Source organism: Pleurodeles waltl, chromosome 7 (genome assembly GCF_031143425.1).
Source record: "Pleurodeles waltl isolate 20211129_DDA chromosome 7, aPleWal1.hap1.20221129, whole genome shotgun sequence".
In the NCBI taxonomy this organism is placed as follows: Eukaryota; Metazoa; Chordata; class Amphibia; order Caudata; family Salamandridae; genus Pleurodeles; species Pleurodeles waltl.
The window spans coordinates 558,072,819-558,316,611 of record NC_090446.1 but is presented as its reverse complement, the minus strand read 5'-3'; the positions used below and the strand labels follow the sequence as shown (position 1 = coordinate 558,316,611).

At 45.0% G+C, this 243,793-nt stretch overlaps 1 protein-coding gene across 1 annotated transcript; it reads right to left on the bottom strand.

The window, feature by feature from the left end:
- Positions 1-351: 351 nt before the first annotated feature.
- On the bottom strand, positions 352-129,155 carry PHGDH (phosphoglycerate dehydrogenase). Its single transcript, XM_069244303.1, has 12 exons — positions 128,801-129,155; positions 90,988-91,139; positions 86,858-86,923; positions 50,090-50,144; positions 49,236-49,334; positions 48,566-48,698; positions 36,865-37,013; positions 29,818-29,970; positions 20,356-20,488; positions 8,444-8,571; positions 5,902-6,124; positions 352-1,754 (listed from the first exon to the last, which is right to left on the bottom strand). The coding sequence occupies exons 1-12, from the start codon at positions 128,939-128,941 to the stop codon at positions 1,600-1,602; spliced, it is 1,587 nt and encodes a 528-aa protein (XP_069100404.1). The 5' UTR covers positions 128,942-129,155; the 3' UTR covers positions 352-1,599.
- Between the last annotated feature and the right edge of the window lie 114,638 nt (positions 129,156-243,793).

The window sequence follows — 243,793 nt, the reverse complement described above, 5'->3', positions numbered from 1 at the left end:
AACTGAAGCTATGTAGATCGCACTAGGAGTAGAGAACCGAAGCACCCAGATTTCTGAATCACTTCTGGAAGAATCGAAAATACATACAATCAATTTTCCTGTATGTACCATTCCGCTTATATGAAGAGTTTGAGAGGCTGCTGGCTCTTTTCTCGTACATGCTACAGCAAAGGAGACACCTGATCCATGTTATTTTGCCATTGTTGCAGCAGGTACAGGCTCACACATCTGCCAGCTCAAGAGCTTAAGTGATACATCACTTTGTGGGTGCCGGTGAATGAAAAGAGGTAGTTTGCAAAGCATGTGTATCATAAAAGACTGAAATGAGCGAAGAACATGCTACACTGAACGAATATTTCTATCTTTTATTAATGTCTGAAGAAAACATTTGGACTGTAAGATGGGGCGCACAAACCCCTGCTCGGACAGCTGGAGATCATGCAAATTGACATGGTCGGACAGAACGCAACCTCAGGGTTGGTCCTCAGCAATACACATCCTGCTCGAATCCCAGTGGCATCTACACAATGAGAGAATCAGTAGAAAAGCTGTGGCCACTATTTTCAAGGTCATACTTCAACTATTTATCCAATTGGAAGGAGAAGATCCACATGTAATAACTAGCTGGCCTCTCCATTCAGCTCACCCAAGAGAAGTAATCATGTCAGGTCCAAGACAGGTGTACCCACAGGCGGACCCACTACTGTGGCCTTCAGCTATGGTACTTTTGCATGGTTTCTTACGTCCCACCTCCTACTCCTCTCAGTTCTCCATTGGAAATGATCCCCATTAAAATCAAAGAGCTGCATGGATCCGACGAGGAGTGTCTGTCTCTCTAACGTAGTGAATGCACCTCATTGCTTCATTTTCTCCTGTAAAGAGCATAAAGACTTCTTCGTACATCTCTTCTCATCATGTTATGTCATTTCGATCTTTTCTTTATGTGTCTGGGCGACTACTGTGCCCCACCTCCCTTCTGCGTTCATTCAGTTTATCCACCTGTTGCTAAAACTAATATTTTGGATATATTTTGATTTACCTGCATTCTCTTTCAAATACTGTACTTCCCACACGGTACCCTCATGTTTGTGCGTTTTGATTTTTCCCTTTTTTGTTTTTATTTCCTCTTTCTTTGTTCCCAGTGGTCCCCTCTAACCTCTTATTTTGTTCATTGTCTCTTTTCACTTGACACGTTTTCCTCTTTCTGCTACTTGCGATTATTCACAACAGCAATGCACGAAGGAGAGGAAACACCCCTGTAGCATGATTAATTTTTGTGGACCCCCTCGAAAGCAATTGTCTCAGCCAATTAACTTTCTACAAATAAAGACACATGCATATTTTAGTTAAATCGCTTTAGTTTATCTTTTTGGCACTGCATAGTTATTAAGGGGGAGGCACAATATGCGTTCACAATGTCCACAATGGTCTAAAGCCCATGTTTGTAAGAGATGTTTTTGTAGCACTGCTGTAGTTATGCATGCTCTTGTCTACGCTCCTCCACCTCATGGATGGTGCATGACTGTCCCTTCAAGCACCACTGCACATGGTGCGTGGAGGACACATGTGCAAGCCGGAAGGACACAGTGATGGGGTGCGTCAGATGGACATCTGGAAGGCAGACACTGTGTGCGGAGAGAGCACCTCCAGGCTCTTCAGCGGGGAAGAGACCCCCAGCATGCTCCACTCCTTGTCGCCGATGGAGGACGAGGTGTTGTAGGACTCCAACTGCACCCCAGCTTTTTCCAAGGCCCCTGGGAGAGAAAATAAAGTAGAAGTAGTGGTGGTATTATTTTTGCATGAGTATGTTGTGGACTCTAGGGTTAGGAGGGTCACGGTGGAGAGGAAAGAATGGACATCATGCCAATGACGACAAATAAAATTCAGTAGGACTGGCAAAGAGGGAGGGACTGGAAAACAGATGATGGGCTGAATGACCGAGAAGAGAAGACGGCGATGGAGCGAAAAACGTAATGAGAGGATAATGAGGGCGTGTTAGCCAAAGAATGAGATGGCCAAGAAGGAAGGAAATGGCAAGAGTAAGTACTCAGAAGTTAGGAGGCCATAAACCGAAGGGACACGGTAGAAGAAAATGACAGCAATCGCTAGAGGATTGAGAACACTGCAGCAGAGAGCAGAGACAGGTAGAGGTGAACAGGATGTACAAAGAACCACAGAGGTATGGAGGGACAGATACAAAGAATGACAGGGGAAATGGGAGAGAAATGAAGGGGTAAAACAATGAGAAAAAGACAACCGCACAGGATAATTTGACAACAAAGGCAGGGCAGAAAAAAACATAAATTAAAGAAGGCCACAAGACACAACAAAGTTGTGAAATAACGTGATCACTGTCCTGCTCAATCATGCATCACCACAGTGCAGAGTCCGTACTGCACTCACACCCCAAACCCACTGTCCCAATTCTTATGATTAATACATTTTTGTATGGCACAAGAGCAGTTCACGGGCAAGGCATAACAACGATTTTAGTGTCCTCAGGATCAGTGCTCCTTGTGCATTCCTTGGATCTGTGCATCTGTTTGTTTGGGGAAGCTTGTGAAGCGTTTGAGAATGCCGTGCAGTGTGCTTGCACTCCGGCAGAACAGTATGTCACCGCTGTAAATGTACTTCCGGACCAGAATTCATCAAATACGTTTCTGGACATGCACATCCACTGGAGGGCCACAGTGCAGGCCTTCCATTCGCCTTCGAACGACAACATGGCCACCACCTGGATTTGGGGTTTCATTTATCTTTCAAAAGGAGGCATGCACGTGCACCCCATACTGCTGTTACAGCAGCAGACTGTCGTGGGGTCAAACTTTCCTTTTCCAGTTTTTAAAAGTGTGCCTCATTCATGCTTAAACTGCGTCTTCCATACTGGAGAATGTATTGAAAAAACACGAGTATCAATGTTTCTATAATAACGGAGAAACAAAAACTGTCTGAATTGCAATATTTTAATACCACAATAAAGAATGGAAAATGAAAAATGTCATGAGCGTACCTTACCGGAGGTTATGTAGTCCACTCCTAGACACAAAAAACCTAGCACGTCCTCCCAGAACGATTCCTCCCTTCTCCCTGGAGAAGGTAATGCCTTCTCAGGCTGCTGTGGCCGGTGTGGGGCACTAATTAATACCACAGGCTGCACATCAAAGGCTTCCAAGAGTCCTTGTTGCAGACTAACAGATGTTCAAAATAGCCACAATCTGAATGTACCCAGGAGCACACGCCCCTCTCCAGCAGAAGAGTCAAACTAAAACTCCTATGGAAGTCCTGTTTGCTGCCCCCTACGTATGACTCGGAGCACAGGTTTGCTGATATTTGAGGCAATGTGGCAATCAAAGTTGCTGTGCGACACGGCATCAGAGTGAAAGAAAATAAGCACCATATCTGGAAAAATAGCATGTTAGTTTCACCCCTGGTGCACTTCGGCCTGCCATGTGCCAACACAAACACCCTAGCGCCACAAGGAGAGGGGGTGCACGTTCTCTAGAAGGGGGGCATTTCACTCTCACTAGGGAGCTCTCAGCAAGTACTGCCAAGTCTCGAGTCAGCCTTTCCTCACCCAGATCCTCGCAAGCTGCATAAACAAAGCAGTTTGTCAATGACAACAATCCTCCCGATGGCCTTCAGTCTGGTTTCTCAGCAGGCCGTAGCGCCGCAAACAGCGCCTTGCACATCGCTGATAACGATCTACCTGTTTTGGACAACTGCAAACCTCAAATGCTGGGACAGATGCATCTGCAGCGGTTTCCGCACTGTCACCCGTGATATTCTCGTCCTAACTTTAAATTGCTGCACGAGTTTTGAAGACAAAGTACTGAATCTGTTTGAATCCTATCCAGCTAATCACATGCAAAATAAACAGTTTTCTTCCTAACCCCGTTCCGTTGTCAAAAAGAGTTCCTTCTTATTTTGCCCTAGTCTTCCCTTCCTTCTTCCCATTATCTGACTAAGAAGCTAAAGCTTGCAGGAGGTTCTCGTCAACTTCGTGGCAAAAAAAAAAAAGGAAAAAAAAGGGTCTTGAACCTATCCGTCATTGGCTGAGCGCTGAACGCCTGTAATTCCATTCTACCTGCTCTTTGCACTACTGCATCTCTACATGAATTCAGAAAAGAGCTAAAACTCCTTCTCAACTACAACTCCTTCCTCTCGTTCCTTGCAGCGCTCACCGACAGATCACTGGATTCTCTTCTGGAATTTGCATCTTTTCCTCCATTTTTGCTTCCTGAACTGTAAACGTCTTATGCGGGTCTGAAGCTCTCCGTTTTGCTCGACCCTACTTTGTGTACATACTTTTGCTTTATTAATGAAGAGTTCTGTTATTGTATTTGGTCTTTGGACTTCTTTACCATTCTTTTTATGTCCTGTTTTTATGCTCTGGGAAGTGTCTGTATGTAAACATTCAATAAATACATAAATAAAAAGAGAATAAATGGGTTCAAAACTTCTCCCTGCCTCTAAACTACACAAAGCCAATTAATAAAATAAAAGCGCCCTTCAAGCTTCCTAATGAATCCACGAATATCTACTCTGGTCTCAAGCTACCACAGCCAAGTTTGCATAGCTAATTTGGAGTACAACATTCCAAAATATGGCATTCGGGGTGAAGCACTGACAGAAATCAGTTTCCAAGGCACACAAGTGGAGTTATAAACAAAAATATAAAGCAGAAACTGGATTGAGTTGGCTTGGTTCCCGTTTAAGTGGGGCGTGGCATGTCACCCAGGGGGCTCTTTTGCAATGGCGAAGGAGTGTCGCCCCCTTTGCTAAGCCAGGAGCTGAAAGATAAAGGGACATTTAATTATCGTTTTATCTTTCAGCTGCTGGCTAAGCCAGCAGCATGTTCAGGGAGGGTAGGTCTGCGCCACAAAAGGCACGAGGAGAGAGTGTACCTAAGTGTGCAAGTGTGTTTGGCTGGCCGTCTCAGTCCGGCCAAACACACATGCACGCTTAGGTTTCTCCAACCCAGCTGTGTTGAACAGCCAGGCTGGAGAAACTGCACAGACCCCAGGGTTGTGTCTGAGCAGCAGTCCAATCAGCTCAGACCAATCCTGATGCAGCTTTCATGCTAAGTTTAGCATGAAAGCAGCGCCAGGATTGCTGAGGAGCCTGTGCTGGTGGCCCAGTGAATGCTGGGACACCAGTCAAAGAGGAGAGGAGAGAGGCATCTGCGTCGGAACGGCTAAGTTTTTATTTTGTTTCATTATTTTTTTAATCCCCGTCCCTAACCCTGCCCGCCCCTCCCCTTGAGATTTGCGGCGGCTGCCGCTGATGGCACCTCGACCTGGACTGTGCCTTTTGGAGCAGAACCAACCCCGATTTGCTCTCTTTTTAGAGTGGCACCGTGAAAAAAACTAAAAAAAAAAAAAACTTGATGCTCTGGGCTGATTACCACAGGCTGAGATTAATTCCAGCACTCTTGTTTTTTAGTATTGCTCAAAAATAGAGCTGATACTTTCAGAAGAGAGGGAAGAAAAGCGCAAGCACACACTACTGAAAGAGCAAACTGGGGGTTAACAACATATTCACACATATAACGTAGCTTCATGTTTAGAAATCAGTTGTTTATACATTTGACACCTGTTGCATGGTCCCATGCAGGGTAGGAGCACACGTCAGGAAACGGCAGTAAACAAAGGGCGCACGTACTGTGCAGGGCAAGTGTGTGTTTACACGGGGTTTCAGTCCTCATGGAACATTGTAAGCAACTGCAGTGATGGGGATTCTGCTGTCACACCGGAGGGTGAGGTGCCATCCTGGATATTGGGAGGGCCCTGCTAAGAATCACAGCCTCACTCTCTCGACCCCTCTTTCTTCCCCTTCACCACATGCAATCCGCGTGGATCACCTATTCTCAAATGGGCTACAGTAACATGGCACACTCCTTACCGAAAATTCCAGGCAGGTCTCTTGCTCCCTCTGTCTTGAAGCCCAAGAGGTGAGCAGCCAGTGGTACTGGCTGCCTGAAGGTGGCACCATGGAGTTCCAACAGGACTGGTGTGCGTCCGTGCACAGTACCAACAGCACTGTGTGAGGTGCCAGCGACTGACAGATGGATGCGGCACTCTACAGGGCACAGCCCTGGTGCTTCATCCTTATGATGAGCAGTGACCTGAGGGGGAAAAAAAGATTAGGAAAGCCTCAGACTTTGGAAGTGCAGATGCATGACAGCAACACGCGTCAAACACTACCGACTTGTAGAATGGTGCACCACACATATCCCCACTAATGCAACAAACTCCTTGGACCACTGCAGCAAATGGTCTCACTAACGCAAACACAATTTCCCAGATGTGCTCAGTTTCACAGATGAGCATAGCTCTTCTGTTGCAGGTAATGCGCACAGAGCTCTACCAATGCCCACAGGGTGCATGCATACACACATCTTCTCCACACACAGTCCATGCATCTCAGAAAGCTTCAAGATTCACACACAACTCAACTGATAGCATGATCCAATAACACTCACCCAGCTCCACTGCTCTCACACACATACACATACTTTGTTCACGTGTCCACTACACCGCCAATTAACATTCACTGATCATCCAGTGCTTTATGCACTGACCCCTGCGTCGTGAACGGCATTCCACTCCATCACCCTTAGACAGCTCCACAGGCTGCAAGTGAGTCCAATCATTACACGGATCCAGGGATGTACTTAACATCAGAAAGGGATTGTCATGAGCTGACCAAGATTGGCAATCAATCCAGATCCCTTCGACCACTGCCTTCAGCTGTTTCCTCCCTTGGGTCCTTCATGTGCTCTTGAAGGCTTGTGCACTGCACATCGTTATCGTCTTAAGATCAATATTTAGTCTGCAGATACAGTGAAAACTGCATGGGTCTCATCCCCAGTCACTGATGCTCAGAGGAGGCAGAACGAAGCGAAGACTTTCTCTAGCTTACTGAAAGCCCAGGACCACCGGCCACTAACACCCCAGAGTGAGGACACAAGCCTACTGAGCTGAACTACTGATTTTAGGTAGCAATCTAATATTGAGATGTAGCACATCTTATGTTTCCAAGATACCGGAGCTCATGAACCTAGTCACAGGGGTGAATATACAGCGCAAAAGATGGATCACCCTGGTGGTGTGCTAACAATATGATTTTCAATTCTGCAGATATTTTTGATGCACTTGAGATCCAGAGATGGTGCATTGGTCCGAATGGTATACAAAACGGAAATTACAACTGTCTGAATTCGTCAACTTTGGGATACACAGAAAAGGCCCTTAATGAGAAAAACAGGAGGTAGGGAACTATAGGTTGGTCTCTTGGCTAGATGCACTGGTCAAAACCTCCTGGAATGCTCTCCTTAACAGAATTCACTCCTAACAATGTTCGTCTAATATTTAAAGCTGGCATCCTTTCAGTCAAATAAGATTCAGCCAGCACATTTTTCATTGAAATGTAGATCTACGAACTACCTGTGATGCAGTGGACCTTCACATCTCAGATCTAAATTCAGTAATAATCCATATTTTCTGCTTTGAGTAACAATGGATTCTGCACTTGTGCTACTTTGTAGGATTGTGGGAAAAGGAAACAAATCTTCATAAAAAATGAGGAAGGCAGGGTTGTAGCACTAGCCTTTCTAATCAATCTATTTAGCAACGAGAAACAGGTGTACTCTTCCATCCCAAGATTAACAACTTTTGAGGCAGGAGCTTTATTTGTGGATGATGACATACTTTGGTAGGCACCAAGAAGAGCCTTTTAAAGTTGCTCAAATATTTCCAGTCAAAATGCTCGGGCAGGAAACTATTCATAAATGTCACTAAAATACGATAATGCATGCAGCTCCCTGCTAAATAATACAGTGTAACATTTTGTATCAAGACACAACAAATCTTAGATAATAGTCAAGATGGCTCCTTTTTAGTGTATGCCAAGACCATGATTCAAAAAACTGTTACTGCTACCAAAAATCATGAATGCCTTCAGTTTTAGATTTCAATAGAGAAAACAGTGAAAACATTATTTTTACATATTTTCCCACATTTAAAGGCAAACAAATAGCACCTACTTTTTGTTGGTACTAAAAGGTACAGATGTTTTCCACAGAGAGGTGGAACTGCTGCATTTCTTGATGTGGTGACAATACTTTTCTCGAAATAAAAAAAAATGTGCCAAATGCGCAGTAATCCATGTTCCACACATTTAGCACATTTGTTTACTATCCCCACACATTCTCGATGCGCATTTAAGAAGGTTAGTTTATATGTCACTAGTTTGTCATTGGACACCCTTCCAAGGAATTCCAGGCCACATATCAAAAGAACAACATTCACATCCCATAAAGAGTTTCCTGAAATAAAGCAGAAATCATAGCGAACAAAGACGTAATTTCTCAACAAAATTAAGAACGTCTCTTTCGTCCTCAGTCACCACCATACCTCTCAGGTGTACAGCCATCAGTGCGTACCTTTAACCCAGCTTCCTTTGCATACAGCCCAGCATTGACCAAGTTTATATCTTGCTGCGCCACCCCACTCAGAAGACCGACCGTCACTGCAGCGGAGAGGTAATTCCCAGCCTGCCTCAGGCCTTCCCCTAGAATGCAAACACACAAGAATAATCACGCCGCACGTATTACCAAACACTTCATTAAAATCAAGTTCGATTTAAAAAGTGGTTTAGGTACACCTCCACTATTACGGACAGTAATTAATGCACTCATTTACAAATTCTAACATATAGAAAAAATAATGAAGACAACTGATTAGCAGGTACAATTTATAGTCACGATGCAGTGGGATCAACTAGTAAAAAACGTTACTACTAAAACATTTTTCCTGGAAATGCATTTTTTTTTCCAGATTCTGAAGGGATTGGTCAAAAAGAGGGCCCTCGAAGACCACGCTGTCGCATCAACAGGGGTCTATTACGTTTTACAGGCTACTGAATCTAAGCACGGAAATAAATGATGAAACTGAATGTAGTTCATTGTAGTTGCCAGTGGCTGAGATTGATAGACGCAATACCTAGTTATTTTTTCTTTGTGTTAAATAATGAGAGGTATCAAAATCTTGCACGACTAAGGAAACAAGTCTTGCCCTCTCCATACACCAGGCACATTAGAGGGCATGTGCTCTGGTGACTGAGGACCAAGTGGAGTGCCAAGGGAAGGCGACAGCAAGTGGTCAATGTCAACTGTTGGAAGCAGATGTATGTATTTATCTCAATGGGGTTGCTGTAATTGCAAAAAGACGGCCTCTGAAACAATTTTCTCTCTTTAGAATTAGAAACGTCCTGTCCTTGCCATAGTCTTCAGCACCTATCTGATGATCTCTGTGTGAGGGACTTTGTACTGAGAGTTGTCTTTCAGTTCATATGGCAAACGGCAGGTCATGGTATTTATGTTGCGCCGCTGCTGCGAGCATGGGCCGCTGCGGCGCAACTCCTGGAGACCGCGGCGGCCCGCGGGGGAAGCCGCGGCTCGGTTCAAGGGTCGCGGCACCCGCCGCAGCCCTTTTCTCCGGTTGCGGATTCCCGGGCAAACGCGGCAGGACCGGAGACCCCGAATCGGGTCACGGTCCTTGCCGCGCTCAGCGTGTAAGGCATAAAAGCGCACTCTGGATTCCCGGGACCCCCTCCTTTCCACCACTTACCTGTCACGCAGTCAAAAGCCTTATGCCTGCACATGATTAGTTTTTATGTATGCTTTTCCCTTTCCCAGCATGCTGTTCACTTCCTCTCTTCCCTGCATGCACTGTTTCTCTTTATCAGGCGCATGTTTTCTATTTTAAGTTATGACCTTTTCCCCAATCCAAGATGGTGGTATTACTACTTCCTGTTTTCCACTTCCTGTCTAGGGGTATATAAGGGGAATCTATCTTCTTTCTCATTGCGTTGCAACACTCCTGCGGTGGTAGTCACGCTCCGGCTGGTTTCCTCTTGTGGCGCCAGTTGTTCTTGATCTGTCTTCCGTCTCCAGAATTCCTGAATTCCAGAATCTTAAGTCCTAACGTCCTTGTGTCCTCCTTCTGTTTCAGGCAGTTCCTGATGGAGGTTTTTTACCCTTTTGGGGTTTTTCCTTTGGGACTCCTTCTGGAGGGCACGGACTGTAGTGGCTTGCTATTGTCAAACAGCACTGTGGCTACCGGAAGGGGTCGCCCCTACCTCGGCCAGAGCAGGACTTGCAGGAACCGGGGACGCTCACCACCTCTCTCCAACCTCGACGGTAAGCCCAGGGTGAATCGTGACAATTTAGACCACTGAACCACCTGGGCAATTCTAACTTCTCTAGTCTTGCCTTTGGGGCATGTCCAAGCAATCATCCACTTTGTAGTTCACAGGTTAATGGACATGTTCGAAGTGTCACTAGGATCAGTTTAGACCTTAGACCCTCCTATTTGGGGATCTTCTAGTACGGTGGATAGACGGTTCGACCAGTGGCCGTACATTCTCTATAAAACCTGAAATGCATAGGACTGCCTTCAAAATCTATTCTTCTCTCTGATAAGCCTTTACAGTTACTGTAGAGCCCTGCTTCAGCTCTAAAGAAAGAAAAGTTGTTTTGCTTTTTTCAGACTCCTGACCCCTCTGAGACATCCACAACCTCATGATTGAATAGCAGTATTCCCTAATCAACTGAGACAAGTATAAACTCTAGTTTGAATGGCATAAGGCCAAGGGGCCTACAGACAAAAATCTAATGCATAGGTGATCAGAGGTATAAACCCCATCCTTTCTTGCCAGACGGATCACAGGTTTGTTCCACATGTGCCACGGAATGAAGGCCAGAATTAGAGCTCAGACCGAAGTTCTACTCCAGATTCTATGCAGTGGGCAAGCACACACGAAGGTAGCACAAAGCAGAGGTACTAGATGGCAAACAATTACATCCATGCGTGCGCAAGGGTAATTAACGAATAGTCCTGATGAAACCCTGTGTTTTATTCAGACAGACACCCGTTGACACTTCCTCAAAACAGAGGTCATGCTAACCAGTTTAAAACCAGGATCTAGATATTAGACAGTCCTCACTATAAGTCGATTCTTGAAAAATATCAGTTTCCCTTTTAAGTAATGTTTTACTCCCTACTCATACTTCCCAAGCACAAATGAATTTCACAAAATTATACAGCGAGTGATCTTCAACTAAGATAATGGACAAAGAAATATAGCAACACAACACTTGTTCTAAGATAATATGCAAAGAAATATAGCAACATAACACTTGTTCTAGTAAACGTATAAAAAGCAATCAGCACCAAGTTATTATTGTGTTTGCCTCTACTAGGCTCACAATCAAAATATGTTTGACCTTGTAATCTAGATCTTCTACATCAAATTATTCTTGAAGCGGGTGTTCACGTTTAGTCATATAAATCATTTCTAAACTCAGAAAATATCAGGAATTAGGCAAAATAATGTTTTTAAATAAACTGTTCACACTTATTGCATAGGGTTCTATGCTGCATGTTTAATCAGTTCTTGAGTATTTGGAATTAACTTATTTGTTGATGCAGTTTCCGGCATGCGCTGAAAGACTGATCAACCTCAGGCTTGCTATTATTCCAAAATGTGTTATTGTTTCCCTACAACAAAGTTTTAGACATTCCCACATCTTTAGGAACCTAATCTTGATGTCAAGGACTTCACTACTTTTCTTCCAATTAGGCATTGTCTCCGAGTTGGTGAACGATGGGGCTCCTTAGTTTTTGAGGGCAAGTTTTTTGCGTTAATTGTGCAGATTTACTAATTGCAAAGAATGTGGAACGAGTGATAGTCTGTTAAAAGAATATTGGCAATTAGGTACCGTAGATGATTCTTGGGTTTGCGTTTTTTCCTCTTTCCTCTTTAGATGGAGGGGCTATGAGATTTGAAAGTTATGTGAAGGATGCCCTGAGATATTCTTACCATAGAGACTATCTTGGTAAGTGAAGCAGAAAGTTTCTGTGCTTATTGATAGAAGAACGTGTCTCCACATCTTCTTGTTTACTTAGGGTTTGTTTGTTGAAAACTTGGTTAGATAATTCTGGATATTTGGTTGTGTATCTGCATAAGGAGTCGTTTGTAAATGGACGTTGAAATCAGAGAATTGAGTCCCTCTTTCATCGGGATTTTGGAAATTCATCCACACCTGCGTATGGTATTTATTAATTTTTAGCATAGTGAATGTTGGTATTGTTTTGTTTTTTTACATTCACTGGTGGTTTACATGTATGCATGTATTTGTTTAGGTCACTTTCATGTTTTTTTTTGTTTTACCTTTTTTATAATTTTTCGACAGGCATTTTTTTAAAATTATTTTTAGCACACCATGTACTATTTTCACTTTGTTTTTTATTTTCATCTTTATTTTGGGTTTTGGACTTGTATTGGTGATGGTCACTGGTGGTTCACTGTATCTCAAGAATTTGGATCGAATTAATTCATTTTTTCTGTATTTTGCTTGTATTAGGATGTATATCAACGGTAAGGACAATAGGATTGATGAAGTCTGTGGCACTATATATATCAAATATTGAAAAGGAATTGCCCTGATGAAGGCGGCCTCATAAATTAGAAGGTCACCGCCGAAACGCACGTAGGCTTGGTTCCTACTGTTGTTTAGATGGATTATAAATTTATGGTGCCAAAATGTTCTCTTCCATTGGATTTAGTAAGATGGAGACACATTCAGGATTTGGATATTAGAATGATATAATTGTGACCATTAACAAGGCTTCAAAAAAAGATAATTTGTACATATTTAGTTTGTACTTAGATATACTTATGAAATTTAGAGTTATATTTTTGTTAATAGTTATGGTTTTATTATTCTCACTGTCTTGTCTCGTGTGGCACTCTGTTTTTGTCAATACATTTTTTGTATATGTGTATGTATTTATAGAGTTTTTGGATTAGTATTTGTTCGTTTTCCCGCGTAAATATTTGTATATTTGTATAATTTAGATATTTGTGCCTGCTTTTGGATGTACATACATATGTAATAAATTGAAAATGTCACTTACCCAGTGTACATCTGTTCGTGGCATTAGTCGCTGCAGATTCACATGTTTCGCACAGTCCGCTGCCTGGTGTTGGGCTCGGAGTATTACAAGTTGTTTTTCTTTGAAGAAGTCTTTTTTGGTCACGGGACCGAAGGACTCCTCCCTCTTCGGCTCCATTGCGCATGGGCGTCAACTCCATCTTAGATTGTTTTCCCCGCAGAGGGTGAGGATGGAGTTGTTTGCTATAAATAGTGCCCATGCAATGGAGTGAATACGTATGTACATAAAAAGTTTATAATAATTATTTACAAATGTACAAATGTTTAAGATTTAAGATCTACTTCTAAACGGCTACAGGCTTCCCGGGGAGGCAGGAGGGCACATGTGAATCTGCAGCGACTAATGCCACGAACAGATGTACACTGGGTAAGTGACATTTTCAGTTCGATGGCATATGTTGCTGCAGATACACATGTTTCGCATAGACTATAAAGCAGTTACCTCCCCTAAAAGCGGTGGTTTAGCCTGTAGGAGTTGAAGTAGTTTGGAATAATGTTCTTAGTACAGCTTGGCCCACTGTAGCTTGTTGTGCATTTAGTACGTCTACACAGTAGTGTTTAGTAAATGTATGAGGCGTAGACCAGGTTGCAGCCTTACATATTTCGCTCATAGGAATGTTTCCTAGAAAGGCCATTGTAGCACCTTTCTTTCTGGTTGAGTGTGCCTTTGGTGTAATAGGCAATTCTCTTTTGGCTTTAAGATAGCATGTTTGAATACATCTGACTATCCATCTAGCAATGCCTTGTTTAGAGATTGGATTTCCTATGTGTGGTTTTTGAAAAGCTATGAACAGTTGTTTTGTTTTCCTGATTAGCTTTGTTCTGTCAATGTAGTACATTAGTGCTCTTTTGATGTCTAATGTATGTAGTGCCCTTTCAGCCACGGAATCTGGTTGTGGGAAGAACACTGGCAATTCTACTGTTTGATTTAAATGGAATGGTGAGATTACTTTTGGTAGAAATTTTGGATTTGTTCTTAGAACTATTTTATTTTTGTGTATTTGAATAAATGGTTCTTGTATGGTAAATTCCTGTATTTCACTTACTCTTCTGAGGGATGTGATTGCAATGAGAAATGCGACTTTCCAGGTTAGATATTGCATTTCACAGGAATGCATGGGTTCGAAAGGTGGACCCATGAGTCTTGTTAAGACGATGTTAAGGTTCCATGAAGGAACTGGTGGTGTTCTTGGTGGTATCATTCTTTTTAGCCCTTCCATGAATGCTTTAATAACTGGTATTCTAAATAGAGACGATGAATGAGTAGTTTGTAGGTAAGCAGATATTGCTGCGAGGTGTATTTTTATAGATGAAAAAGCGAGATTCGCTTTTTGCAAATGTAGTAAGTATCCCACTATGTCCTTTGTAGAGGCATGCAATGGTTGGATTTGATTGGTATGGCAGTAGCAAACAAATCTTTTCCACTTAGATGCATAGCAGTGTCTAGTGGAAGCTTTTCTAGCTTGTTTTATGACCTCCATACATTCTTGTGTGAGGTCTAAGTGTCCGAATTCTAGGATTTCAGGAGCCAAATTGCCAGATTCAATGATGCTGGGTTTGGATGCCTGATCTGTTGTTTGTGTTGTGTTAACAGATCTGGTCTGTTGGGTAGTTTGACATGCGGTACTAGTGAAAGGTCTAGTAGAGTTGTATACCAAGGTTGTCTTGCCCATGTGGGTGCTATCAGTATGAGTTTGAGTTGGTTTTGACTCAACTTGCTTACTAGATATGGAAGGAGAGGGAGAGGGGGAAAAGCGTATGCAAATATCCCTGACCAACTCATCCATAGAGCATTGCCTTGTGATTCGCGGTGTGGGTACCTGGATGCGAAGTTTTGGCATTTTGCGTTTTCTTTTGTTGCGAACAAATCTATCTGGGGTGTTCCCCAAATTTGAAAGTACTTGTTCAGAACTTGGGGGTGAATTTCCCATTCGTGGACTTGTTGGTGGTCTCGCGAAAGGTTGTCTGCTAGTTGGTTTTGGATCCCTGGAATAAATTGTGCTATTAGGCGAATGTTGTTGTGAATCGCCCACTGCCATATTTTTTGTGTTAGGAGACACAATTGTGTTGAGTGTGTTCCTCCTTGTTTGTTTAAATAATACATTGTTGTCATGTTGTCTGTTTTGACAAGAATGTATTTGTGTGTTATTATGGGTTGAAAGGCTTTTAACGCTAGAAATACTGCTAACAGTTCTAGGTAATTGATATGAAATTTTGTTTGGTGTACATCCCATTGTCCTTGAATGCTGTGGTGATTGAGGTGTGCTCCCCACCCTGTCATGGAAGCATCTGTTGTTATAACGTATTGAGGCACTGGGTCCTGAAATGTCCGCCCTTTGTTTAAATTGTTGCTGTTCCACCATAGAAGCGAGAGGTATGTTTGGCGGTCTACCAACACCAGATCTTGAAGTTGACCCTGTGCCTGTGACCATTGTGATGCTAGGCACTGTTGTAAAGGTCGCATGTGTAGATCTTGAAGTTGACCCTGTGCCTGTGACCATTGTGATGCTAGGCACTGTTGTAAAGGTCGCATGTGTAGTCTTGCGTTTGGGACAATGGCTATGCATGATGACATCATGCCTAGAAGTTTTAGCACAAATTTTGCTTGTATCTTTTGGTTTGGAAACATAGCACTTATTACCTTGTGGAATGCTTGCACTCTTTGTGGACTTGGAGTGGCAATTCCTTTTGATGTGTTGATGGTTGCCCCTAGATATTGTTGTGTCTGACACGGTTCGAGGTGTGATTTTGTATAGTTGATGGAGAAACCCAGTTTGTGAAGGGTTTGTATGACATATGTGGTGTTGTTTGTGCACTTTTTTACTGTGTTGGTCTTGATTAGCCAATCGTCTAGGTAAGGAAACACATGTATCTGTTGTCTCCTGATATGTGCTGCTACTACTGCTAGACATTTTGTGAATACTCTTGGTGCAGTTGTTATTCCGAATGGCAACACTTTGAATTGGTAATGTATTCCTTTGAATACGAACCTTAGGTACTTTCTGTGAGAAGGGTGTATCGGTATATGAAAGTACGCATCTTTTAGGTCTAATGTGGTCATGTAATCTTGCTGTTTGAGCAGTGGAATGATGTCTTGTAGTGTGACCATGTGAAAGTGGTCCGATATGATGTAGGTATTTAGTGTCCTGAGATCTAATATTGGTCTTAATGTTTTGTCTTTTTTTGGAATTAGAAAGTACAGGGAGTAAACTCCTGTGTTTTTTTGTTGTACTGGTACTAACTCTATTGCATCCTTTTGCAGTAGTGCTTGAACTTCTAGTCCTAAAAGTTCTAAATGTTGTGGTGACATTTTGCGTGTTTTTGGAGGGATGTTTGGTGGGAATTTGTGGAATTCTATGCAATAGCCATGTTGGATTATTGCTAATACCCAATTGTCTGTTGTAATCTGCTGCCAAGATTGGTAGAATTGGCTTAGTCTTCCCCCCACTGGTGTTGAGTGAAGGGGTTGTGTGACTTGAAAGTCACTGTTTAGGTGGAGGTGTTTTTGGAGTCTGGAATCTTCCCCTACTCCTTGGGAATTGACCCCCTCTATATCCCCTGAAACCTCCCCTTTGGAATGAACCCTGATATGGTGTGGTTCTTGTTTGTTGGCTGGTGGTGTCTGTGGGTTGGCCACGAAACCCCCCTCTAAATGGAGTTTTTCTAAAAGAGCCTCTGCTCTGCGGGGAGTAGAGTGCGCCCATGGCTTTGGCCGTGTCTGTGTCCTTTTTAAGTTTTTCAATGGCTGTGTCCACTTCAGGGCCAAAAAGTTGTTTCTCGTTGAAGGGCATATTAAGGACAGCCTGCTGGATTTCAGGTTTGAAGCCTGAAGTGCGGAGCCAAGCGTGTCTCCTTATGGTGACAGCAGTGTTGACTGTTCTCGCTGCAGTATCGGCTGCGTCCATTGAAGAGCGGATTTGATTGTTTGAGATCGTTTGTCCCTCTTCAACTATTTGCTGCGCCCTTTTTTGGTATTCCTGGGGAAGATGGTCTATGAGAAGTTGCATCTCATCCCAGTGTGCGCGGTCATATCGGGCCAGCAGCGCTTGAGAATTTGCGATGCGCCACTGGTTGGCTGCCTGTGATGCTACTCTTTTTCCTGCTGCATCAAATTTTCTGCTTTCTTTGTCCGGAGGTGGGGCGTCGCCAGATGTATGGGAATTTGCTCTTTTGCGAGCTGCCCCTACTACTACGGAGTCAGGTGGTAACTGCGAAGTAATAAACACTGGGTCTGTGGGTGGTGGTTTGTATTTCTTATCCACCCTTGGGGTGATGGCTCTTGATTTTACGGGCTCTTCAAAAATTTGTTTTGCGTGCCGTAACATCCCTGGTAGCATTGGGAGACACTGATATTGGCTATGTGTAGCCGAGAGGGTGTTAAATAAAAAATCATCCTCTATAGGATCGGAATGCAGTTGGACATTGTGGAATTCTGCTGCCCTAGCCACCAGTTGCGAGTATGAGGTACTGTCCTCTGGCGGTGACGGCTTTGTGGGGTATGAATCGGGATCATTGTCCGGCACTGGGGTGTCATATAGGTCCCAAGCGTCTTGATCCTGATTATCTTGACTTATGGTAGTTTGCGCTGGTGAGTGCATTTGTGGCGGTGTTTGTGCCGGCGATGCCTGTTGTGGTGGAGAGGGCGGAGGCGTGACTTTTTTAACCACTTTGGCTTGTGGTTGTGCGTCATCCTTGAGAAGTCCGATCCTTCTTTTTCTCATTATTGGGGGAAGGGTTGATATCTTCCCTGTGTCTTGCTGGATGTACAGTCTCTTTTGTGTGTAGTCTGATTCTACACTTTGGAGCTCTTGTCCAAATCTGTGCATCTGGCCACTTATTCCTTGTTCCTCTGTGTAGGATGGAGGTGTGGAACTTTTCGGCGCCGAGAGAGAATCTTTTTTCGGCTTCGGCACCAACAGAATTTTTGTGGCTTTCGGCAGTGTGTCTCGGTGCCGATGTTTTTCGGTGCCGGCATCTTGTTTTTGCCTCTCGGAGCCGCTATCTCGGCTCCGAGGTTGCTCCATGGCGGTCCCTCGACCGGAGTCGGGTGTCTTCGCTATGGGCGTGCCCTTTTTCGGCGCCTTCGACGGGTCGCCGGTTTTATGGGTCGAGCCATGGCCTGTTGGCAGTGGCGTCCCCTGGGCTTTTGTCTTCTCGATGGTTTTAATTTTCGACGTCTTACTCACTGTTTGTTGCTGTTGTTCGACGTCGGAGTCTCCGGATTCTGATTCCGGAACCGAGAATGTTTCCTCTTCGTCGTCGAAACGTTGTTTTGTCGGCGTGGACGCCATTTGTAGACGCCTGGCTCTTCGGTCCCGGAGTGTTTTTCTGGACCGGAAGGCTCGACAGGCCTCACAGGTATCCTCCTTGTGCTCGGGGGACAAGCACAAGTTACAGACCAAGTGCTGATCTGTATAAGGATACTTACTGTGACATTTTGGGCAGAAACGAAACGGGGTCCGTTCCATCGGCTTCGATGTCACACGCGGTCGGGCCGACCAGGCCCCAAAGCTACCCCAAAGTCTTCCGATGATCGGTGTCGATGTACCTAACTATCCCGATACCGAACGGAACAATACCGACGCTTTCTTCCGAGATTCTGACTAACTTTCCGAACCGAAACACGGAGCGAAAAGGAATACGTCCGAACCCGACAGCGGAAAAAAACAATCTAAGATGGAGTCGACGCCCATGCGCAATGGAGCCGAAGAGGGAGGAGTCCTTCGGTCCCGTGACCAAAAAAGACTTCTTCGAAGAAAAACAACTTGTAATACTCCGAGCCCAACACCAGGCAGCGGACTGTGCGAAACATGTGTATCTGCAGCAACATATGCCATCGAACATCATTTTTTGAATTTATGTTATCGTTTTTTTGTTTTGTTTATTGTTTTGGATAGTATTTAACATTGGTTGAAGCTCATTTTTCCTTCTCCTTGTACTCAAGTATTTCTCCCTGGATGGGCTACTTATCATACCAGGGACCCTCGATAGTTCATTTCCTATTGTCTCTTTATAGGTCTGATTGTAGAAAGGGATGTAGGTATCCACCTGCACACCCTTGGTGATCGCCACAGTTTGTGACAATGTAACCAATCAGATCTTGTGCCCTAGTGCAACATAGTGATGGCTAACCTTCAAGGTGGAGGGGTGCCTGTCTGCTTTGTGCTGCTTGCACTTCTGTGGGGTTTGGTGTTCCACAGGGCTTGCTTTTCCATTCGGTCTGCTTGTGTGAGCTAGGAGTAGACAAATCTCTTTGGCCACGACTCCATGTACACCTGCCCAGTGAGATGTAGGGTGGCACAGGGATCCAATATACTGGCTAGAATTTTCAATCCTTACACAGAACAGCAGCAAGATCTCAAGTCTAGCTGAATCATCTCCATCTATGAGTATGTGGACGATGAGCACAGGAAAACAGATTTGTTCAAAGAGAAGCACATCTGCAGTTTAAAGGACTGATTGGGAAATTATCCATCACATAAGAGACAATCTCAAATTCTATCTAGCAAATTTAGAATACCTTCTTTAGGCCCAAAACAACTGTTCCATACATGGGCAATCATGGCAATTTATTTTGGATAAAAATTAGGATCTGTTCATACAATACAATAATTAACCAAATTCTTAGGTTTGTACAAGACCTGTAACTTTCAGTAAATGCGTATTTAGGAAGCAGCATCAAACACCCTAATTTCAGCTTCACTTGCTGGGAATAAATTAAGCGTTCCCTTGCACCTTATATATTAGAATGGGTTAGTGCCCAGTTGCCTCTCTTTTGGATGGAGCTGTGCCCTCTTTGTCTATCTCCGGTATTATGCTTTTACCAATACTACTGCTTGTGGGAATGAAGGCATTTAATCGAATCCTCTAACCTTAGGTACCCTTTTTTGCTGGGAGTGTATGAAATGCAGAAGAGTGCTTCCAATTTGAAATGTTTTTTTCTTGTTTCTATCTGTCCCAGCCCTACCTTTCCGCAGTAAGTAGGCATATGCTCAAGTTTTTGACAGAGTAAATCTAGAAGAGTGTTCAGAGTGACAGAATTTTTGTGTGGTGAAGTCCTATAAAACAGCTAATGTGTTAGTGTTCATCAGATTTTACAGGTAAATCCACCCAGAGAGCATATTTATTCACACAGATGTTTTACAATATTTTAAGAGGGAGAAAAAGGCAAAATCCAGTTCCTAGGATTCTGGGTCAGGAATGGGAGTTTGCCCTTGCAAATGATTATTTGCTCACATAAATGGCACATGTCCAAAAAGCCCAATTTAATCCTTTCTAGTTCGTTTCATGATGCACATAAAATATGGATTTTGAGAGTAGGCATTTTCAGTGCTCACCTAAGGTTATTACTGCAATCTCTGGAGTCTTCAGTGGGGCACTGGTCCTGATCAGGGTGCCCAGAATTTCACCCAGCTTTATCCAAGGTTTGGTCTCTGGGGCGAATGCACTTGTCAGAGCTGGGGCATTGACCTGAGGAAAAGGACAAGATAATTATTTAAAGCAGAGGATGAGGGGGGGGACACATTGGACATAAAAATAGGATATTTTGAGCACAGGAAGGAGCTGTAAGAGAAAAGAAAAAACAATTTATCTGAGGAACTTGGGTTCAGTTTGAATTTCACATAATATATTTAAGTGGTGGTTTAAAGAGGCATGTGGTAGAGTCAAGAATACGTCGCATTGGTATTTGGCATCCTGACTTTTGATAGCACCAGCTGTGGGGATCTGAGCAGAACATTGGGCCCGGGCACATATTCGCTTAGAAATTAATCAATTGAAGTGTGCCACTACCTTTCTGCCTGCCTTATCTTTAATCTCTTATCCCTAAATGCAGGAGAGAGCCATGACCAGTTTCATCAAAGGCACTGACTAAAATACAGGATAGAGGGTTCTTGTCTTGGGTGTCAGGCAGATTAGACCATGCCTCGGTAAATGCTTTTACAGCTTCATTTTCCCTCAACAATGCAAGGGGACTGGATTTAGAACCATCGAAATTCTTTTAAATTTAGCAGATAGCAGAAAGTTAAATCTTATGAGAAAACGATTCCACCCCTTCACAGTAGAGCAGAATGCAAAATTAATTCAATTAGAAGTATTGACAATAAGACTGATGCAATGGTCCCCTTCATCAGTAGATTAGTTTATAAATTGTGTGAGAGCCAATTGAGACATTAAATTAAGAAAATTCTAAAGTTTGATTGGCCTGAGGATGGCTTAACCATAGATCAAAGTCCCAACATAATATCTTGCCTGTTGGTAATTACAAGACTTCAGACAATGTCAGGCAGTTAAAAAATATACATAATACTGGGGGAATAAGGAGGAGAGTAAAATATAAAAAGCTACAAAGAGCTGCTGGTAGATACTTTTTGTCTGCATCCCATTACTTTGTCAACATGTTCCATCAATTCTAAACTATTGCCAAAGTGACGTTTAGCTAGTCTCTGTAAATCAGTGCCACCCTCCCACTTGAAGTTTCCTCTCTTTACGCAGTACATTACAACTACTTGGAATGGTGTGCATAATATCAGGTCCTGAAATCCAGGTTTCAGTCAGCACATAAAGATCTCTGTTAAAGCCACTATTAACAAATGGAGTTTATTTTTGTGGCTAGCTAACAACGTACTATTTAAAAGATTACTTATATGGCCAGGAGGCATGCTTTCATTATTATTAGTCACCCTACCTTTTAAAACAGGTAAATATGTTCCCTCAGTAATTCCAAGTTTGCACAACTTTTTCCATACTTTTGACTGGAGTGATAGATGCCTCCTTTTTAAAAATTATAGCTTAGACCATAGACTCGTCTTTAAGAGGCAGACGAATACATGAATGTGTAAATAGCACTGATGAGGTCTGTGGTAGAGATATAAGGAAATAAACCAAGGGGCAGATATGCTCAAGTGATATATCAAGTCAGTCGCATTAAAGAAAAACAAGGTTTGTGAGAAAGTGGCAGGCTGGGACCAGAAGTGGGGAAAAGTGGAGATGAGAATGGCTACCCAAGAGGACCATAAGGGGGTTGGTAGACTTTTCCATGCAACATCTCAACAAGTAGAAGAATTGAGCAAATATAAGCACAATAACAACAGAAATGTGAGACATTGGTCAACGTCTGGAGGGGGTGTGGGAATCAACAGAATTCAGCGGATCCCCTCTTCAGTGACAGAGATTTACGGGCTGTGTTGGGAAATGTCATAAGTGATGCTGACTGGTTGCCTAACAGCAGTGAGGAGTACAAGGGGTTGGTGATCCTCCACCTCTCAGCAAAAAAAAGAGACTTGGAGGCTGTATATCAAAATGAGATAGAGAGAAGTACAAGACCACATATTTTCAGGCTCAAACCTAGTAGAAGGATGCGAGGCTCTAGGAGAAGAGGATCCTCCTGTTCCTCGACCTAAACCCTGAAAGATTAGCGTGGAAAAAAAGCTTTAAATGGCATAAAAAGAGATATTGGAAAAAATCCATGTGAGAAACTGGACGTTGTTGCAGTACCCTCTACCCCACCACACTTTTTGCCGGGCTTCTGGATGCTACGTGGACTGGAGTGCACTGGGATCCTGCCAACCAGGTTCCCAGTGCCAGTGTTCTATTCCTTAAACATTGTAAAGGTAATTGGAAACACCTTTAGCTACCACTATAGGAACCTAGTAAAAGGTACTAAGGTACCCAGGGCATGGGGGTACTAAATGTAGGCCTGAGATGGCAGCAGCACTGATTGTGCCACCCTCAAGGGCCATGCATCCAGATGCACCCAGCACTGCCAATGCAGGCTGAGTGCCCTGGTGCAAACCTAAAACACAAACTCGACATGGCCCACTGCCTGTGTGCCCTGCCCACCATACACTGCATACACCATGGATAAGATACCGCTCTGGCAGGCCTTCCAGCCCTAAGGCAGGGTGCACCATGTTATATGCAAGGGCATAGCTGCATGAGCAATGCGCCCCCACAGTGTCCTTGCCAAACCTGGGACATAGTGAGTGAACAGAGCAGCCATTTTAATATATGTGCTGGACATTGCTCAACATGAGTTTCCCAGCTACATGATGGCTACTCTGAACCCTAGGTTGTTTGGTATCAAACAACTCAGAATGATAGATCCAAACTGGTATCAGTACTGGATTTATTATAAAATGTACCCAGGGTTCACCATAGAGGTGCCCTCTGCTAAAGCGAACTACCCTGGCATGGTTGTTGACTAGTTCTATTCAGCCTGTCCCCTCCAGACACCCCAATCTACAAATGTTCGGGGAGAGATCTGTCTCTCCGGTTTGTAGAACAATGCCCTTCCATGGCAGAAGAGCGAACACCCCCTCCCTGAGGAATGTGCACTGCCTGGGCAGTGAGCTTCAAAGGGGTTACCACCTTTGAAACCGGACTCCAAATTTGGTGGCACTTCGTCCTCCAGTGGCCGAACCATTTCATGCCCTGGGTACTGGTCAGCTGACATTGAACACCAGGAAAACCAACCCACCTGGGGCTGCAAAAGAACCAGGAGGAAACCCCAGTCGAGGGACTTCAGGAACACCCTGGACCTCCCACCAGAGTGCCCCCATTGTCCTGCAAATGACCCTTGAAGTGACTTACCTCCAGATCCAAAGGGCATCTTTGCGCACAGCTCCTGGCTCACCGATTCCCTCTGCACCTGGCCCCCTAGCCATGTGTTGTGGAGTGCATGTATGTGGTGTGACTGGAATAATGTGGGTTGGACTGGAATTGTTTGTTGTGGAATTGTGTGGCATGGAATTAGAATTGTATGGTTTTCAGTGGAGTTATGTATATTGAAATTATGTGGCATGTGTGCAGTGGAATTATGTGGATAGAAATTATGTGGTATTGAGATTACTGAAAGTATGTGATGTGGGAAAGTGTGTCTTGGAGTGTAATTATGTGGAGTGGTATTGTGTGTCGTGGAGTGGCATGTAGTGGAATAGAATTATGTGGTGTTGAATTTTTGTGCATGATGTGGAATTCTGTGTGGTGAATTGGATATTTGTGGTGTGTGGTGGCATTGTGTTGTGGAGCTGAATTATGTGGTTTGGTGTGGAGTTGAACTGAATTGTGTGGCATGGAACTGTGTAGTGTGCAATTGTGTGGCGTGTTGAATTAAGTGGGGTTGAATGCTTGTTGTCTATCTACTGCAGTGCGGAGGGAGCATCCTTCATGGGAGGTGAAACAATGTTGTTTTTCTTTTCATTCCTCCCTCCCAAACCTGGCTGAAGCAGTGTGAATGGCACCCAGTAGCTGTTTCTGCATTCAGGTCATAGCTCAAAAATGACTCTGCTCATTGCAGGCATATATTACGTTCTGCATTTTCTTTTTGTAGTGTGGTACTTGCAGTTTTGCTTCCACTGCTAAGTACAGGATACTAAGTTGCTGGATGGAAATTTAAATACGTATCTACTAAGCTAACGGAAGCTAGGGAAATATTTTAATCAAAAGGTAGAGGAGGCGCCAAAGTTGGTTCTGCCCGGGCCACCCCTGCTTCCAAAATTTAGTTAAGTTGTTAGTAATACTCATACTGCACATGATGCATTTTTTTCATATAGATGTCCCTTAAAGGCAACCACTTAATGGCTCAGCTGGTAACTCCATTCCATTCCTTGCAAAATCCACAAAAAAAAAAGAAGATTATGGCTTCTTAAAACCTTTTTACAGCACATACCTGTTAACAGCCTAAGCTCGCCGCCGCATGCTTTTGCAGTTGGGGACCTGCAGTTTTACCAATGTGACCTTTTGTTGCAGTAACTCGGAAAGCCGGTCACTGTTTTTAGAATTAAAATGCAAACCACAGATGCAAACTAAGTTGGATGCCCCTACAGTACATTGCAACAGTTATTTTATAGAGTTGCTGTGCGAGGAGCTTTGCCTCTAATGAGGGAAGTGGCTGTGATTTACAGAAACTATGCTCTTTGTCACATTTAACCAGTGTATCACTGCATAGAATCTCTATGCTGGCGGGGGCTTACTGCATGATGGAGACACTGGAGTCCTTGTTACACTCGCCATGCCTGGCAGGCCTCGATGTGTCGGTATAACGATAAAAGGAGAACTCTCTGGACGACCTTGGGCTATCTGTCTCCTCTGCACCAGCAACATTCTGTGGCTCGGTAGCTGATGCAAACCAGCGCCTGCAGATGGTGCGCTGTTACTCCTTCGTGAAGGGAGGTGGCTGCTGTTCTGCCCAGAGCAAAGCATTACATCCAAAGGTAAAGCTATTTTTCTGAACACAACATGTTCCTTTAACCATATATGCCAACGTACACATACACCCATTGCAGTATAAGCTCATTGTTTGGTATACACTCAGCAGTCGGGTTCCTGGAAGAAGCGCTAACCTACTTCTGGCTTCAGACGAAATAGTAATGTCGCCAGATGTTAATCTTCTAATCACTTTTCATTTAAGTGCTTCCAATGCTATCGTCCACATATACACCTAAAAAGCATGCTTACATCACAAGATCTGAACCACCCGACTTGAACCAACCTGAAAACGAGCAGGCACCTACATGAAAGTGATGAGAAGATTAATATCTGTTGACACGGCCGTTTCCTCTGCATTCGATAAAAAGCTGATTTGTTCATCCTCAGTTCCCACGGGCTGCTATTTGCATTTCAAATTCCTCAGGTTATGCCAGTTCTTTTACTCTGGAGTACAAGCGCAGGGCAGAATACGTCACCCACGGGGCGTACGCATAAGCAGGATGAATATATTTACCAAAGGAGGGGGAGGAGTTCAGCAAGTGGCTCTTTCCACTAAAAGAGGGGTAGTAGCTGCAGCGCGACAGCCTGCATTTTTCCGTTTCCGGTGCTTAAAGAGCAAGTAAAAACATGAGTGCTATTTACAGAGCTTGGAACAAGGAAGAGCACACCAACATCAACATCAAACAGGTTTTTGTGTCTCCTCTGTAGTAGCTGCAGCACAAAAGCCTCAATTTTTCTGCTCCGATTGCTTAAAAAAGCAAGTGAAAACATGAGCGCTGAGGACACCTACGTCAAACAGATTTTTTGTCTATCCTCGGTAGTAGATGCAGTGTGAAAGTCTCTATTGCGCTCCCGGTTTTTTAAAGAGCTAGTGAAAACACACACGCACTTTACAACAGTGGTGGAGCAAGTAAAAACACAGCACTCCTGAGAAGGGTTCGTAACCCCAGAAAAAAAAGAAGTCCCTAAAATGTGATAAAAGGATAGCAGGGGAGGATTAGCGTACTTAGTCCCTGCTCTCGGGGAAGTGTAACCACAGGAATAGGCATGACAAATGCACGCCATGGGCAAATGGATAGAAGGAATAGCAGAGCAACGATGGAGTCAGCAAATGGGAAGCCGATGCACAGGATGAAGCCTGTAAAGTAGATCCAGCATGTCTCGGATCGAGACAGCGCATGAGCGCCGTCTAGAGCGGAGACCTAAAAATATAAACAGGCTATGGTCCTGTCCAAGCCTAAGGTGGGTACATACTCTTTTGTCAGGGTTGTTCCAACCCAGTTGCTTGTGCAGCACCACAAAAAGGGACCACTTCTTATTACCACCTGGATGACAGCAGCTGAACTGAAACTAGTCCCGAGATTTCCGAGTGTGTGCAGCAGCTATCTGTTAGTTTTCCACAACTTCCATCTGGCGAGGCTCCAAAGTAATCTGCCAGAGTGTGCACAATATGTAGTTCAAAGATTCTGTTTTGTAAACTTACAATTTCATAAAAAGGTAAAACATATTTGACACTGCACCGTCTTTAGCTCTCTGACAACGTCTTCATTGATATTTGCTGCAATTAGGTGGTGTTTTGCTTGTGGACATGACAATGCATGATAGGAAAGGGGCACGCCATGACCCATGTTACAGATGACAGGCCATTCTGTCAGTCTGTTCTTGTTTTTCACACAAGATCACTTTGTTTTCTGGTCCGTTTTAAGGCAATTTCTAAATCATTTTAATGTGCAAAGCAAGAGTTTCCCAATACTTATTTCATGGTTATAACATTGTCATTCAATTCACAACAGTGTCACTAAAAGTGTCACACGTATGACCTTAAAAAGTCACACTCAGGCAAACCTAATAACGGAGAATGTCACACATAAGCAAACTGAAAAACTTAGCCGCTATGAGGGTGATGCTATGGGTCGAGCATGACCTCACTCCATCCAGCCAATTTCGGCACCCAGGGTATCCACAGATCCACAGAGGTCGCAGCAGCAGGTGCAGCCCATTTGCAGCATCAAAAAATCCACCTCTGGCCATTTCTAGATGTCTAGTTAATAAAAGCATGTCCCCTGGAACAGTTGTGGAAGCACTCTGACTTTATAAGCACCATGTTGCTAGAGTTGGGATTATCTATGAAACAACAGAAATCCAAAATACTCCCCAATATTTTTTTTTTAGATATTTGCATTGGCACAGTCTTGAAAGCATTTCAGACATCAGATTTCAAAGCATTTGCATATGATGATGAACTTCCTTGAGGGTTCAACTAAAATAGACTCCGTGGTTTTGCGTGTGCACCTGCAATGGATGTGTGACAACAGGGAAAACACATTTCAGACAACTTAAACGAGTCGAATCACCTTTTTCTTTTGTGTTTTGCTTTAAATCTGCCTCGGATTCCCCTTATAATGCACATTTGCTCATGTTGTTTCTTTTTAGTCAAGGTTGCGTATGTAGCTACAAGAGTAATCCTGCTGTTTGTATTTTCTAAAATAAAGTAGAGAGATATAGAAATCGTGTTTGCAGCTCTCCTACATAGAGGGGCACTTTGGATATTCAAGGGAACACATCTTGACATCAGCAGTGCTCAACATTCTGCTTTGGAATCATGTGAAATCTTCAACTGCGGGAAAAGCGACAACATAAAGACAGTTTATAGTCTGCGCCACAAGAACCGGTTGTGCACTGGAAAATAATGTTGAGGTACGATTGTGTAGCTCGAAAATACTGAATGGCACTCTTTGATTAAGCTTATTATTTGCATCAATCAATAGACTTGTAGAGCGCTACTTGTCACCTGTGAGGGTATCGAGGTGCTGGTAGGGTCCCAGTTGTAGAGCCAGGTATTCAGCGTCCTGCGGAGCTCCTGTAGGGTAGGGCATTCCTGAGGTGCAGGGCTAGGCCATTCCAGGCTTTGGCTGCAAGGTAAGAGAGGCAGCGTCGTCCTTCTCTGCTGCATTGTGTGTGGATGATATGGACCAACACAAGGGAGATGGAGCAGAGGAGTCTGGAGGGTTTGTGGAATCTCAGGCAGTGGCTGAGGTAGGCGGATCCGGAGTAGTGCAGGGCCTTGAATGTGTTGGGGAGGAGCTTGAACTGGCATCCTTCCTGAACTGGGAGCAAGTGGAGTTTTTTTGCGGATGGGTTGAATTGGGTGCGACTAGGGAAATCCAGGATGAGTCTTGAGGCTGTTGTAATGGTGCATCTCGCGTTCTGAGGAAGCCAACTGAAAATGTTACATAACATGCACAGGATGAAGAAGCAGGAGGATGACAGTGTTAACTTGGGACCTCATGGTGATTTTCCTGTCCAGCATGATACCGAGATTCCTGGCGTGCTCAGCTAGGGTTGGAGTGGGCCCCAGTTCTGTGGGCCACCAGGAGGCATGCCAGGGGGAGTTGTTGTTGCCGAAGACCAAGACTTCTGCCTTTTCTGTGCTGAACTAGAGGGATTTATTCCTCATTCAAGTGGCGACACTGGTCATGCATTCATGGAAGTTGCTTCTGGCAGCAGTAGAGTTTTTGGAGAAGGAGAGTATGAGTTGCAGTGATGGAAAGGATGAGTCAAATGTAGTTAGCACAACATACAAGAGATTCATTGCCACTATAAAATTTATTATGCTGCCTGGTTATATAATTTTCAGTGGTTGTGTTTTTATAGTCACTTACTCCTTGCTTCATATGTGCAATTATGTTAATACATAAATTCTGCACTAAAATTGGTCTTCAATAAAGCCATTAAGAATAAGAATGTGTATTTCTTATGTGTGAATGTCGATTTCGTATGTGTACACACATGGGGAGAAAGTGTGCCCACAGCCCTCAGAAATAAATCAGAGGACTGACACGTCTGGCAGGTTTGCTTCATGCTCTGTATGAATGACCACCAGGTAAGCATGAGACAACTTGTTTGGTCCTCCAGTTCAAGCTGGCCAACCTTCCATCAGCATGTGGCGGCAGCAACAGAGCAGAACATAGCCTGATCCAACCTTCTTGCTATTTTATGGGAAAATTCTGGGCCACTTTACCAGACATCACACAGATACCCATGCAGGGGCAATTATTGGGGGAATTTTCTCACAAGAGGCTCGATTCATCACCTTGGCTCAGGAGCGAAATTTAAACAGTGTGGTAAGCGACCATACTTTGCACATGTTGGAATGAAACTTAACAATACAGTTAAGAGAGATATTCATAACATTCAACAAGACTGGACGGTTTTCATTTGGACCCTTTTTGAACGGTGGAGCATCCATTTATTTCAAACAAAGGCAGCTTAACGGTTGCTATCTGAAACAATTTCTGTAACATTCCTGTTGGAATGAGCCCTTGAGTTGGGTCCACATGGATATCAACCCATTCTTACCAACACAAACTAATCACTTAATGTCAAGTAGTACAATACATGCGCACGTCCATGGGTTTTCTATAAAAAGAGGGCCTTTTGGAGGTAATGCAAGGTGGGGAAGGGGAGCAGGTAATTCCTGGGACATGTGATTTAATCAGCAAAGGGTGTCGCCTTGATAGTAGAAAGGGAAGCATGGCAGAGGTGTGAATAAGCTGTGTGGGGGAGTAAGAGGTAAGGGAAGAGATACTCACAGCACCAACAAGCGCCTTGCCTTTTACCAGGTCTACAATCTGCTGTGCAATGTCTTCCCCACAGCGGTTCTGGGCCTCGCGCGTGCTGGCGCCCAGGTGGGGGCAGCTGATTACATTAGGGTGGTTCACCAGGGCCCGGTCTTGAGGAGGCTCCTGCAGAAAATGATTGCCATAGTTGATTAATATAAGGCTACCAAAGACACACATCAACCTTTTTCTTGGCGATACAAGATTATTAGTGGGTGTTTGAGTTACATTAAAGGACAAATCGCCTGATGAGATAACATTATTAGTAGAATAGCAAACTGTACAGAGTGTTCAAAACCAGGGGCCAACACAAAGGTAAGGCAGTACCGGTAAAGCTAATAGGTCTGGGTTTAATGTGCTAATGCAAAGCAGTGGTAGCACATCAGAGCAAGACGTGTGTAAGGGAGCTGGCACGAATGGAAAGAGGATTATATTTTTAAACGTGTCTTTCATGCAGTTCAATGCAAGAAATCAAGTGGAGGTGAAAGAATACACTGAAACAGCCAATATTATTAAGTGAGAGATGAATACTCTGGTGGGCTGATCCAAGACTTGAACTACAAAGTCTGAAGCCGTAAGATTAAAGTTGCTGGTGTAGGAAAACCGTTTGTTGAAAGGTTCAGATAAGTACTTACCCGGACTGGCAATTGCAGGTCAGACCCACTATAGGAAAGTACCATCTTGCCTGGCATGTTATCCCCATATTTCACTGTATATATGTTGTTTTAGTGTATGTGTCACTGGGACCCTGCCAGCCAGGGCCCCAGTGCTCATAAGTGTGCCCTGTATGTGTTCCCTGTGTGATGACTAACTGTCTCACTGAGGCTCTGCTAACCAGAACCTCAGTGGTTATGCTCTCTCTGCTTTCCAAATTGTCACTAACAGGCTAGTGACCAATTCGCACTGGCATACTGGAACACCCTTATAATTCCCTAGTATATGGTACAGAGTTACCCAGGGTATTGGGGTTCCAGGAGATCCCTATGGGCTGCAGCATTTCTTTTGCCACCCATAGGGAGATCTGACAATTCTTACACAGGCCTGCCAGTGCAGCCTGTGTGAAATAACGTCCACGTTATTTCACAGCCATTTACCACTGCACTTAAGTAACTTATAAGTCACCTATATGTCTAACCTACACCTGGTGAAAGTTGGGTGCAAAGTTACTTAGTGTGAGGGCACTCTGGCACTAGCCAAGGTGCCCCCACATCGTTCCGGGCAAATTCCCCGGACTTTGTGAGTGCGGGGACACCATTACACGCGTGCACTGTACATAGGTCTCTACCTATGTACAGAGTCACAATGGTAACTCCGAACATGGCCATGTAATATGTCTAGGATCATGGAATTGTCACCCCAATGCCATTCTGGCATTGGGGTGACAATTCCTTGATCCCCCGGGTCTCTAGCACAGAACCCGGGTACTGCCAAACTGCCTTTCCCGGGGTTTCACTGCAGCTGCTGCTGCTGCCAACCCCTCAGACAGGTTTCTGCCCTCCTGGGGTCCAGCCAGGCCTGGCTGAGGAAGGCAGAACAAAAGACGTCCTCAGAGAGAGGGTGTTACACCCTCTCCCTTTGGAAATAGGTGTCAGGGCTGGGGAGGAGTAGCCTCCCCCAGCCTCTGGAAATGCTTTGATGGGCACAGATGGTGCCCATCTCTGCATAAGCCAGTCTACACCGGTTTAGGGATCCCCCAGCCCTGCTCTGGCACAAAACTGGATAAAGGAAAGGGGAGTGAGCACTCCCCTGACCTGCACCTCCCAGGGGAGGTGCCCAGAGCTCCTACAGCGTGCCCCAGACCTCTGTCATCTTGGATTCAGAGGTGTGCTGGCACACTGGACTGCTCTGAGTGGCCAGGGCCAGCAGTTGACGTCAGAGACTCCTTCTGATAGGCTCTTACCTTTCTTAATAGCCTATCCTCCTTCCTAGGTAGCCAAACCTCCTTTTCTGGCTATTTAGGGTCTCTGCTTTGGGGAATTCTTCAGATACCGAATGCAAGAGCTCACCAGAGTTCCTCTGCATCTCCCTCTTCACCTTCTGCCAAAGGATCGACCGCTGACTGCTCAGGACGCCTGCAAAACCGCAACAAAGTAGCAAAGACGACTACTGCAACCTTGTATCGCTTCATCCTGCCGGCTTTCTCGCCTGTTTCCTTGTGGTGCATGCTCTGGGGGTAGCCTGCCTCCTTCTTGCACCAGGAGCTCTGAAGAAATCTCCTGTGGGTCGACGGAATCTTCCCCCTGCAACCGCAGGCAACAGAAGACTGCATCACCGGTCCTCTAGGTCCCCTCTCAGCAAGACGAGCGTGGTCCCTGGAACTCAGCAACTCTGTCCAAGTGACTCCCACAGTCCAGTGACTCTTCAGTCCAAGTTTGGTGGAGGTAAGTCCTTGCTTCCCCACGCTAGACTGCATTGCTGGGTACCGCGTGATTTGCAGCTGCTCCGGCTCCTGTGCACTCTTCCAGGATTTCCTTCGTGCACAGCAAAGCCTGGGTCCCCGACACTCTAACTTGCAGTGCACAACCTTCGGAGTTGTCCTCCGGCGTCGTGGGACTCCCTTTTCTAACTTCGGGTGGACTCCGGTTCACTCCTCTTCTAAGTGCCTGTTCCGGTACTTCTGCGCGTGCTGCCTGCTTCTGTGAGGGCTCCCTGACTTGCTGGGTGCCCCCTCTGTCTCCTCATCCAAGTGGCGACATCCTGGTCCCTCCTGGGCCACAGCAGCATCCAAAACCCTAACTGCGACCCTTGCAGCTAGCAAGGCTTGTTTGCGGTCTTTCTGCGTGGGAACACCTCTGCAAGCTTTTTCACAACGCGGGACATCCATCCTCCAAAGGGGAAGTTCCTAGTCCTCTTAGTTCTTGCAGAACACAAAGCTTCTTCCATCCGGTGGCAGCTTCCTTGCACCCTCAGCTGGCATTTCCTGGGCATCTGCCCACTCTCGACACTGTCGCGACTCTTGGACTTGGTCCCCTTGTCTTACAGGTACTCAGGTCCAGAAATCCACTGTTGTTGCTTTGCTGGTGTTGGTCTTCCTTGCAGAATCCCCCTATCACGACTTCTGTGCTCTCTGGGGGTTGTAGGTGCACTTTACACCTACTTTACAGGGTCTTGGGGTGGGCTATTTTTCTAACCCTCACTGTTTTCTTACAGTCCCAGCGACCCTCTACAAGCTCACATAGGTTTGGCGTCCATTCGTGGTTCGCATTCCACTTTTGGAGTATATGGTTTGTGTTGCCCCTATACCTATGTGCTCCTATTGCAATCTACTGTAACTTTACATTGCTTGCATTACTTCCTTTTGCTATTACTGCATATTTTTGGTATTGTGTACATATATCTTGTGTATATTTGGCATCCTCATACTGAGGGTACTCACTGAGAAACTTTTGGCATATTGTCATAAAAATAAAGTACCTTTATTTTTAGTATATCTGTGTATTGTGTTTTCTTATGATATTGTGCATATGACACCAGTGGTATGGTAGGAGCTTTGCATGTCTCCTAGTTCAGCCTAAGCTGCTCTGCTATAGCTACCTTCTATCAGCCTAGCTGCTAGAAACACCTCTTCTACACTAATAAGGGATAACTGGTCCTGGTACAGAGTGTAAGTACCCCTTGGTACCCACTACAAGCCAGGCCAGCCTCCTACACCCACCAGCACTCATCTTTAAGGACTGGCACGTATTTGTCCCTCAGACTTTGATCCGGAACAAGAAAGAGAAAAAACTGAAAGGGGGAGAGAAGGAGGAAGAGAAAGATAGGAAAAAAGAACCAGAAAGAGTGAAATAAAGAGGCAGGGAGTGTCTGGGGGAGCCATGAGGAGGAATCAAGACTATGCAGACTTGTACTGAAAAATCCCCGATATCGGATAGTGCCAGCCACAGGCTTCCAATTACAACTTTGGGCCCGGACACTCGTTCATTAGCGGACCAAGCACTGAAGCGGACCCAATGCCTACTCTATGTATATTGTTAACAATAAGTCTGTTGCACAGTAGTGCTGACAAATGGCAAACCTAAAAATAAACCAGCTAAGGGGAGGGGAGTGCCTTGAGAAATAAGGTCATTAGTACATGTGCACTATACAACAGTGAAAGGTTATGATATTTGCTGTCTCTTTCTAACATAGTGACATGCTGAACTGAGGTTCACCAGTGTTTTTGTATACTCCAGAAGTGACAGGGATGTCTAATTTTCATTCCAACTATGGTGTCTAGCGGCCAAAATATGGTTCACAAATTCTCAAACGGCAAATATAAAACAGACATAAGACTAAACGTGTTGTGTTCTATAGAGTGCTGAATGCCAGATGGTGGTTGCTTTGTGGGTGCTATGCTGATGGGAAATTGGGTTAGTAAAAAAATACATTCTCCCAAAGATGAAGTAACATTCCCAGTCAAAAGAAATCGAAAGGGATGTCATATGCACTCATATAAACTTCACACTCATAACACCACTTTATTATTATTATTCTGCCATTTTGATGCCTTTTAACAAAACATCTGTTCTACTCCAGACACTCTTGACTTCTGATGATCACCAGTGATCACTACTGTTGCCTTTCGCTGCTTCTTCTGTGGTCCTTCCTTATTCCCCTCATAACCTCTTCTCATCTGCCCGTACTGACTAATGTGCATTCATCCAGTCTTACTGTAAAGCAATCCCATATTGTTTAGTTTTGTACAATTTATAAATAGGTGAACATGTACGTTTCTGGTTGTAACATCTAGCACATGAAATAAAATAGGCAGTGAGGACCTAAATAATGTGAAACATACCATTAATGCAGCATACTGAGTCATTATCAGTAAATTACAGGCACAGTCAGTACCACATACATTAATTTAATTATTCTTTACAGTTTTCTTTTTACAGAATGCACTAGGTCCACAAGGGCGTCAGAACCACAATCAGAAAATAAACCAAGGGACGTACAACGCATTACGATAGGGAATGCAATCAAAAACAGGGCCGGACTAGGAACCCAAAGCAGCCCCTCCAAATTTTGTCAGACCAGCACCCATAGGGCACATAGAGAGCGAGCCTGATCACTAAAATGGGGCTGGGGCCCCCCAAGAAAATTTGGAAAAAAAATTCAATAACAGTGCATCCAACACAACATTTTTCATTAGATATTCAACTGTATTTGTTGTTAAAGCATGGTAAATGATGACCTTGCAGTGCACCAGCATACGGAAATCATTACTGGGGCCCTTCAATGAGTCCATCACCATCACCCTTTAACAGTGCCTCTCATCCTTCCATAGCCCCTCTCACACGTATTTCTTTTGTTTTATAGCGGCTCTCTCACTGGCATGGGTGTTCGGGCGCTTTACATCACACACACATACAGAGACAATGAATCATACGTGTGCAAATCAGTTTAGAGAAAATGTTATATAAGACAAATGGGACTAAGAGGTATGGGATTCACATCCATACTGGTAGGCATTTTTTAAAGAATGCTTGTTCTGGGGGCGCATAAACGCAGTATTCAGAAAGTAACACAGTGATTAGAGTTGACTTTACCAATAATTTTTTTCTACCCAAACAAACCCTTTTTAGCAAAATTAGGATAATCAAAGACTGGGGAACAAACAAAACTTTTTGACCTGTACCATGCAGTTTGCATGCAGTTCTTCGATGGCAGTTCACAGCTCACTGTGCCAAATTAAGGTTGTAAATTATGAACTGCACAGTAACAAAAGGAGCTCTGACAAAAAGCAGTATCCCGCTGAGCTATGCACATAAAATACTGTTCTGTAATCTGCATAGAATGTGTTCTTTGCAGCAGGCATGTTAACCCTCTGCGCTACTTCAGATGAGTCAAAACTGCCACGAGACAAAACTCCGATCTCCGTCCAACAGGTACATTAATCACCAGAGTTATATCAACACTTTTATTATTGCTTGAGAACTGTGGGATATACTAGGAACTCTGCAGTGCTATTAAAACGGCTACAAAACCGTCCCCCTACCCTTCCAGCCTCCAAGGGAAATGCCCAATGCCCGGTACGACCAGTCCGGCATTGATCAAAAGTAAAAAACATGCAGCCATAAGCTATATCGAGCCATTTTAGTTGGGACCTAATATTTATCTGCTGCATCCTTTTATGCCTGGAGGAACTGCAGGGAATTTTTCCAGTCTTGAACCCGACATCCTCTGGCATATTTACGGATTACAGTATACTACTGCTCGTTCCCAATTCATCACGATGCCCCTACAGTACTGTTCATCACTCACAACTCTGAGAATTGATGAGAAGAGATAATTGGGAAATCACTGTGGTAACAGTAGGTGCTGCCGCTTTGCAAAACATTGAAAAATCAGATGTTAGGCACATTATTCAATCTAGCTAGATCCTTTGTCTGATCTTCTTCAAACATTCCTGTACACTCTACATATGAGTATTTAGTCCAATATCTAGAACTATTTCCTTTAGGAACCAACTCTGGTTCTAGTTACATCTAAAAAAACATTCCCTTCTAAATGTAAAACACCTGGGATTGTGCAGTTGTATACTCAACTCCTTAGCTATGTTACACATTTCTGATTTCTGTAAGAATGTGCGATTTGCAGGATCACATAATATGATTTTACCTGTGTTTGTCGAACCTCCACACTCTCCCACCAACTAAAATGTACATGTGTTAGGTATAGTCCTGCTGTCAGAAGGGTAACTGGGTACCTCAGAGGTCCGGCAGGTGTCTGACCTGAGGCACGAGCTGGTGCAGGTTTCATGCGTTACAATGTTGACAGTGGTGGTGCAGTAGGATTCTAGTGACTCCACTCAGCCGAGAGACCATTTTAGGAGGGGAGAGAATTATGTGGCACTACACTCATCCTCAAGATCAGAATCGAAGAGGAACACTGATCCAGCTGATATTACTAAAATAATCCAAGAAAACAAGCACAGATTTTAACTTTCCATCTAGTTTGGATGGAAGGTCAGTTGGACATCTGAACCTTTGCAATCAAGGTATGACAGCCAATCGGCCTCAAGCAAAGCACACCGCTCACCTCTGTGAAGACATCAAGGCCGGCACCACCACACTGCCCAGACTCCAGTGCCCGCAGCAGGGCACCCTCGTCAATGATCCCGCCACGAGCACAGTTGATAACCTGCACACCCCTTCTGCACTTAGCAAAGGACTCGTCATTCAGCAAACCTGGTAAGAAAAAGATGGGTAAAATGTAGATGGGTGTAAGCTGTATCAGGTCATTAGGATAGATAATTCATGGGAGTCCACAATCTACTTTGCAAGAATGGAGAGCCTAACTTAAGGCACAGGTATCATGGTTATGACGGTCTCAACTTTCAAACATGGGAGTGGATCAAGTGCGCCCTATCACCAGTGATCATACATTCCTGGGACTCCGAGGCAGATAAAAGCCTCTAGGCACCATGAGTATGTACTATTCACAACTAGGCTTAGAGTTCATATCTTATATGAGCTACCGTATGTAATCTCAAGTCTTCCACATATACCTCACTCATCACTAACTGAATCTCCCCAAAACGTAGCTTTTTACTAAACACTGGCCTTGGTCATTCTATTCTCAAAGAGAAGGCAATGCCAATCTGTAAGGAAATTCCTCCTTGGCATGGTTACCCCCTGACTTTTTGCCTTTGCTGATGCCAAGTTATGATTTGAAAGTGTGCTGTGGCCTACTAACCAGGCCCCAGCACCAGTGTTCTTTCCCTAAACTGTATCTTTGTCTCCACAATTGGCTTGTAACTGATACCCCTGGTACCAAGGGCCCTGATGCCAGGGAAGGTCTCTAAGGGCTGCAGCATGTCTTATGCCACCCTGTGGACCCCTCACTCAGCACAGACACACTACTGGCCAGCTTGTGTGTGCTGGTGGAGAGAAAATGACTAAGTCGACATGGCACTCAACCTCACACTGCATATGGCATAGATAAGTCACCCCTCTAGCAGGCCTTACATCCCTAAGGCAGAGTGCACTGTACCACAGGTGAGGGCATAGGTGCATGAGCACTATGCCCCTACAGTGTCTAAGCAAAACCTTAGACATTGTAAGTGCAGGGTAGCCATAAGAGTATATGGTCTGGGAGTCTGTCAAACACGAACTCCACAGCACCATAATGGCTACACTGAAAACTGTGAAGTTTGGTATCAAACTTCTCAGCACAATAAATGCACACTGATTCCAGTGTACATTTTATTGTGAAATACACCCAGAGGGCATCTTAGAGATGCCCCCTGAAAACATACCCGACTTCCAGTGTGGGCTGACTAGTTTTACCAGCCTGCCACACACCAGACATGTTGCTGGCCACATGAGGAGAGTGCCTCTGTCACTCTGTGGCCAGGAACAAAGGCAGTACTGGGTGGAGGTGCTTCTCACCTCCCCCTGCAGGAACTGTAACACCTGGCGGTGAGCCTCAAAGGCTCACCCCCCCTTGTTACAGCACCACAGGGCATCCCAGCTAGTGGAGATGCCCGCCCCTTCGGCCACTGCCCCCACTTTTGGCGGCAAGGCCGGAGGAGATAATGAGAAAAACAAGGAGGAGTAACTGGCCAGTCAGGATAACCCCTAAGGTGTCCTGAGCTGAGGTGACTCTGGCTTTTAGAAATCCTCCATCTGGGATTCCCCCAATAGGATTAGGGATGTGACCCCCACCGGGAGGAGGCACAAAGAGGGTGTAGCCACCCTCAGGGCTAGTAGCCATTGGCTACTATCCTCCCTGACCTAAACACACCCCTAAATTGAGTATTTAGGGGCTCCCAGAACCGAGGAAGATAGATTCCTGCAACCTGAAGACGAAGAAGGACTGCTGACCTGAAGCCCTGCAGAGAAGACGGAGACACCAACTGCTTTGGCCCCAGCCCTACCGGCCTGTCTCCCCACTTCGAGAAAAACTGCAACAGCGACGTGTCCCCCAGGGTCCAGCGACCTCTGAAGCCTCAGAGGACTACCCTGCATCTAAAAGGACCAAGAAGCTCCTGAGGACAGCGGCCCTGTTCACCAAGACTGCAACTTTGCAACAAAGAAGCAACTTTTAAAGACCACACGTTTCCCGCAGGAAGCGCAAGACTTTCCACTCTGCACCCGACGCCCCTGGTTCGACCTGCGGAAAACCAACTCTACAGGGAGGACTCCCCGGCGACTGCGAGCAGCCAGAGTTGACCCCCCCTGAGCCCCCACAGCGACACCTGCAGAGGGAATCCAGAGGCTCCCCCTGACCACGACTGCCTGCTTCAAAGAACCCGACGCCTGGGAAACACACTGCACCCGCAGCCCCCAGGACCTGAAGGATCCGAACTCCAGTGCAGGAGCGACCCCCAGGCGGCCCTCTCCCTAGCCCAGGTGGTGGCTACCCCGAGGAGCCCCCCCCTTACCTGCAACGCTGAAGAGACCCCCGGGTCTCCCCATTGAATCCTATTACAAACCCGATGGCTGTTTGCACTCTGCACCCGGCCGCCCCAGTGCCGCTGAGGGTGTACTTTTTGTGCCTGCTTGTGTCCCCCCCCAGTGCCCTAAAAAAAAACCCTGGTCTGCCCTCCTAAGTCGCGGGTACTTACCTGCTGGCAGACTGGAACCGGGGCACCCCTATTTCCATTGAAGCCTATGCATTTTGGGTGCCACTTTGACCTCTGCACCTGACCGGCCCTGAGCTGCTGGTGTGGTAACTTTGGGGTTGCCTTGAACCCCCAACGGTGGGCTACCTTGGACCCAACTTTGAACCCTGTAAGTGTTGTACTTACCTGTGAAACTAACAAATACTTACCTCCCCCAGGAACTGTTGATTTGTGCACTAAGTTTCAATTTTTTAAAATAGCTTATTGCCATTTTTGCCAAAACTGTACATGCTATTGTGATGATTCAAAGTTCCTAAGATACCCGAGTGGAATACCTTTCATGTAAAGTATTGTTTGTAAATCTTGAACCTGAATCTTGAAAATATATTTTTCTATATAAAAACCTATTGGCCTGGAATTGTCCGAGTGTGTGTTCCTCATTTATTGCCTGTGTGTGTACAACAAATGCTTAACACTACCCTCTGATAAGCCTTCTGCTCGGCCACACTACCACAAAATAGAGCATCAAAATAGAGCATTAGAATTATCTCTTTTTGCCACTATCTTACCTCTAAGGGGAACCCTTGGACTCTGTGCATGTTATTTCTTACTTTAAAATAGTACATACAGAGCCAACTTCCTACACCATCCTGCTGATATCTGCTTCAATCCTACCCTCTTCTACTTCGGGAAAATGGCAAAAAAACATTTATGGTCAAGTGTAACTTCACAGACTGGTGCTGCCTTTGGCAACTATCTCATCTGCTTCCTACACCCATGATTCTTTTTCACCTTTGCAGTTATTTATCTCTTTTTCGACTTTGCATTTTCTTTTCACATGTTACACATGTGAAGTGTCTTCTTGCCCTTCCTGCATTTGGTGGTGCTATAGCAAGATTGTCAAACACTGGTTCAGGAGAACTGAGCCAAGCCAAACTTTCAGGTAAGGAAAAAATATGTAAATGATCCTTTTAGGAAACTGGTCATGTTATGAGTGAGAAGTGACTTTTTTGATCCGAGCTGTAACTGTGCCCCTTCTCTGGTCAGCAGGGGAATCATCAGAGAAAGGAATATGTTACTTACCCTGTACGCATCTGTTTGTGGCATATAGTCCTGTAAATGCACATACTTTGCATACTCCTGCCATCTAGTGTTGGATCCAGATGTGTGCAAGTTGTTTTTCTTCAAAGAAGTCTTTTGAGTCACAAGGTAAAGTGACTCCTCCTTCTTGTTGATAAAGTGCATTGTCAACAACTCCATTGTTAAGATTGTTTTCCTGCAGGTGGGTGATGATGGAGTGTGAGGAAGCATCAGTAAAAAGATGTCCATGCAAATGAAATTGTCAGAAAGACCTACAACGGCCACAGGTGCCCTGGGAGGAGGGTGGGCACATGTGAATCCACTGAGATTTCATGTAGGTGGATCTCTGGGTGGAATTAATCTTTTAAGGCCTTCCATAAATGCCTTAATAACTGGTACCTTGAACAAAGGTAAGTGTTGTCTGTTCTGTAGATAGGCAGCCATTGCATCTAAATATAAGTGTATGGAAGTAAATTGAAGTATAGGCAAGTCCAGAGACTTGTAAATGGAGACGGTTGCAACAATGTTTTGCATGGTTGCATCAAAGAGGTCAGTATGCTCAATTCGACAGTAAAAGATACATTGTTTCCATTTAGCTGCGCAACTTGCTCTAGTTGTAGGTCTACGATCTATTTGAGAATAGTCATACATTCAGGTGTGAGATTTATGACTTCGGGAGCCAAATCCCAAGGTTGAGTTCCTTTGGATTTGGATGCCTGATTTCTTCTTGGTTCTGAGTGAGAAGGTCCAGGTTGAGGCAAAGGTTCTCGTGGGGAAGTACTGAGAGCTGGGGTAGCGTGGTGAATCATGACTGACGAGCCCAAGTTGGAGCTACTAAAATGAGGGTGAGAAAAGTTTGCCTGAGCTTCTGAACCACAAATGGAAGAAGAGGGGAAGGTGGAAAAGCGTAGGCTAATATCCCTGACCAGTTCATCCAAAAAGCATTGCCCTTGGATAGTGAGTGTATGAACCCGGAGGTAAAGTCTGGGTATTCTGCATTGTCTGATGTTGCGAATAGGTCTAGCTCTGGAAACACCCATGTGAGAGGAGGCCTCTTTTTGCATGGTTAGCCCCCACTTTTTGCCTGATGTTGATGTATTCTAGAAGTTGGTAGTGCCCAGGGGCCCTGCTAACCAGGTTTCCTGTGCCAGAGCTCTTTCCCTAAATCGGTTGTGATGCCTGGCACAATTGGATAAACTCTTAAATATCACTGTAAGTCCCTAGAAAAGGGGTACACCGGTACCCAGGGTGTGATATTAGGGGTAGGCCCCTGAGGGCAGCAGCACCGATTGTGCCACCCTCTGGGGCAAACTTAAAAAGGTAAACTCAACATGGCACACTCCCTGTGTGCCCTGTCCACCCTACACTGCATATGCTATGGACAAGTCACCCCTCTAGTAGGCCTTACAGCCCTAAGGCAGGTTGCACCATACTATATGTGAGGGCAGGGCCCTTTTGCGCACAGCATCCAAGACCTCCACATCGGCTGTCCTGAGCCTTGCATCGCGGGGGTCTGCTGTGTGCTCCGGGTCCTCCAACCCCTTGTGATCTAATCAGCCCAAGGGGACCCGCAGGCACCATATTTAAATTTGCAAACCAGCTCCTTTTCAAAGTGGTCTCTCCAGGTGGCCCTGTGCCTGTGCCAAGAGGTTTTCCAATGCTGCTCCTGCCGGAATCGGGAGCCACCAGAGGCTCTCCAGCTGGCATACCGTGCCCACCGACTACCTCACCCACACTGCAAAAGAAGAGACTGGTAAACTAACTGTATGAGTTTTAGTACATTTTTAAAAAGTGATTGCCTATTGAAACTTAAGGTACGTAGTTACGCACAGAAAGACTAACTTTATTAAAACTTCAAAAAGTCATAACAAGAAAAGTATTTAACGTATTCTAAAGATTTTGGTCTTAACATTTATATAAAATGTTAAGTATTTTTATAAAATCTGGTCTAGAGTTATTCATTGAGTGTGTGTGGTGCAGGATTGGATTTGTGAGTACAGAAAATACTTAGCACATCTCCTGGATTAGCCTAACTGCTCGACCAGCTACCTCAAAACTTGGAGCATTAGGTGGTCTAATTTTAACCTCTGGTAACCAACGTGTGGTTGTCCGGAACCTTTGCATAGTGTGCTCAGTTTTGTACATTACATAGCAGGCCAGCCTCCTACAAACCACTTATGGAAATATGGGAGGAGGACTTGAGGGGTGGAGTTTCCACTCATGGACTGTTGCCGCATCCTGCTGAGGAGGTTGGCAAAGTCGTTGTCTGTCCCTGGGAGGTGATCCACTAATAGGTGGATGTTTTGACATACTGCACAATACCAAATTGTTTGAGATAGGTTTGATAACTGTATAGAGTAATTCCCCCCCGTTTTTGTAGATAATACATGGCTGTCATATTGCCAGTCCGGACTAAAACATCCTTGTCTATCAGGTGAATTTGGAACACTTTCAATGCTAGGTGGACATCTTGAAGCTCAATGCAGCTGAAGTGGAGAACCAGATGTTTGCTGTCCCAGAGACCATGAACTGCGAGATCCTGTAGGCGAGCACTCCATCCCCTGAGGGATGCGTCCATTGTGAGAATGATCAATTGAACAGGGTCGAGGAACGGTCATCCCTTAGCAGATTTAGTGTGTTCCACCACTGCAGAAAGTGATGAGAGTGGCTGTCTACCAACACTAGATCCTGTAACTGACCCTGTGACTGGGACCACTGACGTGCTAGACATTCCTGCAGCGGACGCCTGTATAATTGTGCATGTGGCACTATGGCGATGCATGATGCCATTATACCTAGCAGGCACCTCACTGTTCCGATTGTGATGTGTTCACTGGGTTGAAATTGTGGTAGCAGTGTCTGGAAGTTTTGGATCCTGGCTGCATTGGGATAGGCTAATCCCTTTTGTGTGTTGAGGATACCCCCCAGAACAGTTGAACCTGTAAAGGTTGCTGGTGAGATTTTTGTATATTGGTAGTAAACCCTAGTTGGTGGAGCAGATCTAAAGTGATCCGAGTGTGTTGGTGGCACAGAGGAAGAGTGCTGGCTTTGTTAAGCCAGTCGTTATGGTATGCAAAAACATGAATGTTTTGTCTGTGTAGTTGTGCTGCTACCACTGCTAATCACTTGAACACGCAGAGTGCAGTAGTGACTCCGAATAGGAGTACTTTGAACTGATAGTGTTTGCCAGCTATGACGAACTTGAGGTATCTGCAGTGTGCTGGGTGGATTGGGATGTGGATGCAGGCATCCTTTAAATCTAGTGCAGACATAAAGTTGCCTTGTTGGAGAAGTGGGATCACATCTTGAAGGGTGACTATACAAAAGTGCGCTGACAGGATGTAGCGATTTAGGGGCCTCAGATCTAGAATGGGCTGAAGTGATCCATCATTTCTGGGGATTAGAAAGTATAGGGCGTATACTCCTGAGCCTTGATATTGCAGTGGGACAGTCTCTATAGCTCCCTTGAGTAAGAGCTTGTACTTCTTGTTTCAGCAGGTTTTGATGTTCCACAGAGAATTTGTGTCTGTGAGGTGGAATGTTATGTTTGGAGGTGTGGTGTTGAGCTCCAGGTGTTTGATGGTTGGGGGGAAAGGGAGGGGAATCACAGCTTCAAGGTGGATGGTGCACCATATGTGGAAGCACCCTTGCTGCGCCCCTTAGAGTTCTTACCCATGTACAAGCCCCTGCAATAAACCTGTGAAGGGGAGTTTTGAGATTGCTGTTTGTATGAAGAGGTAGAGTCGTCAGCAGATGTTGTTTTGGCATCTGGCTTATATGAGGAGCAACAAAAGGAGCCACATGCAGTGGGGGGTTGGGGGAGGATTCAGTGCCCACATGGATTTGGCAACCTTTGTGTCCTTCTTCATTTTCTCTGGTGCTTGGTCCACTTGTGGACCAAACAGATGTTCCTTGCCAAAACAGATATTAAGAAGTGTTTCCAAAACCTCTGGCTTCAAGCCAGAGATCTGTAGCCAAGCATGTCCGTGCAGCAATACACTTCTATAAATACGTCTAGCAGCTCTATCTCCTGAGCTTAAGGCACATATAATGGAGTTATTGGAAATAGCTTGCCCTCATGAACTATTTCCTGTCCCCTTTTTTATGCTCCTCCGGGAGATACTGGAGGAGTACCTCCATCTTGCCCCTGTAGGTGCGATCGTACCTGGCCAACCGACCTTCTGTATTGGCAATCGCCAGTGATTAGCAGCTAGTGCCGCTACTTCCTCCCCCCCAAAGGGTCGATTAATATAGAATCTTTGTCAAGAGGTGGAGCATTAGCTGCTTGTGAATTTCCATATTTCCAGGCATTAGACACAACCAAAGAATCAGTGGGGTAGTTGTCCTCTAACGTAAACCTGGCCCGAAGGTGTGGCCTTGCATTTCTTGTCTACCCTGGGGCTGATGATGCATGCATGCGCAGGGTCTTTAAAGATGTTGTCTGTGTGACGCAGCATGTCTTTTAGCTTAGGAAGGTATTGGGAAGCCCTATGTGTGCTAGATGGTGTCTCAAAGAGGAAATCATCCCTAATAGGGTCTTTGTGTAGAAGGACCTGGTGGTATGCTGCAGCCCTACTGATGAGTTCCTGATAGGAAGTTGTATCATCAGGGGCTGATGGTTTGGCGGGATACAGGTCTGGGTTGCTATCTCGCGGGTGAGCAACATCATAAATGGCCCAGGGATCTGTGGGCTGTAGTGCTCTGTAAGAATCATCCACCCCCACAAACTGTCCTGTGAAAGAATGTGGGGATCTCTGTGGTGTAAGTTCAAAGGGATCATCTTGACAATGAGGTGGTGACAGGGTTGGTGGTGGAAAGGAGGGTGGAGTAGGTGGAGGTGGAAAAGCAGGAAGAGAATGCAAGGGACTAGTTGCCTTGTCCTTTTTTTTGGGAGGCACCAGCAAGTCTATTGCTTCAGCAAAGGATAGTTGGCACTTTGTTGGAAGAGGCGCAGACACCAGTCTTTTACTAAAATATGGCCTATTTCAGTGCCAGTGTGGAAGTTTTTTGTGCCAAAAGGGTTTTCGATTTTGGTGCTGAAGTTGTCAGAGCCGAGGCAGTTGGTGCCAGAGTACTCGGAGCTGAGGAAGCAGATGGTCAGCTTGGTGCAGGAGTCAATGCCTTTGCTTTTGGTGCTGAGCTTGAGGGTGGGGATGTTTAAAGCAGATGGTCAGTGCCCAGCATGACCTGTTGGAAGTGGTGGCCCAGAAGCTGTTTTTTCATCAGAACTCAGATTTTTAGGTGGTAGAATGGGGATATCTGTACTGACAGTGCACTAACCCAGTAGTAAGTCCTTCATCTGGAGGCCTCATGAACCTCTTCCTCTTCTACATCCTGCTGCTCAAAGATATTGTGTGTTTCCTCGATTTCCCTGTGCTGCATCTCCTTACGACGTGCTCTGTGGTCCTGTAAGGTGTACTTCAACCAAAACAAATGGCAGGCCTAGAGATTTTCCTCCCTGTGATCAGGAGACAAGCATAGGTTGCAAACCTGATGGAGATTAGTCCTTGGGTAGTTCGTGTGGCACCTGGGATAGAAAACGGAATGGAGTACGTCCCATTAGCATCGCATTGCAAGTGGAAGGTGACAAGATGGAAGATAGGCCCCAACAGGCAAGGCCGGAAGGCTGCTGTGTTAAGCCAACGGTTTTCTATCTGTCAACATGGAAAGGTGGAAATGCGATCAAGAACAATATCAATGAGGATAAGGGTGGATTACGAAGTGAATGGTGTTCAAAATGGTCTTGAAAGGGAGCACAGTGATACAGGTATGAAACCGACAGCTGAATGAAAACAATCTAACAATGGAGTTGATGCCCATGCGCATTTTCACCACTTTACCTCGTGACTCGAAATACTTATTTGAAGAAAAAGATCTTGCACACATCTGGACTTAACACTAGATGGCAAGAGTATACAAAGCAGGTGTATCTACAGCAACACATGCCTCGAACATCAAATTTCTTCCAGGACATCTTAGCTTACCTCTGGTAGCAGAGCCAGCACATCAAGGCAATCTCCGAAGAGGTTGAGTAGTGTATGTGTGCGCACAATAAGTCAGCATAAAGATGTTTAGCAATATAGCAAAATTACCTACTATGTCCACACTAAGCTAAATTCAAAGATCCAAGTTTAAAAAAACAAAAATGACAATTGAAAAAAACTTGGTACAGCATTCAAAGGCTGGCACCAACAGAGAACGTTTGTGGTATTAGTACACTGTCTCCCTGTGCAAATGTGCACAGAATGTTTTTCATTGATTGTTTTAAGTAATTTTCTTCACAACTGGCTTTGACAACTCAGTTCATGTTCATTAGCACAACCTTTCCAATGTGGCTTTCTCCTGGGAACCAACAAAGAAGTGGTAGGCACTTTTCAGCTTCTAGACACATTAGAAGCAAGTTACCCTTCAGGGTACTGGACACACTGGCAATCAAGGCCCCACTACAAACAAATGGCACCAGCATGGTATTCTTGGTAAATCCACCTCCACAAGGTGTAATCACTTCTCATGTGCTAGTTCCTATGACTATCCTGGAGGTGAAGTTCTCTGTATTAGAAGACCACAATTGTCCTTCAGGGTTGTAGGCTCTAAATATGCCCACCAGCAAGCCTGAGATTTTGCATAACCAGTTCTTCACAGGTTTTTAGAGCTCTGATTGACCTAGAGGAATGAGAGTTTCTCCCCTGCACTTCAATGGTACAACCTCCTTCTGTCCTTCCAAAACTAAAGCACTCTTCCGAGTGTTGTGGTTGAAGAATTATTGATGAAGGCAGACTTTTCTTCGATCGGTCTTCTTATAACTCCATACACTACTCTGTACTCTGCACAGGGTGTCTCCACAAAGACCACAGCTGAATAAAAAGGATCCCTCTAAGTCAGCTCAGACTGCCCATTCGCCCACTCTTAAGACTTGAGTTTGAATCGATTCCTTCTGGAAGTCCTGAGCCAGTCAAAGTCATGGTGACTCAATGAGAAATTACGCAAGCCCCCCTTCTCTACACAGAAAAAACGGGTTCATATCATCATCTCTAATAACAGTAATTACTGCTGCAGCCAACTATGAAAGAATAACAATAATAACAGTCAATCAGAGTAAAAATTCAGTTGCCTCAAACTGCTACACTTGGTTGTTCACGGTCACCGAAGCCTAGTTCCGGATTTTGGCTTGCCTTTCCTGTTTCTCTTGAGACTGAGATGCCCAACACATTCTTCTACACTGCTTAGCACACGCTTTTCTCAAACCACACGAGTCCAAATGGAAAAAGGCAGTTGAGTGTGAACCAGTTAAGTTACCTATATTGGACAATCAATCAATGCTATATATCTCTCCATTTCAGCCTGATGCCCTTAACTAAGGGTTTGTCTGGCTGGAAGACCTCAGGCATCACCCAAGGTGACAGTGAATAACCTAGGTTGACACCAGCACAGATGGAATGTCTTACATCAATGAAGGTATTGTATGTACTTGTAGCTTTCTTATAAATATGGTGCAGCTCTGGTCCAAGTGGACCAATATGGGCCAAAACTACATAAATTCTTTGAATAAATGCAAATAAATGCAACTCATCTTTTCTCCCCCAATGCTCCATCCAACCTGTGTCACTGACATCTGTTCCTACAAACTAAAGGGCAAAAAGAGATGCATTGTTGTGAGTGAAATAAACTGGAGGTCACAATTGCAACCTAATCAGAGCTGCACAATTTAGTTCCTATGTCTTCACTTCCCGCATTTGCTAAATGGAAGCATGCAGATGAAGAGGGTCCATGGGTTCACTGTGCATCCACCTAACACATGCATATGGATGAACTCAGCAGGTGTGTGATTGACAATGTGAGAAGTAGGAAGCAGGCACCAGGATCTGGCAGCAAAAGAAGGAGATCCCTAAATCAGGCTTATCACTAACAGTTATAACAAGAAGGCCTTTCCTCTAGGTACGCATTATTATTTTGCTGTGGTGCATATGAAAAGAATATGCTCCTTGATGTCTTCAGGCAGAATTGAACTACTTTCTTTTGATATATGACTGTAGTACCCACCTTTAGTGCATCATCTGCAGAGTGTACATGTTTCCCCAAATATGCAGCACTCACCTGTGGTGGATGGCAGGAGTGGCGTGTGCACAGTGATGTAATCACACATCGGCCATATCTCTTCCAGGGAGTACTGCTGGACTCCGAAGGTGGCTGTGACTTCTGGAGGAATGATAGGATCATAACCTATGGTCTAACGACATTACAGAGTGAGAATCAGATGTTAAAGCCCACTGCAATCCTAGTCTGCCATGGTCATCCAGCCTTATCCCACAAAATGCATCGTAAAGACTACATATCTAAGTTCAACCTGAACGACTACCCTTGGCTAGATCCACTATCTGATCAAGTTGTGAAAATGTCAAGATGCACATCCTCAATGTATCATCGCTTCTACAGATCCTTGACTTCAGCAAGTTCTGGAGTTGATCAGATCCAGCATGTCACCGTGAGTAAATCTCTTAATCTACCTGTACCTCACTTCACTTACTGCAAGCATTCAAAGTGCATAGGAATGAGATCAACAATCGTTTTAAGCACTATATACAGAAATTGTGATATTAGGCTATTATGATTAGTAGTTCTCCATGTGCTGATGGGTTATGGTCTGTATCTGTCATGTTCCGCAAAGTGACAGCTTATTGTCTGTGTTTTGGATTGTAGTAAATCCTAACAGTAATGAATTTGTACTGTACAATACCTTTGCTCACAAGGAGCACCTGCAACGTACCTTCATGTTGAAGGACTGCATCCGGGTGGCTACTTCCTTCCCAATTCTTCCAAGTCCCAGAATTCCCAGTGTCTTCCCATAAAGCTCTGCTCCCATGAACTATGGAAGATAAATCAAAAAAGCATATGCAATGAAATCAGTGGGGGGCACGCACAGCAACCCCCAACTCTAAACGTATCATGGCCGTGAGCAACATTAACTTTGAATGGTGAATGTACTACGCACACGGTTCATGCCAAGAGGAATTGGGTCCCTGAGGATTACATTCCTTCTGTTAAAAACAAGGCAACATAGGATAACATACCCTTAATTAAGGACAGGCTCAGATCACCTTCTCTGAAATAAAAAACAAACCCTTGGAAAATCAAACCTGCTCAAACCCAACCCCTCACCCCGCTCCTGTCCTGAATAGCAGAGCTGAAAATTAAATACAATTCACTCAATTTCCCAACATACTGATTGGCGGACCTGTGACTGACTCTTTTCCAGCTTATGAGTACTTTCAGATTCACCTGCATGCCAGCTATTCAGCAGGTGACAACTTAGATCAATTGTCTTGGTGGCATGACAAAGACTGTGACAGTAATTAAGAAACATAATAAGTGACTTCAGCCTGGCACACAGCTTCAGCAATCTGATGTGAAGCAGCGATGCCAATTCAGGAGTCTAACATCGGACCCTGACATCACCCTACGGAAATTATGTCAGCCTCCATTTCCCTATCAAGACATTGTCGATTCGGGATACACTTCATGGGTCAATATCAAAGTCAAAAGTTTGGCTGAGAAGCCACCACTGCCTTCCCACATTAACCCTCATCTATTTCCAGGACAAACATCCTGCACACCTCTCACCTTCTTCCGGTCCCATTTTCCAGCCTTCATGGATGCTGCAGCTTGTGGGACTTGTCTGTAAACAGAACAAGTGACATATGGTCAAAATAGTTTACAAGAGCATCCAGCAGTTCAGGGGTTTCAGGAACGGTGAGCAGCCCATTTTGGCCTGTAAAAAAGCCTGCTGCAGTATTTCACAATATGACTTCAGGATGCACATTAGGAGTATAGGAATGAGCATACAATGCATAGAATTACATGTCACGTGAAGAAAAAGCAGAACGAAATGTGCAATTGCACCCTAAAAAAAATCCCACGTCTAAAAGGTATCAGCCTTATGCTTGCAAAGAAACATAAGAAAAAATAAATACATAACACCATAATACGCGAAAAATGAAAGAGATGGGCACAACAGTCATGGCACTGAAATGCACTGCTTATTAGGTGGATGTGCACAGGCGATCAGGTTAAATGTTGCCACTTACAATGAAAGAGATCCAGTGGATGGGCTGAACCACTGCCTCATGCTGTAGGTGAAGGGGGGCGAAAACAAAATGCTAATGACCACTTATTTAACACTAGATAAAAGACGGGTTCCAAGGTCCTCGTATGTATGTATTTATTTTTATTTATGATTATTTTTAATACACGAAGACTACAAGACAGCGAAAGCTGTCCTCGTGCCTGTTCTACATAAAAAAGGCAACAAAAAAAGATGATGGACGGATTGCTAAAACTTTTCAAACACTCACCCTCAGACACAGATATGGATTAAATCCATTGTTCTTTTGCCCACCATGGCACCCCAGTTTGGACCCAGCCATAAGCAAGTCCCAGGGGAACAGTACAGCCTGAACTGCCAGGCCTTGTTCCCCACGGACCAGAAACAAGGATCCTGGGACCGGTATGTTTCCAGCATAGGAAACTTACATCCCAAGTCATCTGGCAAATGCTTTAGGTGATTTGTATACAAGTTGTTCACAAGCACAGACTCAACTCGTGATGGGGAAAACCAAAGTGTTCATCCTTTTTAAAATAGGTGGCTATCCCTGTAACTTTTGGGCGATTTTATGTCTGGGATGAGTGATCTGATAATCTTGCTTTGTTCACTCACTGGTCTTAATCTGATTCAACTAGTAACTAGTTCATCAATTAGATTGGACTCAGGATCTTATTTTTCCCCATCAAAATCTTGTGGTCTGTGGTTCTTCTGATCCTTAGGCACGTAGTGACCACTCCCTTATTACCCCTGAAATTAGACTTCCCCATTCTAATGAATACTCTTTTCAACTGGATAATAAAACCATTTCCAAACTGGTGGGGTCCAGATTTTCCTCAGAAGTGCTTGCTAATGTTCTCTCTCAGAGACTGGTCTCCTCTCTTTTGGACGAAGACCTCACTGAGTTTAACAACTAGATCACCACAACTGGATCACCACCACTCTAGATTTAAAAGTTTCTTCTGGTCGCTCCTCCATGTGCTGTCATACTGCTCCTGAGAATAACTTTAAAGCTACCTAAATTGGAGTGTAAAGGATTGGAGCACAAATGACAGACTGATTATGATCCCATCAATAACGTAAAATTGAAGGCTGCCCTTCAGGATGAAAAATATATCCTTCAATTAACCAATGGAAATTACTATGCTGCTAAAATTCTTAATGCGTGTAACACTACAAAGCACTTGGTCAAGACTAAGGGCCAGATGTATGAAACTTTTTTGCATTCGCAAATGGTGCGAATCGCAAAATTCGGCCGTTTGCGAATGCATAAACGTGTTCTGCGATGCATGAAAGGCATTTGCAGACCAAAAATAAGAAATCGCTAAAATTGCGATTTTTAGCTTTGCGACCTAGTTTTGCGATTCGGTATTTCCAGTAGGAAATTGCGAGGCGCAAAATGTGATTCACAAAATCCAAGTCGCAAATCGATGCATCAAAAAATCGCAAATTGCGATTTTTCTCAGAATGCCATTTTGCACATGCAAAATACCAACAAGTGAAACCAGGTGGTAACCAGGTGCAACCTATATAAAGAGGCCCAGAATGCTTTAGACTCTTTTCCACAATGGCTGCACTCTACGTCATGGCAAGAAGGATGAGGATATTGGCAGGTTTGAGGAGAGGGAGGAGGACACAGGAGCGCTTTTTCAGAGTGCGCATTACACTTTTTGACCAGACTGAGGAGGAAATATTTGAGAGGTATAGGTTGAGCTCAGCCATGATACTTGATCTGATAGCTGAGCTACAACCCATACTGCAGCGCAGAACACATAGGACTCATAGTATCCCCACCCATGTGCAGGTATTATGCTCCCTCCACCTACTTGCCTCAGGGAGCTATCAAGGGGTCATAGCAGCAGCTGGAGGGGTCTCACAGAGTACCCTCTCTAGATTTTTCAATGCATTTATTAACGCCATGCTGAGCAGGATACACCAGTACATCAGATTCCCCCACACCCCACAGGAAATACAGCAGACAAAAATAGATTTTTACCAGATAGCACAGTTCCCCCACGTCCTAGGTGCCATATGTGAGAAAGTAGCCTCTTTCTAGCCTTGTTACCCCCACTTTTGGCCTGTTTGTGAGTGTATGTCAGGGTGTTTTTACTGTCTTACTGGGATCCTGCTAGCCAGGGCCCAGTGCTCATAGTGAAAACCCTATGTTTTCAGTATGTTTGTTATGTGTCACTGGGACCCTGCTAGCCAGGACCCCAGTGCTCATAAGTTTGTGACCTATATGTATGTGTTCCCTGTGTGGTGCCTAACTGTCTCACTGAGGCTCTGCTAACCAGAACCTCAGTGGTTATGCTCTCTCTGTACAAATTGTCACTAACAGGCTAGTGATCAATCTCACCAATTCATATTGGCATACTGGAACACCCTTATAATTCCCTAGTATATGGTACTGAGGTACCCAGGGTATTGGGGTTCCAGGAGATCCCTATGGGCTGCAGCATTTCTTTTGCCACCCATAGGGAGCTCTGACAATTCTTACATAGGCCTGCCACTGCAGCCTGAGTGAAATAACGTCCACGTTATTTCACAGCCATTTACCACTGCACTTAAGTAACTTATAAGTCACCTATATGTCTAACCTTTACCTGGTAAAGGTTGGGTGCTAAGTTACTTAGTGTGTGGGCACCCTGGCACTAGCCAAGGTGCTCCCACATTGTTCAGGGCAAATTCCCCGGACTTTGTGAGTGCGGGGACACCATTACACGCGTGCACTACATATAGGTCACTACCTATGTGTAGCTTCACAATGGTAACTCCGAATATGGCCATGTAACATGTCTAAGATCATGGAATTGCCCCACCAATGCCATCCTGGTATTGGGGAGACAATCCCATGATTCCCCGGGTCTCTAGCACAGACCCGGGTACTGCCAAACTGCCTTTTCAGGGGTTTCACTGCAGCTGCTGCCAACCCCTCAGACAGGTTTCTGCCCTCCTGGGGTCCAGCCAGGCTTGGCCCAGGAAGGCAGAACAAAGGACTTCCTCAGAGAGAGGGTGTTACACCCTCTCCCTTTGGAAAAAGGTGTTAAGGCAGGGGAGGAGTAGCCTCCCCCAGCCTCTGGAAATGCTTTGATGGGCACAGATGGTGCCCATCTCTGCATAAGCCAGTCTACACTGGTTCAGGGATCCCCCAGCCCTGCTCTGGCGCGAAACTGGACAAAGGAAAGGGGAGTGACCACTCCCCTGACCTGCACCTCCCCTGGGAGGTGCCCAGAGCTCCTCCAGTGTGCTCCAGACCTCTGCCATCTTGGAAACAGAGGTGCTGCTGGCACACTGGACTGCTCTGAGTGGCCAGGGCCAGCAGGTGACGTCAGAGACTCCTTCTGATAGGCTCCATCAGGTGTTGCTAGCCTATCCTCTCTCCTAAGTAGCCAAACCTCCTTTTCTGGCTATTTAGGGTCTCTGCTTTGGGGAATTCTTTAGATAACGAATGCAAGAGCTCATCAGAGTTCCTCTGCATCTCTCTCTTCACCTTCTGCCAAGGAATCGACTGCTGACCGCGCTGGAAGCCTGCAAAACTGCAACAAAGTAGCAAAGACGACTACTGCGACATTGTAACGCTGATCCTGCCGCCTTCTCGACTGTTTTCCTGGTGGTGCATGCTGTGGGGGGTAGTCTGCCTCCTCTCTGCACTAGAAGCTCTGAAGAAATCTCCCGTGGGTCAACGGAATCTTCCCCCTGCAACCGCAGGCACCAAAGAACTGCATCACCGGTCCTCTGGGTCTCCTCTCAGCACGACGAGCGAGGTCCCTTGAACTCAGCAACTCTGTCCAAGTGACTCCCACAGTCCAGTGACTCTTCAGTCCAAGTTTGGTGGAGGTAAATCCTTGCCTCCCCACGCCAGACTGCATTGCTGGGAACCGCGTGTTTTGCAGCTACTCCGGCTCCTGTGCACTCACCGAGGATTTCCTTCGTGCACAGCCAAGCCTGGGTCCCCGGCACTCTAACCTGCATTGCACGACCTCCTGAGTTGTCCTCCGGCGGCGTGGGACTCTCTTGTGCAACTTCGGGTGAGCACCGATTCACTCCATTTCGTAGTGCCTGTTCCGGCACTTCTGCGGGTGCTGCTTGCTTCTGAGAGGGCTCCTTGTCTTGCTGGGCGCCCCCTCTGTCCCCTCACGCAATTGGTGACATCCTGGTCCCTCCTGGGCCACAGCAGCATCCAAAAGCCCTAACCGCGAGCTTTTCAGCTAGCAAGGCTTGTTTGCAGTCTTTCTGCGGGAAAACACTTCTGCACGACTCTTCACGACGTGTGGCATCCATCCGCCAAAGGGGAAGTTTCTAGCCCTTGTCGTTCATGCAGAATCCTCAGCTTCTACCATCCGGTGGCAGCTTCTTTGCACCCACAGCTGGCATTTCCTGGGCATCTGCCCACTCCCGACTTGATCGTGACTTTTGGACTTGGTCCCCTTGTTCCACAGGTACTCTCGTCTGGAAATCCATTGTTGTTGCATTGCTGGTGTTGGTCTTTCCTGCAGAATTCCCCTATCACGACTTCTGTGCTCTTTGGGGAACTTAGGTGCACTTTGCACCCACTTTTCAGGGTCTTGGGGAGGGCTATTTTTCTAACCCTCACTGTTTTCTTACAGTCCCTGCGACCCTCTACAAGGTCACATAGGTTTGGGGTCCATTCGTGGTTCGCATTCCACTTCTAGAGTATATGGTTTGTGTTGCCCCTGTCCCTATGTGCCCCCATTGCATTCTATTGTGACTATACACTGTTTGCACTGTTTTCTATTGCTATTACTGCATATTTTGGTATTGTGTACATATATCTTGTGTATATTTGCTATCCTCATACTGAGGGTACTCACTGAGATACTTTGGCATATTGTCATAAAAATAAAGTACCTTTATTTTTAGTATATCTGTGTATTGTGTTTTCTTATGATATTGTGCATATGACACTAGTGGTACTGTAGGAGCTTCACTCGTCTCCTAGTTCAGCCTAAGCTGCTCTGCTAAGCTACCTTTTCTATCAGCCTAAGCTGCTAGACACCCCTCTACACTAATAAGAGATACCTGGGCCTGGTGCAAGGTGTAAGTACCCCTTGGTACTCACTACAAGCCAGTCCAGCCTCCTACACCATAGATGGGACACATGTAGCAATCTGTCCACCATCAGCCACAGAGAATGTGTACCGCAACCGTAAATACCAGCATTCCATGAATATACAGGTGATATGCAATGCCTCATACACCATTACTGATCTTGTGGCCAGATACCCAGGGAGCACACATGATTCGTACATCTTTCGCCATAGCAGCATTCACACAAGACTGCTAGCTGGGGAGTTTGGAGAAGGACATCTACTAGGTATTGTACTTCTGTAAAGTGGCGCATTGATGGCGTGCTGATGTCAGATGGTTCACTTACTCATCATACCCTCAGTCCCTTCCAGGAGACAGTACCTACGCAGTGCGTACCTACATGACGCCCTATCTAAATCCTGCTACACCAGCAGAAAGGAGATACAATGCAGCACACAGGGCGACCCGCAACGTGGTGGAGCGCACCTTTGGACTGCTGAAGAGTTGCTTCCGGTGCCTCCACAAAAGTGGAGGGGCACTACAGTACAGCCCAGAGACGACACGTAGAATAGTGGCTACTTGTACAATCTTGCACAATATAGCTACCACCAGGGGCATACCTGTAGAAATATGTGATACTGAATCTGATGAGGATGATGATCCCATACCACCTCTACAGCCAGCAGACAGGACCAGTGCAGCAGAGGGAAGGCAAAGGCGTGCTGACATCACACACAACCATTTCAGATGTAAGTATGAATAAGACAAATGCACTGACAAATGTACCTGTAGTGTTGTAAATGTATTACCTTAATGTCAGGTAACGTTAGTCCAACAAATACCAACCAAAGTGAGTTAAAAAATAGAAACAATAGATGTTCAGAGTAAAGCACTGTTACTTCATAGTGTACTCATTACCCCTCTGGCCGCTACAGTTACTTCTTGCGGCCACGCACACCACTTGGGTGGCCAGTTGCCTCACTGGCACATCGATTGTCTGCCTCAGTGGCAGTGCTGTGCCTGGCACTGCGCCATCTGGTGTCCATTGCGGGCACAGCTAGGCTGCTGAGGCTGGATGTGTCCTCAGTGTCCCCCAGTCCAAGCTTGCTAGGTGTGGCTGACCTGTGTCCCATCATATTGTCAATCGCATTGGTGATTTGTACTAGTCCTTGAGCCACATCCCTGCTGCTGTGTGCTGCCTCAACCTGTGCAGCCACTGCACGACGTGAGATCTGGGAGGTTGAATTGGCCAGCCTAGTGACAGAGCGACAAAATCCCCCGAACATGTTCATGAAGCGTCGCTCCTGCCTGCGGTGGCTCACCCAGTCATGGCGCAGCTCCTGGCATAGTTCCCGCACAGCAGAAGTGAGCTCCCTTGTGTCCTGCAATGCCTGCACCTGTCCCTCATGCAGCTGTTCTATATTTGCATTCAGGCACTCCAGCTGGCGATGCAGGCCCCCCATGTTGGCATTATGTCGCAGCATCTGTTTTTGTAAAGCAGTGATCTTTTTATTCTGCAGGCGCTGCTGCTGCAACATAGACGCCTCCAGGCCACCGAAGAAGGAGGCTCCCTCACCTGCCACATACGCCTGTGCACCTGCATTAGCAGCAATCCTGCATTGTCCTGTGCTCTGCTGCTAACTGCCCTCTTGCATCTGGGTGCATCTGCCAGTTGGGGATGGTGTATGTGGCCCTTCCTGCTGCTCATCGGAGTCCTGACTGAGCTCTGGCAGTGGCAGTGCCCTGGGCCTGCGTCGGAGTGGCGCAATGGTCAGAGACCCACTCGTGTTTGTGTCTGAGGCTGGATGGGTGTCAGTCTCCCCTAAGCTGGCACATGCTGTGGCTGCTAGGCCTGGCCCACCTGCAACGACAATATGCAGCATGTCTGTTATGTTTGTTACAATTACGGTCGCACAATGGTAATAAAGGTACAGGTACTTCTCTTCACTGTGTTGTGGGTGTTGTGTTCTTTTGGGTGTCGCTCTACTAAATTACATTGTATGTGCTACTTTAAGCCTTGGGTTGTGGACAGCCACTCCCATAATGCATTGTTGTGCTGCTTCTAAGATGTGGAATGGACTACTTCTAACAATGTTTTACATTACTTGCTAATTCCTAAGGGGCTTTTGTGCATACACATATGGGGGTTACAATTCAATACTGCACTTACCTTTGCTGGTACTTGGTGTGCCAGAGGTGTCTATCTCTGTGACCCCACTCACTGCTTCAGGGAGGAGTGTGGACTCCACTAGGTCCTCTAACGGGGTGGATGGTGACTCTGTGGGTGGACCGCCTCCTGTGCTCCTGGCCTCCTGCAGTCTTCTTGCCACCCTCTCCTTGGCACGGGACCGCAGGTCGTACCACCTCTTCTTAATTTCTTCGACCGAGCGCTGTGCCACTCCAATAGCACAGATCTTAGTTTGTATGTCTGCCCAGAGTCTCCTTTTCTCACTCTCCGGCACCTGGAGTGAGCTTTTGCCAAAAAGCCAGTCATGGCTCCTGACCACCTCCTCTGTCAGCACCTCCAGCTCTTGCTCGCTAAATTTGAGCTTCCGCTTTCTTTCTCCCTTCTCCTTTCCTTGGGTTGAGGTGTCCATGGTTGTTCAGGTGTGCTGCCTCCTTCAGAGTGTTGCTCAGTGTGTCTGGGCTGACTCTCTCTGGATGCTGGTTTGGGTGTGGCACCTGAAGCTGCCTGGGATGACTCACTTCCTGCTTGTGATGTCATCAGGCTCCTCCAGGTGTGCTTTCTCGCAATTTGCGATTTTCAATTACTGAATCGCAATTTGCGAAAATGCAAATTGAGAATCGGTAATTGGGCCTCGCAAACCACAAATAGAGATTTTTAAGAAATCGCTAATTCCGAATCGCAATTATGGTACATGGCCTACTGCGACTCGGAAATAGCGATGTCTTAAAAATCGCTATTTGCGATTCGCAATGCCATTTCTTCATAAATCTGGCCCTAAGTTTACTGGCAGCCCCAGGGTGTACAGTTTCCACCTAATAGAATTCCCAGCCGCTGTGCAACAGATGACCAGAGTATTTTAAGAATATGGTTAATATTTGTATCAGTGATGCCCTTCCGGTGTAAGCTGCAGCTAATTCCGAAGCACTTTCAGTGTTTGCTTCCAAGCTCTCCAGGCCTTTCATTAAATCTGCCCCTTCTGATTCTACTCTTCTCTGCGTCTTTGGACTGCAGTCTTCCCATGATAATTTAGATAAATTAACCTTGGTTTCTCCTATCCCCTGATAGTGCTTAGGTTTGTAAATGAATAAGTGCCTGAGCCGAATGTTTTGCTCGGAAGCCCACGTTTACCACTACTGTATGTCAGCACTTGCAGTTTCTCGATTTCTTCCTTTGTCAAGCTTTTTCTGTCTTTCTCTTCCTCCTTCTTTCCCCTTCTAAACATTTATTTCTCTTGTTCTGGGTCAAAGTCTGATGAAAAACAATAAGTTCCGGGGGGCCCCCACCTACAATCACCAGGTCAAATTAAGAACTTTACCCTGCGTTTATTATTACAAGGACCCTCAATAGTCCTACAGGTTTTATAAGCTTTATCTTGGTGATGGTCCCAGAGACTTGGAAACAGACGTTGGCTATACCTCTTTTAAAAAATAAAAAATAAACTTTAAAAAAAACTGTCTGGTGACCCATTAAAAATCTAATCGGTCTATATCTCTGCATCCTTTTCCAAAAAAACTGTTGAAGAAGGCTTTCAGCTAGCAGCTGTCCTTTATAGAGGTAATAACATTCCTGACGTGGCAGAGTCTAATTTCCAACCTTCCCGTAGTACAGTAATCTCCTCGGTCTTGGTTGTTGATGACTTGTAGCTATTGGTGGGCCAGGGCGGTTCTTTGTCCATGACTCTGTTGTACTTGTAAACTTCTTTTGATATAGTCTCTCATGACCAGTTCCTGCGTTGATTAAATGAAGCTGGGATTTGATGCCTGTACTTGGCTTGAATTAAGCCCTACGTGTCGTACAGTGGTACATCTCGCTCACTTTGGCTTTAACTTTAACTCTATGACTCACAGCATCCCTCAAGGCTCCTATGAGTTTCAACCTCTATGAAACTCAGTTTGCTCAGCTCAACCACACCTTTGATCTCAGATTTATGAGTTAAGGCAATGATGCACAGATCTCAAAATCCTTTGAAGACCACATAGATATAGTGACAATTTCACCTTTTATGATTGTATGATGGCTGTGTGAGAGTGGATGAGTAGCAATTCAAGTAAGCTGAACACAGACAGAACGGAATACTTAGTGTTCTCCGAACTCAACTTTCTGAAGACTCTTCACAGTTTTCTGGCCTTCTCAGTTTAGTGCTGTTCCTGTAGCCTCAGCCTGTAATCTTGGGTTTTGTGTTTCCTCTCCTCAACCTATTTCTGTTGCTAAAACTGCTGTGAACAATTACGCATTATCTCCTGGCACACACTTGTTCACAGATAGTGCACTTGCTTATACTTCGGCATCTTGACTATTGTAATCCTCCATTTTTGGTGTCACCTGCGTGTACCTTAGACCACCGAATCTAAGCTGGCATCTGGGGACTAGTTCAGTGACTGCATCTAAAATGTGGAATTTTCTTCCTGTCTACTTTAGCCCTATTAGCCAAATGCCACCATTTCAGAAAGCTTTAAAATGTGTTTTTTGCTGCTTAATTGTTACTACTGTTTTCCGGATCTCAGTTAAACCTTAACCTTAAGTAACAGGACACTTCTGAGGTGGTAATGCGCTGTTTAAATTGCATTTACTTTACATTACATTCTGGCAGAAGAGGAGTGCAGCCCAGTAACTGGTAGCTGATTGATAAAAGGACTGTGAGTTAAATCCACAATCCCCGGTGATATTATGCAATGTCTGCTATCACCATGGGACCAAAGCTCTAAGAACAATGTAGGAGGTTTCTTACAAAAGACCAAATTAAGCTTTGTAGAAAATAAGCATTGCCCCAGTTATGAGTGGCTTGTTGGGCCTACTAACTTCCAGCGTATGAAGAAATAAGCTGGGCTTGAGGGCCAGGAAAACTGTTAACCTTTGATTTACAGTGAAAGCTCTGCACCTAGTCAGAAGGACTGCAACAGAGACAGAAAAACGGACTGTCCTTCCCTGAATAAACACCAAATTTCAAAGACTAAGGGAAAGGCCTGTGTTGCTATAAACATGAGAGAAACAGTAGGTTGCCCTGTTTACTGAGAAACTGCCTTATTGAATCACACACCATGAGTGTTGCTGTGAGGATCACTGCCCTAAGCATGAAATGCAGTTGAGGCCAGAGACTTGAGTTGCTGCTCAGTTTGACCTTAATAACCATTGTATACAGAGCAGAGGTCTTATCCAGCATCCGCCATGGTAAACCGCAGAGGAGATTCCTTCTGTTTGCTACCAAACGTTAGACAGATATGTTCAAGCACTTCTGGGTCAAATTTCTATAAATGGCTCTTGACTGTAGGTATATTCCTTCACCTGCATCTGTGCATGCTGATCGCAATATTGTGGACCTGGTCACTACCTCTGGGTGGCTCCCAGAAAATCTAAAAAGTTCTATAAAAAAAGTATTAGAGTGTCTGGGCACTACATTTTATGTGCACAATTGTAGATGTAACAGTATTTGAGTGTTGCATCACATACCATGTGTTAGCCTTTTAATCCTTGGCGTGGTCTCCCTTAACCTTTTGCCTCTGTTCCCCAGGTTGTTGATGTATGCTGGACTCTGATTTTGCTGTTTTTGTTGCTCTGGGCACTTTACCACTGCAAACCATTGCTAAAGTGCAAGTGCTCCTTTACTAAATGTGCATGTAATTGGCTTATCCATGATTGGCATATTTGATTTATTAGTAAGTCCCTAGTTCAGTGCACTAGAGGTGCCAGGGCCTGTAAATCAAATGCTACTAGTGGGCCTGCAGCACTGGTTGTGCCGCCCACATAAGTAGCTCTGTAATCATGTCTCAGACCTGCCACTGCAGTGTCTGTGTGTGCAGTTTTAACTGTAAATTCGACTTGGCCAGTGTACCCCCTTGCTAGGCCCAAACCTTCCCTTTTCTTACATGTAAGACACCCCTAAGGTAGGCCCTAGGTAGCCCCAAGGGCAGGGTGCAGTGTATGGTTAAGGTAGAACATACAGTAATGTGTTTTATATATCCTAACAGTGAAATATTGCTAAATTCGTTTTTCACTGTTGCAAAGCCTGTCCCTCTCATAGGTTAAAAAGCGGGCTACATTTAAAGCTGATTAACTTGTAGATTCTCTTTGGGAGCGGATGGACATGTGGAGTTTGGGGTCTCTGGGCTCACAATTTAAAAATACAGTTTTTAGTAAAGTTGATTTTAAGATTGTGTGTCTGAAAATGCCACTTTTAGAAAGTGAGCATTTTCTCGCTTATACCATTTGTGTGACTCTGCCTCGTTGTGGATTCCCTGTCTAGGTCAGTTTGACAGTTGGGCTGATTGCACCTCTCGTTAGACAGTGACACAAAGGGAGCTGGGGTGTAGCCTGCATATCCTGATGAGCCATCTGTGCTAGGAGGGAGGGGAGGAGTGGTCACTTACACCTGAAAGGGCTGTGCCTGCCCTCACACAAAGTAGTCTCCAACCCACTGGAGAGTGTCTGGGGCCTGGCCTGGGCAAGGCAGGATTTCACATTCAAAAGAGACTTTACTTTGAAGTAGGCCTACTTCAAAGGAGAAATTGGGTATAAGAAGGGCACCCAAAACCACAGACTTTAGAACACTTCTGGAAACCAAGAGGAACCTATGCCTGGAGAAGAGCTGAGCAAGAAGAAGAGCTGCCCAGCCTGTGACTGTGCTTTGTGGAGCTATCCTGCAGTTGCTGCTTCTGCCAGAGTAAGAGGGCAAAGACTGGACTTTGTGTGCCTTCCATCTTGTAAAGATCTCCAAGGGCTTGATTTAGATCTTGGCTCCTGTTGTTTGAAGTCTCAGGAACAGCAAAGACTTCTCCCTGCAAGCACCTGGAGTCTCTGGAGAGACTCCTACTCTGCACTGTGGTGCCCATCCAGTTCCTGGGACCCTGAAAGGAGAAGCTGGCAGCCTAAGAGGAAGAAATCCACACAGAATTCTGTGCACAGAAAAAAACAACGGACTCTGATCTGCGGCTGAAAAATCGGCACGCCACTGGCTTTGCGGCTGAAAATCGACGCTCGCCTGCAACGCAACCCCAAGATCAATGCATGGAGCTGGAAAAACGACACACAGCATCGCTGACGAAGGCTGGTGAGATCACAACCCGCGCTGCGTAGTTTTCGGAACATCATGATGCTGGATTTCTGACACAAGTACCGCTGGACGTGTAAAAACAACGCAAGGCCTGCCCGGACCCGAGAGTGCTGACGGGATCGACACATCGCTCTTCTCCGGAGAGAAGAAATGACGTGCCCCGACCCAACGAAAGGAGAAAAGACGCAAGGTCTCACTCGTGAGTGAAATCGACACATCGCAAGCACACTTGCCTGTGCGGGGTTATTTTTGACGCACCCAAAGTACATTTTCACGCTAACAGTGTTAGTGTGTGTTTAAAAATACATGAAGACTCTTCTTGCTTTTTAAATGATAACTTGACTTGAATATTGTGGATTTTTGTCGTTTTGGTCTTGTTTTGTTTAGATACATATTCTCTATTTTTCTAAACCTGTGTTGTGTCATTTAGTATTGTTTTCATTGAGTTACTGTGTGTGTTGATACAAATACTTTACACCTAGCACTCTGAAGTTAAGCCTACTGCTCGTGCCAAGCTACCAAGGGGGTAAGCAGGGTTTAGCTGAGGGTGATTCTCTTTTACCCTGACGAGAGTGAGGGTCCTTGCTTGAACAGGGGGAAACCTGACTGTCAACCAAAGACCCCATTTCTAACACAATGCATCAAACGTTAGCCATGACTGCTCGCCATCGCCCCCAGTCTCCTAAAAGTTAGGTCTAAAATGGAGATTCTTGTTCTTCAGTGAGCTCAGTCAAAATTTGGTTCCTAAGGTTCAAGCGGCAACAAGCAAAAACACTTGTTACAATAACTGACTAATTTTGCCCTAATTCCGTGGGCCAAAGATTCTTTTTCCAAACGAACAAGCTAAAAAGTCAGCCTCCAGAGGCAGTTATAAATGGAAATTCGTGAACCTATGCAAAACTCAACCCAAACCTCTCCATCCAGGAAGTGCTTTTATTTATAGTGGGCACTGTTTGAATAGGCACGGGCATTCAGCATTCATTCATTCCCACCAATCTCTCCAGCCACAAACACTTCATGAAGTAGACCAACATCAGTATGAAGTTGTCCTAAAAACATCACAGCCAAATAATAATGCCCAACCGATGCAGGCTAAACAGTCATTGGCACGGTGGGGCAAAATAACCAAGGAAAGTAAAGGGAAGATGGTCATTAAATTTGCTTGTTAGGTTAATGCACCTGCTGCAACCTGTGGACCACAAAGTCAATTGGTTTTGGCATTTTGGCGCTACATACAAGATTTGGCATATTTTTACGTTATTCTGATTTGTATCACCGCAATCACTGTGAAAGGTTGAGACTTCACACTGCAAAGAAAAGATATCCAGCTAAAAGCTACCAGTTCTTGCAGGACTGGCCTCCTTTGGAAACCAACTTCGATAATGCTGATTGTAAATTTGAGGCTCCAAAGAGATTGGCCAAATACTCGAAAACTTCAAAGCCCTAATCCCTGACCTAAAACATTTATTATTAGTTTTATTAAATCTCCATGGCTAAAATTGTACCTTGGCTATGTGAAAAAGAAACAATTATTGAAAAAGAGAAATGCCCTCGATGATCGATTTAAACTGAAAGATATGTAGCTACTTATCTCGGCCTGGTTTCCAGGAAAAAAAATCTGTAACGCAGTTGACTTGATTATGCAGAAATATATTTCACCTCACGGGATGCAGGGCTCTCTCGCACTTCTATCGGAAAGCAGCCTCTCATGGGTACATTTGTTTCAGCACGAACTGTTCACTGGAGGGACTGCAGTGATAGTAATGTTGTACAAAAGTCCAAAATCCGAGGGAGCTCCCCTGCTCGCGGGAACAGTTAAAAATAGCCCTTAGAAGCGCAGCAAAAGGGTTATACCAGGCAAAATCTAAAATGTCCTGCTCGTGGAATTTCTACACACGGACATCCTGATTCAGAGTCCGACAGATAGGATACAGCTAGCGGATATTCTGTTGCATTATAGATTCATTACATACCATGGCTCAGGTGATACGGCGGGTGGGATATCCGTTGCATATGGAGTATCCCATCCGTCCTACCGTAAATCAGGCCTTTAGTCCTCTAAAAGGAGTGCCTCAGATAATTAAGAGTACATTTAGAGCCTGTTAGTGAAATGACAGATTGTTCTCCCGATGCATTTTTGGGACATCACACCTCCAGGGAATTATCAGATGAAAGGGACCAGTAAATAACCGAATGTGATAATTTTGGTACGGTAAACGTCCAAAATCTGCATGCTATGGCCAGGGCCGGCTTTAGCGCTGGTGGCCCCCGATCCTGCAATTGGTTTTGGTGACCATCCCCTCAGATTTCCTCACTATCACCCGGCAAAAGTGCTCCATAGCCTCTCTCACATACATTCATTTGTTTTAAAGCACTTGTAAAGACTGGCTTTACTAATCCACTCAGCTATCCACATAAAACATACGGGCATATTTATACTCTGGTTGCACCAAATTTGCGTAATTATTATTTTCTTTTAACGCAAATTCAGTGCAAACGTAACTCCATATTTATATTTTGAGGTTAGACACGTCTAATGTCAAAATATAGGAGGTTGCACCATTTTTTGGATGCGTGCACCTACCTTGCGTCAATGAGATGCAAGGTAGGAGTTCCAATCTAAAAAAAAATGGTGCTATCCCCATAGCACCATATTTATCCCCCATAGTACAAAGCAACAAGCATAAATCTGGGCCATAGTTCTATTCTTTGTAGCAAGCACATTAACCCTCTGCGCTACTTTATACAGAGTCAAAACTGCCACTGAAGAAAACTCTGATCTCTCTCTTTAGCAAGAATATTAATCACAAGAGTTATCTTGGCATTTTAATTGCTTCCTGAAGGCTGGACGCACATGGATTTTTTCTGGAGGTTGTTTTAAATAAAATCGCAAGTTTTGTTAAGTTATTGCTAAACACAGCACCCACCCCTCCTCCCCCCCTACGCCCACCAGGTAAGCTCTCGGTGCAGATGCAGCGGGAGTACCGCCCTAAAACCAGCCCTGGCTATACCCAAATTTGAGGGCAGAATGCATAAATACCACTGGATATCATTATTTATTGCATGCGGAAGAAAACAATGCAATCACAACAAACTGCTAGTCGACCACTTAGGACTTCATTATGAGTGACCACTTAATGCCAATTTAGGACAAAGCTCCAAATCATTATTTATCACTTATGCTGTATCATGGCATGAGGTAAACCTGCATGAGACCCTGCGGACAAACCTTATAGGTCAAATTTGGAGAAATCGATTCTAGGAAAGAGGCTCAGAATTGCAGTTTGACATGTGGACATCAGTGTAGTAGTAAAGATGTCCGCATGCCATACCTCATTCCAAAGGGGCTTACAGAGGATTAGTTGTATCCTCCATAATACCACAACCCAGAGTTACAGATAGAATACAGTATCAATAATAATGTGTATAGAATTACTGTTACTTAATTCCTGCTGGAGATATGATGAGGCTGTAGAAGTCAATTCTTTGAGCCTTTTGCAATAATTTTATGAAATCCCCATGTGCTTTCCTTCAGCTGCTGCCTTATCACAACTTCTGGAAGCACCAAAGCTCCATATGTTAAAGGTACCTGCTCTACCATCTCTGCTGAGCATATACACTCATTATTTCCCAGAAGTGCTAACATGCCAGGGGAGATTCAGTTATTAGAACACGGACCCTGCCGTCCAGATGGTCAGGCACTCGTTCCTCAGTTTCTTTAACTAGGTTTCACCTACAGCGTGCATGTGATGTCTGCAAAAGCTATTGTTTCTTAAATAAAAAAATAAAAATATCTTAAACGAGGCTTAGACCCCACCCATTACTTACCCCGTCTTACCATTGATTTGCTTTCACGTCACACGCATTTCTTTGCTTGTCATTGGTCAACAGCTCCTTCTTGCCTCAGCTTTCTCCTGGGGCTTATCTGTGTGTCCATGCCGTGGAGCAGGGACCAAGTACAGCATCCTGTGGATAATGTCCTTTCACTGGCTGCAGGCTCTCTTTTGTTACTCTTGAACATCAGCTCTTACTGAGACTGTGTCCAATTGTAACTCTACTTCATCCCACCCGTTTTCCCCACTACTCCTGCCCTCCATTGTTTTTCACCCACTCCGCCCTCCTGCTGCTGTGCAACAGATACAAAAAATTGGGAAAGCCAACAGATTTTGAATAGGGAAAACCTAATGGCTTTGCCAATGCTTGATTTGTTTTCTTGTCCTTCACAGAAACCCCCAGAGCCCATAAATAGGGTGTCATCTGCTCAAGCAAAAGCTAGGTTTGATCATTCTTGGCTCTTAACACCATCAGCTCCCAATGATCTCACAGCCCTGACACAGCCCTTACCCTCCAAGCATATGAGGACATATTATGAGTGGGCCTAATATCAGCTTGATGATTTCTTCCCTTGAATTATCTATATCATGAACAGCAACTCATGGGGTATAGTAAGAATAACTTCATTTAAAGTACCTTTCAGGATTACTGGCCCGCAATTAATGATAAATAAGAAAGAGCAGTAAATCTGCTGCGAAGGTATACTGGTTACATACCTTCAGTTCAAACACTAGAGTCAAAGTAATGTCTAAACTTTTGGCATTTAATAAATTGAACTACACTGAGGGAATACAGTACAGCGCTAATTTAATGCATCATCTGAACTCAAACATTGTGTACAGGGTATTCATTTTTAAACTTGGATCTCCTTACCAGAGCACCGCATTATGAAAAACATTGATATCGTCCAGTCATATGCTAAGTAAGCTCTGTTAAGCTCATCCATCCACCCTAAAGCACTGGCCGATGGCCCTATTTAAGTGCACCTCACGCATTACTTAGTGGACCAACATGAGTGAGGTCACTATTATTTTTTGAGTGCGTACCCCTTGCCTGCAGGTAGTTGCCATATTTAGGATGTCTGAAGTTGATAATCTTTGATGCGGTATAGACCACGGTTGCGTCTGGTCTCCCTTGACCTTCAACTTGTGTATGGAGAATTTCAAAAGACACCTCGCCATCAACAGAATCTAAATGTAGTGTGCCTTACAGAAACCAAATCCCACTTTTACCAAGTTCACCCTCACTGCCAAAAGCTCCTGCTAAACCCAGATACCGAATTAGCTCAGAGTACCTCGAAAATAATTTGGACAGATCCAGACCACAACTCATTGAAAATGAAGAACAGTTGGGATTAAAAATGATGAATCAAAAGCCATATGGTGACCAGATAGGTTCTGAGAACCAAAAACCGGGATACTCAACAAATATATAAGTAGGACTAAACTTGTGCCTTAATGATTTTAATGAACGCGATCATTAAAGTTTACACTTGTGTTCGATTTGTTGCTATTTTTGGCTCTTTAGGACGCTGCGCTATTCTTATTCCAGTTAACTTGGACCTTTAGTTCTTAGTGTGCACCATTAAATAAGCGGGTGTTTCAACAATTACTACTGTTTTCTCTCTCAGTCACGGATTGCTGGCTTTTTGTTTGCGCCATCAGTTTGTGCCTCCCATTTTTCAGTCGCTGGTCATTTGATCTGGCCCTACACGCCCTTTGGTGAATTTGGCTCTGTCAGCTTTGCATGTAGGGCAAGCCTTAGAATAGTTTATGTATGAAATAATGGTTGATCCACTAGGAGCTGTTCATGTAAAAATCCATGTTAAGTCCCTAACCAATGTTTAAACACAAATATCCAGCCAGGTCTGGGGTGTCAGAGGAGCAATGACTTCTGTCAGGGATCTGTTTGATCCTATGCTGAAAGGTTTGAATCCAGACCCAATCAGGTTTTTATCCTTCCAGTGTTGATAAAATGAGTACCCTAGATTTGGGTAGGAATAAGCATCTGATCTCTTTGAGTGGTGCATATCCTTGGCACAAGGAAAGATGCGAAAGTCATGAGACGGGAAGAGGAGGTCCAAAGACCACTTGGGATCAGCAAACAACACGAGCAAGCCCACAATAGGATGTCCCGCGAAATTCTGCCCTGGAGGAATTTGTTTAAAAAATAGAGGGCAAAAATGGTGCAGCTCCACCTAAACTGTCCCAAGGAAATCTTAACAAGGTTCAGGTGTAAAAGGCAATTCGGAAATGGACTCAGACATGCTTTGTGCTAAATGAACTACAGTCACTCTTTTCAGGTAAAATGTATCGGACATAAAAGGTACTTATTTTAGTTTAATCCCTTTGACAAAGAAAGAAAAATTGCAACCTTGAACGCATAGTCAATTTCATAACCTCCTGCATTATAGTTCCTAATAAGTTTTGTTTAAATATGGAAGATCTGGAGAAGTCCTTGTTGGAGTAAGCCTTCATTCACCTCCGTTTATCAGAAACAGGGAATACCCAGTCCTGAAACACAATGACGACTGCTCCTTGGGCGACAGCTATAGGCCTTTAGCACTAGATGCCCAGTGCCAGGGCAGAGAGGGTTGTGGATAAGGTTTCTAACAACAGGAAAAGGGATAATATTCTTGTCTTTATTTGTAGAACCTCAAACTTCTGGTGGAAAGTTGCAGTCAACATGGTATGGACTTGATCTGCAGGTGTCCACCCTGCTGCATGTCAATCAACTCTGTGGTGGCAACAAGCTTGTCCCTTCCATGATGTTTGGTGTCTGTGAGGATGGTTTGTCCTTACATGGAGCCACACTGTGGTGCTCAAGCTTGCCGTTGTGGTCTCCCTTGGGGGGTAGAGGGTGGGGGGGGGGGGGACAAGCTTTCAAATCCTGCACCTGGCTTACAGACAGAATTGTAAGGTGAACAATTACAGCAGGGCTCAAACACAGGAGAGTTGAGGCTCAGTTTAGTCATGATAAGTATTGCAGGGATCACAAGAGTTGCTGAAAGAGGAGTGAGAGGAAGGGCTGTGGAAAGGTAGGAAGAGTAACTCAAAGCATGCATCAAAAGTGTTGCACATTGAGGTTCAGATAAAGTAAGCACATACCCTACACGCTGGTTGAGGGCCTATCCGAAGGATGAAGGGTTGTGGACGTGGCCCACAGATCACAAATGTGATCATATTTTCAATGGTCACCACTAAGGTGTAGTTAACAATTGACTATGTCACCACCATGTGATCTCAGTAAAGTGTGCGTTAATGCATTTCATAGGTTAGATTGTATTTGTTGTCTGCATTTCTTACAGCAAGTGACAAAATGAAGGGTACTGAACTTCGGCCTTTCAGTCCAAGAGACAGCTGCACAAACGTGGCAGTCTCTCAGCTCCAACACACAATGAAGAAGGAGGTTTGAAGAGCTCTTACATGGAATAAAGCTAGACCTGCAACCTAGCATTCTTTTTAAAGGTGTGCTTAAGAATACACATATAATGTGGAAAGTAATAAAAATAAAGCAGTACACAGCACAAGCCGATTTTCTAATGGCACACCCCGAACAATATTTTAACCCACCAAAGGTTTATTTTATTTTTAAATAGATCTGAGAAGGATGAAATGACTAAACCAGTCCACTACACTTTTCCAGCGTCAACAGAATGTGTACCACTCATCTAGCAATATTAACACCAGAAGAAGCTTCACCTTGCAGGATGTTACCATATGTAGTTAATAGGAGTACTGCTGCAGCAGAAGCACTTGAATAGTCTGTTAATTAAGGCAATATATTGCCGATGTTAAGGAATGAAAGCTTGCATCAGACTCAACCCACGGAACCTGACCACTTTTCAGGGACCTACTACTGAGCTAGTGAATCCTTGATTCACCCTATTATTCACTCCACAACACATTGAATGAGCCAGTGTCCCCCTCCGCCTGAGGGAGTTACCTTTTCAATGAAAGATCACAAACTCCCTTATAGTGGCCCTATCCAGGCATCCAACGAACACTTCCCCTGAGGCCCTTCTGCACCCACTAGGTTTGAAAATCAAGGTATCTGGGCATAAAACCCTCTTATCTCCCCTCACGCCTTCTGCAGTGGCTTCCACTTTACATGTAAAACAATGGCCTTTCTTAGCTGGAGTCATGCTTACAAAATGCCCTAGAAGCTCAATCACTCGTCCAAAGGTGGACGGAGGTTTAGTCACGCCACCATTCAACACCTCTGTTTCCAACCATACTGGGGATGAAAATTGTAGCGTGCCATTAAGTTAGAGTTTTCCACCATCTATAAACTTTCCATTCCTAGGTCCACTGCTTGGTTTTGCACTGGAGAGGTCTAGCAGAGAAACTAAAGTGGGACTCTGCTGTGGATGAACATGAACTTTTAAAAACTGGTGCAAGGCAAGTTAAAAGTATTGCATCTTAAGACATTCCTCGGAAAAAGAACATGAATGAATGAATGTCTACGCAACAGATCTGTTTAGATGCACCACAGTTTCTGAACAGTCTCTAGATGTGGATTAACTCAGTTAAGGGGCTGGAGTTTGAAGTGGTATCTATCACTCAGATTGATCAGAGGTGGAGCTCTGATGAGCAAAAGTTCTTCGGCCCACAACGACCCCTTCAGAGACAACGGAAATGTTAATAGCCTCATAAAGAACCTACAAACCTGGCTGTTCACAAATTAGAGACTAATGGACTTGATTTAAAGGGTTAGCCGATGCAGAAATAAGAAGGTGTATGCGTTTCATGTTGTACGATAGCACCAAGGTACCTACAACGTGAGCATTGCGCTTTACAAATGTTTGTTATTGTTATTATTATTATGTCTGGCTAAAGATTCCTTAAATAAGTTTATTCACAGTGGTTAAGGGCTCTTGAGTCTTTCATACCTTCTTTGCTGTGGCACATGATCTACTAGTGTATGCATTCACACCTAAAGTTAACTAGTAAATGACAAATTGAACATTCCAATCGCTTACCCATTCTGAATATTGTGAAACCATCTAAACATCTGGATTGCTATAAATTTCCACTGAAGGATGAACTCGGTGTCCTCGCTGCTGCCCCTCCTGACAACAATCAAACTAACACCCAGGGACACTCATCACAAGCTACATCCCAATACACCAAGACAGACTATTCTCTAGCCTAAGGAACATCACATGATCTAGAGACATTTCATTCACAGAAGAACCTTGACCCAAACACAACCAATACCTCCAAAAGAAACATATCTCACAGTATCCTTCACGCCATCTCCACTCTGATACACTTTACCAATAGATTCTAGCTCACCCAGACTCCTACTCCAAACCTTCTACTCCTCATACAAGCTACATTCTCGCCTGCATCCTAAAACATAAGAGGATGCTCTTTACCTTCACAACTATTAATTCCTACAGCTGGATCTTCTGAGAGTTGCTGGGGGATAGGTTTGCATCCATAAATTTGAAGTATTTGCTTTCGACTGCAGTGGGCTCAAATTCCCTGTGCCTTATACTCATGTACATGGCACACTGCCAAAAATCTAGTTTGAAAAATGCCTGCTTCCTACCCCCACCTCCTAATGTCCAAGCATTAAAAAAAAACAGCACTCTATCCTAATCCTGTGAAAAAGCTAATATGTCAGCAGGCCTAACTAACATACTGCACGCATCAATCCTCACTAAACAGGTCTCAGACCCCATTTATTCCTTATCCAAATTACTTACAATGCTCCCATCAAACGCAAATGCATGGTCTGTCTAACCAACTATTTTATCCTTAATTACTGGGAAACCAAAATAGTCTAGCATTTGCCTGATCAAAACACTTACTGTTTATTCATGCAAAACCTTCCCAACAACCGGCAGCCACTCGCCGAACCTGCAGGCAAAACAACCTTTACACAATCCTGCTTCAAAACAACTACCAACATGACAGGTCATTTGGGAACAGAAAACCCTACATGGCTGAAATACATTAATATTGAAATAAGTCTAATGAGAAGAGCAAAAAGATGTTAGTGAAACAGATATAATCCTCCACGTTATTCACTATAACTTATTTCTTCTCTCTCTGCATTAAATAAAGTTATATTAAAATCCAAGAACATAGATATATTTCATTTGAGAAAAGCAGAAAGCAAGGAACGTGTTACAAATCACCCAACAGGACATAAATCCAGACTACATTTCACTGCACCCCGAAGGGCACAGCGTTCCGCTTCCAACCCAGTTTGTCCAGTTTTTTTTTATAACATATTTTTATTAAGTTTCACATAATCCGGTCTGCAGCCCGACAGGCATACGTTAAATACAAATAAACTCAGAGCAGTAGCATATGTTGGGTAGAGGCGTTCACACCCTCGGTTTCACCACCACCACAACAGTACAACACGTGCCTCTGATTGCCTTGCTTCTTTCAAGTACATGACCTCTAACGTCATCATCCAGGCGCGGGAGGTGACAGCACTATACCTCTGTAATCAGCCCACCGCTGCTATATTTTGTGATGTTTATGAGGGCAACCCCTTGGTTGAAATCTTGGAATCTCCAGCCCTATGTAATGCTCTAAACCTCTCTTCCACACTGCGAGACAAGGAGCAGTAGCAGATTTCCAAGACTGCACCTTGTCTCTTTTGGCAGTAGTGCACTCTGTCCAGTTTAAAAATACATGTCCTTGTGGTTTGCTTTCAGACCCAAAATCCAAAAACATCACCACAAAAAAGCTACACCAAGTGCTCCAGTTTCACACCACCTTAATCAAAACAGCCAGAACACTGTTAGTGCAGCAAACGCAACCAGCTACTTTTCAGATCTGTAATTATCACATTCAGAAGACAGGGCCAAGAAGAGGGTCAGTTATCAATTCCGCTCTTACCTATGGCAACCTCTGTAAGCATTATAGAAGTAAACTTATTTAGTAAAACACAACCCACATTTAGGTGAGTCTTTGAAATTGTCACTTCTTAAGTATGGTTATTCCTTCACAAGAAGGATACAAGAAAATACAAAGGTTGTTGAAAAAAAAGGGAATTGAAGCAAATATGCTCGATGGCTGCGCCCCGTCATTAGTCCACCGAGTGTACGAGTACAGAGATGCAAATCATTAACAACCTGTTTCTCCCAGTAAGCATACAGACAAATCTGCTGCTCTCCTACATCAGTTGATGTTCCTCATCACTGCCTCAACACTTTGCAACCTCCTAGAGACATTAATGACCATCCGGAACACACCTGCTAACACCGTTCTTCTCGGTTTGCTTCAAGATGCCATTTAAATAGTCAGTCAGTGAATCCGCCACCAGGTCCACAAGCACTCTGTACCATACTCAAGTTTTTAGTTCATACTTGGAAAGCTCAGGTGGGAAGGACAACATTATCATACACCAATTTTAAAAGGGATGCAAATTTTCAAAACAGTTACCTCTCTAACGTTATTATTTGTAAGGCCTGTAAAGAAGACAGTGGTCTATCAATCAATCCATATTGGTGTAGCACAGCACTGTCACCCCTCGGAGAATATGAGCACTGTGAGTGAGACACCTGCTGAAGAGCCAGGTCTTGAGTTTCTTCCTGAAATCTGTCAGGGAGGGTGCTGTATGATGACGGAGGGGTAGGTTGTTCCAGGTCTTTTTGGCAATGTAGAAGAAGCGACCCCCACTGTGGGTGCAACAGATGCGGGGGCAGTGTGCACAGGCAAGTGATGCAGAGTGCAGGTGTATTGGGGTAGGTGGAAGGTCAATCGATGATTGAAGTAGGCCGGTCCTTGATCATGCAGAGCTTTGTAGGGGAGAGTGAGGATCTTGAACTGGCGTCTTTTCTGGATGAGGAGCCAGTGGGGGTTTCTGAGGTGTGGGGTACTGTGGGTCCTTTTAGGGGGACCCAGGATGACTCTGGCTGCAGCATTCTGTATGGTCTGGAGGTGGATGGAGATGCCGGCATAGAGAGCGTTGTCGTAGTCGGGGTGGCTGGTGACAAGGGCCTGAGTGACAGCCTTTCTGGAGTTAACTGGGACCCATCTGAAGATTCTGTGGAGTGTGCAAAGGGTATGGAAGCAGGAGGAGACAACTGCTTTGATTTGTTGTTTCATGGTCATTTCACTCTCAAGGATGAGGTGAAGGGAGGCTGTGTGTGCATCCTGTGAGGAAGGTGGCAATCCACTTGAGGAAGTTTTGCTGAATGCTGATGTACGGTCTGTTGAGGAGGGTGTGGTGGGAGACAGTGGCAAAAGCAACAGAGAGGTTGAGCAGGATAAGGGCCGTCCCTCCACGGTCGAGGAGGATTGTGATATCATCTGTGGCAGCGATCAGGGCGGGTTCAGTGCTGTGGTTGGCACGGGATCATGATTGGGAGGCGTCAAGTAGGTGATTTTGTTCCAGGTGTTCGGTAAGCTGTTTGTTGATGGCCTTCTCGTAGCGGAGCAGTGAGATTGGTCGATATTTTTTGAGTTTGCTGGTGTTCACAGTGGTTTTTTCTTTAGGAGGGGTATGGCCTCTGCGTCTTTCCAGCTGTCCAGGAAGGCTGTTTGGAGATGGAGGTGTTGATGATGCTGGTGAGTTCTGTGCTGATAGGGAAGGTTCTGAGGTTGAAAAGCTGGTGGGGGCAGGGGTTGGTTGGTGCCCCAGAGTGAATGGATGACATGATGGCTGCAATGGTCCGAGAGGTGGTAAGGGACCAGGTGGTGATCATTCAGCTTGTGTGAGTTGGTTGGTCGAGGTTGCGGAGGCCGAGAGCCGTGAGTTGGGGGGGGGGAGGAGGGTCGAAGTTGCTGTAGATGGTGCCAATCTTGTTGTGGAAGAAGTCTGAGAGGGTGTCACAGAGTTTTTGAGAGGGGTGGATGGTGTTCTCTGTGGCTGCTAGGTAGGAGAATTCCTTGACTATTTTTAAGAGTTCTTTCGTGTGGTTGGCTGCTGTGTCAATGAAGGCTGCAATGGTTGTTCTCTTGGCTTCCTTAATGTGCTGCTGATCGTAGTTGCTGAGGGCTGCTTCGTAAGTGGGTCTGTGAGATCCTTGTGGTGCACCATTGTTTCCCGGGTCAGTAAGAGTTGTGTTTGGTGATTCTGAGCTCTAGGGTGTACCAGCTGGCTTGTTTTGAGGTTTTGTTGGTTTCATCAGGGCGACTCTGTCAGACCAATTAGTGATACATGCGGAGAAGATCTGGACAGCCTGGCTGAAGTCTCGCAAAGCTTGAGGTTGGGTGGCGCTGAGAGCGTGGGCCCATTGCATCTCCATTACCTTGCCACAGCTGCGGGGGGGGGGGAGAAGCTGTGATGCTTGGGGATAGTGTGCTGAGCATCAGAGATGGTGAAGTGAATGATAGCACGGTCAGTCCAGGTGAGTTCTGTGATGCAGCTGAATTTGATTCTCTTGCTGGAGGTGAAAATGGAGTGAAGTGTGTGTTCGGCCTTGTGCATGAGTTCGGTGACCTGTTGGGTGAAGCCGATGCTGTTCAGGCTTTCTATGAGGGAGGTGGAGTTGGTCGTCAATGTGAAAACTGAAGTCATCGAGTAGGACATAGTGGTGGGAGTCGATGGCTGGGGGAAATCTATGAGGATGGAGATGGTGTCTCAGAAAGCTGGTTGAGGACCCAGGTGTCTGTATAGGAGGGTGCCTCATTGTAGTTTTGGCATTGGTCTGTAGCTGGAAGTTAAGGTTTTCCATGAGAGGTGTTGGGTCACCGTCAGTGGCAATGCATCGGATGGTTTACTTGAAGATGATAGTGCAGTCGCAGTGTATCATCTTGTAACATTCAGGTGTTGCAGTGGCAATGTTGGCATTTGAGGTGGGGTTGAGCCATGTTTCAGTGATGAAGGAAACATCAGGGGAGAGGGTTGTGATGGTGTCCCAGATTTCCCTGGTGTGCTTGCAGAGCGATTTGGCATTAAACAGGATGCATTGGAGCGGTTCTGGGTTGTTCATGGTCTTATGGGCGGAAGCAGAGAGGGATCCAGTGCAGGCTGGTGGCCCTGTGCTGCAGGAGAAGCAGCAATTGTTGCAGGCAAAAGGTCCTTTGGTTGAAGGCTGGCAGGAAGTGTAGCAGATGTTTTTGCAGTGTCCGGGGTCCAGGGCCAGGATCTCCTTGGTGGGGCAGCAGTGGGTGGAGAGAGGGCCAGGGCTCCTGGCACTGGGTGCAATCCAAGCACAGACAGGCTTGCCATTGGCATTCCCGTGGCGCGGCTGTGCTTCTGCCTCCATTAGGTAGGTCCTGGGGGGAAGGGGGACGCTCGGTGGTGGGAGAAGGAACAGTAGAGGGAGGGAAAAGGCGTAAAGAAGAAAACTTCAGGAAGAGGGAAGAAAGAAAAAGGCAAAATAGAGTTGCAGGAAAGGGACAGAAAAGCAAAAGAACAACCAGAAAAGAGGCAGAAAGTACAGAAAAGGAAACCGAAAAGCAGAGGAAGGAGCAGAAAAGAGGCAGAAAGCGAAGAAAAACAAGGAAAAAACTAACTGAAAAAGCAGAAGAACAAGCAGAAAAGGGGCAGAAAGCAAGCAGGGAGCACAAGCAAAGGGCAGCAGAGGATCCCGGACTGCTGGGCAAGCTGGACTGCAGGACTGTCGCAGGGGAGCTGGCACGAGGACCTTATATTGAAAAAAAAAAAATCCTGGCCTTCACTTTCAGGGTCAATCACACTACCACACAACTTTACTCCTTTCTTTGATGCCTATTTTTTATTTTTGTTTTTTAAGAGCTGCAAGTTGCTTGTCAACTATTTGTTTCCACTCTGATTCAAATGTTTGGATGGACTTTCTATAGGAGGCTTTTGTCCCACGCATACCAGAGATTACGTTCTGATTGCTATAGTTGATGATCTGCCTTTATCTGTAAATGTCAGTGGTGTATAAATGCTTGGATAGTTTTAGCTCAACCTGCACCATGTCACACCTTTGGCTGTGGAATTCTGCTAGACTGCTTGAATGGATTAGTGGAACTGTCTTCAAACAGCTTATATAATTTCTGTCTTAACATACAAAAAGGGTGTCTTAGCTCTTTATTTCGGCAGCGTGCTTTTTAAGCTGAGGAGACCTTATGCTTTTTGCTCTTTCACCTGTTAAACTTCTATGTTGAGCCACCAACCAGCCTCATTCAGTCCCCAGGCTTCCATTTTTAGGTCTCGCTCTAAACGGCGCGCATGCTCGGTCTCAAACAGAGACATGGTGTATCTACTTCGTGGGCTAGAGCCCACCCATATCATTCCCATTTGCTGGCCCCACCATTGCTCCATTTTCCCTAATCACCAATTGACAGGGGCATGCATACATCATGCCTCTTTTGGTGATTAACCCTCCCCGAGAGCACTATTGTTTCGGGACTACTTCATTCGGACTCAAGCAACTGGTGAACACCCCCACCCACTACGCCGGACACACGTTTGACCCAGTCTTCTCCTCCAGCAAGTACATCTCCTTCAGCCACTCCACCGGACTCCACTGGACAGACCACAGTTGCGTCCACTTCAGCTTCAGAAGAACCACAACTCACCACCACCCACAACAGGCTCCCCGCAGGAGCTGGAACAAGATCACCACCGACCAGCTCTCCACATCACTGAGCCAGAACCCTCCCGCCAGCTCAGCGGACCCCAACCAAGCAGCCAACAACTTCACACAGTGGATCACCAACTGCGCTGACAACCTCGCACCTCTGAAAACCCATCCCACCAGGCCCAACAGCAAGAAAGCCTCCTGGTTCAACAACGACCTCAAGAACTCCAAGAACTGCTGCACCCTCGAGAAAGCCTGGCGAAAAAACCCGACCACAGACAACATGACCGCCCTCAAGCACGCCTCCCGCAAACACCACCAGCTGATCCACACCACCAAGAAGACAGCATTCAAAGAACGACTAGACAACAACGCACACAACAGCAAGGAACTCTTCAGCATCGTCAAAGAGCTCTCCAACCCCAGCGCCGGAAACAACGACATCACTCCCTCACAAGACCTCTGCGACTCGCTCGCCTCGTTCTTTCACCGCAAGATTGCCGACATACACGACAGCTTCGGCGCACAAACCACGCACCCAACCACCAAACCGATGCCCCCCAACACCACCCTCCGCGCCTGGACCCCGGTCAGCACCGAAGACACCATCCAGATGATGAACACCATCCATTCCGGTTCTCCAACCGACCCATGCCCCCACCACGTCTTCAACAAAGCCGACTCAGTCATCGCACCCCATCTCCGGGACATCATCAACTGCTCCTTCAACACCGCCACCTTCCCGGAGAGCTGGAAACATGCCGAACTCAGCGCCCTCCTGAAGAAACCATCAGCAGACCCCACCGAACTCAAGAACTACCGCCCCATCTCGCTCCTCCCATTTCCTGCCAAAGTCATGGAGAAGACCGTCAACAGACACCTAGCCGCCTTCGTCGAGACTAATGGATCCCTCGACCACTCGCAGTCCGGCTTCCGAGCCAACCACAGCACCAAGACCGCCCTCATCGCAGCCACCGACGACATCCGAGCCCTGCTCGACAACGGGGAGACAGCGGCCCTCATCCTCCTGGACCTCTCCGCAGCATTCGACACTGTCTGCCACCGCACCCTAGTGCAGCGCCTCAGCAACATCGGAATCCAAGAGAAGGCACTAGAGTGGATCATCTCGTTCCTCGCTGGAAGAACCCAGAGAGTCCGCCTCCCCCCGTTCAGATCCGAGGCCACCGAAGTCAGCTGCGGCGTACCACAAGGATCATCACTCAGCCCCACCCTCTTCAACGTCTACATGAGCCCCCTCGCAGCCATCGCACGCCAACACAACCTCAACATCATCTCCTACGCCGACGACACCCAGCTGATCCTCTCCCTCACCAACGACCCAGCCACCGCCAGAACCAACCTGCACGAAGGGATGAAAGACGTAGCCGAGTGGATGATGAACAGCCGCCTGAAACTGAACTCAGACAAGACGGAAGTCCTCATCCTTGGATCATCACCCTCTGCCTGGGACGACTCCTGGTGGCCCCCTACCCTGGGCAGCGCACCCAAACCAACGGACCACGCACGCAACCTGGGCTTCATCCTGGACTCCTCCCTCTCGATGACCAGACAAGTCAACGCCATCTCATCATCATGCTTCAACATCCTACGCATGCTCCGAAAGATCTTCCGATGGATCCCCACCGAAACCAGGAAGACGGTCACCCAGGCACTCGTCACCAGCCGACTGGACTACGGTAACACCCTCTACACCGGAACCACGGCCAAACTACAGAAAAGACTCCAACGCATCCAGAACGCCTCTGCACGCCTCATCCTTGACATCCCCCGTCACAGCCACATCTCTGGACACCTGAGAGACTTGCACTGGCTCCCCGTCAGCAAGAGAATCACGTTCCGTCTCCTCACCCACGCACACAAGGCCCTCCACGACCTGGGCCCCAGGAACCTCAACAACCGCCTGACCTTCTACACTCCCGCCGCCAGCTACGATTGACCAGCCACGCCCTCGCCGCCGTGCCACGCATTAGAAAAGCCACCATGGGAGGAAGATCCTTTTCCTACCTGGTAGCCAAGACTTGGAACTCCCTCCCCATCCACCTCCGCCTGACCCAAGACCCCCTCTCCTTCAGGAAGGAGCTCAAGACCTGGCTGTTCGAGCAGTAGCGGTCCCCCCTCCCCCAGTGCCTTGAGACCCTCCGGGTGAGTAGCGCGCTATACAAATTTCTTGATTGATTGATTGATTGATTCTTCTTGTAAAAATGGGTGACCGGTCCCACCACACATTAGGAGCGCAATTGTTTATTTTTATAATTAGTTATAGGTTTTATAATTAGTGCAGAGCGCCGAGTTATTTTTATTTATTTTTAAATTGCGTGTCGCTTTCTGGCTTCTGTTCGCCCCGTTCATTCCCTTCTCCCTTTCTTCATGTTTACATTTCCCATACCTTTTCTTATAAGCTTCAATCGCTGGTCTGGCTATGGCAAACTTCTGAACTCATTCTCATTTGAAAATTAATGCCCTCCTTACAAGCCACGTTTCTCTCAGTGATGGTATACCCCTCCTGGCACACCCCTCTGTTAGTAGACTTCATTGGGATTACCCTGCCCCGGCCTCCTTTCTCCTTAAAGACTCGCTAAAGGAAGAAGAGCTGTGGGTTACGTGGACAGGGGCTGACCACGTGCTGTCTGGCTGCATGCTGCTCTGTTGAATACGAGTTTGTCAGGGACGACCCAAACTCTCTACTGCAAAACAACCCTTGGGCTAGCCTTGGGGCATTGGTATCTTGATCACCTCTTTCCCCGCTGCATGGTGACATTCCTCGGTTACAGTCCTAGTCCTGCTGGGGTCATAAATCTCCATTGTCAAGACTAGCTCACTGGGCACTTTCGTGATAGGCTTTCACAAACTCACCCTTGGTCACTAAAATGCTCTCCAACTTCAGGTGCCATGCATATTTACGGCAAGCGAAAACAATCTAACACTTCACAGCGTCCTCAGGGACATACAGATACCGCCCATGCAGGAAACCTCCCTATTTAGAGTACCGGACCTCATTCAGAAATGTCTACACAGTCCGCCCCTTACCACATAACATATAAAGGACACCTCATAAAATCCTTGGGTCTTAAAGTAAATGTCTTAAAGGGCTGGGCCAGCTTTAGCGGTCACATGATTTTCCTGCCATCTATGCTACATGACATTCTTCAAATTCAGTTTTTCTAGAAATGCAGAGGAGATGAATAGTCTAAAACGAAAGCCAGGGCCACCAATTGTTAACCTATAAGATTAATTATAACATATTGTCCCAGAAAGACTGATGTTGCTAACCCTTTATACATTTGTAACTGAACATCGGCAAGATCAGACTGGCTCGCATAAATCATGCTTCCAGAAAGGTTTAAAAATAAGCCTTGTAACTCACAACGAGGGAAAAATAATTATAAGGTATTAAAGGTGACAGCCCACAAGTGTGCCACAAAGCAGTAAGTCGATGCTCTTCACCCCAGTAATGGTTGGCAAGGGGGCTTCAAAAGGACATTGTCCTCCGGGGTGATAGTAGATAAACAAAGTCTATCTGGCTTTAAAAACTAAAAACAAAGAAACATTACCAGTGAGAATAACAGTGTGCAAAAACAGTAAGAAGTGGTAATGTTAAAGAAGAATAATCACTTTAATTTACAGCCACGTGTGTAGCAAAAACATATTTCAGGTTGACGGGAGTACTAAAACAAAAGTGAGGAGGAAAGCGTTTCAACAATATTGAATTCGGATAAGACCTAAGGAGAACAGTAATAATATCTAAATTTTATTTAAAAAGTATACCATATATAACAAATAATATATTCTAGGTATTTTACTATCATACGTCGAGTGGAGGCTTTTTCAGAAGTTACAGAATTTTCTACAATAAAAAGGGAATTTAATGATGCGTGCTTGACTTCTTAGGGCAAAGCACATGATTTGGTATTCTTATGTTTGTGGTCCCGGGTTAACTGAACATTTCACTTAGGGTAGTTACATGCAGCAGGGCACACAGTGCTCAACTAAATTTGTCAAACTTTTCATGAAATAATAATGATCAAAAGGTGCATGGTGCACAATGACACAGTGGTGGTACTGGTACATTATATTCAATATAGAGGTATGATAAAGAAAACCAGAAATGTACGCATAACCAACAACTACCTTTAATGATGGAGCACGTAAAATGTGGATTAATGGCAACAATCTAGTGAGCATGTAGTCCTCAGAATTAACAAAATCATAGAGAATCATTGTAGACAACTGCAGCAAGGGTTATCACTACCAAGTGTATAGTTTGTCCAACAGAGAACTGTCGAGAGTCCTGGAGTACGCTTCATCAACATTGTTTAAACCAGTGGAATAGGAGCTGGAACGTCATATGCTAGATGCAGCGCTTCAATGCCTGTTCCGCCGGATTAAACAATGTTCATAAGCTTGTTTAATCAAGAGGGACATCAACTTCTAAACATAGCAAATACGCTTCACTGCTGCAGGCTAGACCCATCTGTCATAACGGTGGCTCAGTGCTATAATTTATCACGCAAATTAAAAAAAAAAAAAAAAACTGAGGCCATATGTCAAGCTTTCTTTGTTCCACCTGAGACAGAAAAAATCCCAGTCCCTATGTGTATAAAAGTTGCACAAATGAATCAGTTGCGTTCCAATAATGAGCAGTCTCATGAAGGACACCTCTACTCCCCCGCCCTACACATGCACCCTAGGAGCGATCAGTGAGACTGAGGTCATGGTCTGGGTTGGTGGGCACAGTTACTTCTTCTCTTCTATGTATGACAGATGGCACTGTGGCCCAGACATTCTTTAGTGATCTGCCAACGCAGCGCCCTCCTTAGTTTCTTCGCAACAATCCTGGCAGCTTTATTCTGAACAGTCTTCAAAGATTGCAACAAGTCACCAAAAACCTCTTATGTGTGGCTGATCCAGTCCTTCTGCTCAATTGTTATGGTGGGATCGGGCTATGCCTTCACAACTTTAACCTTGGCCAAGGTCTGGATAACAAGCTGTATTAGGATGGCTGAATAGAGTCCTACTGCCAGAATGTCTGTGCCGGAGGACAAATAGGAAGCGGTTTCAGTTAGTTAGCACGTAGTAAATGCAATTGCTCTTCATAAAAATATCCCAAAGAGCAATAAAAGGCCAGTTTTGTTATAAAAATAATATAGATCTGGCAAAACAATCAAATCTGCTGTTTGCTGAAACGCTAATCATTTTTACCACTAAATAAAAGAGTGTAATTGCTCCAATTACAGTAGGGATGGAGGGGTGTAAACATTTTATGTTCTCTCACTGCAGCCTATCCGGAGAAGCAGGCGCCGTCTTGTGATGCCAAGCCATGCCTACTGCACTAGAGGGAAGGTCATTCTGTACATTCTCAACCAGTGGGGCAAAGGTCCTCGATCCTGGCATGAGCGCGACTCTTGTGTATCAATACCGAAGTCAATGGAGCGGTCTATACACAGACCAGGCACCAGGCAAGGTAAAACAGTCTTAGTCAGTGGTTTTTTTCCAAAGCAAAGAATACTCGTTCTGTGATGTCCAGCTGCCATACACAGTGCCTGATGAAGTCCTAAGAACTGAAACCGAACCAGAGTCTTAATCAACGTGACAAGGGGAGAAACCAACTAGAAAGCCTTATACAGGGAGTGCAGAATTATTAGGCAAATGAGTATTTTGACCACATCATCCTCTTTATGCATGTTGTCTTACTCCAAGCTGTATAGGCTTGAAAGCCTACTACCAATTAAGCATATTAGGTGATGTGCATCTCTGTAATGAGAAGGGGTGTGGTCTAATGACATCAACACCCTATATCAGGTGTGCATAATTATTAGGCAACTTCCTTTCCTTTGGCAAAATGGGTCAAAAGAAGGACTTGACAGGCTCAGAAAAGTAAAAAATAGTGAGATATCTTGCAGAGGGATGCAGCACTCTTAAAATTGCAAAGCTTCTGAAGCGTGATCATCGAACAATCAAGCGTTTCATTCAAAATAGTCAACAGGGTCGCAAGAAGCGTATGGAAAAACCAAGGCGCAAAATAACTGCCCATGAACTGAGAAAAGTCAAGCGTGCAGCTGCCACGATGCCACTTGTTTGGCCATATTTCAGAGCTGCAACATCACTGGAGTGCCCAAAAGCACAAGGTGTGCAATACTCAGAGACATGGCCAAGGTAAGAAAGGCTGAAAGACGACCACCACTGAACAAGACACACAAGCTGAAACGTCAAGACTGGGCCAAGAAATATCTCAAGACTGATTTTTCTAAGGTTTTATGGACTGATGAAATGAGAGTGAGTCTTGATGGGCCAGATGGATGGGCCCGTGGCTGGATTGGTAAAGGGCAGAGAGCTCCAGTCCGACTCAGACGCCAGCAAGGTGGAGGTGGAGTACTGGTTTGGGCTGGTATCATCAAAGATGAGCTTGTGGGGCCTTTTCGGGTTGAGGATGGAGTCAAGCTCAACTCCCAGTCCTACTGCCAGTTCCTGGAAGACACCTTCTTCAAGCAGTGGTACAGGAAGAAGTCTGCATCCTTCAAGAAAAACATGATTTTCATGCAGGACAATGCTCCATCACACGCGTCCAAGTACTCCACAGCGTGGCTGTCAAGAAAGGGTATAAAAGAAGGAAATCTAATGACATGGCCTCCTTGTTCACCTGATCTGAACCCCATTGAGAACCTGTGGTCCATCATCAAATGTGAGATTTACAAGGAGGGAAAACAGTACACCTCTCTGAACAGTGTCTGGGAGGCTGTGGTTGCTGCTGCACGCAATGTTGATGGTGAACAGATCAAAACACTGACAGAATCCATGGATGGCAGGCTTTTGAGTGTCCTTGCAAAGAAAGGTGGCTATATTGGTCACTGATTTGTTTTTGTTTTGTTTTTGAATGTCAGAAATGTATATTTGTGAATGTTGAGATGTTATATTGGTTTCACTGGTAATAATAAATAATTGAAATGGGTATATATATTTTTTTTGTTAAGTTGCCTAATAATTATGCACAGTAATAGTCACCTGCACACACAGATATCCCCCTAACATAGCTAAAACTAAAAACAAACTAAAAACTACTTCCAAAAATATTCAGCTTTGATATTAATGAGTTTTTTGGGTTCATTGAGAACATGGTTGTTGTTCAATAATAAAATTAATCCTCAAAAATACAACTTGCCTAATAATTCTGCACTCCCTGTAGAGGCAGAAGAATCCTGACGGGTATTACTGGTCACACACTGTGCTATCGTACATTTAGGTAGCAACTACTCACAAACTGCAAATAATTATTACTGACACATTTAAGCTAAGCGATGGAGTTGGCAACCACCATGTGTCCCCGAAACCACTATCCTCAATTATCAGTAACAAAAAGTTGGAAGAGGGTACTCAAAATTATGGAGGCCAATTCTTATCTTTATTTCAGTTTGACACACCTCTCCTGCCAGGTGTGTCGGGGCTTCCTCTGCAGTAATTTATGGGTGGGCATAACTCGAGTAATTTGCTGTAGCGTAATTGGGTAAAATTACAGCAAAATTATGCAAGATGAAGCAGAATTATACGAGGAGCGTAACCCTGCATTTAGTGCTACTTTCTTAGTGTACAATGCACCCTCATGTCCAAAATGGACGCGAGGATGCATTTTGCGCTAAGAAAATAAAGCTAAAAGTAAATGAAGAACAGCAGCAGCCGCTCGCACTCTGTTCCTGTGTTCCGGGGGAAGGTATTTTTCCTGAAATCACACAAAATTACGTGAACAGCGAATTTTCGGTAATTTAACTTCACAAGAGTAACACAAAATTACTTGGATTTTTGCGGCATAATTAAAATTTCACCCTGACCTACCATAATGCAGTACAAACGCCAATACGCTGTGGCGCTGTATTGGCAAGAGAGGCCTATCAAACAGCAACAAAGAAAACGGAATTTTGGCAACTCTGTTCGATCAACTTTTTGATACTCTTAAACATATTGGAGGCAGGGTCACACAGGTTTTGCCAAGGCCTGTTCTTACCTTATAAGCATTTGTTCTGGCTACTAAGGCCTTCCCCAGAGAAGAAGACGCCACTCAATACCGCCGCAGAGCAACATTAAATGTATGAGTCACTTTACGTAGACATAGGATCTGATAGGGCTTTATACACAAATAAATTCACATTGAAGTTAACGACTGCCGAGTCACTTTAAGGGAACAACTGGCACACTGGTGGATGGCACATCAGGGTAAAACTGCTGACCAACATCAGCAGGACAGATGACATGCAACAGACATAATGGTAACAGGTGCAGACACACTTTGGGATAATGAATATAAACACACATCATGGCACACAAGCACAGTGGCATTTTAACTCGGCCAGGCTTCCTTTGCTGCAGTCATCTTTCCCACTCTTCGGCTATTTCCACCTCTCCAACACAAATCTACACACCCAGCTCAATGAATATGAATACGGTTTCTCCACTAAACTATTTAACATGACCACAGATGGCACGTGTTCGTGCGACGCCAGCACTGAACCTCACACTTCTGAGACGCAGCCCAGCGTATAATACCGACAGTGTCATTACAAGACTCTTCGGACATCAGTCAGCGATGAAAAACTGTGGTTTGTATGCAGAGACACCCTGGCCAGCCAAAAGCACCATGAGGCCGTATGTAAAAGTCAATATCGAAACATAAAAATAAATGAACAGGGAGAGGTACAGACCTGGACAGGCAGAGGATCATGGCACAAGTCAGCTCGGCCGCGCTGATGCTGTTCCCGGACGGAGTGCTGAGAATAGAAACAAAGAACACAGAATCTCAGAACGCTGGAAAATACAAAACTTGGTGCAATCTGCTCGCAACAAAGATATTAGAGGGCTTGGAGTGGGCTGCCTACGCCAGCCTTCCCGCTCTCCTATACCTGTGAAGAAACACTCTGGAGAGACAGGATATAGAAGCCTGCAACAGTAAAACCCTGACTGGCCATTGACATTCGAGGCTACGGGGTGTTTGCAAGCCTTTTCCCAGAGGCCGGTTGCAGAGTGTAGCCAAAGGATGGATGGAGGCATGGCTGAAATGGCCTATCAGACTCCTGTGATATTTGTGAGGCAAGAGCCAAGGGCCAGTGCCACTAGCAGCACGAGCCCTCTAATAATAACCTTGAAAATAACAATAATGTTGCGTGATAGACCGACCATCTGCCCTGACTCCATTTACCTCCAGAAGTTTCTGGGTCAATTTTCCTTCCTCTCCTCTGTGTGTCTCAGACGTCCAGACTTCTGCTCTCTCTAGACGTCACATATTTACTGTTATCAGCAGCTCCCAATATAATTACACAACCACCCACTGGGATGAACTAACTTTACATTCTCGATTAAGTACTTCCCAAAAAGTAGTTAAGGATCTCCGATAGATTTCCACTTTGTTTTGTGTTCTTTTTTCCATTCGTACAGTTCTAATTTCAATGAAAATTCCATACTTAACATTCAATACACGCATTAACTGGCACACAGCAATAACTGAGTGTTGGGCATGGGTTGAGAGGCGCTCATCGGCACAACTGGTGTTTACTGGTCTTAGAAGCAACGGGTGGCAGCTACTTGCGTACTTGTGAGACCAAACGCTGGCAGCATACAAGAGTTGTAAGGATGAAAGGCGCTTTGGGTTCATGGCGAGAGCTTTTCTCCCATCCAGGTGTAGCTGCTGCACATAACTGGATCGCTTACATCACCACAACTGTTGTGATTGGCTGATGGCTGGCAAGGAAGAAAAGTCAGCCGATGGCAGTGAAGGCAATGGAATGGGAGCAAGGCCCTTGTTTGTGCCACGAGAAATTAAGACGTTTACACTGTTCCTTTCTTCCCTTGCGTGGCATATAAGGGTCAATGCTTCTTCATACCTGTATTGGTTTACAGCTCTAGTTTATCTCCCTCTGGTTTAATGGTAGCAAACATTGTGCTTTACTACATGTAGGACAAGTGTTACTCCACCCTTCTGCTGACTTTTAATCCAGTTGGCAAGGCTAAGTTCAATGGAAGGCTCTGACTTGTACACACACAATGATATCACTCCATTCTCTGTTCACACCCTACCAATCGAGCTCATCTTCCACTTGTCCAGCAGAGAAGCTATATATTTAGAGACAGACCCATGAAACAGGACGCACCTGTGTTTGTAGGACCCACATCCACTCCAAAGAGCTCCTCACCCGAAGTAACGGGATAGACATCACCCAGCACAATGACCGTGGTTTGTCTTTTACATGAAATATACATAGTACAAGATAAAAAGCTTGGGTCTCTGTTAGTTTCAAGAAATATAGGGCCAGATGTATGAATCTGGGCCATTGCGATTCGGTAATTGCGATTTTTACGAAATCGCAATTACCGACTCGCAAAGGGCCATGTATCACATTTGCGATTCGGTAATTGCGATTTCTTAAAAATCGCAAATGCAATTACCGAATCGCAAATTGCTATACTGGCCCCATTCGCAGCATATAGCTGCGAATCTTTTGCATTTCCTAAATTGCGATTTCTGAAACAGAAATCGCAATTCGGGAAATGCAAAAGGCCAGGGTGCTTGGGGCCCAAGGCCCCCTCTCCTGCACCCCAAAATTGTTTTTTTGTTCCATGTGAAGTACACACATGCCAAAAGGGCATGTGTGCTTTACATATTAAATTTAAAAATGCAGTTTTACTGCATTTTTTAATTTTGCACCAGGTTACCACCTGGTTGCAGACAATGGTATTTTGCATGTGCAAAATACCATTCTGTGAAAAATCGCAATTTGCAATTTTTTGCAGAATTGCCTTGCGACCTGGATTTTGCGAATCGCAAATTGCGATTTGCAAAATCCAGGTCGCAACGCAGAAAATCGCAATTTTAGCGATTTTCATTTTGTGGTCTGCGAATGCCTTTGATGCATTGCAGACCACGATTTTGCACTTGCAAACGGCCGATTTCGCAGTTTGCGAGTGCAAAATCATTTGATACATCTGGCCCATAGTTCCTGCTTTAATTTCAGGATCTCAAGCATAGTGGTACTGGTTTTGTGGTCCCTTGATGCCCAGTGCCGCGGCTCCCAGTTCTTTTCTTAAAGTTAATTTCTCACATTGATTCAAGGATCGTAAATGCAGTACTTCACAGTTCAGACCCATAAGCAGTCCTTTTGCTGGCAGCAGTGCCACAACCAGCACCAGCATTAGTACCTGTGGCAGCTCAACGCAAGCTAAATCAGCATGCCTGCAGCTTACGAAATGTTTTGCTCGCAGGTGAGAATTTGTTCTCAGAAAAATATCCTTTACACCAGTGGGGACATACAGGTACTCAATACACTGCTAACATGATTTTGCAGACCCATCTGGAGAAGTCATAGGACAATGCAAGCACACCAAGGGCAGGCGATGCAAAGCAGCAAGCCGGAGGCAAACCGAGGCTTAAAATGACAGCAGCAGAGAATGAGAATCAGAAAGTGGAGAAAGGAAGGGCAGAGAGGAGCTGAAGCTTTTGGACTTTAACCAGTAGCTGCCACAGTAGTGACAACCAGTGCTACAGCCACGACCACAAATTATCTCTTATCCTGTTTCCCCATAGCACAGACAGCACTGCCACACTTCCAAAGACTTCAATGGGGAAAACAAATCCCTAGTAAAGAAAACACAAGGATTATTATAACAGCAAGGATCAAGCGGCCTGATCCTGGAAAAGTCAGCCACAAGCATGGCCAGTAGAGCGCTGAATGTGGAGCTAACGAAGTGACAATGGTTAACACTGTTTCTAGGGGCTACAACACTGCACAAAGGCCACTGGGGGTCAGTCTTCAGATCCCAGCATGTGGACTGAATACTCTCCTCCGCAGGTGATAAACAGCAACCCCAAAAACCATGAGCTGGATACCAGAGTCCTCATAAAACACCCATGTAACCCACAAAAAAGCCTACCTTAGCCCTCAACAAAAGGAAGCATTTTGTGTTTTATCACTTGATACCAACGTTTGCTTATGGGTCCTGTGCACTATTAGACTGGGCGTGCCAAGTGAACTGCGGACTGTGTACGGCAAAGTGGTCTACATGACACACGCAGCTCTGTGCAGCACTACCTGCATTACTCACCCTGCCTTGGTTTGCTACTCAGTGCCTGTCTTAAGGACAGCAGGAACTGAGGAGTAAAGCCAATGAAGCAGGCACACTTCCAGTTCCCGCCACAGTGGAAGTAGACAGAAAATGGCAATGAGGTTTTGGGGAGCCCTGATTACTTCTATGGCATTCTGGAGAGATCGGTTTCTTAAATGATCGGGCAGGCATATGTAAGCCATGGCTAGGCTAATAGGGATAGTTAAACGTTTATAGACTGATAGCCAAACATTGGCCATATTTAGATCCTTCTAAAAGACAAATGTATGGGCAGTTGTGAGTTAGCCTACTGGAAATTTCAACCAAAAACAAACTACAACTTTGGAATTCAAGTTAAGGTTGGGAGAAGTGAAACCCTTGCAGTACCAGGGTCCATTTCCCCCAAAAATGGTGGTTTCATGTCATACAAGGTAATGGAAAACTCTACAAACGGCGAAAACATAAAATAACCCTTCAGTCTTCTGAGGGAGGAGGTACACAGCTCAGCTCGGGTGACTCCGACTCACCACCGATAATCAGTATTATCATTAGGGATCACTAGTGAAGGCAGCAAGATTGCAGAGGAAGCACTCCAAAGAGCTGAGATCTGAGGGAGTATGCGGGCGCATCTTGAGGCCCTTGCGGTTAGAGCACAGCCCATCACCCTTTCATGCCACAGAATGCCCTCTGCCACTATCTCGTTCCTTGTGCCACCCACGGTCTACGACCAAGTGCTTACTTCATAACAATGACACCCTTCCTGGTTGCCGCGTCCACGTCCACATTGTCGACTCCGGTGCCAGCCCTGCCGATCAACTTCAGGCGTTTCCCAGCAGCCAGAACCTCAGCAGTCACTTTAGTGGCCGAGCGAACAATGAGGCCGTCATAGTCCTGCAGGGGAAGGTAAAAAAAGGGTTAGACTCTGGAAGTGAATCAGGAGAATGAGTTGTAAACATGGCGCAACATGACGTGGGCAGCCTCGTGGAATGAAAACATGGGTCTCAAGGGAAGAGCCGCTTGCTTCTTGCATGTGTTTGGCAGAAACGCTTTAGAAGAGTCATACACGTAGTAGAGAGGTGAGAGGTACCCTCGATAGAGCTGTGATCCCTAGAGAAGATTGCCTTTTGGTAATGAAAGCCGCCGGCAGTGCCCTGGCTTCTAAAACAGCACCTCAGCAAATCTTGGCCCATAACAAGTGGACCAGAAGAGCCCTTTCCCCAAGAACAAAGCATGCAGAGGCCGGGTGTGTCAGCCCGAACACAAGAGATCACAGTTCATAGCACGTAACTTTACCTTCTCAAATGAGAAATGAGTGTATGAAATGAACGTCTATAACAAGCCTCCACTCCCCTCCTTGCCCCCGCCCCATTACTCAGCTTACCCAGCTGAATGCTTTTAGAACTGTAGATACTTGCATTATAGGGCAGAGACAGCCAGAGCATCCCTGGGCTTAATTAAAGTGGCCTATTGGCTATATACTACCGCAGGAAGAATAGAGAAAAGCACACAATAGGAGTGAACAAACCGATTTTAAGCAGCGTGCATAATGTAACTGTAGGTCCGCCAGCCTAAACCAGTGGTGTGTAGTGGTGTGAAAGAAAAGGCGTTTGGAGGATGTGTACATTTTGCCTCTGTAGCGAAAACAACTTTCTCTATCCAATGTCTAATATTAAACTTCTGTTCCAATATCTGACAAATGTTAACATTTAGGTCTCGGTAGAAAGGGCGTTGGCAGGTGTGGGTACAAATCTTCTATTTGAGCAGAGGGAATACATTTATTAAGAAAACCCCATGGATGGCTTCTTAGCTTTTGTGCATAGGGTTATTGAGCACATTCAGGTCACTAGAATTACCGCCTAAAGCTCCCACTCTAACCAGAGAGGGAAAGAGCGTAAGGAATGAAAAAAGATAGAGTTCAGTGTTACTAGTAGTAGAGGTCTCTGTACACATTCTACATCAGAGGTTGAGTACCCGATTAGTTAAACAAACTCCCAAGGTCCTGCCTTTACAACAGCGGCCTTTACGGCAGCGGCCATCTTGGAAGGACTTTACCTTGAAAAGTGAACATGTTCTGTTTCCGGGTGGAATGCACTGCAATATACACCAAGAGGCATTAAACTCTTCTAATTGAATTCTTACCCATTCGAATTGTTAGTACTGGAAACCATAATGAGACGAATCCAAAAATGTTACCAACATTTACCAATCTCTGGGAAACAATAATTACACTGGTATTGCAAGGGGCTACAGGAGGGTGCAAGTTTTTCCTAAGGAAAGTAAAAATATGATAAATGTGAACTGCATGAGGATGCAGATTAATGAATGTGGTGGGCATACGAGACACTGGAAAAGTTCTAATACGATTCACAATATAGCTATATTCTGATATAGTTAGAGGCAGCCCTCAGATTAACTTTGTATCAAGCATACAGACTCAAATGGGTGAGGGCAGCCTTGTGGCTATCTCTGCAATGCTGAGACAATATAAAAACTCCCCCGGGTTGGATAAGAACTAGGCGCAGCGGTTTTCAAGCTGTGTATTAAGTGGCGTTTTTGGACATATGTTGTTGCTACCATAATCGTTTACTGCACTTAGCATACAGAATACTTTCTTTTCAATATTTCTTGTTTTTGGAGTGTCACAGAACTGCACTAACTGTAGAGGACTCTAGTTTTAGAAGATGCTTTATAGACTCTCATCTTAACGGAGGATCCAAATGCTTTTTAAACTTGTGTACTACCCAGAAAGCTCTTCATGGGTAGACTCCAGACTCCAAAATACCCGAAAGTCCGGTTTGAACTTTAAGGGTCTGTTGGAGTCTTAAAATCAGCTTTGAAAACGAAAGAGATTTGTCCTAGGTGATGATATACTAGGTTTGGTAGCAAGATGTTAACTTACGCCTTATTAAACCCTTTTACTGGTTTTAAACTGAAACTGTACTTAATGAATAGCATTAGCCTCGTCAGATTTCTTTTCTTAGACTATATAATGATTACATGTATATTTTGATGTGGTATTTTAGGTTTACAAATATAATAAAACACAAATACATGAGACTCTTCTCCTTAGAAGCTCACGGAGCATTACAAGACTTCTTCCCACCGACAGACATGTTCTTATAAACCTTCATATCCTGAAGGCTTCTACTAAGTCCCACAAAATTATCCTTCTCCATTTTCATTATCTAGATCGATCGCCCCAGTCAAACTAATCCCCAAAAACAAAGCAAAAAGGGGTTCAGAGAATTACAAATAAACAAATAGGGGAAAACACAGCACCACGCAAATTGTTTGCTCGAACAACGCCTCCCTCCAAGTTTCTTTCCTTATACCGCAAATCACACGCAGGCAATCGAAGAACTAAGCTTACCAACAATACACTAACTGGGACAGCCCAGTCCTTCTCTCCCGTGACTTTGGCCGTTACCTCTGTCCAAGACAGCAGAACTCAGGTCCAACACAGCGGGAGGAAGACGGAAGGGAATATGAAGGAAGAAGACAGCGATGAAAGGTAATGTGGCCTACAGATGTGAATGCAGAATGAAAAGGCCTAATTTTATGGCAAGACCGGAGGCTCCTATTATGCGTTTCTTTTCTTACTTTATTAAATAGCAGCAGTCAAGAAACTACAGTTCCCATAAGGCAAAGTGTAAAGAGCCAATGGGAACGAAGACGTGTACAACTACAATGAACCAATAAACGTGCACCTAGGGTATTATGACATCACTTGACTGCGAGCACTCCTCTTTTCTTGCTGCTCGCAGTCAAGTTAAGTACCTCAAATATTTGCTCTATTTATATATCCTTGTGGTTTGTTATTATTATTATGCTCATAGTGTTTCACTTTTATTAATTTCTTAATCTGCTTATGTGCTGCTGTTTTCCTTTCCCAGTCGGCAGGTTGCCGCAATTCCAGCTCAAGCGCCGCTCCGCACGCTTGTTTTTCCTCCCCGGTAACGTTTCCTCAGACAACGCTCGTTCATTCTCAACGCGTCTGAGGAAACTCTGCCACACCTTCACAACGCGCTTGAGCAATGGATGCTTCCTTCGCTCGGCGCGCATATCTTCAACTTCAATTTGCATTTATTTGCTATTTTGGCTCACCTCGACCTCCCGTTCCGGCGTCTGGTTGCGAGGTTACTCAGCATACGCCGGCATACACAGCGAGGAATTTTCTTTTACGGCTATTTCCTCATTCCTGCCTGGCCACACCTCCGGCCCCAATCGTGTGGAGAAAACGTGTATTTACACGCCCATAGGTGGGGTTTGCTCTTTTCCTGGAACTGTTAACCCCTGGTTTGCTGTTTTTTTCCATTATGGAGAGAGATATTTCTCCTTCCAGGCAGGCTAATTTGGATGATGTCAATGACATTAGACAGGAACTTAATTCCTTTATAAAATTCTCTGTACAACAGGCTGTTGCTACATCTATTAACAAATTATCCAAGAATCTAGAGTCTTCCTTCGCAAATATGATTTCCAAGACTCTATCGGCCCAGGCTGCGGGGGAATGCGGTCAGCGCCTGCCCCTTCTACTCATAAGAAATCTCAGAAATTGGTGCAAAAGGAAAGTGAGGTTTCCTCACATATGACAGAGGACGCGGTTCCTCACAAGGCTCCATCCAAGGTGTATAAAAATGTGGAAAATTCTCAGTCATCCTTGAAACATAAACGCAAGTTAAAACATTTTGTCCCTGCCCCTTTAATAATTTCTTCTATTCAAGATACGGAAGACATGGACATGCCTGATGCGGACTCAGATTCTATTGTTTCTGATAAAGATGATAACATTTCCCTATCTCCTCCTCCTTCCAAAAAACCCAAATTATCTTCAATAGAACCACTTTGCCGGCCGCACCTTCCATGACCAAGGTTCCAGAGCCTTCAATCACACATCTTACCAAGATTACAGACCATAATTTTACCCTCAGAGAGGCAGAGGGTTCCGCTCCAGAGGCTACAGGGGTGCCAGATCCTCCAACCAGCCAGGTAAGCCTTTCTTTTGGTCATATCCCTATTGGGGGCATCTTCGCCATTTTCTTCCAAAATGGTCGGAAATTACATCTGATACTTGGGTTCTCAATACTGTTTAAGGTTACACCATCGAACTTTATTCTACCCCAGTTCAATCACGTCTTCCTCCTCCTCCACATTTCTCTTCAGAAATGTCAGACCTTATTTCAGCAAAAGTACAATCCCTTATTCAGAAAAAGGCCATCACTCTTATCCGTCCAGATCCAACAGGTTTTATCAGTTCCATTTTTCTTGTTCAAAAGAAAAACAAGAAGATGCGTCCCGTTATAAATCTCAAGCATTTCAATCATTTTGTAGTCTACCAACACTTCAAAATGGAAACCATCCTCCACCTCAGAGACATTCTTCTTCAAAACGATTGGATGGTGCGTCTGGACCTTCAAGATGCCTATTTGGTCGTTCTAATTCATCCAGATTCCAGGAAGTTTCTTCAATTTCAGTGGCTAGACCATCTCTATCACTTTACCTTTCTACCCTTTGGTTTCTCTTCTGCCCCTTGGTGTTTCACCCGACATGGCTTTCCTCAGAGCTCAAGGTGTGAGACTCATCATATATCTGGACGACATCCTCATAATGAACCAATCGCCTCAGTCACTTTTGTCCCACCTAGCTCTCACTTGTCCCCTTCTATCAGACCTAGGCTTTATCATCAACAGCGAGAAGTCTCTTCTCACTCCGACTCAGGTTATAGAATTTTTAGGTTTTCAAATAAGCTCGGTCTTAGCCATTCTTCTTCTTCCTCCCTCAAAGATCAAATCAGAGATTTTACAGGTCTTACGCAACTCTCTAATTTCTCTAAGATCCCTGGCCCGGATTGTGGGTCTTCTCTCTTCCTCCATTCAAGCGATATTTCTTAGGTCCCCTCCATTACAGAGCTCTTCAAAGACTAAAGATCCGTCCCCTCAGGAAAGGTCTTTCTTGTTCAGACACAATTCCTCTAGATCACGATTCTCGCACAGAAATTCAATGGTGAATAGACCATTTAGACGCATGGAACAGAAGAACTACCTTTGCATCAGCCCCAGATCTTGTATCAGAATCAGATGCAAGCCGTTCAGGTTGGGGGGCCCGTTGTGGACCAATCTCGACTGGAGGTTCATGGTCTTTAGAGGAGTCCAAATTGCATATCAATTGTTTAGAGATGCTTGCCGGCTCCTTTGCAATCAGAAGCCTGGCAAAGAACAGAGTGCGTTGCGCTATTTACTCAGAATGGACAATATTTCGGCAGTAAGGTATATAAATCCCCTCGGAGGCACAAAATCCAAACCTTTGACGGAATTAGCCAAGAGTTTTGGGGAATTTTGCCTTTCAAACCATCTTTTGGTTCATGCAGAATATCTTCCAGGAACTCTGAATTCCATTGCAGATTGGCACTCACGTTATCTCCAAGACTCCAGCGAATGGAAACTTCATCCCGAAATTTTTCAACAAATTCAGAATATGTGGGGTCCCTTTCAGATCGATCTATTTGCTTCCCGTCTCAACACTCAACTCCCTTTATTCTTCAGTTGGCGTCCGGATCCATTGGCATTAGCATCCAATGCTTTCTTTCAGGATTGGTCAGGCTCTTTGAACTATGCCTTCCCTCCATTTCTCATGATCAGCAGAGTGCTGGCTCAGATCAGGCATCAGCAAGCCTCTGTGATTCTCATAGCACCCTTTTGGCAGTCCCAAATTAGGTTTCCAACTCTTTTGGCACTGGCAATAGATGTTCCTTGCCTCTTTCCATCCTTCCCGAATCTTTTGACGGATCACATGCATCGTCCTCACCCTCTCATCTTAGACAACCTGCTTACCCTTTCAGCATGGAAGGTCTCGGGTATTCCCAATCTCGCCCTTTCATTTCGACAGAAGCTTCCCAATACTTATCACAATCCTGGGCTCCGGGCACCAAGAAAGCGTACAAATCTGCATGGTCTCTATGGCATAGCTGGTGTCTGGGAAAACACATTGATTCCTCTTCAGCAGATGTGATTTTTATTGCAAATATTTTGGCGGACGAAGCTAGCAAAGACAAAGCTTTTCGTACCATTAACTTATATAGGTCTGCGATTTCTTCCAATCACATCTATGTTAATGGAAAGCCAGTCGGGGAACATCCACTTGTTTGCCGTTTATTGAAGGGAGTAAAAATTTCTAATCCTCCAATGCCAAAATATAGACAGTTATGGGATGTTAATATTGTTTTAAACTTTCTATTGTCATGGCCTGATAATAGTATGCTTACTGTAAAAATGTTATCTGCTAAGTTAACAATGCTTTTATGTCATGTTTCTATCAAACGTATTTCGGATGTTAGAGCCTTAGATATTTCTAATCGTCAATTTACTCATACTGGTGTTTTGTTTACAGTGTCTCACCGAACCAAGACTAATTTAACTTCTGTTTTCTATCCTTATTTTCCAGATCACCCTAAACTATGTGTTGCACAATGTTGAAAAGTTTATGAACAAAAAACTGCAGATTTAAGATCCTCCTCTGCTTCTCAACTTCTGATTTCTTTCAGGAAGCCTTTTAATCCGGTATCTGCAGCTACTTTAGCACGTTGGGTCAAATGGATTATGTCCCTTGCAGGCATCGATACTTCCATGTTTGGTGCTCATTCCTCTAGGGGAGCTATGGCTTCTAAAGCCTTTTGGGCGGGGTCTCGCCTCGAGGATATTCTTAAATTTGCAGATTGGTCTAACGATAATGTTTTTGGAATTTTTTATTGCAAACCTGTTGATAATGTATCATTGAATGTAATTAATATGCTTTGAACTCGCATAATAGGAGCCTCCGGTCTTGCCATAAAATGTAGATTTTCCTAGTCTTTTGACGGAAAGTCTTAATTTTATTAAAGACACAGAGGCGAGAATTATCCCTTCTCGCTCCGACCATTCTCCATATTCTGGAGTGTTGAACTTTTGTTTTGAACTGTTAGCCTGTATTCTGGCTATACTTATTATTTTTGCAATTTTTCCTTTGTTTAATTCTGACTGATCTCTCGCAAGAAAAGAGGGCTGTTCGCAGTCAAGTGATGTCATAATACTCTATGTGCATGTTTATTGGTTCATTGTAGTTGTACACATTTTCGTTCCCATTGGCTCTTTTCACTTTGCCTTATGGGAACTGTAGTTTCTTGACTGCTGCTATTTAATAAAGTCAGAAAAGAAACGCATAATACTCGCCTCTGTGTCTTTAATAAAATTAAGACTTTCCGTCAAAAGACTAGGAAAATCTACATTAATATCGAATGATCAGCGTATAAAGAAACGTCAGAAAATCAAAGGCAAGCACACGACTACTTTTAGACAGGGATAACAAAACCAGTTCAGAAAACGCCACACAACTGCCACCTGGTGGTATTAATATTTCTGAAGACAAACGCATAGAACACCTTTTTTTTAATGTTCTTCCTGGTAAAACAAATTAACGCACTCAATTGATTTTTGCTTTATTACATTCGCCATCTTGCTATGAACATGTACCAATGAGAATATCAGGAAAATAACACGATTTCTTCCCCAATGCAACACAAGGAGAACATGGTAGACACAATCGAACAGAACAAAACTCTTCAGAAGCCCGTAACAAATAAACCAAACTGAAATAAATCTCGGTGTAATCCAAGGCAATCTAGTCCGAGGCAATCTCGGTGATACTTATTACAAACATTTTACAGAGCCTGTCAATTTACTATTTTACGAAATTATTTTCATTCACAAATTACAAAATTTATATAATGGGGATATTATAACAAATCACATTATTTTATAAAATGAGCCCTTATTAAAAAAATTCTACCTCTGTCACCATAGATTAAAACTTTTATAAACATCGTTTGTGCTGAACATGGCAGGAACAACACAGACCGCAATGTGGGAATTCAGACATCAACATTGGACTGTTGGTGAGTACGTTGGAATGATGGCACTGGGGAAAAAACACACGCACCATCAAGGATACTGACTCTATGCATTGGGGCATAGGCAGATGGCAGAGTGAACAGTTTGACAGTCCAACATCTCAAGAAGCCATGCGTCTTTGGGCCTGTAAATCTGCATTAAATTCAAATGATTGTGATAGGGCAGAGCAGTCCATTAAAGTACATTTTTCTCGTAACACTGTCGGACTTTTAGAACAATTGGTCCAAGTTCTGGAATGCGAGGATTCAACCGCAAGAAGAAAGAAAATATGCAATGGCGCAACCTGAGGGCTCCATCACAGGGAAATATCACAGAAAGTACTCCTACTCGTTTCCCTTAAGCATCAGAAAGCATAAATCCACTGGTGATAGTGAAAAGGAAAGTGCATATGCACAGACAGGAGCATGATTGAGAAAACTGAAATGTAAGTGGGCACGGAATGAGGGATCTAGCACCAGAAAGTCTAAGAGTTGGAGGTAAGTCAAGAATCATTAGCAGCTGAGCTCCAAAAATCCATGCAGACCTGTGGCTCTGATACAACCCATTTCAGTGGAGTGTGGGGAGGGCAAGTGTCCCTTTTGAACGGTTTCTTTAGGTGGTGGTTTAGCATCCTTTGGTAGTCTTGACCAAGTCTTGACACCCACAGGAGTGGATGCCTCCTTGTGAGATAAGAATGTTTTTAGGGTCGCTGTAGAGGTGCCTAGTCTGAGTGAAGTGAAGGAGTAGATGAGGACAGGGTTGTTGAGAGGAATGTCAGGGTTGAGAAGGACGTTTTTGGCATAAGAGTACTATAAACTGGAGGAGCATGGGATTGAAGAGATTGGTGGTACAGTGATAGGAAGAATGATTGGTGAGGAAAAGGACAGATGATGAAATCATGAGCCGAATATGAGCGGAGTGCAAGATGGTAAAGTTAACAAGGAAAGGGAGTTCAGTATTTTGTGATCAGGCAAACGTTGGTAGGAAATACTGACATCAGCATCATAGAAGAGATCAGAAGTGAGCTGGGCAGGTAATGAAGAGAGATCTTCGAGATATCTTTGGCGAGTATGCTGGATCATAGGGTGGGTACAAAGAGGCCAAAGAAAAAGATATGCAGGTCAGTAAGTGACAGCAATGGTTTGGTATTGCTAGTGGATAAGAGTTACAGTACCGAGGAAAGTGGTTAAAGGATCAGGTAGAGCTTCCAGATGAGAGTGAGGGGCTGCAGGGTGGAGGAGGGGCATCAAAGAGGAGGCAGGTGACCACTTAGATGCTGTCTTGGGTGAGGAGAGAATGAATTTAAGGAGGAATTTAATGGGGAGGTATATAGGCACAAGGGGAGAAGGCTGCCTTAAGTTAGGGGGTGGCTCCAGAACCATTGTTGGCTTATTTGACAGCTTCTACCAAAGAGAAGATTTAGAAGAGTTACACAGAAGCATTGAATCTGCTGCATAAAGAGGTACAGGTGATGGTGGAAGCTAGTGAGTAGGTATAGTTGGAAGGAAGCCCAGAGGTCGTGTTCACTTGAGAAATGGACAGCTGTGCTCCTAATTTATGAAAGGGTGCACTGCAGCCACTAACCAGAGAGCAGAAGTTTTGTTTTCAGTTGGCTTTTGTATTGGGTTGCATGACTTACAATATACTTCACTATAGCTGGAAAATGACACTGAGGATGCCTTTTCTCATTTGCAGTGGCAGTGTTTCTGTGGTCTGGTTTCAGAGATAAAACAAGCATTGGCATAGAAAATAGGTCTCGTCTTTGGGACCTTATTCGCATTTAGCCATGCAAAACATTAAACCTCTATCAGAAATAAACTGTGCTTGCATGTTCCTTCATACACTTGTCATTAGACTGTAATGGTCAGAACATCCCCTAGAGGGCACCACAATAAAAATATAATTTGGAAGAAACATGGCCATGTAACCATATAGTCAGCCCCCATAAGGCATAACCACGTGAAAAGATAAAAGCAGAGAGTATTGCAGTGTAACAATATATTCAGCCCCTAGAGGGAACAGGGCATTGCACATTTTCAGGGCTAGCAGGCCTGCTAGAATATTATTATAAACAAGGCCCTTAGAACACAACCTACTCCCAGCTGTAAGGCAAAAGCTCTAGCCATGAGAGAGCTTAAAAAGACACCGAATGTGGGAGAGGTTATTATTTTTCCCCCCACCCCAACCTGGTGTGGGGACTCAGAAGATAAGCGTGACAGAAAGAGCACCTTGTGCTGAACGTTTTGGTTATGGTCCCATTGTGCTAGGACCACCATAGGCTGAGTTATGGGTAAAAATATGTTGTAAAAGGAACGTCCCGCAAAGCATTATGGGCCGGGAGAGCTGTGCTGAGGGTTTCGCTTGTGTTTTTTTTTTTTCTATTTAAGAGGCGACAGTTTGTATATTTTTCAACTGCTAAACTTGGGAAGAATTCAGGAATGGGGCTGCAAATTTAACTGGTGCTCATGTAAAGCGCTCCAATCTTCTGGTCGAGTTTGCGCTATATAAATAAATAAAAAAGAATCCCTCTCCAGCTTGCAGCCTTTGTCAGGCACAGACATGCAAAGAAATGGTGAGATGCTAGAGGAAGAAACAACATACTGCTACGAGCGCAAAGCGTAGAGGCAAAACAAAAAAGTAGTGTGCCACACTACAGTATATGACAGATTGTGCAATAATCCATGTACCAGGGTCAACCTCAAGGCGTTAACAAACCTAAAGCGTTTACCTAGCAAACCAAAGGAATTTAGAAAGGCAGGCCAACAAATGAATGAAGGTGATGGGAGTGCGATGGGTGTGGTGAAAGCCCACAGAATAGCTTACCGCATGTTGAGCGACAGCACATGCACACTGCCTAGGCTAGATCTAAAAAAGCACAAAATAGGATGCCCCACTAGCTTTAGGACCTAGAATGCTGATGGTATTGCAGGTCATTTAGAATTATTTATTCCCTTTCAAGTTTCAAATAAGTTTAGGAGAAATTCCTGGACAGTTGGGCCATTAGGTGGGGAGCTAGGGGTGTTAAATAGGGCCGGAGGCGTGGGGAGGTTGTAAATGTTATTGTTGGGCTGTTAGATAAGAGCTTGTCTCTTGTAAGTATTGCAGGTAAATTGGCAGGTATCGCACTTTATGACAAGATGTTCTGATATTCTGAGCCCAGTGTGGGGCAAGTAGTCATGGAATGCTGGAGGGTTATGCTGATGAGTTATGGACATCTGACAGGGTTAGGCGCATAGTAATGTCTGAGTTAGCACACAGGTTGCTTTGTGTGTTGTCGGGGATACGTTTTTCCGATCACAAGGCTGCACAGTTTAAGCTTTGCCTAGTTTCTTATTTGGGGCATTCTGGGTGTCAGATAGGCCTGCAGTGTTGCGAGGACCTTCGATTTCATTAAGTGGTTAAGTCTGAGGAAGAAGAGGTAACTAAGGTGTGGGTGCAAAGATCAAAGACAGACCAGTGTAGCAGGGAGAAAATGGTGAGGTTGCAGTCGTATGGGGAAATGCAGATCTGTCCAGTTAGGGCATGGCATAATTGCACTGGGATAAGAGTGCAGCATGAGGGAGTAGTTTGTAGGCACCAGGATGGTTGTTTCTTGACTTTGTTTCAGGTATTAAGTGTTGCATAAAGGTTTTGAATTGCTATGTGGGGAATTCAAAATCTATTACTTTTAGATTGGAGCTGCTACTGAGGCTGTCAGGGGTGGCCTTGCATAAGGGGAGATGAGGAGATTGGGTAGATGGAGGTTGTTTTGTTGTAGGCGGTGTGAGTACCCAGACTGGTTACTGGATTATTTGAGGACTCACTTGAGGAATCACTTACTGAATCATGTTTCTGGTCATTTAGTTTGGGTGTGGAGCCCACTGGAATACATTATAAGGATCTGGATCGTTCAATGGGGAACAAAGCAGGCACAAAGGAGACAGTCTGTGAGTCTACTCCTGCTTGATTACAGGGGTGTAAACGTTTAGTGGTGGGATCGGGGTGCATTGCTATGGGACAATTGCCCTTCGATGCTAGCAGGGTTGCGTAGGTGAGAAGGATGCCAACATTTTTAGGGTCGAGCGCACAAGCATGCTGGCCTGCTGTAATCTTTCTGTAGGTTTTTAACCACACCCACTCTTGCTATTCATTCTTTGTTGTGCTTGTTTCAAATGCTTAATTTTCATTGGTGCATTTTGTGAAATGTCCCTCCTTTGTGTACTGAGTTCCCTCCCAGTCGATGTCACTAAGTGAACATCTTTGTTGGCCATCACACTACGTCATGCTTCCTCCTGTTACAGCGTGTGATGGCCCCTCCTCCAGTTTCAGTTTGCCTTTCATCCCAGCCGCGATCCTTTCTACACATTCACGCAGGGCACTAATAACTCTTGCATTCACACTCTTGGCGGCCGTGGCGCTTTGAATTGACTTGCTTATGTCAACTGTTTTACTTTTCATTTTCAATTTATGTGGCAAGAAAAGTCCAGTTAGGAATTTACAATGCTAATAGCTTGAACTCAAGCAAACGCGGGACCCACAGCATTGCAAATGCTCGTTTGCTATTGCATCTGGGAGAGAATGGTTTAGTGCAACTGACTAGCATTGAGCTACTTAAAAAAAAAAAAACAGAAGCATTTACTGGAGATAAAAAAGTATTCACAACATTTGCGAGGGTAGAATTAGCAACCAGAAGAACATGGAAAGTTGCTTTGAATTCCGCTGCCATTGAAACGTGTGTCAGAAAGTAAACGGAGAGATGACTGTTCTGTGAGGCAGAGGGTTTTCTACGGTTACAGTAAAAAGAAGTTACTCCAGTAGATCCTATTCTTTACAGATGATTGCGCTCATCTTTGAGAAATTAGTTGTTTTTAAGTGAGATATATTGGCAGGTTTGTGGGTGAGCAGTGACGTTTTGAATGTAGAGGTAGGTGCAGGGTTTTTTGTTAGTACAGCAGGAAACCCCATAAAGGAGGGTTTTCCTGAGTGTAAGTGGGGACTACATCGAAGCCAGAAGGAGGGTTTGACTCGACACTGAGCAACAGAATCGGCCAGACAATGGTTAGGGAAAGTGAGGAACACAAAAAGGGTAGGTGAATTGAAACAGGTAAGACTTTCAAACACTGAGACACATTCAGCAGCATCTGCTCGTTGTCTGCTATCGATCTGACCCGATCAACAATGTGCAGGAAAGAAGGGGCCCTTCTTGTTTGAAACTCCAGCTGGGCCCATAACAAGTGCTGAATTTAATGGCCCATCAAGTCTCTTTTTGTGTGAGTATCCTGCCTGGCACCTATGTGGGGCCTAACACCTATGTGTAAATGCAGTGGAATGGGAAACAAAAGCACACAGCTTGTTAGCACTTCACACTTACTTAAAAGAGGCATGATTTTGACTTTGTTCAGTCCCTGTATTAGCATGCACTGTAAGAATGTCAGGTATGTTGTTCTATCCCAGCTTTTACACAAAATAATCTAAATTACTATTTTCCATTTCTTTTATAGCGCTATTCATCCCAATGCAAGGTGTAAGAGCGCTTTACATCATAAGTACACATTACATTGACAACAAATCATACAAGTTTGTAAATTAATGTACAGGATATATTACAAAAGACAGTGAAGGTTACAAGGGGTAGGTGTAGGCTATCATTGTTCATAGCACACTGTGCTATATTAGACGGATTACAATGCAACTTCGAGTAACCAAAAGGCTGTGTTAAAAGCAGTAACTTACCTATGTACATAAAATAAAAGTCTATCATCTGCAATTTACATGGTGTGCTTTGCAGGAGACACATTAACCCTCCATGCTACTTTGAGTCAAAACTGGGACTAGACAAAACACATATCTTTCCCGAAATTGCTTTAACTACTAGAGTTATTTTACCGTTATTAGTATTCCCTCTGACTTACTGGGAACTGTAAGATCTCTGCAGCAGGTGCCTTCACCTGATAATATATTTTAAAATTCAGACTTTGGAACAAACTAAGCAGAACAGATTTACTGTCAAATTTCTCCTTGTTGCCTATTTTTTTTTATGTGTGGCAGAGTTAAAAAAAAATAAATAAAAAAAAAAATTTATAAGTTGAGGCCCAGATTTTGTGTCTGGGTTGTGTCACTTTTCTGGCACAACTCTGACACAAAATCTATTTTGAGTATACAGTACTGCACACACAAATCCCGTTTGCTTGGCTTTTAAAGAAAAATAAACTAACAAAGGGATTACAGTTTCTTACCATGCTTTACCTTGCACCAGGTAGGCATTATGGGGGTCATTACAACCTCAGCGGTCTTTTTTGAAGACCGCCGAGGGACCGCCGTGCGGAAGACCGCGAGTGGTGGCGGTTTTCCACTCGGCCTATTATGACAGTTGGCAGGTCTCCGTCTTTTTACCGACAGAGAGCCGCCAACAGCCATACTGGCGGGAGGCGGGGAAATGGAGGTTGCTTCACCTCCACCGCCATGCCAACAGAACACCGCCCAGCAAATTACGTCCTGTGATTCGCCGTGGCAGGGTTCTGTTGGTGGTGTGGTGTCGGTGGAGCTGCCCCCATGGTTCCCATACCCTCCCGGAGGATCGTTGGACCAGGTAAGTCGATCGTCCGTGAGGGGAGGGGGGTGGGAGAATGTTGTGTGGGTGCCTGGGGGTGTGCGTGTGTGTATGTAGAGGGGTTGTGTGAGTGCGTGTATGCTTGCGGGGGTGTTGTGTGTATGGGAATGAGTGCGTGTATGTCTGTGGATATGTCTGTATGGATGTGTGCTTGTATGTTTGAATGTGGGTGTGCGTGTCTGACTGTGTGTGTGGATGTAGGCATGTATGTCCACGTGTGTGTGTGTAGGTGGTGCCTGCGTGCGTGTCGTGTGGGTATGGGCGATGTGATGTTGGGGGTCGGGGTGGGGAGGGGGGTCCTGCCACCTTTGGGGGGTGGCAGGGGGTGTAGGGGAGGGAGAGACCCCTATCAGTGCCAGGGAAGGAATTCCCTGGCACTGATAGCGCTTACCGCCATGGATTTCATGGCGGTTCAAACCGCTGGAAATCCACGGCGGTAAGCCGGGTCCAAATACCGCAGGCGGTATAGTGACGGCCGCCGGGCTGGAGACCCAGGTCTCCAGCCCAGCGGGCGGAACAGAGAACCGGAGGATGACCATGGCGGTAACCGCCATGGTCATAATTCCCCAAAGTAAGACCGACCGCCTATATGTGTGGTGCCTGGGCGTTACTGCGCATCCACCCATGCATTTTGATGCAAACCCATATTTGCAAAGACTTGCAAGCATAGGTTTGCACCAAACTTGCAAGTCTGCCTGAGGTTGACGAAACAAAGAGAAATATCTTTATTTCTTTTTGTAATTCCCTTTTTGCATGTATGCTGCATTCAACAGCACACATACAATGAGGAAATAGCCTCATAGGATAGTTTTTGCATGGTGTTGTTAAAAGAAAAAAAACAAAAACAAAAAAACCCGCAAGGCAGCACATTGCGCTGCCTTCCGTTACTGTGCATCAGGGAGGCATTACACAGGTGGTGCATGGGCATTCCCATACATCCATCATGTATTTTGTGTATAAATAATATACATAGTCTTCCTAAGGCAGGCACAGTAGCTTTCCCCAAGTTAGCTCTCCAGTCCCACTTCCCTGTCATAGGATCATGGTTATTCCCCATTTATGCGGGGCAACATTCAAGCTAGGCCCCGCTAGTGAGTTCAAGTCTTAGAAGTTCCATGACTGCTTTGGGAAAGTCAAAGTGCCTCCTAGCCATAGCATGTCAGTCAGAGCAAGTTGCCCCAAAACCTGGCAGCTCAATATTCAGTCTTGCCCGCTCTCGCTGGATGGGAGGTTTGGAGTGCCGTGGCCCTGGATGCTACAGTAGAGGTGCTCTGCCACCTACGTGGTGAGCCTCCCAAAATTCGGTGTTAGGTCTTGGATCCTCCTGAATTGTTGGGTAGGTGGAATCATTCCACTTCTTCTTCGGGTAATGGCTTGTTTCTCCTTCACAGCTGCATACTGCTCAAGGATGCCAGCCCTTTCACTTCTTCACTGCCCACTCCTGGCATATGGGGTTTGTAACAGCGCCCATAGGGATACGGCCCACTTTAGGTCACAGAGCTGCACAGGGCAATGGCCCTCTTCTTGTTAGAGCAATGCACCAGAGCAACGGCCCTCAATCATCACAGGCCCTACCTGGCATACAGAGATCATGTGCAGCACACAAGTGTTTTGCATTCACTTTGAGCAATGCAGCCACTAAATGGGCATCTCTTTGTTTCTCCACTTTCACATCAAAGGTTAATTATTTGGTTCATAAGGGTAGAGTGAGACTGGAAAACAGAATCCACATGAAAGTCAAGTGCATCCTAAATTCCTATTATACATGGTGCAACATTACAGCCAATTAAATCAAACAACAGAGAGAGATTTGCCTAGGATCATACAATTTGATCAAGCAGAGAGAGGAAATTGATTCCAGGTTTTCCGCTTTCACGATGTTGTTTTATTTATTACAGGTGTACTTATGACGCATGTCTTACTTCTAATTAGGGCCAAACCCATGGTTGGTTATGTGCCCTAAGATAATTTGATTATTTGTGAGTTGGTATACTGTATAAGTACCTTGTTTTTAGCAATGCATATTCTTTAAAATGTTTCTCTTTTGTGTTTTGTATGAGAGTGCAGTGAACGGGATTTTAGTTTTTGTTTATTGTGTTTTGTATGTTTTTCCATCAGCCCTGAAGAAGCTCCATTGTCTTTGTGTTAAAACGCACTGGCAATTTTTGTCACTCACAATGTGGCTGTGATTGCCATCTATATTACAAGAATTAAACAAATATCACTTTGACTATTACTGAGTACCTGTCTATTTGAAGTATTGATTAATTGGTTTGGACTTAACATATGGAATATTTAGCTGCTTCTTTGACAATTTGAGAGCTGGCTGTTGTTTAAGGAGTGCCTCTCCTTTTTTTGTATATTATACCTGGTGTATTTTGTTTTTCTGAACAGTTGACCAAGGCAGTGGAGCATCTATGTTGTGGATCGAGTTGTAGTGCAGGTACATATGCCACATCCGTTATCAGCTTTTGAGATTTTCATTACATTTTGCCAAGTTTTTGCCATGCCAGGGTATAGGTGTGTCTTGTTTTTTGCCCTTCTCACACCTACCTACTTAAGCAATGCTGCAAAGTTTGTGATGTACTACATTACAACACAATAATAAAGGGTAGCTTTGTTGTTATGATGCTCTTAGGTCTGGGACAGTATGTTGTAATTCAAAGTTATGCTATGTATGAAATGAAAGATCATGTGTGCTTACGGAGGGCTGAATCCTTTAGTTATAGTGAACAGGTGAGCCTACAGGTCAGTATTATTATAAACAAGTAGGTCAAATAAAACGTCTCCAGTGCACCATTTTGGCAGTCTAACATGTCTAGGATAGGGAAATTTCTTAGTAGTGAGCACAGTCTACTGAAGATTCTGATTAAGGCCATAGTTTGTAGTGTCTCTTGCTGTTCCTACATCTCCCAACTTGGGTAGTTTTTCTATGCAAACTAGCAACATTTCCTTCTGAAGACCAATATCTTCTTGGAAGTGCTGGCTGGGATGGAAATTGCATGTGCCTTTTTCTTGAGAGTTACCTTTGTCACCATTTCCTTCTCGTTTTTGGATACTAGGTGGCTTACACTTATTTTAATGTGAACTGCTGATACCTCTTACTTTGAAATGTGTGGTCCATTCTTTGTATGGGTGTTCCAGTGTACTGCTTTCAGGGTGAGCTCTCAGGATACACTGGTGAGTGTGAGAGTGGCTTAGATATAGTGATGCCATCTATAAGAACATGAGAGATGTCTGTTGCTAAATGTGGAGGAGACCTTTTGGGTGGCAGCTTGTAATTTGTAAAAACATAAATGTATAGCTCCAAACGTTTTCTTAGAGTCCTATTGCCTAATGCCAGAGTTGCCATACCATTTTTCTTTCAGTACTCTGCAGTTGCTTATTCTTGCAGGTTCTTTTTTCATCCCCTTTTATGCCTTAATAATTGTTTTCCTATCGCTCTTTCTCATTTTTTCCCTTTCTGTCTTTTTGTCTTCCTTTGGGTTGTGGTCTGTTGGTGAAAATTAGCCTCAATCTCCTAAAATGAGTGCAAGTATCCACCACAGACACATTAAGTGGTGGGTAGGGCTGAGTAAGCATACTTTGCGTAGGAGAGTGGTCTCACCTCTGAAGAGCACAGGCAGCCAAACCAATCACATCTACATGGAAACATGCTGCATATGGAATATTATACAATGTGGAGTAGGCTGGCGGTAGTTAGTTTGTTCAATTCTTGGGTAAAGGAAGCCTTATGCTGAGAAAAGGCAACATTGTTTTATGCGTAGCTTACAAAAGCACGAGTCTTCCACCTAAATCAGGAATGTCTTCATGTGTACTTCTAATGTGCTCAAGTGTACTCATGATGGACCTTCTAAACGTGTGTAAGGTCTTAAGATCTGATGTCCCTTTTTGTGATGTAACTTCCTGTAAAGTTCTTGATTGTGATGTCACTTCCGGTGGTGCCATGTGCGAGGTCATGTGCTGTGATATCTTTGCATACTGCCTAACTTGGTTAGTCCCCCCCACTTCTGTTTTTAGGACTTGTGCCCTGCATACAAACAGTGCTTGTTGCACAGTGCTAGCTGGTCTAATGGGTCACTAGAAGGCGGTCGTATTCCCCGAGTGAAATTGCATGCTTTGAAAAGGACCTAATGGTGGGCAAGAAGGAGTGAGAGGACTGCGCTGCACCAGAAGTGGTGGTACTAAGTTGAGGACAGCAGTGGGGAAACCAGAAATCAGGGCACCTGCCTATAGCTCAAAGTAAATCCGATCCCAAGGTCACCAGAGGGTGGTGCTTCTGCCAGGTACTACTGTGGTCTTGGAATGGAGATGAGGCGCTCCTCCACTCCCAACTACATGCAGGCCATGCTCTGTGCAACTACACAGACTCCAAGAACTGCGTGGGGAGGAATGGCCAAAGAAAGTCAAAATGAAGTCGCAAAAAACTGCCTTATGCCCTCTCACACACAAACACACAAGATGAAACGAAAAATTAGTGCAGAGCCATCACCTTTAGTAATTTTATTTTGTGCACTTCAGACCAATGGTAGCATAGCATTTTAAAGTATTTAAAAATGCATAACAGGAACGAGCATTCATAACCAAACAAAGCATTAAAATCAGGTATGTTGCTGCAAACCAGCAACCAGCACCGTAAACCATTAAGGAGTCAAAGAGAAGCAAGCATTTGCAGTGCAATGGGTCTAGCGTTTGCTCGAGTTATAGCCATTAGCGTTGTAAATTCTTAACTGGACTTTTCTTGCCACAAATTGAAAATGAAAAGTAACACAGTTGACATAAACAAGCCGTTTCAAAGCATTACGGCCGCCATGAGCATTAGCACGAAGGAGAGACAAAAAAGGAAAAATAGTTTGCTCACGGTCAAACGTATCGCCAAACATGCAATTATCCGTGTAACTGGGTCGATGGCCAAAGCGGTAACAAAACTGCCTCAAGGAGGGACAAACGTAATGCTTTTACCTATTACAAAAAAAAGATTTTTGAAAGGCAATCCCATGAACGAGAGATAGTGATGGGTGTGGTTAAAAGCCCACAGATAGATTACTACAGGCCAGAGAACTTGCGCGCTCGCCATAAAAAGACACGTTATAATGTTTTCCTAAAAAGGAGGCAATGATAAAGAGGTATTACATAAAGGTAGCATCAAGGTTCCCGCCCTAGATCAGAGGCACGTTGAATTTCTGCAAACCCAAGTGACATCACTGCAAACGTAGACCATACAAGAGGAAACACAAGTCACCCTCCAGGGAACACATGCCACATCGCTGCTGGGACAGGCCACCTACTGAAAATATAAGTCGCACAACTGTAAAAACAGACAACTTCAAGGCAAACACAGAAAAATACAAGTTATACAATTACAAAACAGCTCACAGCAGAATATATTCCAAAATTGCTAATTAATACCGAAATCCCATTCCTACAAGAAAATCACACTATGCATATACAAGGTAACTACTTTATATACACGACACTACTGCAACCACAAACTGCTCAACTGCAAATAAGGACATCATGAAAGACGGGCTTTCACGTTATTTTGCTGGATTGAGGACTAAGAGTACAGAGGCCACAAATCAACTCAGTAAACATACAGACAGTGCTTAATTGTAAATAAAAAAGGTGCCGGTGCCCAAAGCCCCCCTGTTAAACCCGCGGCTGCTGCAATTAAATGTGCGAACACAGAACACTAAGGCAAAGTAATCCTGAAGCCACCTCATACCTCTCTATCCATTTATAGCCACTCCCTGCCCCTTCAGCTCACTCTTGCAGCTTTCTGCGTTCTTCCTTTGTGACACTTTTTTGTTTTTCTCTTCCTCCGTCCTTCCTACGTGCCTTTTGCTCGCAGCAAACGCTTGAGGCTGTAAAATAAGTGCCGGTGGAAACAACAAGCACAAATTAAGCACTGCATACAGAACAAGCGTCACAGAAACGACGCAGGGGTCAATTCTAGGGAAATGTGAATGAAATATTAAAGGTGCCTGAGTTTCTTCAGCTCCCCCCGTTTCAGACATGCTTTGCAAGCAGTCTCCATCTGATGTGCAGCAGCTGCTGGTCAATGATTGACTTCTCGAAGGCCAAGATCTTTGGCCAGCGTCGTGGAAACACCGGATCAGCAGCAGAGACCCAGGCCAGGGTACAGCTGTGCGAAGCTCGTGCTTCATGCTTCCCGGAGAAGTTTACGGGGAGATTCGCGAGTCGCTGCAAGCCAGTCACACTGTCCTGCTCATTCTGTGCGATTAGAAAAAACAAGGGGTGAGGGGGCGGGGGGCTGAAGGTTTAATTTACATGTGTTCCGAGGAGGCAGCATATTAAAATGCAAAATAACAGAAGCTTTCACCATTTTAATATTTTATGGGGACTACTGAGTCAATACAGCCAGGGGGAGCACCAGGTGGGTTTTAGATGCCTGCACATAGGAGGTGAGGGGAAGGGGGGGGGGGGGGCTGGATTAAACGAAGAGTCTATATACACCCAGCAGCAGTGCTTTAAAAGCGCAGGTACTCTTAGGTGCTGTGTACTTGCACATCTTTAATCCAGTAAGAAGACTATCAGCGCTTCCCATCAAGGTAACAATAAACACATACAATGGGAGAGCAACAAACCGGACGTCAGTGGCTGCACTGTTATATTTCCTTTTGAAGAGCTGAACTTCCGAGATAATGGCAAAATGAGCTAGGGGAGTCAGAGGTCAAATACTTGTCCCCTGGCTCTCTGGCACCCTCTAACTGGGGCCATCTTGTGTAACCTACTTTGCAGCATACTCGTTATGCTTTTGGAATCTTCCAGGAGGTAATGGACACACAACCCCTTAAAGGAGATTAGCCCCACAAGAGTCCTAAAATCATCTATGTGCCTTATGATAACATGCTAAGTATGCTAGTACCTACCGCTGGCCCCCACCCACCACGATTCCCATTTTTGCAGATCTTACACAGCTTGGCCACTTCCCCTCTTGCTTTAAAGGGTTAACCCTAGCTTTCTGATGTAGATTTATCCCTGCTTTGCTAATATTTTAAAGGCTATTGAAGGGAGATCTAGAATATAACAGCCCTCCCCACCCCGGAGTTAATGGAGCAGGGGCATCAGTTACAGCCGGAGGCAGAATCCTCATGTATTACTAGGTGTACCCTAAGGATACCCTAACAAACGAGGAACAACTGGTGGAATAAGTAATTCTGTACCTAATTCCACTGGTTATGCTCATTTCACTGGTACAAGTTGGGCTGCTTTCATCAGCTTAAGTATCCTGGTTGAATTTCACGGGATCAGCAGTGATCCCGCAGAGCTTGTTATTTCAATAGGGCAGGTAACTACTGAAGTAAGAAGGCACTGGTAGTAAATGGTCACTGCATCATTTTTGGCAGTATACTTAAATTCCTCAAAAGTACCGGGAGTTTATACATTTACATGTTCACTGCTCTTAAATGTCCCCTTCTGTCGTTGTCACAGTGTCTGAAGAAAGCCCAGTTAGCTGGACTACTTCCTATAGCAGCTCCTTCCCCTCAATGGGTCCTCACGGCTTGAAAGGGCTTTTCCATCGGTGAGCTGAGAACTTGCACAACTGCAAGTTAGGCAATCTAACTCTGTCATGAGATCTAGGGAACAGTAAGGGGTTCGTCCTCATTTCTTAAGTCGACCATGAGTTTTTAAAAGGAGAGCGGAAACAGAATCCTGTTCCTGATCCCGTCATTTGTTCTGTATATGGTAAAAATCTGAACTGACTGAGCTTACATCAAGTGTAACTGTAGCTGGATACAGTCCACCTAACCCAGTCGCTTGTATAATGCAGCACTAAAGATTTAGGAACAACCCCACCAAATTCAAGAGCATTTTTCTTCACCTATGATGGAAGTCCAATGACAATCTGGCATCATAGAATATTTCCAGATTCTCAGAACCCACGGTGATCCCATAATACAGTCTATGGATGCCCAACCATCATCCTAAACAGGCAAGAGGATACAAGGGAAAGGGGCATCTCCTGTGAGCATAAAAGCCAATGCCGAAGCGTTGCTCTTGCAGCACTGAAAGCTTGGGGAATAAAAAAAATAAAAAAAACAGATATAGCAGCCAGAGAGATAGGGAGATCGAACTGAGACAAGACATAAGCAGTTTGAACATGACTGTGTTTATGTGGATTATCACATTAAAGCCAACACTAGTGGTTATGCCAATGTCTGTTTTTATAAATATAAGGCAGCTAACTTCATTATAGTTAAAGTAGGAGATTTTCTTGCCACATGGCCAGGACCTCCGGCCCCCCATGCGTGCTAGTTGTTTTCAAGTGGTAATATGGGAGGTGGGGTAGGGGCACAACAGGAAGGATATCTATTGACCTGTCACTCGAATGATCGGGTCAAACCGCATGATGCAGACCTTCTACATGAATTTACATTGCTGCTCAAATTCCACCTTAAGGATGTGCTCATCTAGTTGTCATGCAGGCAATTTGCCGTTCAGCACCAAGAGAAGGCCAAGCAGCACAATTTTTGTCATTTTTAGGCCGAGAATAGCAGCACAAAAGCACTCCTTTTCCAACATGTTGTTATCTATTTGGGCTTTCAACCACGGTCACCTCACCCCCCTCACTATCGCTCGGTCATGGGCTTGCCCTTCAAAAATCCTTTGTTATCATTGGTAAATGCTTTATGTTTGTCCCTCCTTGTGGCGGTTTGGTTACCGCCTTGGACATCGACCCTGTTACATGGCTAATTGCACTTTTGCCAATACGTTGGACTGAGAGGGAACTTGTTTTTCCTTTTGTGTGCCTCCTTCATGCTCTTGACGTGGTGCTTTGCATCAGCTTGCTTATGAGAAACTGTTTTACTTTTCATTTTCAATTTATGTGGCAAGAAAAGTCAGGTTAGGAGTTTACAATGCTAATAGCTCTAGCTTGAACAAATGCGAGACCCACTGCATTGCAAATGCCTGTTATGTTATATTTGCTTCACTTTTTATCTTCTATCCCTAGATCACTGTGATACACTGTGAACTAGGTTCTTTCTGGTCTTGGTTTTGCATCGTTTTATGATATTATTGTGAAGAATCGACTTTAACTTAGCATTTTTCTTTTTTATTGTAAATCTTCTTACGCCCTCCTTCCCCTTCCTCAAGGTACACTGAAATGATTTTTTGTGGCTCTTATGAAATCACCAATAGCCAAAACAAGAAGGGGATGCTCTGAATCAGCATGCAAAAGCAAGCGGCGGAACAGCATCGCTAATGGAGAGACGGAATAAGGTAAAATTGGGATCCTCTCTAGCAGCCGAGGCGAAAGCAGATTGCAAATGGAGCGGGAAATACTTCTTTGACAAACAACGAGGCTGAAATTGCTGATGGACCAAATCAGAGAGACATATGTGAATGTTGAACAGATTTTGGCTGCGCCCTTGTGCTTTGTGTAATTTTATCTCATTGGCCCGCTCTCTTGTTAAATGTTGTTGTACAGGGCAGATGACAGCTAGATGTCTACTCTTGTAGGAATCCTGCTCGATTTATTATCAAATCCTGCTAATTTAAGGAAATCATTTTTGGTGACTGAATGTCAATTTAATTTTGTGTCAGGAAAAACTAGTACCAACTTCAGAAAGATTAAATGTCAAGCCATCTTCATCCTTGTACTGTCTCATTTCCCACGGGTGTGAGCCACCAAGCATATTAGGACACACATTACTGTATCTTTTTATTCTTTACCTTTTTACTACAACTTGCTAGCTTGTTTTCCCAATTTGAAGTAAAAAGGCACTTTGACGTTCCAAAAACACTCACTTTTCCTACCTTACATCGGTATGCGCACAAAAACTCCTCCTGGTATTTCAACCGTTTACCCTATATTTACGAACATAAAGTACACACCGAGATCATCGGTAGAACAACAATTCTAAGTTGGAAAAAAAAAACACAAGCTGGGAAAATGGGACTAAACACGTGCATGTTGAGAGATTGTGTATGTGGAATGAAGAAATGGCAACTGAACTTTGGAAGCATTTCCAAGAAAACTACACGTTTATTAGGGGAGTGTATTTTAATTTTACACTCAGACGTGAGAGAGAAAGAACAGTATATTGAGTTGGTCTTAAGCGTCGTTTTGCATAAAAGCGATTCAGTATGCCATCTTTACACCAACATGCACTACATGATGATTCTGATACAACAACGCAACTGTTTGTCCGAGCTGGAATTAAAGTCAAAATTACAACGGCTTGGGTATGAGGCATTGGCTTATGGCGTCTGATAAACCAGATATTGTGTCATCAAGTCGACTACAGGCCCCGAAAAGTGCAGCTCACCCTCTTCTTCCCGGATTTCCTAGTGATGAAGCAGAAAATGAAGGTTTTACATTTATTAACGCGTAAACGTAGTGTGAAATAATCATGTGTGACTTTAACCGAACTAATAAAGATTGTACGGGGACAAAATGTGCCCTCAGAGTAGTTTGCCAACATTTATAAGCGTGCTTTATATAACGTGGTGTATTAGAATTGCACTAATCCGACATAATCGTAAACGTGTGCTATGATTTGCTCGTTTGAAATGTTTTAGCTTAGCATTACTTTAGTGCAGGCTTCGGCCTAGTTGCCTGGTCTCACGGTTTAGATGCTCGTATTTTTCCAATGTGCTATTAAACGTGTATTTTTGCTTGAAGCTGTACTTTTCCACTGAGATCGTTCACATGCTTATCTTAAGGTTTCGTGCCAGCCTGGCATATTTTCTCTTTACTCCAAGGTCGATTTGCAGGTGCGGACAATGGAAGCTCTGAAAGTGAGTTAATTGGTATAAAATGTTGCAACTTGCGTACCCATCTCCAAGGATAATTTATGCTTAAGTAAAAGCTTGAGAACTGTCGTTTTTGATTGGACAATTTGAAGCTAACCTATGAACCCTCCAATGGAAGACCCTACTGGATTTGAACTGTTGTCTATTTAAACCAGGTGCACGAGAAGAAGGTAGCCATTACGCGCTATTATCCATGCCATTATTGGACATCCCGCCATTTTGCAAACTTCGTAGCTATTATGGCCCACTTTGCTGCGACGCCACTTTGAAAGAGACTTTGACGCTTTCTCTAATCGAGAGAAAGAGACTTTAAATGATTCTTGCCCTAGAGACTTTAACTTTGATTTGTCCCTTTGCATAAAGTAGTAGTTTTACCTTGCCGCCGTGAGGCAATTGTCCCGTCCACCCCTGCCCCTTAGCCCCGTCCCATGCCGATCGAAACGGTACCCATGCTGACCGAAGAACGGTACCTGTGAGACGAAGACTTCCTTGTATGCTGATCGTAATTGGTAAATATGAAAGGAAATTGTAAAATTGCATTGTGTTTCTCTTAGGTGACCAACTGCTGATTTTGATAAGAGCCCTAGTTAGGAGTTTTTCTAAATTAATGTTGCTAAATTGTTTTTACATGAAGTCCCACATGCCGATGCTAATTTGAGGTTAGACGAGGATTCCTTTTGTCGCACGATGCAATTTGAGATCTTGTTATGCTGACTAAATGTATGCAATTAGTTCGTTACAGATTATAGTTTTAGTGATTTGCATTGCTATTATCGAATGCCTTGTTATTCAAATGCTACATAGATTGCACTTGTTTCGCCGTTATGGACAGCTATTAATGTTCATATATGTTTATCATTTGGTGTTGAGACACATTTATATTGTGCTAGCTTTGTTAATATAGGGAAATAAATTCACTAACTTTGAATAAACTGGTGTGGTCATTCCTGACTGAAAGGTCAGGGTTCGCCGAAATGTATTCTGGATTAATTGTTAAGTGTTATGTTGATCAAGGTATTGCTTATGTTCGTTATTGATTTGATGAAATTGATCGATTAAGAGTACGGAGAGTCCCACTTAGTCAAAAGATTCATCGGCCTAAAGAGCGTCCGAATACAGGTAAATTATTAGTACGGACCGCTCTATCACTAGTGTACTAAACAATACTGAATTCCAGAAAGATCAGATAGTTTTGAAATCACTGTGCTTAATCGCTTGAACACACTGGCTTCCAGAAGAAAACAAGTTTCACTTCCTGCCCCTAGCCTTACCAACAGAACTGGAATCCGACTAAATTAGCTCCGAAAGTACCTATCTAGCTCATTTATAATTTGTCTTTATTGTATGTCCTCTACCCACCTCCCCATGGCACAATGAAATTACTTCATGGTGGCAGGTTGCTCTTAAGAAATTACCGAATGCCCCAAAAAGTTTTTGGATACTTCTGTGATGATATAATCAGTACATAAAGTTATAGGACACAGGAAGATGCCAGGAAGCAGTCACCTACAGAGAAAGTCTCACAAACATACACAAAGCAAACATTAGCATTTTGTAAAACATTAAAGACACTAGTGAAGATGTGGCTCATTTGGTAGGGAGACCCCTTTGAGCATTTTCTATCACACACAAGCTCGAACCCCTGCTTAGAGTATGTTAGCCATGACTGGAAAGCCTAGGTCACATGCAGGGGCGACACAAACTAGAAACACACTTCTTTTTGCCATTTAAGTGACAACGCTGCACATGAGCCTGGCAGGCTGGAATTACAGAAGGGTATCTCCTAACAAACGGACATCAGACTGAATGCTCTGCATGGACACATCCAGATTGCTAAAGTGCCTATTATAGGCATATCATTGGGCAAGTGAATTGATTGAGTGGCTGAACCCTGCTTAACCCAGATTTTTTATGCTGTAGGAAGTGAGTAGGTAAAACACTGCTGAAATGAGAAGAGGCCTCAAGGGCGACAGGTATCCAGCAGTTTGGGGGTCCATGTCCAGGAAGAGCACGTTCCTGGGAAGGTTTATCCTAATGATGAGACAAGACATGATGATCGTAAGAGGTGGATGATTAGGCAGCAGGTCCACCCACCTGAGGTGCTAATGGTGATCCCCTGGCGTGGCCTAATCCTACTAACCATTCCTGAAGATGGCATGGCCCTGGACCTGGGGGGCAAGACTTTTACAACTGCTCCATGAAGAGACCAACAGGTAAAGCAGATATGTATGACACCATTAGGGCCACAGACCCTGTGAGTCTGTCTAGTATCAGGTCAGTATTCTACCAACGGGTTGGGGTGGTTTCTGCCCCAGACCTAGAAGTATGTGAAGGTAGTAAACTCATGGCCTAAGGTGGGCATCATTGTTAGTGCAATATCTATATTAGGTTCCATTTTTGAAGGGAAGGTAGGGGATGGTCCCTTACAAGATGCAGAGGCCGACGCTGCCTTTTCTATATGACTGTTCTAGGTCTTAAACTAGCAGATGGCCCCTTTCTGTACGAAAGGGATGACCTATGGAAACACACTGTAAAACTCATCCAGGAAAAACAGAGAATATCTTGTTCCTACCACCCAATACTGCGTGCATGCCGAGCGTGGAAGGGGTACATCCGAGTGGCAGTGACACCCCAGCGTTTGTATGTGTCAATCAATCAAAAATCAAACCGATAGGGACAATAAAATATTTTACAGATTAAACATTTCACAAATAAAATTACACTTGTTTCCCCAATCTCATATGGCTAACACATTGATCCCAAACTGCAAGTCCAATCCTTGGTTCTTAGCCAGACTTCAATTTCCAAAGGCCAATTCAAGCAGTAGACGAATAACTACAGAACATTAGTTCATAACAGAATTGATTATTGAGACAAAATAACGATCTAAAATAAATTATACAGCAATTTAAATTTAGCGCACAATATTGCATAGTGTAGTTAGAGTCTTCTGACCTCCTGGTCAGCGTCTGCTGCCCTTCTCAGCTCCTCTGGCTGCTGCTGCCTTTTACTGGGACGAACTGAGAGTCTCCTGACTGTCAGTTTGAGGCCCTCTTCCACCCCCAGGCTCATCCCTGCGCCTCATCCCTGGTGGTCTAGTGGCAATCACATGTAAGTATCTCTTTCTCTCTGCGCTCTTTCACTCTTGCTTTTTCTGCCTATTTTGATTTTTTTTCTCTTGTTTCTCCTGTATTCCTTTTTCCATTCTCCCCTCTTTTCCCTCCTCCTCCCTCTGTGAAGCACCTTTCCCACCTCCCAGCTGACTGCTCCCCCCCCTTAATGTCAGCTGCACTGCTGACGTGCCAATGACAAGCCCGTCTGTGCCCGTCCACGTCTGGATTGCGCCAATCGCCAGGAACCCTGGATCTCCACCCCCTGGACTGCCTCCGCTATGACGCCGAGACCCTCCTCTTCCTCAAAATTGGATGCCTCAGCAACTGCTGCACCCTCTCCCCCAAGGACACCCATGGACCTTTCACCTGCAGGAACTGCAACTTCTGCGCCAGCCTCAACAAGCTGAAGCTACTCCCCGCACACAAAAATACTAACAACCTCCACAACAAGCCACCCAGCTCTGAAACTTTATTAACACTGCCCGACCGGACATCGCCTTCCTTACCGAGACCTGGACCAACCCCACCTCGGGTCCAGACATCGCCATCCCTGACGGTTACAGCATCCTAAGGAGGGACCGGCCCTCCCGCCCACGCAGAGGACACACCATTGTACACAAGTCCCCACTACATGTCAAGGTCGCCCCAGAAGAACATTGCACCACCATGGAACACCTTCACTTCCTGGTCCACTCCAACCACAACTCCTCCATCTGCGGCTCCATAGTGTACAGGCCACCCGGCCCCGCCCAGCTTTCATAGACATCACTACCCCCCCACCAGGCCCTGGCGTCAGTCGACTACCCCCTCCTCAGCCACCTGAATTTCCACCTAGAGGACCACGCCAACCCAAACACCAATGCTCTACTCGACAACCTTGCCACCCTCGGCCTCAAACGGCTAGTCTTTGCACCCACACACATCGCAGGACACACACTGGACCCCATCTTCACCTCAAGCAACCGGATCACCATCGAGACCATCTCCACCCCAGACTGGACCAACCACAGATGCATACACTACACAATCACCGCACCCAGCAGCCGCACCCGTACCTCCAGGACCCCCCCTCCCCCCCCCACAGGAAAATGAACGAAATCACCAATGAGCAACTCACCTCATCACTCGCCAAATCCCTCCTTCCTATGACGCAAACACAGCAGCGTGCAGTCTCAACACATGGATCATCCAATGCGCCGAGACTCTAGCCCCTCTCCCCCTGACATTGGCCAAATGCATACCCAAGAAGGCGAGCTGGTTCACACCGAACTCCAGGAATCAAAGCGTACCCGATGAAGTTTCGAGAAAAAAAATGGAGAAACAGCCAAACCAGGGAAACCTCGCCTCATTCAGAGCTGCAACCGCAGCCCACCGACAAAAAGTCAAGAACGCTAGGAAGGACGCGCTCCTGAAGAGCATCAACTCCTCAGCACACAACTATAAGGAACTCTTCTCAGTCATCAACGAGTTCACAGATCCCACAGCGGAAGCCACCAGCATCCCCCCGTCACAGGACCTCTGCGACATACCCGCCTCCTTTTCCACCACAAGATCCAGGACATCTAAAACAGCTTCTTCACTGCATATCCTGGCACAGGAACCCGTGACCAATCCACCCCCCAAAAGCACCCAGACCATCCACAGATGGTTCCCGCTCACCACGAAGGAAACAGAAAGCATAATGAACAGTACCCACTCCGGAGCCGCCACAGACCCCCGCCACAGACCCTTTCCCACGCCACATCTACGTCAGAGCCAGCACCTGTCACCCTTGAGCTCTGGAACATGATAAACCGCTCCATCAATACTGGCACCTTCCAGAGGACTGGAAACATGCCGGAGTATGCCCACTCCTGAAGAAACCCTCTGGCAACTCATAAGAACTAAAAAACTTCCAGCCCATCTCACTGCTACCCTACTAGGCCAGTACAAAGTACTGAGGAAAGCCTTCAACACACAACTACAAAATTTCATCGAGGTCAACAACTCTCTGGACAGCTCCCAGTCCGGGTTCGACAGCAACCACAGCGTGGAGACAGCGCTTCTTGCAGCCACTGATGACATCCGATCGCTTCTAGACCGCAGCCACATCACAGCACTCCTACTCCTCGACCTCTCAGCGTCCTTCGACACGGTCTCCCACAGCACACTATGCACCAGACTCCACGACATAGGAATCCGTGGAACAGCTCTGAAATGGATCCACTCCTTCCTCTCTGGAAGTACTCGGAGGGTCTTGTTCCCGCCATACACATCTAAACCCACAGGAGTCAGCTGCAGAGTTCCCAAGGATCCTCTCTAAGTCCAACTCTTTTCAACATATGCATAATCCCTCTCGCAGCCATTATCAGAAGCCATTGAATGAACATTATGTCATATGCTGATGACATACAACTTATCATTTCCCTCACTGAAGACCCGGACACAGCCAAAAAGGAACTTCCACTTGGGTATGGAAGCCGTCCCCACTTGGATGAGAGAAAGCTGCCTCAAGCTCAACTCTGACAAGACAGAGCTCATCATTTTCGGAAACGCCACCTCAGCATGGGATGACTCCTGGTGGCCCACATCTCTCAGCACCCCGCCTTCACCTACTAAGCATGCCCGCAAACTAGGCATCATCCTCGACTCCTCCCGATCTATGACCTGACAGGTAAACTCAGTCACCTCCTCTTGCTGTCACACCCTCCGCAAACTCCAGAAAATGTTCAAATGGATCCCAGTAGACTGCCTTAGGACAGTCACCCACGCCTTAGTCACAAGCAAGGTTGACTACAGCAATGCTCTCTACGCCAGCACCACGACGAGAAAGATCAAAAAGCTGCAATTCATCCAGAACGCCACAGCCAGACCTGTCCTTAACCTCCCATGCCAAGAGCATATCTCCCAGCACCTGAGGACCCTCCACTGGCTCCCGACAGAAAAACGAATCACCTTCAAGCTACTCACCCACACGTACAAAGCCATACACAACGTCTAACCGGCCTACCTGAACCACTGCGTCTCCTTCCATCCCGCCAGATTCCTCCGCTCAACTGGCTTTGGACACTATCCCTTGCATTTGAAAAAACATCGCCGGAGAATGATCCTTCACCTACATCACAGCAAAGATATGGAACAACCTGACCCTAAACCTCCGACAAAGCCCAACGCTCACCATCTTCCCACCCAGTGCCTTGAGACCCTTATGTGTGAGTAGCCGCACTTGACAAAAACGGATTGATTGATTAATATTAACTTCCTTATATTGCTTGACACTCCTCAGATTCACGTAGGACAAAGTTGCAATGAATCAGGTCCATAATGCAATTCTGAGCCAAAACACTGACGTGATGTAACACTGGAGAAAGAAGAGACACTCACCTTGTGGTTTTGATGAACAATATGAAACCAAAAAGTCTGGTGTCAATCCCAGCTTCCCTAGTAAACTAAAGCGCTTGAACCTAGCCAGATACTATATTTCACTATGCCTCTTCTTTCTCCATTATTACATATTAGAGCATCTTGAAATCTGTGACTTAAGGGTGTGAGCAGAGCCAGCTTTAGGGCGGTGCAGACCTCAGGGATGGGCTGTGTTTAGCAACAAACTCATGAAACATGTGATTTAAAAGCAGCTGCTGAAAAGTTCCTCGTTTGTCCAGCCTTCAGGAAGGAATTAACATGTCAAGCTAACTGTTGTGATTAATGCTCTTCCTAAAGAGAGATGACATTTTGTCCAGAGGCAGTGTTGACTCGTCAAAGTAGCGCAGAGGGTTAATGTGCCTGATGCAAAGAACCTAACTATATTTTATGTGGCTAGCTGAGTGGATTCGTAAAGCCAGCCTACACCAGCGCTTTAAAACAAATTAAATGTGTGGAGGGGGCACTTTTGCCGGGGTGGTAGTGAGGGAATCTGAGGAGGTGGTCATGGGGTGGGCCACCAAAAAAAGATTGTCCCACAGAGCGTCACCAGCGCTAAAGCCGGCTCTGTATGTGAGCTGTACAAAAACCTCTCTTGCATAGGATTTCGTGGATTATAACACAGATCAACAACTGAAGCTACATAGAGGGAATACATGACAAATGACTTGCCTTAGTTCACGGCGCGGTCATCAAGGTGAGGAGCATGTGTTAAACAAAATACACTTTTTAAAAATGTTTACATGATATTTGTAGCACCATGTAAACGCCAAACATTTTATTGCTCGGCTCCTGCGCAGCCCTTTGGCTAGGCTATCCCTGTTAATTTGTTGGCTCGTCCACTACCCTGCAATGCTTATTCTGTACACGTAAACACTACCTACAGCTTCTTGCACTGTACACAGACACACTCTCTGCAGCCCTTGCACTCCATGACCACAGGCAAACGCTCTCCTTGCGGATCCTACACCCTATGCATAAATGCTTGCTAAATCCGCACTGCAGAAATCCCCTCTCTGGTCCTATAGCACTGTACACCTGCGTACTCTGGCTTCTTGCACGGCATGCGCGGATACAAATGCTCATACAAGAATGCTCTTGCTCTCCACTTCTTGCACTGCAGTACATACAGGAATGCTCTCTCTCTCCACCTCTTGCACTGCAGTACATACAGGAATGCTCTCTCTCCCCCTCTTGCACTGCAGTACATACAGGAATGCACTCTCTCTCCACCTCTTGCACTGCAGTACATACAGGAATGCTCTCTCTCTCTCCACCTCTTGCACTGCAGTACATACAGGAATGCTCTCTCTCTCTCCACCTCTTGCACTGCAGTACATACAGGAATGCTCTCTCTCTCTCTCCACCTCTTGCACTGCAGTACATACAGGAATGCTCTCTCTCCCCCTCTTGCACTGCAGTACATACAGGAATGCACTCTCTCTCCACCTCTTGCACTGCAGTACATACAGGAATGCTCTCTCTCCCCCTCTTGCACTGCAGTACATACAGGAATGCTCTCTCTCTCCCCACCTCTTGCACTGCAGTACATACAGGAATGCTCTCTCTCTCCCCACCTCTTGCACTGCAGTACATACAGGAATGCTCTCTCTCTCCCCACCTCTTGCACTGCAGTACATACAGGAATGCTCTCTCTCTCCCCACCTCTTGCACTGCAGTACATACAGGAATGCTCTCTCTCTCCCCACCTCTTGCACTGCAGTACATACAGGAATGCTCTCTCTCTCTCTCCACCTCTTGCACTGCAGTACATACAGGAATGCTCTCTCTCCCCCTCTTGCACTGCAGTACATACAGGAATGCTCTCTCTCCCCCTCTTGCACTGCAGTACATACAGGAATGCTCTCTCTCTCCACCTCTCGCACTGCAGTACATACAGGAATGCTCTCTCTCCCCCTCTTGCACTGCAGTACATACAGGAATGCTCTCTCTCCCCCTCTTGCACTGCAGTACATACAGGAATGCTCTCTCTCTCCACCTCTCGCACTGCAGTACATACAGGAATGCTCTCTCTCTCCCCACCTCTTGCACTGCAGTACATACAGGAATGCTCTCTCTCTCCCCACCTCTTGCACTGCAGTACATACAGGAATGCTCTCTCTCTCCCCACCTCTTGCACTGCAGTACATACAGGAATGCTCTCTCTCTCTCCACCTCTTGCACTGCAGTACATACAGGAATGCTCTCTCTCTCTCCACCTCTTGCACTGCAGTACATACAGGAATGCTCTCTCTCCCCCTCTTGCACTGCAGTACATACAGGAATGCTCTCTCTCCCCCTCTTGCACTGCAGTACATACAGGAATGCTCTCTCTCCCCCTCTTGCACTGCAGTACATACAGGAATGCTCTCTCTCTCTCCACCTCTCGCACTGCAGTACATACAGGAATGCTCTAGCTGCAGCTCATGTACTGTACACAGAAACGCTTTCTACAAGGTCCCAGCAGTGAACTCACAAGAAGCTATACGTGCAGCTTCTGCAGTATACACGACATGTGGTAGTGTGTGGAAAATGGGCATTCTCGCTGTGCATACTGCGCTGATCAATTAAAACTTTTAAGGGTGATTTTAGATTGGGTAATTGGCGCTTCCTCTCAATTTGAACTTACTATTTGTTCACCAAGTGGTGCCTGCTCACTGGGAAATCCCCCTACAAACCCAGAATAATAAACATATGCTGTTATTCCACATACTGAAGTTGAGCGGCACTCCACAGTAATCATATCACAAAAAAATGTCAATAGTAATAAGTGACCATGAATGAAATATTATTCCATAGGTTCAACATTAATGTTCTTTATTCTTCTTTGAAGTTCTTGTGCCCAAATTGTTCACAACATGTCCCTTCATACCGTCCCAGTCAACACATGTTTCGTCTGGGGAATACCCCTTGACTTCATCAGGACTTTCTACAACAAATAATACTTAATATGTAATACATAGTAAATCTATAATGTATATGTCATACAAATAATCCTTCACCAATCAATGTGACAATTATCCATCCACTTGTGAAAACCGTGATTTTAAATATATTAAACACCTCCAAATTGCCAATTCCAAAGTACCTATCCTCATAATTCTATGTGCACAGATCAATTTGTGTAAAACCAACATAAAACACCTTCTTTTTACACACATCCCCTTCAATTTCTACATAAAAAGTCCCTCCATGAAGGTCATGCTTAGTAATACTTAAACGTGTTTCAGAGGATCAAATCAAACAAAGCCTCATAATATATACCTCATTTTAAAATGAGCGACCTCATAGACAGAGATCTGTATTTAGCTGGTAATCCATCACTAAGGGTTTATGTCACAATGTACAATCTGAAAAAATATAACGGGATAATATTGTTGTTATTAATCACATCTCATTGTGACAATTAGTAAGGTGATATTCACCTTGTGAGGCTTACCTTCCTCTATAGATTAGTGCTTACATTAATTTCGGGTGCCCTGGTGTGGAGGGAGCGTATCCAAATACGGATGGATATATTATCCCGTTATATTCTGTGTATGAGGTCGCTCATTTTAAAACAAGGTATATATTATGAGGCTTACTCATATACTGCGCTGATCATCCAAGCACACACACTGCAGTTCCTGCACAATACAGAGAAACGCTCTCTCTAAAGTTCCTGCACTCAGAAACGCTCCCTGCTGCTCTTGCACCGTGCAACGAAACGTACTGATAGGTTTGCTCTGCGTGCACTAGGCACATCTGGTTGTTTTTAGCTCCCGGGGGCCCTCGGGTCCCGCTGGTAAAGGGGGGAGGGCTGTTCTTCCCATAGCCCAGGCCCTCGGCTCATGCACGCGTGAAACACAGGCGGCCTCTTGCATCAGACAGCCGGCGGAATGCACGCGCGCTGGGCTTCACCGCGGACTTGCAGACGTCAGCAGTTTCCGCCCGACCCACCTGGAGTCTGAGCTCAGCTGCATCCCGCGCATCCGCGGCAGTGTCGCTCGAAGTGGGGCTACCTGTCCCCGAAATCTCGACCTACCCGTAGGACGTACAATGGGGGTGGGGGTGCTCATTCATTAGACGTGGAGATGAAATTAGAGACTTTCACAAGCTATGCGATGAGCAACTGTTTGGAGTCTTACGAGCAGAAATCGCTGCCAAGTGACTTCAGACAATAAAAGGGACACAAAGAATTTAACAGAAAACGTCGACACGGTATCTAACGATTTACAAATGCCAGTGTGTGTGTGTGATATATATATATATATACACACACACAAGTTTTGCATTTTTTAAGGAACTGGAATTTATTAGCATATTAGGTTCACAACAATTTCAGACACATTAAATTAGACAGGACTATAAGCACCATCATTGAAATATTAAAAACATCAACTTTGTTACTAAATAGGCACCAAAAATTCACTGAAGGAGTCACGTAGCTTTCAAAAGCAGTGGGACATCCCGTCCCTCACTGGAGTTCAGTCTATAACGTGGGGGAGTTCAATCAAACCTCAAAATGGACGATTCTTCCTCGCGAAGAGTAAGACTTGAGCTGTGTGCATATAAATCAAAGACAAGAGTTTTATATGCGATGGGTACTCTCTGCTCTGTGTACCTGCACTTGTTTTAAGTAACGGTGAGCGTGCTATCAGGTCCAGGTAGAAAGTAGATATTGATAAGCTGCACTTCTTTCGACTTCTTCGTTCCAGGCAGGTCTAAACTGAAGAGAATTGGTTCCATTTCGTTTGATTCATGAGGGGTAAAAATCTCAATTAATATTGAAAAACGCCCAAACCTGGCTAACAGCTTTTACATTTCTTCATCAATAAAGCAGTGCTGTATTGAGTGATATAACACGTTGTTTTAACTCTACTGCCTTCTCATACATCAGCCCCTCATACCCCCTGCAGTGTCTCTCAGCTCTGGTGCCATGTTTTGCTAAAGCCAGACCCGAACACTTCCATATTAGGTTTATTATGGGCCAGAACACCCTAGGCACAAACTACCAGTATAGGTGCTCTCAGTGACCCTAAAATCGACCCGACTGGGACACATAATACTCAATTGTACACGTATATCCTAGCTTTGGCACAAATGATCACCTGTTGACTACAAGCCCATGGAACACGGCTTTGTAATCCTGTGATTTTCTTCATCCAATCATTATTTTCAGGTGTGTTGGTCGAAATGAAGGAAACCAAAACTACAAATCCCAGAACGCACACGTTTCTAGCAGTTGATCAACCTCTACAACCGCCGACGCGTTGCTCTGTCAGAGCCATACACCTCCTCTACCTGGCCCACCACCTGCAGCATGATTCAGCCGATCCTAGCCCAGGCTTGTTGCGTGTGTTAGTCCTAGTGCACCAGAGACATGTCACAAGGATCTCTAAGATGCGAGCGTATGTCTGGGCTTCGGTTCCCCCCGTGCCTGCAGTGAGCCTGTGAACGTGGATCAGTGTTAATCCCGGACACACTACGGTATAGGGTTACTTATCTCGGTTTATGCTATAAAATAAATTCAAGGTTCAGTGTGCCACATCCTGCGTCTGAGGGCAACCTGTCGGATCTGGAGATGCACTATTCGGGTGTCCTTAAGTAATCTCTCATGGGCGGAGAGGGCCCTGGTGTGGCTCGGTGCCCGGTCTGCTGAAGATGTGGATGCAGTGTACTAGCCTAATCTGTGCCAGGGAGTGAGTGGTGCGCGCAGTTTGCACCTGACACTGTGCCAGCCGGCAAGGTCTTGCGGAACCTCCTTACCTGGATCTCGGCGATGAGCTGCTGGGGGCTGAGGTTTTGCTTCTCCTGCACCTCGATGCCCTGGGCCTGCAGGATTTGGCGGGTGCACGGGTCCAGGCTGTCACTGATCAGGACCTTCCGGATGTCGGTGAGCTGGGCCATGCTGGCGTTCTCTGTGCCCGGGCTGTCTCCTCGGCAGTGCAGGATTCTTCCCTTCTGCTCACTGGGCCATGAATGAATAGAGCGACTCCAAGCTCTGCAGAGATTCCCAGGCTCCCACGCTTGGCGGTCATTGGACAGAAGCGTTTAACACCGCCTTCGATTCAGAGTACATCCCTCCCTCTGCCTTCTCCATGTTCGATCTCTCTCACTCCTCCTCTGTTGCTCACCGACTCCGCCTACTCCCTTGCCTTTTCCCTCGTTATCTTTTCCGACTTTCTCCCTCGCCGTCTTTATGTCTGGGCATATCAGAGAGCGGTTTGCTAAATACATCATCGGGTCTTTCAGAAAATTGACCTGGGAATCATCGGCTTTGTGGTTTGTAACTCACATTTTCTGTTTTCTGGTGAAGCAGCGTAATTTTGCCGCCACCCTTACACTTCACACATATGAATCTATACCTACGCTTAGCACCGTTTACTCTGTGTGTCCTGGCATTATTGATTTAAACTGTTGAACTCCAACACCATTACTGAAGTGCATTTACTGTAGAACTAGAGATTCATATATGTGTATACACTGTTTAGCATAACTTGGAGATTTCACATTTCATTTACATTGATTCTTATGTTTCAAGTTATATTCCAAGCAAATGAAGAGGGCAGCAACCAGGTAACCATGATTTTAGTTATTCAAACAGTTGTTTTGAAGTAGCATGTGTACTTATAACTGTGTAATCATAGTGCGCATTAACATACTAATGCTAAGTTGACTAAAGTAGGCCTACATTTCCAAATGTATTTTCTGCTTGCTTTGCATGTTTTCTCATCTGCAGTTCCAAGGCTTCCTTAGTTAGAGAAAGGAGTATTGTTCTACTAGAGATTGAGACGCCTGAGATGAAAATCTTGGCAGAATTGTGGAAAACTAACATGTTGAAGAAGCTTGCTAGTCATCGCCAAACTGCAACAGTTGAGGTGCTCAAGGCTGAGTGAGGGTTCAGGTTTTGTGGTATGGGAAAGTCTGTTGATGTTGCTATTTTGACATGCAATGCATCGCCACTGGTCAACGGAAAGGTGGTGTGATGATTGTGCAATGTGAATGTATCCCTATGCTTTCATGTATGCACTGTTAGTATGTAAAGCAGATCCCCCTTGGCTTTGTTAGGTACATACCTCTCTGCTTGCGCCATGCTTGCAAGTGTAAAGCTACATGCTAAACACTTGTTCTTTCTTAAAAAATTTCAACTGAAATCTTTGCTATGCTGACACCTTCCTGCTATTCTAATTCCTTAACTGACCCTTCCCCAATGCCTCATCTATAGGTAAATTCTAATTCGAATTTTTCATGCTTCTAGGGGAGGAACACATTTTATTCTTCTGTACTTGGATTCCTCGGACAAGTGGCAGCCGGCAATTTTAGGAGGGAGGGGGGCAGGCGTGAAGCACACACACTCATTCATTCACACACACACACGCATATCCATTCACAACACTCATCAACATTCACACATACATGCACACACCAAACATTCTAAAAAAAAAAACACACACACACACACACACTTACCTTCAGCTCGGAGGTCCCAGGAGGGTTGGGACTGCTGCCTTCCCTCACTGGCTGACCTTAGGTCAGCCAATGAGGAAAGGCAGCAGTCCCAACTTCGTCACAGAGTGGGATGGGATCAGTGAGAATTCTGACCCCACCCCACTCTGTGAAGAGGTGTCACTGATTGACACTCGACCTGGGCGCTTCAGGGCCTAAACCTGAAACGCCCAGGTCGGAGTCAATGGGTGACGCTTCCCCTAGTCACCGAGGGGGAGGGCCTCGAGGCACATTTGCTGAGCCGAGGAGGTCAGGCCCATAGGAGCTGTGACCTGTTCAGCCCAGCAAAGTTCAGCTCAGGCAGCCAGGAGTCTGCGCAAATCGCGCATGTCTGCTCCTGGCTACCTGACATGAAGATGAAGAGTGTCTGTCAGGCTGACCTTTGCTCAGCCAGACAGGCACTCTTCATGAGGGGCAAAAAGTGGGGGGGGGGGGCGTGGCTCCACCACCCTAAAGGACGGGCCGCGCCTGATTCTGACTGCAGTCTGTATTGGCGTGTTGTTGTCAAACCCGAATCCATATCGGCACTTTTATGTACTTGCTGTTATGCTTCATGTTCACAATCTCTTTCAGTTTAGCTTATTGGTGGTTGGATACTTAATGTTTAACAAATCCAACTTAACTTTGATCACCGATTCCTGGTCCTTATTGCGTGACCAAATGGGTTACACTGTTTAAGTTGTGATTTGTTGGATGCTAACTCCCTTTACCTCTCGGTCAACCAAAAAGATCTATTGGATGAGAATTGTAACCACACTCCAACGTGTCATCACTGGCTTTGTGCGCTTTAGGCTCTCCAGGTTCATTCCGTCCCTCCTGTTGCCAAAACTATGTTTACTGTGTTCTTCCACAAACTCTTTTCCAGTCAACAGGCTTTTAAATATTGTTTTTATCTTGTCACATTTACTGTGCATTTAAAGATAGATGTCAAATGTCAAGCTGTGTCTTCAAGTGAGTTATGGTTGGTGTTTACTTTACTTTTGGCTGACTTCAAAGAGAGAACAGTTATAGGTTAGAGGAATGCAGATTAGCTTCCCCCTGGAGCCCCCTCCTGCCTCTCGTATGTGGCATTCACAAAGCTGTAATATAAGCTTTTTTGTTTGTATCTTCCCCTCATGTCTTTTGAATGAGACTGGGGTTTTCAAGTCACTGTATTTTGTATTCCGTTTCTGCAATGATTTCATCAAAAGAATGGTCAAGCCTTTTTGCACTGCCTGCTAGACTGAAACTGTCTTTATTACTGAGCAATGATTACATTCTTGGATTTAATATGTCGTTTTATGTCCGTTTAGTTCCGTGCATCTTAAAACTATTAGTTAATGATTCATTTGCATAAACTATGAAACACAGACATGCACACAGTTGAGTGATACATGAGTAGTGGCAAAGTGTTGCAGATTTGTAGACCAGTGGATTATTTTCTTGTTTTGTTTTAAGGCAGGGGCAATCAAGTGATTTACCCAGAGTCAAAATTTTTTGAAACCTACTGAATCTGGAATACATAGAGCCAGAAGACCTCTTACTACCAACAACTTCTGAGACACAATCATCCCATCCTCTACCACCACCGCTTCTGCTACTGTTTCCGCCACAGAGGGATATTCTGAAGTAGAGTCTGTACCAAACAGCTCTAGGTTAGGGGTGGGCGGAACTTGTGGAGTTCTGTGGAGTTACATAAAAACTCAGCTAGTTTCCAGGGAGTTCTGCAAGTGGGCAGAATTCAGTACATTGCGCTGCTCGTGCTAATTTTTTTGCACTAAAAGCTTGTTCCATGCTGCAAATTCAGTACAATGGGCACCATGCAGGGCACTAGAGGGTGCTGCTTATTTGCTGCAGCTCGAGTAGATTTTCTACCTGAGTGACAGCTTTCTCATCGCAAACAGTTGTGATCTGCTGAGATCGACGACAATGAGAAAAACTTGCCAGCTACCATTCTAGTGCCCAAAAATCGCACTAGGTAATGCCAATTCTTTCTCACCAACTTAACATTAGTGAGCTGCGCATGAGAAAAAACTCCGCCATGCAAAGGTTCGTGTCATTTTTCCTGACCTCGACATCACAAGCATAATGTGGAATTGGTAAAACTCTGCAAACTTCACAGGTGGAGCAGAATTTATCACCCACTCCTAGATAGACATGAACTAAATACACGGATGATGCAGGGCCCTTAGCACAATATTTCCGCAAATATGAGAGTCCTATGGTAACTGTCCAAAAGAAACGACATAGAGCAATATTTGATTTGTCACATAGGGTAACTGATTTACAAAAAAAAACACTCTTGTTTTAAGTCTTTGTCTAACAGTATTTCAGACATAGCAGATGTTGCACAAGCACTATGTCAAATCTTTATGGGAGAAGGGAACAAGCAGACATTTCCATTAAAACATTGACTGAGTTTGTTGGAAAATAAGCCACTGGCACTACACCAGTGTGCCACAGATCATTACATTTCTAGGTCCAATTAAGTAGGCAGAATACTATGATGAAAAGGAACTTAACAAAAATAAGTTATGTCTTAGAGGTAAACCTGAGCTCTACTTCAATACAAAGGCCAGAAATAACACCCCCAAAAAGTGAGGACGATACACATGTCACTAACACTTGTGTGCATGTCTTAATGATACATACGCACATCACAAGTAGAAGTGGTGACGAAAAAGCTCCATGCAGACAGCAGCCAATGAGCAGACAAAGAGGCAGTGGACCAAAGCAAAAATAAATGTATAACAATAAGGAGACATGTGTATGTTGAAATATTGCAATGTTAATTTTTATTTACTCCTTGTTTTTTAATATTTTAAAAAATTATCACATATATCTGTGATGTCACAGAAACATAACCTTTTAAATTACTGTTAGGCACAACTCTAATTATGTTTGTTTTTGAAGTAACACATGTTATTAAAATAAGCATTTGTGATTTCTGTTCTCTGGCTTCTTCCTCCAGCCAAACATAAGTTGTCATGCATCACACTATGTTGTTTGAGAGAGGCACTCTCATCACCATCAGCTTCATCATCAATTATTTCCTGTGGAAATCCTCTCTGTGTTGCTATGTTATGCAAAATTGTACACACAGCTACTATTTCACATGCAGTCTCTTGTCTAAACTCTAAAGCATCCTCACCCCTATGAAGGCATCAAAATCTGCCCTTCAAAATCCCAAAGGTCCTTGCAATCACATTCCTCATTTCTTTGTGGACAGCACTGTAACACATTTCCCTTCCTAGCCGAGGCTGCAAATAGTCAAGATTCAAGGATGAATGCAATAAGCACTGTCCCTTGTAAGAAAACAACAATGGTAAATCGTAAGTACAATGTGCATCTTCAGTAATATGTTAACTACATTAAGTCCAGTCACTTAGCAAATAACCATCTCTCCTGTCTCCTCAAGCTAGTCAACTGGAAAGTGCACAGCTGCAAAAGATGAAAGAGCCATAAGTGCTCAGATAATGGGAAAAATGATGTTGGTCATATTATATTCTGAAATGCACCCCACCTGAATGTTAAGGGAATGCTGATGCTTTCTTTTTCTGTAGTGGCATGTAGTTGCAGAGGGTGAAATTATACGAATGTGTGTGTAGAAAATAACCCTCTTTTTGACATGGATAGAATTATAAGAATGTGTGTGTAGGAAAGCACCCTCTTTTTGACATGGTTACCCCCACTTTTTGCCTGCTTCAGCGTGTTTGACTGTGTTCACTGGGATCCTGATAACCAGGACCTCAGTGACTGTGCTCTCTCCCTCTAAATTTGGTTGCTTAGGTCTTTGCACACTCCAAAATTGGCATACTGGTGGCCCATTTAAGTCCCTAGTATATGGTACTTAGGTACCCTGTGCATTGGGGCATCAGGGTTCCCCATGGGCTGCAGCATGTATTGTGCCACCCATGGGAGTCCATGCAAAATGTGTCTGCAGGCCTGCCACTGCAGCCTGCGTGAAAAGATGCATTCACCCTTTCACTACAGGTCACTGCACCAAGTCACTGTAAGTCACCCCAGTGGTAGGCCCTCCTAGCCCAGGGGGCAGGGTGCAGGTTCCTATGTGTGAGGGCACCCCTGCATGAGCAGAGGTGCCCCTACGAACTGAAGCTCTATTACACTGGACTTCATAAGTGTGGGGAAGCCATTTTACCTGTATTGTGGACACAGGTGGTATTCCAGCACCACTGACCAACTGCATCGCGACCGCCGACGTGGGACATCACTTCTGGGACTCCTCTTCTGCTACTGTGCTGCGCTGATGACCTTCATCCACCGTCGACCTGGTCCTGCATCCACAGAAGGTTGGGTAGTGGCTCCTGCCACAACCGGACACTCCATCACGAACTGGACTTGGTCCCCTTCCTTTGCAGGCCCTCTTCTGTTAGGCATCACCTTTGGATTCTTCCAGTCTTGTCTGGGTCTTGCACAATCCTTTTCCAAAGTCTTCCTGTTGGTTTTAGGGAAAACCAGGTACTTACCTCTGCTCTCCTAGTCACTGGGGGTCAGTCTGGTACTTACCTTTTGGGGTACCTAGTTCCTCCATCTTCCTTTACTGGCCCACTTCCTTGGGTGGGGGACTGCCTTTCACATTCCAATTTTTTTAGTAGACAGTTTTGCCCTCCCCTAGGAACCTAACCATTTGCCTTTGGTTTTACCAATGCCTATTGCTTTCTATGCTAATTACTGATTATTAATGTGTATATAATAGTGTGTGTGTTTACCTCCAGTTGGGATATTGCCTAAACAGTCTTTTTTAGTATTTGTGTTACTATAATAAGTACCTTTATTTTTGTAATTCTGTGTGGTTCTTTCATGTGTGTAAATGCTGTGTGACTGTAGTGGTATTGCATAAGCTTTGCATATCTCCTAGATAAGTCTTGGATGCTCATCCACAGATACCTCTAGAGAGCCCTGGCTTCCTGGACACTGCCTACACTTCCCTTATAGGGGGATACCTAGACCTGGTATAAGGTGATAATGCCATAGGTGCTCACAACACACCAGGACAGCTTCCTACAGTGTGTACCATCCACACATTCCATGATATGTGAAAATTGTACAATTTGGTAAATACAATTTTAATTTGATTGACTGAAAATCAGCATGGATATTTGGAATAAAATATGCATTTTGATTCTGGACAGTAAAGCATCCAAAAAATGATGAAAATCCCCGGACAACAAACTCTTGAAGATACCACCAGAAAAATCTGCCATAGTATTTTGGTAACTCCCTGATTCTAACAGACATAGGAAGCAAAAAACCTGAATGCAAACATTGGCTCTAAATCATTAATTAGATCCATAATGAAGCCCTTGATGATTCTGTATGTCACATACATAGCTTTCTCATTTTGATCAGATAGTAATACGCTGCCTCTCAGTGTGCTCCTGTCTCCTTCTCCTCCTATGTAGAGCTCCCAGTGAATGGATTCTGACTGTCTTTTCATAGAGTGGACCCATTGTGGATGTTAACCCTGGAATTCAACTGACATTTTATACCAGCGTCATCAACAAAAAGAGGGATCAGGAGGATTAAAGGTCCAGTGTACATACTCCCAATACGCGTAATCAATAACAAAAGTACACTGTTCCTAACTCTAGGGTGAACAGTTAAAGTTTAGGAGCTAGAACCCTCACACACCCGAAAGGGTGTCATGCTTCATCATCGGGAAGCTCCTCGTCAGACCGGCTGGTGCAATGTCTGACGGGCTCCCCTTTCGGGGGCTCTTTGCCGGAGATCTTTTTGATATGCGGTGGCTGCCGTTGAATTATGAAGGTCAGACACTCTAAATGGCAGGAGAGTGGAAAAATTAAGATTGACTAGAAACCCCTGAGCTTGTTCTGTTTAATATCTATCCAGAGGGGTTACGGTCAAGATTAAAAACATAATTAAGTGGGAAATGAGAATGATGCTCAACCACTTTAGAAAGCCTGGAGTACTGGGAAATTGTCACCTGCCCCCTAGGGTCTGGTCAACATGTTTCGCGTAATATTGGTCGTGAAAGATCCTCTAACGCTTCATCAGGACCTACAACAAACTAGACTTCTCCTGGCTAAATACAAAAGAAAACACTATCTAATTATGTGTATGAGAGGTAAATAACAGTCACTTACATTTATGTGAACTGTCTCGTCAGTAGTCTGAAACAAAAAAAGGTCGCCCTAGAAAACAAAAAAATATATAATACAAACAAATCTGAGAGCACGGTTGTTTGACCTTCACCCCCAATGTGAACCTGTGCATCAAGTGGTGTCAAACACATAAAGAACATTTGCTTACCCGCCCTCTTCGTGTGGGGGGCCCCTTAAGGAGTAGCACGATCCAGCCTATAGCTTCTGGCGGGGGTAAAATGTTGTTAGCACATTGAAAAATATTTAAATCTTAAATAGGGGACGAAATATGCAGTAAAGTAGCCCCTATAACAAAAGGTATTGATGCCGAAAAAAGTCAACATGCAGTGCAACGTTAAATAACATTATCCTGACATCATCATTTTTTGTCGATCTCATATCTGTAAAAATAGCCGTATGTATAAGTTCCTCCTTATCTTTAGCAAATGTCTGGTAGGGTAACTGTATCACCAAAATAATGATAATAATAGATCTTAAATCGAAGCATGTTTCCATCCAACCACCATTTAAGATGAAGCAGTACCACTCAATAAAGGTATGTTCAGCATAGTGAAAAATTGCAGAGCTAGTCTCTGTCAAGCGCTATCCTCGAAATACGACTCCCCACACTTACTTTTCTATAGGCGTCCTCAATTCGAGACACCTACCCACAGTCGTGCTCACCCTGGAAACAGAGAGCCGGTGCTCGATCGGCACATTTTAAACGCGGTTTCGAGGCTACTTGCTTCCGCGTTGCGACGACGTGGCTTCATGAAAATGAAAAACGGACTTGACAAAGTCCGGATAATTAGCAGACGTCGAATTGTTCACTGCCAATGTGTCGGCCATCTTAGAAAGGGGTTAGGACGGCTGATCTCTGGATGGAATAGGAGAGTACAAACGAAGGACGCATGAAAAAATATTTATTGCGTCAATCGTCTAGAATGAATTTATTTAAAAATTATACATAGCCAGAATATGAGATCGTGGCACCAGATAATAAGTCGTGGATCAGACAAGCTATAGACTAGTGATAAAGGAGAGAAGGTTCATTGCTATTTTAGTTAAAAAACCAGGGAAGTTCGTAAATATACCCATCGTTGGGGGTCATAAAAAGTGGTTATAAAAGGATTCGCCTCATTTAATGCAAATAAGTCAGTGATCCATGCTCTTAACGAGACAAAGATACCCAGGGGATATCATCGTTCAACCCAGTGACGTTAGTATGTAATTTAAACACCCAGTGTTGTTCAAGTCTGAACAATGATTGGGAGGAGTCATTGATAAACTTGGGGGATTCCAACACTACCCAGCGCAAATCGTCTGGATGGTGGGGTTTCTCAAGAAAGTGGGCACATAATTTAGTAGTTATACGGCCACATCTGATGTTACTTCTATGTTCATTGATCCTTATCTTGACAGGTCTGGTGGTCATTCCTATATATCGTAGGCCGCATGGACATGTTATCATGTACACACAATTCTTTGTATTGCAATTGGTATGTTTTATCAGGTTCCATCGGCCGATGGGTACCAGATCAAGTGTCTTAGTGTGGTATGTCAAAGAACAGACGTTGCATTGTCCACATGGATAATGTCCTGATAATGGAGGAAGATTCCAGAGGAGTGTTGCCTGGGTCTGGGTGATATTCCTAGGACGAGTATGAATTATCACGTCCTTGATATTTTGTGATCGTTTAAAGGCAAAGAGTGGTCTAGGAATATTGCAGCCACTGCTGCCAAGTATTGACCATCTTTTCAAGATAGTTCTCTTGATTTTATTGGACAGAGGGGTGAAAGTAGTCACACATGTCATTGATTTATTGATGTCCCTGGTATTAGGTTCGAGTAAAGCCTCACGATTATTATTCCTTGCTCTTTTCGGGGCTCGATTGACGATTTCCCGGGGGTAGTTACGTGCCAATAATTTGGTTTGAAGGTCGTTAGCCTGTGTATTGTAGGTGTGTGTTGAACTACAATTACGTCTTAGTCTCAAGAATTGGCCAAATGGTAAATTATCACGTAATGATTTTGGATGATGGCTGTCGTATGTCAGAAGGCTGTTACGGTCCGTTGGTTTTTGGTATGTACTAGTAATTAGTTTGCCATTCATAATTAGTAGATCCAAAAAGCTAATCTCATTGGTTGACATTGTCGATGTAAATCTCAAGAAGGGGTTGAGTGTATTGACCCATTCTGTAAAGGTTGAAACAGTCTCTAGGGGACCATGCCATACAATCAAAATGTCGTCGATGTAGCGTCGCCATAGTTTGATGTTGGCAAAAAACGGGTTTGTGGATGGCAAAATAAATTTTATACCAGCGACCTGGTTACCACCTGCTTTCACTTGATGGTCATTTTCACCTACTATGTGGACTTTTTAAAAAGAATCGCAATTTGCATATCTTTAGTACATAGAAGAAATGATTCGCAAAATGCGATTTCTATGTGCTAAACAGTACTCTGTTTAGCGATTGCTTAAATATTTGGTTTCATGTGCAATTTTAAGGAATCCTTATTTAAACCCTTTGGTACATAAGGATTCTGTGTTTTAGCAGTCACCAATGGGTTTGCAACCAATTTAGCATTTGCTAAAGCGTTGTACATGAGGGCCTACATTTGTGTGGAACAGCTTGTGCATGTTGTACATGTTCTTCTTAGCTTTGGAATTAATCAATATGTTGTCTATTTGCATACCAGTACCTCATTGATAAAGAACTGGAATGCAGCAGGACCACTACAGAGCCCCAAAGGCATGATACAATGCCTGTACAGTCTAAACTTTGTACAGAAAACTGTCTTCCACTTGTCACCCTCTTGGACTCTGACAAGATGGTTGAAAACACTTTAGCCTGCTATGCCTGGTCTAGTAAAGTTGCATCAAAGGTGAGGGGTATCGATTTTTAATATTCTTATTTTTGAATAAGAAAAAATATAAGTTTCAAAACGTATCTGTTGGACGGGTGGTAAAGAGCCTAATAGCTGCTGGCAGGATTTCCCTGATGTCTTGGTTGATGTCCAGAGGGTGGACAAAATGCGCTGCAGTATGAAAGACATTTACAGAAGAGAGACAAGGACATAGACGAGTAAGCCACCCGAAAACATTCAAGACAATCCGGGTAAAGGGTCAAAATACAATTTTAGAGACCTACAAAGATTGCATTCCAGCAGGTTGAGATAATGAGCAATAGATATCTGATATGACTACCTTTCCATTGCCAAGTTTAAGGGTCATTTTATATGACAGTAGATATTAACAACCCGGCAAGGTGGAGCAATGAGCCAACAGTGATAGCTGCTCACTGCTGAGGCTCTGTGACAATGCTACCGGCTCACACTGTACAGTTCTCTTGAGCCTATCAGCCTTCAGTCGCAGACTCAGACACAGCCTTAATGGGGAAACAGTCATAACCACAGATTACCATTACAACGAAATCTTTACTACACATATACCCTTATCACGCATCACATTACCACAAATATACCTTTACTACACATGACATTATGACGCATGCCTTTACCACGAGACATTACCACGCATCATTATGTGAGTAAATAGATAAGTATATGTTAGTATTTTTATGTGCTATAGTTAAGTTACTGAGTTTAGATATATTTAAAAATGTGTGTATATATAGATATATAGAATCGTCCATACACCAGCATGGAAAAAGACTTAAAACCATTTGATAAAGACGAGATGTCAAATGCGTCATGGAGCTTGATTTATGTTGTTTAAGTAATGCTGCCTACCATTAAACCAACTTGCTAAAGAATTCCCCGGTGCGGTGTTTTTCTCTTGGGCGATTCTATATAAAGGATTGTGGTCTTAACCCTTACACCAGCACCAGCAGCTAAGCGCTTTGCTTTAAAGACTGCATTGAGGTTTAAAACATTTATCAGCAGGAGCACCCGGTTCTGTGGAAGGAAGATATAATCTACAACAATATTGGCAAGGAGAAACTTTTTCCCTTCGTGTGTACTGTACTTGGAAGATTTGAACAGACTGTGAAGTCAATAACTTCCAAAGCGCCTTTGCGCCAACTTGCTTGTGGAGAGATGGACTTATCTAAATTATGGTGAGCATATGTCTCTTCATTTCATGATTCACAGCACCAATGCAACCCTTTTAATTATATAGAGGGTCTGGGGATTCAGCATTTGAATATTAACAGTTATTGTGCACAGAGGTTAAACAAGACACGAAAGGGATTTCTGTGGAAAACACTGCAGGTATTGGACCATATCCACAAACGCCTAAGTGCGGAGAGTTGAACTACTGAAATAACTAAAATGTGTACTGATATTGTGAAGACTAATGGTATAAATCACTTACTACTCACTGCACCGACATTATTTGTGCCAACTGCCTTGTATTTTCAACTGCTCACAGAATAATGAAATTCACATGTGTGGGACATGAAGATATAAATCCCACAATGCCTCTGTGCACTAGAAAGACAGGCGTTTTACACCAGCATGGAAAAAGACTTTAAACCATTTGATAAAGACGAGATGTCGAAACGCGTCATGGAGCTTGATTTATGTTGTTTAAGTAATGCTGCCTGCCATTAAACCAACTTGCTAAAGAATTCCCCGGGAGTGCTGGAGTATTGTAATAATTTAATATAAATAAATATGTTTATATATACACCAACACCAGGAGACGCGCACTCCAGACCCAGAAAACGGTGCCAAACAGATAAACAAGTCAAAAAAAACTATTCATATGTAAACATGGCCCTAGCTATAATTACCCACAGGCTATTGTCAGTAGGCTTAAATATATATATATATATATGTATATATATATATATTTCAAAACAAAGCGCGCCAAGGAGAAACGACGCGCACTGCAGCTGGTGCGAGGCAGGGGGGCTGGCCGGGCCCTCGATAAACTTTGTAGACAAAAATAATTGCTGCGCCCTCCGTTCAGCTCCACAAAATTAAACAAGTTTATTCGATGCAAAAAAGAGAGAAAACAACGCGTTTCGACTTCACAGTCTTCTTCCTGGTTTTACAGTCCTTCCTCGTTTATCTCTATTTATAGTGCTTCATTCCCAAAGTCATTACAATGCATTATGGTCTGAATAGTTTTTTTTATATGTATGACATAAGATTTACAATATACTTAAAAGATTATTGTAAACTTTGATGAATGCATTGAAATTCATAACATAGATATCCAGGCAAGGTACCATAGAGTAGGGTATAGTTAATCATTAACATAAATTAATAACAATACATTTATCATTTGGAAACTTGGCAAAAAGTATACTTATTATACATATTATTATGATTGCTTTTGAGGATTCACCACAATAGTTGTTACGCAAAATATATTTTACCCACATTATGTACAAAAGTATATCAAATTATCATTTTGAAATTTATCTTAAATTGACCTTTTTAAATTTCATAAAGACATCATTCAAAGTCTAATTACAAATATTCAAAACTCAAAGATGAACATAAAGCTCCTCATCATTATTCAATCCCAAAGGGCTCTTTGTCCTCATTAAAATAATTTATTTTGATTCAAGTTGTCTAAGTTTTTTTACTCTATCTCCACCTCTCTCATGTTCAGGAATATGATCTATTCCATAATATCGTAACATTTTCCAACTTTTCACTTCATTTTGTTGAAAGTGTTTGGCTATAGCATATGTAAAATCCTTGTGCAAAACCGCTCTGATGTGTTCTAAAATCCTTTTCTTTAACATGCAAATTGTATTACCTATGTTCTTCAAACCACAATGACACTCAATTACATATACTGTACATTTTGTAATACAAGTAATTTGATGTTTGATATGCAATTCCATTTCATTCCGTAATCTCACTACTTTAGTCGATTTACCAATTTTACAGGCTTTGCAATTATTGCACTTTATAAAGCCACATTGTTGTTCTGTCAACCAATTTTGTTGTTTTTTTTATGGTGAAGTGGCATCTTACAAGATAATCTTTTAATGATGGTGCTTTTCTATATGAAATCAATGGAACTGAGCCAATTTTAGGACCCAGATCTGGCTCTTTTCGTATAACATGCCAATGTTTACATACATTTTTTTTAATTAGACCACTTTCCTTAGTATAATCCATTACCATTCTAAATTTATTTTCATCTGACTTATCCTGTGTTTTTCTCTACTGTTTAGGAACTAATGTCTCATCCCGAGGGATAATTTGTACTCTTTCTAAATATTTTTGCAAAATTCTCTGATTATACCCTCTTTATCTGAATCTTTGTACAGCTTCCTTATATTTTAACTGAACTTCCTGATCATTGGAACAGTTTCTACGCATTCTTAATAACTCCCCATACGGAATACTATTTAAAAGAGGTTTGGGATGAAAGCTTTTACCATGCAAAATGCTGTTTGTTGAAGTTTTCTTTCAATAAACTTTGGTCTTCTTCTTCTTCTTCAATACTTTATTCGGTGAAAGTAGACCATAAAAGACATTTAATAAATACAACCATACAGAGTTCGAGAACAGATAAAACATTATTAAAGCAAATTCAGAATTCCAAGAGCAGCATATATATAATTTAGCATAGCCTATATTGTCTCTCCGTCTCCCAACTTGTGCAAATATGAATAAGCGAGCTGACTAGATCTAATGCTTTTGGCTAAAAAGACAGGAAGTAAAAACTGTTTTCTTGGTATAATATTAAAATTACAAAAAAGTTTAAAGTGCAACATGCTTTGAGATGATTTTCCATCACAGCAACATAGTGGGAGGTTCTTAAACCAAGTTCCACAGGAAGGAAATGCTACCAAATAATGCAATGTATTCAGGCGAAACCTGGTAAGTAAAAACTTTTGCCGCTGAGAGCTAGTAATAACCAGGTATAACATAGGTTGTAATTGCTGATGCTGGATCATTTCCTAGTTTCTCTCTAAGCATGAATTTAGCTCTTGATCCCATATTTGCTGCCAATATATTTTCTTTACCTTTTTTATATCCCGCTTTGTTACAGAATTCAGCTTAGAAAAGAGTTCCCCTACTCCAAGGGAGAAAAACAGAGAACGCGCATATCTTAGCAAGGGTATATCCAATGATCTTGTTAACAAAAGCCAATCCTGTATCACCTTCCTCCATAAGTGAGCTTCCGGATTTACCCAGATTTTTAAACAGAGTAATACTGGTTGGAGCTTTATATAATCAGATATAACCCTCAAGCCCACTTCATCATGACAAAACTGTACCGAATTTGATTTCGGGACTGCTAATAACCTCCTTAAAAACTTATTTTCTACAACCTGGATACTTGATGAATCAACATAGCCCCAGACCCCTGCTCCAAATGTCGCAATAGAAAGGCATTTACTAGAGAATACAGTCATCATCTCTTTTATAGGTTTGTGCCCCAACTTTTTAGAAAATCTAAAAACGGCATCTATAGCTCTTTGAAATTGTGTTAGGCATACGTTTACTAAAAACTTCCAATTAAAATCAACATCAATAGGGACCCCCAAATACGTAAAATGTGTAACCTTAGATATTTCTTCCCCCTCAAGAACAATTGTTTTTTAGTTTTTGCTAACTTTGGCACACTCTTCATCATGAATGACTTTGATCGATTGATTTTAAGGCCAAGATTTCCCATAAAATCATTAAAAGCGTTTAATAAAATTTGGAGACCATTTGCTGTCCTTGAAATGAGTACAGCATCATCCGCATAAAGCAGTACTGGGATTGGGGAGTTGTTAATGCTTGGAAGATCCTTCCCCAACTCAGAGAGAAATTTCTCTAGGCCATTTATATAAAGAAGAAAAAGAAAGGGGGCCAGCACGCAACCCTGTCTTACCCCTTTTAATGAAGCAAACTTCTCTGTTAGATCACCTTCCTGGGAGTGACGGACTCGTGCTGAGGTGCATGCATGGAGTCTGCTAAGTAAGACAATTATGTCCTTATTCACCCCCATTTTTAACATGACCATCCAGAATTTCTCTCGATTAACCGTGTCATAAGCACATGGTAAGTCCATAAATGCTAGATGCACACACCCTTTTTTGGCTTTCGTATATGTCTGTACTATCAAAGTCAAATTGAATGTTTGTTCAACTGTACCCAACCCTGGTTGAAACCCAAACTGCACATCTGAAAGGCAATTAGTCTCCACTGCCCAGTTTTCCAACTTATTTAGGATCACTTGGCCTAAAATCTTTACCGAGCTATCCAAAAGAGAGATTGGTCGATAGCATAATGGGTCTGCACTAGCCCCCTTTTTAAAAATTGGGACAATAATCGCCTTTCTCCAGGTGTCTACTAATGGGGCTGTCAAAGCAGATCTCAAAACATTGGTAAGCAATGGTGCCCAAAAATCTGGTAATGCTTTATATAAATTGGCAGGGATCCTGTCTGGACCAGGGGCTTTCTCCGATGGACAATCAAGAATGGCCTGTTTTACGTCATCTACGCCTATAGTGTTGATAAAGGCCACACTAATTGGGGTGTTATTTTTAGCCATGAAACGATTCGTATCATCCTTTAAAACCTCATTCTCTATTGCAAAGGTTTTTAAAAAATATCTCACCCAGACTTGTGCCTGAATTACAGTATCCGTGGTCATTTTGCCCTTATCATTCAACAGTAGAGAATTAACTACTCACCAAAAGGCAGCTGTGTCTCTATTTTTGCTAGCCTCAATCAAGTCCTCCCAAGCAGTGTCCCTTAATTCGACCTTTCTGCTTGCAAGTGCATCCTTATAACCCTTTCTTGTGATTTTAATAGCGTGCCGATCTTGAGGGAAAAAAATTATTGTTTTCTTCAAATTCTTTAAAGAAGATGTACATGCATGGTTAAACCATCGGGGGCCGCTCACTTTATCTGTGCTAGGACGCTGTAGTTTTCCGGCCATATACTTTGTCAGAGAGGAGAAGGCATAAATAATTTCTTGAGGGGTACTGTTTGCACCCAAGGTTATCATAACATCAGTCCACTTATTCACAATTAAATCTTTGAGAAAGCTGGTGCTGTCTATTTTCCCCCATTTAATAGTCAGACCATTGCATGCTGAGAGGCTCATATCTGGTAATCGCTTCTCTTTTCTTGAGGCGTTATTCAGACCCAGGCTTGTTTCTATAATTAACGGATTATGATCACTGACACAAGTCGGTATCACCCTAAGTTTCCCAAAAAAGGGAATAAGCTCTTTAGAATAAATATTAAAATCAATAGTAGTCTGAGTGTTGCCTCTTATAAACGTTGGTACCCCCTCATCCAGTGGAATCAGAAAGAACAAAGAATTGGCTGCTATCAAGCGATTTAAAGCGTTCCGATAAGGGGAATGTTTAAAATGTTGGATGGAACGATCATTTTCGTCATAGAGACCACAGCAATCTGAGAGCTCTAGTTCGCAACGATGGATGTTAAAATATCCAGCCCAGATTATTCTTAAATCCTTCTTACTTGTATTCAGGGCCTGATGTATTATCATTTCAAGGCTATCAATCACACTAGTATCCGAGTGGTCAAAATTATTATTATAATAATTAACTAGCAGCACGTCAAATGTCTCCAAAAGTTTCAGGGTTAGGGCCAAAAAATAGGGGGATGTAGCCGTTACACAGACCTTCACACCCCTTGCCATTACAGATACAAAGGTGGCTAGTCCTCCCTTGGGCCTGCCCGCGGGGGATTTAATTGCAGGAACACTATATGTAGTGTATCCATTAACATGTGGCGGCTCTATCAGCCATGTCTCTTGACAACAAATAAAAAGATTGGTTGTCACAAATCCCAGCCAATCAGGGTTTCCCAATTTTGTCTTCAATCCTGCCACGTTCCAAGAAATGATCCCTGAGACTGTTGTACCTGATATTCTGTAAACTCCCTCAGGTTGCAAATGAGGCTGATATAATACATTTGTCCCAGAGTTCTCCTCTGAGTAAGACCTTGTTACTAATGGTCAATCTAATTGCTCCAGAGAAACCAGGGGCTCAAATCTATTAGACAGCGTCAGGGTTGTATCACATGGCTTGGGTACACCAGGATGACTGGGATTCTCCACTTTGCGGCGATTTAAATTAGGGAATGTATAAGGGGCCAAAGGTAAAATAAACTCAGTTAGACATTTGACTTTTATGAGTCCTATAGATTGCAGTTAAAAAATGTTGATACAGGATATTAACTATCCAGGGAGTTCTAAAATTTATGATTATACAGTCCCCCTGCGAAGTCTTAGGCGATGTGCCAACCCAAGGGACCCGTCTCACAGATATAATATCCTTGAAAATATCCGGCCTCTGGCCCAAAAACTTCCCGACCCAATGTGTAACTTTATTTAACAAGGATGTGTGAGACTCAAGACATGAATTTCCTAATGTAGGTACATTTTCCCAAATTATGACATAAGGAGCACAGGCCAGTGGGATCTTAGGATATGGTATTTGGGGTTCTATGGGGGCCTGGACCTCACGACTATCTTGCTTATCTCTTCCCCACTGTGGCAATCTATTTGTAGCTTTTTCTATATCCTCAGAATTCAAAGAGTTTATAGCTGAGTTTAGGGGAAGGTTTTGCCTACCTTTTTGATTTAACAAGGTAACTGGAATAAGTGGACATGAAGAGTCAGTACTAGATTGAATTTCCGCCCTTGATTCCATCCTCTGTTGTGGCGATTTCATTGTCACTGAAATAGAGGCAACCTTCTCCTCAAGAACAGCCACCTTCTCCAAAACCTGGGAGCACAGCTTTCTAATGTCACCTAGCTGGATATCAATATGATTTAAAAATTCATTACGGAATTTTACAGCTTTAGTGTCTCTTGTCTTTGTCGCTGTAGGTTTCTTTGTTAGTTTAGAGTGTAACTTCCCCTTTCTTTTCTACATTTCTCCTAGGGGCTTTTCAGATACATTGGATTTTACAAGGAGCGGGTCAGAGTCTATATAAGAATCTAAAACGTGAGGAGAAATCAATTGCCTACTCTTCTTAATGGGAGGACTTTCAGGGGTTATAGAATTAATTTGGTCAGCTCGCTGATCCTTATTCCTTATAACACAGGGATTTCTTATCTTATTTAATGACGAGTTTACTTAGGGAGTTTTTACTTCTATCACTCCTCTCCCAGTGTTGATTCTAGGGTGGCTTCCACCTTTCCTATTTCCGATTCGATGACACCCATCACAGAAGTGAGGTAACTAGTTATCAACTTGGGGGCGGTAACCTCCTGGGATGGGACACCTTTTCCATGGTCTCCCTTGCGTTTCCCCATCCAAAATAGAAACTTATTATCTTAACTTTAACAAAAAATATCGGTGAGGTTACAATTTTACATAACCTCAAGTTTCTATTCCTCTCTAAAATTACTTAAACATACAAATATCTAAAATATTACTAGTCAAATTACAAAACGCGTTAAAAACCTAAAATAATCCACCTTTTCCTTCAAATAGTGCTGGTACGATACTAAACCAGACTCTAAAGCCTCCTTAACGTAAATTAAAGAGGGGGGGCCCAGCTCAGCCTCTTCCGGTCGATGACGGGCGAAGGACGGGCCCGCCCTTGGATCGGGCTCCGCCTGGGCGTCGCCCGCGCGTCCCGCGAAGCGGGAGCGCATGCAATGTTTTAAGTGTTCTCTAATTTATTATCCTCCACATAGATGTTAATATCCAAAAAATTAATTGATGATTTACTCATTTCACATGTGAATTTCAAGCCTATATCGTTGCTATTCAATTTATTGAAATAAAATTTAAACTCCTCTTGTGATCCCTGCCAAATTATAAATAAATCATCAATGAATCGGACCCAGAGTGCAATTTTGTCCATAAATAAATCATTGTCCTTACCCCAAGCTATTTCCCTCTCCCACCAACCCATTGTAAGGTTGGCATAATTCGGAGAGAGTGAAATGCCCATTGCTGTCCCACACATTTGTTGGTAAATTTCATGATTAAAGATAAAGATGTTATTTTTAAGACAGAATTCTATCTTAGATAGTAACATTTTTGAATGCTCAAACTCCACAATACTTCTCTGCATTAAAAAATATTCACATGCTCTCAAACCAATTTCATGATTAATAGATGTATATAACGACACAACATCAATTGTGACCAATAAATATTCATCCGACCAATTTACATCCGATAAAATTCGCAATAAATCTCCAGAATCCTTGACATATGAGCTTAAGGTCATCACGATGGGTGCTAAGTAATAATCTACATAATCTGAAATTCTCTCATATGATGAGTCACATGCTGAAACTATTGGCCTCCCTGGTGGTGCTGTTAGTGATTTATGTATTTTGGGTAAGAAGTAAATTGTGGGTATAGTTGGATTTTCTTTTTTCAAAAATTTATATTCTTCCTTATTCAAAAGCGATTGTTTATACCAGTCATCAAGTTTTGAATGCAGTTGATGGATCATTAGATTAATAGGATTATGATTTAATTTTTTATAATTGGATTCATCATTTAGTTGTCCATATGTCTCAGCCATATAGCTTTGTATGTTAAGAACCACAATATTTCCACCTTTGTCAGCAGGTTTAATTATGATGTTGTTATTATTAGTCAATTTCTTTAAAGCCAATCGTTCAGCTTTGGTTACATTTTCCCTTTGTCCATGATGTCTAATCTTTTGTATCCTATTCAAATCCTCAATATTAATTCAGAAAATATATAAATCTTATTTCCAGGTGATAGCACTGGACAAAACTTTGATTTTTCTTTAAAGTTACTGAATTGATGTTTGTTAGTTTCCACTTCCAATTCTCGAAGGACTTCTAATTCCGTATTCTCCTCATCCGGTAAATCATAATATAAATCAAAAAGAGTTTTCAAATCTGGAAACTGGTCAATATGTAAATCTGTTGTTGGCATGTTATACGAAAAGATCCAGATCTGGGTCCTAAAATTGGCTCAGTTCCATTGATTACATATAGAAAAGCACCATCATTAAAAGATTATCTTGTAAGAAGCCACTTCACCATAAAAAAACAACAAAATTGGTTGACAGAACAGCAATGTGGCTTTATAAAGTGCAATAATTGCAAAGCCTGTAAAATTGGTAAATCGACTAAAGTAGTGAGATTAGGGAATGAAATGGAATTGAATATCAAACATCGAATTACTTGTAATACAAAATTTACAGTCTATGTAATTGAGTGCCATTGTGGTTTGAAGTACATAGGTAGTACAATTTGCATGTTAAAGAAAAGGATTTTAGAACACATCAGAGCGGTTTTGCACAAGGATTTTACATATGCTATAGCCAAACACTTTCAACAACATGAAGTGAATAGTTGGAAAATGTTACGATATTATGGAATAGATCATATTCCTGAACATGAGAGAGGTGGAGATAGAGTAAAAAAAACTTAGACAACTTGAATCAAAATAAATTATTTTAATGAGGACAAAGAGCCCTTTGGGATTGAATAATGATGAGGAGCTTTATGTTCATCTTTGAGTTTTGAATATTTGTAATTAGAACTTGAATGATGTCTTTATGAAATTTAAAAAGTTCAATTTAAAATAAATTACAAAATGATAATTTGCTATATTTTTGTACATAATGTGGGTAAAATATATTTTGTGTAACAATTATTGTGGTGAATCCTCAAAAGCAATCATAATAATATGTATAATAAGTATACTTATTGCCAAGTTTCCAAATGATAAATGTATTGTTATTAATTTATGTTAATGATTACCAATACCCTTCTCTATGGTACCTTGCCTGGATATTTATGTTATGAATTTCAATGCATTCATCAAAGTTTCCAATAATCTTTTAAGTATATTGTAAATCTTATGTCATACATATCGAAAAACTATTCAGACCATAATGCATTGTAATGAGTTTGGGAATGAAGCACTATAAATAGAGATAATAGAGGAAGGACTGTAAAACCAGGAAGAAGACTGTGAAGTCAAAACGCGTTGTTTTCTCTCTTTTTTGCATCGAATAAACTTGTTTAATTTTGTGGAGCTGAACGGAGTGCGCAGCAATTATTTTTGTCTACAAAATATATATATATATATATATATATATATTCAAAAGTGTTGTCATACCATGGTTAACGTACACCAAGAGACCCACACTCCAAGCTAGTCATTTGCAGAAATAATTTATTTAAGGCAACGCGTTTCGATCTCAAAGAGATCTTCTTCCCACCCGATATACAAAACTGTGTGCACCACTAGCTTTAAAAACAGAATTCACTCCAAGAAAAAGAAAATAGTGAAAAGACTGTGATTTTGGCATTCCTTTGGCTGTGCGCGACAGGAGTTGGCCGCGGCCTCTCTGGGTGTGAGAATAGTTTTGAAAGGGTGTATCTGGAGGTGAGAGTGTCTGTGAAAGTGTCTGTCTGGTGTGGGAGTGCGTACATCAGTGTTTTAGTGAGAGCGTCAGTGTATGCGCAAGTCTGTGAGTGGGTGCATGAGGGTGTCAGTGAGTCTGTGAGTGGATGTGTGAAAGTCTGAGTGAGTCTGTGAGTGAGTGCACAAGTGTCTGAGTGGGTCTGTTAGTAGGTGCCTGAGTGGGTGCGTATGTGTCTTTGTGGGTCTGTGAGTAGGAGAAAGACTGAAAGAGATAGAGAGAGAAAGAGTGAAAGGGGAGAGAGCGAGTTTTTTAGGCTTTGAGATATGATATACTTAGAAAGAGATATTTTTGCACAAATTAAAAAGAAAAATGTATTTGTCATTTAAAAAGAGCAAGATTACCTTTCAGTATGAGTCTTAAACGTTTGTAGTTAAAAAAAAAAAAGAGAGGGAAACGAGTCCAGCTGGACTCGAACCCTCAACACTCAGGTGCTCATTCCGAGTTTGGCGGTAATTCCCGAAGACCTCCATCCAATCGGGCACGAAAGACCACCAGTGACGGCAGTCTGAAGACCACTGTATTACGAGTCACCAACAGAACACTGCCCGAAAACAGTAAACAATTCAAAATCGTTGGCCTGACTGATAGTGGGAGAGAGGCGTTTCCACCGCCAGCACCGCCACACAGACAACATCCCGCCCTCCAAATTACGACTCACAAATCAGCACAGCGATCTTTGCACTGCAGTAATTCATTGGCGGTCCGAACTGCTGAGGTCAAAAACGCACCTCCACAAGAACACAATACCACATTGGACAATACAAATACCCCACACCTGATAAACATACACACACCATACACACCTGATCACAGCACAATATAACACACCCCTACATATGCCCACAATCCTTTGCATCCAGAAATTTTGACAGAGAGAGCGGGTGTTAGACCTCACTAACAGAAGACACAGCACCTGGATATCATAGGCACCATTACACTGAACACACATCAAACAACAGCATCAGCAACACAACATGCACATCACCACTGCATACAAACACCACAAACCACATGCACACCATAGCACACAACCTCACCCCAACAAACATCACACGAGTATCCCTGCACATCACACACCCCACCACCCACAACACAGCCATCCTGGTACCACAAAAACACTCACGATTCACAAATGAGGAGTTGAGGGCTATGGTCGACAAAATTGTCAGAGTGGAGCCACAACCGTGTGGAGCACAGGTCCAGCAGACATCCTTTGCCTGGAAAACTGAGTTATGGCAAAGGATCGTCGACAGGGTGAACATAGTGGGAAACCATCCACGCACAAGGGATGACATCAGGAAGAAGTCAAACAGCCTATGGAGGGAAGGTATGGTCCATGGCATCACAACACCAAATCGCCGTGATGAAGACTAGTGGTGGCCCCCCACCTCCTCCCCCGGAGTTCACATCGTGGGAGGAGAAGGTCTCTGCCATCCTACACCCAGAGGACCTGATGGGAATACCAGGAGAACCGGACTCTGGTAAGTCAACAACACTTCCTGAGCACTATTTACTCCTGCACAGCAAGTATCCTCACCACCGTGTCACACCCTCAGCACCACCCTTCCTTGCACCAATCCTCCCTGAACCCAATACCCTTCCTTGCATGCCACGCCTCCCCACAAACACAATTCCCACACAGGCCCATCTAGTGCATGGATTTCTCACACTACTGCAAGTACTACAAGTACCACAATGCAACATTCCCAACCATTGTAAAACTGCCAATTCCACTCCAGATTTGGACAGCTGCACATATAACCATGTCACCCCCTTCACCATCAAGAAATTCTGAATGCACGTCAGTACATGGCAATGACAGCAGTCAAGACCACCATCAACTAAATGTCAAAAAATTACAATAGCAACTTCCAACAGACCCAAGAACTAGCAGTTGTCAAGAAGCTGTCAATGCCATCACTGGTTGGCAATTGCAGGTAATGATAGTAAACAACCATGTGTATCACAAATACTGTACCATCATTTAATACACTTCATCCTACTCCACAGGTATCCCTAGTACTACCACATATCAAAGGATGCCAGAGACTGTAGGCCAGCCCCTGGAAGAAGGTCCAGTAGAGGAACAATACCCTGAATGTCTAGAAAGGGACAACTCACCTGGCCCATCAGGCATGACTGGTCAGTCCACCACCACCAGCCTCACCCTGCCCACAACTGAACCCCCCTCCTTTGTAGCACCTACACCACAGCAGACAGATCATTCATCAGTGTGCCCCACAGTACAGGGACCGGAGTCGGCACCCCAAACCCAAGACAATGAAGGTCCCGGTATCAGTGGGAGGGGGCACATGCATAGTGGGAAGTCAACTGTGGGCCAAGGGATGAGGCAGCAACAACACATGACTGGCTAGGAGGCCATCTCCAGAGTCCTGGGAACCCACCAGCAATCCCAGGACATGAAGGGCCAGATACTCACCAGCTTGCAGGAGAACCAGAGGCTGCAGAGGGAATACCATCAGGAGGCCAGGAGCAGTGGCAGGCACACAATGCCACCATGGTCTCTATTGTAGGGGTGCTCACTGAACTAACAAGAATCCAATGAGCGTTCTCTACCCAACAAAAGGCCCCATCCAGTAGTCTTACAACACCTGTGCCCTCAACATCTATCTCAGCTACTGGAATGGAGGTCCAGCAAGAGGACCTAAAGGCCACTAGCACTCCTGACCCTGCAGCTGAAGAAGCCCCCACAAAAGAGGAAGTCTATCCAGACATCCTGCAGGACCTGTGGCCAAGACCAAACACACTGCCAGGAAGTGATCCCTCTCCTAAACATTCTCCCTTGTGTACCACTGATACACCCCGTTGACTGTCTAATGCCAACCCCCATTATCCCCAGGCTCACTGATACAGGACCTGTGAAACCAACAGCTGGACCACCCACTCTGATGAGTTCAGAAACCATGAATCCCACTCCTCAGAACTGTGATGTGGAACACAAAATAAACACTAATGATCACAAGTAATGGTGTATGTGTCTTCATTTTTCTAAAGTGACATCTTTGGTAACAAACAGTAGTCATATACACATATCTGCACAACAAGTTTGTCAGAGTGACAGATGTAGGTTGGATTTCCAGCAGGTATGTCAGTACATCCATGTGGTAGTAACATCCAATGGCAAGAGTGTCAACAGTCATGTCAGGAAGCAGAGTGTAAACACACATGTGACCTGATCAGGAACCAAAATAGGGAACAAGTTAAAATAATTAACCCATGTAGGCCATTATAAGGCACATACAGCAGTATTTCACATACACATGATACATGCTGCAGTGGGTAGGAGACCACATATCTACAGGGTAGGTCTTTCAGTCACACACATGCAAAGTTATGGTATCAATCCATATAGGTGACATCCACAATAGTACACCACCTTGCATTAATAGGTAGATGTCAGACAGCAGCACATAATACAAAATGATAGGTCTGCTTACAGGACAATTGAGAGATGTGTGCATTACATTGTCTCATCAATTCAGAACGATACAACTTGTGTATATATATGAGAATGAGATGTTATGGCACTAGCATTTATCACATGTAAATGGCAGCATTGCATTTACACTTCCTCTCATGTTAAGTCCGCATCCCTTCAGGTTTGAAAACAAAGATGGAAGGCAGCAGTCTCCTCATACATCTTGATGCATACAACATTGATGGACAAAATCACATCTCCCATACAGGGTTTGACTGTTCATCAAACTGTAGACCACACTTACCTGAGAATCATTGAAAGTATTGTCGAATTAGGTCATTCCTGTTGTCAGCTGCCTCCCCCTCGTCTGACTCCTCGTCAGTATCAGGGTCACTAGCTTCAGCTACATCTCCTGCATCAATGTCCCCCTCTTCCAACAGTGGGATATGCCTTCTGAGGGCCAGATTATGTAGCATGGAGCATGCAACAACGATGTTGCAGACTTTCCCTGGTCGGTACTGTAGGGCACCACCGGACACATGGAGGCAACAAAATCTTGCTTTCAATAGGCCAAAAGTCCTATCTATCACACGCCTCGTCCGGCTGTGTGCCTTATTCTACCTGTCCTCCCCATCTGTAGTTGGATATCTAACTGGAGTCAGGAGCCAGTGCAGGTTGGGGTATTTGAAATCACCTGTGTAGACACGGGAACAGTACATTAGGGAACTGTGTTAGGCATAGAGCATACTGTGTAGAGAGGTAGTGCAGACGCCTGAAATGGACAGCAGTATACTTACCAATTAGCCAGATCCTTCCTTTCTCACTGTAGATGTAACATCAATACAGGGACACTGCTGTTCCTCAGGATGTAGGAATCTTGTACCGAACCAGGGAATTTGACAGTCACATGTGACATATACCTGTCTGCAAGACACACCATTTGAACATTAATCAAATGTGTACTATTCTGGTTTCTGTTCATTGGCCCTTAGAGGTACCAAGGCGATGTGAGTACCATCAATGGCCCCTATTACATGTGGCACATGAGCAATGTTGTAAAAGGTAGCCTTTACAGTGTTCAGTTCTGCTCGTTGTGGGAACCTTAGGTACCTGTCCATATGCTTTAGTAGGGCATCCAGCACATCCTGTAACTCTACACTGAACATCGGCTGTGACATCCCTGCAGCCAGTCCCACATTCAACTGAAACAAGCCACTAGCCAAAAAATGCAGGACAGACAACACCTGTACTGTTGGCGGGATGGCATGGGGATTTCTTAAGGCTAGCAGGAGGTCTGGCTGGAACTGGGTAACCAGTTCCCTGATGGTCAGACCGTCCAGTTGATAGGTCATCATAATGTGCCTCATTTCTATAGTTTTCAGGTCTACCAGGGGCTGGTAGACTGGTGCATTCCTCATCACTCCGACTTGGCTGTATCTAAGCAGGGGGACAAACAGTACTCAGTACATTTCTTACAGTGTCATGACCGGTAAACATCATAGGACAATCAAAAAGGATTGGCCCGGTAAATTGTCAGGCATTTTGCAGATGGAAAGATTAGTCCACGCCATCTCTACCCAGACATAATGGCAGTAACTCATATTACCATACTTGTGACAGAGGGACGTGTAGAGGTAATGAAGTCATGAACAAGCAATAGCTTCCCATATGTTACACAGTATGGAATGTTCTTACAGGGATGTAAACATACACCTGAAGTATTGCCAGGTGACACCCACTTCATATGTGAGTGTCAATATGTTGACACCTTACATTAAGCATATTGTGCAAATATTCAAGTAATGACGCAGTGGGATCACATAAAATTGATATAAACATGTAAAATGGCAGATGCCTGTCCTGCATGCAGAGAACAGATGGAAGTGACCTAATTCCCCCTGCGGGAGATACCCTTGGCGGAAGGCGGTCGGAACCGCTGTGCAACTCCCCATTGGTTAACAGTGATGTCTATGGGAAACTGGGGCCAATGATGATCACCGCCGGCGGTGACAGTCATGAGTGCGGCAGCAGTGACCGCCATTTTGTATAGCCCAGCTCACTTGACTCCTGACACTCTAGCAAGCAAGACATCCACTGCATGAGCTACTGTGTTCTGAATCTGGGAGACACAACAGCACGTACTGCAGGGGGTCAGGCCCTAGCCTTCACTCCAGACGAACTGGAAAAATTGGTGGAAAGGGTCCTACCCCTGTATGGGCAGTTTTATGGGGCTCCAGATAAACAAGTCAGTGCAACGTGTTATTACTTACATCTCGGGTGGTGTTTGAAGGCGAAAGTGTGTGCACATCGAAATGGGATGTCTGAAAGGTGGATTAGTATGCTAATCATGTATGTGGTGTACAGTGTACTAGGTATGTGCATGTGCTGTGTATTCTGTATGCCGGAAAATGCTGATGATGTATTGTATCATCTACATGATGTTCTCCTTTACCCTATGTCTCTCATGCAGGTCAGCGCCCATCAGAAGAGAGTTATGGAGAGCCATCGCCAAATTAGTGCGGACCCTGGGGGTCCATAGCCGGTGGAGCACACACTGCAGGAAGAGGTGGGAGGACCTGAGCCGCTGGGCCCGGAAGACTGCAGAGGCCCAGTTGGGGACGACCTCCCAACAAGGAAGGGGTGCCCGTTGGCACCTAAGCCCCCCTCATGGCCCGCATACTGGCAGTAGCCTATCCCGAGTTGGATGGGTGCTTGAGGGCAGCAAAGCAGCCACAAGGGGGTAAGTGCAGACTGTTAGGTGACATTTGTGTGGTTTTCTAGTGTGTCCCTTACTGGACTTAAGTATTGACGAGGTCCAAGGAATTAGAGGAGTATACAGTCCTGGTTGTCACTCCGATTGTGTTGCAGTGATGTGTGTTAGCTTTGTACAGCCAGACAAGCATTGATGTGGTGGTGCAGTAAAAATTGTCACCTGCAATTAAGATAAACGTCAATGTTGAGGCGTTCTACAACCATTAATCTCTATCCCTGAATCTTCTTAACTCGGCCAAAGTAATCTTGTTAGATCTGTATTTCGGTTAGGATAAGTGAGTGTAGTGTACATTGAAAGAGGATTCATTGCAATACAAAAGAACATCTGTACAAAATGTATTCCACACATACCTGTCATATCATCTGTGTATACAGTACCTTTGAGGTTTATTTTTGTTTCATTGTGTCATGATTGACATGTAGGTAAGTATGTTCATGGAGTAAATGAATAGACATGTAAGTACGACAAAGGACAGGCGTGTAGGATGTTCAATATTGTCTCTTGGATAAAGAGGTGAGATAATCGTTATATAGTTGGTTATGGCTACCTGAACTATGTTTAAAGCATTTGTGTTATAGTCACTATTTGTCATGGTTGGGATGAGTAGATATCTTATTGGTATGTGTACAACATGGGTAGGTATTTACCCTTTCCTCCCTTTCTTTCTCTCCCAACCTCCTTCTCTCTCCACCTCTGTCTATGTGTGCATAAGCATCATCTGGCAAAGGAGAAGGGGCACCGGTGAGTGGGGAAGCTGCATCCTACGGGGTCCAGGAGGCAGAGTCCACCGACACCAAGGGGACCAGTGGGATGGAGGGCGAGGGGAGCACCAGGGGGGAGACTGGAACAGCCACAACATCATCTTCGGATTCCTCCTCCGATGGCGGCTCCCTGGCAGTGGCGGACCCATCTGGGACCAGCACAGAATCATCCTTGTCCACCACCCCCCTTACCAGCACCGCCCTCCCTGTAGCTCCCCACCCAGTTGCCCGTGCCCACTCACCCAGGAGGGTGGGTGTCTCCTTCGCCACAGGTACCTCTGTCCCTGCCCCATTCAGCCCTGCTGCCTTCATCGTGGAGGCTATTGACCTCCTGAGGTCCATCTCTGTGGGCAGTCAACCATTGTGAATGCCATCTAGGGAATGACATCCCATATGCCGCAGAGCAATGCGTACCTGGAAGACATTCCCAGTGCCTTGGCTGGCCTACTCAGATCGTTTCAGACTATAGGCGGTCATTCTGACCGCGGCGGACGGCGGTCGCGCCCGCCAAGCGGTTCCCGCCGAAAGACCGTACCGCGGTCAAAAGACCGCGGCGGCCATTCCGGTTTTCCCGCTGGGCCGGCGGGCGACCGCCAGAAGACTGCCGGCCGGCCCAGCGGGACAGCCCCTTCAACAATGAAGCCGGCTCGGAATAGAGCCGGCGGAGTTGAAGGGGTGCGACGGGTGCAGTGGCACCCGTCGCGATTTTCACTGTCTGCTAAGCAGACAGTGAAAATCTTTGTGGGGCCCTGTTAGGGGGCCCCTGCACTACCCATGCCAGTGGCATGGGCAGTGCAGGGGCCCCCAGGGGCCCCACGGCACCCGTTTCCGCCATCTTGGTCCACCGCCAGAAACAGGCTGGCGGGAAGGGGGTCGGAATCCCCATGGCGGTGCTGCAAGCAGCGCCGCCATGGCGGGTTCCCTGGGCCAGCGGGAAACCGCCGGCTCCCCTTTTCCGACGCGGTCAGAATCACCCAGGAAGCACCGCCAGCCTGTTGGCGGTGCTTCCGCAGCACTCCGCCATGGCGGTCATGGACCGCCAAGGTCAGAATGACCCCCATAGTCTCCTCTTTGACAGCAGCCAATGTTCCATCATCTTCCGACCCCCTCCAGCTACCGGTTCCCAATCCAAGACCCTCTCCCTTAACCCATCCAGAGCACACTTACAGACCTGCATTCACCCACTACAACAGTGAAGGTGCGCGAAGACAGACACAGGCACCACAAGCGACCCCACAGGCATGCACACGCACAACATACAAACACAACAGAACCTTCCTACACTGCCTCCCCCACCACCTCCCTTACAGTCACATCACCACTCACACCTGCTGTCACTGCATCTACCCACCCTGATCCTACCACCTGTCCTGTCTTACTGTCAGACACCACAAGAGCAGACAAGCAGATACACACCCCACACACCACATCAGCATTCACCACGACCACCATCACTACCACATGTAGCACATCCACCACCCTTGCAGCCACCAACCCAACATACACTCTCACATCTTCCATTCCCTCGCCCTGCATCTCTTCCCCTCCTCCTAAGAAACACAAACCCCGTCACTTACCCACCCAGCATACACCCACCACACAAAAGCACACATTGCACACACCTGCATCCAAGTCCAGCACACCAACACATCATACAACCACTCCCTCTGCTCTTAAACCATTTTCATATGAACGCCGAGTCCCTAAGAAAGTCTTCCTTGCCTCCCTTGACCTGGTCCCTACTCCTGTCCCACCCCATGTTGCCCCTAAAGGCCATGTCCCCCTGCTCCTACCAAGCCCTTCCACCTCCCAGTCTGCCCATGCCCCTCCCCCTACAAAAAACCCAACCCCACCCAAAATCTAAGACTCCTACTCCTACTCCTACCCCAAAGTCCAAACACCCTCCCCCACCATCCAGATCGAAGCGTAAAGCTCCACCCTCTCCCAAACCCAAATACCCCCTTCCAAAACCAGGCCCCCCTGCCCACCTCTAAGGTGCCTGCCTGCCCCATTGCTGCCCCTTTCACATGAAGGCCTATTGCAGTCAGGAGTCAAGTTGGGCCTTTGGAATGTGCCCTATGTGCCTTGGGCACATTTGGACAGTGGACTGGCCAGTAGGCCCATTTTGTAAATATTTATTCTTTCTTTTAATTGAATACATATGCCCACAGAAATGTGGTTGTTGAGGTGTAGTACTTGCCCTGCTTTCCTTCTACATGGCGGTGTGATATCTGTGCTACGGTGTGTGTTGTTTGTGTACGAGTTGTGTCTGTGTTGTTGCATTCGCTGGGTAGATGACTTGTGCCATGTGCATGTTGTGATGTGTTTGTATGCCAGCTTGTGGAATTGTATGGTAGTGGTGTGTGAGTCCATGTGCATGGTGCTGCATCTGTGATTTTTTTTTTTTTCACGTTGGTTCGATGTCTGTTCAGTGATATTGATTGTGTGTTCTTGCTTTGTGCAGCTTTCTGTTTGTGTGGTTGTGTGGTGTTTCTCGATGTGCCTGTCTATGAATGTGTTTGTGATGTTTTTTATAGTTGTGTGATTGTGGGGTGTTGTGTATTGATGTGTAGGACTGTGTTGGTGGTGTGCGAGTGCGTTGGTGTGTGTGTATTTGGCGTTTGTGTCTTTTGTATATGTGTAGATGTGTGTGCTGGTATGGTACATTTATTTGCGTGTGTGTGTGGCCTTCACTGTCACTGTCCGTGTCGGGTGAGTGGCGAGATACAACGATGGGAAGGCTTGCAGTTCTTTTGACATTGTGGCTGCAGATGTGTCTGTGTATCCTGGCGGTCTGCAGATTTATAATGTGGTGGGCTGTGAATTGGTGCCTGACGGCCTAGAGATAGCTACCGCCGTCAGTGGCAGTGCAACCGCACTGATGGTACTGACGGTGTCTTGGCTGTGTTGCGGTTGGATCTTCGCCTTGGTTGTAAAGCACCGCCGGCCTGGTGATCCGGTGACTGCCAAACTTGTAATGAGCATCTCATTGTGAAAGGCTGTGACGTTCACACTGAGCTAATCATTTTTTTAAATATAGATTTTGTTTTTTAGCCCTTTATGGGCTATCTGGGACCGCCCCACGGTCTCTACCTGTACTTTTAAATGTTGTTTATAACAAGCCCTTTACATGCTATCTGGGACCGTGGGGGGAGCCTCAAGGCCTCCCCATGGTGCCATTGCTCCATCAAGTAAGGAGCTACTTTAAGCAGCACCTCCTAGGTTGCTGAAGTAAACCTTTCATCTCTGTTCCCTGCGCACATATCTGCATGCAGGGGACAGAGATGAAAGCTCTGGTTTTTGGTAGCGGACAATCTTCAAAGATGCAGCCAAGCCACAGAAAACAGCTATGTCCCTGAAGTGGCCACCCCGGGACATAGCAGGAGCTGGCCCTGGGGGCTGGCCGTACCCAGGGCCATTAGTGGCTCCTCGAGGAGGGCCACGTGGCCCCAATCCAACTTACAAGATGTCCAGGGAGATGGTGGTCACTGGGGCTAATGGCCAAAACAGACTCCATTACATTATTTTGTATTTGCACCAGGGAGGTGGTGATTCCCGGAGCTGATGGGGGCCAGAGAAGCCCCCCTGCACCTAATTTCTTAAATGCCCACAGAATGGTGGTTGCCCACCCCGGCTCGCATTTCAGTATTTGCCCCGGGGAGGTGGTGGTCCCCAGGTCTGTGGGGGAGACCATAGGACCTCCCCCACATTAGACATTTTTTTTGCCCTGGGGGTGGTGGTCCTTTGGGTGCAGGGGGCCGTGTGGTCACCACTGCTTATATTGCTTCAATTGTGCAAGGGAGCTGGTGGTCCCCAGGGCTTATTAAAGCCCAAGGAGGAGGGCCCTGTGTGCCCCCCCTCTATTAAGCCCCGAATGCCCCCGGGACCTGGCCCACTTGGGGCCAAAAAAACAGTTATAAAGTGTGTGAGACTGCATTTAAAAAAAAATCTCAGAAAAATCTGTGGATCCATCTGTAGATTTTTATGATGTTTTGAAAAAAAATGCTTTTTAGCCCTAGCTTGACCGTCAGGGACCCCAGCACCAGTGCTAAGGGGTCATGGTGGCCCTATCTTGGCCCCTTTTCTTTTTTTTGGCTTCTAATTCTGGGACTCGGCTGAAGCCGAGTCTCAAGATGGCTACCAGTACTTCCTTGTTGAAGTATTGGCAGACGATCAGATATAAGCAGGGGGACAGTTGGAACAGTGTCCCAAGATATTATATGTTTATTGGCCTCAAATTGCTCCCAAACTACTGAACGGATTCGTACCAAATCACAAAAAGCATAATCTGCGGAACAGAATCTAGTTTTGTGCCAAATTTGGTGTAAATCAGTTCAGTGGTTCGGGCTGAAGGTGTGTCTAAAGGTCCTATGGAAAAATGAATGGGGAAAATGCGTTTTGGGCCCACCCTTTTTCTTGGCCGCCGCTTGATAGATCACCCCGAAACTTTCAAGACAGAAGCTGATCTGACTAAGGTTTAAGTTTTGAACATTTCGTAAAGATTCGTCAATCAGCGCCAAAGTTATAGGCAAAATAAAAAACACGCCGTCTATGGAAACTAGATCCTAACTATAACTATCGAGTAGCAACAGCCACTAGTATATGTATATATATATTATATATATGTATAATGTAGAATCCCCAGACCTCAAACATGGGACCCTCCCATTTCAGTGTACGAACAGGTGAGGTACCCGTGCAAAATCTCAACACACACTGCCCACCAGCAGATGTGCACTCCAGGGAAAATATGAATTTGAAGTGGTTTATTCCAGTGCAATTCAGGTCACCAAAACAACCTAGCGTTGTTAGTGCACAAGTTATAATTACTTGAAATAACCATAACTGCTGAATTTTCTTGCTTTTTTTCAAGTAAATTCAGAACCTAAGTAAAACATCCCTGTAACCTTTTTTTCAGTGAATATATCTATATATGTGTGTGTGTGTGTATATGTACATACATGTGTGTATATATATATATATATATATATATATATATGTTACTCTATATATATATCCTAGTGTGGGTCGCCACTAGGTAGTTATAGTTAGGACCTAGTTTCTATAGAAAAAGCAGTTTTTTGCTTGCCTATATCTTGGGCGTGACTTGATGAATCTTCACAAATATTTCCCCAAAAAATCAACAGTCACGTGAGCTGCTGTCTGGAAAGTGTCGGGGTGATCCATGAAGCATGGGCCAAGATAAAGAGGGAGTGAAATTTAGAGCATTTACAATGTTAATTCCCGTAGGAAAAATTGAACAGCGATAGCGCATAAACCACTGGACGGAGTTACACCAAATTTGGCAGAAAGGTAGCTCTTGGCCCAGAAAGAGCCCTTTTTGTTATTTGGTGTAAATCCATTCTGTAGATTTAGAAAAATTAAAGAAAATCCAAATTTGTATATATAGGGACGCAAAGAACTCACAACCCCTCCTGATCTCGTGCTGAGATCTGATTGGCTGCCAACAGTTCAAACCAGGACGTTTTGGCAGCCATGTTGGGACTCGGCTTGAGCCCAGTCCCAGACAAAAATGTAAAGAAAAAAGAAAAGGGGCCAGGGTACAAACACCCTAACCCCTTAGCTCTGGTGGTGGGGTCCCAGAGGGAACCCCCACCAGGGCTAAAAAGCATTTTTGTAAACAAACAAAATGTTGCAGAGATTTGCAGAGGATCGGTGTATCATGAAAAAAAAATGAAGAGCAGGCTCCCGTGCTTCATCTTTATCAAGCCTTCGGGTGGGCCAAGTCCCAGGGGCAGTTTGTAATGAGGGGATAGCCCATTCCCCCATAGCCCAAGGGTCCCCTACCCCCACCCGGGGCAAAGCTAGTTATAAGTGCGGGGCTGCACAGCCAACCCACACCGTGTAGACCACCACCTTCCCTGGACTATATTTAAATTGTGTGGGAGAGGCCAGTCGGCCTCCCCCACAGCCCTGCAGACCGCCACTTCACTCACTGATCACTGCGCCACTGGATTCAAGCTAGCCTAGATGATGAAGGATGATACCCTGAAACCGGTCCTAGGATGCTTGTTTCTGGTCCAGGGAGGACCTGGCTTGCAGTTCGGCTGCACTGTTCCCATGAGGAACAGGGTCAAGACTGATTTGCATACGGCTGGGTCCAACCTGGGGTGGCGTGGTGAGCAAAAAAAAATGGATTAAACCCAGATCTCTGTGACCGATGGGTAGGCTAGCCATCTCCAAGGTGCTGGTGCTCCTGAGATTATTGTACTACCCTCCCGAATAAATGGTGTGCCGATATGCATTCCCTTCTTACAGCATTGATATGGGGTAATGGAAGAAGCAGGGTAGCTTTGGGCAAACTTCATGCACCTATATCAGAGAGCGGCCTGTGAGCACCAAATTATGAACAATATTTAGTGGCGGCCCAACTCCAGTGGCATATGCGCTGGCTAGCAGGACAAAACCTACATGAACTGAGCGACACATATAGACACAGTGACACAAACAGGCTCCTAAGATGGATCATGAAGCCAGCATCAGAAGCACCAGTAGGCAATAACAATCTACTAATGAGAAATGCCAAGAAGTGCTGGATCAAGTACACGCACAAAACATGGCAAAAATACCCATATGCACCACAACTATCACTTTGGGCCCTGCCGGGATGTGCTAATAATCGATACAAACCGACGGCGTCCTCCTGGGAAATTGCAGGAATAGAGGAATGGGGAGACATCTTCGAAGACCATATGCTGGTCCTATTTGATAGCTTAGTAAATGACTATGACATACCACTGGGCAACTTCCTCACTTATGCGGCGCTAACTTGCTACACCGCACTCTACTGGGGCACCATATACAAAGACCCACACACATCGGTATTGCTGCAGACATTATTAACACATGGGGGAGAGAGAAAAGCGATCACAAACATATACAAAGCACTACACATAGACAATAAACAAACCCCTCAGGACGTTACAGGCATATTGGGAAAACGTGCTCCAAGGAGCGCTCACAGATGCACAATGGGAACAAGCTCTTTTAGTCCCGAAGATTATCTCAACGAATGCTAATTACAAATGCCTACAATTTAATTATCTAAACCACACTTACCTTAAACCCGCAAGGATGGCGAAAATTTACTCAACCACAGAAGGTAAATGCCCGAGATGCCACACGGGTAACACCAACTTCATACACATGGAATGGACATGCACCCAAGTAACTGAGCTCTGGGAATCCATAACTGAGACACTGAATAGGATCACAGGATGGGGAGCACGCTTGACATAGCACGTTATATTCTCGGAGTTACACATAGATCCCCAAAGAACAAGCCCACTAACAAGATCTTAGACATAGCGCTAATTCTAGCAAAAAGACGCCTAGCAATGTGCTGGAAATCTAGTACAACCCCATCAATTACGGGATAGTTAACAGACCTACGCTCAGGAGTTCTTGCAGTACATCGAATACTACAGACGACACACGCACTTGATGGCCCCCCATCCAGACCCCCAGATTGGGCAACAGTTATAGAGGGAATCGAGGGAATCCTTGGTCGACAGAGCGATTAGGCCGACTACAGGCATGTGAAACTTCCTTAAACAAAGGGATAACCAAATCATTCATCTGCTGAATAGTGTCCTGCCCCATCCGAAGACCAGAACCCCGGTCCCTGCTTCTGCAAACATACCCGGAATGCCCACCTAGTTAATATTAGTTATATTGGTACTCTATTTTCTGTTAGATACATCAGATATATACATCACTCAGTGGTATTAAGGCTGTAATACTGGTGAAAAATTCAGCAAGAGCACATATATATAACTGATATGTATAGCTATAATACTACAATTGCCAATCATATTATGTTGCTTGATAATAACTATGCACTGCATTGCTATGTAAAAGATGAGAGAATGTTGTAATGTACAGATTTGCGATTGGAACTGCTTCCTAATGTTCATAAGAATAAAGGAGATATGGAAAGAAAGTAACTATAACATGTGCCCCAAGGTAACTATAACTCGTGCCCTTGACATGCACTGCTAATTACCCCACAACTTACGGCACTCATGACATCTGTGATAACATCATTGATATAGTTACAGTTACCTTACGCACTATGCAGGGTGGTTCTTCTCAGTTGTCAGTTGTCACTCCACTGCACTAGCCTATGCTCTGCCCTCTTGTTCCTCATATACCATGATGCTTAACTTGACTATCCAACATTGGTGTTTTATTTGTGCATTCCACAGGCCTTCTCTTCTGTAGAAATGCTTCTTCTTTAAGGTTCAGCCCTGCACCCAAGAAAGGCAAAGCGAGATAAATGCAGATGCCCCACTCATTTGTTTATAGTATAATTTTCTTTATTTTCCTAACTATAAGTATTTTTTGATCAGTGAAGGTCATCCCTATTTTACATTTTTCAAGCCTAGGTAATGAATCAAATAGATAATGTTGGAGCATGGGGGCTAAAGGAATGTTTGCATTTGGTAACTGAACTGTCCTATTCTTTCCACAACAGATGTGGTGTGATCATCGACTTGATGAAGGATGTATTTGTATTTCTGTCACCTTTAGTCAATTTCCCCTAACCATCTATTCTTGAAACCTCTAACCCTCTACCCCCAGTTTGTGTGATTGGTTGAGGTGTATGATAATTTCCACCATCAACAGATCTCACAATTGGAGAGGTTAGAGCAATGTCAACCTTTGTAGGAAGTGTTTACCAATATTTACACATGTGCTATGGTACCCTCCTATGCAAGCATGAAAGAAACATTCCACTTTCATACACAAACATGAAAGAGACATAATAGTGCAGGGATTTAGTTGCAACAATTCTTTTTACACAATCTATGCCCAATGGATTGCACTGAAGTAACCTCCGCCTTAGTCCTCACTCCTGAAACTTGAGGGCTTCATATGTTAATTCTAGTAAATAACTCAAAACTATGTTAGTAGTTGTTTTGTCATGTAGTGTTGGATTGTCCACTTACTGTGTGTTTTCTTTTAGTCTAGTTGCTTGTGATGCATATTCAAACAGTGAGTTATAAGCCAATTGAGGGAGGTAACAGACATTGTTTAGTCTATGCATGTAAGAAAATTACTCTTCTGGAAGGAGCAATTGTTGATTTGGTGTATGTTGACAGACCTCTTAAGTGGTCACTAGTTACATATGTTAGGGCAAGGGTAGTACATAAGTAGTATACAACTATTTTGGGAGGATGGTTATAGGGGTACAGCACAGCCTGATTAAGATGTAAAGGGTGGGCTGTTTGGGTCATAGTAAGTTGTGTGTTTTTACTTTGGGATGTACACTGTGTGGCAATTGCTTTTGCATGGAGGGCAATCTCTTGTTACTACGTTGGTAGTGATTCTGTTAAATTAATGGTGATATTACACTAACTAGTAATGCAAAGACATATATTCAAGTAAAATAAATTAGTAAGAAACAAAATAAACTCCCATCCTGTCCTGCCACAACTGGCCCAACCCTTCTTCCAAGAAACACATCAAAAATAATCACGCTGTCCCCTTTCCCCTATTGTCCTTTCAACCCTGTCCTCCCACAACAGGCCCACTCCCTTATCCTCAAAGCACAACACCCTAAACTCTAAAAGTAAAAAAACAACCCTATATTGTCCCCAAATGTTCCCACCCTCATGTTACACATCAACAGTCCCATGCTCTCCCTCCCTATGAACAATAGGCCTCTACAGCCTTCATTCCCCTTGAAAGGTACTGCTAGCCCTTTCGTCAGTTTCTCTGGGTCCTGTGGAACTTTAGGAGCAGGGCAGATGGTGGTAGTCGGGCATGGTGTGTGGCTTTGGTAGCTGGGAACCTTGACTACCTGCTGTGGTGGCCACACTGCTGCCAGGGTCCCTCCAGCTCACAGCCCAAGGCAATGGTGCCTGCTGCCTCTTCCTCCTCTTCAATCAGGGCAATCAGCTGTCATCACCATTTTGTGGATGCATAGCCAATTGACCGACTCCTGTTGGTTATGGGCCTTTCCAAGGTAGATTCTCCAGCTGGAGTAGCTAGAAGATCCAAAGAAAGAAGTAAAAAATATTAATTGTAGTACTCAACATAAACACATGTTTATATACAGCAATACAGTAGAAGAACACTGATGTTCCCCTAGGGTCATTGGAACTTTTTTGATGTGATTCTCGTTTACAAGGCCAATATTTTTCAATTTACACATCACTTATTGCAATAGCAGTCTGGTAGTAATTAAACCATGACCTCAGCCATAAGCAAAACATTTTTTTTTTAATAACAGTGATGACAACTTTAAGTTATTTAATGTGATGACACTTGCAACACACACGTTTTGTGTGTTATTGTTAATAAATTAACTAGCTGACAAAAATATATGGAATAAAGTACTCCCTTCTGTACATTATAAGGATATTGCAAGTCACCAAGGAGTTCCATGATCTCATAGGGAAACATGGCTGAAGGCTGAATTTCTTTACAGGGTTATGGAACCTTTGAGTTACTTGCCAATATCCTTATCCTGTACGGAAGGGGGTACTTTATGTCTTAGAATACATGGTCACTCCATCACCTTTGCCATTAACCACTTAAGCCCTGCTCAGAATGTGTAGAAATATGCAGAAAGGTTCCAAATTTTCTATAATTGGCTAAGGAGTCAAAAAAACTACATGTGTTGCCATAAATATATCTTTTCTGCTTGTCACTGTACAGCTAGAAAAATTGGAGACTGGTTTTCATACAGGATTGTAGAATCACATGTATTATAAAGATATATTGCCATTGATATGTATTAGAAATTGGGTATCTGGTAGGCAAAGATATGCACCCTGTCCAAGCAGGAACCACAATCCTAGTCATGGTAAGTCACAACACACCCTAAATTATCCTGTGCTCACTATTTTCGTAGCTTGGCACTGCACAGTCGGACTTAACTTGGGAGGCAATGTGTAAAGCATTTGTGCAACACAGCAAACAGTAAACAGTGAAAACACCACACAAAAGGATTCCACACCAAGTTAGAAAAATAACTCTTAATTTAATAAATAAAACAAGACCAAAATGACAAAAAAACAATCAGCAGAAGTAAGGTATGAATTTTTAAAGATTAAATGCAAATATAGAGCCTAGAAACAGTAAGTTCCTAAAGAGTTAATTGGTCACGTCAGAGTGGGACAAAGTCAAGAGTTCAGGCTGACTGCGATGGAGGGTGGGCCAGATACAGGACCCACGCAGGGTCCGCTGAGCAAAAGTACCTTAATCCTTGTTGCAAACAACAAGATACTGAGTGCAGCCGATTGATGAGTTGGTGTCAATCCTGCAGTTGGGAGATGCGTTGGTTTTCTCCACGCAACAATGGCAATGCGCTGGTTCCAAGTGTGATGCACTGGTCTGAGATGTGTTGGTTCTGAAGCTGATGTACTTGATTTCTCCACGCACATGAGGGGATGCATGGATCTTCTCTCGCTACAGTGGGGGCGATGCTGTAGTTCCTATGGCAATGTACTTGTTCTGAGGCTGATGCACCAGTTCTGTTCCAGTAACATTAGCAATGCATCGATTCTGCTCTCTGATGTCAGTTCTGCTGGAGCAAGCACCTGGGTCCACTTCCAATGAACCGGGCACCCAGGAGCCGGGTGACAGACTTTGATGTCCCAGAGTGTTTGAAGAACATGAGGCTAGCCAACTAGCCCTTAGAGTCACTCTGGTTTCAAGCCCAGTCAGGGAGAATAACAGTTACATGGCAGTACAGCAAGACAGCAGTGTTCCGGAGAAGGAGCCCAGCAGAGGAGCAATCCTTAGCACAATAGTTCTTCTTCTTGGCAAACTGGTTTCAGGTCCAGAAGTGTACTTTGTTGGTAGGGTCAGTGACCCAGTACTCATACCCAGTTGTGCCTTTGAAGCGGGGGTGACTTCAAAGAAGTGTCATTGAAGTGCTCTGGCTTTAGACTTCCTGCAAGGAGATATACAGCCCCTTGTGTGTGGACAGGACACAGCCTATTCTGGTGTAAGTATAAAGCTATGCCCAGCTCCTTCCTCCCATACTCCCAGGAAGATGTAAGAGTCCTACACAGGCTTCCTTTGTGTGTGGCTGTCTAAAGGGAATATACAAAGACCAGATGTCACCCAGCCGGTGATCAGAGACATGCAGCAGACACCAAATGGCTAGCAACAGGAAAATGCCTAACTTTCTAAAAGTGTCATTTTCAGAATAGTAACAATAGATCTAACTTTACCATTAAAAAGTATTTATTATTACCATCCTGTAGGTACTAAACATGACAACTCTACCTTTTCCCAGTTAGGAATTACGACATATTAAATGTAATAAGGAATCCCCAATTTTAACCTGTGAGAGGGGTAGGCCTGTCAGTGGTAAAAAACAAGTTTGGAAGTTTTTCCCTACCAGGACATTTACAACTTAAAAGTACACGTCCCACCTTTTTAATACACTGCCCTGGAGCTGTGCAGGTTCTACAGTAGGGGTGACATATGCATTAAAAGAGAAGGTTTAGGCATGGCAAGAGGTTTACTTTGCCAGGTTGACATGACAGTTTAAAACTGCAAACACTGGCTCTGCAGTGTCAGGCATGAAACATGGGTAAGGGGCTACTAAAGTAAGTGGCACAATCAGTGCTGCAGGCCCACAAATAGCATTTAATTTACAGGCCCTAGGCACATGTAGTGCACCTTATTAGGGACTCATAAGTAAATTAAATAAGTCAATTGGGTATGAACCAATGTTAGTATGTTTTAGAGGAGACAGCTCATGCATTTTAGCACTGGGTAACTGTAGTAAAGTGCTCAGAGTCCTAAAGCCAACATAAATGAGGTCAGAAAAAGAGGAGGAGGAAGTCAAAATGTTTGGGGTGACCCTTCAGAGAGGGCATTTCTCAACATGATCCCTTTCTAGCTTAAAGCAAGAGTAGACTAATCAATACCTTGACGGAATTCCCTGGTAGGACAATAGAACATGGACACTACTGCAAGGGTACTTGCCAGTTCTATGCCTTTCTGAACCCAATTAGGTCCCTCTATCTATACTCTTTGGGGCCACTGGACTGATCCATTGGGAACCTGTGTCCTCACCTGTGGACCCCATCTGTGCAGTACCTGACCTTAATTTGCTTACATTAAGCAGATAGTACCACCATGGCCAACCAAGTGATATGGCCCATTCCACCCATTGGGTCTTACTTCCATGCCCAACCCAAGGAAATCTCTGTCCACAAGGACAACAAACCTACAGAGGCCACTGACAGCTGTCAGAGTCAAGAGCCACACTACAGGCCATCCAGGGGCTTCTGTCCTATGTGGTTTCTCAGAGTAGGGGTGGGGGAGAAGGGGCAGTAGCTTAAGGTGAATTGCACCCTTTTCCACTCCATCTCCTACCAGTTATAGGGGGTAGCCTGACTGGTCGTTCCACCCAGGGCCTGTACCCTTAGGTTGAAAAGTAGTCAGGGGTGAGTCCTTCCTCCCCCTGCCTCTCCATTTTGCTTTCTGAAGCCTCTGTTTGGCAGAGGTATCCCCAGAAAGCTGAACTGTCAGGGTACCTCTGGTGGCCAAATCAAATCAAAAACATTTATAAAGCGCGCTACTCACCCGTGAGGGTCTCAAGGCGCTAGGGGAAGGGGGTTACTGCTGCTCGAAAAGCCAGGTTTTGAGCTGCCTCCGGAATGAAGGGTGGTCCTGAGGTTGGCGGGGAGGGAGTTCCATGTCTTGGCCGCCAGCTATGAGAAGGATTTCCCACCTGCCGTGGTGCGGCGGATGCGAGGGACGGCGGCGAGTGCGAGGTTCGCGGAGCGAAGTTGATGGGTGGGCGTGTAGAAACTGAGGTGACGGTTGAGGTATTCGGGTCCCTTGTTGTGGAGGGCTTTCTGTGCATGGGTGAGAAGCCGGAAGGTGATCCTTTTGCTGACGGGAAGCCAGTGCAGGTGTCTCAGGTGGGCAGAGATGTGGCTGTTGCAGGGTATGTCGAGGACGAGGCGGGCGGAGGCGTTTTGCATTCGCTGCAGACGTTTCTGGAGTTTAGCTGTGGTTCCTGCATATAGGGTGTTTCCGTAGTCCAGGCGGCTTGTGACGAGGGCGTGGGTCACAGTTTTTCTGGTGTCGGCGGGGATCCAGCAGAAGATCTTTCAGAGCATGCGGAGAGTGAGGAAGCAGGAAGAAGATACGGCATTGACTTGTTTGGTCATGGTAAGAAGTGGGTCCAGGATGAATCCGAGGTTGTGTGCGTGGTCTGAGGGGGTTGGTGCGGTGCCTAGGGCCGTGGGCCACCAAGAGTCGTCCCAGGCGGACGGGGTGTTTCCGAGGATGAGGACTTCAGTTTTTTCTGAATTCAGTTTCAGACGGCTGAGTTTCATCCATTCTGCGACGTCTTTCATTCCATCTTGCAGGTTGGTCTTGGCGCCAGTGGGGTCCTTGGTGAGGGAAAGTATCAGCTGAGTGTCGTCGGCGTAGGAGGTGATGTTGATGTTGTGTTTGAGTACGATGTCAGCGAGGGGGCTCATGTAGACATTGAAGAGAGTTGGGCTGAGCGAGGAGCCTTGTGGGATGCCTCAGATGATCTCGGTGGGGTCTGAGCGGAACGGAGGGAGGTAGACTCTTTGGGAGCGGTTAGAGAGGAAAGAGGTGATCCAGTCCAGGGCCAGTCCTTGGATACCGGTGGAGCGCAGGCGGAATGTTAGGGTTCGGTGGCAGACGGTGTTGAAGGCAGCCGAGAGGTCGAGGAGGATGAGGGCGACTGTTTCTCCATTGTCCATCAGAGTTCTGATGTTGTCTGTGACTGAGATGAGGGCGGTTTCTGTGCTGTGATTGGCTCAGAATCCGGACTGAGAGGGGTCGAGTAGGTTGTTGTCTTCAAGGAAATTGGTCAGTTGCTTGTTGACGGTCTTCTCTATGACTTTGGCAGGGAAGGGGAGGAGCGAGATGGGGTGGAAGTTCTTCAGGTCGCTGGGGTCCGCCGTAGGTTTCTTCAGGAGGGCTTTGACTTCCGCGTGTTTCCAGCTCTCGGGGAAGGCGGCAGAAGCAAGGAGCTGTTGATGATGGTCTGGAGATGTGGGGCGATGATGTTGTCGGCTTTGTTGAAGATGAAGTGTGGACAGGGGTCCGAGGGGGCACCGGAGTGGATGGAGTTCATGGTAGCTTTGGTCTCCTCCGCGCTGATGTGGGTCCAGGCGTTGAGGGTGATGGCTGGGGTAGTAGGTTCTGTGGTGGTTGGCTGGGTCTGGTGTCCGAAGCTGTCGTGTAGGTCGGTGATCTTACGATGGAAGAAGGTAGCGAGGGAGTTGTAGAGGTCTTGTGAGGGCATGATGGAGTTGGAGTTGGCGTTAGGATTGGAGAGCTCTTTGACGATGTTGAAGAGTTCTTTGCTGTTGTGAGTGTTCTTGTCCAGTCTGTCTGTGAAGGAAGTTCTTTTGGTGGCGCGGATCAGCTGATGGTGTTCGCGGGTGGCGTTTTTGAGGGCAGACATGTTTTCTGCGGTGTGGTCTTTGCGCCAGGCTTTCTCGAGGGTACGGCAGTTTTTCTTGGATTCCTTGAGGGTGTCTGTGAACCATTGAGGTTTCCTGGTGCTGGTCTGTCTTGGGAGGCATCTGAGAGGTGCGAGGTTGTCCGCGCGGTTGGTGATCCAATGAGTGAGGCTGAGGGCTGTGCCGTTGGGGTCGGTGGAGAAGGTGGGTTGGTTGTCGCTGAGAGTGGAGCGAAGCTGTTCCGTGGGGATTTTGTTCCAATGTCTGCATGTCACCCCTCCCTGTTCTCCTGACATTAGGGGCAACTCATTCCCCAGGATACAGTCTGTGGGCATCTGGGGGGCTAACTATGACCCTCCTCTGAGTCACCTCCTTACCCCACTCTCAGGACACTAGGGCTAAAGGGCAGATAAAGTTCTACCCCAGGGCCTGAGTCACCCCACACACCTGGCTGGTGTACTGCTCTGGGGAGAGCCTTTCTACAACTATGGTCTGGCTAGTCCCAGTGTCCCTCAGAGAAGTGACTGGGACTCCGTTCACTTCCACCTGTAGGCAAAGAGGAATTCCACCATCAGGGAGCACCAGCTCACCCTCTGCTGAGGGAGATCAGACATAGCCTGTGACCTGCTCCTGGGGATTACTTACCCCTAAGGCCAAGGTGGCTACCAGTGTTGTTTTTTGGACAGACATGGTCTCCTTGCTTGTCTCCTAGTTGAGAACAATCAAAACAGCAGGGCTGGAAATGGGGCTCCCTAGGCCCACCCACCAAAACCTCCCTTCTTCTTCTCAGAAGGCACATGGGACCCCTTTCCTTCCCCCTTAACATGAGACTTGTCTGAGTCTCCCTTGAACCCTCTCACTCTTTTGGGAGAACCTGAACCACCCTTCTTGGGGTCACCCCAGGTACCTTTTTGGATACTCTGGTGCTGACTTAGATGTCTGCCTCTTCAACAGGTTTCCTGTGGTCGGTCAGCTTGCCATTAACCAGGTGTTGGTGCATCTCTGGAAAACAAATATTTAGCATTTGATCCTTCAAAATCAAGTTGTACAGCCCAGAATGATCATAAACCTTGCTGCCCCTCACCCAGCCCTTCAGTGCCTTGCTGGAATTGTCCTAGGGCTAATGGGCCCTCTGCACAAACGCTTCCACTTTTATAAGTTCACTTTCAAAGGTGACATATTTTTGGCTGCTGGCTTGAGGCACACATTCAGTTTCTTACAAATACATTTTCTTCGCAGGCACATTTTGTCCAAATTTTGTCATACATTTTGTCCAAGGCCCAAGAAAACCGCACAAATTACCATTTGTTGTTGTCTGTTTGGCATCAGGTTTGAGTGGGTAGAACCAACAATGACACCCAGACCAGAGCTCTGGCATGGTACAAATGGGTCCAACTTTATTATATAAACTGCACCAGACCTTTGTTTGACAGAGGAGAATTTTGTTGCATTGTTGAAGTTGCCCCATGCCTTAATTCTAGCCTAGCTGAATACCATCAATATCCTTAGAAGGACAATGGTATGGTCTACACTGTACTGGCTACCATATGACATACGCATGCAGGTAAATGGGGAGTTAGACCACTCCAAGGTATTCTTGCAGAGTCGAACACCCTATGCTTCCTAGGATAGGCAGCGCTAGGTAGGAGTACATTATATGCATTCATCAAATGCAAAGATATAATGGTTGAATTTTTCAGCTTCTTCACATTGCGTGTAATGCTGGTTACAATGCTTTGTTTTCCTCTATTAATTTCAGCACACAGATTTTGAACAAGAGTTCACATGCTTCAATAAATATTTGAAATGCCAATTTGTGTACTTCTTGTGTCTCCCTTTTGGGCATGCCTGAGTTAACTACAAAAGGGTAGATCTGTTTTCACAATTTCCTTGGGGGAATTAGGGTTGTCATGTTCTGAGGGTGCAGACGCCATCATGCACCCTCTAAGGTTTAGGGGTCCAAATGGCACACTGCAAGCTAGCCAGGAACTAAGTCAATGCATTCTGCTTGTATGAGTGGGCTCAGTTCCCATAATTTTGAGGTTAGGGAAAAATCCTCCTCCGCTAAATAGGGAATTCTTATTTTAGCATGTAGGTTGTTCAAGCTTGAACATTTCAAAGGATCCATATATCCAAATGGCTAATCCAGTACCAGTGGTGTTATCACTAAACTGCAGACATGTAGTAACACAGATGTTACAACACCACGGGCTCGCTCTTATGTGAGGAGATGTTACCTTTGTGGTAGAAGCCCACGAAGAATATAAAACAGAGGTATTCTATTCATGGTAGCATTTCCAGCAGCAGATGCAAACACCGGAACATTTCACACTTACACTCAAGCAGCAATTCCTAACAATTATAGAGCTTAAAAATATTTAGAAATTGCACTATCATTTCAGTAACACACAAACCGGTTCTAAGGTGCCCGACTACATCCATTAGCATTCATTAGCAAACTTCAGACTGGGTCCCCTCAGCAATGACGGAGCAACATGGCCAGTCCTAGCCAGATACACACTATGGGGGTCATTGCGACCGTGGCGGACGGCTGTATTTTGGGGAAAGGTACTGCCAACAGGCTGGCGGTACCTTTCCCAAAATATGACATTGGCAGTATGGCTCAAGCCAAACCGCCAATGTACCACTCCGTCCTCCAGGGTGATAACAGCCGTCGGGCTGGAGACTTCGGTCTCCAGCCAGGCAGCCATCACAATCCCACCCTCGGGATCATGACCCCCCCCTACTGCCATGGTTTTCGTGGCAATCTTATTGCCACGAAAACCATGGCGGTAGGCACTATCAGTGCCAGGGAATTCCGCCATGACCGCAGCCAGAATTCCACCAGCCTTCTGGCGGTATTCCGACTACGGTCATATTATGGTGGACAGTAAAGTAGCCACGGTGATGGTCTTTTGGAGGCCATCGCCATGGCAGTAGGTGGAATTTTCCGCCAGTGTTAAAATGAGGACCTATATCTACCATTTACAGCACTCCAGCAGCAGAGATGCAAACAGTTTACACTGGGCTATTTAGGTTATACAGATGTATGACAAACTTTGTTCTGCGAACAAAAACAATAAAGCCAGTAAGGACAGCTCAAGCTGCACAACCGCATTTAGAATTGCCAGCCACTATTAATTCAACTATGGGAAAGGCCCCCACTAGACAGGAGGGGATTTCATTCTGGATTGAAGCAGTGTTTCCTTATTCAGGACCTCTAGATAAACATAATAATTTAACAATGTGCCTACCTTTAAGGATGGTTTCCCCGATAGAGGACTGTGCAACATGGGGCGCAGTATTTGATGCAATCTATACCATCACGCATGTACGCATGGTATACCATCCACAGCTGTTTTGCCTGATGTGCTTGAGCAGATTCAAAATGAATATGGGGCAGCCCCTGCCCTGAACTTGGGGATGAAACTTATTGGCAATTATGCCACAGTGTCCCAATTATTTTGAGTAATTTTAAAGGGGAAGCAGCATCTTTTGCAGTAAGCCAACATCGTACACAAAGTCTGTTAGCGGATCTGGAGCTAGAACTACCAAAAAGTATTGCTGACAACTATACATTAATAGGTCAAGATAAATTGGGGACTAGACCTAATAAACCACAACTTGGGGTTATTCTGAAAAGGATTACTCAAAAGAGGCACCAGAATATTCTAAAAATGGCAGGTTAATAAGAAAAAAAAGAAAAAGTTAAACCACAGGGTGGATCTCCTCCACAAGAGTGCTCTGAAAAGCACCATAATTTAAACAGCCTGAAAGAAGAAAGTAAACAGACTGACAGGAATCAGTATACTGATCCATGTCCTTCTTCTTCCTTTCAGTAACTATGTGAAAAACACTCAAAGAGAGGAGTGCAGGTTGAAGGAGTGTGTGTAGCTAAAGCAGGACTCACAACACTCTTATGACATCACCATAAAAAAGGAAGAAAAACTTCCACAGCAAAAGCCTCAATTTAAAATTAAAAAAGTAGCTCGAATTTTGCTTAACTATGCCACACATATTGAGGACTCTGTTTCTGAACAAGGAGTGGGAGCTAACTCCGCTAGATAGCATGGCAAAAGTCACAATTGTTTGTCAGAATCATCAGGAGTTTCTGGTGGCGAGAGCAACTATTGAGTTCGTTCAGGTGGAAACACCGGGTCAGAGAGTAAATTCACCATGTAGATTGTATAATTTGCAACTATAGATTGAGGGTGATATACCTCTTTCCATAAATTTCTCTTTTGGGAAAACATGTGGTTCCAACATTCTCTTAGCTGAGAAAGACTGACAACCTGAGTTTGTATGAAAAGTCCAACAAGGATAAAGTGTGATAGTACCATCCTTCTCCGACTTTGTTCCAGAAGCAATTAAACATGTGTATGCCAAAGAGTGGGCCCATGCACAAGCCCTGGCATTATATTGCAACCATGTCGGCTGGGATGAAATTCACCTTGCCATAAAATACCCAGAAGGTTGAGCCCCCAAGTGCAACCACAATACCCCATTAAACATGAAGCAAAACAACAGGTTAGAGAAATTCTAACACAACTTGAATATCAAGGTATAATTGAGTGTTGCACCTCATCAATGAACAATCCTTTGTTCCTGGTAGTGAAACCAGATAAGTCATACTGCTTAGTCTCAGACTGTAGATAATTAAAAAGTCACGTTCGCTCATATGCCATACAAAATGCACACAGTACAGGACTAATGAACAATATATTGCGCAAAAAATACAAAACAGCTTTTTCTCCCAAAACATAGCACCTGTCAGAAGGTATCTGACAGCATTTGCCGTCTTAATGTCCCAAAACTTTTTTGCCTATTGCCAGAATAGTATTAGAACAGTCCAGGTTTGTTCTCTACCCGTGTAATAGGACTGTTACAAAATACTGATCATGAAGCATTGTCTTATGTCGATGACATTCACCTTACGGGTGATGACTTAGAAACACACAACCAAGTAGATCGCATTGTTGTGGTATTTGCTAAAATGGGCAACAAATTCAATTTCCAGAAATCAAAATTTGCCTTTCTCAGTATCCTGTTCTTGGGATATGAGCTATCAAATTAAGGCAAAAGCTTAGTGACACATTTCCCATACAAATTTGCACTCTTACAACCACCTATCACAATAAAAAAGCTACAATCACTTTTGGACTTTCTAAATTTTAGTAGAAAATATATACTAGATTATGCACAACAGGTAAAACCGTCTTATAAATTAATACGTCCAGACTTCTCAAGTACACATTGGACACCAGAACATAGACAGATCTTGCATTTAGTAGAGACTAACACGCTAGTTTCAAAACAAACACTTAAACATGTGTTAACATAACAAATTTGGTGATCCAGATAATTGTGGGAACCAGATCTATACATATGACACTTTCAATGTGGGTGACACTGTACCAATTGCATTTAAATCACATTTACATTCAAACCCATAATTGTCATGACTCCCATTCCAGCCTTAGCGACTAACACAAAGGTCAGCATCCCAAACATGAAAGCCTTACATCCTAGGTGAATACAATGGGCCAATTAATTAACGGCAGCAGATGTAGACTATGGGCCTCATTACGAGGCTGGCAGTGCCCTCACGGTGGAGCTCAGACCACCGCAATTGTAGTGGTCAGGCTAACATATTACGACCATGGCGGCCGGAGCGCCACAGGACCGCCGTCCCTGTCATGGTTCCTGATAGGCTGACGACGGTCTTGGTTGTAGTCACCCACAACAGTGCTGAACTCAGCACCGCTGTGCTGAATACAACCTTATTTTTCACTATGGAGGTTTCCCTACCATGTAGAGGCTGGCAGAAAATAAGTCCTGGTGTCCTCCTTCACAGCACCCTCGAAATCCACACTGTCTGCTTGGCAGACCGTGAGCATTGCAATGGTGCTGGTGCACCATGCGTTCAGCAGCAATGCCGCTGGCTCTATTATGAGCCAGCTGCATTGCTGCTGCACCTTTCCCACTGGTCTGACTGGCGGGAACCTCAGTTCCTGCTTGTCAGCCTAGTGGGAATGTCTTGGTAGGCCCAGAGAGAAGACCTCCAGGGCCACATGAGTCTTCTCTCCACAGGGCTGGCAGGCAGCTCTACATTGCAAACATTAGCATACCGAAAGTATGAAAAAAATACCTTGTGCACAGTGTAATAATGCCTGTAGATCAGTGCGACTTCACAGTTTACACTGATGGATCTGTTCAGCCCGCAGTTGGAACAAAATATCAATACTCTGATGCTTGCGTAGCGGTAAGGGGTAAAATGAGGGATGGAGTTTTCCAAGCTCTAAAAACATTTACTGAGTCACTAGGTGATTGCACTGCACAGCTGGCTCTAATTCTGGCATTTGATAATATGGGTCTTGAATTCCCTACACTTATGTGATTCATATTATTGTGGCGAGTCTTACAATGAGTACTTACACTACTGGAGCCAAAATAGATTCAGAGACTCTAAAGAGTATGCTATCAAGCAGAACTTGCTTTGGAGAAAGGTGACAAATCTTAAAGCGAGTTTGACACATGCTCATGGTATCCACACACTAAGCCACCAATGTTTGGAAAACATGTTGCAGGGAATTCACTGGCTGATGAAGCCACAAAGGCAGGGATGAAAACTGCAGTCTTAGTGACTCGTTCACACATGAGGATAGATGGAAACATTGTGGTGGCCGTCACAGCTTCGAGCTGTGGCACTCCTTTTCCAAAATCATATCCAGAAAAATACTCCTACCTAATGAGTGAGCAAAACATAAATTTTGTTCGTATTCCTGGTGTGCAGCTTAGAGTAATTCCAAATTCAGATCACAGAACAGAATTAATCATGGCAGCACGTGAGGGGTTAGCTTCTGCCCACACTGTTCAGGTAGGTACAGCTTCACTACCTCAGCAACGCTACAGGTGGCCAGATCTATGCAAACAGACTAAAGACTATAAGCCTGATTTAGATCTTGGTGGATCTGGTCGTGCCGTCACTTTTCTGCTGGTTAATCAGATTCCTACTGGGCGACCCACCTGCTCAATATAGATGCTGGTGGGTCTATGGATGATAGTCTGTCCATGTCCCGTCATCTCTCCCAAAAGTATCCTCCCACGTAGTAGGCATGATAGACAAAAGCAGCTGTTGGAAGGGGGTACAGCCAATATTTCTGCTGGGCCTTCCTTCTCATCGATGTAACCGTGGCAGGTAAACCTCCATACTGTAGTTGGCGGTTTCAAAGGGATATAAGGTAGAAACTTACCTTTTTTTCTTTTTTCCACTTCTGTTTCCAACTTGAACCTAATCATCTAAGCCCTTCCTTTGCAACTGCTACTTGATTAGGAAGCAAACTACCCCTGACGACACCTGAATCAAAGGTAAGCTTTGTTTTTCATTTGTTGTCATGTGAATTGTCTGTTTACATTTACTCTGAACTCATGTATTTTCAATAATGTCTTAAGTAAGTAACATAAGTAAAAAATCTTTTACTGTGTAATGCATATGGTATGTAATGTTCTCATTTAAGAATTCATAGAAACGCACTTGTATTAATCTTTTTTCTTTACAAATGTCTATCCAAGCTTCCATCATGATAATGGACAGTTACCCCAAATGTGACGTAATTCTAAATACATCATTTGTTTATACAGGTGTTTACTTATTTTTAATAAACTAGCAAATTATGAACATATGCATTACACATTTTAAGAATATTTTTCAATATTTAAATCTAATATAATTCTGTAATAGCACTAGCAATGTAAAGTCTTTTTCTTAATAAATGTAAAATCAATGTTAGTTCTAAGCTCAATTCATAACTTTAATTTATTTATGTTGCATATCCCACTATCCAGTGCATTCGCTGTTTTGAATGACATTTAATTTCAATTTTTTAAGGTTTAATGAATGTGTGTTTTTTCATTTCTTCAGTGGAATAAACAGACCTGTATTAGCACTTAAAATAAAAATAAAAATGTATTTTTTGGTGTGTCTATTATCATGATAAATGCCTGCACCAATATTTTAATGTCCATTATGTTTTCAAGCTATTCAAATGTTTAGACTTTACAAATATGTCATAATAAAAATATTTTGTATTAACTGTCATAATTGTAAGTGAGAATATGTATTTTTGGTGCTCATCATTAACATTCCTAATAATCAAGGAATTCTACATGAATAATAATAGCAGGACAAACTTTGTACAATTAAAGGTTTTGTTCAGAAAGAGATAATTTCTCATAAAATATGTTTGTGTAAATGAAAAGAAATCAACTAGCTGGTTTCTTGCCCATAACTTGTCTTCTATACATAGTCCAAGGGTAACTTTCTCAAGAAGGGGCATCTATATGGTACAGAGCAGGCACCCCACTGCTTTTTCTTGGGAGTGGTGGGTTTAGGTTTGGTAGAGGTCAAGGCAAGTTAAGAGAAGAATTTGGAAGGAAGAGTAAGGGTAGAAGGGGTGGGGGAGGATTAGGCTGTGGACGTAGAGGGAACTGAAGTAGGTGATGTGGTTGTATCTGTATGTTTGGCAGTTATATGTGGGTCTGATGCCTGTGATGTATGTTTGAATGTGTGTTTGTTTGGCTGATGTGTGATTTTAAGGTGAGTGTGAGGAATTGCTTTTGGTTGGTGTTGTTTTGTGTACAAGTGTGCTTGTGTGTGAATGTTGGTTTTGATGAGTGCGTTGTGGTGGTGTGGACATTGTACTTGTGGGTGTGGTGGATTTTGTGGTACTTGTGGGTGTGGTGGTTGTGGTGCTTGTGGATATGGTGATAGTTGTGGTGCATGGGGGTATGGTGGTGGCTGTGGTGCTTGAAGGTGTGGTGGTGGTTGTGGTGCTTGCTTGTGGGTGTAGTGCTTTTGGGTGTGGAAGTGGTTGTGGTGCTTGTGGGTGTTGTGCTTGTGGTGCTTGTGGGTGTAATGTCAATAATGTGTTTATGCTGGTTCTGTGTTTGTTTGTGTGGTTGTCTTTATGTGTGTGTGTGTGATTGCGATGCTTGTGTATGATAGAGTGGGTGTCTACAAAGAAGAGAGTGTGCTTGGGATTGGTGTAGTAGTTGGAATTTGGGCTGAGGAAGAGAACTGCGTTGTGGAAGAAGGTTGAGCAGGTTGGGAGGCTGGGGTTGAGCGAAGAGGCTGCTATCTTTGCAAGCGATCGCTGCATGCCAGCCATTGAACTATGAATGACATCCAGAAATGCAACCTTGTGTTGCACTTGGCAACTTAGCTCCTGGATTCCATTCACTGTCGCAGTCTGGCCTACAGAGATGCTGCATAAAAGGTCAATAGCCTCCTCACTCAGTGCAGTTGGGAGAATGGGGCAGGGGTGAGGTGCATGCGGCAAAGGATACCCCAGCTCTTTTAGGGGGGTGGGTTTAGCCAACTGGTGGGAGAATAGGGAAGATAAAGATGTGTCTCTGGGTGGTGTACAATTATGACATGTTACCATTTCCAGTAGGGACCAACATCACCAGGGAGTCGCCACTTTTGAAGGCCTATGATAACAATGAAGATGTCGTGGCCTCCGTTCCAGTCTCCTCACTCTTCATACCACTGTGTTCACCGGTGTCCGATGTTTCTCCACCCTAAACAGAGTGGCCAGCTGCTTCTTAGCCAATGTCTCCTTCACCTGCCCTTGAAGATGCTGTAAAGTGATATACAATAATGTTATTGTGTCTGTGTACATCTAACTGATCATGTTGTTTATCAAACCATTTCATAATTTTTCTAATTTCAACTGCTTCAAGGTTTTTAAACTTATGTTTATATATATCGTTAGCTCCGGCATATTGGGAACATGTTCAGAAACCAATTGGCCACAGTTTGGTAAATTTCTATTACTGCTTCTAATTTAGGGCCTGATTATGATCTCGGCGGAGGGGTTTCCTCCATCACAAATGTGACGGAGATCCCGTCCACCGTGTTGCGATCTCCATAGGACATAATGGGCTCATAATACAGCAAACGGGATATCTGTCACATTTGTGATGGAGTAAACCTCTCCACCAAGATCATTATCAGGCCCTTAATTCTGATCACTTTTCTTATCTGTTTCCTATCATCTCTAGGAACTGTTTCACGCTTATGAATGTTTCCAATCTGTTGCAGTGAATAGTGAACTTAGGGTACCAAATTATTAGATGAAACAAAAAACACTTTGTACATTGTGTGTACAAGTAAAAAATCGTCTGATTACACATTTAATTTCTAAAAATAAAAATATAAATCAATGTGTGTCAATATTTACTGTAACAATGTACCAATATTTGAATACAAGGAAAGGCTGTTTCATTTTCTTTTGGCCATTTCACAATGTTAAAACTTCCTTTAATTACCTTAAATATTTGTTTAAAAGTTTAAATTACATTTTTATAATATGCTTATTAATGTGTCATGCCCTATGTATTGACTTATGCTGTTATAATAATATAAAAACTAATTGTTGTCAATTTATATATTACTTCTACAGCATAAGTCAATACATAGGTCTTGATACATTCTCAATCCACTTTAGTACATATCGAAAAATGTACAAGATGTTCTCTAAAATATGTTAATGTGATTATAGTTTTTTTAACAGTGTCAAAATAAAAAACAACCTGGCTTTCAGGTCAAATATTGGTACAACATTACAGTAAAATATATCACACAATGATAAATGCGAAATAAATAAAAACTTTAAAATGCAATTTACAATTTGAAAAATGTCAACTTTAAAGCATTTAAAATATTTCAAAATTAATAATTTTTGGTGCCTTGATTTGATTTTTGCAAATGGGATACTCCAACATATATGCAACAAAATTCCCCACCATCATATTCCAATTGCATTGTAAAATATAGCTCTTGGAATAGATATGACAAAATGTCTCTTTTGTTTGTGACATAACATTCCATCTGCAAAAGTCCCTTTAAGGAATCTATTTTTTGTCATTATTGATTTTTCCTCTGGACATAACAAAACATATTAATTCAGTGTCCCTTTGCTATGTGTTACCCTATCACAAATGTTTTCACAATCCTGTCTGTTTTTTAGAAACAATATACCAATAAAATATATTTTTCTAAAAACAGGCTGGCTTACATGCACATTTGTAGACAGGTAAGACATCATGCAAAACTGTCACATTTAACATAAATTGAAATGTTTATAAAATTAAAAACATATATTTACAATTTTACTAATCACATTTTTATCCATTTAATCTAATGTTTTTGCTCATTTTGTCTCACATGTTTAATATTGCTTGTACAAAATACTAACTCACAATTGTGAATTTGGAAATATCCATTGTATCATAAGTGCATTTTATGCTTGTCACTTGTAATATGAGGAAAGTAACAACCTTCACAATTGTGATGGAGTATCACACCTGTCCCAAAAAATGTTTTGCCCTGTTTGGTACAACTGTCCCTTATAAAATGTAACAACTGTATCTTAAGTTTATATTAAGCAGGCGTGTGTCTGCTCAAAACAGCCCTTTGTAAGTGATCAAAAAATGTAATGGTATCCTTTTTAACAAATCATTTTAAAAAACACATCATGAGACACTGCCTGCAATGCTTACACCTTCAAGAACACTTCTTGTGCTTTGCCCATGTGTCACCCTTGATGCTAAAGGCAAGTGTAGTTGCTGTAACAAACATTAGTTATTCAAAATGAAAAATCCCCCCCAAAAAACTTACCCCTTCCATGCTGCTGTCTGTCCTTCAACTGCCCATCAAGGTGTAGATAGACCACCACAAGTATGTGGGCCATTGGAGGATATGCTTGGCATGTTGAGAGGATTGGCTGAGATGGACTTCTGATGCTCAGACATCCTGTGCCTGAGAGGGTGACTCCTCTGTTGAGACTGCAGAGCATATACCCTGGCCTCAGCTTGAAGTGGGTGCAAAGGTTGGACCTGGTAGATCCATTGCTGTTTTAACCCCTTTTCTTTTCAGGTCATTGCATTATAATGGTCAATATACTAAAAACGGGCAATGTGTGGTGACAGGCAGTCCTAATATTCAGGCAAATGGGTGGGGCTACATGCGATGCAGGACTCCACATATGCAGTTATGACACAGTCCACAGTTGCGGCCCCTGTACCACTGGCCAAAATACATTCCCTGAAAGTTCATGCCCTCAACTCTCCTAATAAACGGAAGCAGATCTGGAATTATAGTCTGCTCCATGACCCTGATTTAGTCTTCCTACAGGAGCTGCACCTGCGTAATATAGACCGCCACAGAATAACCCCTGTTATCCCATCCGATATTGGGCCTCTACAGATACCAAAACAGTGGGAGTGGGGATCCTATGCAAATCACGTGTAGACTACAACGTCACTAAAGTCATAAGGGACAAGGATGGCAGATTCTTGACTTTACATACGCATCATGGGAAACACCACCTCATGTTACTCACTGTACACGTTCTGAATACCTCACAAGTCCTATGGGCCAGATGTAGGAAGATATGCTTTTGCAAGTCTGAAATTGTGTGTCGGTGCGGCTCGCAATTTCAGGCTCACAAAAGCATATGCAGAACGATGTCTCAGACACCTTCTGCGACTCGCTATGGGGTCGCAAAGACCCACCTATCAATATTCATGAGGTGGGTCGCATTTTGCGACCCCATAGCGAGTCCCTGCACTCACAGGGATGGTGGCCTGCTGTAGTCAGCAGACCGCCATGTCTGTGACTGCTTTATAAATAAAACTGTTTTTTTTTTTTTCATTTTGCAGCCCGTTTTCCTTAAAGGAAAACGAGTTGCAAAATGAAAAATAAACCAAAACCATTTGGTTTCGTTTTTTTCAGAGTAGGCTCTGAAAAAATAATTTTGTCGACATTCACAAAGGGGAAGGGGTCCCATGGGGACCCCTTCCCTTTTGCAAATGAGTTACCACCAGTGTGACACTGGTGGTAACTGCGAGTTGGTTTGCGACCGCATTCGCGGTCACAAAGCAACTCTGAATTGTGATACGAGTCGCAAATAGGAAGGGAATACCCCTTCCTATTTGCGAGTCGCATTCACAAATTGCGAGTCTGTACCGACTCGCAATTTGTGAATGAGCATCGCAAAAGGCTTTTTGCATGGCGCAAACTGCGATTTTCGCAGTTTGCGTCATGCAAAAAACTTTCTACATCTGGCCCTATATCTCCAGTGAACTTTGCGTGAACAACTACCGGGGGTGGAGAGGGACACCATTAGAGGAGGGGACTTTAACATGATATGGGACCTTACGGATGGATAGGAGTTTTACCACCTATCAGAGCTTTGGTGCCATGTCGGCACACTCGAATAAAGAGTTAATGGATTTGGGCTTAGTAGACGCATGGCGCTACACACACCCCCGACACCAGGGATGTTTCCTTTTTTCCCCATTTACACTCCTCCTATTCATGAACAGATTACCTATTTCTGGGACATGTGTTCTTGCAAACCCTCGACACGGTGGAACTATCAGCTATTTCCATCTCAGAACATGCTCACATTGAACTGACATGGCAGCCCTCCCCACTTGACTATGAGCACTACCCTGTGCTGAAATCTGCCCCCATGTCTGTTCCACAACCTAGTGGACATTGCAGAGATACGTCTGGGCATAACCGACTACCTTACACAATACCACTCAGGATGACTCACTCCATAAGCTCTGGGATGGCTTTAAAGCTACTATGTGGGATGTAATATTGTCAATCGCTATTGCCAGAAATATGGAGGCCTGGCTAGTAGAAAACACACTGACATCTGGAATAAAAATGCTGGAGTCTCAAGACAAATCTTCTCCCACACTCCCTCAAAAGGCGAATAGCAATCTTTTGGGGTCAACTGGGGGCCCACAGCACGAATAGATCTCCTAGCTCTCAAACAATGATTTTACGAAGGGGTAACAAGGAGGGTAAACTATTAGCACACTGGCTTCATGCGGCCCAGGCAGCAGCCCACATAACCAAAATTAGGACACCAAATGGTACCTGGATAACAAGGGAAAGTGACAAGCAGAAAGAATTCAGTGACTAGTATAGCACCCTGTACAGCCCTGAGAAGGCCCTGCCTGTAGTCATATCTGGAATGCTGTCCATAGGACCCTATACCACCTCACTATGTTGAACTTTTAGAGGCACCTATTATACTTGATGAGCTAGGGCATGTGCTCCGACTGCTCCAGTTGGGCACATCCCCAGTACCCAAGACCTGGCTCTTCGACTGATCCTCAGCACCTCCCCCCTACTTCCCCTAGTGCCTTAAGACTCTCACAGGTGAGTAGCCGCGCTTGACAAATCCCTGATTGATTGATTGAATGTATCTGATGGTCTGTTGGTAGGCTTTCATAGACTGTTTTTGCCAGAGCTGGCCCCCATCTGGTTGCTCTATACAATACCTTCACACAGAAAATGGGTGTCTCTCCCTCCATGGCGACCGCAGAGATTTCCCTTATTCCTACACTGGGCAAAGACCCAACACTTTGCTCCTCATATTGCCCAATAGCCCTCCTCAAAGCCAATGCGAAACTTTTCACTTAGATTCTGGCCCTTAGATTGGAGCACCATCTACCTTACCTAATAGAGCCTGACCAAGTAGGCTTCCTACGCCATGGACAGGGGTGGACAATGTCTAATGGGTTGTCTAATAGAGAAAACACACCATCACCAGATGCTTGCATGCCTTCTCTCGCTCAATGCAGAGAAGGCCTTTGACTGAGTCAACTTGGACTTTCTGAAAGCAGTCACAGTTAAAAATGGCTGGGCCCAACCATGATATCCCTGATAATGGCATCATATGCTACTCTGCTAGCTACCATCAGGGTAAATGGATGATGCACTGCTCCCATTCACAGAGGCACCTGGCAAGGCTGTCCACTGTCACCCCTCTTAATTCCTTGAGTTGTTGAACCACTGTTAGGGGTACTGAGGAAATAGCAGGCTTACCTTTTGGGGGACAACACACTAGGTCAACTTATTTGTCGATGACCTCCAGCTCACCCTTACTCAACCGGCCACTTCCGTCCCAGCAGTTGTACCCCACCTTCATGAATTTGAGGAAGTATCAGGGTTTAAAATCAATTTGTCCAAATCCAACATACTTAACTATGCATTTGCCCCGGGGAAGTTCCTCAATTGCAGGCAGGGACCCTATTCCAGTGGTGCTGTGAAGTGGTGCTGTGATAAGATTTAATGCTTAGGCATATATCTTATACCCATGCTCAACACATGGCCAGAACAAACTGGCAAACCTTACGGCAGGCCATTCTCTCGGAGCTGCACAAATGAAAACACCATCCCATCTACTGGCTCAGGAGAATAAATGTAATAAAATGAACCTCTTACCCCGGACCCTTTACTTATTCCAAACTTTGCCTACTCCCATACCATATGGATAGGGTGTGGCCTGCCAACCACTAACAAACTTAGCCTAGCTCCCCACTCACGCCGACCCCTGCACCGCACATTGAGCCACACCCACCAAAATAGTCCTCAATATCTGGAATAGGTTAGCAGACAGGAGGGGACTGACCTCACTACCCTCCCTCAATACCCCAATAGCAAGTAACCCTGACCTCCCACCTGCCCTATCCCCGCAGACTGTCAAGGTCTAGACAGATAACTAATATAGAACCCTTCACGATTTGTTTGTAGGGACAGACATGAAAACCTTTGAACAGTGTAAGACAGAATTCCATTTGACTGATAACACTGAGCTTAAGCAGCTCCAGCTCCATCATTGGGCCCTCTACCCCTCAGTCTATCTGAACATTATTAAAGCATACACATCATTTCAGAACCTAGTTAGATCATATAACGGCTCACATGGCCTCATACCCAACACTCACTTCACACTACAACACTGCTCTCCCCTCCCTGCCCAACAATATCAAGTAAAATGACACTCGGCTGATGTTGATGAGATAACATCCAAACAGTTGGGGAAAGCTTTGGCTGGCATACCCAGGACTTATTAGTCCCTTTCTCTATGGGAAATGGCCTATAGGATTATGTTCCAAGGGTATTACTCAACAACCCGCCTTGCCGCAGAATATTAGGAGACCTCCGACATTTGTTGGCGATGCTGCAATGCCCTAGGAGACTTCAAGCACATTTGGTGGTCCTGCGTCCCAATAACCACCTTTTAGAAAGAGATTCTCAGTCATATTAAAGACATTAGAGGATTCCCCTGCCTGCCACATATAATACAGTTATCCTGGGACTACACCTCCCACCCTCAAGGCAATGACCCAGGCTGAGTGGACACTTGTCAGTTATATGCTCTATGTGTTCCGGCAACTCATTGTCTTAGCTTGGAAGCAAGCAGCACCAACCAACGGAGCCCAATGGTTCTCCCAAATGTGGCATATCTTGGCCATGGAACAACGCTCACATACTCTAACTAAGACTGCTAAGAAATTCCAAACTGTACGGCAACCCCTTATCTGCTACCTCACACGCATTGATTTCTCATGCTTTTATACCCCTCAACTTAGGATATTGCAACTCTTCCCGGCCCCATAGAAGATACATACGAATCTCTGACTCTACCTGTCTGCCACCAACCCATGCTCAACAACAGGAAAACACTGACCAGATTAAGAATGTGATACTATGCTGATGAACACTCTTGACCTGTTTCTGTTAGCACTGTTTGATTACATGTTGTTACAGATTGCTTGTTACAAGTGATCTCTCATTCTTCCCCCTTCTCCTTCCCATTTCTTCCCCTCCTTTTTCTCTTGCATCTGCCTGGTCTCTCCCTCGACCTTTTACCATGCCACTCTCCTCAACCTCCCTCACCTTGAATTACTAATGCATACAGATATAGGAGACTGTTACAAACCTCCGCAGCTCGGTATTACCAAGCTGCACTGGATACTAGGTTGCTGTGACTCTCTTGTATGTTACTTGGAAAATTCTTAGATTCAAACAAAAAAAAACAAATTTGTAGTAACCTGTTGAGTAACCCTGTCATGTCCTTATTTTACTAACGAGACCAGTGACATCATCAAGGCTGAGTCATTTGTGAACATTGCTAAATTTCAACTTTATTTTGGTATATAAAAATATATATGTTAATTCATATGATAAATATATGTTGATTTTTTAATTGACATAATCTTTTTTGCAAAAATTAAAATATTATTTAAAAATACAGATATATATTCAAAATACACACCCAAACAAATGTACTGTCAAACACACAACACATACTAATATTGTGGTGTTGTATATCTGAAATGTGTTTAAATGTACACACCATAGTTCATATCTGTTTAAAAATAAACATATTTGTTTCTTCAATTACTACACTTTACTAACTAAACAGGACATTCTAAGCTGTGTTTAAATTTTAAAAAAGTTACTCGTGATTAAATTATCATTTTACCCATGTACCTCTCCCTCTGCATACAGCTTGCTGTACAGGTATAGGACCTCATCTGCCAGCATCTCCAACCTGTCTGGAGAAAAGTTTGGGGCCCTGTCTCCTGATTTACCTGTCATTGTAGCCCCACAGTAACATTTGATGAGGTATTGGTACTGTTAGGGGGCATGTGAGCTTTTTTTTTAATGCCACATACAAATACAAGACGTGAAAGACTGTCAATGGAAATGGACACAGCCATTGGCTTTCGTACGTTGCTTTGACATAAGTTAGCATATAGGTGTGACTGTCATGGAGTTTCACATCTACTACCCGGTCAGGTTCCACCAACTTTCGTTTACTTGCAAATGTCCTGACAATGAGGACAGGTGTCCACCATTTTAGATTGTGAAATAGTGTGTGAACTATCACTCAAAATGGTGGCTAGTTTGTATAAATATTCAAAATCACAATGTCATTTCTTTGTTATGCCAAAATGTATTATATTGTGCATTACTGAGGCAAAATGCAATATTTGCACAGGTTTCTTTATACTTCTGTTGACAGAAATGTTTATTTAAAAAAATTATAATGTGTACACAATACCTTTAAAATGTCTTAGTTACACATTTTTATATTTAAAATAATAAAGTAGACATATTAAAAATTGAATGTCAAATAATATAATTCAGAAGTAATGTGTAAAAAATATTTTAAAAACACTCTTTGAAACTAATTAATTTTATTTTCTCAGTTTCAAAATATGTTTTCAAAAATTAAAACAATGTTTAACCTTTTAAATTTAGACATAAGAACCCAGGGAGAGTGAGAAGACAATGGTCTCAAGTTATGAGACTATTCCCGGACCTTGCCACCATGGAAGAACTGAATATAATAATAAAATGTAGATTAAATAGGCAAACGTATTGATTTATGTCATCAGCTGGAGCCAGATCCTTTTCCTCACAATTGGAATGCCACATCAATAACACCAATAGAACACTAATGGCAGTACTACATTTTGTGGCTACAGGATCATTCCAGTACACTGCTGCAGTATCTGGTAGAATGGAATGTAACAACCAACTTTCAGTGGTGTGCTACAAGAATTTCTTTCTTCAATGATGAAACACATCAACAGCTTCATACAGTTGCCAGCAAATAATGATCTTGCCAATGTGAAGGAATATTTTTATGCTCACATTTCACAACATAGCATAAAACAGAAATTGATGAATACTTAACACTTTAACATATGTGAGAATATTTAGGATAAGATAGATTCATCAGAATAACATTGCTAAATTATTTGGACAAAACCAAAATAAGGCATCAAGGTAGTAGTAACAACACTTGCAAAATTGTAAGTTAAACATACCTAGTAAAAATATGCAGTAGAAATAAACAGACATTTACAATATAGGACGCATATAAGAAAATTGATAGGTGTAGAAACTTGATTATTGATAGGTGTAGCAACATTTACATGCACCATAACATCATGTAAAATATTGTGGAGACTGAAACCTGAGATCTTAACCCTTTCGCTGCCAGACCTTTTCCCCCCTCAGGTGGCTATTTGGGGCAGGGCGTGCTTAGACCCTCATAATCTTTTGTCCACATAAGCTACCCATGCCAAATTTGTGTCCTTTTTTTCCAACATCCTAGGCATTTTAGCAGTACCCAGTCTTTGTGGGTTCCCCTGAAGGAGACCAAGAAATTAGCCAAAATACAGTGAAATTTTTTTAAAAAAAACAAATGGGAAAAAGGGCTGAAAAAGAAGGCTTGTGGTATTTTCCTCTGAAAATGGCATCAACAAAGGGTTTGCAGTGCTAAAATCACCAGCTTACCAGCTTTCAGGAACAGGCAGACTTGAATCAGAAAACCCATTTTTTCAACACACTTTTGGCATTTTACTGGGACATACCCCATTTTTAAGATTTTTTGTGCCTTCAGTCTCCTTCCAGTCAGTGACAGAAATGGGTATGAAACCAATGCTGGATCCCAATAACATAAATATTTCTGAAAAGTAGATAAAATTCTGAATTCAGCAATGGGTAATTTGTGTAGATCCTACAAGGGTTTCCTCCAGAAAATAACAACTGAAATAAACAAATATTTAAATTGTGGTGAAAAAAAACAGCCATTTTTCTCCACGTTTTACTCTGTAACTTTTTCCTGCAATGTCAGATTTTTTAAAGCAGTACACCATTATGTCTGCTGGACTCTTCTGGTTGCGGTGATATATAGGGCTTGTAGGTTCAACAAGAACCCTAGGTGCCCAGAGCCAATAAATGAGCTGCACCTTGCAGTGGGCATTCTATACCGGGTATACAGCAATTTATTTGCTGAAATATAAAGAGTGAAAAATAGGTATCAAGAAAACCTTTGTATTTCCAAAATGGGCACACAATAAGGTGTTGAGGAGCAGTGGTTATTTGCACATTACTGAATTCCGGGGTGCCCATAATAGCATGTGAATTACAGGGCATTTCTCAAATAGACATCTTTTTTACACACTGTCTTATATTTGGAAGGAAAAATGTAAAGAAATACAAGGGGCAATAACACTTGTTTTGCTATTCTATGTTCCCCCAAGTCTCCCGATAAAAATGGTACCTCACTTGTGTGGGTAGGGCTAGTGCCTGTGACAGGAAATGCCCCAAACCACAACGTGGACACATCACATTTTCTCAAAGAAAACAGGTGTTTTTTAAAAAAGGGCCTAACTGTGGATTTTGGCATCTAGCTCAGCCGGCACGTGGGGAAACCTACCAAACCTATGCATTTTCCCATTGAAAACTAGACACCTAGGGGAATCCAAGATGGGGTGACTTGTGGGGCTCTCACCAGGTTCTGTTACCCAGAATCCTTTGCAAACCTCAAAATTTGGCTAAAAAAACACTTTTTCCTTACATTTCGGTGACAGAAAGTTCTGGAATCTGAGAGAAGCCACAAATTTCCTTCCACCCAGCGTTCCCCCAAGTCTCCCGATAAAAATGGTACCTCACTTGTGTGGGTAGGCCTAGTGCCCGCGACAGGAAATGCCCCAAAACGCAATGTGGACACATCACATTTTCCCAAAGAAAACAGAGGTGTTTTTTGCAAAGTGCCTACCTGTGGATTTTGGCCTCTAGCTCAGCTGGCACCTAGGGAAACCTACCAAACCTATGCATTTTTGAAAACTAGACACCTAGGAGAATCCAAGATGGGGTGACTTATGGGGCTCTCACCAGGTTCTGTTACCCAGAATCCTTTGCAAACCTCAAAATGTGGCTAAAAAAACACTTTTTCCTCACATTTCGGTGACAGAAAGTTCTGGAATCTGAGAGGAGCCACAAATTTCCTTCCACCCAGCATTCCCCCACGTCCCCCCGATAAAAATGGTACCTCACTTGTGTGGGTAGGCCTTGTGCTCGCAACAGGAAATGCCCCCAAACAATATCTGGACACATCAAAATTATCAAATACAAAACTACCTGTTTTTGCAGGGGTGGAGGTGGGGGGGGTTACCTGCGTTTTTGGTCCTTGGCTAAGCAGCCATCTAGGGAAACCTACCAAACCCAGACATTTCTGAAAACTAGACACCTGAGGGAGTCCAGGGAGGTGTGGCTTGCGTGGATCCCCCAATGTTTTCTTACCCAGAATCCTCAGCAAACTCAAATTTAGCTAAAAAAATCAAATTTTCCCAACATTTCTGTGTGGGATCACCACACCGGGACAAATTTCCTACCACCCAACGTTCCCCTCAGTCTCCTGGTAAAAATGATACCTCACTTGTGTAGGTGGGCTAAGTGCTTGTGACAGGGAAGAGACAAAAACATGTTGAAATTGAGGGGGACCCGAGTCGGTCCAAAAGGGCAGTTTGAATTTTTAGGCTGAAAAGTGCAGCAGAATTTTTATCGGTATAGATGATGCAATCCTGGATGGTAGGAATTTTGTGGGTTCTTGCAGATTCCGGAAGGTTCCATCACAAAAATGTGGGGAAAATGTGTGCTTTCCAGCAAAGTTGGAGGTTTTTGAGAGTTAGCCAAGCTCTCATGGCCCAAATGTAAAACCAAAACCCCAAATAATCAATTGTCCACTTGCTTGCTGTGGGATAAGATGTTTTAGTATGCAGGGGGAGCTGAAAGACTGTTACCCCCTTCAGTTGGGGTGGGGGCATAACCATGCCGACACTGGTTGGTAGCCACCACCATACTATTTTTTTTTTTTATTCCCTGGCATTTAGTAGACTTTCTGCCCCTCTGGGGTGTGGATCGGGGTAATTGCCCCATCTACCCACTGGTGGGCAGAACAACTTTGGCCCTATTTATTTGGGGTGGGGGTATCGCCATACCCCCACCCTCTTATTTTGAAAAATAAAATCTTCCCTGGTCTCTGGCGGGCTTTCTGCCCCCATTGGGGGCAGATGGGCCTTCCAAAAATAGGCCTATCTGCCCCCAAAAGGGGCAGCAATGGCCAACAGTAATGTGACCCTTCGGGAGCAGCCCTTGCCCAAGGGGCAGCCCCTCCAAACAAAACACACACATACACACACACCAGTCCCTGGTGCCTAAGTGGTTTCTGCCCCCCGGAGGCAGATCAGCCTGATAGAAATAGGCCAATCTGCCCCCAAGGGGAGCACAAATGGTGTAAAATAAATTTGCCCCCCAGGGGTCGCTCCCCTTGCGTGAATTTGGTGCAAAACAAAAAAAACTGGTGCCTAGTGGTTTCTGCCCCCGAGGGGGGCAGAAATGTCCTAATAAAAATAGCCCGATCTGCCCTCAAGGGGGGCAGAAATGGCCTAAAGATAATTTTGCCCCTAGGGGAGCAACCCTTGCCTAAGGGGTCGCTCCCCACATATATAAAAAAAAACTAAAAACACCCAAAAAAATCCCTGGTGCCTAGAGGTTTCTGCCCATCGGCCTAATTACAATAGGCCGATCTGCCCCCAAGGGAGGCAGAAATGGCCTAAAACTAATTTGCCCCCTCCAGGGGAGTGAACCTTGCCTAAGGGGTCGCTCCCCTAATGTGAAACTGACAAAAAAAAATCCCTGGGGGCAGATTTATACTCTGTCTGCGACAAATGTGCGGCAAAAATTTTGACGCACATTCGCGCAAACCGTGCACCATATTTAAACTTTGACGCCCACGGATGTCAAAATCCAGCCGTGTGCGTCATTTTCTGGATGCGGGAAACCGCCTTGCGTTAATGATATGCAAGGTAGGCGTTCCCGCCCAAAAAATGACACAAACACCTGTGCGCCGTATTTATGCTACCGCGCAAAAATCCTGCACGGCCGGGGAGCGGAGTCGGAAAATGACAGCCCGATTTGCATCAAAAATTAACGCCTGGGTCAAGGCAGGCGTTAAAATGGGGCAAACACACCTGTATTTAATGAAACCACACAGAAGCAACATCAGAGCTTCAAAAGGAAGACATGGAGGTGCTTCTCATCCAGCGTGCACGCAGACGGAGAGCACAGAAACAACAACTGCAGCTTCCACAACACCAGCAGGGACCCCAAAGGCAACGCAGAAGGCAGGAGAGGATATTCCACACCAGGACAACCCTTCATGGCCTCAGGGAACATGACATCATCCAGAGGTACAGGTTGAACTGGCAAGCCATTCAGCAGCTGCTGCGCAACATTGAGCCACAGTTGGCACCCAGCTTGCAGACACCTGCACCATCCCACCAGAAACCAAGCTGCTAGCTGTACTACACATGTTGGCAAGTGGCTCCTTTCAACCCACTGGCGCCCTGGTTGCTGGGATCTCACAGCCATCATTCTCCGCCTTTCTGCCCAAGGAACTGGATGCCATTATCACACTCACACACCGCCACATCTGCTTCCCAAACACACAGCAGAAGCAGCAGGAGACCAAACAGGGGTTTTACCTCATTAATGGATTTCCACACATCCTTTGACTGCACACATGTACGCCTTGTGCCACCTGCTGCAACTGAACATCTATACCGCAACAGGAAGCACACACACTCTATCAATGTGCAGGCCATTGTTGATCACCAGGGATTGCTCACCAACATTGTGGCAAAGTATTCTGGGAGTGTACATGATTATTTCATCTTCCGTCACTGTACCATCAATCAACACTTCCAGGATGGATGATATGGAAATGGACTACTTGTTGGTAAGTACAGAAACCTACTTATACACAAACTGCACAGCAACCCTCTAGGACAAACAACACATACACCACGACAGCGACATGTGGACAGGAACACACTGAGGTTGTGACACCGCTAGGCATGTTTGATATCCTCACCCAGTGGGAGACACACCTAGGGACAAAGTACCGTTCCAAATAAAAACTGATGCCACTCCACAGACACAAGGGAAAAATGTAAAACAACACAATGACAAACACATGGTGCCAACTGGCATGACATCTGTGAAGATAAAACTCCAATAACACATCAATAACACCCAAACAAACACCCTTCCAGCCAATAAGTACTGTGTAAGGGGTGTAGAATGTAATTTGCTGCAGGTCAAACACTGAGACTCACATAGCATTATGATGACTACAATAAAGGTCACATTCAATCATTGAGGCCATTCCAATATCTTACATCACTTCTGCTCTCACATTGCCCACTACCAAGAGGCAAGTGGACTGTGCGAAGAACACATCTTGATGGTACTATATGGAAGGTGCACATTCCTACACATACGTGTTGTGACAAATTAACACACACACAACAGATGTACTGCCATACGAGCCTTCTGAAACTCAAACCGACAACCTTACAACCAAGTTAGCCAGCTGAACTAGACCATGTGCAGTTGTCTAGGTAGACGTTACAACTTGAGTCAACTTGCCAAGGGCAGAGAAATAGGTCTGCAGTGAACTTGTCACACGTGAAATTAGTGTACAGTCAAATGTTAACATGTATGGAGAAGTTTGGCTATTTGTCACCTTGCAAAATGTAAGCATCTCACTGATGTTTAAATTAATCCATTGCATATGTCTAAAGGTATGGGATGTCCAGGGTACATAGATGCAAATGTGTTACTACCACTGTCCAATTGATTCTGTGTATGGAACTATCATCTCACCCCCAGTTAAGACACAGGGGCACCTGTATCACAAGTCACATTGCTAGGGAGTACACACTGTACTGCAACTCCCAAAATATACTGCTGACAACCGGTCAGCAGTCAAACACTTGTTCAGCCAAGGAAACAACCCAATGGTGATGGTACATCCTAGAAGCCTAGGAATCAACACAATAACACAAATGAGTCACAGACAACACAAGAGAACTACTGCCATGCAAGGTGATAATAATGGGGCAAGCTACATCAACATGATCTCAATCATTTTCTCTTTCAGCGGATCAGGGGTATGGGATCCAGCCATGGATTATGACCCTATTTGGCAACCCAAGCACTGCAGCAGAGCGTGCCTACAATGAGGCACATAGGAGGACACGCACCATAGTCGAGAGGACCTTTTGCATCCTTAAGTCGAGATTCAGGTGCCTTGACATCACTGGTGGCAGCCTCGTATACTCACCAGAAATGGTCTGCAAGATCATTTTAACCTTTGCCATCTTGCACAACATTTGTGTACGAAGGAACATTCCCCTATTAGAACCAGAGCCACAAATGCCTGAAGAGGAGGAAGAGGAGGATGCTGGCCATCAACATGAGTGGGACCAACCAAACACAACTGCAGGATTGCGTAGGCGCCAACATATTGTCAACAATTTCTTTTGAATCAACTCACCATCACCACTGTATTAACATATGTAAATAAACACATATAATAATCACCATATCATGGTCTGGGTAATCATTTTTGCTCACCTTTATCTCTAACTATCAGAATAAGAGTGTAGCCTCATGGAACATTGCTGATATACCAATGAGGACACAGAAATTTCCAAAGCAATTGTGATGTGTATTATTCAAGAGTCACATTCGCACACACTATAAATGACATATATCCTGTATATTTCACCTTTGAAGGGCAATAGCAGAGGACCACACCTATTTCACACATACATGTTGGCAAAATGATTCTTTGCAGCATATGGCACACAACTAAGATGCCATCGGTCAATGACGGAACAAAATTAATCATACAATGGGCAGGGGTGTGCAATTGCAACAGTAACATTAATGTATGGCCACACCCTTGACAGCAGTAACTGTTACATCACCTATCTTTGCAAGGACCACGTGTGACTAGAATTCCATATAAGCAGAACATAGAGAGCACAAGTGCCACACCTATGACAAACGTTGCGCACATGACATTCCATGTACATGTCAGCCCATGTCCTAAGTCCTGACACACCCATGTTCACGGTCTCACTCCACCCATCTTAAGAGGTCCCTGGAATGGTAATATGTGTACCCAGATATTCCCTCCTCTACACACATACAAACTAGCAATATTAATACAGTGTGCTTCACCCTTTAGTATGGTATGCTATAGTCATTGTACATCTATCTGCATGGACGTCAGGTTAAATAATGCACTGGGTTGTAGTCTCTAAGCCCTGTTCTCACCTGTAGATTGCGTCCCATGTGAAAGGTACTGTTGGCCATTTGAACTCAAATCTCACCTACAGGACTTGTGAAAAAACTGATGCAGCACACACCTGTGAGCACCTCCATGCAGACCATCCATTTGAACATGCACTGCCCTTGCAGATGCTTGGAACAGCATAGAAGCTGCCATTTTATTGATTACACTGTTATGCATTGCCAGAAAAATAAGCTGTGTAACACAGCCCTTGGGTTTATGTGTCACCTTCCAAAACACAGGACAAACACAGTTTTCCATGTCAACTGTCTTCCGACCAGTCTTAGTCAGACCACTGAGTATGTACCTTGTGAAATTGCTGGATCCTGATTGACCCTGCATCCTGTTAGCCTGACTGGCACCTGTCTGTGCGTTACCCTAAATGTTCCTTGTGGCTACATATGTATCATAGTTGCTTTCCCAACCCTCACATTCCTCTGAGGGTATTTTGTCAGGTGGTTCTTCAATGCATACTCAAATAAGTTATATAGCATGATCTGCTTATTAATCGTACCATAATTGGGAACTTGTCTCCAAATCATGGCCTATCCCTTGTCTGGGTCTCAGCGACAAAGTGTGACAGTGTACCATGGCCGTATGCAGGGATAGGGTATGGTGCCTCCAGCAGAACCAGCAACGTCAGATAATGTACATGAAAAGTCCACACATGTTAGTACCCTGACAGTTCACACGCTGATTCACATTGATCACAACATATTGATGGGCCGTGCGTGGTGAATAGCTGCGAGATTAATCAACACAGAGGCTATGATGTTCCCAGATGCAGTGGGAACTTTACAGGCCAACCTGTAAACAAATGTTGTAATGACACCTGCCGGTACAAGACTCCTGAGATATGATCTTACTCAGCACACCAAGGTTGCCCTGTTGACAGTCTCATAACACGTCTGCAGTGACAGGGTAGGACCATCCCCATGTGGGTTCTCAAATCCTCATTGGCTTTACTTCCATTGATCTCAGAAGGATACTCAGTAGATACAGGAATAGCCGCCACTGACTCATGACTAGACCTGGACGTAACTGTGACAACATAGACCCCTAAAAATATACAGGATTAACATTGGCCCACACACATGAACCAGACACCTCTGTGCAATTGATCACTGGAAATATGTGGCCACGTGCTGCTTGGTCTGCTGGTCCGCCACTGCCACAGGAGAGTTGTGGCTCTGTCATATGACCTCAACTGTGGCGTGATATTACAAATGTGGTTCATCGTTGGCTCTCCGTGTCAATAACACGGTACCCACTTAGTATGTACATGTGCCTGATTCATGGTGGGCTCACCAACAAGTGCCTAGGAAGCAGTATCCAAAATTCCAGGGCATGTGATGGCCACGTTTTGGTCCATTGACATGAACAACCATCTGCTATCTATCCAGTGCATGCTTTGTCATTTGTGGTGTTTATGTTACCCAAAAACTAGAAAGTGCACACAGCAGTTGTTGCTACATGTATGACTAACACATGTCCTCTCTCATTTCCACACTGACTTGCATCTAAGGGTTGGACACATTGACTCCACATGCATACAAGCATATTTGCAATAATCCGGAATAAAATGGCAAAAAATGCTTATGGTATTTATAGATTTGCTGCAAAAGTTGGGGATCGTCGAACCAGGGATATGCTCAAGATTTACCAAGCTAGATGTGTGACTATTGCTCTGTATGGGGCAGGAGTATGGGGTTATAGCTGTACCTACAACTTACAGTTGGAGGAAAATATGTTTTTAAAAAAGCTCCTGTTTTTGCCCATCTCTGCCTCAACTGAATTAAGCCATCGCGAATTAGCCATTAATTATTTAACTGATCTGATATCACTTAAACCATTGATGGTCTGGCGGTCTTTTTGGCTTGGCGATGAGAAGCTACTTAACAGAACTATTGTTGAGGATTGCCTACGTTTGGATAAATATCGAGATATTCCCTGGGTTAAATATGTTGTTGTCTGTTTTTCAGACATTTTTAATCTGAATATTTTAAATAATCCTAGTGCAGCAACCACGATCTCCAAATCAGAAATGAAAAGTATATTTCTAACTTATGCAGAAAGGAAACCAGCAACTATAGCCGGATCATTGTCCTCCGTCATTTTTTATAATAGATACAATCTAATGGAGGGTTTTCCATCTTACCTAACTATGGTGACTAGGAATTCACATAAATTCGTGCTAACCAGACTAAGATTTGGGATGGCACATTGTTTAGTAGCCCATCCAAACATTAAGAAACACCCGATTGGGCCATGTAGGTGCGATAATGTATCTACACAGAGCACTGTGCACCTTCTGCTGTTCTGTAAACTGTATACATGTTTTCGTATAGTATTTTTTAAACCTCTGTTTGTTAAATACGGAACACGTACAGTTAAACATGCCATGGCTTTAATTTTTAATCGGCAGATATTTGTTTTTATACTGCCACCTTTTTAAATCAGTGCATCAATTCCAGGAAAAGTATGAGTTTTTAATGTATTTTATTATTCTTTTTTATATATTTATGAATGACCATATGTATTACTCAATGAGCCATTAACTATAATTAATAACTGTAAGTTTTAATTGCAATGTCTTTGTAAATATGTACTGTTGTCTTTTTTTTTCTCTTCTTTGTTCATGCTTTTATGGTCATTTATATGTGCCGAATAAAGCTTTATGAATTGAATTGATTGAATTGACTAACACATGTCCTCTCTCATTTCCACACTGACTTGCATCTAAGGGTTGGACACATTGACTCCACATGCATACAAGCATATTTGCAATAATGTATCTTGTGATGCTTACACAGTGGGTCAACAACAATATTAGTAGCCAATGCACACACATTGAGCCATAGGCATTGAGGTATTGTACTTATGTGCGTCACCTTGCTATCCTCTCCTGACGCCAAACATGCCCAATTTGTGCAATACATATATGTAGGCTACACGTTTGGCCAGCTATTGCATTCAGTCAAGAGTGAAAATCCTGTACATAAAGTAGCGGCTCATGGTCTGCAGTAGTATGATGAGTCACATGTGCCTATACACCGTCATGCCCAAAGTGGGTGCAATCAGCCTATCTCAGTATTATCACAACTGTAATATTACATTAAAATGGTAAAATGACCCAAACCCAGTTAATGCCTGAAATGTTGCCGCATACGCATAAAAAAATTACGCACATGCGTCTAAAAATGACGCTTATGGCCGAAAAACTACACATAATGCCCTGAAAGAATCATTGGCCCTGAGCTGTATCTTCCACACTGTACCTCTGAAAATTGGTTAAGTTGAAAACTATTTCGAAACATATGGATGCGGGCTCAAATCTACTCCTCTGCATCGAAAAAAATGACGCCCAGACTGTATGGGTCAAAATATTTTGACGCATGACGATAAAAACTCCCGCCATTTTAGGCAGGAAGTGATGTAATAGGATATCCTGTTTACAGAATAGGTACAGTGGGTGTACTTTCACTTTCACTTTGCAGTCTGTGATATTTTCTGACTGTTTGGCTGTGTCTCATTTTGTCTCTGTATATTTAGTGAATTTGTCTCCTGTGTGGTCTTTTTATTGTCTTTTTGTGATTAAAAACTTGTTGTAGTATCCTGTCTGAGTGTTTTTTGTGCTCATTTGTGTTGTAAAGTATTGTCTTTGTTTTGTTGGGAGTCTGTTGTGGGTAGTGTTAGTTTGGGTATAGTTGGGCTGTGTTAGTAGTTTTTAAAAAAAATTCCTGTCCTACTTCCCCCCTATTCTCCTTTGCTCCCCTTTATCCCCTATTTCTCTATTGGTACAAATATGTTGGGTAGGCTTCGTCTTGGCAGGATGGGAGAGGAGGAGCTGGGTGGATTCATTTGGCTGGTGTGCCATTTCCTACCCCTAATGATTGAGGCAGGTGGGCGTGTGATACAGGGGTATGACACTGAGGCACGGAGGCTCTGGTGGGCAAAGGTGTTGCATCATCTGCAAAGGATTTATAAGACACCCAGAAACGAGCACCAGCTGAAGCACCGCTGGGCTGACCTTCTCTCCAGGGAGCAAGATCTGCTGGACCACCTGGGGATTGTGATTGGTGGCCCTGTTGGTGAGTACAAATCATGTTAATGTTCACGTTTAATTGCTCTGTAGTGACATCAGCTGATTTTTACAATATCTGCTGGCATTGTTGTTGAGTGTGTGGAATGCTACTGAAACATACAGGGTCATATTTCTACTTTGTTAAGGACCACAATTGCTAGCTGTTAGAAAGCAAGAGCTATGCAAATTTACTGAATACATTTGCATTATGTAAGTTAGTGCCGCCTTTGTGTTAAACAGCAACACAAATCAGGAGCCAATTATGTATAGATATAGGCCACACTTGCCTGTGAGGTATAGAAATTTCCAACTCATTACCATAACTTAACTTTCTAAACACAACGTGAGGCTGAAAATGAGTGCAGGCTTCACATCAATTGATGATAGCAATGTGGCCCGAACATATGTCTCATGTGTGTCTGGTGAGTGTGTAAGGAAACCGATCATGGAAATTCCCAAAATCTTAGGGATTATTGTGCCCCTCCTTAATTTCGGATACATGTCTGATCTGGATTTGGACACATAGGTAACAAGTTCTAGCTGCGCTCAGCTAACATCTTAGACTGGTATTTGGAGTTTGTAGTGCCACATTTCGATTAGGGATGACTTGCCAAATGTATGCACATGGGTTCATATCTCTATGGTTAGTGCAACTCATCATAGCTGGGCCACATCAAATGAAGAAACTGTAACAAAATGAGGGCTAACAACTGTCCCTGGCCTTCTGTACATTGTACCTGTGTGTCATGAGTTTGTCATGGTCACAATGGCTGGTTGACTGGTAATGCAGTCCTCACGGAAAGTGGCTTGGATGTCTCTCATGGATACACATGATGAGACGAATACACTCCATGATTATGTCTGCTCACTAATGAAGGAGCATGTTTACCAACACATGATCGTTGGGGCCACTGCATGTGTGCAGATATGTGTGTACCACTCACTGGAAACCCAGGGTATGTACATGTTAGCCGAGCTAAGTAGGATGCAGTATCATCATGTCTGAGAGGCTTTACTTTCTGATGTAATCTTACACACAGTATTTGTCTTTGGAATTGTTGTACAGTGCACAGACATTGAGCACATTTCTCCCTTCCATGCCTTACAGGTGGACTGGCACCCTACACTGTTGGCGAGGTGGCTCGATTCGAGGACCCAGACAACTCCAGTAAGTATTGATATGTCTGTTATGTGTTGTGTTTGCTGGTGATGTGTGGTGGACTCCTGTGTGTTGGACACATAGCAAGGTGTGATGCGATGGCCAATCATTTGTTTTCTTCCATGAGTGGAATATCATTTTATCACTATCTTTGAGTTGGCCAATCCTTATCCTATTGTCATATTTTGGCATTCTAAGTCAGTCCTGTAGGCACCGCAATGTGAATAGGGATGAGTCATGTGGATAAAACTTGAATCAAAAAAAGTCGCACTTGACCATATTAGTGAATTAGTCAGCCAGTCAGACCCAAATTCTCCCAGAATGGGGATGCCAAATGCTTACTCACAGACTTCTGCTTCCCTATTCACTAATGTACTTATTGAACTGTAGGTTAAATTTCCTAGCAGCATGTAGCTCCACATGTAGTGCTACGAGTATGTGGCACTTGAGTGCAATGGCCTAGGTCTGCATGCAACTCATGGCCAGGGGTGTTCTTGCATCTCTGTGGTTGTTGCAAGTCATGGCTTACTGGTAGTAAATGATGTAGACAAAGGTCTGCATTTCCAAACATGAGTATCGATGGGATTGGTCAAGGGTTAGCTGTCTCCTATTTGGAGATCCTCCTTACCTGTGGTGTGTGTGCTGGGGCAAACACATGTCCAGCTTTCCTACGCTTCCTGGGTGTCCTTGTTGTTAGAAATTATTAGTTGTTAGTCCACCCCCCCCATGACACAGGCATCGGTTTGTGAATATTGTGCCTAGGACTGATGATACAAGTTTGGTACACAGACATGTAAATCAGTGAATCACTTGTCTGAACCTAGTATACACACTCATGTTTAGCACATGCTTACTATAATGGCAAGTCCATTTACAACTCGCAGATCATGTGGCCCTAGATTTCCATCCCGTACAATGACATTTGTAGCCCTGGCAATGGTGGAGGATGTGCAGCATGATTGTTAGCTGACAACTGGCAGAACTATGATGCCAAAATCATGCCTGTTGTTACCCATCTTGTAGGGTTTGGATGTGCTATGTGTGATAGGACCTTTGTAGGCTGGCTTGCCATGTACTTCCTCAGGGACAATCAATGATCTGTATGATGATATGAGCTGTTACAAGTACAATAGATGTATTGTCTGATTTACTTCTTGTGCCATTTCACACAATGCAGTACCTAATGATAGATTTTCTGTTTGTCTTAACAGCTGCCAATATGACTCCCATCCAGGTCAGGGAGTTTCAACGGCGGGCAATGAGATACCGCCACATCCTTGCTGTCGAGTCTGGGTACCGAAAAATGGCCCGCAGATATCGCCATGAACTAGCCTCCAGAGCCTGGAGGGCATTTGTACAAGGCGGCCCTTCTTTGCCTACCACAACCACCACCAGCACCACCACCACTACCACCCAGGTGGCACCACCAGCAGCTGGGACCGTTGCGGCACCATCCACAGCAACTGCTCCTGGCACAAGCACAGCACCACCTGCACGGCAGCCCACAGTCATGGACACAGCACGGGCCCATACTTCCTCGGCTGGCACCCAGACCACCCCTGCTGCAGCCATTGACCCTGCTGCTTATGGACAAATGCAAAGGAAATTGGACTGTGTCCTTAGGAAGATGAGCAGACTGCGGCAGGAGGTGCGATAGGTCAACCGGTGGGTGCGTTCCATCAAGAGGACCTTCCGGAGGGCCAACTTGTAGACAATGAGACGGACATGATTCCCTTCCCTCCCTCATCTTTCCTGGTTCTTATACTTTGTGGGTTTAGGGGGCTTAGTGTTAGGTTAGTATAGGCTGTTAATTTAGTTAGTGTTAGTGGGTGGGGGGTCCTGAATATTTCTACTGTTTATTTTTAAGTGTGTGAGTGGCAATGTTGGGGTTCTTGTGTTAAAAAAAATAAATATATATATATATATATATATATATATATATATATTTGTTTAGTATAGGATAGTATGTGTTTAGGTTAGTATCTGTTATCCCCCATGTGTCCCGTCTCATAAGGGGGGTGGGGGGTTGATGTTTAGAACGTTTTGTTAAATGTGAAAAGTAAGTTTAGCTTAGGTTAGTTAGGGACAGTTGTGGGTAATGAGTAGTTAGAGTAGATTAGGGTAGGTAAGGCTTTTCCCCGAGTTTTCACTTCTGTTTTTACTGTTTAATAAATATGTAGGTAAACCTTTACAGTATGTGTCACATGCTTGTAGATCAGGGCCTTGGCATGAGTGTACAGTGTCTCTTTTGTATTACATTTTGTGTCCCATGCTGCAAATAAATCCCAACTGAGCTGTAACATTGGCAGCTACCCGAAAGCTACTTAGCTAAGATTCGTTGCAACCACCAATCACAGTTACTATGGATCCCAAAGTGTGTTTTTTCATGATGTATGTTTTCAATGTCACATACTGTACTTCCAGATTTAGTATTGGGGACACTGTGTTTTGACTGACTGCAGTATCATGTCCTAGGAAACCCTTATAAGGTGAGTGGCAGTATGCTCTCTTGTAGTATAGTGTACATAACTCACATAGATCATTTGTTACACTGTTCAGCATGATTACTTATTTGTATGTAAACTCATACACCTCCATTCATGCAGTTTGGTGTGTGTTAGCTTATATTTGTGGGCAATGTTACATATGTTAGTTTTGCATTGAAGCAACATTTTGAAGGCACTATTTTCTGGTTTTGACATACCTTGAGGAAGCGTTAATCTGTCCAACACAGCATTATGGTGTATTGTTTCTCTTTTCCTTAGAAATTACCCTCAGGAAGGACAGAGTATGGTAGAATCCAGGCTACTGTGCATAGTTATCAGCCCACATTATTTCAGGACAGTTGTATTGACAATCTATGATAATTGACAGGAGGCAAAATTCACTGATCTACTGCACGGTTGATCTGTCACATTACACAGAGACAAAGTGCTGGTGTAAGTGTTATTTATTGAAAAGTGCTGTAGTGCTATATGTACATTGTCCATGATTGTGAGACCATCATTATAGTGACATCTTCCATTGTGATCCTACACAAGTGCAAAAGGTCATGTCATTGGACATACTGGGGTGAAGTGTCAGACAGTGCAGAGGGACAGGACTTGCCAATGAGTTAGTGAGAGACAATCACTGGGCAGGCTGACAAGATAAACAGTGGGTTGCAGAACAGTGCTTGAGTACAGTTGTTGCAAGACTGGCATGTTACAAAGCGCAGGACCTTGGTAATAGGTGGCCATGTGGCAGGGACTAGTGCTACCGGGTACTTTTACGTGTGAAGGTGATCTGTTCCTGGTCTTCATCTTCTGATGTGTGTGTTGCCTCCTCTGCCCTTGTTGGTGGTGGTTGTGAAGGGGAAACACACACCTCAGTGTGTGTAGACGTGGAGTCAGACATCCCGGTAGCTGCTACCTGTGGGGGTCTTAAGGGCAGTACTGCTGCAAGGAGGATTGGCTGGTTCTTAAGAATAGCAGCCACATCACGATGGTAGGCAGCCAGGTCGGCCCTGAGGGGTTCAATGTTGCACTTGTGCACGCGTTGACAGGATTGCTGTTGTAGGTGTTGGGTCAACTGGATTACAGCTGTGCTGATTTCCTTCAGCCTTTTTCCTACTTCCTGCAAGATAGTTGTTCGCCCTTGCATAGCTGCTGCCTGTTCTTCAGTTGACATCATGCACGAATGCACCCCCTCTAGGCTGGCTGCCATATTTTGCATCCCCACCCGCACCTCCTTGGCCAGCTCACGCTGTACTCCGACTACAGTTCTCTAAAAGCTGGTTCCAGTGTTGTCAGAATCACAGCTGTATTGGAGCTGGCAGGTCGTACAATTGGGGTGGTGGGTGGATCCTCTGCGATGGCTGCTGTATCTGTGCTCCTCCTTGTGACTGAAGGTGGGGTCTGGATGGTTCATAGGACCTCTTGGAGGGTCTGGTGGCTGATGTTTGTCAGCTTGTCATCCATGTCATCAGGGTAGTCCTGGACAGGCGTATCCGAAGGAGATCCATAGTCCTCCGCAATGAAATACGGTACAATTAGTGTGTCTGTGTTGTGGCATTTGTGATGTGACATGCCTGCCTTGTGATGATTTTCACATTGTGATCTTGGTCCTGTTCATTGCTCCAGTCTTTCAGATGGGCATTCTCCCAGGCCTATGCCCCACCTGCATGTCCCATGTATTGTGGTCAGTTTGTGGACTTGTCAGCATCATCTCCTCTAGGTGTTGGTTCTGGCCAAATAGTGTATTGCCACCTTCTTGTCCTACTCAACCCTCCCCCTACTTCCATTCTCATGGTAAGGCCTTTCACTGGCTGTGGGTGCTCTGATGGCACTGGCAGCACACTTAACAATCTGGACCTGCCCCAGTCTCTGATCTTTCAAATCCACCTATATGTAGTTGAAATGTATTGTATACTATGTATAGCATTGTTATGGCACAATATGGATGTTAGCATTGGTAATATGTACTGCTGATGTTGGAGAAAGTGTGGTACATTATATTGCCCTGATAGTCGTAGCAGTGTCCTACTTCCTCCTCTGACTGTGCAGGTGTATTTCAGTGACCAGTTACATGTGTCCTCCCCCTCAATGCTGTTGTCTGAGCAGTATGACATTTGGGATGTTGCATTGTGACCCAGGCACAGGATGGACCCTGAAATATGCAGCATGGGTGTGACATTACTGCTGTGTACCTTCTAATGTGGATGACATTGGCTGATGTTTGCGGCAACTATGGACATTCACATTTGACAGGACTGGAACTTTTGTCTTGATTTCAGGGGATTGTTAACGTTGTCATCCTTAACCCTTTAATTTGGGTTTGTATGATCCATGGGGACGTTACTGCCATTGGCTACTTGACCAGCACACACAGCAGAGGTGGTAGTAGCAACTGTTGTCAATGTTACAATCCAGTTGTTGGTATGGCTAGAGGTTGTTGGGCCCTAGTTAACGTAGGGAGTATAGTGGCTGACGTGTGACAGGATGTCAGTTTGATGGTGTGCCCTTCCCTCCTGGCGTGGCTTTACCTTTGCAACATCGTTGGCATGGCAGCATACCCCCATGGAAAGGTTGTTGGTGTTGTGTAGTGGTGTGCCCCAGGTTTCCTCTGAACGGGCAATGCCCCCGTACCGTGCCCCTTTACCCATGCCACTCCATTTATATGATGACTTACATGCATTGTGCAGTAGGTATTCCCCCCGCTGGCAGTTAACATTAGTGCATTTTAATTCCCCATGCAACTTACCCCTCATGTGCGTTGTCTCCTGGTAGTCTGCACTGTCCTGTCCTTGGATCACTGTGACGATCTCCTCAGGGATGACAGCTGCAACCATCTCCTCCATGTGGTCCAGTGCCTCCTGCGGTGCTGGACTCCCACCTCCAGTCTGCAGTGCTGCCTTCCTGTTCCTGCCCATCTTTTCCTTGGTCATGCGCTTGCAGTCATGCCAGCGTTTCTTGCACTCGATGACTGTTCTGCGTACTTCTGCCACAATGGTAATCTTGTCAACAATCTGTTGCCATATTACCTCTCTCCTACTGATTGGCATCTTTGAGGTGACAAACAGTTGGTGCTGGTGTTCCGTCACCTCTTTAACCAGGATTTCCTGCTCCTCTGCACTGAAGCAACACTTTCTTTTCTTCTTCTCCCTGTCCTGGGTCTTGTGTGGTTCCTCCCGGCTGGTTCCTGGTCTGTTGTCATCTTCCTGGGGTCTGTACAAGCATCTGGGTTCCATTTTGGCTCTCATCTGCACAAGTGGCTGTGTTCGCGGCGAGTTTTGATGCTATTGCGTCAAAAAACTCAGCATATCCGGTTTGCAGTGTCGTAAATCGGCTCACAGTAATTTCCGCTGCGTTAGCGTCGTTTTCCGTTACGACATGACGCTGTGGTGTGCGACAAAGATAATGACTCACACCTGTGGTTTGCGCTGCCGTGCGTCAAAGTATAAATTTGCCGCCCCCACGGCGCACAGAATTCCTTCCCTGGCACTGATAGGGGTCTCCCCCACCCTCCACCCCCCCTTCCACCCCTGCTACCCCCCAAAGGTCGCAGGACCCCCCTCCCCACCCCGACCCCCAACATAACATCATTCATACACCCACGACACACACGCAGGCACCACCAACACACATACACGCACACACACCGACATGCATGCCAACATCCACACACACAGTCAGACACGCACACCCACATTCAAACATACACGCACACATCCATACAGACATACCTACAGACATACACGCACTCATTCCCAAACACACAACACCCCCGCAAGCATACACGCACTCACACACCCCCTCTACATACACACACGCACACCCCTATGCACGCACACAACACACAACACCCCCCACCCCCCTCCCCTCATGGACGATCGACTTACCTGGTCCGATGATCCTCCGGGAGGGGATGGGAGCCACATGGGGGCAGCTCCGCCGACACCACACCATCAACAGAACACCGCCACGGCGAATCAAAGGACGTGATTCGCTGGGCGGTGTTCTGTTGGCGTGGCGGTGGAGGTGGAGCAACCTCCACTTCCCCGCCTCCCGCCAGTATGGCTGTTGGCGGCTCTCCGTCTGAAAAAGGACGGAGAGCTGCCAACGGTCATAATAGGCCGAGCGGCAAACCGCCACAATAGGCGGTCTTCTGCACGGCGGTCCCTCAGCGGTCTTGGAAAAAGACCGCCGAGGTCAAAATGACCCCCTTTGTTTGCTTTTTAAAGACTTAAGACTCTTCATATCACTTTTCAGTGATATCTCTACAATTTCTTATTGCATCTCTTATCGTTTTGACCTGCAAATATCCAGATAAATATTATATATTTTTCTAAACACTGTGTGGTGTATTTTTGTGGTGCTATATTGTGTTTTTGTATGATTTATTGCACAAATACTTTACACATTGCCTTCTAAGTTAAGCCTGACTGCTCAGTGCTAAGCTACCAGAGGGTGGGCACAGGATAATTTGGATTGTGTGTGACTTACCCTGACTAGAGTGAGGGTCCTTGCTTGGACAGGGGGTAACCTGACTGCCAACCAAAGACCCCATTTCTAACAGACATGAAAGGAGAGGAAAGGCCTCTCCTTTCATGCCTCTCTGCCCCCTCCAAGTGATCGGAGGAGAAATGCTTTTGCATTTCTCCTCCGAACGACGCTGGAAGCTGAGCTTTCAGTGCGGAGAGGAAGGCCTCTGATGAGGTCAGCGCACGGTAGCGGGTTGGGGGGGTGGGGGTGGAAGGGGAAGGGGAAGCGATTCCCCTTCCATCCCTGCCCAGTGGCAGGGGGGTGCTTGGCCATCAGAGGGGCCCATAGCAGGACAAGCTGGTCTCGTCCTTGGCACCGGGCAACCGTTGCCGAGGGCGAGACCTGCTCGTCCTCGGCACCCTAGGTGTTAAATTCAACACAATACATTCATACAAAAAACAAACAAGGGAAAAAGAAATGTAAAACATGTAGAAAAAAAATCACACATTGTCAAAACATTTGAACTATTAGCTATGCAATAGAAACAAAAATGCTACAAATTTCCACTATGAAGCAAACAATAAAAGCATAGGTTTATATGTATGAAAAAGGTGGGAACAACATTAGCAACAGGTCAATTAAAAGCAAGCTGATTAGTATTCTCAATTCCTATGGGTATGGCACAGCGATTTGCTGCCACTCAAACATTTATAAAAGATGTGCCAAGCTTTATCAGGACATATGCAGTAACTGTATTCCATTCGGACCAGGGCCCATTTGCCTCTAAGGCTTACCAGGATACCAAGGTTACCTTGGTTGTGGCTGTGCACTATTCATCCCCCTATCATCCTGAGAAAAAGTCAATAGTGGAGAGGAAAAACTGTGACTTAAAGCAGTCTTTAACAGCTACAGTATTGGGTTCAGGTCATAGTTGGATCCACCACATGTATGGGGTCCAGAGAACTGCAAACAATCTGCCTGAAGAGCCTTGGGTGGTCGGATCCTGTTTGGTATCCTATTGTGGGTTCCAGACCTTGACAATCCCAGTACAGTGGCGGCGGAAATACCTTTAAATATCAGTGAAGGTTTGGCTATATAACTGGAATTGAAAGACTTCTGGGATGAGCAAAACAACAAGCTCAAGAAACGTTCTGCCACTGCAGAAGAGAAGGTGCAACCAGCACCTCCTAGCTGAATTCCAAAGACCGGGGATCTAGTGCAAAAGAATATTGTGGAGAAGAAAGATTTGGCCCATCTTACACAGCACGGCTACCGGTCCTGGCAGTTGAAGGTATCAGAACTATACTTTTACAGCACCTTGATGGTTGTAAACATAAATGATTTGTGTTGATTGACCTGATCAAACCACACCATGTAGCCAGTCCTCCACAATAGGCAAAAAGGGCTCCTTGGTAGTTATGGGTCTCCTCTCACTACCACACAAGAAATCTCTTTGCAAACATTAACCAACACAGAAGTTTATTTTCCCCGGTGAGTGCTATCTGACACTGAAGTTTTACTACTTGCAGTTACATTTACCAACACCATACAAACACCGTATGCTAATACAGCCTTTGACTAAACCTGCTAACAACAAAGCCCTCATTACAACCCTGGTGGCTGGTGTTAAAGTGGCAGTAATACTGCCAATAGGCTGGCGTTAACTACTGCCAAATTATAACCATGGCAGAAAGATCTCTGAAAGACAGCAATGTACCACACCGACCGCCAGGGTGGAAACAACAGCCAGCACAGTGGTAGCCGCCTACAGCCAGGCGGACGTCAATATTCCACCCACCATATTATGACCATGCAAACCACCACTTTTTCCGGGGTGGTCCTAACGATATCAAAAGCCTGGCGGAAACTGAGCTCAGAAGGGAAAGGGGTCACCATTGGAGACACAGGAAACAACCATGCCGCCATGGAGCCTGAACTGCATGTCTTCCCCATGATCTTCTACTTTCTGCTCCACCACGAACACCAACGTCGGCGAAGACAACGACGGTGAGTACAGCCACCTAGCAGACAAGGGGGGGAGGGAGGAAAACGAGAGTGACACACACACGCACAATACCCCCAACACCATACTCACAATCAGCTGCATTGCAAAAACAATTTTACCCCGTAACTCGGATGAATAATGCAAGGACAAAACTAATTTGCAAAAGTGAATGTAATAAGATCAACAAGAAAACAAGTTAGGCAAGATAATAGATATATACATATGTACAGAAAAAGGGACACAGCCCAGTCCACTATTTGCGTAGTCCACATGGCCACAGGCCAAAGTCCAAGGCCACACATGTCACCTCTTTCAAAATGGAGAGAACACTGCAGAGGCATCAGTTGGTAAATAGGCAAGCACCTCAGGGGGACGGAGGATGGGGGGGCACCTCAGCCGGGAGATGTTACAAGACCACTAGTTCTGGAGGGGGCAACATGCCATGAGTTTGGTGCTGTAGAGTGCAAGGTCACAGTCTCTCATGTGGGTGTTTCACACACTGGTTCTGGAGGGGTCAACATGCCCTGTGCTTGGTCCTGGGGAGTGCAAGGTCACAGTCTCTTATGTGGGTGTCTCACCTACTGGTTCTGGAGGGGGCAACATGCCCTGTGCTTGGTCCTGTGGAGTGCAAGGTCACAGTCTCTCATGTGGGTGTCTGATCCACTGGTTCAGGAGGGGTCAACATGCCCTGTGCTTGGTCCTGTGGAGTGCAAGGTCACAGTCTCTCATGTGGATGTCTGACCCACTGGTTCTGGAGGGGGCAACATGCCCTGTGCTCTTGGTCCTGGAAAGTGATGGGCCACAGTCTCTTGAGTGCGTGTCTTGCCCACTGGTTCTGGAGGGGGCATTGTGCCCTGTGCACTTGATCCTGGTGAGTGTTGGACATGTGGGTGTCTTGCCTACTGGTTCTGGAGGGGGCATTGTGCCCTATGCTCTTGATCCTAGGGAGTGTTTGGCATGTGGGTGTCTTGCACACCGGTTCTGGAGGGGGCATCGTGCCCTGTGCTCTCGATCCTGGGGGATGTTGGGCATGTGGGTGTTTTACCCACTTATTCTTGAGGGGGCATTGTGCCCTGTGCTCTTGATCCTGGGGAGTGTTGGGCATGTGAGTGTCTTGCACACTGCTTTTGGAGGGGGCATCGTGCCCTGTGCTTGGTCCTGTGGAGTGCAAGGTCACAGGCTCTCATGTGGGTGTCTCACCCACTGTTTCTGGAGGGGGCAACATGCCCTGTGCTTGGTCCTGTGGAGTGCAAGGTCACAGTCTCTCATGTGGGTGTCTCACTCAATGGTTCTGGAGGGGGCAACATGCCCTGTGCTCTTGGTCCTGGGCAGTGATGGGCCACAGTCTCTCGAGTGGGTGTCTTGCCCACTGGTTCTGCAGGGGGCATCGTGCCCTGTGCTCTTGATCCTGGGGAGTGTTGGGCATGTGGGTGTCTTGCCCATTGGTTCTGGAGGGGGCATTGTGTCCTGTGCTCTTGATCCTAGGGAGTGTTGGGCATGTGGGTGTCTTGCCCACTGGTTCTGGAGGGGCCATCCTGCCCTGTGCTCTTGATCCTGGGGAGTGTTGGGCATGTGGGTGTCTTACCCACTGGTTCTGAAGGGGGCATCGTGCCCTGTGCTCTTGACCCTGGGGAGTGCAAGGTCACAATCTCTCAGGGGGGTGTCATACCCACTGGATTTGCAGGGGGAGGCTGCACAGCAGCCCATGGAGGCAGGATTACATACCATCCGCCGGAGGTGCCGGCTGCTCAGTGGTGGTGCTGCTGCTGGTGGGGGGTGGCTCCTGCCCCTCCCCTGCAACCTCAGACAGCTGCTCAGTGGTGGTGCTGCTGCTGGTGGGGGGAGGCTCCTGCCCATCCCCTGCACCAGCTACTCAGTAGTGGTGGTGCTGCTGCTGGTGGGGGAGGCTCCTGCCCATCCCCTGCAACCTCAGACAACTGCTCAGTGGTGGTGCTGCTGCTGGGAAGGGGAGGCTCCTGCCAATCCCCTGCAACCTCGGATGGCTGCTTAGTGGTGGTGCTGCTGCTGGTGGGGGGAGGCTCCTGCCCATCCCCTGCAACCTCAAACAGGTGCTCAGTGGTTGTGCTGCTGCTGGGGGGGATGCTCCTGCCCATCCGTGCAACCTCAGATGGCTGCTCAGTGGTGTTGCTGCTGCTGGGGGGACTCCTGCCCATCCCCTGCAGCCTGGGACGGCTGCACAAAAATGGTTGGTGGTGGGGACTCTGTCACAGTTCCTACCCCAGGCCACTTAGTCTTCCTGCCTGCTAGTGCAGGCTCCTTGCTCTTCCTGGCAGCTGGGGAAGGCTCCTTTTCCTTCCCTTCTTGCCCACTAGTGCAGGCTCCTTTGTCCGCCTGGCAGCTGGGGCAGGCTCCTTTCCCTTCTTGTCTGGTGGTGCAGGCTCCTTTGTCTTCCTGGCAGCTGGGGCAGGCTCCCTTCCCTTCTTGCCTGCTGGTGCAGCCTCCTTGGTCTTTCTGGCAACTGGGGCAGGCTCCTTTCCCTTGCGGCTGCCTGGTGCAGGCTCCTTCACCTTCAGGACATGTGGCCTGGATCCTTTTCCACCACGAGTTGATGTGGTGACGACTGGGCCCATGGACTATGTGGCTGAGGTGCTTGGCTGGGTACTTCCTGCCATGCCCATACATGCAGGACGGGGGGAGGGGTAGGGAAGAGGTCAGTGGTGGATAGGAACAGTTTTTTAGGGACATTGGGGTGGGAAGAGTGAGAAGGAATGGGAGTGGAGGAAGAGGGAGTGGTTATTGAAGGTGTCTGTCTGCTGCTTTTGGGTTCAGGTGCATAGCCTGTATGCTGTTGTGAGGTGACTGGCTGTTGGGTGTCTGAGTGCTTGCGTTTGTGTAACAGACACAGTGGGAGAGGACACAGGGGACTTGTGCGTGGCCGTTGTGGAGGTGTCTGCCAGTGAGGTGTGTGTTCTGCTTAGTGTGGTGATGCTGGTAGTGGATGATGATGTAGTGCATGCAGGTGTGAGTGTAGATGGAACTGGGTGGGAGGTGGGGGAGGAGGAGGAGGGGGAGACAGTGGAAATAGTGGATGTTGGTGTGTCTGCAATTGGATGGTGTTTGTGTGAATGCATGTGGGATGAAGTGTGGTGCTTGTGTTTGCCTGTGACACTTATTGGTGTTGTCTTGTGTGCATGCTCATCTGGCTGTGTGCTTGGGATGGGTTGGGGTTGAGGAGAATGGGACTGGGCAGTGGGAGTTGAAGGTGGGAGGGTAGAAACAGGGACAATGGCTGCTATCAGAGAGAAGGCCAGAGTCTGGATCGATCTCTGTTGGGCTGCCAATCCAGTGTGAATGCCCTCCAGGAATGCATTAGTTTGTTGCATCTGGGCTGCCAGCCCCTGGATTGCATTCACAATGGTTGACTGCCTTACAGAGATGGATCTTAGGAGGTCAATAGCCTCCTCACTCAGGGCTGCAGGGCTAACTTGGGGTGGGCCTGAGGTACCTGGGGCAAAGGAGATGCCCACCCTCTTGGGTGAGCGGACACGGGCAACTCAATGAGGGACTGCTGGGAGGGTGGTGTTGGTATGGGGGTGGCGGATGTACCTGTAGCTGGGGTGGTCAAAGAAGTGTCCGCCACCACCAGGGAGCTTCCATCGGAGTTGGTATCTGTGTCAGAACTGTCCCCTCCAGTCTCCGCCGTTGTGCTCCCCTCGCCCTTCGTCCCACTGGTACCCTCAACGTCAGTGGACTTTGCCTCCTGGGTCCTGTGGGAGGCAGCTCCCTCCGTCGCTGGTGCCTCTGCTCCTCCGCCAGTTGACGCTAATGCACATTAGGACAGGATGACAAAGCAAAAAGGGGGGGAAGAGACAAAGAATACACTGGGTCAATGGCTGCACCAACACCACCATTGGGGTATACAGCACCCTCACACACAGGGAACAGGCCTACTCAATATGCCATAGCACTAGCAGAGAAATAGTTAGTAGCCAAGGCAAGGGGAGGGGCACACACCGCCAAATGCAGCACACCTGGGACCGACGCAGCCCTGACCAGTTGTGGATGCCTACGAGCTAGGTAGCAAGATTTTCCCTTCTAAACCCTAGCCACCAGGGGACCTACGCTGCAATGTCAGGCCTGGCCTAGGGGCACCCACGAAAACACACCCCCACCCAGATACCACCCTATCATGCGTAAGCTGTAATGATGGGCACTGTACTCATCCCTTTGTGGCTGCTGTGATGCCCTCAAGTGCCCATCCAGCTCTGGATAGGCCACTGCCAGTATGCAGGGCATCAGGGGGGTCAGGGTTCGATGGGCACCCCTTCCTTGTTGGGAGGCCATCCCCAGCTGGGCCTCCACCTTCTTCTGTGCCCAGTGTCTCAGGTCCTCCAACAGTTTGCAACAGTGGGTGCTCTGCCTGCCTTAGACACCCACGGTCCGCACCTCCTTGGCAATGGCATGCCATATACCTTTCTTTTGATGGTCACTGTCCTGCAGAGGCAATACACACAGGAAAATAGAATTAGACAAACAGTCCTGCCTGTTACACTTATGGCCCACCATACCCCTTCACATCACCATTTATACACACATGGCGCAGCACACAACCTATAAGCCGCCCAGAAAACATCCACCCACCCCCTCACACAAGGCCTTCACACACACCACTCCATGCATTTCTGCCACATACATCGTGCCCACAGTGTACTCATCTGTTGGTCTAGAAGCCCATTCACTAGTCTCTCCAAGTTCTTGAAGTGAAAAGCAGGGCCCTTTCCCCAGTCACACGGGCATTGGTAGGTTTCAGACACAGGTCACAGCAGCACATACAGTGTAGGTCCTCTCCTGTGGAAGATCAGGTAGCAAGTGAGGGATCAGATAGAAAATGGTGGTCACCTCCGCGGTTGTGCATATTGCCACCGCCGGCGTAGATCACCATTGGTCACTGTAACCCATAGGGCCCAATGTTAACCAATGAGGAGTTGCACGGCGGTTCCCAACCGCCTCTCGCAATGGTGCACAACATCAGCGGAATTACCTCACTTCCACCTGTCCCTCCACACAGGACTGGCAGACGCCATTTCAGTAGGGTGGCAAGCCCTGGAAAATTGCTGCGTCACTGGTAAAATTAGGAGATACTGGACAAATCACACTGACCCATTACAAGTTAACAGCATGCAAAGTTCTGTTATACCTCCATTGTTCAGTTTCTGACCGGCTCCTCACTCTTTTGCCCCATAGATTCCTACTGCTGCGGATGAATAGGAAATGGAGACATACTCCCCTGCGCAGACCCCTGGTGGACTTGGCTACTCTGGAATACAGGCATATAAAACTCACCTATAGACTTGACAGGGCCACAATCACAGAGCTGTGTGCCCGATTGGAGCCTGATCTGGTATCTGATATCCGTCACCCCAATGGGATCCCCCCTCTTGTGCAAGTTCTATAAGTGTTTCATTTCCTGGCAACTGGTTCTTTCCAAGTGACAGTGGGCTTGGCAGCAGGAATGTCACAGCCAATGTTCTCAATAGTGCTGACAAGAGTGTTTTGTCTGCCCTGATTAAACACATGTGCAGCTTCATTGTTTTTCCCCAGGTTGAATATTTGGCCACAGTGAAGGCCGAGTTCTTTGTATTGGGACATATCCCCAACATAATTGGGGCGACTGAATGAACACATATTCCATTTGTCCCCCCTGTCAGAATGAACAGGTGTTCAGAAATCGGAAGAGTTTCCACTCTATGAATGTACAGATGGTGTGCTTGGCGAACCAATACATCTCCCAAATCAATGCTAAATATCCTGGGTCGGTGCATGATGCCTTTCTCCTGAGGAATAGCAGCATCCCAAATGTGATGAGCCAACTACAGAGCCACAGTGTGTGGCTAATAGGTGATCCCTGGTTCCCACCCAGTAGATGTTGGTGTATGGGTATGGTGTGGGTCATATGGGATAGTGTGTGGCTAAATGTTGGCCCTCAATATTTGCAGGTGACTTTGGTTAGCCAAACCTATCATGGCTGCTGACCCCTGTGAGGAATGCCAGGACAAGGGCAGAAGAACGTTATAATGAGGCCAATGGGCGAACCAGAAGGATAATTGAAAGGACCTTTGGCCTCCTGAAGGCCAGGTTCCGGTGCCTCCATTTGACAGGTGGATCTCTGTGCTACTCACCCAAGACGGTCTGCCAGATAGTGGTGGCATTCTGCATGTTGCATATCTTGGCCCTCAGATGCAATGTCCCATTCCTGCAGGAGGAGGCTGGAGATGCCTGTGTGCCAGCAGTGGACCCTGTGGACAGTGAGGATGAGGAGGCAGAGGATGAGGATGAGGACAACAGAACATCAGTGATCAGACAGTACTTCAAATGACACACAGGTAGGACAGTGTTACTTCACATTTCAATTAAATTTGTTTCCATGCATAGACCCCGGGGTGTCTGAAAACCCCGCGACCCACAGAAGGGACCTGTCCACAAGCCCGAAATCGACGCACGTCTTCCCCGCATGAAAAATAACAACGCAAGTCCGTGTGTGAAGGGGCGATACCAACACACACACCATTTTTTCACGCATCTCCTCCTCTGCGGCCCTTTGCGGAGATTTTTTCACTCCAAACCAGGTACTTTGTGCTTGAAAGAGACTTTGGGGGTCATTATGACCTTGGTGGAAGGCGGAGAAGCGGCGGTAAGACCGCCAACAGGCTGGCGGTCTTTTTTTTTGTATTATGACCAGGGCGGGTACCGCCATGGTCATCCGCCACTTCTCCGTTCCGCCTGCCAGGGCGGAGGCGACCGCCGGGCTGGAGACCTGAGTCTCCAGCCCGGCGGCCCTCACTATACAGCCGGCGGTATTTTTACCCGGCTTACCGCAGTGGATTTCCTGCGGTTGGAACCACCATGAAATCCATGGCGGTAAGCACTATCAGTACCAGGGAATTCCTTCCCTGGCACTGATAGGGGTCTGCCCCACCCCACCCCAACTCCCTACCCTACCCCCCCTTCCACCCCTGCTACCCCCCAAAGGTGGCAGGACCCCCCTCCCCACCCCGACCCCCAACATAACATCATTCATACACCCACGACACACACGCAGGCACCACCAACACACATACACGCACACACACCGACATGCATGCCAACATCCACACACACAGTCAGACACGCACACCCACATTCAAACATACAGACATACCTACAGACATACACGCACTCATTCCCAAACACACAACACCCCCGCAAGCATACACGCACTCACACACCCCCTCTACATACACACACGCACACCCCTATGCACGCACACAACACACAACACCCCCCTCCCCTCATGGACGATCGACTTACCTGGTCCGATGATCCTCCGGGAGGGGATGGGAGCCACATGGGGGCAGCTCCGCCGACACCACACCGTCAACAGAACACCGCCACGGCGAATCAAAGGACGTGATTCGCTGGGCGGTGTTCTGTTGGCGTGGCGGTGGAGGTGGAGCAACCTCCACTTCCCCGCCTCCCGCCAGTATGGCTGTTGGTGGCTCTCCGTCCGAAAAAGGACGGAGAGCTGCCAACGGTCATAATAGGCCGAGCGGCAAACCGCCACCATTGGCGGTCTTCTGCAGGGCGGTCCCTCAGCGGTCTTGGAAAAAGACCGCCGAGGTCAAAATGACCCCCTTTGTTTGCTTTTTAAAGACTTAAGACACTTCATATCACTTTTCAGTGATATCTCTACAATTTCTTATTGCATCTCTTATCGTTTTGACCTGCAAATATCCAGATAAATATTATATTTTTTTCTAAACACTGTGTGGTGTATTTTTGTGGTGCTATATTGTGTTTTTGTATGATTTATTGCACAAATACTTTACACATTGCCTTCTAAGTTAAGCCTGACTGCTCAGTGCCAAGCTACCAGAGGGTGGGCACAGGATAATTTGGATTGTGTGTGACTTACCATGACTAGAGTGAGGGTCCTTGCTTGGACAGGGGGTAACCTGACTGCCAACCAAAGACCCCATTTCTAACAGACATGAAAGGAGAGGAAAGGCCTCTCCTTTCATGCCTCTCTGCCCCCTCCAAGTGATCGGAGGAGAAATGCTTTTGCATTTCTCCTCCGAACGACGCTGGAAGCTGAGCTTCCAGTGCGGAGAGGAAGGCCTCTGATGAGGTCAGCGCACGGTAGCGGGTTGGGGGGCTGGGGGTGGAAGGGGAAGGGGAAGCGATTCCCCTTCCATCCCTGCCCAGTGGCAGGGGGGTGCTTGGCCATCAGAGGGGCCCATAGCAGGACAAGCTGGTCTCGTCCTTGGCACCGGGCAACCGTTGCCGAGGGCGAGACCAGCTCGTCCTCGGCACCCTAGGTGTTAAATTCAACACAATACATTCATACAAAAAACAAACAAGGGAAAAAGAAATGTAAAACATGTAGAAAAAAATCACACATTGTCAAAACATTTGAACTATTAGCTATACAATAGAAACAAAAATGCTACAAATTTCCACTATGAAGCAAACAATAAAAGCATAGGTTTATATGTATGAAAAAGGTGGGAACAACATTAGCAACAGGTAAATTAAAAGCAAGGTGATTAGTATTCTCAATTCCTATGGGTATGGCACAGCGATTTGCTGCCACTCAAACATTTATAAAAGATGTGCCAAGCTTTATCAGGACATATGCAGTAACTGTATTCCATTCGGACCAGGGCCCATTTGCCTCTAAGGCTTACCAGGTGTAGTGCTTTCCTCTTATTTTAGTTTCTAAGCACTAACATAACACAACAGAAATGCACTTCTGAGGTCAAAGAAGACTTTTATTGTTATTTTATTCTTCCCCAACCACAATGTTTATGAATGAATGACGAATTAGTAGCTTTCAAGTCCGCGTTAATCAAACAAAATATATCAGTTTGCAATATACACAGCAGGTTATATTTATAAGATATTGAATGCAAAGCAAAACAAATACTTCACCGTGTAGGAACTATTTACAGCTACATCTTTCTAAGGTCTGCAAGCTGAGACCCCTGTCAGCCGCGAGAAAGAGTGTCATCTACCCACACGGGATGCTGGCAACTGGCGCCAAGCTCCAGCACGAGGTCCGGCAGATTCGAATCTGACTCTCTGCAGCCTGTTACATTCGTTACAAAGGTGTGCCCCCTCCCCTCAGACCTGGGAAACTGAGCAAGCCCTTTGGAGACTGGCCAGGTCTCCAAGACTACTCCTGTTCCCAAGCTCAAGGGAAGAGAAACGACGCCCATGTACTCTCTCTTATCAGGTCTAGTCTACTGTGAGAGCAAAACATCTTGGTTCTCTGGTGCAAAAACACAGCTTGGAAAAATACAGAACTCCACGTTAAAGGCAATGGGCAGCTAACCTAAATATCAAATGCAATGTCATGTTAAAGGCAATAGGCAGCTAACCTAAATATCAAATGCAATGTCTAGTGTCATGTCAAAGCCAATAGGCATCTAAGCTGAATACAAAATGCAATGTCTTATATCATGTCAAAGCCCATAGGCAGCTGAGCTGAATATAAAATGCAATGTATAATATCATGTCAAAGCCAATAGGCAGCGGAGCTGAATATCATGTCAAAGCCAATAGGCAGTTAAGCTGAATACAAAATGTAATATATGATATCATGTCAAAGCCAATAGGCAGAATATCTAATAGCATGTCAAAGTCAATAGGCAGCTAAATTGAATACATCATGTCAAAGTCAATAGGCATGCAATGTCAAAGCCAATAGGCGGCTAGACTGGATACAGCATGTCAAAGCCAATAGGCACAATACAGAATGTAATGACTAATGCAATGTCAAAGCCCATAGACGGCTAAACTGAATACAGAAAGTAATGGCTAATGCCATGTCAAAGCCAATAGGCGGCTCAACTGAACAAAACATACCATGTGCTACTGGTGAACATTGAGCAACTAATATGCGCAGTGGTGAAACACAAAGTCATTGGTCAAAACAAAACTCCATCAAATAGCAGGACATTCCGCCCTTTGACCAATGAATTTTTGTTTCACATATCTCATATTTCAAACAAACAAAAAAACATCAGCACAAAAAAAAAAACATTATGATCAAAGCAATCCCTGTAAAGCAATAGAAGTGAATTAACACATTGATCTCATAACCTTTCACATCAGATACATCTACATAGAAAAGACTGGGCAATTTTTTTTTCTGAATGAGTCTCTAATTCAACAGTGTTAGCAATTTGATGTGGCATGAGTTCTGCTCATGTAAAGGTGCACGGTCCACCTGAAAGGTTTTCTGGAAGGTAAGCAAAAGTCAGAGTTCCATACGAGAGGGGAAAGAAAAAAAAAAAAACACAGCAAACAAGTTGAACTTGAACTGAAGGCGCAGTTTGCGCAAAATGGATCCATGGTGCTGGCACTTTACTCAGCCAGGTTCAGGTTGGGGATTCGGTCCCTTCCCCGACCCCACACGCACACACCGGAAGGGGGACCACACAGCGCACTCAGGGACAGTGGCGAAACGTGGTAGGATCTGCAAAAGAAACAAGTATGACTTTTCTTGCAAATAACATTTTTCATTTAAACTGCACCCTTCCTCTTTCTTTCCCTGTTTTATAATCAGCAGGACGTTTTTGGGGCCCTTTGTTATATTTTCTGCAGGTTCTGGAGGATCACTTGGGGCTTCAGCCCACACATCAGCACTGAGGTTTTTATCTGCTGCGCCACAGCTCCCCTTTTCTTGCACTGTCAGAAGGGCTGGGGCAGACTCATTCTTTACCAAACCTCCATTCACTGCATTTTTGCCAAGTTGGGCCATTCTGTCTCCAATTTGTATGAATGAATCAGATTCTTTTCTAGGTATCAGCATAATTTCGATTTTTCCTTGGTAATTTGCAGCAATCACTCTCCCTAAAACCTGATCAATTTGCCATTTCTGTTCTGGTAACTTTCCTCTCCCCAACTGCTCTGTGACTGCTTGCATGACAGATTGCTTTTGTGCGTGCTGCACAGTTTTTATCAAATCTAGGGGAATGGGCATCTCTCTCATCTCTGCCCACCTGTAAGTGGCCTTTTCACATTTCTGGGGCACCCACATAGCCATCCCCACTAAGGCAGAATTCTGGGTGAACACTTCTCTCTCTGCATTTTTCTCATTAACATCTGCAAGGTAATTGAACCAGTTAGGTGCTAAAACATTATCAAAGAACCAAAAATCAGCATAAAAATGACACATCTCATGTAGCTCTTGCTTTAAAATCTGACACACATTATACAACGCTGTTCCTTCTACGGTGCCAGAAAACAACATTTCAGTCAATGAATCATTAGTAAAACAAACATGCTTTTTATCTTCAGTGGACACGAATTCAAATGGTGCACACAACTTCATTGGTAATTCTTTTATCTGTGGTACTCTAGCCCTGTCTTGCAAGTACCAGATCCATTGTATGATTCTAGCTAGGGGCACTATTTTCTTCCCTTGTTCATGATTTAAATGTACATAAGTATTTCCTTCTTGCACTGCGCAGAAACCTAAAGTCTGCATTATTTCATTTGCCAAATCACAAGCGCGCAGCTGCATATTATTTTTCACAGTGACCATGTACAAAAGTGTTAGGATTTCTCTCAAATGAGGGCTATTCTTTTTCCAAAAATCAAACAAGCTAATGAAACTCGGGGTGTCTTGCTCTAAAATCCTTCGTTCTCGTAAATCACATTCTGGTCTCTCGTCCCTGTTATCAGTTAAGGAATGCACTTTGGCTGCCAAAAACCCTGGCTCACACGGAAACTCAGTGCAGCTCGGAGCTGTCTTAACCCCCTCATTATTGGAATGGGACAAGAAAGATTCTTCATTTTTATAACTTTCAGCATTATTTTGAATTATCGTATCCTGGCTAATTTGCTCACGTAAATTCCTATTTTCATGTTCCAACTTCCTACATTTCTCCTGCATTTCTCTGTAAGCAGATAAAGGTATCCAGACCTTTCTGTCATCATTACTTCCAAAACACACCTTTTCTACATATATACAACAGGAATTATTTCTCAAAACATTATCAGGCCTTTTAGCTACACATGCATTTTCTTCTGTAATTCCCCAAACAGAAAACAATTCACAGTTTTTCTTAGCACCATTAGGCAGTTCATCAACACATGTATTCTCAGACATGGTCTGCCGTGCTACTGTGATTCTCCAAACAGAAAACAATTTCTGTAATTCTCCAAACAACAAAAAACAATTACACTTTTAAAGTGTGCACTTAGAAATCTACTAACTCGTCAAACCCCTTTAATCACTTCTTAATGACCGACCCCACGACTCCAGGTACCAATTGTAGTGCTTTCCTCTTATTTTAGTTTCTAAGCACTAACATAACACAACAGAAATGCACTTCTGAGGTCAAAGAAGACTTTTATTGTTATTTTATTCTTCCCCAACCACAATGTTTATGAATGAATGACGAATTAGTAGCTTTCAAGTCCGCGTTAATCAAACAAAATATATCAGTTTGCAATATACACAGCAGGTTATATTTATAAGATATTGAATGCAAAGCAAAACAAATACTTCACCGTGTAGGAACTATTTACAGCTACATCTTTCTAAGGTCTGCAAGCTGAGACCCCTGTCAGCCGCGAGAAAGAGTGTCATCTACCCACACGGGATGCTGGCAACTGGCGCCAAGCTCCAGCACGAGGTCCGGCAGATTCGAATCTGACTCTCTGCAGCCTGTTACATTCGTTACAAAGGTGTGCCCCCTCCCCTCAGACCTGGGAAACTGAGCAAGCCCTTTGGAGACTGGCCAGGTCTCCAAGACTACTCCTGTTCCCAAGCTCAAGGGAAGAGAAACGACGCCCATGTACTCTCTCTTATCAGGTCTAGTCTACTGTGAGAGCAAAACATCTTGGTTCTCTGGTGCAAAAACACAGCTTGGAAAAATACAGAACTCCACGTTAAAGGCAATGGGCAGCTAACCTAAATATCAAATGCAATGTCATGTTAAAGGCAATAGGCAGCTAACCTAAATATCAAATGCAATGTCTAGTGTCATGTCAAAGCCAATAGGCATCTAAGCTGAATACAAAATGCAATGTCTTATATCATGTCAAAGCCCATAGGCAGCTGAGCTGAATATAAAATGCAATGTATAATATCATGTCAAAGCCAATAGGCAGCGGAGCTGAATATCATGTCAAAGCCAATAGGCAGTTAAGCTGAATACAAAATGTAATATATGATATCATGTCAAAGCCAATAGGCAGAATATCTAATAGCATGTCAAAGTCAATAGGCAGCTAAATTGAATACATCATGTCAAAGTCAATAGGCATGCAATGTCAAAGCCAATAGGCGGCTAGACTGGATACAGCATGTCAAAGCCAATAGGCACAATACAGAATGTAATGACTAATGCAATGTCAAAGCCCATAGACGGCTAAACTGAATACAGAAAGTAATGGCTAATGCCATGTCAAAGCCAATAGGCGGCTCAACTGAACAAAACATACCATGTGCTACTGGTGAACATTGAGCAACTAATATGCGCAGTGGTGAAACACAAAGTCATTGGTCAAAACAAAACTCCATCAAATAGCAGGACACCAGGATACCAAGGTTACCTTGGTTGTGGCTGTGCACTATTCATCCCCCTATCATCCTGAGAAAAAGTCAATAGTGGAGAGGAAAAACTGTGACTTAAAGCAGTCTTTAACAGCTACAGTATTGGGTTCAGGTCATAGTTGGATCCACCACATGTATGGGGTCCAGAGAACTGCAAACAATCTGCCTAAAGAGCCTTGGGTGGTCGGATCCTGTTTGGTATCCTATTGTGGGTTCCAGACCTTGACAATCCCAGTACAGTGGCGGCGGAAATATCTTTAAATATCAGTGAAGGTTTGGCTATATAACAGGAATTGAAAGACTTCTGGGATGAGCAAAACAACAAGCTCAAGAAACGTTCTGCCACTGTAGAAGAGAAGGTGCAACCAGCACCTCCTAGCTGAATTCCAAAGACCGGGGATCTAGTGCAAAAGAATATTGTGGAGAAGAAAGATTTGGCCCATCTTACACAGCACGGCTACCGGTCCTGGCAGTTGAAGGTATCAGAACTATACTTTTACAGCACCTTGATGGTTGTAAACATAAATGATTTGTGTTGATTGACCTGATCAAACCACACCATGTAGCCAGTCCTCCACAATAGGCAAAAAGGGCTCCTTGGTAGTTATGGGTCTCCTCTCACTACCACACAAGAAATCTCTTTGCAAACATTAACCAACACAGAAGTTTATTTTCCCCGGTGAGTGCTAACTGACACTGAAGTTTTACTACTTCCAGTTACATTTACCAACACCATACAAACACCGTATGCTAATACAGTCTTTGACTAAACCTGCTAACAACAAAGCCCTCATTACAACCCTGGTGGCTGGTGTTAAAGTGGCGGTAATACTGCCAATAGGCTGGCGTTAACTACTGCCAAATTATAACCATGGCAGAAAGATCTCCGAAAGACAGCCAATGTACCACACCGACCGCCAGGGTGGAAACAACAGCCAGCACAGTGGTAGCCGCCTACAGCCAGGCGGACGTCAATATTCCACCCACCATATTATGACTATGCAAACCACCACTTTTTCCGGGGTGGTCCTAACGATATCAAAAGCCTGGCGGAAACTGAGCTCAGAAGGGAAAGGGCTCCCCATTGGAGACACAGGAAACAACCATGAAAAAGCTTTGGCGGTGGTTGACATTGGTATGACTACTTTATCCAATAGAATTTATTCTTTAAATAACATTGTGTCATCAGCTATTGACATCATACAGAGTGATGTGTCTCTTTTACAACACAAACAAATTCTGCTTAAATCGATCATGCTGTTAAGCTGGACATTGCAGACCCTAAAGTGAATGCTACTAATTTATTTTTGCCCTACCAGTTAACGTTTGGGAAAGGAATAAGAGCAAAGAAGGACACAACATACACATTGTTAAACATAGAACATGTAGATAAGTTACCATTTGCTGTTGCAGAGACACCATCAGCAGATTGGTTAATTCATGGATTTATATGTCTACAAATGTTAACATTGCATTGGACTTCTGGCTTAAAACACCTTCTGGTAGGCAAATATGAAGCGTTAGGGGAGAGATTTGTGCATGAGACATGGACCCTACCTTTCGGTTTCAGATGCAGGAATAGAGACACTGAGGTTTTTCTTAGCGGCACAGACTGGAGATTCCTTTTGATCATTCTTTAGTTTGTTGGGAGGTTACACTTCATGGAGCTTGTATTGTGTCCAAGGCAAATGTAGCTTGTTATCTGAAGGGTTGCCCAGCTGCTATAATTTGTTCAGCATTCAGATTATTTTATAGTGGAAGCATTTTGATGTTGAATGACCAAAGAGGCTGTGGGATGAGACTTATGTGGTGATGGTTTCCAGAGTTGTGACCTGTTGCACAAATGTGCTTTTTCCACCATCTCGTACAGTTAGAGGAGTGAAGGTTTGGCCTTCATTTCCTATTTTTAATGTGAACTTTGATAGTCTGAGCAGACTGAAGACATTATTGTTTCAGAAGGATGTTTAACATCTGCAAAAGAGACATTTGATCTGCAAGTTGCAAGGTCTTCTGAAATACAATCACTACTGCACACTAAACTCCTACAACATTTCTGACTTGTCTGCCACATTTTTAATGCATTTAAACTGCATGAGTAGTACATTTTTTCAATGTGACTGGGTTTGTTAGTACATTCCCGTCTGTCTTTGGGTGATTCCATCATTCACACAGTCCTTGGTTTCCTGTGACTTTGGAGGCATTCTGCTTATTTAATTTCTGATTGTCTGGATCATGTTTCTAATTTTGCTGCTCTGCAATGGTTGTTCTGCCATGCGGCCAAATAAGAATAGCACTGCCACATGTGCTGATGTGTCGTGTGCGCATGACACACTTTTTTGGCGTGCCCTTACTTCAGTAACTGAATGAAGACTGGTCTTTGTCCTTTCAAACTGTTTAGTTACATTGCATGCAGCCTGTGTTCCGCTGTCAACTGTGCATTTACAAGTGTGCTCTAGATATAAGCTTTGGAATGCAACTAACACAATTTACAACTGTGAATCTGCACAAGGGTCCGTAAAGAATCTAAGATGTCCTGTGCAATTGCTGTTGTTGCAAAATGTATATAACAAGCCTGTCACGGATGCCTCTGCTCCTGTTTTTTTCAGATCCTGGCTCGTCCTCTCCAAATGCACTGCTGGCTACTACTCTGTCAGCTGCTGCTGATTGGGTTGGACATGACCATGTTTGTTTTTTTAAACTTATGATTGGGCTCCAACTGCGGCATCATCTGCAGAAGCTAGACTACTGACTCTCAGAACGTTTGAAACACACTGGCAGTTTCGAGAACTTTTATTTTGCCATCTCTTTTTTTACATAAAATTAGATTTTTATTTAATGACTATATTAATTGAGTACTTTTAAAATGGCTTTCAGCAATTTGGCTTTCTTTATGGTTTATTATTAAAGGAAACTTATTTCTTAAGCTTTTAGGTTCTATTATATGTTGCTCTAAATTTGATTGAGGACATATTTTTATATTTAATTTAAAGATTTTAATCACCTCACAGACAAGGAGTGGGTGTCATGAGGATAATAAGCCATGTCCACAAACGCTTCCATTTTTACATGTCCACGTTTAAAGTTGACATTTTTTTAGACAATGACATTCACTTGTGTACTTGTACATGATAGAGTACTTAGTAAGGGTTTGCTTACAAATACGTTTTCTTCATATGCACATTATCATGGCATAGTACATTTTGTTCAAGGCTAAAGTACACTGTGCAAATTGCCCTCATTTTTTTTTGTTTGTTCGGCAACAGCTTTGGGTGGGTAGAATCAACAACAATAGCCGGACCAGAGCTCAGGCCTGGTACGAATGGCTCCAGTTTTATCATATAAACTACACCAACCCTTCATTCAACGTAGGAGCTTTGTAACGTATTGTCGAGGTCGCCCCGCGCCTGAATTCCAGTCAAGCTGGATCCTGAGAGGGATAGCGGCCTGTTCTACACCAGACTGGATACCAGATAACACACGCAGGCACACTCTGGCAGTATCTCACTCTATGCTTCCTAGGATAGGCAGTGTTAGGTAGGAGTACAATCAGATATATATTCCTATAATCAAATGCAAAGATATAATGGTTAAATTATTCATCTCCTTTACCATTCGTGTAATGCTGGTTACAATGCTTTGTTTTTCTTAATTTCAGCACACATATTTTACATAAGACTCCAGTTGCTTCAATAAATATTTGAAATGCCAATTTGTGTACTTCTCATGTCTCCTTTTGGGTATGCCTGAATTAACAACAAAGGAGTAGTTTGTTTCCACAGTTTTCCTGGGGGAAATAGGGTTGTCATGTTCTGAGGTTGCAGACACCATCAGGTACCCTGTAAGGTTTAGGAGTCCAGATGGTGCACTGTGAGCTAGCCAGGAAGTAGGTCAACATATTCTGATAATGTGAGTGGACTCAGTCCCCATAGTTTTGACGTTTATGCTGCCCAAATGCACTGTCTTACCAAATTAGTAGGAACCATACAAAAGAACAATCAAGAAAGCCCACTCATGTCTATGATGAGATTTTGTGGCTGCCCCAGAACTTTTAACTATACCTTTCAGGTGTCAGCCCAAACGTCTTAACTAAAACGGCCTACCGGATGGTGTAATGTGCCTGATCCTCTACCCGTGGTGTCAGGAGTGTGTCCCTCCCACTGTGGGCATGTATCTCCACAAGCTACACCACAGGACTCCTCAGGAAACTTGTGCACCCTTAAAGCCACTTCTTAGGTGGAGAATAATTGTCTATATCATCTCCCACAACAAATCTGGATACCAAATCATTTGGGATGCAAACTTTTCCTTCTCCATCGGACACTGCAGGTGCGCTGTCGCCATTACTGCTGGACTCAAGTCTGCTTTGCTCTTAAGGTCAGCTCTCTCAGACACAGTTCATGAGCCAACTTTTTCTCCTCCATCTTTAGTTTGGCCAGCTCCAACTTAAGTTTCCTCTCCTCTTTCCTTTCCTCCAGCTCCTGTGAGGACATGCCTTTGTGTTCTGCTTTCCTTCTTATCTCGTATCAGAGCTTACAGAACATATCAAGAATGCACTTCTGAGTTCAAAGAAGACCTTTATTGTTGTTAATTCTTCCCCACCCATAAGTTTGTGAGAGACGAATTAATAGATTTCAAGCACACGTCGCAGCAATGAAAACAAAATATATCACAGTACTTCTCAGTTGCAATGTCTACAGCAGGTTATATTTAGAAGATATTGAATGCAAAGCAAAACAAATACTTCACCGTGTGAGAAACGGTTTACAGCTTCATCTTTCTGGGGTCTGCAAGTTGATGACTCCGGTCAACTGCGAGAAAGAGATTATCTAACCACACGGGAGACTGGCAACTGGCACCAAATTCCAGTCCGAAGTCAGGCAGAAAAGAATCTAATTCTCTGAAGCCCGAGTCATCCGTTACAAAAGCGTGCCCCCTCCTCTCAGACTCGGGAAAACTACGCAAGCCTTTGGAGACTGGCCAGATCTCCTAGACTGCTCCTCTTCCCAGTCCTGAGCAGAAAGGAAAACACCAAATGTACTCTCTCTTATCAGGTCTAGTCTGGTGTGAGAAAAACATCTTGGTTCATCATGTGCAAAAACATAGCCGGGAAAAATACAGCTTGGATTCTCAACTGCAATGTCTAACTCCACGTTAAAGGCAAAGGTCAAAGCCAATAGGCAGCTAACCTGAATACAAAATGTAATGTCTAATATCATGTCAAAGCCAATAGGCAGAATACAGAATGTAATGGCTAATGCAATGTCAAAGCCAATAGGCAGCTAAACTGGATACAGAAGGTAATGGCTAATGCCCTTTCAAAGCCAATAGGCGGCTAGGCTGAACAAAACATATAATGTGCTACTGGTGAACATTGAGCAACTAATATGCGCAGTGGTGAAACACAAAGTCATTGGTCAAACTCCATTAATATCATCACATTCCACCCTATGACCAATTAATTTTTGTTTCACATATCTCTTGTTTCAAACAAAAAAAAAACATCAGCACAAAAAAAACACATTATCAGCAAGTCAGATTTGAATGATCAAAGCAATCCCTGTAAAGCAATGGAAGTGGATTAACATATAGATCCCATAACCTTTCACATCAGAAACATCTACACAGAAAAGACTGAAACTTTTATACTCTGAATGAGATTATAGTGTCTCTAAAATAGCAATTTGATGTGGCATGAGTTCTACTCATGTAGAGGTGCACGGTCCACCTGAAAGGTTTGCTGGAATGTAAGCAAAAGTCAGAGTTCCACACGAAAAAACACAGATAGTTAGCTGTTAAGGTTGCTTAGTTCCAGTGGAAGAATACAATCAAACAAGTTGAACTTGAACTGAAGGCGCCATTTGCGCAAAATGGATCCATGGTGCTGGCACTTTACTCAGCCAGGTTCAGGTTGGGGGTTCGGTCCCTTCCCCGACCCCACACGCACACACCCGAAGGGGGACCACACAGCACACTCAGGGACAGTGGCGAAACGTGGTAGGATCTGCAAAAGAAAAAAGTATGACTTTTCTTGCAAATAACATTTGTCATTTGAAATGTACCCTTCCTCTTTCTTTCCCTGTTTTATAATCAGCAGGACGTTTTTGGGGCCCTTTGTTAAATTTCTGCACGTTCTGGAGGGTCACTTGGGGCTTCAACCCACACATCAGCACTGAGGTTTTTATCTGCTGCACCACAGCTTCCCTTTTCTTGCACTGTCAGAAGGGCTGGGGCAGACTCCTTCTTTACCAAACCTCCATTCACTGCATTTTTGACAAGTTGGGGCATTCTGTCTCCAATTTGTATGAATGAATCAGATTCTTTTTTAGTTATCAGCATAATTTCGATTTCTCCTTGGTAATTTGCAGCAATCACTTGCCCTAAACCCTGATCAATTTGCCATTTCTGTTCTGGTAGCTTTCCTCTCTCTGTGACTGCTTGTGGGACAGATAGCTCTTGTGCGTGCTGCACAGTTTTTATCAAATCTAGGGGAATGTGCATCTCTCTCATCTCTGCCCACCTGTAAGTGTCTTTTTCTCTCAGCTGTTCACATTTCTGGTGCACCCACTTAGCCATCCCCACTAAGTCAGAATTCTGGGTGTACACTTCTCTCTCTGAATTTTTCTCTTTAACATCTGCAAGGGAATTGAACCAGTTAGGTGCAAGCCATGTGGAAAACCAAACGGCTAAACCATTGGCAATGAACCAAGAATCAATGTAAAAATGACACATCTCAAACAGCTCTTGCTTTAAAATCTGACACACATTGGACAACACTGTTCCTTCTCCTGTGCCAGAAAACAACATTTCAGTCAATGAATCATTAGTAAAACAAACATTGCTTTTTATCCTCAGTGGACACGAATTCAAATGGTGCACACAATTTCACTGGTGACTCTTTTACCTGTGGTACTCTAGCCCTGTCTTGCAAGTACCAGATCCAATGTATGATTCTAGCTAGGGGCACTCTTTTCTTCCCCTGTTCCTGATTTACATGTACATCAGTGTTTCCCTCTTGCACTGCGCAGAAACCTAAAGTCTGCATTATTTAATTTGCCAAATCACAAGCGCGCAGCTGCATATAATTTTTCCTAGTGACCATATACCAAAGTGTTAGGATTTCACTCAGATGAGGGCTAGTCTGTTTCCAAAAATCAAACAAGCTAATGAAACTCGGTGTCTCTTGCTTAGTGCAAACAGTAAGAAGCTCTAAAATCTTTCGTTTTACTTCATTTTGCAACCGTAACTCGTAAATCACATTCTGAGCTCCGTCCCTGTAACAGTTAAGGAATGCACTTTGACTGCCAAAAAACCTGGCTCACACGGAGGCTCAGAGTAGCTCGAAGCTGTCTTAACCCCCTCATTACTGGAATGGGAAAAGAAAGATTCTACTAAAACAGCCTTTTTATAACTTTCAGCATTATCTTGCATTAATGTATTCTGGCTAATTTGCTCACGTAAATTCTTATTTTCATGTTCCAACTGCCTACATTTCTCCTGCATTTCTCTGTAAGCAGATAAAAGTATCCAAACCCTTCTGTCAAAAACAAAAGGAACATCACTGCTCTCAAAAGGCACATTTTCTAAATATGCTTCATCACAGAAAGAAAACGTATTTCTCATAGCATCATCAGGCAGTTTAACTACACATGCATTTTCAAACATGGTCTTCCGTGCTTCTGTAATTCTCCAAACAACAAAAAACAATTACACTTTTAAATTGTGCACGTAGAAATCTATAATTCGACCCTACCCCACTCCTGGTACCAAAATGTTCTGCTTTCCTTCTCATCTCGTATCAGAGCTTACAGAACATATCAAGAATGCACTTCTGAGTTCAAAGAAGACCTTTATTGTTGTTAATTCTTCCCCACCCATAAGTTCGTGAGAGACAAATTAATAGATTTCAAGCACACGTCGCAGCAATGAAAACAAAATATATCACAGTACTTCTCAGTTGCAATATCTACAGCAAGTTATATTTATAAGATATTGAATGCAAAGCAAAACAAATACTTCACCGTGTGAGAAACGGTTTACAGCTTCATCTTTCTGGGGTCTGCAAGTTGATGACTCCGGTCAACTGCGAGAAAGAGATTATCTACCCACACGGGAGACTGGCAACTGGCACCAAGTTCCAGTCCGAAGTCAGGCAGAAAATAATCTAATTCTCTGAAGCCCGAGTCATCCGTTACAAAAGCGTGCCCCCTCCTCTCAGACTCGGGAAAACTACGCAAGCTTTTGGAGACTGGCCAGATCTCCTAGACTGCTCCTCTTCCCAGGCCTGAGCAGAAAGGAAAACACCAAATGTACTCTCTCTTATCAGGTCTAGTCTGGTGTGAGAAAAACATCTTGGTTCATCTTGTGCAAAAACATAGCCGGGAAAAATACAGCTTGGATTCTCAACTGCAATGTCTAACTCCACGTTAAAGGCAAAGGTCAAAGCCAATAGGCAGCTAACCTGAATACAAAATGTAATGTCTAATATCATGTCAAAGCCAATAGGGAGAATACAGAATGTAATGGCTAATGCAATGTCAAAGACAATAGGCAGCTAAACTGGATACAGAAGGTAATGGCTAATGCCCTTTCAAAGCCAATAGGTGGCTAGGCTGAACAAAACATATAGGTGGTCATTCTGACCTCGGCGGTAAAAGGCGCCTACCGCCGGTCAGAAATCCTCCATAATCCCGCCGCGGTCGCGGAAACCCGCCACGGTCATTCTGACCCGCAGAAGGCAAACCTCCGAAAATCCGACCGCCACAACAGACCGCCAGACCAGCGGTCGGCGGAAAAGTGGAGGTGACAAAACCTCCACCGTCACGCCAACAGAAATACGCCCATCCCATTACGACCCACGAATCCACGCGGCGGTCATTCAAACGCGGTATTCCATTGGCGGGACACACCGCCGCGGTCAGAATACACACAAACGAACAAAACTCAGCCACATTGGACGATTTGAATCCCACACACCTGATCCACATACACACACCACTCCCACACACACAATACAATATAAAACACCCACCCACATCACCCACAAACCCCTACGCTAAAAAATTCGTAAAGAAGGCAAGAGCGAGACACCAGCATCCAAAAAATAACAGCCACAGCCACTCAACACCATCACCCACACACTATCCACACACAAAACAACACACACCACCACACTCAACTCACTTAAATACACATACTCCACCCCACACATCATACACACCACCCGATGGCACCCCAAAGACAACCCCGCTTCACAGACGAAGAACTCAGGGTCATGGTGGAGGAAATCGTTCGGGTAGAGCCCCAGCTGTTCGGCACACAGATACAATACACCAGCATTGCCCGGAGGACGGAGCTATGGCAGAGGATTGTCGACAGGGTGAACGCAGTGGGACAGCACCCCAGAAATCGGGAAGACATCAGGAAGCGATGGAACGACCTACGGGGGAAGGTGCGTTCCATGGTATCCAGGCACAACATCGCCGTGCAGAAGACTGGCGGAGGACCCCCACCTCAACCCCCACAATTCACATCATGGGAGGAGGAAGTCTTGAACATCCTGCATCCTGACGGCCTCGCAGGAGTCGGCGGAGGAATGGATACTGGTAAGTTGAAGCTTCAATACTGCTTCCCCCCCACCTGCATGCCAAATCATACCCCAACCCTCACCCCCATCCTCGAACCCCACCCTCACCCCCATCCTCGAACCCCACCCTCACCCCCACCCCCACCACCATCCTCACCCCCACCACCATCCTCACCCCCACCCCCAGCACACCTATTCCCCGCCAATGTCTCACCATCACAACCCACACATCCCAAAACCTAGGCCTGCATGCGTCCACTAAGCATGGACACCCATCACCAAAGCATGCCCAATGCATATACACATCCCCCCCACAAGCCACCCTCACCAAAGCCCCCACACACGAATGCCAGCACTTGGGGACACGAGAACCCACAGATACACCCATATGCCACACATTGAAACTATAACCATACCTCTATACCCCTGCAGGACCCGACCGTCAACACACCGCGGCGGAGGGGCCAGAATTCTCCACACCCCCCACCCAAGAGGCCGTCAGCAATGACAGCAGCTCTGTCGACCTGGACACCGATGACCAGCCCGGACCATCGGGGACCTCTGGACAGTCGGTTCCCCTCACACAGGCCCAGGCCACTACAGACCCAAACCCCTCTGGGAACACCAGCACAGCTCCCACCCAGCGGGCCCATGCCTCTGTCTCCAGGGCGCGTCAATCTGCGGTGTGTCTACCACTACAGGGCACCCAGGATAACCCACCACCCCAACAACAACAGGGACCTGGGGGCAGTGGTAGTGGGCACACCGGCCAGGGGGCAGAGGTCCAGGGAAACAGGGGAACTCGGAGGGCAGCTGTGCGACAGGGGGGGGAGGAGAGGCCCAGGGAACCCACTCTCCACGAGGTCCTCACCACCATCATGGGAGCATACAACCGCTCCCAGGAGACGATGGCGACAGTACTGGCCCGGTTCGAGGAGATCCAGGTACTGCAGGAGGAACACTATCGGGGGTACAGGGAGGACATCAGAGCCATCAACACCACCCTGGTTACCATGGTAGGGCTGCTGCAGGACCTCGTCAACAACAGGGCGGACACTCAACAACACCCAAGGGCCCCTGCCACTAGCCTGGACCAAGAACAGCCAACCACCTCCGCCGGCGCTAGTGGACAGGAGGCCCCCGCACAGCAGCAGCCCACCAGACCCCCACCTCCTGCAGGAGAAGAACCACCCCGCAAGAGGGCCCTGAGATCTCGCAAGAAGACAGAGTAGGATGTCAAGACCCCCGCCAGCAATGGATACCACCTGATGTCATCCCACTGTCCCACATTGTCACCCTGTCCATCCTTGAACTGCCCATGCTCCATCTCTCCACAGGCCTCTGGACAATGCACCTGTGTGACTGTTACTCTGGACTCTGCCATGGACATTCCTTCACCATAGCCCCCACCCACTTGAAACCACCCATCCCATTTTGAGCACTTAAATAAACACCTATTTTGCACCAAAATATCTGGAGTCTGGCTGTGATTTCAATATATTGTAATTGACATGACAGTGCAAATATGTCCTTGTACATGGTGAAGTCAACAAACAGCTGCCACAAAGCTGTAGTCCATGGGGAAACGAAGCACAGGACTCGTAGTGGGGACCCCAGATCTGAAATAGGGAGGGAAAAGCCAAAACTCAGTCATCATACACTGGGGCAAATAGACAGGCAGCAGAGATGCAGGAGAGTAGTTAACATTTACTAAATTATCTTTGAAATGTTACCTGTGTCCTATTGGAAGTACTGTTCAATGATTCTGTCCCTGTTGTCTGTTTCAGCCCCGTCGTCTTCCTCCTCGTCACTCTCCTCAGGTTCCACCGCTGCCACAACACCACCGTCTCGACCATCCTCCTGCAGGAAAGGCACCTGGCGGCGCAAAGCCAGGTTGTGAAGCATGCAGCAGGCCACGATGATGTGACACACCTTCTTAGGTGAGTACATTAGGGATCCACCTGTCATATGCAGGCACCTAAACCTGGCCTTTAGGAGGCCAAAGGTGCGTTCGATCACCCTCCTAGTACGCCCATGGGCCTCATTGTACCGTTCCTCTGCCCTGGTCCGGGGATTCCTTACTGGGGTCAGTAGCCACGACAGGTTGGGGTACCCAGAGTCCCCCACTAGCCATACACGGTGTCTCTGTAGCTGTTCCATCACGTAAGGGATGCTGCTATTCCTGAGGATGTAGGCGTCATGCACTGACCCTGGGAATTTGGCATTTACATGCGAGATGTACTGGTCAGCCAAACACACCACCTGGATGTTCATTGAATGGTAATTTTTTCTGTTCCTGTACACCTGCTCCCTGTCTCTTGGGGGAACCAAAGCCACATGGGTCCCATCAATGGCACCAATGACGTTGGGAATATGTCCAAGGGCGTAGAAATCACCCTTCACTGTAGCCAATTCGCCCACCTCAGGGAAAATGATGTAGCTCCTCACGGATTTCATCAGGGCAGACAACACTCTGGATAACACCTTCGAAAACATGGGCTGAGACATCCCAGAAGCAATTCCCACGGTTGTCTGAAATGACCCACTTGCCAAGAAATGGAGTACTGACATGACCTGCACCAGAGGGGGAATCCCTGTGGGTTGGCGGATGGGGGACATCAGGTCGGGCTCCAGCTGGGCACACAGTTCATGGATAGTGGCACGGTTAAGACGGTAGGTCAGGATAATGTGGCGTTCTTCCATTGTCGACAGGTCCACCAGCGGTCGGTACACGGGAGGATTCATCCGTCTCCTCGCCCAACCCAGCGGACGGTGCCTAGGAAGGACAACATGGAGCACACAGTCAAGCAACCCACAGGTACGTACTCACAGCTAGCACAGTATACGATTCTCTATGCAGTGAATGGCGTGTCTGAGTGGCTATGCAAGGCCTAGGCCTGTGTGACGCAGTTGAAATTAAGCCATGTGGGCCCTGGAAATGGCGGCTGCCTGACCTGTGAAGTGTGACAATGGGATGTGAGGTCAATGCGCTGGCGTGGCACACCGCGGCGGGCGGCGGGCGAAGACCGCGGCGCAAAGCCGCATTGGTTAACATTGAAGCCTATGGGTTTCAGGAGCCAATGGCGAAGGGCGCCGGCGGTGGCGGGACACACCGCCGCGGTACGCACCGCCGCGGACGTCACCGCCATTTTCTATCTACTTATCCACTTGCGACTTGAACTTTCACAGGAGAGGACCTATACTGCAAGTGTTGCTGTGACCTCGGTCTGGAAGGGACAATGGCTGCTGCGCCTGGGGAAAGGGCCCCTGCCTTCACTGGAGAGGAGTTGGAGAAACTTGTGGATGGGGTCCTCCCCCAGTATGCGCTACTCTACGGTCCTCCAGACCAACAAGTGAGTTTAATTCAATATGGATTTGGGGCCACTGGTTGGCTTGGGGGCCTGGCGGGGGGCCTGGCGGGGATGGGGGGCATGTTGGGCCTGGCGGGGGGCCTGGCGGGGATGGGGGGCATGTTGGGCCTGGCGGGGGGCCTGGCGGGGGGCCTGGCGGGGATGGGGGGCATGTTGGGCCTGGCGGGGGGCATGGCGGGGGGCCTGGCGGGGATGGGGGGCATGTTGGGCCTGGCGGGGGGCCTGGCGGGGGGCCTGGCGGGGATGGGGGGCATGTTGGGCCTGGCGGGGGGCATGGCGGGGGTCCTGGCGGGGATGGGGGGCATGTTGGGCCTGGCGGGGGGCATGGCGGGGGGCCTGGCGGGGATGGGGGGCGTTGGGCCACTGGAAAGGAAAATGCTGACAAACTTGAACGTGGTATTTCTCCCTCCCTGTACATGTCACATAGGTCCGCGCCCATGAGAAGATCGGGATTTGGCGTGCCATCGCCAAGGAAGTCCGGACCCTGGGGGTCCACCATCGACGGGGCACCCACTGCCGCAAGAGGTGGGAGGACATCCGCCGCGGGACCAAGAAGACCGCCGAGTCTCTGCTGGGGATGGCCTCCCAACGTAGGCGGGGTGCCTGCCGTCAACTGAGCCCCCTGATGTTCCGGATCCTGGCGGTGGCCTACCCTGAATTGGATGGGCGCGTGAGGGCAGCACAGCAGACACAAGGGGGTGAGTACAAGCATTATCTACTCTGTTGTCGCGCAGTGGAGGTGTCTGGGTGGGGGAGGAGGGCTGGGGGTCCCCCTAGGCCAGGGCGATATCTGTAGGCTGGGCACCCCCGTAAGCCCCTGTGTCCCCAGCCACCAGCCTCAGTAGTTTGTCAGTACAGCCATCCCTGGGCCGTGTCATCCATGGGTGCAGTTGTCAACTCTAGGCGTGTAGGGCATGTTCCACGGAATGCGTAGCGGACCCCAAGTGCGCAACTTAGTGCAGGGGGCATCTGTGTCTGTCATGTCCGCTAACTGTACCGGAGATCCATGTACTCAATATCCCTTTATTTCTCTCTCCCCCCCCCTTTTTGTTTGTCTTTCTGTGCTTGTGTGCATCAGCATCATCAGGCGGAGGAGAAGTGGCATCGGGGCAGGAGGGAGCTGCATCTCACATGGCCCAGGAGGGCCATGCCACAGAGTCAGACTGGACCAGTGAGACGGAGGGCGAGGGGAGCTCCACGACGGGGATGACTGGACCCTGCAGCGACACGGACACGTCCTCGGAAGGGGGCTCCCTTGCGGGGGTGGCACCATCCGTGCCCCCCGCCATTACAGGTACAGCCGCCACCCAGCGCACCATCTCCGCCCTCCCAGCAGCCCCTCAGCGTTCGCCCCGTGCCCGCTCTGCCAGGAAGCCGGGCATCTCCTTCGCCCCAGGCACCTCAGGCCCTGCCCCTGTTACCCCCGCTGCCCTCAGTGAGGAGGTCATTGACCTCCTCCGAACGCTCATTGTTGGGCAGACTACCCTTTTGAATGCCATCCAGGGGGTGGAGAGGGAGGTTCATCGCAGCAATGCGTACCTGGAGGGCATTCATTCGGGTCAGGCTGCCCATCAGCGATCGTTCCAGGCTCTGGCCTCAGCACTGACGGCAGCCATTGTCCCTGTCTCCTGCCTGCCTCTACTAACTCCCTCCTCCCAGTCTCCTGTTCCTCTGCCTGTCCCACCCACACCATCAGACCAGCCTGCACACACCTCAACACCCAAGAGAAGCTCATCCAAACATAAGCACCACAGATCACGCAGACATTCACACACGCAACATTCCGATGCAGACATGCCAACAGTCACTACCACCTCTGTGACCCCCACCTCCTCGTCTCCCTCCTCACTCCCTGTGACATCTACACTCACACCTCCATTCACCTCACCATCAGCCAGTGTTTCCATCACCAGCACACCCTCCACTCCAGTCCGCACACGTGCAGTCACCACCCCCACTGCCATTTACACGTCCCCTGTGTCCTCTCCCACTGTGTCTGTCACCCCCTCTTCCACACCACACAAACGCAGCCACCCACCCACCCAACAGCCATCCACCTCACGACAGCCTATCCCTCCTGCACCTGCACCCAAAGACAGCAAACGTGACTCACCTACAACCACATCCTCTCCCTCCACTCCCATTCCCACTGTACCTACCACTCTCCATTGTCCCAAGAAGCTCTTCCTCGCCACTACTAACTTCTTTCCTGACCCTGAGCCCCCCCCCTCCTTCTCGTCGGGGTAAGAAGAGCACCTCAGCCACCACCAGCCCTGCAGCCCCCTTGACAAGGGTGCAGGGGTATTGGAGCCCGCCAGCCCGCATGTCTGGATCTTCGCCCAGCAGCAAGGGGACAGCCAGCCCACCCCCTGGGAAGAGGAGCAGAAGGCGGAAGGGGCGCCGCAGGAGCCCGCCTTCTACATCCCCCCCGGACACCACCCAGAGACAGTCACCAGCCACAGCTCCAAAGGGAGGAAAGGGCCACAGGCCCACGACTAAGGAGGGCAAGGGCAGCAAGTCGGAGAGGTCAGGCAGCAGGCCTGCTGCCCAGGAGGAGCCCACAACCCCCATAGCCGCTGCCCCGGGATGAACCGGCACAGCTGCCCCGGGAGAGCCCACCACCCCCATAGCCGCTGCCCAGGGAGGACCCAGCCCAGCTGGCCAGGAGGGCCCCACCACCCACAGCCCAGGTGGGCAGTGAAGGAGCACCATCCCCGCTGCCCAGGAGGGCACCACCAGGCAATTAGCAGTTGGCCATAGACCGGCCGCCGTCTCAAGAACCGCTGAACTGGGCCCTTCAAGGCAAGGACCGCTGAACTGGGCCCCGCCGTCTCAAGAACCGCTGAACTGGGCCCTTCAAGGCAAGGAGCGCTGAACTGGGCCCCGCCGTCTCAAGAACCGCTGAACTGGGCCCTTCAGGGCAAGGAGCGCTGAACTGGGCCCCGCCGTCTCAAGAACCGCTGAACTGGGCCCTTCAGGGCAAGGACCGCTGAACTGGGCCCCGCCGTCTCAAGAACCGCTGAACTGGGCCCCGCCGTCTCACGCACCGCTCCGCTGGGCCCCGCCGTCTCAAGAACCGCTGAACTGGGCCCCGCCGTCTCAAGAACCGCTGAACTGGGCCCTTCAGGGCAAGGACCGCTGAACTGGGCCCCGCCGTCTCAAGAACCGCTGAACTGGGCCCCGCCGTCTCACGCACCGCTCCGCTGGGCCCCGCCGTCTCAAGAACCGCTGAACTGGGCCCCGCCGTCTCAAGAACCGCTGAACTGGGCCCTTCAGGGCAAGGACCGCTGAACTGGGCCCCGCAGTCTCAAGCACCGCTCCGCTGGGCCCCGCCGTCTCAAGAACCGCTCCGCTGGGCCCCGCCGTCTCACGCACCGCTCCGCTGGGCCCCGCCGTCTCAAGAACCGCTCCGCTGGGCCCCGCCGTCTCAAGAACCGCTGAACTGGGCCCCACCGTCTCAGGAACCGCTGAACTGGGCCCTTCAAGGCAAGAACCGCTGGCCCTTTGGCAGACGTGGCAGGGCAGGATCTATCTCGGGCAGGGCTGCAGGATGTCCTCTGGCCAACTTGCCTCCTCCAGTGGCAGTGGGGTCTGTTATGGACTGTATGGACTGTGGCTTTGCTCTCCCCAGGATGGCCCAGTGGGCAGGCCACCCACTGTATGGACTGTATGGACTGTGGCTTTGCTCTCCCCAGGATGGCCCAGTGGGCAGGCCACCCACTGTATGGACTGTATGGACTGTGGCTTTGCTCTCCCCAGGATGGCCCAGTGGGCAGGCCACCCAC

Excerpts from the sequence above, each read along its gene's own strand:
- PHGDH (XM_069244303.1), bottom strand. The coding sequence starts at position 128,941 with ATGGCCCAGCTCACCGACATCCGGAAGGTCCTGATCAGTGACAGCCTG. Across the intron at positions 20,489-29,817 it reads GCAAGGCGCTTGTTGGTGCT|GTCAATGCCCCAGCTCTGAC; the intron begins GTGAGTATCTCT and ends CCTTTTCCTCAG. Across the intron at positions 6,125-8,443 it reads CAAAGGAAGCTGGGTTAAAG|GTCACTGCTCATCATAAGGA; the intron begins GTACGCACTGAT and ends TTTCCCCCTCAG.